The sequence below is a fragment of the Oncorhynchus keta genome, chromosome 4 (genome assembly GCF_023373465.1).
Source record: "Oncorhynchus keta strain PuntledgeMale-10-30-2019 chromosome 4, Oket_V2, whole genome shotgun sequence".
Taxonomy (NCBI): domain Eukaryota; kingdom Metazoa; phylum Chordata; class Actinopteri; order Salmoniformes; family Salmonidae; genus Oncorhynchus; species Oncorhynchus keta.
This window is the reverse complement of record NC_068424.1, coordinates 31,903,849-32,192,206: the sequence shown is the minus strand read 5'-3', so window position 1 is coordinate 32,192,206 and position 288,358 is coordinate 31,903,849. Positions and strand designations below refer to the sequence as shown.

Below are 288,358 nucleotides of genomic sequence, written 5' to 3'. Positions count from 1 at the left end.
GTGAACAGGGATTTACAGAGGCAGAGTCCTGGAGCCTGCGGTGAGCTGATAGCCGTTCCTACTCCCCTCTTCTCCATCACTCCGTGTCTCTCTGGAGAAATGCAGGGACTCTTTATCTACTGTGGGGTGGCTGCTAGCTGCTAACAGCATTTTCCAGCATACCAAATGGCAACCTATTCCCTATATGGTGCACTACTTTTGACCAGAAACCTATGGGCTCTGGTCAAAAGTCGTGCACTATGTTGGGAACAGGGTTCCATTTGGGACACACCACTATTCATCTCTCATGACTGCAACACTGTTCTGGAAGCTCCATGCTTTACAGGGTAGCTCTGAGGTAGTGGGATATACTATAGCTAGGGAGGAACATTCACCTTGTCCAGTAACAGTCTTTAAGAAATCAGGAAAAATATATATTCGCATGATGATAATGGTGATTGTGATATATTTTCTTCCATTATGATTACAGTCTAATGTCAGCATACATTGCTGGAATAGTTGGGTACGGTTTAAGCATGACTCCTTGATGTGATAATAGCCACTGAAGACGTTGTGGTTTCACCCTCAGTCTCGGTGGAAAATACTCCTCCTCCTCCTCCTCACTTCCCCTCCTTTCTTCTCCCCCTCCTTCCTTCACCTCCCCTTCCTCCTTCCTTCACCTCCCCAGTGCTGTTGGAACATTTACTAACACACTCGCTTCTTTTGTAACATGTCTGACTTGCTCTGGTCCATTACACAAACAAACACACCCCATACCCACAGATACAGAAAGCAGGAAGCGTTGTCATAATTGTATTATTTTCTTCTTAATATTCATACTGTCATCACTCCTATTTCGCATGTATATCAATGGATTATTATTTCACTCCTATTTCACATGTATATTAATGGATAATTATATCACTCCTATTTCACATGTATATTAATGGGTTATTATATCACTCCTATTTCACATGTATATTAATGGGTTATTATATCACTCCTATTTCACATGTACTGTATATCCATGGGTTATTATATCACTCCTATTTCACATGTATATTAATGGGTTATTATATCACTCCTATTTCACATGTACTGTATATCCATGGGTTATTATATCACTCCTTTTTCACATGTATATTAATGGATTATTATATCACTCCTATTTCACATGTATATTAATGGGTTATTATATCACTCCTATTTCACTATTTCACATGTATATTAATGGTTATTATATCACTCCTATTTCATGTATCATGGGTTATTATATACTCCTATTTCCATGGGTTATTATATCACTCCTATTTCACATGTATATTAATGGATTATTATATCACTCCTATTTCACATGTATATTAATGGGTTATTATATCACTCCTATTTCACATGTACTGTATATCCATGGGTTATTATATCACTCCTATTTCACATGTATATCCATGGGTTATTATATCACTCCTTTTTCACATGTATATTAATGGATTATTATATCACTCCTATTTCACATGTATATTAATGGGTTATTATATCACTCCTATTTCACATGTATATCAATGGGTTATTATATCACTCCTTTTTCACATGTATATTAATGGGTTATTATATCACTCCTATTTCACATGTATATTAATGGGTTATTATATCACTCCTATTTCACATGTATATTAATGGGTTATTATATCACTCCTATTTCACATGTACTGTATATCCATGGGTTATTATATCACTCCTATTTCACATGTATTAATGTTATTATATATCCATGGATTATTATATCACTCCTATTTCACATGTATATTAATGGGTTATTATATCACTCCTATTTCACATGTACTGTATATCCATGGGTTATTATATCACTCCTATTTCGCATGTATATCAATGGATTATTATTTCACTCCTATTTCACATGTATATTAATGGATTATTATATCACTCCTATTTCACATGTATATTAATGGATTATTATATCACTCCTATTTTACATGTATATTAATGGGTTATTATATCACTCTTATTTCACATGTATATCCATGGGTTATTATATCACTCCTATTTCACATGTATATTAATGGGTTATTATATCACTCCTATTTCACATGTATATTAATGGGTTATTATATCACTCCTATTTCACATGTATATTAATGGATTATTATATCACTCCTATTTCACATGTATATTAATGGGTTATTATATCACTCCTATTTCACATGGGTTATTATATCACTCCTATTTCACATGTATATTAATGGTTATTATATCACTCCTATTTCACATGTATATTAATGGGTTATTATATCACTCCTTTTTCACATGTACTGTATATCCATGGGTTATTATATCACTCCTATTTCACATGTACTGTATATCCATGGGTTATTATATCACTCCTATTTCACATGTACTGTATATCCATGGGTTATTATATCACTCCTATTTCACATGTATATTAATGGGTTATTATATCACTCCTATTTCACATGTACTGTATATCCATGGGTTATTATATCACTCCTTTTTCACATGTATATTAATGGATTATTATATCACTCCTATTTCACATGTATATTAATGGGTTATTATATCACTCCTATTTCACATGTATATTAATGGGTTATTATATCACTCCTATTTCACATGTATATTAATGGGTTATTATATCACTCCTATTTCACATGTATATTAATGGGTTATTATATCACTCCTATTTCACATGTACTGTATATCCATGGGTTATTATATCACTCCTATTTCACATGTATATTAATGGGTTATTATATCACTCCTATTTCACATGTATATTAATGGTTTATTATATCACTCCTATTTTTCACATGTATATTAATGGGTTATTATATCACTCCTATTTCATGTACTGTATATCCATGGGTTATTATATCACTCCTATTTCACATGTATATTAATGGGTTATTATATCACTCCTATTTCACATGTATATTAATGGGTTATTATATCACTCCTATTTCACATGTATATTAATGGGTTATTATATCACTATTTTTCACATGTATATTAATGGGTTATTATATCACTCCTTTTTCACATGTATATTAATGGGTTATTATATCACTCCTATTTCACATGTACTGTATATCCATGGGTTATTATATCACTCCTTTTTCACATGTATATTAATGGATTATTATATCACTCCTATTTCACATGTATATTAATGGGTTATTATATCACTCCTATTTCACATGTACTGTATATTCATGGGTTATTATATCACTCCTATTTCACATGTATATTAATGGGTTATTATATCACTCCTATTTCACATGTACTGTATATCCATGGGTTATTATATCACTCCTATTTCACATGTATATCCATGGGTTATTATATCACTCCTTTTTCACATGTATATTAATGGATTATTATATCACTCCTATTTCACATGTATATTAATGGGTTATTATATCACTCCTATTTCACATGTATATCAATGGATTATTATATTTCACATTTCATATTAATGGGTTATTATATCACTCCTATTTCCTATTTCACATGTATATTAATGGATTATTATATCACTCCTATTTCACATGTATATTAATGGATTATTATATCACTCCTATTTCACATGTATATTAATGGGTTATTATATCACTCCTATTTCACATGTATATTAATGTTATTATATCACTCCTTTTTCACATGGTTATTATATCACTCCTATTTCACATGTATATTAATGGGTTATTATATCACTCCTATTTCACATGTATATTAATGGGTTATTATATCACTCCTATTTCACATGTATATTAATGGGTTATTATATCACTCCTATTTCACATGTATATTAATGGGTTATTATATCACTCCTATTTCACATGTATATTAATGGGTTATTATATCACTCCTATTTCACATGTATATTAATGGTTATTATATCACTCCTATTTCACATGTATTTCACATGTATATTAATGGGTTATTATATCACTCCTATTTCACATGTATATATCCATGGGTTATTATATCACTCCTATTTCACATGTATATATCCATGGGTTATTATATCACTCCTATTTCATGTACTGTATATCCATGGGTTATTATATCACTCCTATTTCACATGTATATTAATGGGTTATTATATCACTCCTATTTCACATGTACTGTATATCCATGGGTTATTATATCACTCCTATTTCATGTATACATGTATATTAATGGATTATTATATCACTCCTATTTCACATGTATATTAATGGGTTATTATATCACTCCTATTTCACATGTATATTAATGGTTATTATATCACTCCTTTTCACATGTATATTCCATGGGTTATTATATCACTCCTATTTCACATGTATATTAATGGGTTATTATATCACTCCTATTTCACATGTATATTAATGGGTTATTATATCATTTCACATGTATATCCTATTTCACATGTATATTAATGGGTTATTATATCACTCCTATTTCACATGTATATCCATGGGTTATTATATCACTCCTTTTTCACATGTATATTAATGGATTATTATATCACTCCTATTTCACATGTATATTAATGGGTTATTATATCACTCCTATTTCACATGGATATCAATGGATTATTATATCACTCCTTTTTCACATGTATATTAATGGGTTATTATATCACTCCTATTTCACATGTATATTAATGGGTTATTATATCACTCCTATTTCACATGTATATTAATGGATTATTATATCACTCCTATTTCACATGTATATTAATGGATTATTATATCACTCCTATTTCACATGTATATTAATGGGTTATTATATCACTCCTATTTCACATGTATATTAATGGGTTATTATATCACTCCTATTTCACATGTATATTAATGGATTATTATATCACTCCTATTTCACATGTATATTAATGGGTTATTATATCACTCCTATTTCACATGTACTGTATATCCATGGGTTATTATATCACTCCTATTTCACATGTATATTAATGGGTTATTATATCACTCCTATTTCACATGTATATTAATGGATTATTATATTACTCCTTTTTCACATGTATATTAATGGGTTATTATATCACTCCTATTTCACATGTATATTAATGGGTTATTATATCACTCCTATTTCGCATGTATATCAATGGATTATTATTTCACTCCTATTTCACATGTATATTAATGGATTATTATATCACTCCTATTTCACATGTATATTAATGGGTTATTATATCACTCCTATTTCACATGTATATCCATGGGTTATTATATCACTCCTATTTCACATGTATATTAATGGGTTATTATATCACTCCTATTTCACATGTATATTAATGGGTTATTATATCACTCCTATTTCCTATTTCACATTTACATGTATATCCATGGGTTATTATATCACTCCTATTTCACATGTACTGTATATCCATGGGTTATTATATCACTCCTTTTCACATGTATATTAATGGATTATTATATCACTCCTATTTCACATGTATATTAATGGGTTATTATATCACTCCTATTTCACATGTATATGAATGGGTTATTATATCACTCCTATTTCACATGTATATTAATGGGTTATTATATCACTCCTTTTCACATGTATATTAATGGGTTATTATATCACTCCTATTTCACATGTATATTAATGGGTTATTATATCACTCCTATTTCACATGGGTTATTATATCACTCCTATTTCACATGTATATTAATGGGTTATTATATCACTCCTATTTCACATGTATATTAATGGGTTATTATATCACTCCTATTTCACATGTATATTAATGGGTTATTATATCACTCCTATTTCACATGTATATTAATGGGTTATTATATCACTCCTATTTCACATGTATATTAATGGGTTATTATATCACTCCTATTTCACATGTATATTAATGGATTATTATATCACTCCTATTTCACATGTATATTAATGGATTATTATATCACTCCTATTTCACATGTATATTAATGGGTTATTATATCACTCCTATTTCACATGTATATTAATGGGTTATTATATCACTCCTATTTCACATGTATATTAATGGGTTATTATATCACTCCTATTTCACATGTATATTAATGGGTTATTATATCACTCCTATTTCACATGTATATTAATGGGTTATTATATCACTCCTATTTCACATGTATATTAATGGGTTATTATATCACTCCTATTTCACATGTATATTAATGGGTTATTATATCACTCCTATTTCACATGTATATTAATGGATTATTATATCACTCCTATTTCACATGTATATTAATGGGTTATTATATCACTCCTATTTCACATGTATATTAATGGGTTATTATATCACTCCTATTTCACATGTATATTAATGGGTTATTATATCACTCCTATTTCACATGTACTGTATATCCATGGGTTATTATATCACTCCTATTTCACATGTATATTAATGGATTATTATATCACTCCTATTTCACATGTATATTAATGGGTTATTATATCACTCCTATTTCACATGTACTGTATATCCATGGGTTATTATATCACTCCTATTTCACATGTATATCAATGGGTTATTATATCACTCCTATTTCACATGTATATTAATGGGTTATTATATCACTCCTATTTCACATGTATATTAATGGGTTATTATATCACTCCTATTTCACATGTATATTAATGGGTTATTATATCACTCCTATTTCACATGTATATTAATGGATTATTATATCACTCCTATTTCACATGTATATTAATGGATTATTATATCACTCCTATTTCACATGTATATTAATGGGTTATTATATCACTCCTATTTCACATGGATATCCATGGGTTATTATATCACTCCTTTTTCACATGTATATTAATGGGTTATTATATCACTCCTATTTCACATGTATATTAATGGGTTATTATATCACTCCTATTTCACATGTATATTAATGGGTTATTATATCACTCCTATTTCACATGTATATTAATGGGTTATTATATCACTCCTATTTCACATGTATATTAATGGATTATTATATCACTCCTATTTCACATGTATATTAATGGATTATTATATCACTCCTATTTCACATGTATATTAATGGCTATTATATCACTCCTATTTCACATGTATATTAATGGGTTATTATATCACTCCTATTTCACATGTATATTAATGGTTATTATATCACTCCTATTTCACATGTACTGTATATCCATGGGTTATTATATCACTCCTTTTTCACATGTATATTAATGGATTATTATATCACTCCTATTTCACATGTATATTAATGGGTTATTATATCACTCCTATTTCACATGTACTGTATATCCATGGGTTATTATATCACTCCTATTTCACATGTACTGTATATCCATGGGTTATTATATCACTCCTATTTCACATGTATATTAATGGGTTATTATATCACTCCTTTTTCAAATGTATATTAATGGATTATTATATCACTCCTATTTCACATGTATATTAATGGCTATTATATCACTCCTATTTCACATGTATATTAATGGCTATTATATCACTCCTATTTCACATGTATATTAATGGGTTATTATATCACTCCTATTTCACATGTATATTAATGGGTTATTATATCACTCCTATTTCACATGTACTGTATATCCATGGGTTATTATATCACTCCTTTTTCACATGGATATCAATGGATTATTATTCCAGCACTTGGCAGTGCAGGTCCTTTTCCAAATCCATATTCTGGTCTGGTTCTCTCTCCAACACAAGCTGCATCCCAAATGGCACCCTATTCCCTATACAGTGCACTACGTTTGACCAGAGCCCTGGTCTAAAGTAGTGCACTATGTAGGGAATAGGGAGCCACTTGAGACATATTCCAGGACCGGGTGGTATTGCTGAGTGTTGGGTACTGGGAGTGGTGGTGGTTTTCTCCAGGTCTAGCAGACTGGCCACTGGTGCTGAGTGTTGTAAGTGGTTTTGTACCATTCTAACTGGCTGCCTGGAAGACTTGTGCTGAGGGCTGTTAGTGGTTTTGTACTGCGGTCTGTGCCAGATGAGAGTTTTCAAAGCTCAATTTGTTTGGCTGGCCTGGCAGTCGACAGACTGTGACGAGACGAGATAAATAACCTTCTGTTTGACCCTTTAAACTTCTCAGCATTCAGATATCAACACACACACACACACACACACACACACACACACACACACACACACACACACACACACACACACACACACACACACACACACACACACACACACACACACACACACACACACACACACACACACACACACACACACACACACACACACACACACACACACACACACACACACACACACACACACACAGGTACAATCAAAAACACAAGCACACACACACACAAAGAGAACATGTACACACATGCATGCACCCACACACACACACACACACTAAATGCTTCTGTACACCAGCAATGATTTCTCTAACCTTATTACAAACTCTTCTAAACCCTGGAGCAATAAAGCAATGGCTGTATAATTAAGCAATGAGGCCAGGGGGGGGGGTGCGGTATATGGCCAATATAACACAGCTAAGGGCTGTTCTTAAGCAAAACGCAATGTGGAGTGGATACAGACCTTAGCCGTGGTATATTGGTTATATACCACAAACCCCGAGGTGCCTTATTGCTATTATAAACTGGTTACCAAGGTCTGATATACCACGGCTTTCAAGCAATCATCATTCAGGGCTCGAGCCACCCAGTTTATAATATGCCATGTAGAATTGCAATGATAATTCAGACTGCTACCAAATAAAAGTCAAGCACATGTATATCAATGGGTTATTATATCACTGCTTCATACTCATCGCCAAATCCACTGGCTATTATTGACTATGTTTTGTTTATTCCATGTGTAGCTCTGTGTTGTTGTATGTGTCGAATTGCTATGCTTTATCGTGGCCAGGTCTCAGTTGCAAATGAGAACTTGTTCTCAACTAGCCTACCTGGTTAAATAAAGGTGAAATAACATTTAAAATAAATAAATAAACATGCGCGCACGCATGCACTGACACACACCATTTCACTTTTGCTAGCATTCATTCGATCTCCCTCAATCACGACAACATTAACTCAGGAAGAGGTTGTTCACTTACCACCAGTTGCCACGGTGAGATCACGCAGAAAATGTCCATAAAAGGGGAAATCGAAGGATAGATTGACTCTCTGCACGAAGGGGGAAAAAACACAAGACCCGGGTCAGAAAGAGAGCTCCAAAAAGACTTAAGATAAGACTGAAAAAGACATTAGGATAAAACTTCAGTCTCAGACAGAGAAAGAACATTCTTCTGCTCAACCTTTCTCAGTTCTTAGGGTAGCTGACTATTCATTTTACCACAAGCCACGTTATGATTTGTTTCTAAGCAAATATACATCTCCCAGGATTAAATACAATGCTGTGGTTATGAAAACAAAACATTTCTGAGTTCTTACATTTTTATTATAATTTTTTTTACACACCCTTCCTAGAGCTTGAACATAAAAGAACATGCATTTTTCGATGAGCTCACAGAGCGAAACGCAATGTGCACACTCATTTATGTGCAAAACAAGATTAGTACCAAAATGTTCCCGACCAATTACTGAAAAATGAGTTCGATGAACAAGTTTTAAAAAACTTAATGAGCTGACGACAGTATATTTATATTATATTAATATATTTCTATAGATTCACTACTTTTGTCCAGGGCCCATGGGACTGTATATAGGGAAGAGGGTGGATAACTCCATGGTAAACATGGCAACATAATCCAGGATTAGGCCAGGGGGACTAATGCTGCGGCCAACCACAGTGAATTACCATGACTAAACACAGTCGTTCAACAGCTTAGCTCCTACACTTTATTTGGATGAATTCGCTTGTTTTACGATTCCATTGGCTGATTATGTTCTGTGGGTATTCCCACACACTGGGGCTGGCACAACGCGGTGCCAGAAATCAACACTGCTAACAGTGAGACTTCCTTCTCCTCCTTCTAAGACACGTTGTCGAACACAGAAGTCACATTTCTGGCCCACTAGTCTCCTTATGGTAATCTCTGGGGGTGGTGTCCCAAACGGCATCCTATCCTATATAGTGCGCTACTCTGGTCAAAGAGCACTACATAGGAAATAGTGTGCAAAGGGATGCATCCTCTGCGTATCCCCTGCTCAGCGAAGGTCCTTGTCAGTTTGGCTGAATGAGGTTTGGTACAGCTGGCTGGGCTGGCTGGCACTACTATCCCCAGGTCAAATGGCTTGTGTCTGATGTGATGTCGCGCTCAGTGTGGTCTGTTTCTCTCCCTCTCCTCTTCTCTCCTGCTTCAATGACCATTCGCTCTGGGTATTCATGTCCAGCATCCAACATATTGATTCTCTGGACACAGTCTAAGCGTACGTCGCAAATGACGCCCTTTTCCCTATGTAGTGCATCACTTTTGACCAGGGCCCAGAGGTCAAAAGTAGTGCACTATGTAGGGAATAGGGTGCCATTTGGGACATACGCTGAGAAAACTTCCCAATACCACTTGCTCGGTTCATTCACTATGGAAGAATAAGGAAAGCTGCACTCTCCATAACACTCTCCAATTAAAAGGGAAGCCTTGCCCCAGTTTGTATGGCTTAATCCATCATCCAGTGACTGAAGGGGAGAATACACAATGCACCACTCCATTTTGTGTCTTTACTCATTGTGGACGGGACATTGTTTCATTGTTTACTCCCATCCTCCCTCCTTCCCTCCTCTCTCCTTCATGCCACCCTGTTCTCGGTCTCCTGACTGTACAAGGACCTGATACAAAGCCCAAAGCAGAGGGAGTGATTTTTTCCCTAGTTGCAGATCTAGGATCAGCTTCCCCTTCCCCAATCCTAACCTTAACCATTAGTTGGCTCAAGATCACTGACCCAAGATCATTGTCTACAGAAACTTCACCCTACTGCTGCAGAGTCTGTCCAGTTGAAAGTCATTATGAGTCTATTTCATATCAAATCATCCCAAGTCATTCCAGGTATCTCCATTTTTCCACATAATCTGAATCTGAGAGGAAGGTTGTCTTACCGCAGCTTGCCTGTGAGTGTTGGACAAAATGCCATGGATCTTCACCTTCTCCTTGTCCATCTGGTCAACGTTTACCCACAAGTCCTTGCTCATGGGGTCCGTGGGGCCGTAGGTCTTTGATGTGTAGTAGTTGTGATCTGTGTCCTCCTATTGGACACAAAACAAAAACACTGGTTAGTTCCACTTTATTTGGAGTGTCCCGTTACAGACAGCCTATAGATGTTCCTATATTGGAACAAAATAAAAGCATTGATTCAATAAGTGACCATTTGTCGATATTAATATACTAAAACAAGAGCTGTGGTTCGTAGCTTGAGATTTATGAAAGGCCATCAAAACGTTGTTAGGCAGGGAGTGAAAGTATTGAATGAGAGTGGATGAAACCCTGTGCTCCGAATGATTTACTAAAATAGAGCCTCTGCTCCTTCATGTACATTGAGTCAGCTTTACGTGGGACGTTTTCTAGCCAGACAGAAACATCTCTCTGTCTCTCAAGATAAATAATCCCTTGGCTTCAAAATGAACTGCAAAAGCATGGAAGACGAGTCTGAAATGATAGCAGTTACAGTTAAATATATGACTACCATTCATAGTAATTGAATTAAACCTATAGAACTGTTTTGATATCCATTGTATAATATACTTGTAAAAATGTTGATGACAGGTGTTAAGAAAACAGTGTACGTGTGTGTTGACATATGATTTGAGTACACACACAAAGACAACAAGTGTAGACCTCACCGTGAAATGCTTACTTACAAGCCCTTAACCAACAGTGCAGTTCAAGAAGAGTTTATGTACCAAATAAATTAAAGTAAAAAATAAATGTTCAGCAGTTTTATGGATTGGGGGTTAAGGAGCTTTTGGTCATAGACTTGGAGCGCCGGTACCACTTGCCGTGCGGTAGCATAGAGAGCGTTGGCGTATCCAAGATGGCGTAGCAGTAGGACGTCTGTTTGTCTTGTCTCATGTGTATATATTTTTCTTCATATATATGTAACGGATGTGAAATGGCTAGCTTAGTTAGCGGTGGTACACGCTAAATAACGTTTCAATCGGTGACGTCACTTGCTCTTAAACCTTGAAGTAGCAGTTTCTCTTGCAGGGGGAGACACTCTAGACCCAAACTGTTACAGACATATATCCATCCTGCCCTGCCTTTCTAAAGTCTTCGAAAGCCAAGTTAACAAACAGATCACCGAACATTTCGAGTCCCACCGTACCTTCTCCACGATGCAATCTGGTTTCCGAGCTAGTCAGGGGTGCACCTCAGCGATGCTCAAAGCTGTTGTTTTTGTCGCACTGCTTTGCTATACCTTGGCCAAGTCGCAGTTGTAAATGAGAACTTGTTCTCAACTGGCCTACCTGGTTAAATAAAGGTGAAATAAAAATAAAATACATTTAAAAAAACAGCCTCTGACTTGGGTGACTGGAGTCTCTGACAATTTTATGGGCTTTCCTCTGACACACCTATTATTTGGTCCTGGATGGCAGGAAGCTTGGCCCTAGTGATGTACTGGGCCGTATGCACTATCCTCTGTATCGCCTACGGTCAAATGCCGAGCAGTTGGCATGCCAGGCGGTGATGCAACCTGTCAGGATGCTCTCGATGGTGTAGCTGTAGAACTTTTTGAGGATCTGGGGACCCAATCCAAATCTTTTCAGTCTCCTGAGGGGGAAAAGGTTTTGTTGTGCCCTCTTCTTGTCCTCTGTCTTTTCTTCACACAAATGAAGAGTAGTTTTGGTCATAAGCGATGGTAGCAGCAACATTATGTACAAAATAGGTTTAAAAATAAGTTACAACCAACACAAAAAAAAATAACAAATAGCACAGTTGGTTAGGAGCATGTAAAACGTCAGCCATCAGGCACAATCTTATCAATACTGTAGGCTTATGCATGCTTCTTCATTCTTCTTCATGTGTTCCATTTGGGCCCAGTCAGCATCTGAAGTGGTCATAATGGCTGCTAATCAAATTAAGAAAGCCAGAAAGCATGACATCCTGCGCTCGTAAAAGCCTGGCTTATAGGCTAATGGAGTGCAAAAGGCCCCGGTCATGTTTTTTAGCAGACACATTCATGAGGGCTTTTACGAGCAATGTGGATGCCACACGACTCCTTTTACTGTTTCCTGTATGGAGTAAGCCGAACGCCCTGAGCTGCACCCCTATCTCTGCTTGCGTCCCAAATGGCACCTATTATCTACATAGGGCAATACATTTGACGAGGGCCCATAGGGATCTGGTTAAAAGTAGTGCGTTATATATGGGACTGGGTGCCATTTGGGACAACAACTAACAGCTGGTAGAATGTTTTTTTTAATGGGACATCTTCTCTCTGATCTGGGCATCTTGTAACGCACTAATACAAATAGGAGTCTTAAACCTGATTCAAGACATGTATAATATGGTAAATCTGAAGAAAATGTATAAAAAGTTAAGTATGAGACTCAAAATTGAGCTCAGGTGCATCCTGTTTCCATTGATCATCCAGTTTCTACAACTTTATTAGAATCCACCCGTGGTAACTTCAATTGATTGGACATGATATGGAAAGGCACATACCTGTCTATATAAAGACCCACAGTTGAAAGTGCATGGCGCTGGGGAGCAAGGCTGATGTTTTACGTATTTCTAACATAATTTTTTTTTTTTTTTGCATTGTTTGTAACTTATTTTGTACATAATGTTGCTGCTGCCGTTTCTTATGACCGGAAATAACTTCTGGACATCAGAACTGTGATTACTCACCACGAACTGGCAGAATCATTTTTTCCCTTTAGCGAGTCTGACGAGCCCGACATGAATGATATACCGCTTTCCCGGGAACAGGCCCAGATCCCTGTCATTTGCGTGAAGACAAGGCAGAGAATAAGGGGCCAGAGGACGGGCTGCCTTTTGAGAATTAATAGGCGATCGAATAAACCCCCACTTCCTTCCATTCTGCTAGCAAACGTGCAATTTTTGGAAAATAAACTCCATGACCTACGCGGAAGATTAAACTACCAACGGGGACATTCAAAACTGGAATATCTTATGCTTCATGGAGTCGTGGCTGAACAACGAAATTATCAACATACAGCTGGCTGGCTATACTCTGTATAGACAAGGGGCGCCGGACTATGTATTTTTGTAAATAACAGCTGGTGCACGATATCTAAGGAAGTCTCGAGGTTTTGCTCATCTGAGGGAGAGTATCTCATGATAAGCTGTAGATCAAACGATCTACCTAGAGAGTTTTCATCTGTATTTTTCATAGCTGTCTACAGTGGGGAGAACAAGTATTTGATACCCCTCCGATTTTGCAGGTTTTCCTACTTACAAAGCATGTAGAGGTCTGTCATTTTTATCATAGTTACACTTCAACTGTGAGAGACGGAATTTCAAACAAAAAATCCAGAAAATCACATTGTATGATTTTTAAGTAATTCATTTGTATTTTATTGCATAACATAAGTATTTGATACATCAGAAAAGCAGAACTTAATATTTGGTACAGAAACCTTTGTTTGCAATTACAGAGATCATACGTTTCCGATAGTTCTTCACCAGGTTTGCACACACTGCAGCAGGGATTTTGGCCAACTCCTCCATACATACCTCCTCCAGTTCCTTCAGGTTTCGGGGCTGTCGCTGGGCAATACGGACTTTCAGCTCCCTCCAAAGACTTTCTATTGGGTTCAGTGTATCAAATACTTGTTCTCCCCACTGTATATACCACCACAGACTGATGCTGGCACCAAGACTGATTGAAGTAGCTGTATTCCACCATAAGCAAACAGGAAAACGCTCACCCATAGGTGGAGCTCGTAGTGCCCGGAGACTTTAATGCAGGGAAACCTAAATCCATATTACCACATTTCTATATGCATGTTAAATGTGCAACCAGAGGGGGAAAAACTCTGGACCACCTTTACTCCGCACACAGAGACGCATACAAAGATCTCCATTTGACAAATCTGACCATAAATCTAACCTCCTGATTCCTGCTTACAAGCTAAAATTAAAGCAGGAAGCACCAGTGACTCGATGACTAAAAACGTGGACAGATGCAGCAGATGTTAAGCTACAGGACTGTTTTGCTAGCATAGACTGGAATCTGTTCCGGGATTCCTATGATTGCATTGAGGTGTACACCACAGCAGTCATTGGCTTCATCAATAAGTCTATCGATGACGCCGTCCCCACAGTGACCGCACGTACATACCCCAACCAGAAGCCATGGATTACAGGCAACATCCACACTGAGCTAAAGGCTAGAGCTGCCGCCTTCAAGGAGCGGGACTCTAACCCGGAAGCTTATAAGAAATCCCGCTATGCCCTCCAATGAACCATCAAACAGGTCTGCTGCTCTTTAATTATTTGTTACTTTTATTTCTTATTCTTATTCATATTTATTTGAAACTGCATTGTTGGTTAGGGGCTCGTAAGAAAGCATTTCACTGCAAGGTCTACACCTGTTTTATTCGGCACATGTGACTAATACAATTTTATTTCATGTTAGAGCAAAAAAAATAGCCTTGAGGTCGAAGGAATTGTCCGTAGAGCTCGGAGACATTGTGTCGAGGCACAGATCTTGGGAAGGGTACCAAAACATTTCTGCAACATCGAAGGTCCCCAAGAACACTGTGGCCTCCATCATTTTTAACTGGAAGAGGTTTGGAACCACCAAGACTCTTCCTGGAGCTGGCCGCCTGGCCGCTCTTCCTGGAGCTGGCTAAACAGAGAAATCGGAGGTGAAGGGCCTTGGTCAGGGAGGTGACCAAGAACCCAATGGTTACTCTGACAGAGCTACTGAATTCCTATCTGGAGATGGGAGAACCTTCCAGAAGGTCAACCATCTCTGCAGCACACCGCCAATCAGGCCTTTATGGTAGAGTGTCCAGACAGAAGCCACTCCTCAGTAAAAGGCACGACAGCCCACTTGGAGTTTGCCAAGAGGCACCTGAAGACTCTCCGACTATGAGAAACAAGATTATCTGGTCTGATGAAACCAAGATTGAACTCATTGGCCTGAATGCCAAACGTCACGTCTGGATAAAACCTGGCATCATCCCTACAGTGAAGCATGGTGGTGGCAGCATTATGCTGTGGGGATGTTTTTCAGCGACAGGGACTGAGAGGCTAGTAAAGATTGAGGGAATGGTGAATGGAGCAAAGTACAGAGAGATCCTTGTTGAAAACCTGCTCCAGAGCACTCAGGACCTCAGACTGGGGGAAGGTTCATCTTCCAACATACCCAAGAAGAATCAAGGCTGTTGTCACATTCCTTATAGCGATGAGACCAAGGCGCAGCGTGATGTGAATACATCTTCTATTTTAATGAAACAAAGAACACTTCAACAAACTTACAAAAACAACAAAACGAACGTGAAGCTATATAGAATAAGTGGGGACACAGGCAACTGATATATAGACATACAAAAGCCCTAGACAGGACAAAAACACAACAAACCACCCCTTGTCACACCCTGACGTAACCAAAATAATAAAGAATACAAAGATAACTAAGGTCAGGGCGTGACAGCTGTAATCGCTGCCAAAGGTGCTTCAACAAAGTACTGAGTAAGGGACTGAATACTTACAGTATGTAAATGTGATATTTAAAAAAAAAAAAATGTTCACAGAATTTTCTAAATTTTGCTTTGCCATTTTGTGGTATTGTGTGTAGCTTTTCTTCTACTGTATGTTTGTTTATGGTGTGTCGTCTGATGAGGAAGAATCGGACCAAAGCGCAGCGTGGTAAGTGTTCATGATTTTATTAAACTGAACACTAGAACAAAATAACAAAGTGAATAAACGAAACCGAAACAGTCCTGTCAGGTGCAGTATACTAAACAGAAAACAACTACCCACAAAACACCCACAAAACACAGGTTGGAAAAAGCTACCTAAGTATGGTTCCCAATCAGAGACAACGATAGTCAGCTGTCCCTGATTGAGAACCATACCTGGCCAAAACAAAGAAATACAAAACATAGAAAAAAGTACATAGAATGCCCACCCCAAATCACACCCAGACCAAACCGAAATAGAGACATAAAAAGCTCTCTAAGGTCAGGGCGTGACAGTTTATTCCATCTGTAACTCTGTGTTGTTGTATCTGTCGAACTGCTTTGCTTTATCTTGGCCAGGTCGCAGTTGTAAATGAGAACTTGGATCCGGTATATTTGTCATCAGCAATGCTGAATAGCATAGCGCAACAGTCAAATAATATTACTAGAAAATATTCATATTCATGAAATCACAAGTGAAAAATAGCGAAACACAGCATAGCCTTTTGTTAATCACCCTGTTGTCTCAGATTTTGAAATTATGCTTTACAGCGAAAGCAATACAAGCGTTTGTGTAAGTTTATCGATAGCATAACAAAACAATAAGCACACCTAGCATCAGGTAACTTGGACACGAAAATCAGAAAAGCAATCAAATTAATCGTTTACCTTTGATGATCTTCGGATGTTTTCACTCACGAGACTCCCAGTTAGACAACAAATGTTCCTTTTGTTCCATAAAGATATTTTTTATATTCAAATAACTCCGGTAGTTTGGTGCGTTATGCCCAGGAATCCACCGGAAAGAGCGGTCATGACAACCCAGACACAAATTCCAAATTATATCCATAATGTACGCAGAAAAATGTCAAATGTTTTTTAAATAATCAATCCTCAAGGTGTTTTTCAAATATCTATTCGATAATATATCAACCGGGACAGTTGGCTTTTCACTAGGACCGGGAGTAACAATGGCCGCCTGTCCACTTACGCAATGTGGTCGTTCACGCTCATTATTCAAAATAAAAGCCTGAAACTATGTCTAAAGGCTGTTGACCTTAGGGAAGCCATAGAAAAGGGAATCTGGTTGATATCCCTTTCAATGGGCAATAGGGATGCATAGAAACACAGGGGTTTCGCCTGCAAAATCAGTTCTGTTATACTCACAGACAATGTTTTTACAGTTTTGGAAACTTTAGAGTGTTTTCTATCCTAATCTGTCAATTATATGCATATTCTAGCATCTGGTCCTGAGAAATAGGCCGTTTACTTTGGGAACGTTATTTTTCCAAACATAAAATTAGTGCCCCCTAGCTTCAAGAGGTTTTAAATAAAGGTGAAATAAATAAAGAATTGATGAGGGGAAAAAACTATTTAATTAATTTTAGAATAAGGTGGAACAGAACAAAATGTGGAAAAAGTGAAGTGGTCTGAGTACTTTCCGAAAGGACTATATATACAGTATAAGATAGAAAAAAACATTCAGTTACAAAACAATAGTTCTATCTAATAACTAAAAAGCTTGCATGGCATTTCAGTAAGGCCAATTCAACAAAGCCAAGTTGGGAAACAGATGGGATAAGTCCCAAATAGTTCCATATTCCCTATGGGCCCCGCTCAACAGTAGTGCAATATCTAGGGAATAGGGTGCCATTTGGGACTTAAGTAGATTCTTTGTACTAGAGACAGGTGAAATGTTATTTACAAAGATACCGCTCTCCCCAAATGACAAGTCAGCAGGCATCATGCCAAACAAAGATAACGTCTTAGTCTGCAAATGTGCTCAATCTCCACTTTGTTATTGTGGGTTGAAAACCGATACTATTCAGCAGCTTTGGAAGTTTCTCAATTGTTTACTTGCTTGGGGAGGGAGAGGAGGCTTTCAACTGACCTCTATCAGACTGATGAGTAGGACACGCTGTGCTTTGTGCTTCCTCTGATAATCTGAACATTGCGGTGTGTGTGAGTGCACGCATGAATTTTGTGTACATGTGTGCGTGCATGTTCTCTCTCACGTGTGTGTGCTTGTGTTTTTGATTCTGTGTGTGTGTGTGTGTGTACCTGTTTGTGTGTGCGCGTGCGTGTTGGGCTAGTCAAAGAGCTGCGAGACAAACACTACATGGATTAAACAAACATAACAACTCATATTAAGAATAAACACATCATATTATTCCCCTTGGGGGACAGTAATGTGGAAGATGTGTGGGCCTCAACACGTCCCATGCTGTAATACTAGAGTCGTGACATTGGGACTGTAAAGGTTATATCGGCGCAAATTTGAATAAATATCTGAATACATAAATCATTTTCAGATTTTATATTTCCCAGGATAGAGTCCGAACACATCATCAAATACATAAATAAATGTATTATGGTCATCAGACGAATTACTGTCATCACAGATCAACGATGTGACAACGTCCCTTACTTGAAGATTTCTGACAGTGTTTTTTTGCTTGCGTGCCACTTTTTCCTGGCTAGACTAGTCTAGATGATACTTAGAGGGAGATGGCAAAAACGTGTTCTGATTGGTCCGTCCATAATTGCTTAGGTTTGTGATTGGATTGCAGATAGAACCCACTCATTTTTGACAAAAATGTCAGATACTGTATAACCTCAGAGTGTAGAATAGAATAGAGCGTGTTCTGGGTATACGTAGCCCTGGTGGGATTAATACATAATAAACCTCTTAATTGAAGCTAGGCACAGCAGATGGGATATTGCTTTGTATTAATTGGTCGACCTTAAAACACACATTACCAAAGGCGTTTTTTTTCTTCTCGCATTTGGGAGCCGCGGGTGCAGACAAAGCTTGTTAAGAAAACAAGCACGCTGTAGCAGCCAGTCAGGCTTACTCAGCAGATTAGTTTTGGGGGTTATAAAACAAAGAAAAACGAGAACCGCTAGACCCTTGATATGTTTCCTACTAATCAGCACAGGATGTGTTGGCTATTTCCGCCCGTCTTTGGAGAGGAGGAAGAGCAGGAAGGCGGGGAGGAACTCCTTGGAGGTGAGAGGGGGCCAGCTGGCTGTTGTCATACTAGTTTCCCCCCGTGAATGCCATTAAACAGACAAATAATAAACCCACATACAGTTTGCTGTATGAGTGGCATTCCGTGAACCAAACCATTTCCAATTTCACTTTTCAATTTCATGTATGAGTCATTTATTCAAGCTACTGCATCAACATTGCGTTACGGTGACGCCTGAGTATCTTTATGCCAATGTTTTTCATTTCAAAATGTCTCTGTCATCTCTTAAGAGATTCTGCCAAACAGATGTATTGTGGTTCAATGAGATTGTTCCTAGCACTTCCTGTAAACAAACATAAGAGGTTAGAAAACTATTTCCAGGCCCGACATCTACCTGTGGGTTTAACCACTTAGCTCAGACTACAGAGAGAGAAAGAGAGAGAGTTTGCTGGTTTAATTGGGTAAATAGGCATACTGTCACACTGGAGCATCAATCACATCAGTGTTACTGAGTACAAACAATACAGTAGAAAAACAAACATCTGTCATCTCATACCTTTTAATGGCTCTCTCCCTACTCTATGCGTCCCTCTATCCCTCCTACAATGCACACACACATTCACACACACGTAGGTATGCACACTGGCACGCACATACGCACAAAAAAACCTACACACACTAACACGCACACTTCAGCGCTTTACAAAGAAAGCAATATTCGTGTGTGTCGCTCACTCTCGCGTCGGCTGACAATGTCTCTGATCCATTATATCCATTATTTATCACTCTGCATCATCCCCTGCCCATTGGAGCAGCATTAGTGGTGAAATCCAACAGCATTGCATTGCATGGAGCTGAGGTGTGCTGCACCTGCTCACTAACAAACCAGTATTGGTGCTTTGAACACGTCATCCAGGTGCGACGCAAACAGGAGTAACAAAATAGCACAACAGTAAACATGAAATCGTGAAACACATGGATAGAAAAGTCACGCTTGCGTTTTGAAACTTTTGTTTTCTTGTTTTAACAATGAACTCAAGCTGTTGCAACCGAAGGCATACTTGAGCCTGTAAAATGCCAACTGTTGAAGAAAGCTTGGAGTGAGATTTGCAATTTGAATTTCATTGCCCCCTGGCACAACCCCTAGATGGGAGGACAATTTTACTGTTTTATAGCTTTATAGCTCAAGAGAATGTGACAAGGAGGTGTTCTCTTGAAAGCAGCCTTTATGGTCTATGGTCTACACCAGGCATGGGCAACTGGCGGCCATGTCAGTCAAATTTTGATTAGTAAGTTATTCTAGCGACCAGCTATCTAAACCTGTAGTAATCATGGTTGAATTACCGACCGGGGTGCCCAAATTGATAATCAGATTTCATATTTAAAAACTGCAAATATTTGTCTCCACCCTATGGCAAAATTAGTAGAATTTCATGAAATGAGTTATACAATTGCTAAATCTTCTCCCCACCCCATGGCCAAATGTGTAGAATTGCAGCAAACATGCTTTAAAACTACAATATTTTCTCTATGCCCCATGGCAAAATGTGTAGAATTGCAGGAAATTAAATCGAAAACTGAAATGGTCTCTTCTTTGTCAAAAGGAGGGCCACAATAAAAAATAATGGTATTGCTTAGGGCCCCCAAAAGGCTAGGGCCGGCTCTAACTGCATGTCTGGGTATGGATGCAGGTACACAGACCCACGAGCCACTACGGCCCCTGATGAGTTTACATTTTTTGTGGCCCCTACCCCCATCAAATTTACCTAACCTTGGGTCTACACCCACACACATACAGAGGTGTGTTGTTATTGAAGAGTTCTAGTGTTCTGTGGTTGCAGGTCTCTCTGTGCACCAGATAAACATGTGGTTAGGAGCCTTCTCAGCTAGCAGCTTTTAGGCTGACACATAGACTTGTTCCTGTCTGAACTTCATGAGACTGTCCCAAACAATACAACTAAAAAGATATTGGCAACCTGCCTCCTCTCAAGATATAGGCTTCCAGTGCTTGAGACGAGAGCTGTATTGGAGGCTGATAGCAAAAATGTGCTATCACTGCTAGGCTAGAAACCACAGTAGAGTACAGTAGAGTACACACAGTATGATGTTAATCTCAGCCTCAGCCCTGGCAGAGAGACACCCTCCAGGTGGGACAGTGAGAGAGGCAGGCTAAGATCAAGGCAGACCACACCGGCTGAGATCAAAAGTTCAGTTTGGAGAGCAATAACAGTGCCGAGCACTGCAGTCAACTATCTGGTTGTACTGGCACAAATCAGCACAATTGAAGCTATTTCCTGGTAATGTCATATAGTGAAGTAAGATATATATACATTTAGAAAAGCATCTCTCCCAGGTAATCTTTTAATAAAGGTACTGTGAAAGGGTCCTACTAAAGCATTGTTCTGCAACTGAATATTTGATGGAAATCAAATGAAGCAATTGAAATGTTCAGAGCTGAGTCAATTATTTTCCCGCTCTCTCTGCTCCCAACTAAACAGAAATGAAGAATGTAATAATGCATCGCTCCCCTGGGATACTCCTGAGCAATCAGACAGACAGCACAGACCAGGGTCGTGTTCAGAAAGCAAGCAAAAATGGGGAGGGCCCCCTAAATGAATTCCTCCAAAAAGAAATGCTTGTTTTCCCCCCCAAATTTGTTGCTATGATGTGCATGAATTAATATGACCCTGGCTGGACAGACATCAAATCAAAGTTATTCTTACATCAGCTGATATCTCAAAGTGCTGTACAGAAACCCAGCCTAAAACCCCAAACAGCAAACAATGCAGGTGTAGAGGCAAATCAAATAGCAGCAATTCCCCCAGCAGCCAACATAAAAGAGTCTAGGTAAAACCTTGGTAAAAACATGAACACTTCAGTGAGCAGATTTACAATCCTTGATTTATTTGGCCAACGTACACATCACATACAGTCAATTCAGACTAGGCAACATGACAGGTAGGAGGCTGTATAGCTTCAATAGTTCGACCTGGGTTTTATGCCAGTAAGACATTACATAACAGTCAGTGTTTCTCTTAGGATTTTTTTCAGCAGCGGTGGAAGAGTTAGTGTAATTATTTGTAGGCTAACCATTTTGCATCGTCTAAAAATCAATGACAGTTTACATTTGGTAGCATCTTTAAACATTCAAACCCCTCTTGTAAGATTTATTTTTCTTAAACCCCACTGCATTTGAATATAAGCATCAACAAAAACCAAGAAAGCTTACTCTCGTTAATATATTCTTCTCCGTTGAACAAAAGCGAATGCATAGATGTTGTCAATTTGATTGACCCTCAACCTTGCTCATCAGGAAGTTTGGGTGCACAACAAAGAAGAATGCTAGAGATGAACTTAACACTTAACACTTAACACTTAATTTCAGTGACACAACCGACTGTATGCAAGACAGCATTCCATTGAAATAAGTTATACTTCAAAATTCAAAAAAGATTTATAAATAAATAATTAAATGGAATAAGTAGTTCACAAATAATCCTGAAATACATTCTCAGTTATTTTGTTGTGGTGTTGTGTTGACTGTTGATATTGCTGTAGAGTTGTTAATGAGGTGAATGTGGTGCGGGATGAATGTCGTGATGACACCATGTTAAATTCCACATCTCATCAGTAGTAAGCAGCAGCATGTCAACAAACAGACACACGGACTAGTCTCAGTATAAATATAATACCACTTACTCGATGTTGGATTATGTCTTAGTGCCCCGTCTCCTTTAGTTTATTTAAACGTATAAACTTTTTCCACTTTCATAAAATACTTTGGACAGCCAAAGCAAGCACTCCTGTCTTCATCCAAAAATGATGCTTTCTAATTCTAGTTCTATACTGTCAGTGTTTGCCTTGTGTCGTTGCCGCCTCTCCAGATGATAAAAACAATTGTAGGGATGGTGAAACGTTTTCAGTTTAAACTTAAAGCGACTAAAACCAGATATAAAAATATCTTTAAAAACTAACAATCACCTAAATAAAAAACCACACAGTCAGGGAGACCCTAAAATGCCATAGCGTGGGGCAACCAGGGATTTTGTTATAATATTTGAGTCACTCAGACGGCAAAAGAACACGACATAAGCCATGGAAAAATTTGTAAAATTTCAGGAAATTAGCTTTAAAACCGCACATTTTCTCTCAGCCCCATGGCAAAATGTGTAGAATAATTGCTGGAAATTATCTCCAAAGCTAAAATATATATACAGTGGGGAGAACAAGTATTTGATACCCCTCCGATTTGTAAATTTTATCATAGGTACACTTCAACTGTGAAAGAAGGAATCTAAAACAAAAATCCAGAAAATCACATTGTATGATATTAAGTAATTAATAAGTAATTCATTTGCATTTTATTGCATGACAGAAGTATTTGATACATCAGAAAAGCAGAACTTAATATTTGGTACAGAAACCTTTGTTTGCAATTACAGAGATCATACGTTTCCTGTAGTTCTTGACCAGGTTTGCACACACTGCAGAAGGGATTTTGACCCACTCCTCCAAACAGACCTTCTCCAGATCCTTCAGGTTTCGGGGCTGTCGCTGGGTAATACGGACTTTCAGCTCCCTCCAAAGATTTTCTATTGGGTTCAGGTCTGGCTAGGCCACTCTAGGACCTTGAGATGCTTCTTACGGAGCCACTCCTTAGTTGCCCTGGCTGTGTGTTTCGGGTTGTTGTCATGCTGGAAGACCCAGCCACGACCCATCTTCAATGCTCTTACTGAGGGAAGGAGGTTGTTGGACAAGATCTTGTGATACATGGCCCCATCCATCCTCCCCTCAATACGGTGCAGTCGTCCTGTCCCCTTTGCAGAAAAGCATCCCCAAAGAATGATGTTTCCACCTCCATGCTTCGCGGTTAGGATGGTGTTCTTGAGGTTGTACTCATCCTTCTTCTTCCTCCAAACACAGCGAGTGGAGTTTAGACTAAAAAGCTCTACTTTTGTCTCATCAGACCACATTACCTTCTCCCATTCCTCCTCTGGATCATCCAGATGGTCATTGGCAAACATCAGACGGGCCTGGACATGCGCTTGCTTGAGCAGAGGGACCTTGCGTGCGCTGCAGGATTTTAATCCATGACGGCGTAGTGTGTTACTAATGGTTTTCTTTGAGACTGTGGTCCCAGCTGTCTTCAGGTCATTGACCAGGTCCTGCCGTGTAGTTCTGGGCTGATCCCTCACCTTCCTCATGATCATTGATGCCCCATGAGGTGAGATCTTGCATGGAGCCCCAGACCGAGGGGGTGATTGACCGTCATCTTGAACTTCTTCCATTTTCTAATAATTGCGCCAACAGTTGTTGCCTTCTCACCAAGTTGCTTGCCTATTGTCCTGTAGCCCATCCCAGCCTTGTGCAGGTCTACAATAATATCCCTGATGTCCTTACACAGCTCTCTGGTCTTGGCCATTGTGGAGAGGTTGGAGTCTGTTTGATTGAGTGTGTGGACAGATGTCTTTTATACAGAGTTCAAACAGGTGCAGTTAATACAGGTAATGAGTGGAGAAAAGGAGGGCTTCTTAAAGAAAAACTAACAGGTCTGTGAGAGCCGGAATTCTTACTGGTTGGTAGGTGATCAAATACTTATGTCATGCAATAAAATGAATTACTTAAAAATCATACCATGTGATTTTCTGGATTTTTGTTTTAGATTCCGTCTCTCACAGTTGAAGTGTACCTATGATTTAAAAAATTACAGACCTCTACATGCTTTGTAAGTAGGAAAACCTGCAAAATCGGCAGTGTATCAAATACTTGTTCTCCCCACTGTATATAGATTTGCAGGGAATTCCTTTTAAAATGGTAACATTCTCTCTGCCCTATGGCAAAATGTGTAGAATTGTGTCTCCGAGGCCAAGTGGAACGCCTCTAAATTGCTATTGCGTTGTGTGTGTCGGCGGTGGCTATTAGCACCAATGCCCCGTCATTTCCCTTGCCAAGCTGCCTGCACCACCGTCATCCCTTTGCCCCACCTCCCCCTTCCAATATGCATCAATGTCTTCAGGACAAAGGCTAGTCTTTTTATATTCACATCCCCAGACTAATAAGAGGCTGCTGATACCTTTCCTCCTTCCTTCTGCCCAGCACTGGTCTGCCTGAGGGAATTTAGAGTTTAGAGAGCGATTCTGTCACTGAAAACGTTTAACCATCCATATAATTATTATTCTATATTTGTAATCGTATTTTTTGGAGTGGCAGTTGCTAAATGAATCTCGGGGAAACTCGGGGAATAAGTTTATATGTTGAAATAAAGTAAAGGGGTGTAGCACTAAGACATAATCCAACATCCAGTAAATTGTATTACATTCAGTGTTTAATTGGAGCCAGGTCCGTTTGGACTGTTTGGTTCCAGAACGTATTTGGCCAGATCCGATACCTCTCTTGGAATGAAAAATAATGTTCACTTTTTGCAATGTAAAAATTTGAATGTGATCAAAGTTCACTCGAGTTGCCTCTTCGTTAATCCTCCTGCCCCCCCCCCCCCCTCCCTCCGATAGACATGAGCCTGCAACTCTCATATCTCTAGCATTGCACGTCGTCATTTATTTCCTTATAGAATCATAGGGTTCTGGGGATGCTGCCGCACGCCTAATGAATTGAAATACACTTACCAAAGTTATAGAAGAACTGCTCTCTGTTCAGAGAGTAATGACATCATTCAGAAGAGCCTAATACACCATGAGAACGCCAAACATTTTTTGCCACAAAGGATAAATAGCTTGATTTTAAAATAGCCTAGCTGTGGAGTGTAGCCAAATAACTAGGCATAGCCTACAGTCGGGAACGCGCAGAAAATATGTCAGTGAGCAAACAGCTCGCAGAAAAAAACTGGCCTTCCACAATTTTTTAAACAGCCTACAATCGCGGGAAAACACAGGGTGGAAAGCAAATGGCTCCTGCTGAAAAGACTCTAATCTGCCAGCTGTAGGTTAACGAAATATTTGATCAACTTCCAAATATTGATTAACAAAATAAAACAATAGTGAGACAGGCTTTTGGCACAGGCACATAGGCCATCACCAGCTAGTGAGCTATGCATCATTGTTAATTTGAGGACTATAATTTACTCCTCATATTGTAGTATATATGTGTCTCCCCACACCTAGGGCCCTAGACTATTGATGGGATTCAAGACAAGGTCGTTTTCATTTGATCTCAGATTCTCAGTTTGTCTGGTGTCAAAGTAGCCTGTCATTTCAATTATTTGTGCGGTATTATGGTGCTTTCAAGACAACTGGGAACTCTGGGGGAAAGAACAAGGTCGAATCGTGACGTCAGTGATCTTCAGGTTCGAAAGTCGGAGCTCTCGAAAGAGGCCAGAGTTCCCCACTTGGAATTCCGAGTTGGATTCAAAACAGTCGGAGCTAATTTTTTCCCCAGAGTTCCCAGTTGTTTTGAACAAGGCATTAAAAAAGATTATGCCAATGTCTTACGTCATGGAAAATGACATAGAATTCTATGAAATGGGTTTATAAAAAGGCCCCATTTGTGCAACTTCTGTAAGTGACTCTTCTGCTCTATGCCACGACACAAATGTGATGATATGCATGCAATGCTTTATTATCAGAGCTCCCCAGATTCCCCCCCCTCCCCTCTCACACTCACTTTTTGTTCCGGCACCTCCCAATTCACAAATTAAGCACAGATTAATACTGAGACTTGTGTCTGTTTGTTGACATGCTGCTGCTTAGTACTGATGGAGGTGCCCTAGTCTTTGATAAAGCCATGTGGAATTTAACATGGCATCATTGGGACAAACATCCCGCACCACATTCACAATGCTCCAGCAATATCACCCCTCAACACAACACCACAACAAACATATGGCTGCCAAGCTTTCCCAACTCCCAAGCCATGATTAAGGACAACATGTACTGACTGGTTCAGCAGTTTGCTATTCGTCACAATGAACGAGGAATTGGTCACACAATCAATATCAAATCCTGATTGCATTGCACCCAATGGGTTTAATGTTAGTTCATCCCCACACTTTGTACCACACCTGAAAGAAATTGTGGTTTAACTGAGATGACCTTTAGTCCCAAAATGTTTTGCTTGTCAGCAATCAGGTTTTCAAGATATGTAACTTTCAAAATACAGAAATCACCCCGCCTGATGTGTTTTGCATCATATGATAAACAGGACAACCACTGGTGTACCAGACACCCCCGAAGCCCGCGTAAGGTGGGGAGGCCCCACGAGCTTTGGGGGCCCATGCGCCTGTCATCGATGTCTATTATTTTTTATGTAATAAATCATTTTAAGCCTCCAAAAAGTAATTAATTCATTTTTTTTTTACTCCATATGTACTAGGAATCTAAGTGTTTTTTTCTTCAGGCATGTCACTTCAGGAATGTGACTGAAAAAGTGCCCCAGGTCTTGATAAATAAAACATTTAACTGATTGAAAGTATAAGGGGGATATCAGGCATGGTCAAGGCTACGGCAGCACCAGTACAATGAGTGGTGCTTACTCAGGTGTTCAAAAGCTCATATCAGACCAAGAGCCTAATGCTTCTTAGGTAGTTCTTTCTGAACTTTCTAGTGTAGAAACTGATCTCTCCACTGAAGCGACAGTTACATGTATGGTAAAAACAGCTCGATTGTGTAACGATCGTCGTTGGAATGAGGAGAGGAGGACCAATGCGCAGCGTAGTAAGTGTCCATATTTTTTAGAAAATAACTGAACACTGAACAAAACAACAAAAACGACAAACGAACAGTCCTGTACGGTGAATGAAAAAACACTGAATAGAAAATAATCACCCACAAAACACAGGTGGGAAAAGGCTACCTAAGTGTGATTCTCAATCAGAGACAACGAACGACACCTGCCTCTGATTGAGAACCATACCAGGCCGAACACATAAACACAACATAGAAAAGGGAACATAGACTACCCACCCCAACTCACGCCCTGACCAAACTAAAACAAAGACATAACAAAGGAACTACGGTCAGAATGTGACAGATTGCCTTAGCAACATCAGGGAAACTGGGCAGAAACGAGACGTGCTTCAAATACAGCAGTTCTGCAACACCTTTAATTGAGCCTCTCATTCTCCTTAATTGCCGGCTTCAACACATTATGGAAAGAGATGAACTGTATAGGAAGCTCTGGGGACTGGTCGTCTGGATACTGGACAGCCAATAAATTGTCAGATGCAAGTAGATTATCATATTTAGCAGACAACAGTCGTTGAGGGCTTGAACAAAAAAAAGTGGTTTGCGATTTTCGTTCATACTGGTGATGCGGCATTTGAGTTGTGTGGTTGCAATATCAACAGTCCCATATCTCTGGTACAGTATATCTTGGTATGCATCATTCAAGACTAAGTTTAAATTGTGTGCAGCACAATGGACATAAAATGCACAATGTCTCAGGAAAGACTGTCTGGTTTGGCAAAAATACTCAGTATAGGAAACAGTCGGGTCCGCAACCTGGACCTACAGGCCGTGGTGAAAACATTTTCACACAAAAAGTCTCTCAAGTTGTATCTAATATAATTTAGGCCTGATTTAATGTATAAGTCTATAAATAGCACCTAAATCGCAGCTAAAGACAGTATATAGCTATAGATAGTACACCACATTATGAAACCATCACTAGTATCAACAACTTTCTATCCAAGCTGGGAGATGTCAGCGCGAGGACGGCTAATGTCGTGCAGGTTCAGGTAGCCTATTCATAGGTTGCACCTCCGTCACTCGGTCATGTCATTGTTATGAATGGTCTCAAGCAACCCGCTACCAACAGTGCCGTAGTGGTGCCCTAATGGGGTGATAAGCCCAGTCATTCTGGAACTAGGCTAACTACTGTTTCATCTAAATTACACTATAGTGCCTGAAAATATGATGAAGTAGGCAAATATTTAGTAGCAAATAACTTTGCCGGCATTATCATGTGGTCAAATTGACTTTAGACAGAAGGCAATGTTGTCATTAGTTTGTCTACGATAGCTAGCATTGCTAACATTAGCTAGCTAAAATCCGTTGGCCTCCACTCAATCTTAGCTAGCTAGCTAACTTTATACTGCATCTAAAAGTAAATCTGGTGACATCAAAATGATGACAAAAGGTTTTCCTAATAATTACTTGCTTAATTTTGAATGTCATTGTATTTCCAAGCCACTGTAATGCACTTTTGATTAAATCTTCATCAGCACTCATTGATGATTTATTGAGTAGAATGCATCAGTCCAAAAATAACGTTCAAAACCAATATTGTGATGAGTGAATACAGGGAATGAATACAGGGCAACGAAGACAGCTGTATATTCTAAAACATCTATTGGTAGCTGGCTAGTATTCTGTTGTATCGAAAATGTATTTGACATTCTGCAATATTTGAATTTCCAACTGTAATTACTAAAAAACTAATTACATTATTGCTACCAGCCAGTAGTCTAAAAATGCCAGCAATGAGACACCGTGTATAGCTTCGTGAAATGTTAGGCTTAACCGGAGAAAATTACGACCAAATAGGCCTACCAGTAAACATTTATCCATAAGCTGAAGAAAAGCTATGCCCTGGGTCCATAGAAATCCTTTCCTTGATTCAAGAGATGCAGCCGCATACACATGTTGCAATTTCAGCACCATGGACAGCGATTGGTGGTATACTTTGTGAGTGACTGTCTGGCTGACACATTTTATAAGGAGGGGGGCAAAGAAACTATGTTACGAAAATGATGACAACAAACATGGTCTTACTTTCTATTGCCAAAATCGAAGGGTCATTCTATTGGCAAAATATGACTAAACTTAAACAATAATACATCTACAAGGCATGTTTTAGGACCACACTTTCTGTTGAAGTTGGAAGTTTACAAACACTTAGGTCAAAGTCATTAAAACTTGTTTTTCAACCACTCCACAAATCTCTTGTTAATTAACTTCTCATGGCTGCAGGGGCACTATTGAGTAGCTTGGATGAAAGGTGCCCATAGTAAACAGCCTGCTCCTCAGTCTCAGTTGCTAATTTATGCACATGATTATTGGTATTGGATAGAAAACACTCTGAAGTTTCTAAAACTGTTTGAATGATGTATGTGAGTATAACAGAACTCATATGGCAGGCAAGAACCTGAGAAGAAATCCAAACAGGAGGTTGGTATATTCTCAACCCATTCCTATTGAAATCCCATTGGGCTATGAATGAAGATTCCACTAGATGTCAACCATCTATAGAAATTTGAATGCTTCTACTGTGTTGTGGGACTGAATAAGAGGGGAATGAGTCAGACTACTGGCAGTCAGCCATTTCCCGGTCACACGCATACCACATGATATCTTCCTGCTGTCATGACGTTGGTTTATGACAGTCATAAATACCACTTTCCCCCCTTTTCCTCTCTCTACCCTACTGATGTTACATTTTCAAAACCCTTGGTTAACATAGAGATTCTGGGAACATCAGAAGGTGGGGGGAAATTAACTATATTCTGGTAATCCGACCAATGGAAAATATGCGTTGGTACTTAATGAATATGATGTCAGTTCGGTTGTCATCTGAGACATTCTCATCAATGATCAGATTACATAAACTCTACAGTGGAAAGTCTACACATCAGAGTTATCGGATTCACATGGAATTGTTGTTCAATTTAAATGTTTGAATATGAAATTATTTGTGATGGGGTGAAATGTGATTTTAGCTTCTAAAATGTGAGATGTGGGTTTTCATAAGATAGGGCTCTGCTCAAATCAGTGGCCCGCCCCTGTGAAGGGACATGGGCTATAAAACTTTTCAAACACGCTCTCCTCTCCCTTCCTATATAAGCCCTTGACGACAATGTAACTATCTGTTCCGAGGACGTGAGGACGACGATCCGATGTCAGAATGGTTCAGATAATAACTACAGAACGAAGCCAACATCAGCGTGAGCTTTGGTTGCGAATGGTATGAACTTTGAACTCTTATTCACTAGAGAAGTGAGTTGGCAACAGCCGCTGCAAACGAGGGTTAGGAAGGAACAGACAGAGTATCCCGTACTACCACACAACGACGTTACGACAACGTATTCAATTTACCAGCAGAGACATTCTTCAAGGGACAAAGGACTCAGTTGGGCAACACGGCCTTCCATCTACCACCAACCTACCGAAGCGCAGCTCAGAGTAAATATTTATTGCATTTTCCTTTTCCAAATGGGCGGTAATTTTGAATGCATAAGATACTGTATTTACGGTAGCACAGCTTCACCCTTTGTTTCTCAGTCTTCCCGCTCTTTCACTTTCACCTAGCCCCTTTTCTTTTGTGTAACAAGCTGTCATATCTGTTCCGCCCGCTAGGGATGTTTTCCTTTATGACGTCATTTGTAATCAAGTTATGATTTAATAATGTGTATGTGTAATTCTGTGTGATTAGTTAGGTATTTAGTAAATAAATAATTAAACCCAATTTTGTATTGCTGGTTCAACTTGTTAGCCAGGGTTCGTGCAGATAACCAAGAATTTACAACTTTCAGATGAGACTGAATTAAGATGACGACTAATGTTGACTGCTATTGATGTAAAATATTACTAGGTCTTTAAGAGTTTATTCGGAAGATAACAGCTCTATAAATATTATTTTGTGGTGCCCGACTCTCTAGTTAATTACATTTACATGATTAGCTCAATCAGGTAATATTAATGACGGAGAAATTATTTTATAGAATAGCATGTCATATCACTTAATCCGGCATAGCCAAAGACACGACACTGCGTTCCGTTCCTCAAGACACAAAGGAATTCTCCGGTTGGAAACTTTATTGAAGATTTATGATAAAAACATCCTAATGATTGATTCTGTACTTAGATTGTAATGTTTCTTCAACCTGTAATATAACTTTTTGAAGTTTTTGTCCGAAGATATGGTCGACCAGCACCAGTGTTTGGATAGGTGTACCAAACACGCTAACAAAAGTAGCTAATTCGGACATAAATAACGGACATTATCGAACAAATCAAGCATTTATTGTGGACCTGGGATTCCTGGGAGTGCATTCTGATTAAAATAATCAAAGGTAAGGGAATATTTATCATGTAATTTCTGGTTTCTGTTGACTCCAACATGGCGGCTAATTTGACTATTGTTCTGAGCGCCGTCTCAGATTATTGCATGGTTTGCTTTTTCCGTAAAGTTTTTGGGAAATCTGACACAGCTGTTGCATTACGGAGAGGTATATCTATAACTCCATGTGTATAACCTGTATTATCATCTACATTTGTCTATGCAAAATCACTGGATGTTTTTGGAACTAGTGAATGTAACGCGCCAATGTAAACTCAGATTTTTTTATATAAATATGAACTTTATCAAACAAAACATACATGTATTGTGTAACATGAAGTCCGATGAGTGTCATCTGATGAAGATCATCAAAGGTTAGTGATGAATTTTATCTCTATTTGTGCTTTTTGTGACTCCTATCTTTGGCTGGAAAAATGGCTGTGTTTTTTCTGTGGCTTGGTGGTGACCTAACATAATCGTTTGTGGTGCTTTCGCTGAAAAGCATATTTGAAATCAGACACTGTGGTGGGATTAACAACAATATTATCTTTAAAATGGTATAAAATACACATGTATGTTGAGGAATATTAATTATGATATTTCTATTGTTTTTAATTTGGCGCTCTGCACTTTCACTGGCTGTTGTCATATCATCCCGTTAATGGGATTGCAGCCCAACGAGGTTTTAACAAACTATATTCAGTTACGACATCTACTTTGTACATGACACAAGTTATTTTTCCAACAATTGTTTATAGACAGATTATTTCACTTACAATTCACTGTATCACAATTCCAGTGGGTCAAAAGTTTGGATACCACAACATTGGGGAGAAAACTGGGTAAAAAATAAAAATAATAATAATAAAAGAAATCAGCCAAGACCTCAGAAAAAATATTGTAGACCTCCACAAGTCTGTTTCATCCTTGTGAGAAATTTCCAAAAGCCTGAAGGTACCACGTTCATCTGTACAAACAATAGTACGCAAGTACACCATGAAACCACACAGCCGTCATGCCGCTCAGGAAGGTCTCCTAGAGATGAACGTACTTTGGTACAAAAAGTGCAAATCAATCCCAGAACAACAGCAAAGGATTTTGTGAAGATGCTGGAGGAAACAGGTGTAAAAGTATCTATATCCACAGTAAAACGACGAGTATCGATATAGCCTGAAAGGACGCTCAGCAAGGAAGGAGCCACTGCTCCAAAACCGTCATAAAAAAGCCAGACTACGGTTTGCAGCTGCACATGGGGACAAAGATTGTACTTTTTGGAGAAACGTCCTCTGGTCTGATGAAACAAAAATAGAACTGTTTGGCCATAATGACCATCGTTATGTTTGGAGGAAAAAGGGGGAGGCTTGCAAGCAGAAGAACACCATCCCAACCATGAAGCATGGGGGTGGCAGCATCATGTTGTGGGGGTGCTTTGCTGCAGGAGGGACTGGTGCACTTCACAAAATAGGTGGCATCATGAGATAGGAAAATTATGTGGATATATTGATGAAACATCTCAAGACATCAGTCAGGAAGTTAAAGCTTGGTCGCAAATGGGTCTTTCAAATGGACATTGACCCCAAGCAAACTTGCAAAGTTGTGGCAAAATGGCTTCTGCACAGCAAAGTCAAGGTATTGGAGTGGCCACCACAAAACCCTGACCTCAATCCTATAGAAAATTTGTGGGCAGAACTGAAAAAGCGTGTACGAGCAAGGAGGCCTACAAACCTGACTCAGTTACACCAGCTCTGTCAGGAGGAATGGGACAAAATTGTGGGAAGCTTGTGGAAGACTACCCGAAACGTTTGACCCAAGTTAAACAATTTAAGGGCAATGCTACCAAATACTAATTGAGTGTGTGTAAACTTCTGACCCAATGGGAATGTGATGAAATAAATAAAAGCGGAAATAAATCATTCTCCCTATTATTATTCTGACATTTCACATTCTTAAAATGCAGTGGTGATCCTAACTGACCTAAAACAGGGCATTTTTACTCTGATTAAATGTCAGGAATTGTGAAAAACTAGGTTGAAATGTATTTGGCTAAGGTGTATGTAAACTTCCGACTTCACCATTGTTTCCTCACTACTACATTCCAAATTCTCACCTGATGACCTGTTCGTCCTCTCTCTGCCTCAACATGGGCGGTGTTCTCTCTCTTGCTCTCTCCACTGACTGTCTCTAACCCTTGCCATGACACCCAAATTAAATCAGAATGTAGGCAACAACTGTTTTGTTATAGTACTTGGGCTGCAGTCAGCAAAGATGATCAGTTGAACTGATAGTGCTTTTTAACTTAAATTCTCACTTGATGACCTGTTCGTCCTCTCCCTGCCTCAACATGGGTGGTGTGCTCTCTCACTCTCTCCATTATCTGTCTTTCAACCCTGCCATTATCATATGACAAAAATGGCTGACCTTAACAATGATGGGGTTAGCTTATTAACATGAATTCAATGGTGCTTTTATTAGCTAAATTATTTTTTTACCTGGCAATATGTACAGTTATAGCTAGCTGCCTGATTACATAGTACCAGTCTATTATGAAATGTACAGTGTAGTTAGCTAGCTATGTAGCCATTCATTCCTTTACTTACAGTCCTCTGTAACAGCCCAAAAATATTTTGTCCTGCACTTTTCTACTCTTCGGTGTTGTTGTGCACCTCCATTAAGGGCACTAGCTACTTTTTCACTAGGCACTGACTCAATGAGTGCTGCTCATCTGAAACTGTAGTTGAAAAGGAAAATATCTAGATACGGTGCTAGCATTGGTGCTAGGTAGGCTAACGTTAGCCTAGCCAAACTAGCATTTGGTATGAAACTATTTTTACACAATATCTCATCACCAGTAGTACGCTAGTTACATAACAACATAGCAATACAATTATGAAATGTTCATGACCTTTCACTCGTTTAAAATATTCCAAACATTTACACATGGGGTGCTGTGAAAAAAAGCTACCTCTCCTCAGCAAACACCACAGAGAGAAAGAGAAAGAGAGAGCGCATAGTGCATGCGAAAAGAAGAAATTGCGCATTGCTCCGTTCATCTTACAGCCCATAGGCTGGCTGCCTCTGGGGAGTGGGGACCGGGCACAAACAAAAGCGTATTTAGTATTTAGCGGCAGTGGTATCCAATCATTATGAGGAACTGAGTAGCACTGTGGTGAAAAGGCACATAAAGACAGTAGTTGCCTGGCTCTTCAGAATAAACTTGACCTGTTTTTAATATTGAGGGGGTAATGACCCCCTGTCCCAACCGCAAGTTACGTGTCTGGTGGTGTGTGTGTGGGCGAACATGGTGTGTATGTTTGTGCATGTGTGAGTTAGCATGCATGTGTTTGTATGTGTGTGTGAGTGTGTGTGTGTGTTTGTGCATGTGTGAGTTAGCATGCATGTGTTTGTATGTGTGTGTGAGTGTGTGTGTGTGTTTGGGTGGCCGCATGTGTGTGTATGTATGTGTTCAGGTGAAGATCAAAATGTCTTCTGTTATCACACAGAGCGCCGCTCGGGCTGCAGACCTGAGATGAATGAAGTCACAAAGAGACTTAACGATCAGTCTGGACCAGACGCACCGCCGCCATCGTTATGACTAAATGCCTGAGCTAGGCTGCAACGGTGAGCTCGGCTAGTAGGCACAATAACAAGGGACCTGGGTCCTTACCTTTCATTTACAAAGGGACACAGTGACACACAGACCAAGAGCCAGAAATTAATCTCCGGCTGGTCTATTGCCTTGTGACTGTCGAGAAGGAGGTCAAAGTTAAGGGGGAATACAACCACTTTTCAACCACATAATCATTACGTCTAGCATCATACCAGTGTCTCTGAGAAAACAGCACATTTCTGCATTATGTACTTAAAAAGATATGAAAAAACATAATTATGTAGCATGCCCAAATTCAACTGCCTGCTACTCATCCCCAGAAGATAAGATATGCATGTTGTTAGTAGATTTGGATAGAAAACACTCTGAGGTTTCTAAAACTGTTTGAATCATGTCTGTGAGTATAACAGAAGTTATGTAGCAGGCGAAACCCCGAGGACAAACCATTCAGATTGTTTTTTTGAGGTCACCCTCTTTTCAATGGATTTTCATTGGGAATACAGATTTCTAAGGGACTTACATGCAGTTACTACCTCTTCCACTGGATGTCACCAGTCTTTAGAAATTGGTTGAGGTTATTCCTTTGTGTAATGAAGAAGTACGGCCATCTTGAACGAGGGTTACTTCATGTGTACTGTTTGATAGAGGCGCATGACCAGAAAGCATGCTACAGTTTGTTTTCCTCCTGTATTGAACACAGATCATCCCGGCTTCAATTTTATCGATTATTTACTTTTTTTGTATTACAAATGTCGTTTGAAATGTTTTGGCAAAGTTTACAGGTAACTTTTGAGATATTTTGTAGTCATGTTGCGCAAGTTGGAACCTGTGTTTTTCTGGATCAAACGCTCCAAATAAATGGACATTTTGAATATATATGGACGGAATTAATCGAACAAAAGGACCATTTGTGATGTTTAGGGACATATTGGAATGCCAACAGAAGAAGCTCGTCAAAGGAAAGGCATGATTTATATTTTTATTTCTGCGTTTTGTGTTGCGCCTGCAGGGTTGAAATGTTTCCTCTCTTTTGTTTATGGAGGTGCTATCCTCAGATAATAGCATCGTTTGCTTCCCCCGAAAAGCCTTTTGAAATCTGACATGTTGGCTGGATTCACAACACGTGTAACTTTAATTTAGTATCTTACATGTGTGATTTCATGAAAGTTTGATTTTTATAGGAATTTATTTGAATTTGGCGCTCTGCATTTTCTTTGGCTTTTGGCCAAGTGGGACGCTACCGTCCCACATATCCCAGAGAGGTTTTAATAACCTGTTGTTCTGGTCTCTTTCTGGGGTACTTTAAGGTGACTCACCCTCAGTCCACACACAGCAGGTTATGATGAATGACTACCTAGGGGTGTGCTGAGCTATAATTTGATATTAAGTATTCATCCACCAAAAGGTCCCCTCGTCCTGTTTTTCATTATCATCTAATCACTCTGTTCTCGGGTTGTCTGCCTTTTCTCCTCAGAGAGTTGCCCAGGAATATTTGTTGGACTACTGTAGTTGTAGATTAAAGAGGATCGAGGAACTAATGCAGTTTAGGCTCTGTTCATATTCTAATAGAGACCTCACAGGTAAATCCAGACATTCTCCCTCCCTGTCTCAGAGGGTTATCTGGGGTGTTCACTCTGTGGGTCCAAGTTACATTTACATTTACATTTAAGTCATTTAGCAGACGCTCTTATCCAGAGCGACTTACAAATTGGTGCATTCACCTTATGACATCCAGTGGAACAGCCACTTTACAATAGTGCATCTAAATATTTTAAGGGGGGTGAGAAGGATTACTTTATCTTATCCTAGGTATTCCTTAAAGAGGTGGGGTTTCAGGTGTCTCCGGAAGGTGGTGATTGACTCCGCTGTCCTGGCGTCATGGGGGAGTTTGTTCCACCATTGGGGGGCCAGAGCAGCGAACAGTTTTGACTGGGCTGAGCGGGAACTGTACTTCCTCAGTGGTAGGGAGGCGAGCAGGCCAGAGGTGGATGAACGCAGTGCCCTTGTTTGGGTGTAGGGCCTGATCAGAGCCTGGAGGTACTGAGGTGCCGTTCCCCTCACAGCTCCGTAGGCAAGCACCATGGTCTTGTAGCGGATGCGAGCTTCAACTGGAAGCCAGTGGAGAGAGCGGAGGAGCGGGGTGACGTGAGAGAACTTGGGAAGGTTGAACACCAGACGGGCTGCGGCGTTCTGGATGAGTTGTAGGGGTTTAATGGCACAGGCAGGGAGCCCAGCCAACAGCGAGTTGCAGTAATCCAGACGGGAGATGACAAGTGCCTGGATTAGGACCTGCGCCGCTTCCTGTGTGAGGCAGGGTCGTACTCTGCGGATGTTGTAGAGCATGAACCTACAGGAACGGGCCACCGCCTTGATGTTAGTTGAGAACGACAGGGTGTTGTCCAGGATCACGCCAAGGTTCTTAGCGCTCTGGGAGGAGGACACAATGGAGTTGTCAACCGTGATGGCGAGATCATGGAACGGGCAGTCCTTCCCCGGGAGGAAGAGCAGCTCCGTCTTGCCGAGGTTCAGCTTGAGGTGGTGATCCGTCATCCACACTGATATGTCTGCCAGACATGCAGAGATGCGATTCGCCACCTGGTCATCAGAAGGGGGAAAGGAGAAGATTAATTGTGTGTCGTCTGCATAGCAATGATAGGAGAGACCATGTGAGGTTATGACAGAGCCAAGTGACTTGGTGTATAGCGAGAATAGGAGAGGGCCTAGAACAGAGCCCTGGGGGACACCAGTGGTGAGAGCGCGTGGTGAGGAGACTTTCGCCACGCCACCTGGTAGGAGCGACCTGTCAGGTAGGACGCAATCCAAGCGTGGGCCGCGCCGGAGATGCCCAACTCGGAGAGGGTGGAGAGGAGGATCTGATGGTTCACAGTATCGAAGGCAGCCGATAGGTCTAGAAGGATGAGAGCAGAGGAGAGAGAGTTAGCTTTAGCAGTGCGGAGTGCCTCCGTGATACAGAGAAGAGCAGTCTCAGTTGAATGACTAGTCTTGAAACCTGACTGATTTGGATCAAGAAGGTCATTCTGAGAGAGATAGCGGGAGAGCTGGCCAAGGACGGCACGTTCAAGAGTTTTGGAGAGAAAAGAAAGAAGGGATACTGGTCTGTAGTTGATGACATCGGAGGGATCGAGTGTAGGTTTTTTCAGAAGGGGTGCAACTCAGCGGTCAGGGATGAGTTGATGAGCGAGGTGAGGTAAGGGAGAAGGTCTCCGGAAATGGTCTGGAGAAGAGAGGAGGGGATAGGGTCAAGCGGGCAGGTTGTTGGGCGGCCGGCCGTCACAAGACGCGAGATTTCATCTGGAGAGAGAGGGGAGAAAGAGGTCAGAGCACAGGGTAGGGCAGTGTGAGCAGAACCAGCAGTGTCGTTTGACTTAGCAAACGAGGATCGGATGTCGTCGACCTTCTTTTCAAAATGGTTGACGAAGTCATCTGCAGAGAGGGAGGAGGGGGGAGGAGGAGGATTCAGGAGGGAGGAGAAGGTGGCAAAGAGCTTCCTAGGGTTAGAGGCAGATGCTTGGAATTTAGAGTGGTAGAAAGTGGCTTTAGCAGCAGAGACAGAGGAGGAAAATGTAGAGAGGAGGGAGTGAAAGGATGCCAGGTCCGCAGGGAGGCGAGTTTTCCTCCATTTCCGCTCGGCTGCCCGGAGCCCTGTTCTGTGAGCTCGCAATGAGTCGTCGAGCCACGGAGCAGGAGGGAGGACCGAGCCGGCCTGGAGGATAGGGAACATAGAGAGTCAAAGGATGCAGAAAGGGAGGAGAGGAGGGTTGAGGAGGCAGAATCAGGAGATAGGTTGGAGAAGGTTTGAGCAGAGGGAAGAGATGATAGGATGGAAGAGGAGAGAGTAGCGGGGGAGAGAGAGCGAAGGTTGGGACGGCGCGATACCATCCGAGTAGGGGCAGTGTGGGAAGTGTTGGATGAGAGCGAGAGGGAAAAGGATACAAGGTAGTGGTCGGAGACTTGGAGGGAGTTGCAATGAGGTTAGTGGAAGAACAGCATCTAGTAAAGATGAGGTCGAGCGTATTGCCTGCCTTGTGAGTAGGGGGGGAAGGTGAGAGGGTGAGGTCAAAAGAGGAGAGGAGTGGAAAGAAGGAGGCAGAGAGGAATGAGTCAAAGGTAGACGTGGGGAGGTTAAAGTCGCCCAGAACTGTGAGAGGTGAGCCGTCCTCAGGAAAGGAGCTTATCAAGGCATCAAGCTCATTGATGAACTCTCCGAGGGGACCTGGAGGGCGATAAATGAAATTCAAAGGAGGCGATAGACAGATGGGTAAGGGGAGAAAGAGAGAATGACCACTTGGGAGAGATGAGGATCCCGGTGCCACCACCCCGCTGACCAGAAGCTCTCGGGGTGTGCGAGAACACGTGGGCGGACGAAGAGAGAGCAGTAGGAGTAGCAGTGTTATCTGTGGTGATCCATGTTTCCGTCAGTGCCAAGAAGTCGAGGGACTGGAGGGAGGCATAGGCTGAGATGAACTCTGCCTTGTTGGCCGCAGATCGGCAGTTCCAGAGGCTACCGGAGACCTGGAACTCCACGTGGGTCGTGCGCGCTGGGACCACCAGATTAGGGTGGCCGCGGCCACGCGGTGTGGAGCGTTTGTATGGTCTGTGCAGAGAGGAGAGAACAGGGATAGACAGACACATAGTTGACAGGCTACAGAAGAGGCTACGCTAATGCAAGGAGATTGGAATGACAAGTGGACTACACGTCTCGAATGTTCAGAAAGTTAAGCTTACGTAGCAAGAATCTTATTGTATGTATCTTATTGCTATGTAGCTAGCTACGATCAAACAAATCAAACCGTTGTGCTGTAATGAAATGAAATGAAAATGTGATACTACCTGTGGAGCAAAGCGGAATGCGACCGGGTTGTTGAGTGCGGAAGTTCTATTCAGTAGACGTTGGCTAGCTGTTGGCTAGCTAGCAGTGTCTCCTACGTTAAGGACGACAAATAGCTGGCTAGCTAACCTCAGTAAATTAAGATAATCACTCTAAGACTACACGCTCTAAACTACACAATTATCTTGGATACGAAGACAGCAAAGACAACTATGTAGCTAGCTAACACTACACTAATCAAGTCGTTCAGTTGAGTGTAATAGTTTCTACAGTGCTGCTATTCGGTAGACGGTGGACGTTTGCTAGCTGGCTAGCTGCTGGGCAGATAGCAGTGTAGACTACGTTAGGACGACGAAATACGAAGTTGCAATAGAAGTGCTGACTGTTTCACTTTGTTGTCCTCTTTCTTTTCCTTTTTCTTCTGTCCTTCTTTTGTCCTTATTTTGTCTTCCTTTCTTCTGTTAACTAGATATTTTTTGTTGTTATTCTTTGTAAGCTAGCTAGGTTCTTCCAGGAGAGACCCTAGTCCCAAGTGTTTCCCCTAAATAGTTTATCCTTAGGCGGAACACCAAGCCCCCTGAAGTAACAGAGTTCTGGTAAGCCTCCGCTCTTCAGCAAACAAAGGAAAGTATGAGGAGCTCAACAACAATGACAGGAATCCAGGAATCCAATAATAGGTCTTACCCAGAAAAAAATTACCAACACGCACTAGTTCATGGTAAACAGGTTTGGTGCTACAAATATCCAGTGGTGTAAAGTACTTAATTTAAAATACTTTAAAGTACTACTTAAGTAGTTTTTTGGGGGGTATCTGTACTCTTCACTACACTCCTAAAGAAAATAATGTACTTGAACTTTTTATAAATTTTCCCTGACACCCAAAAGTATTTGTTACATTTTGAATGCTTAGCAGGACTAGAAAATGGTCCAATTCACACACTTTAAGAGAACATCCCTGGTCATCCCTACTGCCTCTGATCTGACGGGCTCACTAAACACAAATGCTTCATTTGTAAATTATGTCTGAGTGTATAAAAAAAAAATCTGCCTGGTTTTCTTAATATAAGGAATTTGAAATGGTTTATCCTTTTACATTTGATACCTAATTTTAGCAATTCCATTTACTTTTGATACCCAAGTATGTTTTAAAACAAGTACTTTGAAACTTTTACTCAAGTAATATTTCACTGAGTGTCTTTCACTTTTACTTGAGTTATTTTCTATTAAGGTATCTGTACTTTTACTCAAGTATGACAATTGAGTACTTTTTACACCACTGCAAATATCAAACTTTTTTTCCCTATTTTTTGTTTTTACAGTGGGCAACAGAGGTAAGAAGTGGATCCCTCCTTTGTATCCTGCTGAGTAATGGTAGGGGAAACACTGTTGGTGTAACTGTACCTCTATCTGGGAGCTGTTGTCAGTGTCCTGGCTGTCCTCTGCTGAGAGCAGGCCTGGGAAGTTCCCCTCAGGCTGGTCTTGACTCTGGTCTTGGTCCTGCTGATCCTGGTCCTGGCTGGCCCTGTTATTGTCCATGTTATGTGGTTGTTCTGGGGACAGCCACCTCCTCCACCGGTGACTGTACAACTTCACATCCACTGCCACGTCCTCCTCAGCCAGCGGCTGCCCCTGCAGGTAGGAGTAGGAGACCCCTGGGGAGCACAGATAAAGAGGAAGAGGGGAGATGAGTAAAAGCGGTACAGTATAGGAGGACTAGGCTGTTTTTAGTTGCAGTGACATAGGTACACTTTATTCTAAGAGAAATAAAGCAATAATGTAAACATGTTATGATTTAGAAATAGATCCATTTTAAAAGTCATGAGTCATTTTTTTATCATACCAATATTTTCCTTTCCTCAAAAATGTAAAAGGTGATCACAATATAACTCCTTTATTAGCTCAATAATTCTGTTCTCTCCTCAATATAATTTGTAAGCCAAGACATTCTCAACTACTGACCATTTTAAGTAGTTAAACTGACTTGAAAAACGGGCTATATTGTACATCAGTGGATCCAAGCAGCATAATTACATAGAACAATAATATTTTTATGGTCAAAAAGGCAGTGTTCCAGTGGTGGAGCCAAAACTCTGGTCTGGTCATTAATCTTCTGCCACTCTCATAAATCACTGTCTCAGTGGACTATTCTTCATTGCTTTAGGGAGAAATTATACTACTTTGGATGAAACACATGCAGAATAGCATTGAGGCAGTGACCCAGCAAATTTAAGACATACCAGTGGCCCATAGTCATACCTAGCCTACCTAGGGCCAAGAGTTTTTCCTGGCCATGTGAGCTGACCAGGATAAACTCTGATCAGGTCACAGTGAGGACAGGACACAGACACAGACACAGACACACACACACACACACACACACACACACACACACACACACACACACACACACACACACACACACACACACACACACACACACACACACACACACACACACACACACACACACACACACACACACACATGCCTCACGGACCCAAATAGTTGGACCCGTCCTAAAATGGACCTGGGGCTTTCCCACCTAGGCCCAAAATGCATAAATAAATACAAATAATATAGAGAGACCCGTTCCGAACGGACCCGAGGACAACTAGACCGGTTCTGTATAAACCTGTTCGGATCCAGACCCGGTCCGATCCAACCTGAGGGAGGAAAGCAGTGGAAAAATGTGTTTTTTAGCTACTTTATTAACCGGAGCTGATACAGTGTGAGAAGAGGGAGAGCGGTTCTGCTCAAGCAGGCAGGGGAGGAACCATACTGTGAGCAAGTGACATGGGGAGGAGGGAGGGACCATACTGTGAGCAAGTGACATGGGGAGGAGGGAGGGACCATACTGTGAGCAAGTGACATGGGGAGGAGGGAGGAGGGAGGGACCATACTGTGAGCAAGTGACATGGGGAGGAGGGAGGAGGGAGGGACCATACTGTGAGCAAGTGACATGGGGAGGAGGGAGGGACCATACTGTGAGCAAGTGACATGGGGAGGAGGGAGGGACCATACTGTGAGCAAGTGACATGGGGAGGAGGGAGGGACCATACTGTGAGCAAGTGACATGGGGAGGAGGGAGGAGGGAGGGACCATACTGTGAGCAAGTGACATGGGGAGGAGGGAGGGACCATACTGTGAGCAAGTGACATGGGGAGGGAGGGAGGGACCATACTGTGAGCAAGTGACATGGGGAGGAGGGAGGGACCATACTGTGAGCAAGTGACATGGGGAGGAGGGAGGAGGGAGGGACCATACTGTGAGCAAGTGACATGGGGAGGAGGGAGGAGGGAGGGACCATACTGTGAGCAAGTGACATGGGGAGGAGGGAGGGACCATACTGTGAGCAAGTGACATGGGGAGGAGGGAGGAGGGAGGGACCATACTGTGAGCAAGTGACATGGGGAGAAGGGAGGAGGGAGGGACCATACTGTGAGCAAGTGACATGGGGAGGAGGGAGGAGGGAGGGACCATACTGTGAGCAAGTGACATAGGGAGGAGGGAGGGACCATACTGTGAGCAAGTGACATGGGGAGGAGGGAGGGACCATACTGTGAGCAAGTGACATGGGGAGGAGGGAGGGACCATACTGTGAGCGAGTGACATGGGGAGCAGGGAGGAGGGAGGGACCATACTGTGAGCGAGTGACATGGGGAGCAGAGGGGAGGGAGGGACAATACTGTGAGCGAGTGACATGGGGAGCAGGGAGGAGGGAGGGAGAGAGAGAGGAGAGACAGCAAGCAAGCCTAATAGTCTAATAGCTGCCATGGCTAGGTCATTTATCGTCAAATATGATTCCGTAGTACCTGTCTTGGACTGCTTGTCTGCATCAAACCGGGACAAGAACCTAGTTAATGTTAGCTACCTAGACTAACTGAGGCTGCAGTGCATGCACTTTCTGATCTTACAGTTACAAATAACATCTCCATTCAGAAAATTAAGTTACAGCCTGCCTACCTGTTGGCTCTTGGTTGTTGTAGCCTATTATTATACCATTTTCCCCCCTCTTTCTCTCTACTGCAGGAGTCGCGCACAGAAATGCACTAGCCCTTAGGGACAAGTCAGTTAAAATTACACATACTGTACTCGAGACCCGTGACAATCATATCAGATCCAACCCAGATCCGTGACATTATCCGGATCAGGTCTCAGGTATACGGGTACAGGTGGATCCGCAAAGACCTCTAACGCACACACAAATGCATGCAAAAACACACACTCGTGACACCAGGCAGATCATCACTTCAGACAGTGTGTCCTAGAGCCTGTCTGGCACAGGTTTATCCTTTTAATCACTTTCCCACTTACATTTTTCCCCCAGACTCATACACAACCTGACATTAGTTGAAAGCCTGCCTGCCTGACCGTTAATGTCATTCCAGCTATACTAATGAGGTTAGTTGTAAAAACAAACTACAAACGGCTCCCCCCCACACTCTTTCGCCTCATCCTCCCTCCCCTCCGTCCTCCGCTCTCTCTCTCTGGGCCCCAGATAGACCAGAAGTGTTCACCATGAGAGCATGACTAGGGAGGTGAGAGTGGAGTGGAGAGGCTTAACATGCTAATGCGCCCAAAGTGGAGGCTGACAGTTTCACTCTGTAATGAGCATCCGCAAAGTAAACAGCTCAGAGACCAGCTGCTGCACGGATAAGACCAGGGAGACTAACTAACTAACTCTCTCTCACACACACACACACACACACACACACACACACACACACACACACACACACACACACACACACACACACACACACACACACACACACACACACACACACACACACACACACACACACACACACACACACACACACACACACATACTTGCAGGAAGAACTGCAATAATTCTAAAGTTAATGCTGATGACACTTCACGGAGTCCAATGTGCTGTACTCTTAATGTACTACGGACTTAAATAAACTGTATATATTGACATCACAGACAATGCCTTTCATCAGTGGCGGCAGGTAGCCTAGCGGTTAAAGAGCGTTGGGCGCATTAACAAAAAGGTTGCTGGTTTGAATCACCAAGCTGACAAACTGTCCATGTGACCTTGAGCAAGGCACTTAATCCAAATTGCGTGTCTGCTAAATAATGTGAATCACTAGACCACACTTATGAAACCATACTCTCTATCAGTAGACCACACTTTCTCTGCAACAGCTAATCTTTATCCTTTTAAACCAAAGGTCATTCTAAAAGTCTATCAATAAAGTTTGGACAAATATTTCCAGAAGTTCTTTAATTAAACACATTTGGATGCTGATCACAAGGCTAAAACATAACAAAGTTGACTGACGCAGACAGACTCCCAAACAGAATCGTTGAGGCCCCTCTCACCACCACCCCCCAGTGAGCTCTTCTCATTATGAAGTCTAGGCAACTATGTCTGTTTGGAGTATGTAGCACGCTGCTAATTACTATTCAGATATCAATGTTGTTGTTCTTAGGTGTCTAACACTGCCCGTGTAGCCAAGCACACATATTCCCCCACACCGAGTAAATGTATGCCTGCAAGATGCCCTGTCAAAAAACACTGTATATTTTAATCCAAGGGGAACCTACAGAAAACAGTCCAGGACCACATACATTGTCTTTCACCCTCCAAATGATCTTTGTTAGAAACTTCAATACATATGGTGGAAAGTTGGCAAAAGAGAATAATTCGGAACACACCATGACTGGAAAATAGAGACCCTTAACATGTGCTGTGCTTTTCATGGAATATCTTTCTCTGAGTCACTGGGAATAAAAAACACCTGCACTGATGTCTGTTGATCACTCTCTCTGTAATGGTTTATACTTCTCCCAACTGGTTCAGGGCCAGTGAACTCTCTCATTGTCAATGAGAGACTCCATGGTCTGTGTTAGTCATTTTAGAGGGGAAAGTACAGACCCCTGAGGAACACCCCGAATAAGTTCGTAGTAGGCCGAGGCTTCTACATGGATGTGCGAGTTCCTTCAGCTTTGTGTGAGAGAAACTCTTCCCCCTCTGTTCCTCTTTTACTCCCCCTGAATGCCCTGCAAACCTTTGCTGTGACTCTCAAGACTGACTCTGTTCGCCCGACTCACGCCTGTCAACACGACTAATCCACAAACGGCAGGAGAACTGTAATTCGGTTTCACCTAACGCTTTCAAGGACATTTAGGAGATCATGAAATCTTGGTGCAACCCTTCTTTTCATTCTCTTCCTGTGTATTAGTGTCCCACTGGTTTTCCCCTTTTTCTGGTTGTCTACCTGACTCAATGGCACTGACAGGACACGTAAAAGGGTTCGCCCATACAGGAGAGAGGAATGGTGTGTGTGTGTGTGTGCGCGTGTGTGTGTGTGTGTGTGTGTGTGTGCGCGTGTGCTGCTCCCACAAGGAAAATTATAGGCTTTGGGGTTAAGTGTAGGGTTACAATTAGGGTTAGGCGTTAGGGCTAAGTTTAGGACTAGGGGTTAGGGAAAATAGGATTTTGAATGGGAATCAATTGTTTGGTCCCCGTGCGTACATGTTGGAGGGACTCTTTGGCTCTGATTGTCTCATTTTGAGGGTGTCAGAGCACACTTTTCCACCTTTAAAGCAGCTCCATCAATGTAGCAGGAGCCCTTGCCAAGTACGTAGAGATAAACTGGGGCCCTCAGGTATGCACAGAAACCCTGTGCCTTGCAAAAGTATTCTTCCCAATTGGCATTTTTCCTATTTTGTTGCATTACAACCTGTAATTTAAATAGATTTTTATTTGGATTTCATGGAAGGGACATACACAAAATAGTAAAAACTGGTGAAGGGAAATAAAAAAAATGACTGGTTTCAAAAAAGTATAAAATAATTTAAAAATGGCAAAGTGGTGCATGCATATGTATTCACCCCCTTTGTTATGAAGCCCCTAAATAAGATCTGGTGCAACCAATTACCTTCAGAAGTCACATAATTAGTTAAATAAAGTCCACCTGTGTGCAATCTAAGTGTCACATGATCTGTCACAAGCTCTCAGTATATATACACCTGTTCTGAAAGGCCCCAGAGTCTGCAACACCACTAAGCAAGGGGCACTACCAAGCAAGCGGCACCATGAAGAGCAAGGAGCTCTCCAAACAGGTCAGGAACAAAGTTGTGGAGAAGTACAGATCAGGGTGTGGTTATAAAAAAATTAAGTGGTCCAATGGACAGATACTCTATCCATAAGACCACTTTGGGGTGGCAGGGTAGCCTAGTGGTTAGAGCATTGGACCAGTAACCAAAAGGTTGCAAGTTCAAATCCCGAGCTGACAAGGTACAAAATCTGTTGTTCTGCCCTTGAACAGGCAGTTAACCCACTGTTCCTAGGCCGTCATTGAAACTAAGAATTTGTTCTTAACTGACTTGCCTAGTAAAATAAAGGTAAAATAAAAAAAGAAAAAAATATTTAAACCGTACACTCCACAGAGCTGGCCTTTATGGAAGAGTGGCCAGAAAAAAAGCCATTGCTTAAAGAAAAATATATGCAACCACGTTTGGTGTTCGCCAAAAGGCATGTGGGAGACTCCCCAAACATATGGAAGAAGGTGCTCTGGTCAGATGAGATGAAAATTGAGCTTTTTGGCCTTCAAGGAAAATACTATGTCTGGCGCAAACCCAACACCTCTCATGACCCCAAGAACATCATCCCCACAGTGAAGCATGGTGGTGGCAGCATCATGCTGTGGGGATGTTTTCATCGGCAGAGACGGGAAAGCTGGTCAGAATTGAAGGAATGATGGATGGCGCTAAATACAGGGAAATTCTTGAAGGAAATCTGTTTTAGTCTTTCAGAGCTTTTAGACTGGGACGGAGGTTCACGTTCCAGCAGGACCATGACCCTAAGCATACAGCTAACGCAACAGTTGAGTGGTTTAAGGGCAAACATATAAATGTCTTGGAATGGCCTAGTCAAAGCCCAGACCTCAATCCAATTGAGAATCTGTGGTATGACTTAAAGATTGATGTACACCAGCAGAGCCCATCCAACTTGAAGGAGCTGGAGCAGTTTTGCTTTGAAGAATGGGCAAACATCCCAGTGGCTAGATGTGCCAAGCTTAAAGAGACATACCCCAAGAGACTTGCAGCTGTAATTTTTGCAAAAGGTGGCTCTACAAAGTATTGGCTTTGGGGGTTGAATAGTTATGCACGTTCAAGTTTTCCGTTTCTTTGTCTTATCTCTTGTTTGTTTCACAAAAAACAAATTGCATCTTCAAAATGGTCGGCAGGTTGTGTAAGTCAAATTATACAAACCCCCCCCAGAAATTCATTTTAATTCCAGGTTGTAAGGCCACAAAATAGGAAAAATGCCAAGGGGGGTGAATACTTTCACAAGCCACTGTATAGCCACCTTAATGAGGCAGGGCCGAGAGACTGGGGGGTCAAGTGGTTGTTCTGGAGTTGACATGTATAAATAATGATCAAAAGCCATGGAGCTCATATAAGACACTGAGGTCATAAATAACCTTCTGGGGATGTAGTGGATGTACCTCAGTGACGTATCATTTTGACTTTATTTCACCAGGAAGTTATTAGCCTTGTGAAACCAGCCTGATCTTGTGAACGCAGCAGTCAATCTGCTTGACCAGGTTACCAGGATGTCCCATTGAGGTCAAAAAACCCAAGGGAGTCTCCCCCTGGAATCCCCCACAGCTATCTTCCTGGTGAAATGAAGTCAAAATGAAACTTCACTGAGTTTTTAGGTACATCCAGTACACCTCGTCCTCAAGCACATGAAGATATCTCCCTGGGACCAACTGGGGCCCTCGGGTATGCACACAAACCCTGGACATGTAGCCTCCTTTATGACGTGAGGCTGAATAAAACAACAGAAGGGGAACACCCACGTAATTGGAGGTACACAATGTGAAATAAGGAGGCTTCAATTAGTATGAATCCCATTCAATGGGAGTAAAATGACAATTATTTCTGCAATCGTGCCGGCGGGTTCCCCTCATTAGTGATCATTCAGTGAGTGGTGTTGGCAGGAGCACTCTGTCATCATCCACAGACACAGCTGGGAGCCTTGGAAAGGTCAGCAAATAACTTCAGCCTTGAGCCAGAAATGTCAGAAAAGATGATGATGTAAAAAGTAAATGGCACTGCAAACGACATTCCCCTACCTTTCTCCCCCCTTTGTTCCTCTTTAACATTTCTGAGCACAACGGGTGAGTGGAGCTGGTTCACATGCTTGAGTTTTCAAAAACCTACTTGATTTATGAATCTTAATTGATCTCTCGAAGAAGACAAAAAAACAGTGAGGTTGTCCCTCGACGAGGGAGTGAGAGAGAGGGGAACGAGGGCGAGAGAGAAAGATGGAGAAAATGCCCCCAAAAAAGATAAGGACCAAGCTTTTCTGTCTAACCGAGAGGGGATACGTGATGAGGGAGAAGAGAGTGGCAGAAGGGTTGGAAATATTCCTCTATGAGTTTGGGTTCTGAAGTCTGAACTCTCCACATTGGTCGGTCTACTGTCGCTCGTCCACAATATTGATTCACAAGATCAACACTATACTACAGGGGGGGAAAAATCCATAAAACACATCAGAAATAACAGGACGGCATATAGTACAGAAACTCTGCTTCTGCTGGGTAGAAATCAAACGAATACTAGATAAAGCTACATCATTATACAGTAGATAAAAGCACTGGGTAACTATTTGGAGGCTTTCTTTTTTTTTTAAAGAGTGAGGTGGTGTGAGGGGGAAGGAAAAATGTACACTACTCATATTTTCTGTCAATCAATGACAGAGGCAAACTGCGAAAATGGCCTTCGCTCTGTCAAAAGAGAACTTGAACTCTCCTTGTCCCAGATATTCCCACGGGGCATGTTTGACATTGGCCAGATGGGCTGGCAGACAGACAGAGGAGACCTGATGCTCTCACACAAGTCAGAGCAGAACCTCTCACGTGAGGATGTACAGGGTCACCCAAGTGCAAGGGCAGGGGCATGGATGCACATACACAGGGAGAGGGAAACAACGAGAAGAAAACTGAGGGAAAACATAGTGTGCGTCCAAAATAGCACCTTATTACCTTAATATGTAGTGCCCTATATAGGGAATAGTGTGCAATATGGGACTCATTCAAAGACTAACCTTCCAGGAGGATATTTAGCAGCCACGTTCAATCTAAACAGAGGCTGTGGACAGATAAGCCAAGGCAGAGGGAAGATCTGACCGATGAGTTACTAGAGTTTTGGTGAAGATGGCTGTCCCTCTCTAGGCCTGATCTCACATCAAATATGAGGGACAGGGACTGTCACCGCTCCTTCACAGACGTCCTCTGCACTCTCTCTGATAACACTCTTCACAATCAACTCTCAATTCATTTAATCAGTTAGAACTCATCTCTTTTTGTGCAGAAAGTGATTGCAGCGTTTAACTGTTGATTATAGTTCATTTTAGTCATAGTTTAGTTCTGAGAGGATAATTGTTTTGTGCTGTAGACACCTACGATTTGTCTGTTCCACAAAAGTGTGGAGACAAAAGAGGAACATTAACAATAACACAGTTGGGCCAGACATGGGAGCCATGCACACTCCCTTCAGACATCGTAATTATACAGAAGAACGCGTGCTTGTGTTCTCTACCTGTTCCAACATGTCCCTTGACTCTTTTCTACCCTAAAACATAGACTTGTTTTTACCCCATAGAGCTGACATGGACAGATTAGTAGTCCTCCGGGGACAAACAGCACCTGTTCAGTGCTGCTGAGACACTGAAAAGAGATGCATTCTCACAAAGTCCCAAATGATACCTTATCCCCTATTTACTGAACTACGTTTGACCAGGGCCCATAAGGAATAGGAAATAGTAGTGGACTATATAGGGACTAGGGTGCCTTTTGGGATGCATTCCTAGTGACCACGCTACAGTCATCATTTACACTCTAAGAAATGCTGGGTTAAAAACAACCCTGTTTGGGTTATTTGGTAACCCAGCACTGGGGAAATATTGGACAGAACACACGCTTGGTTATTATGACACAGCTAATTGGGTTGCATGAATAACAAGTTGGGTTGTTGGGATTACCCAAACATGGGTTAATTTAACCATCAGTTGGGTATTTTCTACTCTCATGCTGGGTTGACCTCGCAGCTCTGTCTTTTTTTATGTAATCCTTAGGTATTTTCAGGAGGCGTGGCTTACTGGGGGTGTGGCTTTCAGATAGATCTTATTGGCCACCCATGAGAGTAAATGTAATTCCATACAGCAAGTTTATGTACAGCAAATTCAAGTTGTCCTTATTTCTTTTTACACATTCCTCTATAATATTAAGATTATATATTACATATTATAATAAGGTATACCGCCTTCTTGTATTCCAACAACAGGATTTACATAGGCTTTTAGGGAATTTATACAATTATGTAAGAGTCATTGAATGTTCAAAAATGTCAATGTTCAACCTTAACATGTGATAACGATACAAGAGAAGAGATGAAGAGGAATGACATTTACTCTAATGGGTGGCTAAAAATAACTATCTGAAAGCCATGCCCCGACTAAACTATGCTTCCAGTCATCTGGTCTGACCCACTGGGGCATATCCCAATAACCCACCACCAATAACCTAGCACCCAGCATCAAAAAGCCATCTTTATTTTAAGAGAAAACAACCCAACTAAGTGACCCAATGCCTGCAAGACAGCAGTTGGGTCTACCAAACACCCAGAGTGTAGAGTGGTGGGCTGGCTACCTGTTCTTCTTTTGAAATCTATGAAACCCACACGCACATAAAAGCACAATGGCACACACACACTGGCTGAAGTGATCCCTGTGCTGTTCAAGTAGGATAGACATTGGATAAAACACTCTCAACCTGCATGCAAATCATCTCTATGACAGTCACCGCTTGGCACATCCTGTCATACTGTCTGACTATGTCATGCCCACACGATTGCTGCAGACATGGTTGTTTTGTCAACAATTAGCCCCATCTTTCGAGATGAAGTCTCTGCATTACAAGCATCTGCTGAGCCACGGGGTGAGACTGCAAATAGGACGCAAAGAGACTTCGGAATCGACAATGTGTCCAATACTGTATCACATTATCCAGGGGGTCACGGCAAAATGCAGAACTCCACAGCACAGAAATCCACAGCACAAAGTCATCAAGGCCCCCTTCCGGACCCTGGTCAAAAGCAGTGCACAACATAGGAAATAGGTTGCCATTTGGGACTTAACCTAATGCAACCTAGTTCACTCAGGAACATGCACGACAGATTTATATTCAAACAGGTATAGGAACAGAATACTGTCATGGACAACATGCAGCATGTGTCAAGAGTGACATTCGATTATGCAGACCATATAAAACATATTAAAGTGGAACAAAGTACTCCCAATAGCCTTGTAACATGGTCAGGTCTGTCGTAATGAAAGTGTGTGCCACAGGCCGAGCGGAAGGAAGAGGCGAGGAAAAATGGGCCATAAATAATAACACCAATCTGCACCCATCCAAAGCGCGTTAATTACATTCACGCGAGAGCTGGGGGAGATTAATTAGCTCAAGACTAATGTTGCGTTCACACTCTGTTCCACAGTGCTCGGGGAAACTGATCCAATGAAGAGGTCTGTCAGAGAGTGTGTGTGTGTGTGTGTGTGTGTGTGTGTGTGTGTGTGTGTGTGTGTGTGTGTGTGTGTGTGTGTGTGTGTGTGTGTGTGTGTGTGTGTGGAGGGTAACATTCTGGTTTAGCTCGAGCTCCAGATGAAATTAAATCTCTTTCAACTTGTGACATCTGAAGCAGATTTCTCTCACTCGTGTATACACCTTACAGATCCATATTCAACAAGGGTAGGAACAGATCAATAATGCAGTCATTGAAAGATGGCCTTACTTTAAAGACTAATCCATTCAGTTTATCACCAGAATCCTTTATGGAGAGTATGTGAAACTTGGTAATTACTTGGAGTTTCCAGAGCAAAGGCCCCTAGTCACAAATACAGTCACAAACCTCAATCACAGGGTTACAAACCTCAATCACAGGGTCACAAACCCCAAATACAGGATCACAAACCCCAAACACACGGTCACAAACACAAACTCGAACCACCAGTGAGTCTGCTCTCACCACTGTGGCTTTCATGATATAGTCAGTGGTTCTCTTTACTCAAAGACTGGTCAGCTTATGCATTGTACAGAACACGCTGTACTTACTGTAACAAACAAACACACACAACACACACACAGAGAAGACATGGAGGGGGAAAGAGAGAGAGAAAGATAAGGAAAGAGAGAGAGAGAAAGATAAGGAAAGAGAGAGAGAGAAAGAGGGAAGAGCCGGAGAGAACAACAAAGGAAAGTGAATTACTGCCTAATATTACTGTATTGTGTGAGTGACAGAGGACATGTGGAATTCCACATTCTGGTCTGCCAGCCATGGAGTGGGTCATATTTCGCTAGATTGAGTGATAGCATACAGGACAGAGTGCTGTGTGAGAGTGTATGTGTGTGTGTGTTTTGCTCCCAGTGTATGTATAAGAGTATGTTTGTTATTCACTGCAGAAAAAGCATGAGAAACATTGTCTTGGAATATTTATCATGTTTCACATGATTAAAGCACTCTCATCTGAGCAACCTCAATCTCTTTTCCCACTCTTCTCTTCGCATATATTGCTCCCTCGTACGTCTCTGCTAACACCTATATTTAAAGTCAGAGCTGTAGTGGCAGTGAATGGACTAGGTTAGGACGTGCAAAAAGCCCTGAGCTCCACTCAGACACGCCACTTCACTTCAATACTAGTCCCTTCATCCCCTAAGCTTTCACAAAAGTCTACGTGCGTGTGTGTGTGTGGTCTAACTATACTATCTTTTTGGGTAGCAAAAGTCCTCATATGCATAGTGAAACAAGAAAAATCGTAGGTCCCCAAAATGAAAAATCCTATTTTAGGCTTAGGGGTTAGGTTTAAAGTGAGGGGTTACGTTTAAGAGGGTTTCTGTTTATGCCGGTATTAAACCTTGGGTTGCACGGGCCTTTTACAACTTTCTGCACTGTTTCTATATTGTACATTCGACCAGTCTGGAGAGGAAGGGAGAACATGAAAGGCCGAGAGCTCAGAGGGGTCGCCCATAACAGTTCAACAGGAGGAAGACAATTATTGATAAAGTGCTGAGGAATTGGGGTTAAGTTTAGGGTTACGGTGACGGTCAGGTTAAGGGTTAGGAAAAATAGGATTTTGAATGGGAATACATTTTTTGGTCCCCACTTGGATAGTGAAACCATGTGTGTATGTGTGTGTGTGTGTGTGTGTGTGTGTGTGTGTGTGTGTGTGTGTGCGCGCGCACATGTACAATATTTCTTCTACTTCTCAGACTTTCCCATCACTGTGAGAAGTTATGGTAACTAAGACAAGGATCATTATAGTAAGAGAGCAGGTAGGGACAGATTCTGTCTACCTGAGAACCATAGATGGACCCAGTTCCCACGTATCTACAGTACAGGATTTGGAACAGGATCATTAGCTCACCCTTTTGATTACCATCCAGAGTCAGGAAACCATTGAGCTTGATTTAGGCCTCCCGAGTGGCGCAGTGGTCTAACACACTGCATTGCATTGCTAGCTGTGCCACTAGAGATCCTGGTTTGAGTCCAGGCTGTGTCGCAGCCGTCCGCGACCGGGAGACCCATGGGGCGGCGCACAATTGGCCCAGCATCGTCTGGGTTAGGGGAAGGTTTGGCCGGCAGGGATGTCCTTGTCTTGTCCCATCGCGAACTAGCAAGTCCTGTGGCGGGCCGGGCGCAGTGCACGCTGACACGTTCGCCAGGTGTACACTGTTTCCTCCGACATATTGGTGGGGCTGGCTTCCGGGTTAAGTGGGCGTTGTGTCAAGACGCAGTGCGGCTTGGTTGGGTTGTGTTTCGGAGGACGCACGGCTCTCGATCTTCGCCTCTCCTGAGTCCGTATGGGAGTTGCAGCGATGGGACAAGACTGTAACTACCAATTGGATACCATGAAAAAGGGGTAAAAAAAAAATATGTCTATAAAAAAATAGTTTGATTTAATGTTAACTCCACTTTTTGGGAATGAAAATGGACATTGGTTTGTTGTTTGGTCATTAACAACATTCTCTCTCTCTCAAGGAAATTAGGGTCATTTCAATCACATCGATCAAGGTTGGTGCTTTGGTCTAAATACACTGCCGTCAATTTAATGGCAATCTCTTAAGAGGAGTGTCTGCAGCCAAACAGTGTGTATAGGGGGACCTTTCTTGTGCCAGAGACTCTTTAACTAAGTCTATCTATATTTGTTTGTGTGTGTGTGTGTGCGCAAATGTGTGAGTGCATGTCTGTGTATCTGGTGATTGATTGACTCTGTGTGTATTGCCAGTGGTTTCTCTCTCTCTGAGGGGGTAAAGAGGCACAGTGAGGGCCTTGGGCCTGTCTTCAGTCTGGCTGTTAATCCATCAGCATCAGAGAGCCTCTATCTGTCCCTACCAAAGACCCCCAGAAGTCAATGAGATATACAAGACGCCTGCTAAATAGCTGCAGGGTCCATCCACCATTCAAGTGAAGGGCAGTTCATTTTCCTGAAAATATAGATTTACAATCGTTATGTGTAAAAGAGTCTCAAACCCCCCAAAATGTAGCCATATTTGCATTCTCTGCCGTTCATTCCTGATGGGTTGTAACACCATCACAAAGCAGCATTATAGAATATACAAACCCAGGGTTGAGCTGCCTTAATTAGACAGCTTCCATCTAAGCCGTGGAGCTCTCAGTAGCTAACCCAGAGTGACAGACAGACACAGAAAGCCAGCTAATACCAAGCTTACAGCTAGGGGAATATCCTGGATCAAGCAAGGATTTTGCCTCTTAAATCCCACAACATTTATTCAGGGTTGCCTCTTCCCTTTTCCCAGTCAATACTAATTGATTCTTTTGATAGGTTTTTCTCTCTTGGTGCAAGTGGGTGATCTGTTTAATTTTCACACAGAAGCCTAGTCACAATTCTATTAATGAAATCCTCATAATCTGTTTAATTAAGTTGAGACAATATTTTGATAATTTGAGGTGATGAGAAGTTCCCACAACCGATGTGAAACCAAAAACATACGTTCCCACAACTTCCAAGGAACCAAATGTGCTAGCTGGGTTATGACTAGCTATATTTTACTGTATGTACCACCAGGTGCTAAATCAGTGGAGCTGATGTCACAGGGCCGATGACACAGCCCCTTACACCCCTCTCACCACCTCTTCTCCCCAGGCCCAGTGTGTGTGTGTGTGTGTGTGTGTGTGTCCTATGGCAGATTCACAGTGACAGGCCCCTGCCTGGACATGACAGGCGACACATGGAGCCTGATATGAGAGCACAATCCCGCTGAAAGGCAGGTAAATAAAGGGGGCCTCGGCTCCCCTGACACCACGTCCGTCTCGCTAGATGCCGGCGCTAAAACAGATTGCAGGGTGATTGACATGATATTATGACCTTGTCTGTCACAGACCTCTCCCAGCTAGCACATAATGTTCTAAGAATCCTATGTTTCTAGAGCTTGGTGAAAGTGTTGTCCTCTGATTCTTTTGCATACCACCTTCCCACAACAATCTGGAAATGGTGCATGATAGTTGCTTGGCTTTGGAACATTCTCAGCACATTTAAGGAACTTGACAAAATAACGTTATTTTTCTTGGTATTTCATTACTTTAGCAGAACGTTTCCTAAACGTTTGAACATGGTTGCATTTAATTACATTTTTGGTCAAGTTTTTGGAACATTCTCCAACTGGTTCTCAAATAGTTCAGAGAATGTTAATGAACAACGTTCTCCTGTGGGAATTTCAATACTTCAGCAAAACATTTCCACCAGGTGGACTCATGTTTGCGTGATTAATGCCTAAGCAAATGAATGTCCTATCTGTGCTTGGAGTTCAAAAAAGTTAATCCAAAATAAGCTAGTGTTTTTATTAATAGTCTTATTAAAATATTCAGTGACATTTTTAAGGAAGTTATTCAAAAACCTCAAAATAACCTAGAATTTACATTCACGGAACCACAGTAAAACTAAAAATGTGTTCCGAGAACTGGCAAAATGTTCACTAATAGGTCTTAATTTAGGCTCTTGGAGAGAAGATAGTATCACACCATGATCTGTTTCGCCTGTCTTTGTGCTCATCTCCACCCCCCCATTATCCCCTGTGCATTTATACCTGTGTTCTCTGCCTGTTGCCAGTTCGTCTTATCTCGTCAAGCATACCAGCGTGTTTTTCGTAATCCTGTTTTCTTGAGGGCCTGTTTTCTAGTCATCCTGGTTTTGATCATTCTGCCTTCCATGACCCTGAGCCTGCATGCTGTTCTGTATCTTGCTACTGCCCTGGATTACTGACCTCTGCCTGCCCTGACCCTGAACCTGCCTGCCACTCTGTACCTTACGGACTCAGCCCTGGACTATCGATCTCTGCCTGCCCTTGACCTGTCGCTTGCCTGCCCCTGTTTTATAAATGAATGTCTGTTATTCGAACTGTCTGCATCTGGGCCTTACCCTGACGTCTGAAACATAGGTACAGTACATGAAATTCACAATTGTTTAGATGATATATATATATATATATGAACTTTTATACAACGGGTGGTTTTAATCCTTAATGCTGATTGGTTGAAAGCGCATTCCAGCTGTTGTCTATTCCACAAGTTACCACAGGCGAAATCTAGGATGTTAAAAAGCCTATTTACTCTGTTCCATCCGACTGCGCAATCCACTGTCTCATCAGCCCAGCCCAGCAATTTATAAACTTTTATAAATCAATTTATAAAAATGTATAAATCTGCACTATAAAAAGCATCTAGACATCATCTCACATTACTTTTAGACTAACATTTAGTTTTCAACAGTGGAGATTTGTGTAAACCTTACTGTCTCTCTGACATTTGCAACATTGTTTCAATATTCAAATTCGATCTCCAACTGTCCCATAGTAATGAACATGTAGGGGTTGGGAGTATGGACGAGAGAGAGAGAGGCAGGCAGCGTTTCTCAGCCAGTCTAAATCATGAATCAGCTGGCATAATTTGAATGGATATTCAGTTGAAGTCAGAGGTTTACATACACTTAGGTTGGAGTCATTAAAACTTGTTTTTCAACCACTCCACAAATTTCTTGTTAAACCTCTTGAGACTAGGATGCAGTATTTTGATGTTTGGATGAAAAACGTACCCAAATGAAACTGCCTATTTCTCAGGCCCAGAAGCTAGAATATGCATAAATTTGGCATATTAGGATAGAAAACACTCTAAAGTTTCCAAAACTGTCAAAATATCATCTGTGACTATAACAGAACTGATATTGCAGGCGAAAACCTGAGGAAAATACAACCAGGAAGTGCTGTTTTTCTGAAACCTACCTGTTCCACTGCATGCCTTCTCTCCATTTAAAGTGATACCAACCAGATTCCTTTCCCTATGGCTTCCACATGGTGTGAACAGTCTTTAGACATAGTTTCCGGCTTTTATTCTGAAAAATGAGCGAGAATGATCACATCGCGTCAGTGGATAGCTGTGTCCCCCCAGAGTTCTGCATGCTGAAATCAGCAGCTTGGAGCAGACCTTTTCTCTCTCTCTCCTATTGAAATAGTTACCGTCCGGTTGAAATATTATCAATTCTTTTTTTGTAAAAACAACCTGAGGATTGATTATAAAAAAATGTTTGACATGTTTCTACAAACTTTACGGATACTATTTGGAATTTTCATCTGCCCGTCTTGACTTGCACGAGCCTGTGGATTACTCAACAAAACGCGCCAACCAAAAGGAGGTTTTTGGATATAAAAAGAATCTTTATGAATCTGTATCACAATTCCAGTGGGTCAGAAGTGGACATACACTAAGTTGACTGTGCCTTTAACTTCTTGACGCTACCCATCGCTGTCGCGGGATCATTTTCGTCAGCAACCGCTGAATAGCATAGCGCAACAGTCAAATAATATTACTAAAAAATATTCATATTCCTGAAATCACAAGTGCAATATTGCAAAACACAGTTTAGCCTTTTGTTAATCCACCTGTCGTCTCATATTGGGAAATTATGCTTTACAGCGAAAGCAATCCAAGCGTTTGTGTAAGTTTATCGATAGCCTAGCATAGCATTATGTACACTTAGCATCAGGAAGCTTGGCCAAATACATTAAAACTCAGTTTTTCACAATTCCTGACATTTAATCCTAGTAAGAATTACCTGTTTTAGGTCAGTTAGGATCACACTTTATTTTAAGAATGTGAAATGTCAGAATAACAGTAGAGAGAATGATTTCAGCTTTTATTTATTTAATCACATTCCCAGTCAGACAGAAGTTTACATACACTCAATTAGTATTTGGTAGCATTGCCTTCAAATTGTTTAACTTGGGTCAAACGTTTCGGGTAGCCTTCTGCAAGATTCCCACAATAAGTTGGGTGAATTTTGGCCCATTCATCCTAACAGAGCTGGTGTAACTGAATCAGGTTTGTAGGCCTCCTTGCTCGCACATGCTTTTTCAGTTCTGTCCACAAATTGTCTATCGGGTTGAGCTCAGGGCTTTGTGATGGCCACTTCAATACCTTGACTTTGTTGTCCTTAAGCCATTTTGCCACAACTTTGGAAGTTTGCTTGGGGTCTATGTCCATTTGGAAGACCCATTTGCAACCAAGCTTTAACTTCCTGACTGATGTCTTGAGATGTTGCTTCAATATATCCACATAATTTGCTTCATGATGCCATCTATTTTGTGAAGTGCACCAGTCCCTCCTGCAGCAAAGCACCCCCACAACGTGATGCTGCCACCCTGTGCTTCACAGTTGGGATTGTGTTCTTCTGCTTGCAAGCCTCCCCCTTTTTCCTCCAAACATAACGATGGTCATTATGGCCAAACAGCTCTACTTTTGTTTCATCACACCAGAGGACATTTCTCTAAATAGTATGATCTTTGTCCCCAAGTGCAGTTGCAAACCGTAGTCTGGCTTTTTTATGGCGGTTTTGGAGCAGTGGCTTCTTCCTTGCTGAGCGGCCTTTCAGGCTATGTCGATATAGGACTCATTTTACTGTGGGTATAGATACTTTTGTATCTGTTTCCTTCAGAATCTTCACAAGGTCCTTTGCTGTTGTTCTGGGGGTGATTTTCACTTTTCGCACCAAAGTACGTTCATCTCTAGGAGACAGAACGCGTCTCCTTCCTGAGCGGTATGATGGCTGCATGGTCCCATGGTGTTTATACTACGTACTATTTTTGTACAGATGAACGTGGTACCTTCAGGCATTTGGAAATTGCTCCCAAGGATGACCAGAGGTCTACAATTCTTTTTCTGGCTGATTTCTTTTGATTTTCCCATGATGTCAAGCAAAGAGGCACTGAGTTTGAAGGTAGGCTTCAATGTCTTGATGCAAAAATACTAGCAAATGCATAGCACTCAGAATTAAAAGGGTTTCACCAGGTATTGGTCAGCCTGATCAGACAGGTTTTTTACATAGACGATACATTGGAGATAATATACAACAACTACTAGAAATAATAGAACATCATGAAACATATGAGAAGCCAGGAATTGTATTTATAGCGGATTTTGAAAAGGCATTTGATAAAGACTGGATTTTATTTATAAATGCCTGGATTTTTTCAATTTTGGTAATTCTCTTATAAAATGGGTAAAAATAATGTATAGCAACCCCAGGTGTAAAATGGTAAATAACGGCTACTTCTCAGAGAATTTTGAATTGTCAAGAGGAGTTAAACAAGGGTGTCCAATGTCACCAAATATATTTGTTATGGCCTTTGGAATGCTAGCTATTGAAATCATATCCAATAACAACATTAGAGGATTAGAAATCCAAGGCTTAAAAACAAAGGTGTCCATGTATGGCGATGACTCAAGTTTTATATTAAGTTCGCAAGCTAGATCCCTGCAATGTCTCATTGAAGATCTAGATGACTTTTCTGTACTCTCTGGACTAAAACCTAATTATGATAAGTGTACAATATTACGTATTGGATCCTTAAAAAATACAACGTTTACATTACCCTGCGGTTTACCTATAAAATGGGCTGATGGTGAAGTAGACATACTCGGTATTCATATCACAAAACATAGAAATAAGCTCTCCACAATGAATTTCAATAGAAAACTTGTAAAAATAGACAAGATCCTGCAACCATGGAGAGGTAAATACCTATCTATTTATGGAAAAATTGCCCTGATTAACTCCTTAGTCATATCTCACTTTACTCACTTATTGCGCTGCCCACTCCTGATGATGAATTTTTACAAATCATATGACCAAAAAAAGATTCTGCTTTATCTGGGACGCTAAACCAGACAAAATAAAACGTGCCTATCTATATAATGAATATGAATTGGGTGGGTTGAGATTATTAAATATAAAAGCACTAAACCTCTCTCTAAAAGCTCATTCAAAAGTTGTATTTGAACCCTATATGGTTCTCAAGTAGATTACTTAGAAAAGCTCATCCATTGTTTAAAAATTGAATTGAAAATTATACTTTTTCCAAGCATCTCTTTTTTTCAAATAAGCATTGCAGATCTGGTTACAATTTCAATTTCATCCCCCTGAAAAGAGAACAAATATTATGGCTGAACTCAAATGTGCTGGTTGATAAAATACCTGTATTTATGGGAAAGATGTTTGAAAAGGGTATTTTGTTCTTAAATTATATTTTAAATTGGAATGGCAGAGTTATGTCCTTCATGGAGTTATCAGAATTGTATGGAAAGGTCTGCTCAATCCAAGAGTACAACCAATTGATTACAGCATTACCCCAAACATGGAGGAGGCAGGTGGCAGCGGGAGGAGGTAGGGAACTGGTCTGTCAGCCCAATATAAAGGATCAAAACTGGCGGAGGAATAAAAATAGCATAAATAGGAAAGTATACCAGTTTCATTTGAGGACCAGGATGTTGACAACTGTGCCATACAGATTCCAAAATTGTTGGGCAGAGATTTTTCATGTACCGATTCCATGTATGAGTTGATACACTATATAAAACAACGCAAGATTCAAGACTTGGTGCTTTTCAGATAAAATTATTATAAAAAATTCTTACCACCAACAAAATGTTTAATATTTGGGGCATAAAATCATTAAAGCTCTGCAGATTTTGTTGTGAGGATACAGAATCAATAGACTATTTATTTTGGTATTGCCCTCAGGTAGCCTGTTTCTGGTCTCAGGTTCAGGAATGGCTGAAAATGCATAGCATTGATCTAAAATCGACCCTAGAAATAGTACTGTTCGGAGATATGGAGAGACCGGGTCAGTCAACTACTAATATACTAATACTCTTAGTAAAATATTTATCTTCAACTCGCAATCTGTGGATTCTATTTGATTAGATAGATTGAAATTGTACGTTAAACATCATAGCATAGTTGAAAGATATGTGTTGTGGCCAGCAGAGATAAATGGGATGGGCTGAGGGTTGGTATGTGGAATTGGAGACAAAGATAAAAGTAAAAACCTTTTTTTTTTTTTAGAAAGTCATAAAACATAATAAAAAAGTACATTTGAATGACACTAAGTGGCCGTGTTTATACAACAAATGACAGTTTGCCTGATGCTGTGCAGGTGTTTGTACACATGCATATACACACACTCTCATTCAAATAAACACATACAAGAACACACACATACATGTAATGGTGCCAGACATGCACACAAACATATACAGTTGGCATTGCTGTTATGATTTTAGTTGTCCTTGATATCCATTGTTTTAAATGTATTATTATAATTAGTTTTATTTTGCATTGTTGTTTGCTGTTTTCTTCTGTCTTTTCCTTTTCATTCTCTTGGTTGTTGGTGCATTGGTGGGGTTCTTGGGGGTGCAGAATGGAATGAATTGTATTTTTTTTATTTTGAGAAACAGACACCTCACAAGTCCTCAACTGGCAGCTTCATTAAGTAGTTACCCGCAAAACACTAGTCTCAACGGCAACAGTGAAGAGGCAACTCCGGGATGCTGACCTTCTAGGCAGAGTTCTGCTGTCCAGTGTCTGTGTTTGCCCATCTTTGCCCATCTTATTATTTTCTTGTTATTGGCCAGTCAGAGATATGGCTTTTTCTTTAATACTCTGCCTAGAAGGCTAGCATCCCGGAGTCGCCTCTTCACTGTTGAAATTGAGACTGGTGTTTTGCCGGTACTATTTAGTGAAGCTGCCAGTTGAGGACTTGTGAGACATCTGTTACTCAAACTGGACACTAATGTACTTATCCTCTTGCTCAGTTGTGCACAGGGGCCTCCCACTACTATTTCTATTCTGGTTAGAGCCAGTTTGCGCTGTTCTGTGAAGGGAGCAGTACACAGCATTGTACGAGATCTTCAGTTTCTTGGCAATTGCTCGCATGGATTAACCTTTCCTCAGAACAAGAATTTAGAGTTTCAGAAGAAAATGCTTTGTTTCTAGCCATTTTGAACCTGTAATCAAACCCACAAATGCTGATGCTCCAGATACTCAACTAGTCTAAAGAAGGCCAGTTATATTGCTTCTTTAAAATCAGAACAACAGTTTTCAGCTGTGCTAACATAATTGCAAAAGGGTTTTCTAATGATCAATTAACCTTTTAAAATGATAAACTTGGATTAGCTAACACAATGTGCCATTGGAACACTGGGGTGACTGTTGCTGATAATGGGCCTCTGTATGCCTATGTAGATATTCCATTAGAAAATCTGCCGTTTCCAGCTACAATAGTCATTTACAACGTTAACAATGTCTACACTGTATTTCTGATCAATTTGATGTTATTCTAAATGGACATTTCTAAGTGATTCCAAACTTTTGAACGGTAATGTAAATAGTGAAGTACAGATACCCCAAAAAACTACTTAAGAATTACTTTAAAGTATTTATACTTAAGTTCTTTACACCACTGCTGATGATACGATAGTCTCGCCCGCGCTAGTAAGCATAGGAGAGTGTATTGGGGAATACACTCACATCGCTGCCGTGTTGGAGAGGATAGGCTAGGGTTTACAGGCAGCCTTAAAAGAGATTCTGTGGAGATTCTGTGATTCTTATCTGGAGCTTGTAACTGCACAGCCATTCTCCTGTTTGTCAGCAAGATGTTGTCCCTGCCTTCCTGTCTTACACCTCTCTCTCTCAGTGCATGCTGCGAGTGTTTGGTAGTTGAGAGGCTGTGTGTAGTTGAGGGGAGGTTATCTTGAATTTCTTTCCCGGTGTTTTCTTTAAAACAAATTATATGGTGGAGGGTTAAACACACTGTTAATTTAGCGGTGCCCGCTGTTCTTATTTTTAAGTTAGGGAGGAAGTGAACAGAGTGTTAGTTTCCTGGGGTTTGGAAGGTGTAGTGTGCACGATGGCTTCGCAGCCATGTCGTTACGGCATGGATTCAGATGTGTTCCTGAGAATGGAATTAAGGTGGAAGAGGTTCTGCTCGCCGTTGGCGAACAGGTAGGAGGTGAATTTATACATTCTGCATATAGAATGAACAAAGCAGTGATTGTGTTCATAGAAAGAATGAATTTGGTGGGTAGGTTGATTGCTAGCGGAATATTTGTAAAGAATGTGTTGGTGCTGATTTCTCCAGTCGAGTCCTTCGATTAGAGTGGTAATCGCTAATTTGCCTCCGTTTATTACGGCTGATCAAATCCGGAAAGAACTAAGTCGGTTTGGTAAGTTTGCAAGCGTGGTTTGTGTACTGTCGGCAGGTTTTCAGGCAGATGCCGTTAAGCATGTTTCATTCCGGAATTAAGTATTCATGTTTCTGAATAACAATGTCTAAGGTGCTTTGAGTGTGGGGATTTGGGGCATAAGAGCTTTCATGCCCACATAAAGGCCGTAGACAATGTGAGGGTACACGCTCTAGTGAGGTCAAGGGGGGGGTCATGCAGGGGGCCATGAGATGTAGGCAGCAGAGGCTGGGCCTAGTCATGCCATGGATGGTAGTGTAGATGAGGCTAGGCCTAGTCAGGCTAGAGATCGCGGGGCAGCTAAGGATGGGCTTTGGCATGCTATGGATGCAAGTTGATGAGGACAGTATAGTAGGGAATTGTAAGCGACTGGGGGGGGGGGAGGAGGGTGTCAAGCGGAAGAGAAAAAAGGGGGAGAAGAAAAGAGGTGGGAGGGGAGAGGCTGGTGTGGTAAAAGGCACCAAGGAACCTTTGCCTGGTGTTCGGGGGGAGGCCCCAACTAGAGAGAAAGGGCAGGTTCAGGATGGAGATGAGGAGGAGGAAGGTGAGTCTGAGGAAGAGGATGATGAGGCCTTTTCCCAGACTCCTCCTCAATGAGTCCAGAGCTGACAGCCACTCAAGCAGAGGGGTCAAAGTACACGGTGAGGGAACTGTCAAGGTTCCTGAATGAGACTAAGGGGAAAAAATATAATCTTGAGGCTTTTTTTGTGATCTGGGAAAGTTTGTAAGATCAGTACAACATGCTATGAGAAATGAGGGGCATAGTGTCCTCTCACCCAGGAAACGGTTTAGGTTGAGGAAGTGGGTCACAACCGTGCAAAAAGGTCTACCTTCAGACGCTGTTTAGATTCATTGTTTTTTTCTGACACGGGGGCTTTTTGAGCTTTGTTATTGGTCTCTTTCTTTGCTGGCTTTTTTCTCACTTCTGATGGAGACTCTTCTGGTAGGCTCGCTTAATATAAATGGCACCAGAGATGTAGGAAAGAGAAGTATGTTTGGTGAACATGTAAAATAAAAAAAAGTACAGGTGTTGTTTCTGCAGGAGACGCATCGTGATGTTGTGAATGAAGTCGATTGGGGACTCTGGTGGAAAGGGGCAAGTGTGTTGAGCCATGGGACAAATTTTTGTGCAGGGGTTGCAGTCCTCTTTGTACCGGATCTGTCTGTAAAAATGTGCTCCTCAAAAGAGGTGTGTAGGGGTAGATTGCTTGTATTAGAAGCAGAAATGAACAATATGGGCTTTGTCTTTATAAATGTGTATGCGCCTAACAGGGAGAGAGAGAGGGGGCTTCTATTTGGGTGTCTTAGACAGAAACTCTCAGAGGTAGCGCATGAGGAGACGCTGGTGGTCGGCAGGGACTGGAACTGTACAATGGATTTTGCGAAATACAGAAATGGGGAGGAGCCACATTCAGGCTCAGTGGAGGTGTTAAGGGACATCATTAAATCAGTTCGACCTAGTGGATGTTTGGAGAACGAGACATCCTGACACAAGACAGTATACATGGGTGAAGGTCTTTGGGGCTAAGGTGAGTGCAGCCCGACTTGATCGATTTTACATGTCCAGAAATCAGAGCAATAGGCTGTTGGGCGCTACCATTCTCGCCTGTGGGTTTTTCGGATCACCAAATAGCCATGGCTCGACTGTCTATTCCACCAGGGCCTCGGCAGACATCCTATTGGAAGTTTAATGTAAAGCTCTTACAAGATGCCACTTTTTGCTCAGGTTTCCAGACTATTTGGGAAAGATCCGGGCAGCAAAGAGAGGAGTATGAGACTCTAAGTCAATGGTGGGATGTGGGGAAAGTCGAAATGCGTCTTTTTTGTCAACAGTATACAGCTCTCTCGTCCTCAGAGGCTAGGATAATATTGGGGGAACTCGAGTGTATTATATCCAAGATGGCGTAGCAGTGAAGACGTGTTTGTTTTGTCCTCTCGTGTACTTTTGTATTTTTTCGTATTTTTTGTATATATATTTCAATTTATTTTCAATCTCTTCTCAATTTTTTTATTCGATTATACCTTCCGGTAACCTGCCTCACCCAATGTGATACGGAATCGCTATTATTTTCAATTTTAGAACACATTCAAGAATCTCCAGAAGGTAACCAGCTAATTAGCTACAAGCTATTTAGTCATTGTTAGCCACTGCTAGCGGCTTTTACCTTCTGCACAGATACCAGCCCTGTTTTTAGCCTGGACACGGCGCCCCGCCGCACCACCACGACTGGTCTGCCGATGAATACTCCATCTGCTGTGCCTTCATCCGACCTCCGTCGGAGCAGATGCTACTAACTTTAAACGCTGTGTCGCTAGCGTAGTGGGGCTCCCCTGTTCCATCTACTGCTGCCCCCTGGACACTATGATCACTTGGCTACATAGCTGATGCCTACTGAACTGTCCATTAATCACGGTACTCCATTCTGTTTATTTATGTTTTATCTGTCGGTCCCAGCCGCGAACTCAGGCTCTGTGTGTAGTTAATCCGACCCTCTCTGCCTAGTCATCGCCATTTTACCTGCGGTTGTTGTGTTAGCTGATTAGCTGTCTCACCTGTTGTTTTAGCTAGCTCTCCCAATCAACACCTGTGATTACTGTATGCCTCGCTGTATGTCTCTCTCAAATGTCAATATGCCTTTATACTGTTGTTAGTTATCATTGTTTTAGTTTACAATGGACCACCTAGTTCCACTCTTCATACCTCTGATACCTCCTTTGTCCCACCTCCCACACATGCGGTGACCTCACCCATTACAACCAGCATGTCCAGAGATACAACCTCTCTTATCATCACCCAGTGCCTGGGCTTACCTCCGCTGTACCCGCACCCCACCATACCCCTGTCTGCGCATTATGCCCTGAATATATTCTACCACGCCCAGAAATCTGCTCCTTTTATTCTTTGTCCCCAATGCTCTAGGTGACCAGTTTTGATAGCCTTTAGCCGCACCGTCATTCTACTCCTCCTCTGTCCGCGGGTGATGTGGAGGTAAACCCAGGCCCTGCATGTCCCCAGGCACCCTCATTTGTTGACAACTGTGATCGAAAAAGCCTTGGTTTCATGCATGTCAACATCAGAAGCCTCCTCCCTAAGTTTGTTTTACTCACTGCTTTAGCAGACTCTGCCAACCCTGATGTCCTTGCTGTGTCTGAATCCTGGCTTAGGAAGGCCACCATAAATTCTGAGATTTCCATAACCAACTATAACATTTTCTGTCAAGATAGGACTGCCAAAGGGGGAGGAGTTGCAGTCTACTGCAGATATAGCCTGCAAAGTAATGTCATACTTTCCAGGTCCATACTCAAACAGTTCGAACTACTAATAAAAATAATTAATCTCTCCAGAAATAAGTCTCTCACTGTTGCCGCCTGCTACCGACCCCACTCAGCTCTCAGCTGTGCCATGGACACCATTTGTGAATTGATCGCCCCCCATCTAGCTTCAGAGTTTGTTCTGTTAGGTGACCTAAACTGGGATATGCTTAACACGCCGGCAGTCCTACAATCTAAGCTAGATGCCCTCAATCTCACACAAATCATCAAGGAACCCACCAGGTATAACCTTAAATCTGTAAACAAGGGCACCCTCATAGACGTTATCCTGACCAACTGGCCCTCCAAATACACCTCCTCTGTCTTCAATCAGGATCTCAGCGATCACTGCCTCATTGCCTGTATCCGCTATGGGTCCGCAGTCAAACGACCACCCCTAATCACTGTCAAACGCTCCCTAAAACACTTCTGCGAGCAGGCCTTTCTAATCGACCTGGCCCGGGTATCCTGGAAGGATATTGACCTCATCCCGTCAGTTGAGGATGCCTGGTCATTCTTACTCCAACCTTGGCCAACAGCTCCACCCCCCCGCAGCAACTTGCCCAAGCCTCCACAGCTTCTCCTTTACCCAAATCCAGATAGCAGATGTTCTGAAAGAGCTGCAAAACCTGGACCCGTACAAATCAGCTGGGCTTGACAATCTGGACCCTCTATACGCTGCCATTGTCGCAACCCCTATTACCAGCCTGTTCAACCTCTCTTTCATATCGTCTGAGATCTCCAAGGACTGGAAAGCTGCCGCGGTCATCCCCCTCTTCAAAGGGGGAGACACCCTGGACCATAACTGTTACAGACCTATATCCATCCTGCCCATCTAAGGTCTTCGAAAGCCAAGTCAACAAACAGATCACTGACCATCTCGAATCCCACCGTACCTTCTCCGCTGTGCAATCTGGTTTCCGAGCCGGTCACGGGTGCACCTCAGCCACGCTAAAGGTACTAAACGATATCATAACCGCCATCGATAAGACAGTACTGTGCAGCCATCTTCACCGACCTGGCCAAGGCTTTCGACTCTGTCAATTACCATATTCTTATCGGCAGACTCAGTAGCCTCGGTTTTTCTAATGACTGCCTTGCCTGGTTCTCCAACTACTTTGCAGACAGAGTTCAGTGTGTCAAATTGGAGGGCATGTTGTCCGGTCCTCTGGCAGTCTCTATGGGGGTGCTACAGGGTTCAATTTCACGGGCCGACTCTTTTCTCTGTATATATCAATGATGTTGCTCTTGCTGCGGGCGATTCCCTGATCCACCTCTACGCAGACGACACCATTCTGTATACTTCTGGCCCTTCCTTGGACACTGTGCTATCTAACCTCCAAACGAGCTTCAATGCCATGCAACACTCCTTCCGTGGCCTCCAACTGCTCTTCAATGCTAGTAAAACCAAATGCATGCTTTTAAACTGTTCGCTGCCTGCACCCGCACGCCCGACTAGCATCACCTCCCTGAATGGTTCCGACCTAGAATATGTGGACATCTATAAGTACCTAGGTGTCTGGCTAGACTGTAAACTCTCCTTCCAGACTCATTTCGAACATCTCCAATCCAAAATCAAATCTAGAATCGGCTTTCTATTTCACAACAAAGCGATCCTCGACTTCGACGATGTCATCTACAAAATGGTTTCCAATACTCTACTCAGCAAACTGGATGCAGTTTATCACAGTGCCATCCGCTTTGTTATTAAAGCACCTTATACCACCCACCACTGCGACCTGTATGCTCTAGTCGGCTGGCCCTCGCTACATATTCGTCGCCAGACCCACTGGCTCCAGGTCATCTACAAGTCCATGCTAGGTAAAGCTCCGCCTTATCTCAGTTCACTGGTCACGATGGCAACACCCACCCGTAGCACGCGCTCCAGCAGGTGTATCTCACTGATCATCCCTAAAGCCAACACCTCATTTGGCCACCTTTCCTTCCAGTTCTCTGCTGCCTGTGACTGGAACGAATTGCAAAAACCGTTGAAGTTGGATACTTTTATCTCCCTCACCAACTTTAAACATCTGCTATCGGAGCAGCTAACCGATCGCTGCAGCCCACCCAATTTACCTACCTCATCCCCATACTGTTTTATTTATTTACTTTTCTGCTATTTTGCACACCAGTATCTCTACCTGCACATGACCATCTGATCATTTATCACTCCAGTGTTAATCTGCTAAATTGTAATTATTTGCCTACCTCCTCATGCCTTTTGCACACAATATAGACTCTTTTTAAAAACATTATTTTTTTTCTACTGTGTTATTGACTTGTTTATTGTATACTCCATGTGTAACTCTGTGTTGCTGTCTGTTCACACTGCTATGGGATGGGATGGTCTCTGCGCGCCTTAGGGTGGAATTTGAGTTCTATAAAATTATAAAAAGTGTGGAGATGTTTCAGGAGATATGGTGTGTTGGGGGGGGAGCTGAGGTTTTGGTTGTTGTGATGTGTGGTGTTTTGTATCGTGGGGTATGCAGTACAGAGGATATGTGTTTCTTAAGGGGGGGGTGAGGTTTTAATGAAATGAGAATGTGGCATTTAAAGAAAGACAAAGTCAAAAGTATCTCTCTCTCTCACCACACTATTTGGTTGTCACGCACCCTGAGCTTTAAACACACTGATGTTTTGTTGGGATGTCTCACTGTCTCTCTCGCTCTCTCTTCTGCTTCTCTCCTCCTCTCCCACAGATATAAATGTTTTTGTGAGTCATTTTCTGTCCAAGTTGTTCTTTCACAAGCCCTGCGGAGCCTTCGCTGCATCCCAAATGGCACCAAATTCCCTTTTCAGGCGCCAATGGTCCATGGTCAAAAGTAGTGCACTATATATCGGGAATAAGGTGCCATTTAGGACACAGACTTGTTTGTTAAGTGTTAATTCATGCAGCCTTTCTCTCATTAATGGTGTAAATGTGTTTTTCGTTGAATAATATTACAGCCATTTCAAAGCCAAAAGAATTTCAACTTGGAGCCAACTCAACTGAATAATTGGAGTCAAGTTAATAATAACAACACACTAATAGGCTTTAATGACAAATTAGGCTGTGTGTGTGTGTATGTGCGCATGTGTGTCTGTGTGGCAACTGTTACCCCAGGCCCACACAGGCACCCAACAGCACACGCCCACACTGACACACACAGAAACAAAAAAAATACACACACACACACTGATAAGCACACCAGACACACAGTCTCTGAGAGACCCTCATTTCTGTCATAGCCTGAATGACACAGTCGATTAAATGAAGAGTGGTCCATTGTGGAAACACTATCTGCGTCTCAAATGGCACCCTTTATAGTGCACTACTTTCGTGCCATTTGAGACGCAGCCACTGATGCCCAACCAGCTCTGGGGAGATGGCAGCAGCTGTCATACACTAGGGAGGGACTGTGTTCTTATAGGATCTTATGTGACCATGAGTATAGTTTTACATTAGGAATGGTGGAGACAGTATTTAGATATAGGCTGCGATTATGGTGACATTTGAGACACCATATAGTATTTATCCCAATGGTTAACAGTAGAGTTGTACATGTTTGGTGGGATACTCATACAGCAGCCTAGAAAATGGGAACACTGCAGGTGTGTCAATGAGTTCAGCATGACACACTTCCTGAGCCCACAAAGTTGTTTGGAGAAGACACTGGAAACCACGGTGACAGACAGACTCACAGCCACACTTCCTTTAAAAAGTGATAGACCGTGTAATCTATACAACCCAAGTCTGGTCATGCGCCCTCACCTGCTATTACAGAGCAGAGGTTTGCTTCCGGCCATAGAGTTGGATAGAGGGCACAACAAATATAATAAATTATTGAAGTAGAAGATGTAGAGATTGACTACTTTAGGCCTAGATTCAATCAGATCAATCGCTAACTGGTGATAACAGATACCCGCTTACCGGATGTTTTGGCGGGTCGGAGGTGGAACTGCGTTGGAGCCTTCAAATCGGTGAGCAGCTGCTTTTGCGTCAATCAAGCCATACTCGCCCCACGCGTGTTGGGAGTTCAGAACGAGAAATTGTACGCTACAGTGCCTTCAAAAAGTATTCACACCCTGCAGTACAAATTGAGATTAAAATGTATTTTTTTTCAATGATCTACACAAAATACTCTGTAATGTCAAAGTGGAAGAGATCATTTTTTAAACGATTAATGAAAAATAAAACACTAATATGCAGTATTTTGATTAGATAAGTATTCAACCCCCTGAGTCAATACATGTTAGAATCATCTTTGCAGCGATTACAGCCGTCTTTCTCTGTAAGTCTCTAAGAGCTTTAACCTGGATTGTACAATATTTGCCCATTACTCTTTTTTAAACTCTTCAAGTTCTGTCAAGTTGTTTGTTGATCACTCATTGCTAGACAGCCATTTTCATGTTGTGCCATAGATTTTCAAGCCAATTTAAGTCAAAACTGTCACTCTGCCACTCAGTAACATTCAATGGCATCTTGGTAAGCGACTCCAGCGTAGATTTGGTCTTGAGTTTTAGGTTATTGTCCTGCTGAAAGGTGAATTCGTCTCCCAATGTCTGGTGGAAAGCAGACTGAACCAGGTTTTCCTCTGGGATTATGCCTATGCTTAACTCTATTCTGTTTCTTTTTATCCTAAAGAAAAACTCCATTGTCCTTGTCAATGACGAGCATATCCATAACATGATGCAGCCACCACCATGCTTGAAAATATGAAGAATGGTACTCAGTGTTGTGTTGGATTTGCCCCAAATATAATGCTTTGTTTTCAGGACAAAAAAAGTATTTTCTTTGGAGAAAAAAAAAGTCAATTACTTTTGTGCCTTATTTGCAAACAGGATGCAAGCTTTGCAATATTTTTGATTCTGTACCCGACGTCCTTCTTTTCACTGTTGTTGATCCGTCCTCAGTTATCTCCTATCACAGCCATTAAACGTTTTTACAATCACTATCGGTCTGGTGGTGTATTCACTGAGCAGTTTCCTTCCTCTTTGACAACTGGGTTAGGAAGGACGCCTGTATCTTTGTAGTGACTGGGTGTAATTAATAACTTTACCATGCTCAAAGGGATGTTCCGTATCTGCTACATTTATCTTTACACATCTACCAATAGGTGCCCTTCTTTACGAGTCATCGGAAAAACTTCCTGGTCTTTGTGGTTTAATCTGTGTGAAATGCACTACTCTAATGAGGGACCTTACGGATAATTGTATGTGTGGGGTAAATAGAAGGGGTAATCATTAAAATATATATATGTTAACCACTATTGCACACAGAGTGAGTCCTTGCAACTTATTCTGTGACTTGTTAAACACATTGTTACTCCTGAACGTATTTAGGCTCTTGCCATGACAAAGGGGTTGAATAATTATTGAAACAAGACATTTCAGCTTTACATTTTTTATTAATTTCTAAATTTCTAAAAACAAAATTTGACTTTGCCATTGTGGGGTACTGTTCGTAGATCAGTGACACAAAATCTCAACGTAATACGTTTTAAATTCAGGCTGTAACACAACAAAATGTGGAAAAAGTCAAGGGATATTAATACTTCCTGTATATAGAACACTAAATAATAAGGATTTCTACCATCCTAATTAAGTTGTAGATTAACTTGTAAACAATGCTGCATGGGATTTCTGTTAATACGACTCCGTGCAGCCAATGGCAATGTCCACTTTAGCTATAGTGCCAGGAGCTCCTCCGACATGGCCAAAACAACCGCAATGCGGATGTTGGCTAAAGCGGATCTGATTTAATAGAGCCCGGAAAATGCTGATAGCCTCAATGGTGCTGCCTATGCGGTCACAAAGTCGCTACTGTAATGTCAAGAGGTGTGCTCCTGACCATAGAGTTGGATAGAGGGCACAATAGATATAATAACCTTGAAGAAGCCATTATAGCAAAGTTGCAAAGATGACCCTTTTATCCAACTCTATGGCTTCTGTTCCACTTTCCTCCCAGCAGCTCTGATTTCCCACGTGTCTTTGAGCTGACAGGTAACAGGTTTAAAAAGACCTGTTCCTCCGCTTCTTAGAGAAACACCAATTACCAGAGTTTGCTGCAGGATGTGTTAACATTAAATGAAACATTCTCAATTTCCTCTTTGACGCAAATGAAATGTCTGTGGATGCATCTATGTGTCTATTCTTGCTCTTGAGGATGACACGTGCTGTTTGAATACTCAGTACTGTTATGTTGGCTCTTTCTCACAAGTGTGGGTGTATTATGCCGTTGTCTCATGCCGCAAAGAACCCTGAACTGCTTCCCTTATTGATTTTCCTTCGTGTTTATGGGCTAAAATTCAAGGCAATAACCAGGAGGAACTGAAATGTAAATGTTTGCAGGAAAAAATAACATTTTTTTGACTTGATAGGAAATCTGTGTGAACTAACATTTAATTATTGCCCAACTTGTGTCCATTTGTTGTAAATCGAAAGATTGAGAGTCTCCGACAGTAGTTGCGTTCCTTGCCAGCCTATAATGGTATGCTAATTCAATAATCAGTTGATAAATCATAACATACTTTTCATTTGTCCTTCTGTTTTGAAGGCAGCTACTTTGAGAAGTTACTTTGGAATTGCTACCAATCTAAGGAAGCATCTGAGTTGCTATATCGACACAAAAGACTGACAGAGAAGGACTATCCTTTGATTGGCTACCCTTCCCCTATTGGTCTCTTTATAAAGAAGGACTGTGCAGTTCACAAATGGCACCATATTCCCTATATGGGCTCTGCTCAAAATTAGTGCACTACATTGGGAATATCAAAGCAGAGTTTATTTGTCGCTTGCACAGGATACAACAGGTGTAAACAGCACAGCGAAAGGCTTACTCACACGCTCTTCCTCAACAATGCAGTATTCAATATCAAAAGGTAAGAAAATAGGACATCCAGAATATGATTTCAAAGAGCACGGAATCAATACCAGGTCATATATAAATAAAAACAAACGAGAGTAAAACACACGTGGATTTACGCTATATACAAGGTCAGTACCAATAACATAATGTGCAATGATACAGTGGTAGTAGAGGTAGATATGTAGAAGTAGGCAGGGTTCAAATTGACTAGGCAGCAGGATAAATAATAATAACAATTATAATAATAATAGTTGTAGCAGCAGAGTATATAGGGTTAATAACAAATGTAGCAATTAGGGTGCCATTTGAGACCCAGCCTACATATCAGTCCTGGCTGCCTTACAGAAGGTGTAGAAGGAGCAAAGACCATTTCTACAGCTTTTCTCTGTTTCCGACTGATATTTGCGGTCTGTAAAGGCGTCCACGGCTGTCTCTCTCTCTCTCTATCTCTCCTTGTTCTCTTTACAGGTTGACGTTTATTGGGAGGAATCTTGTCCTTGAGGCAGAACTGAAAGATTTTTTCTATATGGGCCAGCTCCAAAGTCAAATAATTGCCTATATTGAAACAAAAATAGGCTTTTTGGTCTTCATTTAAGCTTAGGGTTAGGCAATAAGGTTAGCAGTGTGGTTAAGGTTAGGGTTAAAGTTAGGGTTAGGTTTAAAATCCTGCAGAGCTGCCTCCAAAACAAGATTCATGAAGAAAAAGCTAATCTGCTTTCTCCCCAGAGACTGAGAGGAAGGCAGGCTAGAGGAGAAGCCTGTAAAATCCCCTGGGGCTTCAGGTAGCTCTCTCTTTCTCTCCATCTCTTCCTGGCTGGTGTTTGAAGCTTCAGGTATCTTTCTCTTGCCTGCTGCAAGATACTGCCATTACAGCCCAGTCCCAAGTTTTATCTCCCCTGTGGCTTCCCTCACACCTCCGATTGATTTTCTCCCTTTTTCATCAGAACCTACTGGTGGCCATTTATATTGAGCGTCTGCAGTGATATATTGGGCTGGATTCTGTGCCTTATTTGCTGAACACTACCACAAGAGGGAGGTTATGTTTAATTGTCACTGTTTTTCCCAAAAATGTTCCGTTTTCGCAGTCTGTTTTACAATTTTGGAAAGGGGAGCATTTCAGGGATTTTGTCTGCAAACAGCACTGCTGTTGCTACTACAATATTCTCAATTTTGTTACATTTTATTCATATACTCCAGTCTTCCTCTGGTGTTGTCTGTATGCATTTACCTCTCAATGTCTCCCTTCCGCCATGCTGTAGTTGTGCAAGGCCAGAGTAGAGGAGATGGGAAGGGTTATTCTAGTAGCTCCTGTAAGTGGTACCACTACCTTTCTTTCCCTCCTCTTCTCTCCTGGCTGGTTGAGGCTGGCAGCCATGGCTGTGTCTGAGAGGCCTGTGAGTTTGATCAATGGAGCCCAGAACGGGCAGAGCCAGGGCAGTGGAGCCGATGGAAGAGAGCCCGGAGGCATGGAGCCGATATGGCACACACGTTATTCCCATCAGGCCTGGGGGTGTTGTGTGGGTGCCAAGGAACATCCATCTTTCTAGTTTCCACATCCCTCTCTAATCAGAGCGCTTACCTTTTCTTGGAGAGCGGAATGAAACATAGAAGAGAAGGCGAGAGCGAGGATACTCTGGCAGAGGAAGAATTACAACCCCATTTGCATCCTAGCCTCGCGGATTCAAAAGCCTCCCCGGCAATATTTGTTCGCCTGACTGTCTATTTCTATTAAAGATTCCATCAACGCAGTAGACTGCGCTCCGGCGGAGGACGAATGGTGCCATCAGTCTTGAAGTGTGCGAAAGCCTCCAACACATCCTCTCCAGGGGTCAAATATAGGCTTGAATTGGATCAATACTCTTATTAGACGGATCAATACTAACAACACATGGTGAGCTGGCTAATTTTAACTGCTGTGTTGACATAACTTCACAATGGGGAGAAAATAAACAAACACATGTCAACGCGGCTTTAGTACTCAGGCTTCGATAAACCCGATAAGACTGTGTTAGCACATCTCTGACGTGTATCATGTCCCCCCTTGCCCTTGTGCACATCATGCATATACCACAGGAGGTTGGTGGCACCTTAATTGGGGAGAACAGGCTCGTGGTAATGGCTGGAGCGGAATAAGTGGAACGGTATCAAATACATCAAAGACATGGTTTCCAGGTGTTTGATTCCATTCCATTTGCTCCGGGCATTATTATGAGCCGTTCTCCCCTCAGCAGCCTCCACTGGCCCCTCTTTACAGCTGTGCTCTTTGTGGCTGCTGTTGTTTTTGTCTCTCTGAGCTGAAGTAGCTAGCAAGTCCCAGCCTGTATCCCCAGGATGGCCTCACCTGAAAGTTACAGCCCCACAGTCCAGTCCCACACAGCTGCCTAACAGAGGGTATAGTGGGCCTTTTGTTAAGCTGCTGGAGTGATTGTCTGTCTGTCTGTCTGTCTGTCTGTCTGTCTGTCTGTCTGTCTGTCTGTCTGTCTGTCTGTCTGTCTGTCTCATACTTGTTCTGCTCGCTTGAGTCAACTTGATGTCAGTTCGAAGCATGCTCAACGTCTTGTTTAATTTAACGATGTGAAACTGGAAATATATATTTCTGTGTTCGGGACATTAATTAGCAATGGTGAAAACAGCAGAGCTTTACGTTTCAGTTTAATTAACCGAGTCAACGAGTCAGGACTTGAGAAAATCTATGTGTTATTCGATCGACAATGCAAATATGGACAGGGCCCATTTCCGCTGTTTCACAGTGGAGGGAAGCACAGTGATGTGTCAGTATGATTGAGTATGGTCCTGTGTCGCTCAGTTGGTAGAGCATGGCACTGGCAACACCAGGACTGTGGCTTTGATTCTTGCTGGGGAAATGTATAGCTGTAAGTAGCGTTGGATAAAAGCATCTGCTTATTATATTAGATTTTCCTGTTTTATCAATGCAGTGAATAAACAAAGGTACTTTTACATGTTCCTATCTAACCTGTTCTCGACTGTTTTCCTAAAGCACATAATGTTCATTCGTTAACTAGCGTCTCGAAATGTAAAGTTCCCGGGACGGCATTGCTGCTTTCTTATTGACCGTGTTCAGTTTTGTTTGGAGAGTGACGAACTGGCTGCAATTATGGACTCAGCGGGATGTGGCATTCTCTCACAGTTTGTCAACAGATTGGTGAGATTCCAACAAAGGCTGGCTTTGGCTGCTTGACCAGGGAGACTTATCCAGTGTGTGTGTGTGTGTGTGTGTGTGTGTGTGTGTGTGTGTGTGTGTGTGTGTGTGTGTGTGTGTGTGTGTGTGTGTGTGTGTGTGTGTGTGTGTAAACATTTAGCCTGTTCTAGGGAAGAAAAAAAAATTGGTTGCAGGGAGGTTCTATGAAAACCTGGTTATTTTCTGTGAGGTTTTAACACTCCCAGAATGGAAATAATAGGTTATTTGTAGGTTTTTAAATAACTTTCTTAAATAAGACTTTTAATCAGGGGTGCAACTTTCACTGGGGACATTCTGAAATTGCATTTTCGTCCCAGCAAGTTTTATAATTGGAATGTGATACAAAATGAGCCATGTGCTTTAGGACCATGCGGACACCTCTGAGCGGTCGGGTAGGCTGTTTTGGAGTGTTTATCGGACTGGATAAAACAATATATGGCACCCCCCACATTTGAAACCAAAGATGCACCCCTGCTTTTAATAACACTGCTAGCTTTATTTTGCATTCATTTAAAAAAAAAAAAATTCAAGCACAGATAGGACACATGGAAATTAAATTCCTTAGGCATTAATCATGCAAACTAATTGCATTTTCATTGTAACATGGTATCAGAACCTATGATCTTCTATTCTCTATCCACTAAATTAGTCCACTGTGCAACCAGGATGGAGCTAGCATGCTATGTTTTTTTACACATTCAAAGCTGTTCATTGCAGTCAATTCAAACAGACCTCATTTCAAAGGAAACATTAAGATCAGGTGTGGCTAATTAGTGGGCGCGGCCAACACGTGCAACAAGATAGATGATAGAGAGTTTTGTTGCTGCAGAGAACGGAATGCATATGTTTTTAAATAAATGTTCTCTGACCGTGACTAAAGTTGTGTTTTTTTTTTAATGGAAAATGTTCTTCATGTTCTGAGAATGGAATTTAGAGCTTATTGATGTTAATGTGTACAATTAAATTTCTTTGAACATTCCCAGAATATAGCCAAGAACAGACATCTCTGAATGTTCTGAGAACATCGCTTAATCTTTTCATGCGTGAGTTCCAAATATCTCTAACGGTCACCCCCAGCGTGAATATTCTCTCCATTTACAATGCGATTTGTTACGCAACAGTACAATTTAATCGCTGTGGATCATTTTCTAAGAACAGTTTGAATTGAGGTGTGTTCCACCTCCTCATTCATTCACATAAAAGTAGTCCTTTTTTACTTTAGTAGACAATATAGATTTTTGGACATTTCTGACCCGGACAAAATTCCCCAAGCAATTCCCAATTGTTCGTGCAGTTCAAGCCTGCAGACATTTGCGCATCTCCCATCAGAACAGGATCTGCACACATGTGTTCACATTTTCTGCCTGTTGCCCGCATCGCAGTAATTGTTGTTTTCATTACCAATAATAACTTTGGAAATGTGTGCGTTTATATCAAAGTAAGTGCCATATTGCGTTATAATAGTTTCTGTATGTCGTGTTATGTCGTTTCAACTGTCGCACACTATGTATGGAGCATAATATATTTGTGCATATTCCTTATAACGGCGGACACGCGAGGGAACGTTACTCATTTCATAACCTTTATGGTGTTATATTCAATCGAGCTCATGTAGCTAGCTACATTCTCCCATTAGCCCTGTAAACAATGCTAATTGCGTCAGAAAAGTAGTAGCTTGTGTTGTATTTTGAAGCTCCCCTGGCTTTATGACTCCCTAGTGGTTCAGCTGTCTATGGCACAGCGTCTCGGTGCTAGAGGCGTCACTACAGACACCCTGGTTCAAATCCAGGCTGTGTTTCTCTCAAAGTAAGTGCCTTTTTACGTTATAATAGTTTCTGTGTGAACTGTATGTCCAATTACAAAAAAAATACATTTTTCAGTAATCATCTAACCTGTTAGTTGGCGGTGAACTATGTGGCCATTACGGGGATCAGTGTCAATCAGATGGAAAAATATCTTCTTATACCACTTGGTCGTTTTCTGAGTGCATTCCACAAAGTTGTTTATCATGTCCGCCTTATCCACTGCCCCCATTTAGAGGTTATAGTCAAGCACGCAGTCTGGTTTAATGTTTCTCTGTCTGGTTTGTTTCTCTCTCCCGTCAAGGTGGTCCACCTTTGCTGTGGCCGACATGGTTGCTGTATGGACAGTGGAGAGGACACGGACGTCTCGTTTGTCATGCCACTATACTGCCAGCTGTTGACCGTTCTCCTTCAACTCCACCTCCCCTCTCTGCATCTTCCTGCATCTGAATGCCGGCATCCCCTTCCTGTTTGACCTGACTGTGCCACAGGCACCTGTGCTGTTGGAGAGCAGATGCTGGAGGAGTGTGGGACTGCTGTAACAACTGTCGACATACAAAGAGTGTCCCTTGCCGAGATGAGGAGCCAGCATGGTCATCACCACGGACCCGGACACCCCAAGCCCCTCATAATGTTGGATGTCAGTGTGTAAACTATAATATCCTGGACAAATCCTGTCTTCACGTCACACATGATAAAGAACTTCACTCCAAACCTGTGCCTTTTGGAGGGAATATATTGACGGAACGCCAGCCTATCTTTCCATAACATCAGGGACTCATCAATGCATAGGTCCTTGCATGGCACAAAGACCCGACCAAATTCTGATGGCAGGCTGGTAAGAACATTTCTTATTTTGTACAACGGTCATTTAGGATGGCAGAAGCATTGTTGACGAAATGCAGGCATCGCAGCAGAACTAGGAAATGGTCTTGGGAAAAGAGGGTGGCAAAGAAGGGAGTTGCAAACATAGGATCTCTGCTCCAGTATTCTCTTAGGGAGTTCTTCTTTACTATCCCCATGAGAAGGACTGTCACCAGGAAGGTATACATTTCACTAATTGTGGTTGTCACCCATTTAGCGAGTTTCTCTCTTCTCCTGTAGCTCCAAGGCATAGCGATTGGTCTCCTCTAATATGTCTCCCACCAACTCCTCTCTCAGAAACAACTTGAAGCACTCTGCCTCAGAGGGAAATGGCAAGGGGCGTTGCACTCCAGACTGGGACTCATCAAAGCAAACAGCAGGGCCAGGAGGGGTGAAATGGCTGGCGGCCTTCCAGCTACCACAGAACTCCTGTTCTTCATCCACTGTCAGTCTACCTCCATCACCAGCAGCATCTTCAAAGGGACCTGGGACTTTGTCAGTGGACAAGTGGTCCTCAGATTCAGGGTTCTCAATGGCTACAAGGTTAGGGGGCAGCTCCTCACGGTCAGAATCTCAGACTTGTCAGAATTTTAAAAAATCTCCAGAATTTCCGCATTTGTGATTTGTCTCCATTTGAAAGACATTGCTAATGCTACAGCTTATCTCACTAGGTACATACATAAATAAACAACACTGAATGGCTCAGAGTGGGAGTGAGAGTTTACGTGATTGACTGCCGGCACGCGCCACTTGTATCAATAAATCACTATCAGAAAATGTTTTGTGTGGTAATTATTGATATACTTACTGTTTTACTCACGTTCTCTAGTTCTAGTGACAATCATGCATTCTGATTCTTGCATAGATTGTAATGGGCATATATTATGTGTGTAAAATACTTGTTTGAAGGTTGTACTGATTAAGATGAGCTAAGCTAATTCCAGCTGTGTGTGGAGCCATGTTTGTTGACATACAATGCATTCTGGGGGTCACGTAATCGTCTGTCGGACTAAAGATGTTATAACAAAATGAGGTGAGTAAGGGTTCGCTCATTTTTTTGAGAACTTCCAGAAGTGAATGGTGGGATGTGAACGATGGTAGATGACACACCCCCTTCAACATGCATACTATAAACAGACCAAACTCATCTTGTCTTCTCTTATCTTTGGTTTCTGTGAGAGAAAAAAGCACGGGGGTGCGCAGAAACTACCCATCGTCGATTACTTTCGATTTCTAGAAAGTTTTACTCAATTATTTCGATCAACGGTGAGCTCACCCGTATTGTGATTAATTATAAATAGTAATTGCTATTAGCTCATTCATATTGCAGTTTGTCAGCCGAGAGTTATAAAGATATAACCGCTTGTGTTGGGTCAATCTTTCCTCAGTTAGCGCTAGGACAAATGTCGCCTACATTTTTCCCGGTTTGAATGATTGTGTTATGCTGTAGATACTTCTGTGAATGTCTGAACATTGCATCCAAAAATAAACTGCTCACATTCTGGACAACTTTGTAAGGACTGTGTTTGTCCAAAATGTTTCTGAAAAAAAGAGTGTGGCCAGCTCAAATGCTGATTGTTGCATCATTCGAAACTGGCCGTTCTAAATAAGCGTTCTCATCACACCGGTTTGATTGGGACTACTGTAGAATGATCACACCTGTGTGATGGTACCTGTGAAAAGGTTAAGTCACATCATTTTTTTTTATGTTCCAAGAATAGTACAAATATGACATTAAATAGAACCACATGGGAACTTGTGTGGAACGTTCTATGGAAGTACACAGAAGAACGTTGTTTCTCAATGTTCTCAGAACAATTTGAGAACATTAATTTAAAATCAGAACCATGAGGAAACATTATGCCGAAGGACCGAAATTCCCAAAGAAAAACAATATTTCTTAATGTTCTTCAAACTATTTGAGAACATTCCCAATGTCAAAACAGTTGGAGAACTGTTAAATGTAACAATGTTTGATCTTTTAGGAAACTCTCTGTTAAAGGAATGAAATACCAAGATTTCTTTTGTTTTTTTTTGTTGTTTCTAAGCTAAGAAACTATCATGCACCATTCCCAGAAAGTTTTGGGAAGCTTTTATGCAAAATAACCATAGAAAAACATGGCTCTCACCAAGCTCTAAGAAGCATATGGTTCTCAGAACGTTATGTGCTAGCTGGGAACAAACACCAGAGACAGGGGTCACAGCAACCCTGCAATGATCTAAAACCACCAGATCAGGTCATAACTGTAACAGGGAGGCAGTAACAGACGGAATGGCTGACCCTACTCTCCCTGCTATCTACTTCCAGCTATCACATGTTGCTTTATGGCTCTGCACCAAAAAGCCTTGCATTACCTCAAAGTGTGTGTACATACATCTGGTGTCCCAAATATCACCCTATTCCCTATATAGTGCACTTCTTTTGACAGGGCTCTGGTCAAAAGTAGTGCACTATATATGGATAGGGTGCCATTTGAGATGTACTAAGACGGTTAACTAAACTGCACTGAAAAAAAGCTTTATATTATCTAACTTGAAAAAAAAATCACACGTAAAACAAAAAATCTATTCATGAACACGTTTTAACAAATCATGTGACACACATATACACATATCACTTAAACATTTTTTTTAACCAGAGCCTGGTCAAAATTAGTGCACTTACTAGGAAATACTGTGCCATTTGGGATGCAGCCTCTGACTGTGGGGGAAGGATGACCCTTTATGGGTTCGGCTGACCCTAAACCCCGAGCCTTATAGTTACAGCAGGAAAAAAAACATTCTTTGGTCACTTCATCTCCAAACATACAACATGTTCATGACCATTAGAGAACAACACAAATGATTTACCTTAAAATCCATAAAGGACTAGAATCCCAGATTGCCCCTTTAAATCTACTAATTGTTAGATTGTGTTCTATGCCTACAATGTTTATGTAAATCTTCTGCTGTTCGGTCATGTTTTTGTCCAAGCTCCTATTGCTGATAATTTATACATTTCAATATTGGTTAGTATTTGACCCGGCCCCTATGAACGTAGAAATGAGGGCGTTCCATTAATGCCCAGGGTGAACATTGATTGCATTTGAAAAAAATGAATCAATAAAGATTTTTCACCTTGTCAGCTCAGATATTCAAACCAATGACCTTTCGGTTACTGGCCCAATGCTCTAACCGCTAGACTACCTGCCACTCAAAAGTGACGTAGATTAAGCACGTGTAGTAATGAGTAGGATTCTGTGTTTTCACATTCAAGAGTAATTGCTTTTAATAAAAAGCCTTTATCTGCTTTCCCAATGACAACCAGTTTGAAAATTCAAACAGAGTATTTTATGCAAAAGAGATGTTGTACGTTTCTGAACGATTGATGCCTTGTTGACAACATGACCGAGATGACTGTTCCATTTCAACAATGAATGAAATGTAATGATTTAAAAAGGTGACTAAGACTAAAAGGTATTTACTAAAACTAAAACTAAGACTGAAACTAAACATAAAATAGCTGCCAAATTAACACTGTCACACAGAAACCAGGGACAGATTGGGAACAGAAATCTAACAGGGCATTTCTAACATACCAGCCCATTTTTAGCTAACTAATTACAATTCTGCGCAAACCATCAAAGATGACAAGCCCACTGGGCTAAAGATAGACCAGCCCATCTGGATATTGCCCAAACTGCCCTATGGCCAGTCTGTTTCTGCCAGACACTGAAGGAGAGCAGTAGAGCAGTGTTTTACGGCGTGCAAATCTCCGGAACACTTGCCGAGTCACGCACAACACTGTGTCTAACACAGTGAATAATATCCCATAAAAGCCCCTTAGCCAGCTCCGGTGACACACCTGTACACACTATGACACCTGCATGCTCGAATACTGATCCATTCTCCTATAGATGGACTCCACAACAGGGTTAAATAATTCCAGGAATTTTCCCAAAATCTCCAGGTTTTCCTAAAATCCTGGTTGATGGATAGATTTCCTGCTCATTCCCTTCTGATTATGGGAATCTTCAAACTGGGCATTTTGGGAAAGTTAACAGGATTTTGCAACCCTACTCTGACTGAAAATGGGTGATTTAGTTGTCTCAAGGTCTGTCTTTCTTACTCCACAGTTGTCTGGAAGGCTAAATGGAGAGTTGTGATATGATGTGAGAAACTGCTTGATTGAGCCAACTGTACTCACATCCCCAGCCAGCCAGCCAGCCATCCACCCAACCAACCACACTCACATCCCCCAGCCAGCCAGCCAGCCAGCCATCCACCCAACCGACCACACTCACATCCCCAGCCAGCCAGCCATCCACCCAACCAACCACACTCACATCCCCCAGCCAGCCAGCCAGCCATCCACCCAACCGACCACACTCACATCCCCCAGCCAGCCAGCCATCCACCCAACCAACCACACTCACATCCCCCAGCCAGCCAGCCATCCACCCAACCACACACATATCCCTAGCCAGCCAGCCATCCACCAAACCAACCACACACACATCCCCAGCCAGCCAGCCAGCCACCCAACCAACCACACTCACATCCCCAGCCAGCCATCCACTCGACCAACCACACACACATCGCATTGGCCCAGTCGGTCCAGAGAAAACAGCAAGATTGGCCAATCATTAAGAGCTTCCTTCTAATCACATGTGACACCTGAACGTTAAGGCAGGAAACTGGGGAAACAGAACTTGGGCTAACTAATCACATTCAGACAGAGTGGAGAGCCAAGGAACGGAACTGCGTACACTCTGGTCTGTGGAGGAATGATTCTAAGGCTGGCTGGGCACCCCATGGGTTTCACTGCAGATGTGAGGGCTGAAGGAAGTTGATTTATATCCATGGTTGAACTTGATCGTTTTCACTACAAATTAAATGTAAGCAGTTGGGCCGAAATGAGGGACTACCTGAATGTGTCCAATAAGAAATGCTTGTTTTCATTTTCCGTTGAGAAACATGTGTGCACTAATACGACGCTTGTCTCTATATGGAAATACTGATGTAAGGATATCAAGTGACTGTTGCAGAATGGTTCATTTTGTATGTGCAAAGCAGAACTCTAACAGTGACACAATGGCCCCCTCATCTATGATCATACAGATGGAATCAGAGGTGTCACAAGGTCATATATTACTGAGGGCCCCATCCCAAATGGCACCCTATTCCTGACATAGTGGTCAAAAGTAGTGCACCATATAGGGAATATACAGTGCCTTCGGAAAGTATTCAGACCCCTTGACTATTTCAACAGCAAAAAAATCCATTACAGCCTTATTCTAAAATGGATTAAATAAATGTTTTTCCTCATCAATCTACACACAATACCCTATAATGACAAAACAAAACAGGTTTAGAAATAGTTGCAACTGTATTGAGACCCGTTGCTATGAGACTCAGAAATTGAGCTCAGGTGCATCCTGTTTCCATTGATCATCCGTGAGATTTTTCTACAACTTGATTGTAGTAGTAAATTAAATTGATTGGAAAGTGAAGCCATGAGGCCGAATGAATTGTCCGAAGGGTACCAAAACATTTATGCAGCTTTGAAGGTTCCCAAGAACACAGTGGCCTCCATCATTCTTAAAATGGGAGAAGTTTGGAACCACCAAGAGTCTTCCTAGAGCAATCAGGGGAGAAGGGCCTTGGTCAGGGAGTTGACCTAGAACCCGATGGTCACTCTGACAGAGCTCCTCTGTGGAGACGGGAGAACCTTCCAGAAAAAGCGCTCCTCCGCTCTCTCCACTGGCTTCCAGTTGAAGCTCGCATCCGCTACAAGACCATGGTGCTTGCCTACGGAGCTGTGAGGGGAACGGCACCTCAGTACCTCCAGGCTCTGATCAGGCCCTACACCCAAACAAGGGCACTGCGTTCATCCACCTCTGGCCTGCTCGCCTCCCTACCACTGAGGAAGTACAGTTCCTGCTCAGCCCAGTCAAAACTGTTCGCTGCTCTGGCCCCCCAATGGTGGAACAAACTCCCTCACGACGCCAGGACAGCGGAGTCAATCACCACCTTCCGGAGACACCTGAAACCCCACCTCTTTAAGGAATACCTAGGATAGGATAAAGTAATCCTTCTCACCCCCCCCCCCTTAAAAGATTTAAAAGATTTAGATGCACTATTGTAAAGTGGCTGTTCCACTGGATGTCATAAGGTGAATGCACCAATTTGTAAGTTGCTCTGGATAAGAGCGTCTGCTAAATGACTTAAATGTAATGTAAATGTATGTAATGTAAATGTAAAAAAAACGATCAGGCCTTTATGGTAGTGGCCAGAAGGACGCCACTCATGACAGCCTGCTTCGAGTTTGCCAAAAGGCCCCTAAAGGACTCTCAGACCATGAGAAAAGATTTTCTGGTCTGATGAAACCAAGATTGAACTCTTTGGCCTCAATGCCAAGCGTCATGTCTGGAGGAAACCTGGCACCATCCCTACAGTGAAGCATGGTGGTGGCAGCATCATGCTGTGGGGATGTTTTTCAGCGGCAGGGACTGGGAGACTAGTCAGGATCGAGGGAAAGATGAACAGAGCAAAGTACAGAAAACCTGCTCCAGAGCGCTCGAGACCTCAGACTGGGGCGAAGGTTCACCTTCAACAACCCGAAGAACACAGCCAAGACAATGCAGGAGGGGCTTGGGGACAAGTCTCTGAATGTCCTTGAGTGGCCCAGCCAAAGCCTGGACTTGAACCCGATCGAACATCTCTGGAGAGACCTGAAAATAGCTGTGCAGCGACGCTCCCCATCCAACCTGACAGAGCTTGAGAGGATCTGAAGGGAAGAATAGGATACACTTCTCAAATACAGGTGTGCCAAGCTTATAGTGTCATATCCAAGAAGAATCGAGGCTGTAATCGTTGCCAAAGGTGCATCAACAAAGTACTCAGTAAAGGGTCTGAATACTTATGTAAATGTGATATTTCAGTACATTTTTTATGCATTTGCAAACATTTCCAAAAACGTTTTTTTGCTCTGTCATTATGGAGTACTGTGTGTAGATTGATGATAAAACAAACAATTGAATACATTTTAGAATAAGGCTGTAACGTAACAAAATGTGGAGAAAGGGGTCTGAATACTTTCCGAACGCACTGTAGGGTGCCATTTTGGACACAGTTGAGGACAGACAGGAAAACCGATTGGGGGAGAGAATCATTATCACAGCACTATCTCCCAATTGGTTCTCCTTTGTCTCGCTCATTTTTATGTACATTTACATTTGAGTTATTTAGCAGACACTCTTATCCAGAGCGACTTCAATTAGAGCATTCTTCTTAAGATAGCTGGGTGAGACAACCTTCAATAACAAAAATATGAACGCAACATGTAAAGTGTTGGTCCCATGTTTCATGAGCTGAAATAAAAGATCCCAGAAGTGATCCATATGCAGAAGAAACGTATTTCTCTCAAAGTTTGTGCACACATTTGTTTACTTCCCTGTTAGTGAGCATTTCTCCTTTACCAACATAATCCATTCCCCTGACAGGTGTGGAATATCAAGAAGCTGATTAAACAGCATGATCATTATTAGGGTCCTTCTGTAGCACAGTTGGTAGAGCATGGCGCTTGTAACGCCAGGGTAGTGGGTTCGATTCCCGGGACCACCCATACGTAGAATGTATGCACACATGACTGTAAGTCGCTTTGGATAAAAGCGTCTGCTAAATGGCATATATTATTACACAGGTACACCTTGTGCTGTGAACAATAAAAGGCCACGCTAAAATGTGCAGTTTTGTCACACAACACAATGCTACAGATGTCTCAAGTTGAGGGAGCGTGCGATTGGCATGCTGACTGCAGGTATGTCCACCAGAGCTGTTGGCAGAGAATGTAATGTTCATTTTTCTACCATAAGCCACCTCCAACGTTGTTTTAGAGAATTTGGCAGTACATCCAACTGGCCTCACAACCGCAGACCACGTACGTGTATGACGTTGTGTGTGCGAGCGGTTTGCTGATGTCAACATTGTGAACAGAGTGCCCACTGGTGGCGGGGAGTTATGGTATGGGCAGATATAAGCTAAGGACAATAAACACAATTGCATTTTATCGATGGCAATTTGAATGCACAGAGATACCATGAAAAGATCCATTGCTGGGGCCCATTGTTGTGCCATTCATCTGCCACCTTCACCTCATGATTCAGCATGATAATGCATAGCCCATTTCGCAAGGATCTGTACACAATTCTGGTAAGCTGAAAACTGTCCCAGTTCTTCCACGCCCTGCATACTCACCAGACATGTCACCCAATCAGCATGTTTGGGATGCTCTGGATCAACGTGAATGACAGCGTGTTCCAGTTCATGCCAATATCCAGCAACTTTGCACAGCCATTGAAGAGGGGTGAGACAACATTCCACGGGCCACAACCAACAGCCTGATCAACTCCATGCGAAGGAGATGTGTCACGCTGCATGAGGCAAATGGTGGTCACACCAGACACTGACTGGTTTTCTGATCCAACAGTTGCTCATCTGTATTCACAGTCATGTGAAATGCATAGATTAGGGCCTAATTAATGTATTTCAATTGACTGATTTCCTGTAACTCACTAAACTCTTTGAAATTGCTGCATGTTGTGTTGTATATTTTTGTTCAGTATAGTTAGCAGCAGTGCATATAGGAAAATACTAATAAATAAATAATACAGACATTTTTGTCAGTTAGCAGATGCTCTTATCCAGAGCGACTGGAATTGGAACATTCATCTTAAGATAGCTGGGTGAGACAACCACATACCACACATACATTTTCCCTCAAAGTAGTTATCAGCAGTCAGTGCTAGTAGGAAAATACTTTCTCCCTCTCTCTCTCTCTCTCTCTCTCTCTTTCTCTCTCGCTCTCTTCTCTCTTTCATTCACCATCTGTCTTCTCCCCCTCATCTTTATCCATCTCTTTCTATCGCTCTCTCAAGAATTATCCCCTAATAACTCATCTGTGCCATCAGTTTACCTGTTAGGAGAAACATCGTCAATATTTGGCAGCTGTGGATGTCTCTGTGTAGAGTGACTGCTCAATATTCTCTCTCGCTATCTTTCGCTCTCTCTCACACACAGAAACACACACACACACACAGAAACACACACACACACACACACACACACACACACACACACACACACACACACACACACACACACACACACACACACACACACACACACACACACACACACACACACACACACACACACACACACACACACACACACACACACACAGAGTCAGTCAATGCCATCCGAGTGAGGGAGACTGACCTTTTAATAAGCTCTGTGTGTTCATCCATCCATTTAGTTTGTTGAATCCTAAATTACTTCCAGAAATAATGTGCAGACAATAAAACAGTCGTTCCCTCGGCATCTGTATTTCTCTCCAGCTCTGTTTGGGCTCATCTCCAAAACGACTCACAGAGGAAAATGTTGCCAGGAAAATGACTTCTCTGCATGCGGACATTTTTTTTACATCTCATCCAGAAAAATGGAAATAGCATCTACAGTGGGGATTTTGTTGTTATCAGAGAATCACTCATTTGCTTAGAAAGCATACACTTCCCTTACTGGGAAAGGCAAAAAAGAATGCCAAACAAGAAATGTATGTTGTTTCTCCTCATCAGTTGGTCGATATATTCAGCACAAAGTCAATAGAAAAGACTTGTACAGCATGCATCAAGGAGCAGACAGTTCTTTGGATTGGACACTTGATGTTTGACCGGCGCCTCTGATAGGCCTACTGGCAGCCCAACAAAGCTAGGGCCAAAAAGATTTAAACAGAGGATAAATTGATAGACCGACAGATCTTGGATTAAATCCCCCACAAACCTTTATTTATTGCATTAATAAAAGGCGCCGAGACAGAGTTTGGTTAGCAGCTCACAACGCCAGAGCCGTGATAATGCACATTGCATTGGCACCTTCGTCTACTTTGCCCGGCAGTGCTGTCAGAAGGGAGAGGACCCAAGAGGGAGAGAGTCAGGCTGACACTTCATCAATATCTCCATCCAGACACCCCCCTAGGCTCAGCAGGAATTGGATGTTTTAAGAGACGAGTCATCCTCTGTCCCCATAGATCATAGAGGCTGGTGTGGATGAGGGAGGGACGACGGCTAATAATAATGGCTGGAAAAGATTACAGATTGAAGGAAACGGTATCAAAAACAAGGAGAGCACATCTTTGTGTTTGATGCCGTTCCATGTACTCCGTTCCAGCCTTTACAGTGAGCCTGTCCTCCCGATATCTCCGCCCACCAGCCACGCTTCCTTCCCTTCACCGCCCACGGACCAGTCAGCACTGATGGTTGAGTGACGTCACGTCTACAACCTGTCGTGGCCCCTTCATTGGAGGAGGGCTCATCAATTACTGGTGTGTAATGGCATGACTAATGAATTCGTAATTCATCTGCCAGGATTCATTTGCTCTCTATCACAATTAGTGTCATCCGGGGTCCAAGTAGACAAAAGACAGTTAATCAGAGTCAATTAGGAGTATTGTTGATGAGATTAGTGTGGCTCACCACCACCTGAGAACTTCCCACTCATCAAAACCACTTGAAATATACACAAGACCAGAGGGACATTACAACTGACACATAGTGTGTGTCACAAATGGGACCCGATTCCCCATGTTGTGCACTGTGACCTCCTCTTCATTTACAGTTGAAGTCGGAAGTTTACATACACTTCGGTTGGATTAATTAAAACTTGTTTTACAACCACTCCACAAATGTCTTGTTAACAAACTATAGGTTTGGCAAGTCGGTTAGGACATCTACTTTGTGCAAGTCAACAATTGTTTACAGACAGATTATTTAACTTATAATTCACTGTATCACAATTCCAGCGGGTCAGAAGTTTACATACACTAAGTTGAAACTCAGTGCCTCTTTGCTTGACATAAATCAGCCAAGACCTCAGAGACAAAATTGTAGACCTCCACAAGTCTGGTTTATCATTGGAGAAATCTCCAAATGCCTGAAGGTACCACGTTCATCTGTACGAACAATAGTACGCAAGTATAACACCATGGGACCATGCATCCATCATACTGCTCAGGAAGGAAACACATTCTGTCTCCTAGAGATGAACGTACTTTGGTGCGAAAAGTGCAAATCAATCCCAGAACAACAGCAAAAGACCTTGTGAAGATGCTGGAGGAAACAGGTACAAAAGTATCTATATCCACAGTAAAACGAGTCATATATCGACATAACCTGAAAGACCGCTCAGCAAGGAAGAAGCCACAGCTCCAAAATCACCATAAAAAAGCCAGACTGCGGTTTGCAACTGCACACGGGGACAAAGATCGTACATTTTGGAGAAATGTCCTCTGGTCTGATAAAACAAAAATAGAACTGTTGGCCATAATGACCATCGTCATGTTTGGAAGAAAAAGGGGGAGCTTGCAAGCCGAAGGACACCATCCCAACTGTGAAGCACATGGGTGGCAGCATCGATTTGTGGGGGTGCTTTGCTGCAGGAGGTACTGGTGCAGTTCACAAAATAGATGGCATCATGAGGTAGGAAAATTATGTGGATATATTGGAGCAACATCTCAAGACATCATTCAGAAAGTTAAAGCTTGGTCGCAAATGGGTCTTCCAAATGGACAATGACCCTAAGCATACTTCCAAAGTTGTGGAAAAATGGCTTAAGGACAACAAAGTCAAGGTATTGGAGTGGCCATCACAAAGCCCTGACCTCAATCTTATAGAAAATTTGTGGGCAGAACTGAAAAAGCGTGTGCGAGCAAGGAGGCCTACAAACCTGACTCAATTACACCAGCTCTGTCAGGAGGAATGAGCCAAAATTCACCCAACTTATTGTGGGAATCTTGTGGAATGCTACCCGAAACGTTTGACCCCAAGTTAAACAATTTAAAGGCAATGCTACCAAATACTAATTGAGTGTATGTAAACGTCTGACCCACTGGTAATGTGATGAATGAAACAAATCATTCTCTCTACTCTTATTCTGACATTTCACATTCTTCAAATAAAGTGGTGATCCTAACTGGCCTAAAAATAACTGGCCTAAAAACAAGACATTTTTACTAGGATTAAATGTCAGGAATTGTGAACTTCCGACTTCAACTGTATCTTGCTTAGAAAATACAATAACCTTGAACAGCTCTACAGACCCAGGCATACTATTCAGCTCGTTTTACCTGGTTAAATAAACGTAAGCAAAGGGAAACCACAAAAGCGGCCTTTGAACATTCTCCTTCCAATATTCAACAGCACATGCCCAAGGCAATTGCTGAAAACTTCAAAAACCTGTGGCAAATAAAGGTGCTAGCTGCGAGGAAAAACAACCAATGTTTTTACAACCAATGTTTCTCATTCAGACCAGCCAATTCATTATGAAATGTCTTCACTCCACCACAAACTTTGATTTAGTGTTCCTGTGCAATTGAAATAGTGTGGACCTCTGAGTCATGTGTAAACTCTACCACACCTATGGCTCAAGAGGGGTGCTGTTTGTTCAACTCAGACTGTACAAATTTGCATCCCAAATGGCACCCAATCTACGTCCCAAATGGCACCTTATGGGCTCTGGTCAAAAGTACAGTACTATGAAGGAAGTAGGGTGCCAATGGGGACAAATGATCTCTCCACAGAACACAATTAACTCTCAGAAACGCCACGGGGCATTCCACAGGATTAACACAGGCCTCACTGAGAAAGTCTCCGGTTACCTGGGCAGAGCTTCCTGCCAGTCACTACCAGTCACATGCACACACCTACCTTTACAGTACAAAGCCTAAAAATAAGGCTCTGTGTCGGAGTTGAGCTCCAGGAAGCCTCCCAGGCAGCCAGTAAGAAGAGGCGTGAGCCTGAGAGCACTTGGCAGCAACCACACAGCCTTTAACAGAAACTCCTGTTGTTGATTCCCATCCTTGTCATACATCTTAATCAGCCCTCCCTATGCATGGTTTATCCGGGTCGTATACAGTGGGGCAAAAAAGTATTTAGTCAGCCACCAATTGTGCAAGTTCTCCACTTAAAAAGATGAGAGAGGCCTGTAATTTTCATCATAGGTACACTTCAACTATGACAGACAAAATGAGGGGGAAAAAATCCAGAAAATCACATTGTAGGATTTGTTTATGAATTTATTTGCAAATTATGGTGAAAATAAGTATTTGGTCACCTACAAACAAGCAAGATTTCTGGCTCACACAGACCTGTAACTTCTTCTTTAAGAGGCTCCTCTGTCCTCTACTCGTTACCTGTATTAATGGCACCTGTTTGAACTTTAAAAGACACCTGTCCACAACCTCAAACAGTCACACTCCAAACTCCACTATGGCCAAGACCAAAGAGCTGTCAAAGGACACCATAAACAAAATTGTAGACCTGCACTAGGCTGTCCGACACCCATCGGAACTGGTCCCGAACCCAACCGCAGTCCCGCAATGTTATTTTAGATGTGTAGTTTACTTTGCAGCCCCGGTCCCAGAATTGTTCTTACCCATTATGTTAGGCCATTGATATTATTGGCCTACATCTGCCAATAGGGTAGACAGTTTGAAACTTAGTGGAGTTGGGCCAGGAAATAGAAGGAGAGTGGACACTTATCTGACTTGAGCTACATTTTGTATAATTTTGTTTTGCAAGCAGAGTAAAATATATTCACGTCCAGTCAATATCAGAGTCTAAAGACAACTGCACAGTGTTTCTCCGCCCATATAGCCTAGTCTACAGGCTATTTAATTGACACTACACATACAGGCGCACTTGATCTCGCACGCCCAGCAAAAGAGAAGAAAGATAGGATACTGAACATTAATCATCAAGGATTAGGCTACTAGAGTTTATGAATATTTCAACAGAGGTGTTTTTAATGCAAAAGATAATGCAAATTGCCTTCAAAACAGGGAAGACAACCGTTTCGAAATAATCTTGCACAACTTTGGGAACGGGACCAATTTCAGGCAGAGAAAAAATAAACGTGTTATCAATATTTATTTCCAGTCGATGTCGGAGCCTAAACTATTGCCTATAATATTTAGGAAGTAAATTAACATGGAAAGACAACTGTGTATGCTTCTCTGCCCATGCATATAGCCTATAGGCTATTTCATTGGCACCACGCAGAAGCATATTTTCTCTCGCACACCCAAGAGAAGAGAGGAAGGCTACTGAAATTGCAGCAGAATTATCCTATGAGCGTGTGTGATTAGTGCGACAAAGAGGTGCTTGAAATATACTGACGGTGACCCAATACTTTCTGTCGGGACACGCAGGTGCAATTTAGCTCTGAACTTATATAATAAGAAACGGTCATTTTCCTTTTTCGAATGCGACTCAGGTAAACAATCACAGTCATCGTGTTAACGAAGACTCCCAGGGAAGTTTTTTTTTGCTTCATTTTTCTTTTTTTTGCCATGGTGTCATAATGTCCGCCAGAGGTTGATCACTCCTCTACATTGTGTAAATCTTTCTAATCATTAGGTTAATGATCATGAGGCTAAGTAAGAATCCCAGAGTAGATATTTGGTTTGAGTGAGAGTCCAAGAGAAACACGCATCCTGTGGATTGTGGGGAGGGAGGGATGAGTTCTCTGCCGACAGCCCGTGTCCCAAATGGCATCCCATTCCCTATGGGCCATGGTCCAAAGTAGTATAGGGACTAGGGTGCCATTTGAGACCCATTTAGACAGGGGCAGGGTCCCAACAGCTGGGAAACATCAGGACAGATCAGAAGCGCCAGGCAGCGAGCATTCGCTCAAACAAACACTGTTGGCTGATGGGAGAGTCCTTGAACCAGGATCCTCCCTTTCCAGGCAGCTCCTCAGAGTCCCTAAGTATCTCCTGATCTGCTGGCCTACACCAAAACAGCAACCACTAAGTAGATCACCAGTGAAACTATCACACTTTTAGGGACAGGAGTTTTTTTCTAGCCCTGTGACTAGGGAAAACTCCAAGCCTAACTTTGGAGCGCCTACAAGCAGAGCTGCGCTCGTAATCCCTCTAGTCATTTAGCCCGCAGTATACAGTATGCACAAACAAATGACCAAACAAACGTTTTCCTCTTGCTTTCCCACACACACGATAGGCGACACACTTTCTCAGTTCTCCCCCAGAGGCAGGCAGACACTAAAATCGGAGCTCATTTATTTTCTCCTGCATCTAGTACTCCATCAAATCAATTTAACACACATTACATGAAGAGGAGCACCCGCCCATCTCTGTGAATGGAGAATCTGACGACGACCAAAATAACACCCATACAGTAAACACCCATATGACAATGAAATATCATCTCAAAGCTAACTGACTATGGGAATCGTCCTTGTTATCTGTAAGGAAAATGTCTTAAAAGTTATAGAGAGAGACAATATTTACCCATTTGCTGACAAGAGGTGGTAGTTCACAAAAACATGACTTTGATTTCAGCATCTGTCCTCCCCATTTCTGACCCCAAAATGCACTTGTGGTAGTGTGAATGATTGTCTTTTAACCCAAGACACTTCATTGGCTGTTATTGCCACATGGCATGTTTGCTGGTTGTAAGGATGAGTTTGTTTGGGAGAGGGAGAGACATTTGGCCAGCAACACAGCCTCTTTCCAGGCACAGAAACAACGACTGGTGTTGTTGCTCTCAGAACGGAGCAATCCCATAGTTCTGCTTGGACTTGCAGACAGTTCAAAACATCTTTACCACTAATATTGCTGAGTACAGAGCAGCATCAACAGTAGAACAACTCTAAGTGAGAAGCTGGCAAGCTGAATACCCTTGGAACTTTGTTGGAAACGTTTCTACCTTTACACTGAATTATTATTCCTGGGTTTCATGTCATATTACAGCAAAGGAAGAAAATAGAAAAATTAGATATGAAAATAACTGACGATTATCATTCCGAGTTTGATATGAAAACTCAAATAACAGATCAGGATACAGTTGGCAGTGGATCAGGAGAGAGGTTTCTGTTGAACTTTACAGAAAACGCTATTAAGTGCTGGAGAAAAGAAGAGAGAGAGAGGAAAATAAAACTTTGAGAGAATGACAACACCAGACACACACCTAAATACTCTGTCTCTTACACGCACGCACGCACGCACGCACGCACGCACGCACGCACGCACGCACGCACGCACGCACGCACACACACACACACACACACACACACACACACACACACACACACACACACACACACACACACACACACACATGCTACAAGACATGTATAGCAGCATGTTGTTATCCCCAGATAGTGACACAGCTTGGTCTGGTACAAAGGGGAGCCACTGCTCCCGCTGGGCTGGGGAAATGAAGCCTGCTTACATGCCGTGGTGAGATGGTCCTTCCCTGGCCCTTTGTGTTCCGTTCAGCATGCCTGGGCACACTGAAAGGCCCCTGAAGGCCCTGGCCCTCCTTCATGAAACACCCAGAGGGGTTATTCAATACTCCACACTCTCCCATGACTATCAACACTCAACACACACACCAAACACACAAAGAGAGAGAGAGAGTTAGAGAGAGACAGAGTCACTTGCTTTCGAAATGTAAACACATGTTTCCCATGCCAATAAAGCCCCTTTGAATGGAACTGAATTGAATTAAGAGAGAGAGAAAGAGAGAAATACAGAGACAGAGAGAGAGCGGTATATAACTGTCAACACAACACACACACACACAAAACGGAGCACGGGAGAGGGAGATGGAGAGAGAGAGTGGTGTACAACTGTCAACACTCAACACACACAAAATAGATGGAGAGAGAGAGAGAGAGAGAGAGAGAGAGTGGTGTACATATGCACATACAGAAACGCACACATACACAAAGTGAGAGAGAAAAGACAGACAAACAGACAGATACACACACACACACACATACACGCACACAAATACACAGACACACACTTAACAGGACGTTTTCGGTTTCCCTCTCCACGGGGTCCGTCACAAACAAACATCTATGTTCCACAACATTAATAAAAAGATAAATTGACAGTACCAGTCAAAAGTTTGGACACACTTACTCATTCAAGAGTTTTTCTTTAATCGTACTATTTTCGACATTGTAGAATAATAGTGAAGACATCAAAACGATGTAATAACACATCAGGAATACAGTAGTAACCATAAAAAGTGTTAAACACGTCAAAATATGTTTTAGATTGTTAATTCTTCAGTAGCCACTCTTTGCCTTGATGACAGCTTTGCACACTCTTGGCATTCTCTCAACCAGCTTCATCTGGAATGCTTTTCCAACCGTCTTGAAGGTGTTGCCACATATGCTGCGCAATTGTTGTCTGTTTTCCTTCACTCTGCGGTCCAACTCATCCCAAACCATCTCAATTGGGTTGAGGTCAGATGATTGTGGAGGCCAGGTGATCTGATGCAGCAGTCCATCATTCTCCTTCTTGGTCAAATAGCACTTACACAGCCTGGAGGTGTGTTGAGTCATTGTCCTGATAAACAAATGAGAGTCCCACTAAACGCAAATCAGATGGGAGGCGTATCGCTACAGAATGCTGTGATAGCCATGCTGTTTTAGCCATGCTCCTCCATGCTTCACAGTGGGAACCACACATGCAGAGATGATTCGTTAACCTATTATGCGTTTCACAAAGAGACGGTGGTTGGAAACAAATATCTCAAATTTGGACTCATCAGACCAAAGGACAGATTTCCACTGCTCTTGTTTCTTGGCCCAAGCAAGTCTCTTCTTCTTCTTGGTGTCCTTCAGTAGTGGTTTCTTTGTAGCAATTCGACCATGAAGGCCTGCGATCACGCAGTCTCCTCTGAACACTTGAAGTTGAGACGTGTCTGTTACATGAACTCGGTGAAGCATTTATTTGGACTGCAATCTGAGGTGCAGATAACTCTAATGAACTTATGCCGTTCCTCAAGAGACAGTTTCATCATAGCGATTGATGGTTTTTACGACTGCACTTGAAGAAAATTTCAAGAACTTCCAAGAAATTTCAATTAACACCTGTTAATTGAAATGCATTCCAGGTGACTACCTCTGGTTGAGAGAATGCCAAGAGTGTGCAAAGCTGTCATCAGGGCAACGGGTGGCTACTTTGAAGCATCTCTAATTTGTCTTGTTTAACACTTTGTTTAGTTACTACATGATTTCATATGTGTTATAGTTTCATAGTTGTGATGTCTTCACTATTATTCTACAATGTATAAAATAGTAAAAATAAAGAAAAACCCTTGAATGAGTTTGTGTCCAAATTTTTGACTGGTACTGTATAGTATGCCATCAGGCAAACACTTTTATCCAAAGCAACTAACAGCCATGAGTATACGTGAGTGAGTATACGTTTTGTATGCATTGCCTCATTGAGGCGGCGTGCTAACTGACGCTACCCACCTGGGACCACTACACCTGGGAGTATACAAAGTAGACAACACAACACAGGCTGATATACCGTTACACAGGCAGACAGTTCCTCTGAGGCAGCAAGCTGCTCTCTCTGCTCTTGTAAGAACCAGTAGTCTGCTGAGCTGACTTTGTTTAACTCGGGGACATGTGTTATACTTGCTGAAGTGTATCATGTTTCAGAGCCATGCTCCTTAATCTCTCTGTGACTGGCTGGCTGCTTTAAGATGTTGCTTTAGCTAGGATAAAAAGCAACGCTGTATCACTGTCTGAAGAACTACCCACTCCCCTTTATATACTCGGACAATGTAATGACTGTAGGACCAAGGAAACGTATCCAACGTTGCTCCTAACGCTTCATTAATATCGGTTCAAAATATGTTTTCCCCAAAAATTCCGGGAAAAGTGTCATTTTTGGAGGAGTCTTTCCTCCGACAGGCAGTACATGATGTGTTCATGTACTGCCTCTATGAAATGGCCATTTCCAGCAGCTGTGAGGTATTTGAGAGCTCAGCTACTTCCCATGGTTTTGTTGATCGCTGAGGACAACATGCAACCGTACATGATTGAGTATGGCCTTTGTAACGCGGCACAGACTATACAGGTGCAACATACTTCCCTTTATAGCCCATGCCCTATTACCATGTGGTCTTGCATACTACCATCCCTAACTCACTCCACACTATCACCCCTCTACACTAGTACCCTTGCATGCTCAGGAAAGAAAGCAGAATGTGGGGGAGAGGTAAGGGAGTGCACTCTCCCCAAATCTCCTCTCCTCCTTTGTCATCCCACACTCACATCTGCCCTGCATGCGAATGAAGCCTGGTGAAAATCCTTCCATCTCAGAAACACATTTATCTTTCTTGTTAAGACTATCCAGCTGAGCCAAAGGAAGCATCGTAACAGCTGCTGGGACAGCCAGGCGACAGATAAGGCTCTACCTGTGGATTCATCTCCGTTTCGGTGGCTGGTCTGAGATCAGTTGTCATAGACTATGATAAGCCTTTCCTGCTGGGCTGTTTATCAAAAGGTTTATCATGCATGGCGAATTGAATTCTAACCATTCAGTTCTATTAACAGAGAGAGCACTCAGTTAAGCCCATTCAGATCCAGTTTATTCAATAAAAGTCACTTATAGCCAACACCAATCCTTCAATCCACCAATTCCTGCTTTCTCAACATTTTATAGGGGGCCTAATCAACCCAATCCAGTCTTAAGTGCTTACATTTATCTAATAAACACAAGATTAAAGCACAAAACATGCCCCACTGAGAGTGATTACTGTAATTCTAAGAAAAGGCTAAGAAAATGACTGTGTGAGATAAAGGGCAGCGACGGACATGAAAGAGACTGGAAACGGCACGAAAGACAATTCCTGTACATAAATAGCAGCTTATCTGTACTGGGTTTCATTAACCACTGCCTTCTTTACTTTGTCTCTGTACCTATTGAGCACCTCTCACCCCTCTCTCTCTCTGGCTCCACCCTTAAAGATCTACCCCATGTCCCCTACCCCCCTACATCCAGAGGGGTTCTTCGCGGAGAGAAGGGGTGGACCCGAGATGACAGGGGTCCGAGGTGTGACCAACGCGAGAGCCTGGTGTTGCCCTGTTGCGGTATGGGACCGCACCGTTCGAGGTCCTGTGTGGCATAACGGGCTTGACACCATATATAGAGCAAAGAAAGACAATGACCCACACCAGCCATTCCTCGGCTCCAACCACCCCACACCCGTCCGTCCATTCATGGAAGCTTCAGAGAGCCAATAAAGAGACTGGACTTGAGTCACAATTTGCCCAAACAGCCCTATTGGCCCTGGTTAAAAGTAGTGCACTGCATAGGGAATATGATTCCATTTGGCACTCATCCTGGTTCATTGTGACCAGATAGAGAATGTGCAGTGAGAGACAGAGAGAGAGAGAGAGAGAGAGAGAGAGAGAGAGAGAGAGAGAGAGAGAGAGAGAGAAAGAGAGAGAAATTCCTTCCGAGAAGGCTTATAAACTTCCCGCACTTCTCCTCTTTCAGACTCAACATCATTTTCTTTCAGAACGGACAGAAAGAGCTCTTTTGTGACCAGTTTTGCCAGTAAGACACCGAAGACACCTTGCCAGAGAAGTTTGATGGACTGTATTAGCCGTGAAGGTCAAAACTGTATTAGCTTTTTGAAGGTTATGTGTAGTGCTGCAAAGAAACCACTGCATCAACTCTGTGACTGAGTGCGTACAAGTGTGGCTTGTATCTGTGTGTGTCTGTGTCAGTGTGTGTCAGTGTGTGTATCAGTGTGTGTGTGTGTGTGTGTGAGAACGGAGGCAGCCTGTGGCACTATGATGGATGAGAAGCAGGGGTCCCAGAACTAGTGTCGTGGATAACTGCCTGTCATGGTTAAGTCACTCGCTGAGAACCCATTCAACTCTGCATAGCACAACGCAGCACTGAACAGCACTGTCCCTGAATCCCATACAACAGAGCACTCCCCTTCCACATGGCATTCCACAAACAACCACAATCTTAGCACATTGACAGTCCTCAACGCAGGCATTTAAATCAGACCACATAGTTAGCGAGCAGCACACACTGAAGTGGCCTACACTATCTCTCTCTGAGAGGGAACCAGGGTGAGAATTAACCCCAAAATCATACCTCCAAGTTCTGTTTTGATCAGTGTGAGCGTGCCACTGGCATCCCCACAGGCATCACATCACATGGCTAGGAGGATGAGTGGGAATGTTTCAAAGAAATGTGTTAAGCCTATGGGGTCATCTAATGCCGTCCAGATGTAAGCCACAGCTCCTCTCACTGATAACTATGAGAGGAAGTGTGTGCGTGTGTGTGTGTGTGTGTGTGTGTGTGTGTGTGTGTGTGTGTGTGTGTGCGTGCGTGCGTGCGTGCGTGCGTGCGTGCGTGCGTGTGTGTGGCTGTGCGTGTGTGGCTGTAGCCAATAAAATGTGTTTATCTTCCCTGTCCTCTGCTGCTGTGGATGCTGGCTAATGACAGAACCAGAGTGTGTGAGTAAGTCTCCACGGGATTTGTACACAACAAGGTCCCAGATACCAGGGAACTTCAGATTGGAAAGCCTTAAGAGACAAAACAGACTGCACCGACGGACAGTTTAAAGCAGCGGGTGGCCGTCCTATCGCCCCTGACCACAGGTCATCGGCCATCATTTTCTATGAATTTTCCAATGACTCTACATGTTGAATCACCACCGTTCATCAACACCCAGCAGGTGATCTACTGTGCACGGCTGATGCTCAATATCGTATTTATTGTCTTTTACCTCCCTGTCTATTATTAATGTAATATCTAGGAAAGGAGAAAGACACCATACAACAGGGGTCTTCAACCTGTTCTTGCCCAGGGACCCCCATCATATATTGGCAAAAAATAAATAAATGCACGTCTTGTCTAATAATCAGGTAAATGATAATGGCAAGGATAAGTTATCAACATTCTAAAATGAATAGATTTGGTAGAATGTTTTGAATTATTTTGACCTCGCCACATTATAATTGAAAGTGTAAACTCTAACATAGCCTCCTATGCCGTGTTCAATTGCTAGTCGGAACTAGGAAACCATGACATCTCCGACTGTTTGAAGTTATACACGTGCCACGTTCAACCAGCTAGCAAGTCGTCAGTGTCCAGGTTTCGACAAGCACGTAAACGCAGCACTGGCAAGAAAGGTTATTTCAAACACATTATCGCTAATAGCAGCTGGTTAGCTGGTTAAATGATGGTTAGCCATGTGTTAGCAAAAATTTACAGTGGCTTGCGAAAGTATTCACCCCCTTGGCATTTTGGTTGCCTTACAACCTGGAATTAAAATAGATTTTTTTTTTTTTCGGGGGGTTGTATCATTTGATTTACACAACATGCGTACCACTTTCAAGATGCAAAATATGCTTTATTGTGAAACACACAAGAAATAAAACAAAAAATAGAAAACTTGAGCGTGCATAACTATTCACCCCCCAATGTCAATACTTTGTAGAGCCACCTTTTGCAGCAATTACAGCTGCAAGTCTCTTGGGATGTGTCTCTGTAAGCTTGGCCCATATATATATACTGAGATTTTTGCCCACTTTTCAAGGCAAAACTGCTCCAGCTCCTTCAAGTTGGATGGGGTCCACTGTTGTACAGCAATCTTAAATCATACCACAGATTCTCAATTGGATTGAGGTCTGGGCTTTTTTATTTTTTAAATTTTACCTTTATTTAACCAGGCAAGTCAGTTAAGAACATATTCTTATTTTCAATGACGGCCTGGGAACAGTGCCTGTTAACTGCCTGTTCAGGGGCAAAACGACAGATTTGTACCTTGTCAGCTCGGGGGTTTGAACTCGCAACCTTCTGGTTACTAGTCCAACGCTCTAACTACTAGGCTACGCTGCCGCCCCCGCTTTGACTAGGCCATTCCAAGACATTTAAATGTTTCCCCTTAAACCACTTGAGTGTTGCTTTAGCAGTATGCTTAGGGTCACTGCTGGATTGTGAACCTTAGTCCCAGTCTCAAATCTCTGAAAGACTGAAACAGGTTTCCCTCAAGAATCTCCCTGTACTTAGTGCCATCCATCATTCCTTCAATCCTGACCATTTTCCCAGTCCCTGTTGATGAAAACATCACCACAGCTTGATGCTGCCACCACCATGCTTCACTGTGGGGATGTTGTTCTCGGGGTGATGAGAGGTGTTGGGTTTGCGCCAGACATAGCGTTTTCCTTGATGGCCAAAAAGCTACATTTTTGTCTCATCTGAGTACCTTCTTCCATATGTTTGGAGAGTCTCCCACATGCCTTTTGGCGAACACCAAACGCGTTTCCTTGTTTTTTTCTTTAAGCAATGGCTTTTTTTCTGGCCACTCTTCCATAAAGCCCAGCTCTGTGGATTGTACAGCTTAAAGTGGTCCTATGGACAGATACTCCAATCTCCACTGTGAAGCTTTGTAGATCATTCAGGGTTATCTTTGGTCTCTTTGTTGCCTCTGATTAATTCCCTCCTTGCCTGGTCTGTGAGTTTTGGTGGGCAGCCCTCTCTTGGCAGGTTTGTTGTGATGCCATATTCTTTCCCTTTTTTATAATGGTTTTAATTGTGCTCCGTGAGATGTTCAAAGTTTCAGATATTTTTTTATAACCCAACCCTGATCGGTACTTCTCCACAACTTTGTCCCTGACCTGTTTGGAGAGCTCCTTGGTATTCATGGTGCCGCTTGCTTGGTGGTGCCCCTTGCTTAGTGGTGTTGCAGACTCTGGGGCCTTTCAGAACAGGTGTATATATACTGAGATCATGTGAAAGATCATGTGACACTTAGATTGCACACAGGTGGACTTTATTTAACTAATTATGTGACTTCTGAAGGTAATTGGTTGCACCAGATCTTATTTAGGGGCTTCATAGCAAAGGGGGTGAATACATACGCACGCACACTTTGCCATTTTTTTCATTTACCTTCACCAATTTGGACTATTTTGTGGATGTCCATTACATGAAATCCAAATAATAATCCATTTAAATTACAGGTTGTAATGCAACAAAATAGGAAAAACGCCAAAGGGGATGAATACTTTTGCAAGGCACTGTATGTCCAAGTGTAGAAAGCTTACAAGCAGCCATAGGCACATGCTGCACTGGTAGCCTATTCACATGTGCTTTTTCAAAGCCTATGTTAGATATTCCAGTGAGTGTAATTGGCTCCAAGGTGTGTAGCTGAAAAATAAAGTTGACATCTTTTTTTCTACCGTAGGTATGTAATTCAACATTAGTTTATTCTGTTGTTGCTAGCGATATTTTTGGCGGACTCCCTGCAGTAACTCAGCGGACCCCTAGGGGGCTACAGATCCCCAGTTGAAATACCCTGCCATACAATGTAAAATATGGTCAGTCAATGCTCTGACACGGGATGCACCTCACTGGATAGCTCCTCTAAAAATAACGCCCTATATAGAACAGAGGGAGAGAGAGAAGCACCTGGAAAGATCTCTGAAGTTGTGAATTTCTCCCAGCCTTTTAGAGGTTGACAGATAGATCCCTTTCCATGTGTTTGCTAGTAACTGTTGATGAGGTTAGAAAACTTTGCTGCATTCGAGGAAAAAACGGGTAGTGGTTGGAATCGATGGCGTGGTAATTATTTGATTCTATAACCTCAGGGTGACACTTTAATCCACGCCTTATCTCTGAATGGCCCAGATCCTGAGTTCTCTAGATAGAACGTGAGCTCCTGATTATTCTAACAAGGATCTAATATCAGATGATCCACATGCAACACTGACTGACCAAGGAGATTGATTGGCTCCATATACCAAGACAAAGTACCAAATTTCGGTCAAACACCGAAATTTCACGAAAACAAAGCTGTGCGTGTGCATGCGTGTGTGCACGTACATTTCAAACAATCACATACTAATAGTAGTTTTTCTCTCTCAAATAAAGACACATTCAGAAGAGCTCTCCACAAATGCCCACAGACACACAGAGGCGGCTTTAGTTTACTGTCACTTGTCAGGAACCATACATTTCTCGAACCACTATCCGATGTGTGATGAAATTCCCCTGACAGCAATTAATAGTCTCTGGGAAACAGGAGCATGTCTGTAAACAGAACCGGTGTTGGCATAAGGTTCCCCAGTTGCATGCTTCTCAATAAGTGAACTTGAGAGTGTGCACTCAACCACTAGAGCCCTGTGGAGATTGGAGTCTTCCCTGTTACAAAGGCTCATGGGCTGTGTTGAAATGAACGGAAACGATGCCGTACTACATGACCAGTTTGAAAATGGGGGAGGTATTGGGTTGTGGGTTGGGGAACGCTGTCAGCATGGCTACTGCCCTTGAAATACATCACTCATTGCTTCAAGCCACACCTCGCCACACTCACCAAAATGGGAGCAAAAGTACCTCCGAATCTGTTCAGGAACGTACAGTAACATTTTTGGAGAAACGTGTTGTTTAGTACAAACCGTTCCACAAAGTGGCAAACGTTCAAGCAAATTCAACACACCTCTGGTTTTCCAGCACCTCCCTTGCCACTGCCTTCACCTGTCTCCATTGTTCATTAGCACCATTGACTATTTAATTAGCAACAGTTTTTTCGCTCCATTCTTCCTTATTCCTGGTGAATACATGGGGCAGCCAGCTTATGTTTTCCTTTCCATGTGGCGTGTGACTGACAAGTGACTACTTTCCATTATTGAAGAACATGTATAAATGTTCATATTAAGATCCTTTTCATTTCCTGTCAGTCCATGTATAGTAAGATCCATTTGTTATTTATCCCTGTTGCACTTGTCAGTCATGCTTGTGTGTTAACATGTGTTTATCTCCCTCCTGAATTTCTCTAGTAAACTACAACGTTATCCTGCAACCTTTCCCCATGTGCTCATATGTCTGTGCAATAAACCCCCCTATGGATTCCTGCTTCATCTCCTGACCTCATTTCATCTGCATCTTATCAATGAGCCATGGTGGCACTTTGAACTCTGCACCAGTCAAACCCTGATTACAGTCCACCTTTTCTATACATCCACTAGAGGCCTATGGAGATTGTAGTCTTCCCTAGGTGGACTCACCCACTAGGGCCCTGGTGGACAGTATGACCTTGTCCACTAGAACCCATGCTGGAGAGTATGGATTATCAAGTTTCCTCACTCAATTTAAAGATTTGCATCTCCTTCAGGAATAACAATACTTGTTACTCTAAATTATGGTTATTGATTGTGGTGTGGTTGTTGAACATTGGAAGTGGAGACTGACAGACTGGTACAGGTTGTTCTAGGTAAACTCAGAGGAAAGAGCAACTCTCCCATAAAGCTTAAATACCCGCACATCTTATCTCTCTACACTCCACAACAGACGTCCTCCAGTGAGGTTTGAACTTTTACTGTCAAATGATATCCCAAGTATAAATATAGAAAAAAAATAATTCTGCGAACAAATCACGAGGCAGAACGTCATGATTCAAAACAAGTTGGCAGGCAAAACCTTTACAGTGGTTTTAGGTAAGGTAGTTGGTGTAAACTAGCCACTTGCGAAGTTCACTCATTAAAAATGACCTCTGTGATCTCCGTCTTGCTAGCTATTTTGTATTTTATTCAAGTGGATAAAGTATTGACATAGTTCCTCTATGCCAAGTCAATCATTGAAATCAGCCCCTTTTCCCCTGTGTTGCCTAGGGTTTGGGTTTGAGAACACACGCTAAAGGATAAAATGTTTTGAGCAATATATATTTTTTTAGACAACAAATTTCAAGGAGTAGGTAATTCAATGACTTGCAGTGGAGGCTCCTCAGAGGAGGAAGTGGAGGACCATCCTCCTCAGTGAATTTCATGAAAATAAAATGTGTAAAACATTCAAAAGGTTATCCTTTTTTAGATAAAACAAATATACTCACGTCACCAAATAATTGATTAAAACACACTATTTTGCAATGAAGGTCTACAGTAGCCTCAACAGCACTCTGTATGGTAGCACCATGTTGTAGCTGGAGGACAGCTAGCTTCTGTCCTCCTCTGGGTACATTGAATTAAATACAAAGCCTAGGAGGCTCGTGGTTCTCAACTCCTTCCATAGACTTACACAGTAATTAACAACTTCAAGAGGACGTCCTCCAACCTATCAGAGCTCTTGCAGCATGAACTGACATGTTGTCCATCGAGGGTCAGGAAATTAATCTAGTACTGAAAGAATAAGCTACAGCTTGCTCGCACTGCAGTGCAAATGTGGTGAGTAGTTAACTGAAAGAGAGAGAAAGAGCAGTTTTGAACAAATTAATTTCCTCCAAAATGAAGGAGAAGCAAGAGAGAAATAGAGGTCGAAAGAGATTGTCATTTTTTTTCAATTTCAGTATCACTTACTTAGCTAGCAAATGCAGTTAGCTAGTTTAGCCTACCCAAACAACCTGCTCAAACAGAGGGATGCTATGTTAGCTAGCTGGATATGACTATCCAACACAATACTGGAACTCTTCCAAGTCATGGTAAGCTTTTGGTTTTACTAATTTATTGCCACCTGGGCCCACTGGTGTAACTGCTTACTCACTGTAAACTGTAACGTTACTGCATGATTGTAGCAGGTTTACTAACGTATTAGTTATATTAGCTATGTTGACTATGACGTTACTTTAGCTAATATGGTGACAACGATGTAGGCTATGTGTGGCGGTTATGATATGTTTTGGCTTGGAAAGGTTTCTTCACCTGGTCACATACAGCTGATGTGTTGTGCATTGAAGTCCAGAAGCAAAGGGACAAGGTGAGAGGAGGAGAGTGCATAGATGCAAGAAGGAATACAACGTGGTTGCTATGAAAGTGAACTGTGTTTATACGTGATCAAGGGTGTATTAATTCCACCGATTCTGTTGAAAAACATTTCTTAAACGGAAGCAAATGGAACAAAACGGGAATGAACATACCTGAATTTGTCCAATAGAAACTCTTGTTTGCAACTGTTGGACTAATGATTACACCCTATATCAGCTAGATGGCAAGAGTGTGCAAGGCGGCATTGAATGTGTCACTGTCTGTAACCTCAATTTTTTCTCTCAACCTGTGTGCACTATCGTTGTAAACTTTCATTCATTGGCTAGGTTGTAGCAACCTCATGATGGGTATAGGGAAAATTTGAATATCATGTAGTAGCCTAAACCTATCGCTTTTACATTGAACTGGGTGAATGGAATACGAATGACAGTCATCCAATATGCTGTAATAGAAATAATAAAAAGTCTGATTACTTTGAGGAACAATGGAGAAGCACAAGAGGAAAGGCCAGTCCCCCCCAGACAGCACTACCACTGCCAGGGCCTGGTCTTATCTGGGACCAGTCTTAAAGTGCACTCCAGTCACTTAAACTCAGATGGTTCGAGGGGTGCACCACTGCCAAAACCCTATTGCTATTTCCTATCACGGAGACAATCATTTATTGAAGGATTTTGTGAACATGATAGTTGGGCCAAAGACTGCAGGTTGTTGGATTTTATAGGATACCACAATGTAAAACGTTTTTATTTGATTTTCAAAAATCCTACCCTAGATGGCTATATTCATCGAGCCCTTCATGAATCACATCTAATACATTTAAAACATCAAATGTGATCATGAACATCGAGACGAAATAAAACACGTTCAACACTTCTTACAATATACTATTATATAAATAAGTATGACAGCACGTTGGGACATAGGCTGTGCTGTGCTCATTTTTATAGTAAGACGAATAAAGTCTCTGACATAGCCTATATAACAGCTGGATCGATCACTGAAATAAAAATAGCAGAGAACAATAGCTTGCACACATTCAATAACAGCAGTCTTCAAACGCGGACGCGCGCAGCACACACACACGGACGCACACCACGAATCTCATCAACCACACAAATCTTTATAACCCATTTACAACGCGATGAAAAAAGATGGACATAATTTCTGGTGGTCGTGGATGCTGATGGTTAGATTTTTTGTAAATCGCAATATCACAGCATTAATCAAAACTATATAGTCTAGGTTATCATATAAGTTGGTCTTTACCATACAAAACATTTTCTGGCAATCTTAAAGACAGTAAAATATAGAGTAAATGCGTCTACAAATAACCTCGTTTCATTGTTGTACACCATTAGAGCTATAGTGAAAGAAATGGCACCATATTGAACCATATTACACCACAACGCACTTGGCAATAATAAATAAAGCAATGTAAACGTTTCTCGACAGGACATTATGCATAGTGTTTTATTTTATCATTGTCTCTCCAAATATGGAGAGGTCTTCATGGTGCAAATATTAGGTAGTGTGAGGTCTTACCGTTTGTCAGGTCTCCTCCAGGCACTTGAAACGCATTTCCAAGAGACTGCAAAACTAAAACAACTCCAACAACAAGGTTGAATATTTTCACCCCCGACATATCCGAGATTCACGACTGATTGCACTGCTCCTCTTTTTAGAATGTGTTTTCTATACACCAAAGTCGTAGGGGGTCCAAAACGTAGACTCCACTCCGTAACTCTTCTCGAGTGTAGTCTGCAAGACAGCCTTTTGCAGAGAAAAACCTGTCTGCGCTGTTCGCTGGTTTACAAACGGCAAAGATGATGTGTGGTGTTTTGTTTGTGTGTGAGAGAGGACCCTAGCCACCACTAAAACAAGCAACACGGTTCAAAATATTGAGGTCATCCCAGCTCCGCAAACATAGGTCTCATTCCTACCCGGGAAAGAGGAGGTGTAATGTGAGTTGCGTTCTCAGAGAGGACGGTGAGCTGCCCCCGCTCCCTCGTCACACCAATTCACCACCACCAATATAGTGTTTTGCTTTTGACAGTCAGTGCAAACCACCAGTCCCACAACAATGCCGTGCCAGACTCGCAGTTGATGCGCGTATTCTCTATTCTGGAATATGGTATCCACCGATAACTGCATAGTAATGGCCCTTTTTGTGACACACAACAGGGACATAATCACACTCTAAGGCAGTTTCTTTCATTAAACTTTTTTTTTTAACAATCAACCATACAATCTGTTGAAAACACGCTATACTTATCGGTCATAAACTGCTTGTGCTTGCGCGCTCACTTTGCGCGCTCCTCATGACCTATGCCAATGTCTGATATTGAATTGTGTAATATTTCTGTCTTTTCCTAAAAATACTAGTATGCATTTATTAGTTGCACGAGTCTTGTGTGAAAATATTTTGTCATCACAGTCAAGATATAGCCAACCATGCGTCCCTCTGCTGATGGGTGATACAAGTAGGACCTTCTTAGCGCCTGATTGGACGTTAATGGCGCCCTCTTTTGGGGAACGACTGGCCAATTTCCACAAGAAGGTCAGGAAAAATAGGGACTGTAGGCGTTATCATTATCTTCCAATAAAACATAATGAAATAATTGAATAACACTTAGCTACTGTTTCAAGGTAACAATACAGATCACCACACAATGTAGACGTAATACGTGTTCATATTAAGACACCCTTAGTCTCAGCAGGACTTGTTTCAATCTCAGCAGGAGTTGTGCTGTGATCAAGGGACAAGGTTGTATTCCTCCTGAGGAGTTTTGTCGTTTCACCTTTTAAATAACTGGCAACCATTATTACAGTAACGTGTGTCTGGCAGCAGGGTTGGAAAGTCCTGTTTGGTGCCTTTGCCGGACGGCTCCGTTTGGTCTACAATGACAGCGCTCCATGTCTTAGAACTCACCGTCTTTTTCTCCCCGTGTACTTGGCTCCGCTGTTCAGGAAAAACAAGTTGGACCACAGAATATTTCCAATTAAGACATTTCCCCCAAGGGAATTCAGAGGGCTGTGCGACTGTAGGCTACCGCAGTTATGGAAAAGCTTGATGATGAACAACTCATTTTCTGGTCATAAAGGGGTAATTTAGGCAGGTCATGATTCCCCCTCACACCCTTTCAAAGCTCTGCATATCAGTCATTTGGCCACAGTTGTAAAGTGGAATATTTTATATTTTCTTGTTGTATAGCAGAGGTCTTCAGCCTTTTCTTGCAGAGGGACCCCCTCTCAGGCAAAATGGTGACCCAGGGACCCCCATAATATATTATAAGAAGAAGAAAAAATAATGTATTGTCTTATCATCAGGTGAATGATAATGGCAAGGAGAACTAATCATTTAAAAATGAATAGATTTGGTGTATAGTTTTTCATTATTTTGACCCCCTCCCCAATAGGGAGGAGGTCAGAAACCTGGCTGCGTGGTGCCATGATAGCAACATCTCCCTCAACGTGATCAAGACAACGGAGATGATCGTGGACCACAGGAAAAAGAGGTTTGTGCATGCCCCCATTCTCATCGACGGGTATGAAATGAAGCAGGTTGAGAGCTTCAATTTACTTGGTGTCAAGGCACTAATTGATCATTAGAAAACCCTTTTGCAATTATGTTTGCACAGCTGGAAACTGGACTTCTAGGCAAAGTTGCAAAGAAAAAGCCATATCTCAGACTGGCCAATAAAAATAAATTATTAAGATGGGCAAAAGAACAGACACTGGACAGAGGAACTCTGCCTAGAAGGCCAGCATCCCGGAGTCGCCTCTTCACTGTTGATGTTGAGAGTTGTGTTATGCGGGTACTATTTAATGAAGCTGCCAGTTGAGGACTTGTGAGGCGTCTGTTTCTCAAACTGGACACTCTAATGTACTTGTCCTCTTGCTCAGTTGTGCACCAGGGCCTCCCACTCCTCTTTCTATTCTGGTTAGAGCCAGTTTGCGCTGTTCTGTGAAGGGAGCAGTACACAGCATTGTACGAGATCTTCAGTTTCTTGGCCATTTCTCGCATGAAATAGCCTTCATTTCTCAGAACAAGAATAGACTGACGAGTTTCAGAAGAAAGTTATTTGTTTCTAGCCATTTTGAGCCTGTAATCAAACCCACAAATGCTGACGTTCCAGATACTCAACTAATATACATCTCAGAACAACCGTTTTCAGCTGTGTTAACATAATTACAAAAGGGGTTTCTAATGATAAAGTAGCCTTTTAAAATGATAAACTTGGATTAGCTAACACAACCTGCCTTTGGAACACAGAAGTGATGGTTGCTGATAATGGCCTCTGTGTACACCTATGTAGATATTCCATAAAAAATCTGTCATTTCCAGCTACAATAGTCATTTCCAACATTAACAATGTCTACACTGTATTTCTGATCAATTTGATGTTATTTTAATGGACAAAAAAAAACAAGGACATTTCTAAGTGACCCCCCTCGTTACTGTTGTTTTATTGTTGCTCTTTAGTTATTTTTTTAATATTGTTTTTTAAAATCTTTATTATATATATATTTTTAAATCAAAGCCTGTGTCAGATACTCCAGTGAGTGTAATTAGCTAAATATTAGGAGTTGAGAAATAAAGTTGACATCATTAGAAACAATATATTATTATTATCTTTTCCACCAATTTTTATATATATATATATATAAAAGCACCCACGAATAGGCTAACAGTCACTCTCACATCTAACTGTGCTGCTCACCAGGTATACACAGACTGAGTGGCTGCCAACAAAGCAAGTGTAGCAGTGCTCACGGGATTTATCTCTGGAAGGCATAACGCTGCATTAAGTGAATGGAGCTCATGATCTGTGCCAGGTTCTGTAAGTGTCTGTGACAGCTAAGTGTCCCAGAGCTGAGGGAAGTGGTGCATGAATCTCACTTTGGCTTTGAGAAATGTACCTTGCCATGCTTTGTGAAGACAATGGGTACACCATGGTATGGGCTCTTTCCTTGTGTCTGACTTGTTTTGTAATGTGCTATACATAGTGCTTTCTGTTCTGCCCTGAGCAGGGCTCAAACTATTGTTCGAGTGCAGCCCGGACTTGAAATGGGGATCTGAGGAAACGGTTTTGAGGATGTTGTTGAGGGGAATTTCTTTCACTTCTCTGTGACAATGTTTTTACCATCAGACTATGAGGTCGCCTCAGAGGTCCTGACCAGGTTGCTTTCAGATCCTCTCTCGCACACTTTTGAAATGCATACAGTGCATTCGGAAAGTATTCAGACCCCTTGACTGTTACACATTTTGTTATGTTACAGGCTTATTCTAAAATTGATTCAATTGTTTTTTTCCTCATCAATCTACACCCAATATTGGAGGGTCCTCAGAAGAGGAAGGGGAGGACCATCCTCCTCAGTGAAATGTCATTAAAAAAATTAAAAAAGTGAAACATTGAAAAAGTTATCCTTGTTAAATAAAACGATACTAAATATATTAATATGTCACCAAATAGTTTATTAAAACACACTGTTTTGCAATGAAGGTATTCTACTTTCAACAGCACTTTCTGGGGTAGCACCATGGTGTAGCCGAAGGACAGCTAGCTTCTGTCCTCCTCTGGGTACATTGACTTCAATACAAACCTAGGAGGCTCGTAGGTCTCACCACCTTCCATAGACCTACATAGTAATTATGACCACTTCCGGAGTACCCCCTTCAACCAATCAAATCTTTTTCAGTATGAACTGACATGTTGTCCACCCAATCATAGGATTAGGATCAGAGAACGGACCTGGTGTGTTGTATTGGGGTTGTGCCGCAGAGCATTATGAGTGAGTTTGTGTTAAGAACACTTTCATTCTCTGGCGTACACGGAAAAGGAACAAATTAAAACCAAGGGTCGACCTCTGCCTGATATCAGTTTCATGAAGAAGGATGAAAAGGTGAGGGTGTTCAATACCAATTGGTATCAAAATTATAGCTGGTTAACAGGAAGCCTTTCATCAAGCCGCCCGTATTTCTGGCCTTGTCTGCTTTTGATCAAATCTGAGCCTTGGGGGTACAGTGACCTGAAGAACATCAATCGTTCAGCGAAACGGCAAAACAAAAGCAGGGGGCATGTAAATGCCCACATCAGATTCAAGCTTCTGGGAAAAAGCTGCATCGATCATGACGAAAGTCTGCTTATTCAAACTACGAAACACAATGAGAGAGTAAGAAGGAACAGGGATGTCTTCAAGCGGTTTATCAACACCTCCGCATTTTTGGGCATGCAAGAATTGGCTTTTAGAGGACATGACGAGAGGGAAACTTCCGCTAACAAGTGCAACTACAAGGAGCTTGAAGCGGTAATTGCACGTTACGATGCTTTACTTGCTGAACATATGGAACTTTCTACTGTCTATTCTGGGATGTCGAAATCAATTCCGAATGATTTGATAGCTTCCATCGCATCATCCATTAAAAGTTAGATTAAAGAGAGAGGTTGATGCAGCGCATTTTTTTGGGGGGCGAACGCTCAAGTAGGATTTCCACTTTCCTCCTGTAATTATTCACCAATGATGATAACACACGATGACTCCGGACAGACACAAGCAAAACCTCACTACATAAATGTTGCAGCAGCCTAAGCTACACCTTAAAAATGAGAGATTTGACATGCTGTATGGGATGAAAAGAAGACAATGTTTCAGTCTGATCAACTGTAGGCTACTATTAAGAGCAGATGCATACAGCCTATTGTCAGGGTAACTAGTTGGTAACGTCATGTATTTATAGTCCATTTGTGTGTCAGGAGAACATGTGAACGTAATCAAAGTTGGTTTATATTCCAAATTGGGCTGGCTAGCCTGCCTACACGTTTTCAATCCAAAATTATTAACTGGAATTAATGAATCGACACAATAGTGCTGACAGATGTGAGTAACATTTTTTTTAAAGGCCTACAGTTATATAGGTCTGCATGATGCAAACATTCATAAAGAAAGCTCAGCCCTGTGAGTTATATTGCTTATCATTTGTCGTCTCTGTGTCTGGGTAGAGGAAGTCCCCTTCCTAATCTAGTCTAAACATAATGCATAGAACAAGTATTAGGTTGCTGCAGTTTGACAGGGTTTTCACCCCCCTCCTCCCCCAGGCCAGGAGATTTTTCCAGTTTTCTAAAACCATGTGACTCTGGAGTTTTCCGGGTGAGGGTAACAGATAAGGAAAAAACTCCTGGCCCCAGGGAGAACAAATTGCCCCACCACTCTGGGCCGCTTGATGCCACCAGTCTGCTCGCAGTTGTTAGTTATCGTCAGGCATGTGGATGATCAGGGCGTTATTCAGGAACGTTTCTTGGGCTACTTTGATGTGTCAAGTGAGTGAGATGCGTAGACTGTGTTTGACTTCATGGGCAAACTTTTTGTTCAAACCTACGAGGGCACAGCTGTAATGGAATGTATATGCTATTTGTATTTCCAGCTAAGTCTCCCTCCTGTTCCCTGATCAAGAGGTGATGACCAGTCCAAGTCCACTCCACTACCGTTGCCAACTCTCTCCTGACATGAACTGAAGAAACGTCTCATGTTCCCGCTCATCCACTGGCACATTGAATGTTTCCTCTCCAAGCACTGTGAGAACCATTATCAATTTTCTCTCATTACTGTATGTAGAGTCAATCACATCATTACACATCAAGGATTTTACTCCTTGCTTGGACTAACACATTCTTAGCTCTGTTGTCTAACTGTGTAGTGTGTTGTGTTATTGTCTTTTGTCTTCCAGGTCAAATCCTGTCCTGCTCTGAAGTCAAGCCTCTGAACACTTCAACTCATGCCTCATACCCTCATTCAATCACTGCTGTGATCCCTTCCCAAAACAGTGTAAGTAGCCCTCTCATTCCCATTCCTCATAATATTGTACTATAAATGTCTTTATTACATGCTTTAGGTTAAAATAATTACTCTATGACGATTTCTGAAACACACGTTGACATCTCCGTGCGTTACCGCGCGTCTCCCATCCTCCTCAATATTTCAAGTCACCAGCCTCCACTGATACACAATGCCCCATAATTACATTTTTGTAAATATATTAAAAATAAAAAATGGATATATCTAATTTATATCAGTATTCAGACCCTTTACTCAGTACTTTGTTGAAGTACCTTTGGCAGCGATTACAGCCTCGAGTCTTCTTGGGTATGACACTACAATCTTGGCACACCTGTATTTGAGGAGTTTCTCCCATTCTTCTCTGCAGATCCTCTCAAGCTCTGTCAGGTTGGAATAGGAGTATCACTTATCAGCTATTTTCAGATCTCTCCAGAGATGTTTGATTGGGTTCAAGTCCAGGCTCTGGCTGGGCCACTACTCAAGGACATTCAGATACTTGTCCCGAAGTCACTCCTGTATTGTCTTGGCTGTGTGCTTAGGATCGTTGTTCGATTGGAAAGTGAACCTCAAAAATATATATATATATTGGTCACATACACATATTTAGCAGATGTTATTGCGAGTGTAGCGAAATGCTTGAGTCCCTTCGACCCATTCTGAGGTTCTGAGCACTCTGGAGCAGGTTTTCATCAAGGATCTCTCTGTACTTTGCTCGGTTCATCTCTCCCTCGATCCTGACTAGTCTCCCAGTCCCTGCCGATGAAAAACATTCCCACAGCATGATGTCGCCTCCACCATGCTTCACCATAGGGATGGTGCCAGGTTTCCTCCAGACGTGACGCTTGGCATTCAGGCCAAAGAGTTCAATCTTGGTTTCATCAGACCAGAGAATCTTGTTTCTTATGGTCTGAGAGTCCTTTAGGGGCCTTTTGGAAATGTCCAAGCGGGCTGTCATGTGCCTTTTAGTGAAGAGAGGCTTCCGTCTGGCCACTCTACCATAAAGGCCTGATTGGTGGAGTGCTGCAGAGATGGTTGTCCATCTCCACAGAGGAACTCCAGAGCTCTGTCAGACTGACCATCGGGTTCTTGGTCACCCCTGACCAAGGCCCTTCTCCCTCGATTGCTCTAGCAATAGTCTTGGTTCCAAACTTCTCCCATTTTAAGAATGATGGAGGCCACTGTATTCTTGGGGACCATCAATGCTGCAGAACTGTTTTAGTACCCTTTCCCAGATCTGTGCCTCAACACAATCCTGTCTCAGAGCTCTACGGACAATTCCTTCAACCTCATGGCTTGGTTTTTGCTCTGACATGCACTGTCAACTGTGGGACCTTATATTGACAGGTTTGTGCCTTTCCAAATCATGTCCAATCATGACTCCAATCAAGTTGTAAAAACATCTCAAGGATGATCAATGGAAACAGGAAGCACCTGAGCTGCATTTCGAGTCTCATAGCAAAAGGTCTGAATACTTATTTAAGGAAGGCATTTCTGTTTTTAATATTTAATACAATTGCAAATGTAATTCATTCACTTAGTCACAATGGGGAATTGTGTGTCGATTGAAAAGGGAAAACGTTTATTTAATACATTTTAGAATAAGGCTGTAACGTAACAAAATGTGGAAAAAGGGAAAGGGTCTGAAAACTTTCCCGTAAACAACTCAATGCACCCCCTTCCTCAACATAAAAAAATATTTTCACAAACCTCTCCTTGTACTGTAAAATAAATTGTAAACCCTCCCCATTCATGGAATTAAGTGAAAATAATGTTTACGACCACAGATATAAATAACTGTAGAGCCCTTATTTATACACATGCTAACGCACACTCTAGACACACGTACATATGGATTCTGTACTGTAAATATGTTGCAGTAGAGTCGTGGCTTGAGGGAACACACGTAATGTATTGTGAAAAGTGTTATGGATGTACACCCTGATTGTAGTCTAAGTTTCTCTTAGAATGAAAACCTTAGTATAACAACAGTTTTAGTAAGTAATACTGACGAGTAGTAACAAAAAAATAAGTGTATTTTTAGAGACACAGTAGCGCCTTGGGACCGAAAAGCACAATCAGTGTTCTTAACTCCCCCTTGCGCTGGTCTGTAGCAATGAAGTAGTGACGCAGGGTACCGTACTAAACCCCAAAATGACCTCTCAGTCCCGCAGCATAATCACACATTTTTTAGTTGAGCAAACACTGTAATGTCATGCCATATTTTTAAATGTATTTAACTGCCTTAATTTTGCCCGGACCTCAGCTAATGGGGATCCTTAATAAATACAAATACAAAAATCGACTTTGCGGCACAGTAGATGCAACGGCAGGGCTACGGGCCAGAAGGTTGAGGTTTCGCTGACCACCACGGACGAGCTCACTCTCCCTATCCGTTTCATTACACTACGATCAGAGCCGGCTGTAGATGATGAGGGTGAATTCAGACTTTCAACATTTTTATGCCATATTAATAATTATGTAAAATATATGAATTGTACGAATTGTCCGCCAACAGGTTTCTGTGCCAATGCACCACGCCACCAATAAACAAAACATACCGACTTCGGGCACTTCAATATCATGGTTTGCGTTTTCAACGCCACAATAAATAGACTATGTCAATCTCCACAAACAGAAAACACACCCCTCCCTACTTTGTAGGCTTACCCAGTAGCGAATGCTTGGCTTGACAATCTCCGAATGTCATTAAACTTGTTGGTGTTTTGTAACAGATGTCTCTTTCCATCCATCAAATGGCCTCTGCACAGTTTGGATTGATTGATTTTATTTGTCAGTAAACAAAATACATATATACAGTACAAAGACTTCACAATAAAGTCGGGGGCTTATTTCCATTGAAGTCCCTATTTTTTTAAACATAAATACATATACAATTACGTAGATCCAGACGCATTACAGAGATACAGACGCATTACAGAGATACAGACGCATTACAGAGATACAGACACATTACAGAGATACAGACGCATTACAGAGATACAGACGCATTACAGAGATACAGACGCATTACAGAGATACAGACACATTACAGAGATACAGACGCATTACAGAGATACAGACGCATTACAGAGATACAGACGCATTACAGAGATACAGACGCATTACAGAGATACAGACGCATTACAGAGATACAGACGCATTACAGAGATACAGACGCATTACAGAGATACAGACGCATTACAGAGATACAGACGCATTACAGAGATACAGACAGCATTACAGAGATACAGACGCATTACAGAGATACAGACGCATTATAGAGATACAGACGCATTACAGAGATACAGAGATACAGATGCATTATAGAGATACAGACACATTACAGAGATACAGACGCATTACAGAGATACAGACGCATTACAGAGATACAGACGCATTATTACAGAGATACAGACGCATTACAGAGATACAGATAGAGATACAGATGCATTATAGAGATACAGACGCATTACAGAGATACAGACGCATTACAGAGATACAGACGCATTACAGAGATACAGACAGACGCAGAGATTACAGACAGACATTACAGAGATACAGACGCATTACAGAGATACAGACGCATTACAGAGATACAGACGCATTACAGAGATACAGATGCATTATAGAGATACAGATGCATTATAGAGATACAGATGCATTACAGAGATTATTACAGAGATACAGACGCATTACAGAGATACAGACGCATTACAGAGATACAGACGCATTACGCATTACAGAGATACAGACGCATTACAGAGATACAGACGCATTACAGAGATACAGACGCATTACAGAGATACACAGACGCATTACAGAGATACAGACGCATTACAGAGATACAGAGATACAGACAGACATTACAGAGATACAGAGATTACAGACGCATTACAGAGATACAGACGCATTACAGAGATACAGACGCATTACAGAGATACAGACGCATTACAGAGATACAGACACATTATAGAGATACAGACGCATTATACAGAGATACAGACGCATTACAGAGATACAGAGATACAGACGCATACAGAGATACAGAGCATTACAGAGATACAGACGCATTACAGAGATACAGACAGACATTACAGAGATACAGACGCATTACAGAGATACAGACACATTACAGAGATACAGACGCATTACAGAGATACAGACACATTACAGAGATACAGACGCATTACAGAGATACAGACGCATTACAGAGATACAGATGCATTACAGAGATACAGACACATTACAGAGATACAGACGCATTACAGAGATACAGACACATTACAGAGATACAGACGCATTACAGAGATACAGACACATTACAGAGATACAGGCGCATTACAGAGATACAGACACATTACAGAGATACAGACGCATTACAGAGATACAGACACATTACAGAGATACAGACGCATTACAGAGATACAGACACATTATAGAGATACAGGCGCATTATAGAGATACAGATGCATTACAGAGATACAGACACCAAAATGCTCTACCACCAGAGTAGTATGAGGGGACATGCCTACAGGATACTTTTGACGTAGCTTAATCAGAATAAAACATTGTGACTGGTAGTGTTTATGCCACATATCAAAAGGTAACACATTTTGACTACATTGAAGCGTTAGGTTCTTGGTGTGCACGGAATAGCTTCTTCGATTGGGGAGGAGGCAGAGCACGTGTTAAGCTTTCCTAAATAACTGGGAATGCCTGGAGCATATTTGGCCAAGTTAATAAATGATGGGCCGACTTGGGAGAATGATAATTTGCAACAGAAAGCATCTCAGTATCAGAAGTAGAAATCGAGCCAGACTGGCCTGCTAAGGTGTCTTTCTAGACCTTCTAAACTGTAGAGTAGACCCACAACTGATTCAAATGGAATGAAACATTCAAATCTCAGGGCTTTTGCGCAGTTATAATTGGTATTATCCCGAAACAAGATCAACAGCGGAGATTTTTTGAGCTGCGTCTTCACTGTTTTTTCATGTGCTCTGATGCCCCTGGCCTCCCCGCCGCATATCAGTACATTTCAATTTGTTAGTGTGAAGTTGCCCCTAGATGCTGATCTTGGGTCAGTTTAGCATTTTCCCCACTAATAGTTGAGGTTAGGATTGGGGGAGAGGAAACTGATCATATATCTACCTAGGAGCAACTCAGAGCCATACATCAACAGTACTGGCTTGATTTTCCCCCAAAATACCATCTTCAGCATTAAGATCATTGTTCATCCATTGCCTATGGACAAACATTTGTAATTGGACACATGTACTGTACATCGACTCATTTAGGCTTTAAAGTTGAACGAGATCAAATTGTGTTTTTTAATACCAGGAGTGACTTCACTCAGTAGCCTGCCTATAATGGGAATTAGGCCTTGTCAAAGTGGTTGCCCAGGCCAACGCTTGGTGCCAAGACGCCTGCCTGCCTGCTCAACCTTAAGGCACTATATCTCCCTGCTGCTGAGCGAGCACTTCTCCTCTCCTCCCCCTTCGCTCCTTTTTCTTCTCGCTTTGTAAATCACTTCTCTTTTCAAGCAGTTAAATCATCACACTGGCGGTTAAGACAACGGTCACAGTCGCTCTGTTGTTCGCCCTTATCATTGTGTTGTGTTCCACAACTCAGGCAGAAGGAAGAGTAGTGTGGTTAGGTCAGGAACTTCCTGTCCTTCCATTTGTTCCTTCTCTTCCTCTCTTCTGTCTCTCGCTTCCTTTATCATAACCCTGCTGTCCTTCTCTCTCCACCTCAGTGTGGCGAGGTCAGAAAACCCCTTTTGTCTGTCTTTGTCTACCTCTTCCTCTCGATTTCTCACGTTCTGTATCATCACATTGGCCTTTCTCTTCCTCTTTTCTTATTCTTCATCCTCAGTAACCTAGTTGCTCTCTCTCTTCTTTTCTCTGACATCAGAGAGATCAGTGACTTAGTCAATAAACTTCTGCTCGGTGGGAACATTTATCGGAGCCATCTTTGAAATAGATATATAAAGGGAGAAGGAAATGTAATTAAACAGACAGAAAGATATTCTTGTAACACCCAAACTCTACGTTTCTTCCTCCTGCACCTCAGGGTGGCCTTCAGGCGGGATCCATGAGCATCCCAACCCAAATGATTTGAGGTTTTCAACAACATTAAGGCCTACTGGTTTTGAGCCCAGCGGTAAGTGTTCATTTTCCAGCGTCTGTTTATTGTTCGGAAATGCGTCGTACTTGGGTGAGTGTCAGCGTTTCGTTTCACCATTGCATTTATGATGCTTGGCTCCTAACTTAAAGAAGTACACTGGGGTTACGTTCCAAACAGCACCCTATTCCCGAAATAGTGGCAGCAGTGGGCTCTGGTCATAAGTAGTGCTCTATTCAGGGAATACAGTGCCATTTGGGATGAGGATCCTGACTGTGGGGCAGTGTCACAGCAACAGCAGCAAAAGTCAAACATGCTAATGACGGTTAGCCACAAATGAGAACACGGTCAGCTCTGTCTTTTTCTTTCCATTTCACCGTCGCCTGCCCATCATTAGCTTTTCCACTTTACTATAGGGAATGTTTGCCAAGTTGGGAGTCTATCATTCGGCCGGCTTGGGTGGAGATGGAAGCTTCAGACGCATTGTGGTTCACTTGGTTAAAAGGGCCTGCCTGTGGTTTTACATTGGCGAAACAAAACACATCTTCCATAGACTTCATTGTCTTTCGAGCAGGTAAAAAAAAAAGTTCAATCACACATCCTTTGATAGATGGATCAATCCATAGAGGATTTCTTGTCAAGAGAAGTTCTGTCAGGAAGTGATTGCCAAAGGGACAAGGCAAGGATGTCCTCTCAGCAAGCTTACTCTTTGCTTTAGCTTCAGAACCCCTAGCTCAGGGAAGATTTCCTGGAACTAAGGGGCCGAGACCAACCATGAAAAACAGCCCCAGACCATTATTCCTCATCCACCAAACTTTACAGTTGGCAATATGCATTCGGACAGGTAGCATCCTCCTGGCATCCGCCAAACCCAGATGCGTCCTTTGGACAGCCAGATGGTAAGGTATCACTCCAGAGAACGCGTTTCTACTGCTCCAGAGTCCAATGGTGGCAAGCTTTACACCACTCCAGACGATGCTTGGCATTGATCATGGTGATCTTAGGCTTCTGTGCGGCCGCTCGGCCATAGAAACCCATTTCATGAAGCTCCCGACGAAAAGTTATTGTGCTGGCATTGCTTCTAGAGGCAGTTTGGAACTAGGTAGTGAGTGCTGCAACCGAGGACAGACGATTTTTACGAGCTACGAGCTTCAGCACACGGCGGTCCCGTTCTGTGAGCTTGTGTGGCCTACCACTTCGCGGCTGAGCTGTTGCTGCTCTTAGATGTTTCCGATTTCCAATTTGCAGTTGTCCGGGGCAGATCTAGCAGGGCAGAAATTTGACGAACTGACTTGTTGGAAAGGTGGCATAATATGGCGATGCCACGTTGAAAGCCACTGAGCTCTTCAGTAAGTCCATTCTACTGCCATTGTTTGTCTATGGAGATTGCATGGCTGTGTGGTCGAAGTTATACACGTCAGCAACGGGTGTGGCTGAAATAGCCAAATCCACTAATTTGAAGTGATGTCCACAATACTTTTGTGTATATATAGTGTGCAGTACTTCCTCAGATAAACTTTCACAGCTCTATGATTCCCTTCTCGCTGAGGCTGGGATATTGGAAGAAACTGCACACTTTTATTTCCAAATTTATATGGAGGGGATCAAAATGTCCACTTCACAAAGACAGAAGTGTTCTGAAGGCCCCAATCTTAAATTATATTTTGGGGCCTTTATTCTACAACCGCTACGTGTGTGGTTGAACCCCAATGTCCCATTGGCCTGGAGGCCCCTTGAGGAGAATTTAGCAAAGCCATATAGTTTTCAAGATCTGGTATATTCCAAAATTTCTATCAAAAAAGCCGAACTCACCTTTGGCCCTATCACCACGCAAATGCTTCCAGTATAGTGTGCAATGGGGAGCCATTGAAAATATATTCCAAGACTTGAAAAAGCAATACGATCTGCCTGGTTCTTAACATCTTTTTATTTGCAGCTTCGTTCGGCTCTACGTGCTTATGGAGTACCCTGGAGTTCAGAACTAGTATCTCATCCTATCCACAAAATAATGACAGCAAGGGTAAGTAAGGGCATAGTCTCCAAATGATATACAGCACCAGTCAAAAGTTTGGAAACGCCTAGTCAATCAATGTGTTTTCTTTATTTTGTACTATTTTGTACTTTTTAGAATAATAGTGAAGACAGCAAAAATATGAAGTAACACATGCAATCATGTAGTAAGCAAAAAAGTGTATATATATTTTAGATTTTAGATTCTTCAAAGTAGCCACCCTTTGCCTTGATGACAGTTTTGCGCACTCTTGGCATTCTCTCAACCAGATTCATAAGGAATGCTTTTCCAACAGTCTTGAAGGTGTTCCCACATATGCTGAGCAACTGTCTGCTTTTCCTTCACTCTGCGGTCCACCTCATCTCAAACCAACTTAATTGGGTTGGGGTTGGTGATTGTGGTCAAATAGCCCTTACACAGCCTGGATGTGTGTTGGGTCATTGTCCTGTTGAAAAACAAATGATAGTCCCACTAAGCGCAATCCAGATGGGATGGTGTATTGCTGCAGAATGCTGTGGTAGCCATGCTGGTCAAGTGTGCCTTGAATTTGAAATAAATCACAGACAGTGTCATCAGCAAAGCACCCTCACACCATCACGCCTCCTCCTCCATGCTTCACAGTGGGAACCACACATGCGGAGATAATCCGTTCACCTGCTCTGTGTAATCACAAAGACACGGCGGTCGGAACCAAAAATCTCAAATTTGGACCAAAGGACAGATTTCCACTGGTCTAATGTCCATTGCTCATGTTTCTTGAACCAAGGAAGTCTCTTCTTCTTATTGGTGTCCTTCAGTAGTGGTTTCTTTGCAGAAATTCAACCATGAAGGCCTGATTCACATAGTCTCCTCTGAAGAGTTGATGTTGAGATGTGTCTGTTACCTGAACTCTGTGAAGCATTTATTTGGGCTGCAATTTGAGGTGCAGTTAACTTTATTGAACGTATCGTCTGCAGCAGAGGTAACTCTGTCTTCCTTTCTTGTGGCGGTCCTCATGAGAGCCAGTTTCACCATTCACCAAGAAACTTTCAAAGTTCTTGAAATTCTCCAGATTGACTTACCTGTTTTTGCCATAATATTGACTTGGTATTTTACCTAATAGGGCAATCTTCTGAATACCACCCCTACCTTGTCACAACACAACTGATTGTCTCAAACGCATGAAGAAGGAAAGAAATTCACAAATGGACTTTTAACAAGTCACACCTGTTAATTGAAATGCATTCTCATGAAGCTGGTTGAGAGAATGCGAAACGTGTTTAAAGCTGTCATCAAGGCAAAGGGGTGGCTACTTTGAAGAATCTCAAATATATTTTGACTTGTTTAACACGTTTTTGGTTACTACATGATTCCAAGTGGTATTTCATAGTTTTGATGTCTTTAACTATTATTCTACAGTAGTACAAATACATTTTAAAAAATGGAATGAGTAGGTGTGTCCAAACTTTTGACTGGCACTGCATATTCCTACTCAAACCGACATATTACCATTACCAATCTATTCTAAAAATGGAACAAAGATATACCCGCAGTAGATATTATCTGGAGTACTGTCTGGTCTAATACCACGTTCCTCAAGAAACCCAAATCACCAAATTACCCACTACAATTTTGCCCATATGAGTTATGCGACTCCAAAAAAACTCAACCCCTGGAAGACCTACGCGAGAATGATGTTCATTGACTACAGCTCAGCGTTCAACACCATAGTGCCCTCCAAGCTCAACACTAAGCTAAGGTCCCTTGGACCTCTATACCAGGCGGTGTCAGAAGAAGGCCCTAAAAATTGTCCCCCCAAGCCATAAGACTGCTGAACAGTTAATCAAATGGCTACCCGGACTATTTGCATTGACCCTTTTGTTTTTAACTGGCTCTATGCACACTCACTGGACTCTTCCCACACACTCCCACATACTACACTGACACTCCAACACACACGGACACACACTTACACACACATCCACATCCACACACTACAAATGCTGAGTATAGAAAACATGAGAAACGCCTGCTCTTTCCATGACATAGACCAAAAGGTACTCAACACCCACCCTACGAGGTCCAGAACCTGCTGGTGTTCTGTTCTATCTTCTCATTAATTGCACACCCCTTATGTCATGTTTAAATCAGTCCCTGATTAAAGGGGAACAATGAAAAATGCAGTGGCACTGACTTCGAGGTCCAGAGTTGAGTTCATGGGTCATAGTTCACCTGGTCTTGTCTTTGATCCCTTATTGATGTCACCTGTTAAACCCATTTCAATCCGCGTAGATGAAGGAGAGGAAACAGGTTAAAGAAAGATGTTTGAGCCTTGAGAAAATTGAGACATGGATTGTGTATGTGTGCCATTCAGAGGGTGAATGGGCAAGACAAAAAATGTAATTGCCTTTGAACGGGGTATGGTAGTAGGTGCAGGCACACTGGTTTGAGTGTGTCAAGAACTGCAATGCTGCTCGTTTTTTTTCCCATTCAACAGTTCCCCTGTTTATGAAGAATGGTCCAGCACCCAAAGGACGTCCAGCCGACCTGACAACTGTGGGAAGCATCGGAAGTCAACATGTGCCAGCATCCCTGTGGAATGCTTTCGACACCTTTCAGAGTCCATGAACCAAAAGTGGGGGAAATGACACACACACTTACACATAGATACACTTTCACACTCTTCACATTCACTGCTGCCACTCTGATTATTATTTACCTAGATTGCCTAATCACTTTTACCCCTACCTACATGTATATATTACCTCAATGACCTTGTACCCCTTCAAATCAAATCAAAGTTTATTTGTCACGTGCGCTGAATACAACAGGTGTAGACCTTACAAGCCCTTAACCAACAGTGCAGTTTTTAAGTAAAAAATACATATTAGGTAAGCAACAGATAAGTAAATAAATAAATTAACAGTCAAAAATAACAGTAACGAGGCTATATACAGGCTGTACCGGTACAGAGTCAATGTGCGGGTGACAGGTTAGTCTGGCTATTTGAAGTAATATGTACATGTAGGATTAGTTAAAGTGACTATAGATGGTAAACAGAGAGTAGCAGCAGCGTAAAAGAGGGGTTGATGGGGGAGTGGCGGGACACATTGCATAGTCCAGGTAGCCATTCGATGAGCTGTTCAGGAGTCTTATGGCTTGGGGGGAAAAGCTGTTGAGAAGCCTTTTGGTCCTAGACTTGGCGCTCCGGTACCGCTTGACATGCGGTAGCAGAGAGAACAGTCTATGACTAGGGTGGCTGGAGTCTTTGACAATTTTTAGCGCCTTTCTCTGACACCGCCTGGTATAGAGGTCCTGGATGGCAGGCAGCTTATCCCCTGTGATGTACTGGGCTGTAAACACTACCCTCTGTTGTGCCTTGCGGTCGGAGGCTGAGAAGTTGCCGTACCAGGCAGTGATGCAACCAGTCAGGATGCTCTCGATGTTGCAGCTGTAGAACCTTTGAGGATCTGAGGACCCATGGCAAATCTTTTTCGTTTCCTAAGGGGAAACTTTTCATGACTGCCTTGGTGTGTTTTAACCATTCTAGTTTTTTTTTTTTTTTTTGAATATTACCCCTTTTTCTCCCCAATTTCACGGTATTCAATTGTTTTAGTAGCTACTATCTTGTCTCATCGCTACAACTCCCGTACGGGCTCGGGAGAGACGAAGGTTGAAAGTCATGCGTCCTCCGATACACAACCCAACCAAGCCGCACTGCTTCTTAACACAGCGCGCATCCAAATCGGAAGGCAGCCGCACCAATGTGCCGGAGGAACTGCCATTTCTTCCGGCGCCATCGACTCGGTACCGGTACTCCTTGTACATAGCCTCATTAGTGCTACTTTATTGTGTTTCTATTTCCTATTTAGCTACATGTTTGTACTTTTTAACTCTGCATCATTGGGAAACGGCTCGTAAGTAAGTCTTTTACGGAGAAGTCTACACCTGTTGTATTCGGCGTATGTGGCAAATACCATTTTTTATTTGATTTTCTTATTTGAATGATTAACCTTTATAGTCCATTGTTGGAGGCAGTTAAAAGTAGTGTTTAAATGGACTGATGCAAATGGACTCTTGGAGGCAATGGGAGCGCCAATAAAACTCACACTGAACATAGTGACAACAGTACTGTACTGAGTGGCAACAGGTCTTCAGCCTAGAATGGTTGAAGAGAACACACCACACGTGTCTCTCTGATGGTTGTTGTTTGCAAACCTCAAGTAATTCGTGCGAGATAGAGGGGAAAGATCGGAGTGTGCTGAATGAACAATGGGACGGATTCGAAACCATGCTGGCAGCGATACGTTGCGGTACACTCTGGGGTATTGCAGTACGTGTGTCCTCTTATTGCTCGATTTCTTTTATATGACTTAGTAGTACTGTGTTGTTGAGGAGCATGCAAGCAAGCGTTTCACTATTCATGTTGACACCTGCTGTATCCTGTGCACGTGACAAACAAACGTTGATATGCTTTGTACATATCTCTTCACAGGCAGAGACTTAGATCGCTCGACCACCCAGGCCACTCTCAAGCCATTCGTACAGTTATACTATCGCAGCGATGATAAACTCAACTGTGTTCCCCTATATTGTGCCAACAAAAAGTACTACGCAAGCCAATTCTTAGGTTATCATTTCGAATCCGCTCCTGGGGTTTTGAAATCGCTTTCAGTAGACGAGTCCCTTGGGCATACATAAAACAATGACCTTTAGTTTCACTCCATCACCAACATAATTGGAACAACAATAGCCCTGTTCAAAAAACAAAACAAAAAAAAAAACAAAAAAAAAGGCTGACTCCTGTTTGCTTCATGAAGTGGCATCAACAAGCGGACAATGGCTTTGCATGCTGGTCTGGCTGCGGCACGGTTCTAGCAGTACTCCTCTCTCCTATTCAGCACATTGAATAATATCCACGCTTCCAGAGACTGACTGAATGACTGACATGGCTGAGCAGCACAAAGAAAAGGCAGATAGGGAGAAAGGAGCTTGGGGGAAAAGCCTGATGGCTGCACATTTCCAGTCAGCTGGTAGGTAGTTGAAGAGGGGGGGCGTGGGGCTCTGCTGTTTGTGTTGTTTTGTTATCGGTCAAATGCCACTGGGTCAAAATAAATACAAACACCATCAACCATCAGCTGAGAAATGGCTGAGCTGATGTGTTTTTGTAATTGTGAGGGAGGGAGGGAGGGAGGGAGGGAGGGAGGGAGGGAGGGAGGGATAAATATATATATATACCCTTGAGGTTATTGGCTTGGCAGTACCTGAATGGAATGTTGGCAGTCTACAGTGGGTCATGAATGGAAATACAGTCAGGAGGGACAGAGAGACAGGCAGGCACACAGACAGGCTAAATTACACTTTAAACTCAGCAGAGGCTGATCAGTAGATCTTTTTATAGACACGGGGAACGATAGGATGACTATCACAACAAAAGTGTGCGTGTGTAGCAGGTAAACAGAACAACAATAAAAACAGAGCCAGTGATGAAACTGTGATCGATCCTGTGACGCTATGACCCATAAGGGGGCATTTTCCATCATAAACCTAAGCCATTGGAGTTGATATCGAATACTCTAACCCAATGAGTTTTGTTAAATGTTAAATGTAAGCGTGCCTTTGCAACATAAATAGCGGAGTTGATCACACAAGTTACGTTTGCTGAGACCCCCAACTTAAAATACTGTTTTGGACAGAAAAGGAATGCGTCTCATTGACTCATTTCCCAGTGTGCCTTTTGGCAAGTTGTATTCTACTTTATTTTTGTCAATTTACTTGTCAGGGGCAAGTTTCCATTTAAAACACATATTTCTGAGTCTAAAATACAATTAATTTAACCAGATATAGCAAAAAAGTATATGGATTTGTTTAAACCATTAGTGAGATTGTTGTACATGATTTTCTGTTCTGTGGTTATTATTTTTTAAACACTGTCTGGTCAATTAATTGGATCATGGCTGAAACTGGAAAGGATTCAAAGATACAACATCAACACACTTGTCTCAAACAAATTAGAATATCAGCCATCTGTTAATAACAAAATCATTTCCAAAGTTTAGCAAACATCTAATATGTTTCATAGTTCCTCCTACGTAAAACGTATAGTTCAGCTGATGATATCTTTAAATGTTTAAGTTGAGAGGACCTGTAATCAAAAGTTCAGTCACTTGAAAAAGCAAAAATGTACAGTGTACATAGTGCACTACTTTTGACCAGAGCCTATGGTCTAAGCCGTATTCCATTTGGTATGCGTCCTAGACCATGCAGAACAGCTGGAGTTTGAATACTGTATGTGGATTTACAACAGTACAATACACAGTGTACAGTTTAGAAGGGTGGATAACTGGACTGAATATAAATGTGGTCCCTGTCATTAGGTGATAACTCTGGCATTTCCAGTCAGAAAGCCCTGGCTTCGTGAAATTGGCAAAGAAGTTATGTAATTTGTTAGGAGTGGAGAAGAGACCTCATTGTTCACGATGGAAGAGGAGTCAGAAATTGCTCAACACTTTCAACCCATTTCCCTTCCCTGTTTCCAACCCAACACACACTTAATATAAAGCAAAGACAAAGAACGCAATATTACAATACATGAAGCTAAACACCTCCTGTCACCAACCAAGGTGGTCTGAAATTGTATTAATATACAGTGCCTTCAGATTCACCTCTGACTTTTTTCACATTGTGTTGTGTTACAGCCTGAATTTAAAATGGATTCCATTTAGATGTTTTTTTTGTCAAAGTTACAAATTAATAAAATATAATAAAATAAAACATGAAAAGCGGAAATAAGTCAATAAGTATTCAACCCTTTTTGTCATGGCCTAAATAAGTTCAGGACTAAAAATGTGCTTAAATAAGTCACGTAATATGTTGCATGGACTCACTGAGTGCAATAATAGTGTTTAACATGATTTTTGAATGACTACCTTGAATCACTACACACCACACATACAATTTTCGGTAAGGTCTAAGGCTGTTGCAGTGACAGTATTACCAACACACTGGCGGTCATGAAGGCAGTCAAATTCCATGTGACCGTTTAGTCACGGTAATTAGGCTTCTCCAAGCTACTTTCCTAATATTAAGCACATTGTTTATCTTTACAACAGGAGGATATGCAGAAAAATGATGCAGAAAAATTAATCCATGCTTTTGTCACTTCTAGGTTAGACTACTGCAATGCTCTACTTTCCGGCTACCCGGATAAAGCACTAAATAAACTTCAGTTAGTGCTAAATACGGTTGCTAGAATCCTGACTAGAACCAAACAATTTGATCATATTACTCCAGTGCTAGCCTCTCTACACTGGCTTCCTGTCAAAGCAAGGGCTGATTTCAAGGTTTTACTGCTAACCAACAAAGCATTACATGGCTTGCTCCTACCTATCTCTCTGATTTGGTCCTGCCGTACATACATACAAGTACACTACGGTCACGCAGGCCTCCTAATTGTCCCTAGAATTTCTAAGCAAACAGCTGGAGGCAGGGCTTTCTCCTATAGAGCTCCATTTTTATGGAACGGTCTGCCTACCCATGTCAGAGACGCAAACTCGGTCTCAACCTTTAAGTCTTTACTGAAGACTCATCTCTTCAGTGGGTCATATGATTGAGTGTAGTCTGGCCCAGGAGTGGGAAGGTGAACGGAAAGGCTCTGGAGCAACGAACCGCCCTTGCTGTCTCTGCCTGGCCGGTTCCCCTCTTTCCACTGGGATTCTCTGCCTCTAACCCTATTACAGGGGCTGAGTCACTGGCTTGCTGGGGCTCTCTCATGCCATCCCTGGAAGGGGTGCGTCACCTGAGTGGGTTGATTCACTGATGTGGTCATCCTGTCTGGGTTGGCGCCCCCCCTTGGGTTGTGCCATGGCAGAGATCGTTGTGGGCTATACTCAGCCTTGTCTCAGGATGGTAAAGTTGGTGGTTGAAGATATCCCTCTAGTGGTGTGGGGGCTGTGCTTTGGCAAAGTGGGTGGGGTTATATCTTTCCTGTTTGGCCCTGTCCGGGGGTGTCCTCGGATGGGGCACCCCCGGACAGGGCCAGACGCACAAGCATTTTGCTACACTTGCATTAACATCTGCTAACCATGTGTATGTGACAAATACATTTGATTTGATTTGATACTGCCATGTGCGCATTGCTGCGCTTATAATGTGAAGAAATAGCCTAATAGTTTATAAATATTTGAATCTAGGGTGCGTTACGGCCACAAAGGGGATGCTGCCGTGAAATTCAAGGCATTATCAAGTGCTTGTCAAATTGTGAATGAGAGACTATTCAAGTGTACAGCCTGAGCAAAAAACAAAATGCCTTTTTCAAATCATCATTAGGGTCTCGTCACGCAGCCTTACAATGTATTACAAAACATATCGCCCAGCATTTGTAGAACAACTAAAATAACATTTATTAACTCTACATTTAGCTTATAGGAGTACCTACTTCTTTGTTAAGCGCTCAACGCAGAATAGCCGCATGTGCGCACTCCCTCAAATCGTTTGGAGAAAATATATATATATTTTTTCAGCTGTGTTCAATTGTATTCTTCATACTATAAAATAATGACATGGGATTCTAAGCAAATCTTGTCTGCTAAATGAACAAGTGTTGCCCACAGGCATTTGGCATAGCCAGATCAGGACCTAACATAAGGACAACTCAGAGTATGCTATTCTTTTCTTCTGAAATAGATGACATTTTGTTCATGTCATGCTTCTTTAGAACTATCTAAAATAAACAATGGATTTATTGTGAAGGTGTAGGCTATATTACATGGATTTATTAGACTTTTTTAAATGTCTGCATCAGTGGCTTGTGTGGAAGCCAGGCAATGCTAAATGTGTTGGTTAATTAACGGTCAATTACCGTGAGACCGACAGTTATTTGCTTGACAATCACCGGCTGACAAAATTCTGTAACTGCCACAGCCCTAGTAAGGTCCCTCAGTTGAGTGGTGGATACAACCACAAAGACCAGGGAGGTTTCCCAATGCTCACGCAAAGTAGGGCACCCTATCGGTAGAAGGGTAAATAAAAAAATAAGCAGACATTGAATATCCCTTTGAGCATGGTGAAGTTATTAATTACACTTTGGATGGTGTATCACTATACCCAGTCACTACAAAGATACAGGCGTCCTTCCTAACTCAGTTGCTGGAAAGGAAGGAAACCGCCCAAGGATTTCAACATGAGGCCAATGGTGACTTCATAACAGTTACAGTGTTTCATTGCTGTGATAGGAGAAAGCTAAGGATGGATCAACAACATTGTAGTTACGCCACAATACTAACCTAACTGACACTGAGTGAAAATAAGGAAGCCTGCGCAGAATAAAAAATATTCCAAGACATGCATCCTGTTTGAAACAAGGCACTAAAGTAATACTGCAAAAAACATGGTAAAGCAATTCACTTTTTGTCCTGAATACAAAGTGTTATGATTGGGGAAAATCCAATACAACACATTACTGAGTACCACTCTCCATATTGTCAAGCATAGTGGTGGCTGCATCATGGTTTGGCAAACCTTGTAATCGTTAAGGACTGGGGAGTTGAAACGGAATGGAGCTAAGCACAGGCAAAATCCCTGAGGAAAACCTTGTTCAGTTTGCTTTCCACCAGACGCTGGGAGATGAATTCATCTTTCAGCAAGACAATAAACTGAAACACAAGGCCAAATATATACGAGAGTTGTTGACCAAGACGACAGTGAATGTTCCTGAGTGGCCGAGTTTTGACTTTAATCCGCTTGAACATTTTTGGCAAGACCTGAAAATGGTTGTCTAGCACTGATCAACAACCAATTTGACAGAGCTTGAATCATGTTGAAATGAATAAAATGGGCAAATGTTTGCTTGCCAACCTATTCCAGTCAGAATAGTTTTTTGGTATTTGCTAGATGTTAGACATGATATTGTCATTGATTGTACGCATCTGGACCCTCCTGGACTCATATAGCAAGGCCAATGACAGCAGCTATTAAACCACATGAAACAGAGCAGAACAACCGTTGGTTGGAGTACAGAAACCACAATCCTAAGGGCACAATGAGACAGAGAGAGAGAGAGAGAGAAGGTAACAACAACATTGGTTTTGATCATCCGTATCTTTTTATTACCAAAACGCGAGGATCTCAGACTCATGTGATTTCATTTACATTTCAAATGCAGTCAAATTGGTGTGAATATAAAGTCCAGAATGAAACTATACTATAATTACATTTGATCGGTGCTTTAAGAGGCGTTATGCTGCAGGACATGCCCAAGTTGGTAATACACACCACAAGCACTGGAAGAGAGTCAAATTAAATCCAGTTCACACTGGTTGGAACGGTAAAACTAATGTGTGAGTTATGTTCCAGGTTAAATTAATATTGACTCTTACATGCACACTCATGGTTTCCCATAATGTGGTCTAAAGAAGAAAATAGTATATAGATTTCCATTAATATAACACTGTGAAAAACTGTATGTCTTTGTGAGCCAATAATAGACTGACAATTACTGCTAAGAGGACCCATAACCCCAAAGTGAACTTCATTTTCCATGCCATGGGATACAAAACAACCAGGATGCAATCTAAAATCGTAGTAGCGTATTGAATTCTATTTAAAATGACAGCATGCTATTATATGTCTTGTCTTCTGCTCTCAGAACATGGACATTGAAACCAGTCACCAGATACACTTACCTTAACATTTCACTCAATAGCTGAGCTAAACTTCAACCTTGGCTTTAGCCTGTCCTGTTTCTACCATGTCCGTGTTCCGAGAGCAGAAGACAAGGTTGAAGTTTAGCTATTGAGTGAAATGTTACGGTAAGCGTATCAGGTGACTGGTTCTTTGGTGATGATTCAGTCAATGTGACTTGTTTTAGGAAACTAGGCGTATGTCGCACGTCACTACTTCACAGGAGAGGTATTTGGACGTAAACATAATTAAAAAAAAATCAAAATGTGTTTTTTTGCTAGAAATTCCTTCAGGAACATGTCAATTCTCATGTGCCTTAATAACAAACTTGTATCCATCCATAAGTGATGTATAAAAATAGTTAAATTACGAGCCTAGTTGGTTTAGCCATGGAAAAAGACAGGAACCTTCCCGCTAGCCATGATTGGCTGAGATAATGGATCGGCTAAACATACCGGGAGATGAGTTTGGATTGGTCGGCCATGTAGCATGCGTATGTCTATAACGTGAGCTGCTCAGTATATGTTGATAGTCCTTTCTACCGCGCCATTTTTGACAGATATAACGTTAGCCATCGAGAAGTACACAAGTTGTTCTACTTTTCTCAACAACATTGATGCCCTGAATTTAGCAGGTGCTATTGACAGATCAGTTGGAAAAAGTGATGGGCTACTTTCTGCGCACCCCAGTCAGTGTGAACCGGAGTGACTTGACACAATGCTGTCCAAACAAGATGTAGCTACAAACAAAACTGAGTTAAATGGTTCCAGTCTGCAGTGAAGCGTTCATCCAAGTATAAGGGAAAGAGTCTAGCTACATTTTCAGATATTATAAGTTTGTAATTTGGTCAGAAAGTAATTTTCATTGCTAGTTAAAGCGTTCTGTTAGCTGTACGTCTAGACAATAGCGACCCATCCACTTAGCTAGATGTGGCTGAGGGGTGGTTATAGCATTTCCTTCACATGACCTATCAATTTAGTCAAGTGTGTCGGGTAAGCGTCATCTAATAATTATACAATATTTTTTATCTGGACACTTTCTGTTTTTGATACTGCTACTACGCAAGTAACCGTTTCACTGTACTGTTTACACATTGTGTATCCTGTGCATATGACACAACAAAAAGTTTTTATTTGATATAATGTGTGTTTACCAGAGATGGTAATGTGAAGAATAACATGACCTGCACCAAAGTCAGACTAGGATATAGGCCAAGGACTGGATAAAGTGTATTTTTATCGGGAGGTTTCCTCACTGTAGGCTACGACTTTTACCATTTTTAGTCTTGAAACCTTTGTTTTTTTTACTAAACTACTCACTCTGTTTAGCACATGGCCTTACGTGTGCATCCTTTTAAGAAATGGGTGGGGCTAAGGCTTAAGAGGATGTGAACGATCCTGAATGGGTGTAGACAAAGAAGAGCTCTCCAGGAGGTGCACCAAAACATTCAAGGGGCGTTTTCTCAAAAGTGGGGTGACAAGTTTATCAACTTTCAAAGCAGAATTACTTTCCCATTGTTCCTCAACTGCAGTAAATGATATACCATCTTCTAGCTCTGAGTCTCTACTTTTATCCAATGTAAAAAACTATTTCAAATGTTGCTACGTAATACCGAATCGAGGTGGTCGGTCACAAACGTATACAGTAAAGTTGACATTAGTATTGGCTATGGCACAGTAGTGTATGTTGTATTTGTTGTTTTTATGCTTCAGAGCTGCTGCAGTCTGCCCCATTGGCAGTGGAGGGGTACTGGTACAGAGGGTTTGGGAAGGACAGTTTGGCATCTCTCCGGACTGGACCCTGCAGAACACACACACAGCATTACAATTTGACAGAGAGACAGTGAGACAGTTGGCAGACAGGTCAACAAGAGATGGAAGCCTACCTCCCACTCCGCATCCCTCCTCCAGGGGTAGACACTGATGGGAAGCCCAGGACCCTCCCTAGTCTTGGGGTTAAGTCTAGGGCAAGTTCCCAGACCGAGGAGCTGAAGGGAGAGAAATAGTGAGAGACAATAGAGGAACTACCTTTGTCTCTGATCACTCAACCCATACCTCGGACTTGTTTTTCATTTCTAAAGGTTGCTCTTTATACAGAGTGAGCTCATGATAACATTTCACTGTGAGTAACTCAATCCTCTTTTTCCTTGGTCAAATAGGCTGTGTCTCAAATGCCATTATTCCCTCTATAGTGCATCACTATTGACCAGGCCCATAGGGCTCTGATCAAAAGTAGTCCACTATATCGGGAATAGGGTGCCATTTGAGCGACAACCATAGACTCCTCTCCTGTCCACTTCTCTGTGGATAAAGTGAGTGTTGCTCGCTGTATGAAGCCTGTGTGATTGAGGTACCCTCTGTGTTACCCTCCTGCGCACACACTGAGCACACACACGCACATGCACATATACACACACGCGCGCACGGACACAGAGAGACAAATGCGCGCACGCCAGCGCACACGCGTGCAATGCTGTGACCCCCGTCATCGACACTGTGACAGTGATGACTCTCACAATCACTCCCGCTTTTACTACCGCTCAATGCTCAGTAACACACACGCACACACACAAATATAAACACACTTCAGAAAATGACAGCCATCTCCTGAGCGAAATTGCTGTGATGGCATCTACTCCCCTGCAGGGTACCTACTCAGTGGTGGTAGAGGAGAGAATGATTGCACACACACACGCACGCACACGCACGCACGTGCACGCACGTGCACACATGCGTATCATTGAAGAAGCGGAGGTGTAGGGCTTTGCAGACATTCCACTGACCACAATTACAATCACGTCTGAGAAAGATGTCATCCACCCACACACAAACTAAATGAGTATCTAATGAATTCTAGATCATATGGTTTAAGAACAATACATTTTATATGAGAGCTTGATTGTCATTGAACAGAGAAAGGGGGTGTGCTAACCTCTGCCCTCCAATCAAAGGCTGGGTTGTCCTTCAGGTCACGTTTGCTGTGGAAGCAGACAAAAATTGGATTCGTATTTTTCTGTAACAGTAATAATAATAACAGCAACAACAGCAATAATGGGGCAGCAGGTAGCCTGGTGGTTAGAGCGGTAGGCCAGTAACCGAAAGGTTGCTGGATCGAATCCCCAAGCTGACAAAGGTCAAAATCAAGACAGATCACACAGGTGTTTGAGTGAAATCACAGTATTTTCCGACGTCATTCATGAAAGCAACGTCATAACCATCCCCATTAATAACATCCTAACCAGTGACTTACTTCAAAGAGTGTCTCTTTAGGAATACAAACAGGACACAGACAGCAATACCAAGAATCAGCAGGGTCAGTCCAATGGCTATGCCAGCATACACAGTCTCTATGGGTGAGACAAATACATGGATTGACAATCAATAAACACCCCAGAGACTCACACAGTCTTACGGTACATAAAGGGGGTTGCAACATTCTGGTAAGTTTCCCAAAGTTCCTAGGTTATCCTGAAATCCTGGTTGGAGGATTCTTGTATATCCTGCTTATTCCCTCCTGAGACCGGAAAACTTCCAACTGCGATTGATGGAAAAAGTTACCAGAATTGTGCAACCCTAAGTTCATATAATAATAGGGTATGTCCATATTACCTAGTCCAGGATCCTCTGGCAGGGCCGTTGAGATTGAGGAAGAGGGAGAGGGCTTTGGTCTCACATGGCAACGGTTTCCTGTCCAACCATCCTGGCACCTGGAAAGGGTTAAGATTAAGGTGAAGGGAGAACCGGCCACCTCTTCCCTCCATTCTACTGGCCAGTCACTTGATAACAAGATGGATGGATTTGCTACCAATGGGACTATCGAAACTGAAATATTCTCTGCTTTTCTGAAACGTGGCTCTCTGTCAAGATACCCCCCTATGGCTATCCAACTCGATGGATTCTCCATTCACCATGCCGACCAGACAGTGGAGTCTGGGAAAATTGAGGGGGGAGTGAGCTGCCTCTTCATCAACAACAACTGGTGTGTTGACTCGAGTGCGGTAGAAGTCAAATAGAAGTGTCGACCCATTGTTCACCTGTCTTGGAATAGCTGATGGTCAAATGCTGGCCCTTTTACCACACGAGGGAGTTTTCAGCTGTTGTATACATTCCCCTTTAGGACAAGACAAATAACACATCTGGCACTTAAGAAACTGTACAAGGCTACAACCATCCAGAGGCTGCTTTTCTGGTTGCCTGCGATTTTAATTCAGCATCATTAAGACATTTCCATCCACTAGGGGTGACACAGTCTAGAGCACTGTTTTTCTACCCACAAGCAAGCATACAAGGCCCTCCCTCGGCCGCCGTTCGGCAAATCAGATCACGACTCCGTACTCTTGCTTCCTGTTTTCAAGCGGAAGCTCAAACAGGAATTACCCGTGACTTGCATTGTTGAGAAATGGTCTCCAGAATCAGAGATTATGCTACAGGACTGCTTTGCTAGCGCTGATTGGAATATGTTTCGGTACTCTGCTGATAACATCGACAAGCTAACCACCTCCGTCACCGGCTTCATTAGGAAATGCATCGGCAACGTTGTCCAAATAGGATCGGGCTACCACACACAGAGCTATCGCAGGACGACCCTGAGGCTACGGCTGAGGACAGGAACAAGTACAAGAAGTCCCACTATGACCTCCACAAAGTCATCAAACGAGCAAAAGGACAATATAGGCCGCAGGGCCCCATGGTATTCCAGGGTGCATTTTCAGAGCATGTGCAGAACAGCTGGTATATTCACAGTCATTTTTCAACCTCTCCTGGTCCCAGTCTGTAATCTCCACATCTTTTAAGATTTACCACTATCAGCCCTGTTCCCAAGAACTCTAAGGCTTGATACTATCTGTAATAGTGAAGGGCTTTGAGAGGATGGTTATGGCACACATCAACTCCATCCTCCCAGCCAGCCTAGACCCACTCCAATTTTCATACCGTCCCAACAGATCCATCGATGAAGCAATCTCAACTGCACTCCACACTGCCCTCACCCACCTAGATACGAGGAATACCTATGTGAGAATGCTGTTCATTGACTACAGCTCAGCATTCAATACCATTGTCCCCTCCAAGCTCGTCACCAAGCTTAGGACCCTGGGACTGAACACCTCCCTCTGCAACTGGATTCTGGACTTCCTGACAGGCTGCCCCCAGGTGGCGAGGGTAGGCAACATCACCTCCACCACGCCGACACTCAACACTGGGGCCCCACGGGGGTGTGTGCTTAGACCCCTCCTGTACTCTCTGTTCACCCACGACTCCAACACCGCCATCAAGTTTGGTGATGACACGACGGTGGTAGGCCTGATCACCGGCGTCCATGAGACAGCCTAGAGGGAGGAGGTCAAGTTCCTCGGTGTCCAAATCCCTAAGAGCTTAAAATAGTCCGCACAGTCGTGAATAAGGCGCGACAGCACCTCTTCCCCCTTAGGAGGTTGAAAGGGTAAGGCATGGGCCCTCAAATCCTCAAAACGTTCTACAGCTGTACCATTGAAAGCACCTTGACTGACTGCATCACTGCTTGGTATGGCAATAGGACCGCCCTCGATCGCCTGGCACTACAGAGGGTGGTGTGGACAGCCCTGACATCCAGGACCTCTCTATCAGGCGGTGTGAAAGGAAGGCCCAGAAAATCGTTAAAAACTCCAACCACCCAAGCCATAGACTGTTCTCTCTGTTTCCCCATGGCAGGCGGTACCAGTGCATCAAGTCTGACGGCTTCTATCCCCATGCCATAAAATTGCTGAATAGCTAATAAAAGGGCTACAAGGACTATCTGAGTTGACCTTTAGTATTTTATTCTCTCTGCACACTCACAGGGTCATACACACTACTCACACTGATACTCCAACACACACACACACACACACACACACACACACACACACACACACACACACACACACACACACACACACACACACACACACACACACACACACACACACACACACACACACACACACATAATATGTACATACATTAATACTGACCCTACACATACCCACTCACATACAATCATCATATAATCTACTGCTACTGTTTATCATATTTTTTTATTTATTTCACCTTTATTTAACCAGGTAGGCTAGTTGAGAAAAAGTTCTCATTTGCAACTGCAACCTGGCCAAGATAAAGCGTAGTAATTCGACACATACAACAACACAGAGTTACACATGGAATAAACAAAACATACAGTCATATCCTGATGTCTAGTCACCTTACCCCCTATACATATTTACCTCTATCACTCCAGTATCCCTGCACATCAGAAATATGTACTGGACTTGATCCTGTATACAGTGTTCTTCTTCTTTCTTCTTTCTATATATTTTTTTCTATATATTGTTTAGTTTAACCTCGTTATCTTTAGTATTACGTTGTTATTGACTACTGCATTGTTGTTGTTTTTACATTTTTTTTAAACCTTTATTTAACTAGGCAAGTCAGTTAAGAACAAATTCTTATTTTCAATGACGGCCTAGAAACAGTGGGTTAACTGCCTGTTCAGGTGCAGAACGATAGATTTGCACCTTGCCAGCTCGGGGATTTGAACTTGCAACCTTTCGGTTACTAGTCCAACGCTCTAACCACTAGGCTACCCTGCCGGTTAGAGCTTTCAAGCAAGACATTTCACTGTGCTTGTCACACTGAATGACCACACTGAACGAACGAACACGGGCTTGGAAGAAAGTAAGGAGGTGCGCCTCCTCAACGGAAAACAATGTCCTTCTTATATGGAGAATCCTACAGTACGAGTAGACTGAACAAGGAGCTTCATTCAGACACCTCAGTTGAGTGATTAGGGTGTCTCTCCATGGCACCACCTTTGAGAAAACAACACATCCATTCAGGACTTCTCTTCCAAGTCCACATCTGCTTAATGCCATGGCTAGTTTAAGGGGGAGACATGTGGGGTAGACATGGGATTTTCTAATGCAAAACAAACATTCCTGGACAAAACATACTGCTTGCATTAAGTTGTGTTATATTCTCATTCCGAAGGGTCTCTTTGCATATTGTGTGGCAGGCTGGCCAGGACTGTAGGCTGGGCTCTGGTCCAGCTTCTCGGAGGATCCTGCCCAGAGGACCAACATGACCTGCTAAGTCCGAACCTCTGACTCTCTGACATACATAGGCCCCAGGCACCACTACATGCTGGGGTCAGCACTGCACAGCACTGCACAGTCTGTTATATAATCATGAACGAGAGAGTGAGAGAAAGAGAGAAATGGGAAAGGGGCAGCAAGAGATTAAGCACGGGAGGGAGGATGAGAAACAGGAAAGAGGAGAGCAAAGAGAGAGAAAGGTGAGGGAGGGGGAGAGAGAGAGGGGAAAGGGAGGTGAGGGAAATAGACAGTATTTTTACTGCCAAACACCAGTGAAGTATCACCTCCCCAGAGTTTGGCCGATTTAAAAAATGTGGAACCATTTGCATCTCAATGTGACATTCACATAGCATTGTGGGAAAAGACACATAATATATTCCAGTCAGGTATGTGGCTTTGGAGTGCAGGTACCAGGAAGAATGTGAAATGCCAGGTAGTAGTCAACATTAAAGAGATAGTTCACCCAAATTACAGTAGTCAGGTAAACAAAGTCAGGTAAGCAAAACCATGGATTGCTCTCTTATATTGTCCATGGATTGCTGTCTTATCTTGTCCATGGATTGCTCTCTTATCTTGTCCATGGATTGCTCTCTTATCTTGTCCATGGATTGCTCTCTTATCTTGTCCATGGATTGCTGTCTTATCTTGTCCATGGATTGCTCTCTTATTGTCACGTTCTGACCTTTATTTCCTGTGTTTTGTATTTAGTTAGTATGGTCAGGGCGTGAGTTGGGTGGGCAGTCTATGTTTGTTTTTCTAGGTTTTGGGAATTTCTATGTTTCGGCCTAGTGTGGTTCTCAATCAGAGGCAGGTGTCATTGGTTGTCTCTGATTGAGAATCATACTTAGGTAGCCTGGGTTTCACTGTGTGTTTGTGGGTGATTGTTCCTGTCTCTGTCTTTGCACCAGATAGGACTGTTTTGAGTTTTCACATTGCTTGTTTTTTTTGTAGTCCGTTGTTCATGTGTACCTTAACGTATTAAAAAGAACCATGGACAATTACCACGGCGCGTATTGGTCCTCTGATCCGTTTCGCCTCTCCTCTTCGGAAGAAGAGGAGGAAATTCATTACACTTATCTTGTCCATGGATTGCTGTCTTACCTTGTCCATGGATTGCTGTCTTATCTTGTCCATGGATTGCTGTCTTATCTTGTCCATGGATTGCTGTCTTATATATTGTCCATGGATTGCTGTCTTACCTTGTCCATGGATTGCTGTCTTATCTTGTCCATGGATTGCTGTCTTATCTTGTCCATGGATTGCTGTCTTATATATTGTCCATGGATTGCTGTCTTACCTTGTCCATGGATTGCTGTCTTACCTTGTCCATGGATTGCTGTCTTATCTTGTCCATGGATTGCTGTCTTATCTTGTCCATGGATTGCTGTCTTATCTTGTCCATGGATTGCTGTCTTATCTTGTCCATGGATTGCTGTCTTATCTTGTCCATGGATTGCTGTCTTATCTTGTCCATGGATTTCTGTCTTATCTTGTCCATGGATTGCTGTCTTATCTTGTCCATGGATTGCTGTCTTATCTTGTCCATGGATTGCTGTCTTATCTTGTCCATGGATTGCTGTCTTATCTTGTCCATGGATTGCTGTCTTATCTTGTCCATGGATTGCTGTCTTATCTTGTCCATGGATTTCTGTCTTATCTTGTCCATGGATTGCTGTCTTATCTTGTCCATGGATTGCTGTCTTATCTTGTCCATGGATTTCTGTCTTATCTTGTCCATGGATTGCTGTCTTATCTTGTCCATGGATTGCTGTCTTATCTTGTCCATGGATTGCTGTCTTATCTTGTCCATGGATTGCTTACAGGCTAAGGAATTTAGTCATTTGGGTGAACGTTCCCTTTTATGCTGACATCAGCAGGTAGCTATAGTAAGTATATTGCCTCATGTTTAGACTAGGCGTTCTATCGAATACAGAATACTTTATTGAAGATTTCACAGCGGTTAACTACCACTTGTCTTGCATGTCGTCAACTCTTTCCCTTCAATATCTCAAGTTCTAGTTCCTTAGCTCCTTAGCCCAGTATGTGGTTTGTGTAAGATAAAAAAAATGTGTGTGTGTGTGTGGTGGGCGACCACAAAGAGTTGGAGTTGAACTCCACACGGGGTCACGCTAGCCTCCCTAAATCCAACGGATGAATCTAATGTGAAGGTCCCTTCGCTCTAGACAATTTGCGGTGGGGGAACGTTCAAATATTGACCAGCGAGTGTCCATTGCAAAATCCCTCTGGGAACGTTCTGGGAACGTTGTGCTAGTCCGTGGCGGATAAATGAGAGGTGAGCTCCCTTCTAAAATCCGTCTGGGATAAACCGAGATTCCCCCATGGTCTGCCGAGCATGTCTTTTCCAGGGTTGGAAACAAGACTGATGGGATTTCCATGTTTTAAGGCAGAGAGAGAGAGAGCTAGAGAGAGAGAGAGAGAGCTAGAGAGAGAGAGAGAGAGCTAGAGAGAGAGCTAGAGAGAGCTAGAGAGAGAGAGAGAGAGAGCTAGAGAGAGCTAGAGAGAGAGCTAGAGAGAGCTAGAGAGAGAGCTAGAGAGAGCTAGAGAGAGAGAGCTAGAGAGAGAGCTAGAGAGCTAGAGAGAGAGCTAGAGAGAGCTAGAGAGAGAGCTAGAGAGAGAGCTAGAGAGCTAGAGAGAGAGAGAGAGAGAGAGAGAGAGAGAGAGCTAGAGAGAGAGCTAGAGAGAGAGCTAGAGAGCTAGAGAGAGCTAGAGAGAGAGAGCTAGAGAGAGAGCGATAGAGAGAGAGAGAGAGCGATAGAGAGAGAGAGAGAGAGAGATAGATATGTAATAGCATCCACTGTATATCATATGTATGGCAGGGGGGTTTGTGTGTTGTGAGTGTGTGCATGTGTGTGTGTGTCCATGTGAATGCATGTTTGCAGTACTCATACTCACATGCACATTGGCCCATGCCTCTCCACATGGCACTCTCCGTGATGCAGACAGTATCTCGGAGGGCATTCTGCAACGAGGCCAAACATGTGTTTCAACAACACCCCTCTATCATCGTACAGAGCCAGTTGAGACCAGGGCAACGTCCCAAATCACACCCCATTCCCTTTGTAGTGCACTTCTTTTGATGGGGCCCTGGTCAACATAGTGCCCTACATTAGGGTGCCATTTGGGATGCATCCCAGCTCTTTTGGTGTAAACGATTCTCCCAATCTCCTCTCAGCCCCCCCTTCTCTCCTTCTCTTGACACCACCTGTTAATCATGTCCACACCTAGGAAATGGGAAATATGATCCACGCATCCCACAATGTTTCTCTGACATCACGACATGCCTGGCAGAGAGACAGGGAATGGCCTCCGGAGAGCAAAGTGGAAAAACCTCTGAAAATGTATTTTCTGAAAAACCTCTTCAGTGAGAGTGTCAACATGTTACAGGTTTCTCCTGGACCTCTCTTCCTTCACCACTGCTTTTGTCGCTACATTTGTCTCCCTCTCTTCCCTTACAGGAACAACACATGATTTCACATATGGAAACGTGTTATTGGAACACTTCTCGAGTTCACTTGTGAAATGCACGTTTTTTCCCCCTGAAGCGATTGCTCTCCTCTCTCTCTCTCCCTCTGTGTCTCTCTCCTCACTTTCGTCTCAACAGCATTGCTTATCTGGATTGTTCAAGGTTTTGGAAATGATATCTCAGACCTGAATTCACTTCATCCTCCAATCACTGTATGGAGTGATTTGTCCAATCCCCAATCGTGTAACTCCAGGGCTGCATTTCAGGAGGATTCCAACCAAATGGGCGGTTCCGTTTGGTTCCATTTCTCGAAGGCAACAGAAAAGCTGAGGTTTTGAAGAGTGGTTTTGGCACTGCACAGAATGACCTATGAGGTGTGCTTTGAAGGCAGAATTGCTGTAGTTGAGAATGTCATTACTGCCAAAGTTGGCACATTTGACAGCCACAAATGGAACAGAGTAAAGATGGGAAAATAATAATACATTGGAAATGCAAAGATGGACCTTTAACAGTGGGAGCCAGGAGATCCCGGTAACTTTCTCAAAATTCCCAGGGTTTACAGAGATCCTTGTTGGAAGACTTCCTAAATCTGGGAATTTTCAATTTGAGAAAACCTGGGAATGTTAGTAAAGCTACTGGACCCCCCCGTCTGACAGACCATGTAACATAAGAAAAGGGGAGACAATATGAAAAACCGTTCAAGTACTGAAATTCAAACATATTGGAGGAAAGAGTCTAAGCTGAGACGTCCAGTTGGAGGACAGACGAAGATAGAGTGTGGATGTGAGAGAGAGACAAAGAGAGAGAGGGTGTGAGAGAGAGACAAAGAGAGAGAGGGTGTGAGAGAGAGACAAAGAGAGAGAGGGTGTGAGAGAGAGACAAAGAGAGAGAGGGTGTGAGAGAGAGACAAAGAGAGAGAGGGTGTGAGAGAGAGACAAAGAGAGAGAGGGTGTGAGAGAGAGACAAAGAGAGAGAGGGTGTGAGAGAGACAAAGAGAGAGAGGGTGTGAGAGAGAGACAAAGAGAGAGAGGGAGACATAGAGGGTGTGAGAGAGAGACAAAGAGAGAGAGGGAGACATAGAGGGTGTGAGAGAGAGACAAAGAGAGAGAGGGTGTGAGAGAGAGAAGGTGTGAGAGCGAGAGGGTGTGAGAGAGTGTGATAGAGAGAAAGGACAAAGTATATTAGAAACAGTTACCATGGCAGCTGGACTCGTCAGAGTCAAAGGGTAGACAGTCAACGATCTGGTCACAACGCTTCTGGAGCGGGACACAACTGGACGAACTCTCACACACCAGAGACCCGAGCGCACACTGCTGGAGAGCTGGGGAGGAAGAGGGAGACAGAGGAGCGAGAGATAGAGAAAGTCAGCTCTGCTTTCAATCACTTTCAATGTATTATTTAACACAATAGTGCTAAGAGAAGAGGAGCCCTCACACGGGTTTAAATGAAAAGATTTCATCATCCATGATCATGTACAACTGAGTATGAAGGTGAGGCTGTGAAAACACTTATGGATTCTAACTGTAAATGTCAAGTTCTGACACTGTATTTTTCTTATGTAATTACACACATGTGAGCGCATACACACAGACACACATAATCCCCACCCACACACACACACACACACACACACACACACACACACACACACACACACACACACACACACACACACACACAGTCAAGGACCCTTACGGCAGCTGTATTCATCCTCTCCGTAGGGGCAGTCAGAGACTCCATCGCATCGTAGTAGGGAGGGGAGACAGGTGTTGTTTAAACACTGGTACTGGTCAGGGTGTGGACAGTGGTCCTGGGGGGGCAGGGTGCCTGGGACAAGGCTGGGACATTGCTCCTCATCTGACTGGTCAGCACAGTCCTCCTCCCCATCGCACCTCCAGGACAGAGGTACACACTGGAAGGAGTGGACACACTGGAATTGACCCGCGCCGCAGGTCAGAGGCTCTGGAGTCACAGGACCTGTGGGAAAACACACACGGGAGTTGATGTCGTCTTTATTGGTCCAGCTATTACACATGAACAAACGCAACAATAATAAATGTTCTCTATGATCCTCAATAGTCTGCGTCTCAAATGGTACCTTATTACCTCTAGGGCATGTAGGGCTTTGGTCAAAAGTAGTGCCCAAAAAGGGGTGCCATTTCAGCCGCATCCCATGTGAGAGTTGACTGTATACAGCTGAGGAGAGTAAGCGGAGTAAGCTACAGTAGCTAGAGGAGGGAAGGGGAGGGAGGGGTGTGTGAAGACAACACAATACAAATGTAATTGCTTTTCTCCCCCATTGCTCTCTCCTCTCCCCCAGCGGCAAACCCAGACTCCACAGTGAATTTATACAGGCCCGCAGAACAACAGGCTTCATTAGTTCACTACACTACTCTACTCTCCCACTGGCACAATGGAACCCGTTTATTGGGAGGGAGGGAGGGAGGGAGGGAGGGAGGGAGAAGTGCACGTCAGAGGAAAATGGAAAAGGAAAGGAGCAGAGGGAGGAGGAGAGAATGGAAGAGAGGGAGAGAGAAAATATAATCGAGGAGTGAAATGGGCAAGGGAGAGCGAGAGAACATGACAAAGAGAAGAGAACTCTTACCTCCCACCACACACTGAGTGGTAAAGGAGATGTCATCCAGGGCGATGTCCGTCCACACGTCACCCCCCACTTCTGCCTGGAAGGTCACTCTGAAGGGGGTTGTGTTGGACAGGATCACACTTGCGTAGGACCACCGGTCGCCATGGTTACCACTGGCAGCCCACATTAACAGGCGAGTTCCGCTTGAGCCGACAGTGTAGACCTGAGTGACACGCCAGTTAGATTGCAGCACTATAAATGTCACTTAGCTGTGGCTTAACAAGGGACACACACACTTACTGTAACAACCACAGAGTGTGGAGGACAGGGATCCATGACTACAGTTAAGTTATTTATTTTTTGTAAATATTTACAGTACCGGTCAAAGGTTTGGAAACACCTACTCATTGAAAGGTTTATCTTGATTTTTACTATTTTCACATTGTAGAATAATAGTGAAGACGTCAAAACTATGAAATAACACATATGAAATAATGTAGTAAACAAAAAAGTGTTAAACAAATCAAAATATATTTTAGGTTTTAGATTTTTCAAAGTAGCCACCCTTTGCCTTGATGACAGCTTTGCACACTCCTGGCCTTCTCTCAACCAGATTCACCTGGAACGCTTTTCCAATAGTCTTGAAGGAGTTCCTACATATGCTGAGCACTTGTTGGCTGCTTTTCCTTTACTCAGCAGTCCAATCTCAAATGGGTTGAGGTCGGATGATTGTGGAGGCCAGGTCATCTGATGCAACACTCCATCACTCTACTTCTTGGTCAAATATCCCTTACACAGCCTGGAGGTGTGTTGGGTCATTGTCCTGTTGAAAAACAAATCATAGTCCCACTAAGTGCAAACCAGATGGCAAATCGCTGCAGAATGCTGTTGTAGCCATCCTGGTTAAGTGTGCCTTGAATTCTAAATAAATCACAGACAGTGTCAACAGCAAAGCACCCCAACACCTCCTCCATGCTTCACGGTGGGAACTACACATTCGGAAATCATCCATTCACCTACTCTGTGTCTCACAAAGACACCGTGGTTGGAACCAACAATCTCAAATTTGGACTCATCAGACAAAAGGATAGATTTCCACTGGTCTAATGTTAATTGCTTGTGTTTTCTTCTTGTCAGAGCAAAAACCAAGCTATGAGGTCAAAGGAATTGTCTGTAGAGCTCCAAGTTAGGATTGTGTCGAGGCACAGATCTGGGGGAGGTTACCAAAACATGTGTGCAACATTGAAGGTCCCCAAGAACACAGTGGTCTGCATCATTTTTAAATGGAAGAAGTTCGGATCTACCAAGACTCTTCCTAGAGCCGGCCGCCTGGCCAAACTGAGCAATCGGGGGAGAAGGGCCTTGGTCAAGGAGGTGAACAATAACCCGATGGTCACTCTGACAGAGGTCCAGTGTTCCTCTGTGGAGATGAAAGAACCTTCCAGAAGTACAACCATCTCTGCAGCACTTCACCAATCAGGCCTTTATGGTACAGCAGCCAGACAGAAGCCACTCTTTAGTAAAAGGCACATGACAGCCCACTTGGAGTTTGCCAAAAGGAACCTAAATGACTCTAAGATCATGAGAAACAAGATTCTCTGGTCTGATGAAACCAAGATTGAACTCTTTGGCCTGAATGCCAAGCATTACGTGTGGAGGAAACCTGGCACCATCCCTACAGTGAAGCATGATGGTGGCAGCATCATTCTGTGGGGATGTTTTTCAGCGGCAGGGACTGGGAGACTAGTCAGGATCGAGGAAAAGATTAACCGAGCAAAGTACAGAGAGATCCTTGATGAAAACATGCTTCTGAGTGCTCAGGACATCAGACTGAAGCGAAAGTTCACCTTCCAACAGGACAGCGACCCTAAGCACACTGCCAAGACAATGCAAGAGTGGCTTCAGGACAAGTCTCTGAATGTTTGGTGAGTGGCCAAGCAAGAGCCCGGACTTGAACCCGATCGAACATCTCTGGAGAGATCTGAAAATAGGTGTGCAGCAACTCTCCCCATCCAACCTGACAGGGCTTGAGAGAATCTGCAGAGAAGAATGGGAGAAACTCCCCAAATACAGGTGTGCCAAGCTTGTAGCATCATACCCAAGAAGACTCGAGGCTCTAATCGCTGCCAAAGGCGCATCAACAAAGTTTTGAGTAAAGGGTCTGAATGCGTGAATGTGAATTTTATTTCTAAAAAAAATGTTTTTGCTTTGTAATTATGGGGCATTGTGGTGTAGATTGATAAGGGAAAAAACTGTCAATTTTAGAATACGGCTGTAAGGTAACAAAATGTGCAAAAAGGCAAAGGGTCTGAAGACTTTCTGAATGCATTGTATTTGCCATATATTTCAACTGTGCTGTGATGTTTCAAAAGTTCTGAACCATTTTCATAGTTTCTACAGATTGTAAATTAAAGATAAACATATTAGCTCAGTGCGTTATTATATTATTGCTCGATTGACTATGACTTTTTAAATAACCCAGCAGTGCTATTTGCAAAGTTAGCTCCAGGTAAATGTTGCAATTCTTCAAGCTACATATGGACTGTACCAAAACAAATGATCTAATAATGGCGTCTCTTTGCAGCAAAATCTGCAGAGCTGGGATGGTTGTATTCCCTATCAGTTTGTCCGTCCGTCTATCTATCTACAGTGCCTTGCGAAAGTATTCGGCCCCCTTGAACTTTGCGACCTTTTGCTACATTTCAGACTTCAAACATAAAGATATAAAACTGTATTTTTTTGTGAAGAATCAACAACAAGTGGGACACAATCATGAAGTGGAACGACATTTATTGGATATTTCAAACTTTTTTAACAAATCAAAAACTGAAAAATTGGCCGTGCAAAATTATTCAGCCCCCTTAAGTTAATACTTTGTAGCGCCACCTTTTGCTGCGATTACAGCTGTAAGTCGCTTGGGGTATGTCTCTATCAGATTTGCACATCGAGAGACTGAAATTTTTTCCCATTCCTCCTTGCAAAACAGCTCGAGCTCAGTGAGGTTGGATGGAGAGCATTTGTGAACAGCAGTTTTCAGTTCTTTCCACAGATTCTCGATTGGATTCAGGTCTGGACTTTGACTTGGCCATTCTAACACCTGGATATGTTTATTTTTGAACCATTCCAGTGTAGATTTTGCTTTATGTTTTGGATCATTGTCTTGTTGGAAGACAACTCTCCGTCCCAGTCTCAGGTCTTTTGCAGACTCCATCAGGTTTTCTTCCAGAATGGTCCTGTATTTGGCTCCATCCATCTTCCCATCAATTTTAACCATCTTCCCTGTCCCTGCTGAAGAAAAGCAGGCCCAAACCATGATGCTGCCACCACCATGTTTGACAGTGGGGATGCTGTGTTCAGGGTGATGAGCTGTGTTGCTTTTACGCCAAACATAACGTTTTGCATTGTTGCCAAAAAGTTCAATTTTGGTATCATCTGACCAGAGCACCTTCTTCCACATGTTTGGTGTGTCTCCCAGGTGGCTTGTGGCAAACTTTAAACAACACTTTTTATGGATATCTTTAAGAAATGGCTTTCTTCTTGCCACTCTTCCATAAAGGCCAGATTTGTACAATATACGACTGATTGTTGTCCTATGGACTGAGTCTCCCACCACAGCTGTCGATCTCTGCAGTTCATCCAGAATGATCATGGGCCTCTTGGCTGCATCTCTGATCAGTCTTCTCATTGTATGAGCTGAAAGTTTAGAGGGGCGGCCAGGTCTTGGTAGATTTGCAGTGGTCTGATACTCCTTCCATTTCAATATTATTGCTTGCACAGTGCTCCTTGGGATGTTTAAAGCTTGGGAAATCTTTTTGTATCCAAATTCGGCATTAAACTTCTTCACAACAGTATCTCGGACCTGCCTGGTGTGTTCCTTGTTCTTCATGATGCTCTCTGCGCTTTTAACGGACCTCTGAGACTATCACAGTGCAGGTGCATTTATACGGAGACTTGATTACACACAGGTGGATTGTATTTATCATCATTAGTCATTTAGGTCAACATTGGATCATTCAGAGATCCTCACTGAACTTCTGTAGAGAGTTTGCTGCACTGAAAGTAAAGGGGCTGAATAATTTTGCACGCCCAATTTTTCAGTTTTTGATTTGTTAAAAAAGTTTGAAATATCCAATAAATGTCGTTCCACTTCATGATTGTGTCCCACTTGTTGTTGATTCTTAACAAAAAAATACAGTTTTATATCTTTATGTTTGAAGCCTGAAATGTGGCAAAAGGTCGCAAAGTTCAAGGGGGCCGAATACTTTCGCAAGGCACTGTACGTATAGATAACAGTCCATTGGTTGCAAGAATACGTTTTGAAACCTGCATCATTTTGTTTATCAGTTTATAAACCATGTGCCATTGAATCGGTACATTGAAAATCTCTTCCCAACTATTTTGAAATCTATATGGCACAGCTGTCAATTTTTTGATCCTTAAATTCATCTGGTATACTTTTTTTAAAATTCATCACAATTTTCTTTAACCAATTTTGGTCTTTAATTCAGGGCCGGCAGACAAGTTCCTTACTTTCTCCCCGTTCCACTTGCCTCTTTCATTTTTTTCCGTTAAAATGAGTTGGTTGTAATTTTGAGTAGAGCAGACATTTCCATATATTTTTGGTAGCTGCATGTGTGACATAACACCACCAGTCCTATTTATTATATAATTTAGAAAAAATAATACAATAAAATAAAAAAAAATAAAAAACATTTAATCAATTAGTAAATTTGAGTTTAACCATCATATTTGATGTAAAATTTGTTCTATGGATTAAACTGATATTTCAACCAACTTCAGTTTTATGCGGTGGAAAAGACAGATCAAATATGACAACAAAAGTATTTATTAGGGCATGACTTAAAGGGGAAATTGATTACTACTTAATGTTGGATGGTTCTTCAGCCTGAAAGGAGTCTTTAGGCAAGGAGAATTGGTAGTCCATGGTTCGGTTTTCCTAAAATAGCTAGCTACAGAACAAAGGAAGTTATGGGGGAACCATCTATGTAAAATACTGAACTGCCTTTAAGCTTTCCTCCTACCTTTAACGTCCCCATCCTGTCTGATCCATGCATGTAGAACCAGAATCGTAGGTGACATAGGCCAATACTGGCCGGGAATGGGTTCCGCGTCGTAACCTTGGCGATGTCACCTTCTCTCTCTGTGGCAGAGTGCACATACAGAAACTTCCCTTCTCCACCTGTGGATCATTGAGAGAAATATGCAACCGCATACGTCTCTAGTCATTTCTCCAAGTAGTGAGTCAAAATTGAATGTGTTGGAGACTAGCTGTGCTTACAGGTTCAAACTTAGACCCAGAATATTTCCTGATAAGGTCATATGACAACTCTCTGCCCTAAATGTGAACAGTATCGGACCACCCAAAACAACTGGAAGTCAAAGAACATTTTCTGAAGACGGTGTTACTGTCTTAAAGCCTGTTTCCTGCAGGCATGCTGTGCTGAGAGGATTCTTCTGATCTGCTTCTATTTAGTCTCTTAGACTGAGACTGAGAGGCCACTGAGGCGACGCCAGAACTAAGTAGGAGTTTTCCACATGAGCTAGAGGGGATTTGGGGTCGTCTCAATGCGTGGTGAGTCCCACACCACAATATTCCCACCCAAAATACTATATTTCCCTGGAGAATCTTCTAGAATCTTCAAAGTTCTTTATTCCTCATTTCTGTCTCTTTCATTCTAGGAAAGAGCTGTGTGCTGGTTTTTATTGTCTTCTAAACTTTTAATCAGCTTTTAAATGCAACGGTAAATCAGCTAATGCATGACTAGGGGATGCATGTCCTCTCCACCCCTACCATTCTGATGGTGGAAGTAAGAGAGTTCCACCACATTTGTGTGATGTTCTGTATTCTCTCTTTTCTTTATTGACTATCTAAGCAGTATGTGTGTGTGTGTGTGTGCATGTGTGTGTGTGTGCATGCGCGCGTGTGTGTTGCCTGACTGTGTGTATGTGATACGGCGGGCTAGGCCCATTGATCTGCCTTCCCCAGTGAGATCATAAGGTCAGCCTGTGCCACAGAGCCTGGTGTCCACATTCATCTCCACAATCTATGAGTTGGCTGGCCAGTCACTACGAGCTACGTCCCAAATGGCAACCTACAATCGTTGTTATAGTGGACACATTCATCCAGAAGGTATAGCATTTTGTGTCCATACATTAGTCCCTATATAGTGCACTATCTTGGACTACCTTGGACCAGAGCCCTAAGGGAATATTCTCTACATTCTGGATGAATGTGTTCCACTATAACAACGATTGTCCTTGTAAAGTTCATGGGTCGACTTGTTGTGATGTAATGCATCATTGGATGGTGTAAAGGCCAGCTTTGTACTTGGTGTGTGTCCAGGCAAACACTAGCCTGGGCAACTGTGTTTTTTTTAATGGTACACAATCCAAACAGCTGTAAATACCCCTTTAGATTCCTAATAAACGGAAGAATGCCTGAATTTCCTGTGCGGAAATCCTCTCATTGCCACAGGAACATTGTCAATCTGCTCCAATGCTTTGGGAGCGTCTTAAAACCAGCCACAGAAGATTGCATTCTGTGTGGTATACAGAACTAATAAGTAATGGACTCCCTGAACTCAGGCACACAGGCAGAATGATACTCCATGGCTTGTGTCCCAAATAGCACCCTGTTCCCTTTTGTAGTACACTACTTGGACCAGGGAAAATAGGGTGCTGGTCAAAAGTAGAGCACTGTATATGGAATAGGTTGGGATGCATTTGGGACGCATCCCACTACTGTAGTGGTATAGAACCCAGAGTTTTCCCTGGACATGTGATCTGTTAGTTACAGCCTATTTGTCCTTTTCAGGTCATTTGTTCCGGAACAACTGAAGTTATATGCTATTCTACCTGTTCAGACCATGTGCACTCAGAACAAATGCTGGGTTGGGGACATTAGTTGGGTTGTTTTCTTTAAAAATAGAAAGGTTAGATTGTTCAACCTAACGTGGGTTGTACCAACTTAACGTGATGATCAAGAATGACATTTACTCTCACGGGTAGCAAAAAATAACTATCTGAAAGCCACGCCCCTAATAAGCCATGCCTCCTGTAAATAACATTGCATTAAAAAGAACCAGCTGCTGGGTCAGCCCAGCATGAAAGTGATATATCTCAAGTGATGGTTAAATTAACCCATGTTTGGGTAATCCCAACTACCCAGCGTGTGTTCTGTCCAATATTTACCCAGCGCTGGGTTACCAAATTTTAACCCAGATTTTTTCAGAGCGTGGTCAGTAAAATCTCAATGTCCAAGGAGGGCAGTACTGACCAGGGCTGTGGTCAAAGGGGGGTCCAGTTCCTGGGGTGTCTCTCCTCTGACCAATCCTCCAGTCAAGGTCATCATCAGGGTCCTGAGTTAGCTGGCAGGTCTCCTCCCACATATCCTTTGGCATGTCAAAGTTACAGGCACCTGGTAGGCCTACAATGTAGCCTGGAAGCGAGAGAGAGATTGGGTAGAGGGAGGAAGAGCAAGAGAGTGAGAAAGACAGAGAGGGCAAAGAAATAGCAAAGTTGCAGATGACTCCTTAATAGCTCTCTATTGTATAGTTCAGTACTTCCTAGTTCTGGTCCAGGGCGTTCCCTGCGGCTTGCTGACTCTGAGCCATCAGCAAGCCGCACGTAACTCCCTGGACCAGAGCTAGCTCTACTCACCACAGTCTACCTCATCCGACTCGTCTGCACAGTCGGCCTTGCTGTCACACACCAGGTGGGACTCGATGCAGTCACCGCTCTGGCACACAAAGTCTGTGACCGCCGGACATGACGCTGGCACCATTGCACCTGGACCACACACAGACACACAAACACGCTTGCACATGTTCAAAACATACACGGACGTCTTTCACCATAACAAGACAGCCTTTGCTGTTTCCTCTGTTAGAGGCTGTTTCTGCTGTGAGCCAACTACCAAGCTGAACGAACCCCTCCCCCATAGTGAATCAAAAGACAATGTTCCTGAATAAGAATCAGAGAGTGTGTGCTGAGTGTGTGCTGAGATGAGGCGAAGCTCTGGATGACGTGTCCTCAAGGTGTGTGCAAGAGCATTTGAGCAGTCAGGAAGCCTAACAGAGGAAAGCACACACCTCTGTGTTCAGGACCGGTTACACAACAACAAACTAGGACCACACTCAAAGCATCCTCCTGCAGCTCAGCCACTTGTTTGAGAAGAGGAAGTACAGAACACGAGAGACCGGGATCAGGTGGATCAGAGGTGTGTGTGTGTATATGCCAAAGGTGCTAAGTACAATGTTTTGACTCAGGGGTGTGAATATCTTTGTAAATGAGATATTTCCGTAATTTAGATTTTTTTTAAGTACTTTGTCATTATGGGGTATTGTGTGTTGATGGGTGCGAATTATTGTATTTTTTTACTCATTTTGAACTGAAACACAACAAAATGTGGAATAAGTCAAGGGTATGAATACTTTCTGATGGCACTGTAAATTAGAGAGTGAAAAGAAGAAAGTGTATACAGAATAAAAATATTCAAAAACATAACTTCTGTTTGCATTAAGGCACGAAAGTAATACTCATGGTGGTGGCTAAATCATGTTATGGGTATGCTTGTCATCGGCAAGGACTAGGGAGTTTTTTAGGATAAAAATAAAAAATAGAGCGAAGTACAGGCAAAATCCTAGAGGACAACCTGGTTTTGTTTGCTTTCCAATAGACACTGGGAGACAAATTCACCTTTCAGCAGGACAATACCCTAAAACACAAGTCCAAATATACACTGGAGTTGCTTACCAAGACGACGTTGAATGTTCCCGAGTGGCCTAGTTACAGTTTTAACTTAGATCGGCTTGAAAATCTATGGGAAGTATTGAAAATGGTTGTCTAGCAATGATCAACAACCAACTTGGCAGAGCTTAAAGAGTTTAAAAAAGAATAAATGGGCAATTATTGTACAATCCAGGTGTGCTAAACTCTTAGATTTATCCCAACAGACTCACAGCTGTAATCGCTGCCAAAGATGATTCTAACATGTTTTGACTCAAGGGCTTGAATATATATCGAATCAATATTAGTGTGTTATTTTTCATCAATCTTTAAAAAATATATCATATGTTTTTCCACTTTGACGTTACAGAGTATTCTGTGTAGATAAAAAACCAAACAATTTTAAGCACAATTTGTAACACAACAAAATGTGGAAAATGTGTGAGTGAAAAGTGTGAGTGTGAATACTTTCTGAAGGCACCTCTTTCTGAAGGCACCTCTTTCTGAAGGCACCTCTTTATGAAGGCACCTCTTTATGAAAGCACCTCTTTATGAAGGCACCTCTTTATGAAGGCACCTCTTTCTGAAGGCACCTCTTTCTGAAGGCACCTCTTTCTGAAGGCACCTCTTTATGAAGGCACCTCTTTCTGAAGGCACCTCTTTCTGAAGGCACCTCTTTATGAAGGCACCTCTTTCTGAAGGCACCTCTTTCTGAAGGCACCTCTTTCTGAAGGCACCTCTTTATGAAGGCACCTCTTTCTGAAGGCACCTCTTTCTGAAGGCACCTCTTTCTGAAGGCACCTCTTTATGAAGGCACCTCTTTCTGAAGGCACCTCCATCAAGGCTACAGAAACAAGGAAAAACCCTTTTGCAAGTTGACAAGCAAAGACAAACCTGACTATTTTAATTGAATGTCTATAGAACCTGAAAAATGAGAGTATGAGCAATTTGAGAGCAGACTGGGTTTGAGTTAATAAAGCTTGTTTGATGAAAGTGTGTGTGTCTGTGTGTGTGACTGTGTGTTGGAGGGAGCATTGCAGGGGTCTGGACAGTTGCCACACATTGCAATGCCCTCTGTCAGCCCCTGCTTAATGTAAGGTTGTACTAATGTGGAATACCTGTCTGTTGCAGAGCCTCCCAATAAAAAGCAGTAGGAACCAAACGGAAGCAAGCTGAAATGGGAAAATACCTACTTGAATATACTGCTACATTATTCTCTTGGTTACACTATTCTCTTGGTTATACTACTACACTATCCTATTGGTTATACTACTACATGATTCTCTTGGTTATACTACTACATGATTCTCTTGGTTATACTACTACACTTATCTTTTTCCCATATCATTACTACTAAATAACAGATTTAATCTGAGAAAATGAAGCTGTTTTGATGTTGGTTTTGATGATGTGTCTGGTGGTGGGGGGTGTTACAGATTCAAGCAGGTGGCTTATATTCCTCACACAGCAGCTGGTGTGTTGAGTGTGTCAAACTGTCAAATTCCTCCATTGCCAAGATCATCCAACCACCTAACAGGTGTGGCGTGTCAAGAAGCTGATTAAACAGCCTGATCATTACACAGGTGCACCTTGTGTTTGGGACAATAAAAGGACACTAAAATGTACAGTTTGGTAACAAAACGCCAGAGATGTCTCAAATTTTGAGGCAGCGTGCAATTGGAATGCTGACTGCAGGAATGTCCACCAGAGCTATTGCCAGAGAATTGCATGTTAATTTCTCTAACATAAGCCACCTCCAACGTCGTTTTAGAGAATTTGGCAGTACGTCCAACCGGCCTCAAAACCGCAGACCATGTGTATGACATTGGGAGGCCAAGCTGTTTGGTGATGTTAACGTTGTGAATTCCCGCCCATGGTGGAGGTGGGGTTATGGTATGGGTAGGCATAAGCTATGGACAACGAACACATATATGAGTTTTGCATTTGGCAATTTGAATGCAACGTGTCCATTTTTTTATGTACACTAAATTACCAAAGGTATGTGGACACCTGTATGCAGGTGGGCTCCCGAGTGGTGCAGCGGTCTAAGACACTGCAGTACCTGGTTCAAATCCAGGCTGCATCACATCCGGCCGGGGTAGGCTGTCATTGTAAATAAGAATTTGTTCTTAACTGACTTGCCTAAATAAAGGTTAAATAAAATAAATAAAATAAAATAAAAAGGTTCACACAAAAGTATGTGGACACCTGCTCATTGGGCATCTCATTCCAAAATCATGGGCATTAATTTGGAGTTGGTCCCTCCTTTGCTGCTATAACACCCTCCACTCCTCTGAGAAGGCTTTCTACTAGATGTTGGAACATTGCTGCGGGGACTTTCTTTCTTTCTTTCAGCCACAAGAGCATTAGTGAGATCAGGCACTGATGTTGGGTGATTAGGCTCGCAGTCGGCATTCCAATTCATCTCAATGTTCTTCGATCGGATTGAGGTCAGGGCTCTGGGCAGGCCAGTCAAGTTCTTCCACACCGATCGCGACAAACCATTTCTGTATGGACCTCGCTTTGTGCATGGAGGCATTGTCATGCTGAAAGGACCTTCCCCAAACTGTTGCCACAAAGTTCGAAGCACAGAATTGTCTAGAATGTCATTGTATGATGTATCGTTAAGATTTCCCTTCGCTGGAACTAAGGGGCTTAGCCGGAAACCATGAAAACAGCCCCAGACCATTATTCCTCCTCCACCACACTTTAGTGTTGGCACTACACATTTGAGCGTTCTCCTGGCATTCGTTAAACCCAGATTCGTCCGTCGGATTACCAGATGGTTAAGTGTGAATCATCACTCCAGAGAATGCGTTTCCACTGCTCCAGAGTCCAATTGTGGCAAGCTTTACACCACTCCAGCCAATGCTTGGCATTACGCCTGGTGATCTTAGGCTTGTGTGCAGCTGCTCGGGCCATGGAAACACATTTCATGAAGCTCCCTGACAAACAGTTCTTCTGATGACAGGCGATTTTTACGTGCTTCAGCACTCGGCAGTGCCGTTCTGTGAGCTTGTGTGGCCGAACACTTTGCAGCTGGGCCGTTGTTGCTCCGAGACGTTTCTAATTCACAATAACAGCACTTACAGTTGACCAGGGCAGCTCTATCAGGACAGATATTTGACGAACTGACTTGTTGGGAAAGTGGCATCCTATGATGGTGCCACGTAGAAATGAGCTCTTCAGTAAGGCCATTTTACTGCCAATGTTTGTCTGTGGAGATTGCATGGCTGTGTGCTTGATTTTATACACCTGTCAGCAATGGGTGTGGCTGAAATAGCCGAATCTCCTCATTTGAAGGGGTGTCCACATACTTCTGTATTTATAGTGTATCTACCTAGATAGTTATTTCTTGATTTCTTGTTTAGATGTTTTATTTTTATTTGAGGATTTGTATTGTATTTGCAAGACATTCTACTGCACTGTTGGAGCTAGTAACATAAGCATTTTGCTACACCTGCCATAACACCTGCAAATACTGTATGTGTACACTTTCCAATACATCTTGATTTGATTTGAAGAGCGATGCGCATTTAGATGCTGCTGGACTACTTGAATGTCCTTTATCCACATTATTAAAAGTGAATCTAGCCTCAGGTGCTAGTCTGGCCTTTTGTTGCTTTTCTCTACAGATTCCAATGGGTTCAACTCCAATTTCAAGGCATAGAAGCTGACATGACTTAAAACTAATTCAATTTATTTTCATGCCAGGGAATTATATATTTATTTCCATATTGTCAGAGGATCCCGGGGGCTTCGTAGGAGCTAGCCAATGAACTTCTGTTCACTTCTAATGAACTTGTACATTTTTAATCCCTGATTCGAGGGAGAATGGTTTTTAGAGTCATGTTCTGTGTCCGGAACATCTTCAAAGACAAGACTAGAGCGAGCCGTTCCAAGAGAAAGTTACATTGTGCATTGCAGAACTGTGTCAGTACCAAGAGTATCTCTAGGAGTAACTCCTAGTACACAGAGTAACAAATCCAATCCTGATAGGAGATTCCCGAGAAAGACAGTACACACCTGACATGTGTGTATTGACATATAAGACAGAGATGTATAAAGATGTGATAGAAGTCCTGATGAGACTGAGGCTGTGTCCTAATATGGACACCGTAGAACCTGTTGTACAGAAAACGTTCACGTTGTGGATGCATGGCTCACTTACTGGGGTCACAGTCTTTGAACAGGAGGTCATCCAGCGCAGCCCCTCCGCTCACGTCTCTGGAGCGTATCCCCTCGAAGACCACTTCAAAGTTCCTCAACTTCCGCAGGGGAACCTCCGCCCGGTTCCACTCCTCCCCCTGGTTCCCGGTCTTGTTCCACACCTCCGTCACCCCATTGTTCTCAGTCTGTGGAGAGGTCAGGTGTAGAGAGGTCAAACACAATGGAGGCTGTACATTGATTATTCTACCGCAAGGCTCTCCGACCCTCGACCTGGAGTGTTACCGTCCTGAAGGTTTTCGCTCCAACCCGAATCTCACACACCTGATTCGAATAATTAGCTGGTTGATAAGATGAATCAGGTTAGTTACAACTGGGGTTGAAACAAAAACCTACGGGAGGGTAGTTCGCCAGGAACAGGGTTTGACAGCCCTGTTCTATAACCTATATAGTGTATATAAATGACCCACTCGGAGTCATTCAAAAGTGACTTATATGAAAATGTACAGCACCACTGATTATTCTGTAATGTAATCATACAGAGCCCAGATCATTCGATCACATACAGTATGGAGGAGTCCAGAATATGAGGTTGCATTGAATTGAGGCCGAGTAATGGAGCGCTTTCCGTCGCCGAGTAGCACGGAGGTCATTTAAGAAGAGTCATTATAGTCACATTAGCATAACATCACAGTAATGAATGCTCTTGCCCTTAGACCTCCTATTAAATCTGTAACGGGCCGGTTCTTTCCCAGGTCCAGTCTCAAACCGCACCCTATTCCATAGGGCTCTGGTCAAAAGTAGTCTGCCATTTAAGGAATAGGGTGCCATTTGGGTCTCAACCCAGTCATCTTTAATGTATTAGACTCATGCCACACCTGGAACAGATTAAAATCCAGGCCAATAGCATTAGTTGGTCAATCCTTTGTGTCTTTTCCCATGGTACTGCAGAGGCACTGAATGATATCCTAATAAAGCTGAAATTATGAATGCGACTTAGAGCGGGGTACTGCATATCACGACAGACGAGATTCTCAGGTTTTGAACATAATGCTGTGGAGTTGCAGTTGGACACTTCCCCAGTCAAATCAGGCAAAATGTCATTAAACATGCTAATGTTAGTTTAGGGACAAGAGTTTTTCCTGACTGTGTGTGTGTGTTTAAACCAGGCCCTAGCGTATAATAGGTGTTCAGGAAAATCTCTGGGCCCTAGTTATTCTGTCTTAATTAACTATGTTAGATTACATGTATAGATACATTAGTATTTGTTTCTTATATTTTCTCCACCCACACAGTAATAAAGAACATCCCGTTCAGTTGTCCATTCAGGCATAATTTAGCTTTTGGATTTATTTCTTCATCACTCTGCGATTAAGGGGGTAATTTGGGATTCAGTGGTCACTCCACTTAAAACTTTTAAAAAATCTCTATATATATATATATATATACTAACCCTATATCACCCCATGAATGCAGTAGGAAAGTTGGTCTCAGTGGTGTAGTGGGGGCTATATGCAGGAATAAGCCACATACAAACTTAGTTTTTCAGTGGGTATTGTGTATACTCACTTCTTAATCCTCACTGATGCATATCAAAGTAGTGTAGCGGATGTATACAGTACGCTGCATCAATTATGTAGTACAATAGAGAACTCATGCACAAAGCAGCCAACACATCGCAGAGCACAAGTAGCAGGAGAGGGCCGTTCTCAACTGGTTGTGCAACCTGGTCTTACAGCGTTCAGTATTATTCTGTACGTAAATCCGAGGCACTCCATTTAGGTTGATATTTTCCGTTTGGTATGGTTACATAAAACAAATGGTTACTTAAGGCAAAAACGAAAGGAGGGTGGTTGTTTGGGGTAGATGGGTGGGGGCGTATAATGTGAACGTCTAGCAACCAAAAGGTTGCGAGTTTGAATCTCATCACGGCCAACTTTAGCATTTTACCTAATGAGCAACTTTTCAATTACTTACTACTTTTTAGCTAGTTTGCAACTATTTAGTATGTTAGAAAACCCTTCCCCTAACCCTAACCATTTATACTAACTCTTCACCTAACCCTAACCTGAATCCTTTTAGCCAACCCTTCCCCTAACCCTTTAACCTTACTCCTTAACTTTTAACCCTAACCTCTAGCCTAGCAAATGTTAGCAAGCCAGCTAACATTAGCCACCTAGCTAGAAGTCAAACTGAGAAATCAGTGTCAAACTGAGCAATTGCGGGAGAAGGGCCTTCGTCAGGGAGGTGATCAAGAACCCGATGGTCACTCTGACAATGCTCCATAGTCCCTCTGTGGAGATGGGAGAACCTTTCAGAAGGACAACCATTTCTGCAGCACTCCACCAATCAGGCCTTTATGGTAGAGTGGCCAGACAGAAGCCACTCTTCAGTAAAAGGCACAGGATCGAGGGAAATATGAACAGAGCAAAGTAATAGAGAGATGGAGAGACCTGAAAATAGCTGTCCAACGACGCTCCCGATCCAACCTGACAGAGCTTGAGAGGATCTGCAGAGAAGAATGGGAGAAACTCACCAAATACAGGTGTGCCAAGCTTGTAGTGTCATACCCAAGAAGAATCAAGGCTGTAATCGCTGACAAAAGTTGCTTCATCAAAGTACTGAGTAAAGGGTCTGAATACTTATGCAAATGTGTTCTTTTTTAAAAAGTTTTATTAGAAATTAGCAAAAAAAATTCAACCTGTTTTTTCTTTCTCATTATGGGATATTGTGTGTAGATTAAAAACAATTAGGTTAGGTTGTAGCACGGAGCATCTTAAAGAACGACATCGGTAGCCAGTAGAGTAGGTGTAGGAAAGACATTTCAGCTTATGAAATCAACCAGTTAATGCTAACTAAGGCAACAATGGGTATTTGGTATTTTGGTATTTTGTTATGGTCCCCATTAACTGTTGCAGAAGCAGCAGCTACTCTTCCTGGGGTCCACCTTAAACAAGAAACATAATACAGAATGACATAAAACAGAACATCAATAGACAAGAACAGAAATACATTTTTAAAAAATGAAAGCAGATAGCCTACATATCAATGCATACACACAAACTATCTAGGTCAAATAGGGGAGAGGCGTTGTGCCACGAGGTGTTGCTTTATCTGTTAAAAAAAAACAGGTTTGCTGTTTATGAGATGGAGGGAAGTTCCATGAAATTAGTGCTCTATATAATACTGTGCGCTTTCTTGAAATTGTTCTGGATTTGGGGACTGTGAAATGACCCTTGGTGGCATGTCTGGTGGGATAAGTGTGTGTGTGTGTGTGTGTCAGAGCTGTATGTAAGTTGACTATGCAAACGAGTTGGGATTTTCAACACATTGATGTTTCTTATAAAAAGAAGAAGTGATGCAGTCAGTCTCTCCTCTGGCATGCATAGTATTTATATCAGCCCTCAGCAAAATGTGCCGCTCTGCTCTGGGTATGCAAACCAGTTATTGAAAAAGTTTGGTCCGATGTCTTGGTTGAATCTTTGCGTTGCACAATACAGTCATCATGCACTGTTTGAAAAAAAAAAACCTTCCCAATTTAATGTTATCTGCAGAGTAGGCCTACAACGGCCAATTGATTTCATGATGATTTGTATCAATCCAGAGGGCATTTTTTTTGCAAACTCTGCCATCACAAGTGCACTGTAAGCCAGAAGTCGGCAAAATGCGGCTTGAGGGCCACAACTGGACAGTGAGTGATATTATTTTGGCACCCCAATTTTTTTTAACAATATTTGATTTCATATTTTACAAAAGTATATGGACACTCCTTCAAATTAGTGGATTCGGCTATTTCAGCCACACCCGTTGCTGATAGGTGTATCAAATCAAGCACACCGTCATGCAATCTCCATAGACAAACATTGGCAGTAGAATGGCCTTACTGAAGAACTCAGTGACTTTCAACATGGCACCGTCATAGGATGATCACCATGCGCAATGCCAAGCGTCCGCTGGGGTGGTGTAAAGCTTGCCGACATTGGAACGCAGAGGCTATACAGTAACATGTTATACATGACGTCAGAGCTCAGGTTTCCGCTTCACATCGCTGTATGGGTTTTGACTGACAGCCTTAGAAACTTGAGCACTGCGTGTCACAAGAAGATGCCCCCATTCCTTCTGCTAATTGGGCAAATTTTGCACATTTGTTGCGGTCAGAGTGAGGGAAATGTTGTAAATTGAGAGGATTCAAGGTGTTCTGAAAGATTAGACGTTGGATAATTATAATAAATACCACTTTGATATCCTACAAGCAAACCACACATCCAAATGTGCACATCACTTTTCCATATTTGAAAACTTATCCCACTGGGCACACACTGGTTGAATTAACATTTTTTCCAAGTTATTTGAATGAAATTAAGCAGAAATAACGTGGAATAGATGTTGAATTGACAGTGGGATGTAATTTACTATGATTGCTATGTTTAATGTACAGATACAAGGATGACATGGGTTATACCCTGGGTTGTCCTGAACAGAATGAGTCTGTTGTTGGTATTGTGAAGACAATTTGCCACGGAACACACACTCATGACTCCATTCTACGTGCATCAAAATTAATTGTCTGATAAGCCTGATCAAATCCAATTGTATTTGTCACATGCGCCGACTACAACAGGTGGCATCCCTCACTCTGACCTCACAGTGAAATGCTTACTTACAAACCCTTAACCGACAATGCAATTTTAAGAAAAGAAAAATATATAAAGTAACAAATAATTAAAGAGTATCAGTACCGGTACAGAGTCTATGTGCGGGGGCACCGGTTAGTCGAGGTAATTGAGGTAATATATACATGTGGATAGAGTTATTAAAGTGAATTATGCATGGATAATAAGAGAGAGTAGCAGCAGCGTAAAGGGGGGGAGGTGGCAATTCATGTAGTCTGGGTAGCCATTTGATTAGATGTTCAGGAGTCTTATGGCTTGGAGGTAGAAGCTGTTTAGAAGCCTCTTAGACCTAGACTTGGTGCGCCAGTAGTGGTTGCAGTGCAGGAGCAGAGAGAAGTCTATGACTAGGGTGGCTGGAGTCTCTGACAATTTTATAGCCTTTCCTCTGACACCGCCTGGTATAGAGGTCCTGGATGGCAGGAAGCTTGGCCCCGGTGATGTACTGGACCATACACACTACCCTCTGTAGTACCTTTGGGTCGGAGGCCGAGCAGTTGCCATACCAGACGGTGATGCAACCATGCTCTCGATGGTGCAGTTGTAGAACCTTTGAGGATCTGAGGACCCATGCCAAATCTTCTCAGTCTCCTGAGGGGGAATAGGTTTTGTCATGCCATCTTCAAGACTGTCTTGGTGTAATTGGACCATGTTAGTTTGTTGGTGATGCGGACACCAAGGAACTAGAAGCTCTCAACCTGCTCCACTACAGCCCCGTCGATGAGAATGGGGGCGTGCTCAGTCCTCCTTTTCCTGTAGTCCACAATCATCTCCATTGTCTTGATCATATTGAGGGAGAGGTTGTTATTCTGGCACCACACAGCCAGGTATCTGACCTCCTCCCTATAGGCTTTCTCGTCATTGTCGGTGATCAGGCCTATCACTGTTTTGTCATTGGCAAACTCAATGAGATTTCTTGATTTCCTTCCAGACTCTCTCTGCCTATCCAAGGACATCAGAGGACAAAAATCAGTTAACCACCTAACTGAAGAACTCAATTTAACCTTGCGCAATACCCTAGATGCAGTTGCACCCCTAAAAACAAAAAACATTTGTCATAAGAAACTAGCTCCCTGGTATACAGAAAATACCCAAGCTCTGAAGCAAGCTTCCAGAAAATTGGAACGGAAATGGCGCCACACCAAACTGGAAGTCTTCCGACTAGCTTGGAAGGACAGTACCGTGCAGTAGCGAAGAGCCCTCACTGCTGCTCGATCATCCTATTTTTCCAACTTAATTGAGGAAAATAAGAACAATCCGAAATTTCCTTTTGATACTGTTGCAAAGCTAACTAAAAAGCAGCATTTCCCAAGTGAGGATGGCTTTCACTTCAGCAGTAATAAATTCATGAACTTCTTTGAGGAAAAGATCATGATCATTAGAAAGCAAATTACGGACTCCTCTTTAAATCTGCGTATTCCTCCAAAGCTCAGTTGTCCTGAGTCTGCACAACTCTGCCAGGATCTAGGATCAAGAGAGACGCTCAAGTGTTTTAGTACTATATCTCTTGACACAATGATGAAAATAATCATGGCCTCTAAACCTTCAAGCTGCATACTGGACCCCATTCCAACTAAACTACTGAAAGAGCTGCTTCCTGTGCTTGGCCCTCCTATGTTGAACATAATAAACGTCTCTCTATCCACCGGATACTAAAAGTGGCAGTAATAAAGCCTCTCTTGAAAAAGCCAAACCTTGACCAGAAAATATTTTAAAAACTAAATCGGCCTATATCGAATCTTCCATTCCTCTAAATTGTTTTTGAAAAAAGCTGTTGCACAGCAACTCACTGACATCCTGAAGACAAACAATGTATACAAAATGCTTCAGTCTGGTTTTAGACCCCATCATAGCACTGAGACTGCACTTGTGAAGGTGGTAAATGACCTTTTAATGGCATCAGACCGAGGCTCTGCATCTGTCCTCGTGCTCCTAGACCTTAGTGCTGCTTTGGATACCATCGATCCCCACATTCTTTTGGAGAGATTGGAAACCCAAATTGGTCTGCACGGACAAGATCTGGCCTGGTTTAGATCTTATCTGTCGGAAAGATATCAGTTTGTCTCTGTGAATGGTTTGTCCTCTGACAAATCAACTGTACATTTCGGTGTTCCTCGAGGTTCCGTTTTAGGACCACTATTGTTTTCACTATATATTTTACCTCTTGGGGGATGTCATTCGAAAACATAATGTTAACTTTCACTGCTATGCAGATGAACACAGCTGTACATTTCAATGAAACATGGTGAACCCCCAAAATTGCCCTCGCTAGAAGCCTGTGTTTGAGACATAAGGAAGTGGATGGCCGCAAACTTTCTACTTTTAAACTCGGACAAAACAGAGATGCTTGTATAGGTCCCAAGAAACAAAGAGATCTTCTGTTGAATTTGACAAGTAATCTTGATGGCTGTACAGTTGTCTCAAATAAAACTATGAAAGACCTTGGCGTTACTCTGGACCCTAATCTCTCTTTTGACGAACATATAAAGACTGTTTCAACGACAGATTTTTTTCCATCTACGTAACATTGCAAAAATCTGAAACTTTCTGTCCAAAAATCATGCAGAAAAATTAATCCATGCTTTTGTTACTTCTAGGTTAGACTACTGCAATGCTTTACTTTCCGGCTACCCGGTATGTCCTGCCGTACATACCTACACGTACACTACGGTCACAAGACGCAGGCCTCCTAATTGTTCCTAGAATTTCTAAGCAAACAGCTGGAGGCAGGGCTTTCTCCCACAGAGTTCCATTTTTATGGAATGGTCTGCCTACCCATGTGAGAGACGCAAACTCGGTCTCAACCTTTAAGTCTTTACTGAAGACTCATCTCTTCAGTGGGTCATATGATTGAGTGTAGTCTGGCCCAGGAGTGTGAAGGTGAATGGAAAGGCTCTGGAGCAACGATCCAGTTGCAGAGGGAGGTGTTTAGTCCCAGGGTCCTTAGCTTATTGATGAGCTTTGAGGGCACTATGGTGTTGAAAGCTGAGCTGTAGTCAATAAATAGCATTCTCACATAGGTGTTCCTTTTGTCCAGGTGGGAAAGGGCAGTGTGGAGTGCAATAGAGATGGCATCATCTGTGGATCTGTTAGGGCGGTATGCAAATTGGAGTGGGTCTAGGAATTCTGGGATAATGGTGTTGATGTGAGCCATGACCAGCCTTTCAAAGCACTTCATGGCTACAGATGTGAGTGCTATGGGTTGGCAGTCAATTAGGCAGGTTACCTTAGTGTTCTTGGGCACAGGGACTATGGTGGTATTACAGACTACGAAAGAGAGAGTTTGAAAATGTCAGTGAAGACAATTGCCAGTTGGTCAGCACATGCTCGCAGTACACGTCCTGGTAATCCGTCTGACCCTGTGGCCTTGTGAATGTTGACCTGTTGAAAGGTGTTACTCACATCGGCTGTGGAGAGCATGATCACAGTCTTCCGGAACAGCTGGTGCTCTCATGCATGTTTCAGTGTTATTTGCCTCGAAGCGAGCATAGAAGTAGTTTAGCTCGTGTCAATGGGCAGCTCTCGGCTGTGCTTCCCTTTGTAGTCTGTAATGGTTTGCAAGCCCTGCCACATCCGACGAGCGTCAGAGCCGGTCTAGTACGATTCAATCTTAGTCCTGTATTGATGCTTTGCCTCTTTGATGGTTTGTTGGAGGGCATAGCGGGATTTCTTATAAGCTTCCGGGTTAGAGTCCCACTCCTTGAAAGTGTCAGTTCTAGCCTTTAGCTCAGTGCGTATTTTGCCTGTAATTCATGGCTTGTGGTTGGGGTATGTACGTACGGTCACTGTGAGGATGACGTCATCGATGCACTTATTGATGAAGCCAATGACTGATGTGGCGTACTCCTCAATGTCATCAGAGGAATCCCGGAACATATTCCAGTCTGTGCCAGCAAAACAGTCCTGTAGCTTAGCATCTGCTTCACCTGACCACTTTTTAATTGACCGAGTCACTGGTGCTTCCTGATTTAATTTTAGTTTTTAAGCAGTAATCAGGAGGATAGAATTATGGTCAGATTTGCCAAATGGAGGGCGAGGGAGAGCTTTGTGTGCGTCTCTGTGTGTGGAGTAAAGGTGGTGCAGAGTTTTTTCCCCTCTGGTTGCATATTTAACATGCTGATAGAAATTTGGTAAGACGGATTTAAGTATCCCTGCATTAAAGTCCCCGGCTACTAGGAGCGCTAACTCTCCATGAGGGTTTTCCTGTTTGCTTATGGTGGAATACAGCTCATTCAGTGCGGTCTTAGTGCCAGCATCAGTCTGTGGTGGCATGTAGACAGCTACGAAAAAACAGATGAAAACGCTCTTGGTAGATAGTGTGATCTACAGCTTATCATGAGATACTCTCCCTCAGGCGAGCAAAACCTCGAGACTTCCTGAAATATCGTGCACCAGCTGTCACTTTCGTTTACTGGCCCAATGCTCTAACCACTAGGCTACCTGTCGCCCCAAATACAGGAGCCCCTCAGGGTAACATGCTCAGTCCCCTAATGTACTCCCTGTTCACTCATGACTACACAGCCAGGTACGACTCCAACACCATCATTAAACTTGCCGATGACACAACAACGGTAGGCCTGATCACCAACAGTGACAAGACAGCAGATAGGGAGGAGGTTAGATACCTGGCCGTGTGGTGACAGGAGAACAACCTCTCCGGGATTACAGTAATTACAATTGAGCTAATTAACACTTGAGTGATAGATGTGCAGATGAGGATGAAAAAAGAGCAGAAAAACAAAAACAAATATGGGGATGAGGTAGGTAGTTGGTTGGATAGGCCATTTACAGATGGGCTGTGTATAATAACACACACGTTATTGTATTTTAAATATTCACATTGTAGGTTGGAAAAAGTATGTGAACCCCTAAGCTAATGACTTCTCCAAAAGCTAATTGGAGTCAGGAGTCAGCTAACCTGGAGTCCAATCAATGAGACGAGTTTGGAGATGTTGGTTAGAGCTGCCCTGCCCTATAAAAAGCACTCACAAAATTTGAGTTTGCTATTCACAAGAAGCCTGATGTGAACCATGCCTCAAACAAAAGAGATCAGTCCACGGTAAGGCATCAGTCCACGGCATCAGTCCACGGTAAGGCAAATTGTCTATAATATATAATATAATATATGCCATTTAGCAGACGCTTTTATCCAAAGCGACTTACAGTCATGTGTGCATACATTCTACATATGGGTGGTCCCGGGGATTGAACCCACTACCCTGGCGTTACAAGCGCCATGCTCTACCAACTGAGCTACAGAAGGACCACTATAAATGGAGAAAGTTCAGCACTGTTGCTACTCTCCCTAGGAGTGGCCCTCCTGCAAAGATGACTGCACGAGCACAGCACAGAATGCTCAATGAGGTTAAGAAGAATCCTAGAGTGTCAACTAAAGATTTACAGAAATCTCTGGAACATGCTAACATCTCTGTTGAGGAGTCTACGATACGTAAAACACTAAACGAGAAGGGTGTTTGAGGGAGGACACCACGGAAGAAGCCACTGCTGTTAAAAAAACATTGCTGCACGTCTGAAGTTTGCAACTGGCAAAATATTCTGTGGACAGATTCAATTAAAGTTGAGTTGTTTGGAAGGAACACACAACACTATGTGTGGAGAAGAAAAGGCACAGCACACCAACATCCCAGCTGTAATGTATGGTGGAGGGAGCATCATGGTTTGGGGCTGCTTTGCTGCCTTAGAGCCTGGACAGCTTACTATCAGATGAAAAAATGTATTCCCAAGTTTTTCCAAGACATTTTGCAGGAGAATGTAAGGCTATCTGTCCGCGAATTGAAGCTCAACAGAAGTTGGGTGATGCAGCAGGACAACGACTCTCAAAACTAAAGTAAATCAACAACAAAATGCAACAAGGACAACAACCACTCGAGCCAATGCCTGTTCACACCGCTATCATCCAGAAGGCAAGGTCAGTACCGTTGCATCAAAGCAGGGACCGAGAGATTGAGAAAGAGCTTCTATCGCAAGGTCATCAGACTGCTAAACAGCAATCACTAACTCAGAGAGACTGCTGCCTACATTGAGAACCAATCACTGGACACTTTAATAAATGGATCACTCGTCACTTTAAACAATGCCACTTTAAATAATAGTACTTTAATATTGTTTACATATCTTACATTACTCATATCCCAGGTATATACTGTATTTTAAACCATCTACTGCACCGTGCCTATGCCACTCGGCCATCACTCATCCATATACTTATATATACACATATTTTCATTCGCCCCTTTAGATTTGTGTGTATTAGGTAGTTGTTGGGGAATTCTTAGATACTTGTTAGATATTACTGCACTGTTGGAACTAGAAGCACAAGCATTTCACTACACTCGCATTAACATCTGCTAACCATGTGTATGTGACCAATAAAATTGGATTTTATTTGATTTGAAAATGGATTCAACAGAAGAAAATACGCCTTCTGGAATGGCCCAGTCTAAGTCCTGATCTCAACCCGATTGAGATGCTGTGACATGACCTCAGGAGGATGCTTCACACTAGACATCCCAATAATATTGCTGAACTGAAAACAGTTTTGTAAAGAGGAATGGTCCAAAATTCCTCCTGACCGTTGTGCAACTACAGAAAACGTTTGGTTGAGGTTATTGCACCCCGCACTGTGAATGTTTACATGGTGTGTTCAATAAAACATGAAAACGTATAATTGTTAGTTTAAGCAGACTGTGTTGGGTGTTAGATGAATTGTTAGATGAAGATCACATTTTATGACCAATTTACACAGAAATCCAGGTAATTCCAAAATGGTTCACTTACTTTTTCTTGCCACTGTACCTCAACTAACCTGTACCCCCGCACACTGACTCGGTAGAGGTACCCCCTTGTACAGTATATAGCCTCGTTATTGTTATTTTATTGTGTTACTTTTTATTATTTTTTACTTTAGTTTATTTGGTCAATATTTTCTTAACTCTTCTTAAACTGCACTGGTGGTTAAAGGGCTTGTAATTAAGCATTTCACGGTAAGATCTACACTTGTTGTATTCGGTGCATGTGACAAATGATTTGATTTGAGAGGGATGATGTGGGAGAGTGGATGGGGACTGAGGAGGGGAACGGTCGGGGTAATCTTTGTATACATTTCATTGATTGTTTTTGTACCTGCAATCCCCCCCATAACATTTAAAAAAGTTACAAATGACTAAAAAGTTGGTCACAAATGTTTTTTCAAATTGTGTGATGGTGGTGACGCAGGGCTGTGTTCAAAACATCTACAAGTGTGCTTGCTTCAATGGCAAAGCTAGGAGAGGTAAAAAAAAAAGCACCTTATAGTTGAAGGCTCTTTCCTTAAGTCATAAAAGTGCATTGAAATTACATAGGAACTGTGCACAGTTTGGAAAGGTGTGTGGCCACTTGGAGACACCAGTTAGACCTCTCACTCAAAGCCTTGTAATCATTTAAATACACATAAAATCAACAGGGTAATGTTTGGATTCAGTCTTGTTTAATCTCCAGTGTTCCAGTTTGGCAAAAGTAGAGTATACCCACTTTTCCAGGCACCCTCACAGTACTGGTTGGAGTGAAGCAAAAACACAATATACTGTATCACCTCCCAGTTTGCTGCCAAACCACCTAATCGTGGACTAATTGGAATACGAGTGAGGATAAAGTGGTATGGACTGAATTGTCGTCTCTGATTGAGACAGAGGGAATATAGATTTTTAGAGGTCTGGGCCGATGGTGTGGGGACTGAGGATACAGCTCTCAGTTGTCACACGCAAATGGAGATCCACCTGCCCCCCCATCGCTTCCTTCTAGTAGGATCATTTAAACAGACAGACCTTGACTAGATCCCAAATGGCACCCTATTCCGTATATACAGTACCTTCAGAAAGTATTCACACCCTTTGACTTTTTCCACATTTTGTTGTGTTACAAAGTGGGGTTAATGTCAAAGTGGAAGAAAAATGTATGGAAAACAAACACTAATATATCTTGATAAGATACATATTCAACCCCCTGAGTCAATACATTTGAATTACCTTACAGCTGTTAGTCTTTCTGGGTAAGTTGCTAAGAGCTTTGCACACCTAGATTGTACAATATTTGCCCATTATTCATTTTAAAATTCTTCAGGCTCTGTCAAGTTGGTTGTTGATCAATGCTAGACCGCCATTTTTAAGTCTTGCTATAGATTTTCAAGACGATTTAAGACAAAACTGTAACTAGGCCACTCAGGAACATTCAATGTCGTCTTGGTAAGAAACTCCAGCCTTGTGTTTTAGGTCATGTTTTGCAGTATTACTTTAGTGCCTTGTTGCAAACAGGATGCATGTTCTGGAATATTTTTTATTCAGTACAGTCTTCCTTCTTTTTACTCTACCATTTATGTTAGTATTGCGGAGTGACTACAATGTTGTTGATCCATCCTCAGTTATCTCCTACCACAGCCATTAAACTCTGTAAGTGTTTTAAATCCCTGAGGGGTTTCCTTCGACTCCGGCAACAGAGTTAGGAAGGACACCTATATCTTCTTAGTGACCGGGTGTATTGACACACCATCCAAAGTGTAATGAATAACTGCAACATGCTCAAAGGGATATTCAACATGTTTTTTTTTAACCCATCAATCAATATGTGCCCTTCTTTGCGAACCGTTGGGAAAACTCTGTGGTCTTTGTGGTTGAATCTGTGCTTGAAATTCACTGCTCGACTGAGGAACCTTACAGATCATTGTATGTGTGAGGTACAGAGATGAGACGGTCCTTCAAAAATCGTGTTAAACATTATTATTGCACACAGAGTCCATGCAACTTATTATGTGAGTTCTTAAGAACAGTTTTACTCCTGAACTTATTTAGGCCATAACAAAAGGGTTGAATACTTATCAAGACATTTCAGCCCTTCATTTCTAATACCTTTGTAAGCTTTCTAAAAACATAATTCCACTTTGACATTATGGGGTATTATGTGTAGATCAGTGACACAATCTCAATACAAAATCTCAAAAATCAATTTTAAATGTAGTCTGTAACACAGCAAATTGTGGAAAAAGAGGTGTGAATACTTCCTGAAGGCACTGCAGTGCAGTACTTTCGACCAGAGTCCTATGGACCCGGGTCAAAATTAGTGCACTATATAGCAAATGGAGTGCCATTTGGGACGAGGCCCATTTCTCAAACGCTGTGACAGGGAATGATAAGAAACAATAATATTAAAAAGCTCCTCAGACAGATTAGGTTAATGGATACCTTGGCTGGTTAGTTCAAAGAGTATGTAAATGGTGGAGAATATGGATTTAACTATCCGTTTCCCATAAAATGTCATGATTCATATAATCAGATCATTTTTATCCTGTCTTTTTCTGTTACAGCCATATGAATATCTTGTGGTTCAGGTTATTGCTTGCCATTCTTATAGCACTTTATAGTACAGTTATACGGGTTGAAAATGGCACATTTTTGCACTGATAAATACCTTCATTGGAACACAGTGGATGGAAGGTAAAATGCTATACATGACGTCACAGACCTCAGGCTCTGCGCTTCACAGCGCTGTATGGGTTTTGACTGACAGCCGTTCTGACCTTGAGCACTGCGCGGGGTAAGAAGTTGCCCCCATCCCTCCCGCTAATTGGAAACTTTTGTAAATGTTTAGTTGACTGGGTGAGTGAAATGCTGTAATTGTATTTGGAAAGATGAGCCGTTGATGATTATAATAAATACCGTTTTGATGTCATATAAGCAAGCCAAACACCCGTGAGTCCAAATGTGCACTTCACATTGCTTGTCTACTGTGAAGAAAACTGGGCGCGCAATTGTCCCAGCGTCGTCTGGGTTAGGGGAGGGTTTGGCCGGGGGGGGACTTTGGCTCACCGCGACTTCGGTCATCAGTTAAACAGTGTTTCCTGTTATTCCCTCACCTTTGGTCTGATAATCTACAAACTGTTCCTTTTCAATTGCTACCATGGTTATGCATTTTCATATTTCCTCTGTAAGAAACATTTCAATTTAGCCCTATCCATATTGGCCAACTCCCAACGAGTTTAAAGGGTTAAGATACATGTCTCACCTATGATATGTGGTTTATGGCCAGGGACAGGAATTTACAGTCAGGCTCAGCAATTTGCTGTGGCTTCATGGTTACCGAAACTTTGCCAAGGGCCTTAGTTTACATAGCCATTGCAATGAAAGAGTCTGGGCCTAACCTACTCAAAACAGAGGACAGGCAATGTCATGTTATACTCTGCAGTTTAAAAGTATATTAAAATGCACCCGAGGGTGAGCCATGCACAGTCCGTGTCCTCTCCACCAGCCTGCTGTATGCCAATGGAGTCCTTGCTAGAAATAATCTTGTTACGGCGAATGTAAAAGATTAATAGTCAATTTTACCACGTGATTTATCCAGATTTGTGTGTGTGTGATATAGAAAGGGAGCTCCATCCATAAAACTAGTCTCGGTGCGGTGGCTGACTGATGGATCATACCGGCATAGCTCATATTTGATGTCTCAATGCGATATCTATCGAGGCACTTATCAGATACATTTCAGAGTTCATTCAAAAGAGTCGCCGCAGCGCAACCCGCAAAATCCACTATGCATTACGACGCCGGGTAGACATTTACATAAATGTATCATTGGCATCATTTGATCACATTTGATGACAGTCGCAGTAGCCTAAACGGACAGGGGAAAGTTGCAATCGCCATTAAAATCTCCCTAATGACGTACTATTATATTAAATGTCCTGCTAAGCTGAAATCCCATTTATATTCATGGCCTTTTCATTTTACGGGGCTGCTGGCAGCTGTTTGGCTGTCGGCTCACCTTCAATTCAGAGTACATTATGTTTTTTCTGTTCTCTGTTTGAGGATTAAGTGATTGAGAAAAATGTGTCACCGTGTTTCTATCTTATACCTAACAGCTCAGATTCAAATTTTGCATCCCAAATGGCAACCCATTCCCTACATAGTGCCCCACTTTTGACCCATAGGACTCTGGGCAAAATTAGTGCACTACGTTTGTGACAGGCCCAGTGTCACAGACTGCCTACACTAATTCTATTCCCTCCCGGTGGGCTGAGCCATTGATAGAGAAGTCTGATCAGGACTGATTGCTGTCACGCCGTGATCTGTTTCACCTGTCCTTGTACTCGTCTCCACGCCCCCTCCAGGTGTCGCCCATATTCTCCACTTAATCCCTGGGTATTTTTACCTGTGTTTTCTGTTTGTCTGTGCAAGTTCGTCTTGTTTGTTCAAGCCTACCAGTGTTTTGTGTCTCAGCGCCTGCTTTTTCCAGTCTCAATTTTCTTTTCTTGCTCTCCTGGTTTTGACCCCTGCCTGTCCTGACTCCGAGCCCGCCTGCCTGCCATCCTGTACCTTTGCCCCTTCTCTGGATTACCGACCTCTGCCTGACCTGACCCTGGGCCTGCCTGCCGTCCTGTACCTTGGCCCCACTACTCTGGATTATCGAACCCTGCCTGCCTTAACCTGTCATTTGCCTGCCCCTGTTACAATAAATATTGTTACTTCCACACAGTCTGCACTTGGGTCTTGATAGATTGCTCAGAAATTACCAATCCTGATATGAATAGACAGCTCTACGGAATAGAAGTTACAGTGCCTTCAGAAAGTATTCACACCCCTTGACCTTTTCCCACATTTTGTTGTGATATAAGTTAGATTAATATGGATTTAAATGTTTTTGTCCAATCTACACAAAATACTCTGTCAAAGTGTACAAAAAAATTCTAACATTTGTCAAAATTTTAAAAAACAAAAACAAATGCTATATCTTGATTAAAAGCATTCAACCCCTTTCTGGGTAAGTCTAAGAGCTTTGCACACCTCGATTGTACAATATTTGCACATTATTATTATTCAAATTCTTCAAGCTCTGTCAAGTTGGTTGTTTAATCATTGCTAGACAGCCATTTTCAGGTCTTGCCACAGATTTTCAAGCCAATTTAAGTCAAAACAGTAACTAGGCTACTCAAGAACATTCAATGTTGTCTTGGTAAGCAACTCCAGTGTATATTTGGCCTTGTTTTTTAGGTTATTGTCCTGCTCAATGGTGAATTTGTCTTCCAGTGTCTGTTGGAAAGCAGACTGAACCAGGTTTTCCTCTAGGATTTTGCCTCTGCTTAGCGCTATTCCATTTATTTGTATCCTAAAAAAAACTCCCTAGTCCTTGCTGATGACAATAATACCCATAACATGATGCAGCTACCACCATACTTGAAAATATGAAGAGCGATACTCAGTGATGTGTTATGTTGGATTTGCCACAAACATAACGCTTTGTATTCAGGACATAAAGATTTTGGTATTTTTTTACAGTTTTACTTTAGTGCCGTATTGCTAATATTTTTATTCTGTTCAGGCTTCTTTCTTTTCTCTCTGTCATTTAGGTTAGTATTGTGGAGTAACTACAATGTTGTTGATCCATCCTTAGTTGTCTTCCATCACAACCATTAAACTCTGCAACTGTGTAAAAGTCATCATTGGCTTCATGGTTTCCTTCCTCTCTGGCAACTTTGTAGTTAATGGGTGTATTGATACATCATCCAAAGTGTAATTCAGAACTTCACAATGCTCAAAGGGATATTCAATGTCTGCTTTGTAAATGTTTTGCTCATCTACTAATAGGTGCCCTTCTTTGCGAGGTGTAGGAAAATCTCTGTGTCACCCTGATCTGTTTCACCTGTCTTTGTGCTTGTCTCCACCCCCTCCAGGTGTCGCCCATCTTCCTCATTATCCCCAGTGTATTTACACTTGTGTCCTCCGTTTGTCTGTTGCCAGTTCCTCTTGTCAGGTCTTGCCAGCGTGGTTTCCCTTCTCCCTGCTTTCTCAAGTTCTGTTTCCCTGGTTCTGACCATTCTGCCTACCCTGATCCTGAGCCTGCCTGCTGTTCTGCACCTTATTGACTCTGGTCTTTGTTGTTAAAACTGTGTTTGAAATTCACTACTCAACTGAGGGACCTTACAGATAATTGTATGTGTGGGGTACAAAAATGAGGTAGTCGTTAAAAAAAACATGTTAAACACCATTGCACACAGAGTCCATGCAACTTATTATGTGAATTGTTAAGCACAATTTTAGTCCTGAACTGATTTAGGCTTGCCATAACAATGGGGTAATAGCAAGACATTTCAGCTCATTTTAAATTAATTTGTATAAAATTCTAAAAACATAATTCCACTTTGACATTATGGGGTATTGTGTGTAGGCCAGTGACATAAAATCACAATTGAATACATTTTAAATTCAGGCTATAACACAACAAAATGTGGAACAAGTCAACGGTGCGAATAATTTCTGAAGGTACTGTAAATTCAGAGGAAAAGTGTTTAGTGATTAAGGCCAGGTATATGCAGTTCACCCTCCTCCCTACCCATCAAGGACTCCTGAGTCATAATTGCAGTTCAGTTAGTTCCCTTTGTTCTGCAAACACCTTTGAAGACCACCTCTCTGTTCATATTACACTGTGTCCTATATATACACAATACTATATTTACATGTGCAGAGATATTGTAGTGATAGAGGGTACAGTACCAGTCAAAAGTTTGGCAAAAGGTAGGTGTGTCCAAACTTTTGACTGGTACTGTTTAGAGGTAAGGTGACCAGGCAACAGGATATAAGATAAACAGAGTAGCAGCAGATTGTATGTGAGCGGGTGTGCGAGTGTGTAGAGTCGTCAGTAGACATGTATGTGCATATTATGTGCGAGTGAGCAAATGATGGAGTGAGTGTGTGTGTGTGTGTTGTAGTGACAGTGGGTGTGAGTGTGTAGGGCCCTGTGATTGTGCATAGAGACTCAAATAAAGATACAAGGTAAACTCGGTCTGTGTAGCTATTTTGTTGGCTATTTATCAGTCGTATTGCTTGGGGATAGAAGCCGTTCAACAGCCTGTTGGTGTCAGACTTGATGCACTGGCACCTCTTGCCGTGCGGAGGCAGAGAAAATAGTCTATGGCTTGGGTGGTTGGGGTCTTTGACAATTTTAGCCAATATCCACAGCACACAGAGCAGTGTGTGTGCGCGCGTGTACTCTCAACTTGGCCTGTACAGACTAGAGCTCCTCATACTTCATACGAACACAGTGACAAAGAGATCAGAGTGTCGCTCGGGTCGCATACACACACACACACACACACACACACACACACACACACACACACACACACACACACACACACACACACACACACACACACACACACACACACACACACACACACACACACACACACACACACACACACACACACACACACACCTACATTAATAAATGGCCCACCACGACTCCCTTTTTCTCCCACTCTGACCTGATACTACTGTTAACTTAGAACTCATGTCCATGATCACGCGTGACATTTTGTCCCCACACCTCCATCATGAGAGTGATCCTATGGAATAGCGTGGTGGGCTCAAAATCCAAGCAATGCAGCTCAGTTAAATGAGTGGGGGCAGTACAATGACATAAATGGACATAGCACATTACCTTCACGTATGGAACTGCACTTCACAGACCCATATGTGATTCCTGATCTGTGGTGTGAATAATGATGATCATCCCTTCTATCACTGCACCTGTACAGTCCCCTTGTCCCCATATGTTTTTTTTGTGTAAAGTGTCTGTTGCTGTTTTTTAATATCCTGTAGTGGTTTCTGTGAAAACAAATGATTGAATTGTGTTATTTTAACTTAGTACAGTCACCTAGAGTAATCGCAGAGATGACACCATTGCCTAAAATATATGTTCTGGGGGTTTAAATCATTTCTAAACATCCATCCCCTTAGCAACCAACCCTCTGACAAGATACGGTGACTTCAGGCTCTGGTGCACTGGACTCCTAAGGTACATCTCAAATGCACCTAATTCCCTGTATAGTGCACTACTTTTAACCAGGCACTATATACATGCAGGAAATAGGGTGCCATTTTGCTCTCATCGCCTGTAGCTCTCTTTCTTACACACTCACCATGCACCATGAGCTCTGTTACGCGAGCTAGTGTTACCGCAGGCAGTCCAGTTTCCTGCATAAGGCATTATCTGGGTTATTAGCATAACAGTTGCCTCCTTTATCAGGGGAAGCTTAATGAAATGCTAATTCCTGTAGGTGGGATACCACCCCTTGCTGCTAGAAGAGGGATAAGAGGCTTTGCTGAAATTTACATGATGACTTCCTGACCTGCTTTGCAAATTGCACAGAATGGTTCTTGCTGTGTGTGCAAGCTCACACACACAGGGAACCATTCGAGAAAGCTAACACACGCGAGCGCACGATCACACACACACACACACACACACACACACACACACACACACACACACACACACACACACAGTGTCAAGCACACATACACACAGTACCACATGTGTACGCTAACGCACAGAACAGTGTGTGTGTTTGCGTGCGTGTGTATGATCAGCATTCATGGCCTGTACCCTGCCGTAGCTAAACAACAAGAGTATCACACACACGGACACTCACGAACCTGCAGATCTAAAGCATTGTTTGCACCTTAACCTTGAGCACTACCATGCCAAGTTTAATCATGTTTGAGAGTAAACAAAAAATACAAAGCAAGAATCAAGAGAGCCTGTGCACTTTATAGGGAACAGGGTGCCATTTGGGAGACATCCCATCTACGCGAGTCATCAGCAATGACATCCTATGGACAAACAGATATATGCAAACAGATATATTTCTAGCTGCATTCAATGTAAATGCACATACAGTTGAAGTCGGAAGTTTACATACACTTAGGTTGGAATCATTAATACTTGTTTTTCAACCACTCTACAAATGTCTTGTTAACAAACTATAGATTTGGCAAGTCGGTTAGGACATCTACTTTGTGCATGACACAAGTCATTTTTCCAACAATTGTTTACAGACAGATTATTTCACTTATAATTCACCAGTGGGTCAGAAGTTGACATACACTAAGTTGACTGTGCATTTAAACAGCTTGGAAAATGCCCGAAAATGATGTCATTGCTTTAGAAGCTTCTGATAGGCTAATTGACATCATTTGAGTCAATTGGAGGTGTACCTGTGGATGTATTTCAAGGCCTACCTTCAAACTCAGTGCCTCTTTACTTGACATCATGGGAAAATCAAAAGAAATCAGCCAAGACCTCAGAAAAAAAACTGCAGACCTCAACCATTTTGGTTCATCCTTGGGAGCAATTTCCAAACGCCTGAAGGTACCACGTTCATCTGTACAATCAATAGTACGCAAGTATAAACACCATGGGACCACGCAGCAGTCATACCACTCAGGAAGGAGATGCGTTCTTTGGTGCGTACTTTGGTGTGAAAAGTGCAAATCAATCCCAGAACAACAGCAAAGGACCTTGTGAAGATGCTGGAGGAAACAGGTACAAAAGTATCTATATCCACAGTAAAACGAGTCCTATATCCACATAACCTGAAATGCCGCTCAGCAAGGAAGAAACCACTGCTTCAAAACTGCCATAAAAAAAAGCCAGACTACGGTTTGCAACTGCACATTTTTATTTCACCTTTATTTAGCCAGGTAGGCTAGTTGAGAACAAGTTCTCATTTACAACTGCGACCTGGCCAAGATAAAGCAAAGCAGTTCGACACATACAACAACACAGAGTTACACATGGAATGAACAAACATACAGTCAATAATACAGTAGAAAAAGTACATATACAGTGTGTGCAAATGAGGTAGGATAAGGAAGTTAAGGCAGTAAATGGGCCATGGTGGCGAAGTAATTACAATATAGCAATTAAACACTGGAATGGTAGATGTGCAGAATATGAATGTGCAAGTAGAGATACTGGGGTGCAAAGGAGCAAGATAAATATAGTAAATAAATACAGTAGGAGGTGAAGTAGTTGGATGGGCTATTTACAGATGGGTTATGTACAGGTGCAGTGATCTGTGAGCTGCTCTGACAGCTGGTGCTTAAAGATAGTGAGGGAGATATGAATCTCCAGCTTCAGTGATTTTTGCAGTCGTTCCAGTCATTCGCAGCAGAGAACTGGAAGGAAAGGCAGCCAAAGGAAGAATTGGCTTTGGGGGTGACCAGTGAGATATACCTGCTGGAGCGCGTGCTACGGGTGGCTGCCGCTATGGTGACCAGTGAGCTGAGATAAGGCGGGGCATTACCTAGCAGAGACTTGTAGATGACCTGGAGCCAGTAGGTTTGGCGGCGAGTATGAAGCGAGTGCCAGCCAACGAGAGCGTACAGGTCGCAGTAATGGGTAGAATATTTCTAGATCCAAGATGGCATAGCAGTCAGACGTCCTTTGTCCTCGTCTTGTCGTGTCCCGTGTATATATATTTACATATTTTCTTCGCATATATTTTTTCTTCTAAAAACTCAACTTCAAAACACTCCTGCAACCCGCCTCACCAATTTATTTAAAAAAATTATTATTCACCTCAAATCCACAACAGAAGCTAGCCAGAAGCTAGCCAATTCACTGGCTAACATTAGTATTCAGCTAACCATGGTTGGCGGTCATCAACTATTCTTTAGCTCGAAAAGCTATCGCCAGTTTTGTACAACGCGACTCAGACCAGAGCATACCGGACCTATTTCTCTCCATATCCCCGGAATTCTACCGCAAGCTCTGGACATTTACACCTGGATCTTGCAGCTCGCTAGCTGCTATCCGAGTGACTATTGGCTTACGTCGGTCCCGGAGCAAATATCAATTATTCCGGAGCTAGCCAGCTGAAGAGTTCCATCAGCCACTCCTGGGCTACAATCACCTATCCGGACCCGTTTTACAGCGGACGCGGAGCCCCACCGGGCCTTCACGACTGGAATACCAACGTTATCTGCCCGAGGGAGTTATCCAACTGGCCCATCCATCGCGACGTTACCTGAACGCCCATCTGCGGCCCGCTAATCATTAGCTGTCTTATCGGCTGCTATCTGAATAGGTCCATTGGACAATTTTCTTGGGTCACTATAACTACATCTATTTTGCCAATTGGATTGGTCCCCTCTACCACATGAAACCCCACTAATTTACCGATGGAAACGCATGAGGTGGCTAAAAACAGACCTCCATCCTCTGCCAGCTTGCTTCCCATGGCCCGGCTAGCTGTTTGAATCGCAGTGACCAAAACCAACCTCACTACTCATTGGACCCTTATGATCACTCGGCTAACCATGCCTCTCCTTAATGTCAATATGCCTTGTCCATTGCTGTTCTGGTTAGTGTTTATTGGCTTATGTCACTGTAGATCCTCTAGCCCTGCCCGCTATACCTTATCCAACCTTTCAGTTCAACCACCCACACATGCGATGACCTGGTTTCAATGATGTTTCTAGAGATAATATCTCTCTCATCATCACTCAATGCCTAGGTTTACCTTCACTTTATTCATATCCTACCATACCTTTGTCTGTACATTATACCTTGAAGCTATTTTATCGCCCCCAGAAATCTGCTCCTTTTACTCTCTGTTCCAGACGTCCTAGACGACCAATTCTCATAGCTTTTAGCCATACCCTTATCCTACTCCTCCTCTGTTCCTCTGGTAATGTAGAGGTGAATCCAGGCCCTGCAGTGCCTAGCTCCACTCCTATTCCCCAGGTGCTCTCTTTTTATGACTTCTGTAAACGTAATAGCCTTGTTTCATGCATGTTAACATTAGAAGCCTCCTCCCTAAGTTTGTTTTATTCAATGCTTTAGCACACTCTGCCAACCCGGATGTCCTGGCCATGTCTGAATCCTGGCTTAGGAAGACCACCAAAAACTATGTAATCTCCATCCCTAACTACAACATTTTCAGACAAGATAGAATGACCAAAGGGGGCGGTGTTGCAAACTACTGCAGAGATAGCCTGCAGAGTTCTGTCCTACTATCCAGGTCTGTACCCAAACAATTTGAACTTCTACTTTTAATAATCCACGTCTCTAAAAACAAGTCTCTCACCGTTGCCGCCTGCTATAGGCCACCCTCTGCCCCCAGCTGTGCTCTGGACACCATATGTGAACTGATTGCCCCCCATCCATCTTCAGAGCTCGTACTGCTAGGTGACCTAAACTGGGACATGCTTAACACCCCAGACATCCTACAATCTAAGCTTGATGCCCTCAATCTCACACAAATGATCAATGAACCTACCAGGTACAACCCCAAAGCCGTAAACACGGGCACCCTCATAGATATCATCCTAACCAACTTGCCCTCCAAATACACCTCTGCTGTTTTCAACCAAGATATCAGCGATCACTGCCTCATTGCCTGCATCCGTAATGGGTCTTCGGTCAAACGACCACCCCTCATCACTGTCAAACGCTCGCTAAAACAACAGAAACCAGAAATCACATTGTAAATATTCCCTTACCTTTGATGATCTTCATCAGAATGCACTCCCAGGTATCCTAGTTCCACAATAAATGCTTGATTTGTTCTATAATGTCCAAGTAGCTACTTTTGCTAGGGCTTAGGTATACAAATCCAAATGCTCGTGCAGGTCCAATCTGAACGTCAGATGAAAACTTCAAAAAGTTATATTACAGGTCGAAGAAACTTGTCAAACTAAGTATAGAATCAATCTTTAGGGTGTTGTTATCATAAATCTTCAATAAAGTTCCAACCGGAGAATTCCTTTGTGTGTAGAAAAGCCATGGAACGCAGGTCGCTATCATGTGAATTGCACATGACCGGGACCTGACCCTCTGCCAGTAACCGGACTCCATCAGCTCTTATTCAGACCCACAACACAGTAGAAGCCCCATTCAAGCATCTAAAGACGGTTGACATCTAGTAGAAGCCCTAGGAAGTGCAACTTCATCCATATCCCGCTGTGAATTCAATAAGGGCTGGGTTGAAAATCGACCAACCTCAGATTTCTCACTTCCTGTTTGGATTTCTTCCATATTTCTTCCATATGAGTTCCATATGAGTTCTGTTATACTCACAGACATCATTCAAACAGTTTTAGAAACTTCAGAGTGTTTTCTATCCAATACTAATAATACTATGCATATATTAGCAACTGGGACTGAGGAGCAGGCCGTTTACTCTGGGCATCTCGGGGCACCTTTCATCCAAGTTACTCAATACTGCCCCTGCAGCCATAAAAAGTTAACACAGTGCCAAAGGGCCAGAAGTATTAGGAATGGTGTCGTCTGCGTTCTCATTTCAGAAACCAAGGCTGTCGAGTCTGCCGATGAGGATGTGGTGATTGACAGAGTCGAAAGCGTTGGACAGGTCGATGAATATGGCTACACAGTAATGTCTCTTATCGATGGCGGTTATGATGTAATTTAGGACCTTGAGCATGGCTGAGGTGCACCCATGACCAGCTCTGAAACCAGATTGCATAGCGGAGAAGGTACGGTGGGATTCAAAATGGTCGGTAATCTGTTTGTTAACTTGGCTTTCGAAGACCTTAGAAAGACAGGGTAGGATAGATATAGGTCTGTAGCAGTTTGGGTCTAGAGTGTCACACCCTTTGAAGAGGGGAATGACCAAGGCAGCTTTCCAATCTTTGGGAATCTCAGACGATACAAAAGATAGGTTGAACAGGCTAGTAATAGGGGTTGCAACAATTTCAGCAGATAGTTTTAGAAAGAAATGGTCCAGATTGTCTAGCCCGGCTGATTTGTAGGGGGTCCAGATTTTGCAGCTCTTTCAGAACACCAGCTGACTGGATTTGGGAGAAGGAGAAATGGGGAAGGCTTGGGCAAGTTGTTGTGGGGGGTGCAGTGCTGTTGACTTGGGTAGGGGTAGCCAGGTGGAAAGCATGGCCAGCCGTAGAAAAATGCTTATTGAAATTGTCAATTATAGTGGATTTATCGGTTTCCTATCCTCAGTGTAGTTGGCAGCTGGGAGGAGGTGTTCTTATTCTCCATGGACTTTACAGTGTCCCAGAACTTTTTTGAGTTTGTGTTGCAGGAAGCAAATTTCTGCTTGAAAAATCTAGCCTTAGCTTTTCTAACTGCCTGTGTATATTGGTTCCTAACTTCCCTGAAAAGTTGCATATCACGGGGGCTGTTCGATGTTCATGCAGAACGCCATAGGATGTTTTTGTGTTGGTTAAGGGTAGTCAGGTCTGGAGAGAACCAAGGGCTATATCTGTTCCTGGTTCTAAATGTCTTGAATGGGGCATGCTTATTTAAGATGGTGAGGAAGGCATAAAAAAAACAGGCATCCTCTACTGACGGGATGAAGTCAATATCCTTCCAGGATACCCGGGCCAGGTCAATTAGAAAGGCCTGCTCGCTGAAGTGTTTCAGGGTGCGTTTGACAGTGATGAGTGGAGGTCGTTTGACCGCTAACCCATTACAGATGCAGGCAATAAGGCAGCGATCTCTGAGTTGAAAACAGCAGAGGTGTATTTAGAGGGCAAGTTGGTTAGGATGATATCTATGAGGGTGCCCGTGTTTACGGCTTTGGGGTGGTACCTGGTAGGTTCATTGATTATTTGTGTGAGATCGAGGGCATCAAGCTTAGATTGTAGGATGTCTGGGTGTTAAGCATGTCCCAGTTTACGTCACCTAGCAGAACGAGCTCTGAAGATAGATGGGGGTCAATCAATTCACATATGGTGTCCAGGGCACAGCTGGGGGCAGAGGGTGACCTATAACAAGCAGCAATGGTGAGAGACTTGTTTCTGGAAAGTGAAAAATGGCTTAAAGACAACAAAGTCAAGGTATTGGAGTGGCCATTACAAAGCCCTGACCTCAATCCTATAGAAAAAGTGTGGGCAGAACTGAAAAAGTGTGTGCGAGCAAGGTGGCCTACAAACCTCAGTTACACCAGCTCTGTCAGGAGGAATGGGCCAAATTTCACCCAACTTATTGTGGGAAGCTTGTGGTAGGCTACCCAAAACGTTTTACTCAAGTTAAACAATTTAAAGTCAATTCTACCAAATTACAATTGAGTGTATGTAAACTTCTGACCCACTGCGAATGTGATGAAATAGAAGCTGAAATAAATCATTCTCTCTATTATTATTCTGACATTTTACATTCTTAAAATAAAGGTGGAATTTTAAAAGTAGAAGCTCAAATTGTTTGGGCACAGACCTGGATAGTAAGACAGAACTCTGCAGGCTATCTCTGCAGTAGATTGCAACACCGCCCCCTTTGGCAGTTCTATCTTGTCAGGAGATGTTCTAGTTAGGGATGGACATAAAGTGGTGATCCTAACTGACCTAAGACAGGGAATTTTTACTAGGATTAAATTTCAGGAATTGTGAAAAATGTAGTTGGCTAAGGTGTATGTAAACTTCCGACTTCAACTGTATACTATTCCATATTATGTCCATCCCTCAACAATAAGTAAAATAACATTTTTACCTTGACCAGTAAGCGGATGGTTCCTGATGCTTTGTGGGAAATGTAGTACCAGAAGGTGAGCTTGCAGGTGGCACTGGACTCCTTCCACACAGAGCTCTTCATGTGAGCCTTATCACCTTTAAATCCCACTGGAGTAGCTTCCAGATAGACAAAATGGCCTGGGTGAGAGAGAAAGAGAGATAGAGAAAGAGGTGTGAAGCAGATTGATAGCCACCTCCTCAGACAAATTACAGTGAGGTCATGGGGTGGCGATCACTGCAATTGCCCCTATGTGCCTTCAGTGGTTGCCATTACAGAGGGCACAAAAAAGTTTACCAAGTCAATAATCAAACCTCCAAAGTTAAAAAAAGAACATGCTGGATTCAATGGGAGTCAGTGATCTAGAACATTCGACAGACTGTTTGACCTAGTCAATTCAAAAACTTCTCAAGATACTGCAGATGAATAGCCATTCAATACCTTGTCTGTGATACATCCCTAATGGCATCCTATCCTTTTCCCTATAGAGCGCAATACACTACTGACCAGAGCCCTATGTATGGAATGCAATCCTCTCCATCTTGAGCCAAGAAATGTGATCCAACTATCTCATAAAATGCTGGGATACGGGTTTAATTTATTCGCAGAGCAGGTAGGGAATGTAAAAAAAAGCTACATTTTATATACTTCCTCAAATCAATTTAAGTATGTTATTGGATCCTATTCTAAGCTTTGGTTCAGCAGATACAGTGTGAAGTAAAAAATACATTGTTCGGTTATGGTCGGATAGAGAAATGCTCAGAGCTCCAAACTGTGCAACTGTACCAAGTTTCATGTTTTTATAAAAAGTGTGGACTATAAGGGGAATTCACATAGGAATTGCAGAGAGAAATACACTAATACACTACCATGCTCATTCTTCAGAGTGTGGTCAAATGGAGGTCTTATGCCCTGGACCGAGCCCACACCCAATGCCCAATCAAAGTTGTCAGCCAGGGAGCTCTTCCAACCACAGCGACCATTCTCGAAAGAGCAGGAAGTCCCACAATCCTTTTCATCGGTGCCGTCGGCGCAAACGTCTATGAAGTCACAGCTCTTGTCTGGATGGAAACACTGGCCGTTCTCACACTGCAGGTGGCCCAGAGGACAGGAGCCTAGGGAACACACACACTGATTACAATGTATAATATATGCTTGAGCCAGACAGACAGACAGACAGACACACACGGATTATAACGCATAATACTTGCATGAGACAGACACACTAACACACACACACACACACACACACACACACACACACACACACACACACACACACACACACACACACACACACACACACACACACACACACACACACACACACACACACACACACACACACACACACACACACACACACACACACACACACACACACACACTAAGGGAGAGGCCATGCATTGAGAATTACACAAAGTCAATCTATTGTATAGCATTCAGTGGCTTGCACATGAAGGCAAAGGGAAACTGCAGCAGCGTCAGGATCTGTGTGTGTAGCTAGCATGATGTTCGCATACATTAGCTTCCTCATACATCATGTAGAGCAGAGGTCAGGGGTCAGCCATTAGTGAAGTGAAGCACCACTCAAATGAAAGAGGGTACGTTCAGGCTGCCCAGCACTAGGTCTGTGTCCCAAAAGGCACTCTATTCCGTATAAAGTGCAGTAATTCTGGGCCTTGGCCAAGGATAGGATATGGGGCCAAGAGACTAGGGTGATAAGCAGGACCAGACTGGACAAAGGACAGTGATATAGGAAATCAATGAAGTATTAAAATCAAAACAAATAGTGCACAACTTAAAAGTTGTATCCATTCAGTGCACAAACAGCTGTGTGGATTTGGGTTGGCTCTGGTCTTAAGACCTAACAATCACCAGAAATACACTCTATATGTATACAAAATTATGGGGACAACCCTTCAAATGAGTGGATCTTGCTATTTCAGCAACACCTCGTTGCTGAGAGCTGTAAAACATTGAGCACACCCATCCAATCTCCATAGACAAACATTGGCAGTAGAATGGACTTACTGAAGAGCTCAGTGACTTTTAATGTGGCACTGTCCTCGGTTGCAGCACTCGCTACAGAGTTCCAAACTGCCTCTAGAAGCAACGTCAGCACAAAAGCTGTTCATCGGGAGTTCATGAAATGAGTAGCTGCACACAAACCTAAATTCACCATGCGCAATGCCAAGCGCCATTTGACTCTGGAGGCAGTGGAAATGCGTTCTCTGGAGTGACAAATCATGCTTCACCATCTGGCAGTCTGACAGACAAATCTGGGTTTGGTGGAACCCAGGAGAACGCTACCTGCCTAAATCCATAGTGCCAACTGTAAAGTTTGAGGGAGGAGGATTTATGGTCTAGGGCTGTTTTTCATGGTTCGGGCTAGGCCCCTTAGTTCCAGTGAAGGGAAATCTTAACGCTCGAGCATACAATGACATTCTAGTTTATTCTGTGCTTGCAACTTTGTGGCAACAGATTGGGGAAGGCCCTTTCCTGTTTCAGCATGACAATGCCCCCTGTGCACAAAGTGAGGTCCATACAGAAATGGTTTGTCAAGATCGGTGTGGAAGAACTTGACTGGCCTGCCTAGAGCCCTGACCTCAACCCTATCGAACCCCTTTGGGATTAATTGAAATGCTGACTGCCAGGACTAATCGCCCAACATCATTGCCCGACCTCACTAATGCTCCCCGCAGTCCCCGCAGCAAATGTTCCAACATCTAGTGGAAAGCCTGTAGGCTGTTGTGGCAACAAAGGGGAGGGGGGCGCAACTCCATATTAATGCCCATGATTTTGGAATGAGATGTTCGACAAGTAGGTGTCCACATACTTTTGGTAATGTAGTGTACATGCGCACACACACAGACTGGATGAAAAGGCCCAAGGTGACACTAAAGAGGCAGTTGCTATTAAATAATGCAGGTATTGAGATGGTGAGCTCACCTCTACATGATCAGAACTTCACCTTCATAATGTCGGGCTAATGACATCTAGTGGAGTTAGTAAAATCCATACAGTTTAGTCAAGCCATTCGTCGAAACGACATCAAGTGTCTCAGACTAGGAGTGATGATCTAGTATCAGTTCCCCCCCGTTTGTGCATGCAATGTTATGAATTGTGATCTAAAAGGCAAAGCTGATCCTGAATCTCAAAACAACCAAAGAGACCTGAAAGGCCAAGAATTCAAATTGAATAAAAAAAGTAAGCCGAGCAAGCAGACGATCTGAATGATACATTAGCCTCTCTTTCAGTCAGTGGCTTAGGAGGACAAAGGAGGGGAGCAGTAAGGCTTTGTGTTAGAAGGAGGGGGAGTAGACGGCTGAGAAGAGGGGATTGTGGCTGTATAGGAGCCAGGCATTCCAGTGGGGTCAGACTTGGGGTTTGGGAGTATTAGAGAGGCGTGATGATGCGTGATGAAGAGGGGTGGTCCCAGTAATTCAAGCAAAGAAAGGGGGATAAATCCCCTCTAATATTCTCTTCCACTTCTTCAGGTGCACAGGACCAAAAGGAATATGGTCCCACCATAGTGGCATGATGTGCACCCTATTCCCTTTATAGTGCACTAATTTTGACCAGAGCCCTACCATCAAAATTAGGGCATCACAAAAGGGAATAGGGTGCAATTTGGGGCCATATATGGACATGTAAAAAACAGGAAACCATTTTGCCACTCAAAGGCAACGAAGAAAGAGTTTGGTCTACCATGACAATCATTTCCATTTCCAGTCATTTCAAATGTTGAAAGTTGTTTCTGCCTTTGTAAATAGCTGATTTTGTACTTGTATGCTCCAGACGGGGGTTCAAATGGTAATAAATTATTTAAATAACGTATAAGTGCTTGATTGAGCAAGCTGGGCTTAATGGACCAATCAGAAAGGTCCCAAAACTGCAAACCCTGCCCACTTAGCACTCCACGCAGGATGGAGTAAACACTCAAAGTATTTGAAAGATTTAAAATAGTTTTTGAACCCAGGTCTGATATGTTCTATCATAACAGAAAAGCCAAACTCTATTTATTCCCCCATTCACCTCACCTCTCTCTCCCAATACCGAGGATTAATGGACTTTTATATGATGATCATTATGGGATATGATGGCTCAGAAGCCTGTACATTAAAAAATGGATCTAATTTAGTTGATGCCATTCCATTCACTCCATTCTAGCCATTATTATGAGCTGTCCTCCCCTCAGCAGCCTCCACTGGTACACAGGTACTGTAATGACCCATTGCCCTTCGACCCCATATACTCACCCTGGGTTAGATATTGTCCCCTGGTGGATTGGGGAGTATAAGAATCTGTGGCATTGGTGTTTATTGTCTGGTGGGTTGTGTGTTACTGACAACATGATCCATAACCATCACAGAGCAGCCGAATCCAGACTCTCAGCAATCTTACGGTAATGACCTGTTACAGCCATGAATCTCCTCTTGCATCAGGTGCCGTCCCACTGCTGTCTGATTACATTTGTCCCACATGGCTTTCCATCACTTTGGCTCATTCCCTCTCATCTGAATAGGCTGTCTCTCATCTCCCTGTCCTCCTCAACAACAGGCCCATTTTAACATATGAGCTTGATTTTAAGCTTGATTTATCTGAGACAATTGCTCAAGTATTTTCAGATGCTATCACGTTCTTTCCGAGGAAAGGGGGGAGAGGAGGTAGAGCGAAAACAAGTTCAGCCGCATTTTGTTCATCATAGAAAATATATATTTTTTTTTAAAGGAAGAAGAGAGAAAGCCAGGTCGACCTTGCTTGTCTGGTGATCGGATTGATTTTGTAATTGATCTAGGAGATTGTGGGGCTGCCGTCCTTGGGATTGACTCGTTCCAAATGGAATAATAATGTCGGGGTAATGGTAGCAGTGGCCTCGTCTTCTAATGCACGTACACCAACCATCTGTATCGCTCCCTTAGATCTTCCGCTGCTCTCTGTTGCTTGTATCTCATTTTGTTTTATGAAGACATTTGACTACATTGTGTAATTCTGACTATATTAGAATACTATTCTAATATTCCCTTTCCAGTGCTATCAATGACCAAGGAATATAATATACAAGTGTGTTTAACATTTTAAAAAGTCCAGTGAGAGGACTAATATGTACTGCCATTGGTCTGGCCAAACTAATATTTAATGTAAGAGAAAAGACATTTTCTCAACTATGTCCGTCAAAGCCATTTTGGCATAGGTCTCTCTCTGCATTGCAGGGGTTTCTTAAATTACGGGTTTGCATATAGTTCCATTTGGGAGAGACAAATTATTTTGTTTTCTTGGTGGGGGGGGGGGTGACATAACGCACAAATGTTTGTGAACCACAAACTCCGACTGACATAAGGATAATCCCAAAACAAGTGTAACATTTCAGCAAACGCAAATGCACGCACGGCAATTGTCAAAAGAAAGAGCGAGCTGGATATCAACATATCATTAACAACATCCTCATATTCACACTGACTCCCGCCGACTCCCGCTGATTACCATTGGGCTGAGACTCCATTAAAGTGATGTGATGACTCATTAATGCCCGTGCCTGTTGGCAGACTCACAGCAGGCTAGGTTGCATTCTCAAACACACTCTGTGGCTGTGAGTAAGTCAGAGAGAGAGAGAGAGAGAGAGAGAGAGAGAGAGAGAGAGAGAGAGAGAGAGAGAAAGGAAGCAAGAAAGAGACAGACGCACACAACAGGACTATTGTGTATAAGGCCCCTATAGTCCAGCCCAGCAGATCACTAGAGGTCCCTTAAAGAGGCCACACACAAAGCCTTCCCCATCCCCTCAAAACCCCCCTCTTCTCTCCCTCTCCTCTTCTCTCTTCCACTCCGACATCCAATACAACAGTAAAGCTATACATTAGAAAGGGCAATTATAGCTGCTATGCACCACTGTGACAACGGGGCTAAATCAGTACACGTTGTTGTCCCTTTCTCTTGTCTCTCAAGGTTTGGCTCGTAAAGAACAGGAAGAATGCAGAGGAAACGTACAATCATCTGAATGGAGACCAAGCCGTTCTTTATTCGCTGACTGATACCGCTTGGTTCACTCAGTCATTTATGCCCGCAAAACCATGACTAACGTCTCAGATTAAGCCCTATTCCCTAAATAAGGTACTATTTAGTTCTTTCTTCTCCCTCCTCCTTTCCTTCATCTGCACTAATGTGAAAAAAACTGAACAGGCCAAAGTCAATTCCCAGTGGGTAGGTTTTCAGACTATTATGAAGGAGAGTAGACAAGGAGACGAGGAGGTCTCTTAAGACTATTGAGATGCACCCGGAGTGACATCATACCTGATGGGGGTGGAGTCTCCAGTGCTTCTGACGTAGACGCGAGCAGGCAGCCTGGTGAGAAGGTGATATCATCCAGACAGATGTCCCCCTTGGCGCTGGGGCCCACCTTAGGATAGAATAAAATAGCATAATTGTTCCACAGGGAACTTTAGTTGTGGCAAGTCAGATAAGATAAAGAGAGTAAACAAATACAGTGCCATGAAAAAGTGCTTGCCACCTTTCTAATGGGTCCCATTATGCCTGGCGAAAGCCAAACACTGCATTCCACAGCGGGAACCTCATACCAACGGTCAAGCAGGTCCCCAGTCTGCGGTCCCAACTTGCTTCAAGATGTCCACCATTGTTCCTGTACCCAAGAAAGCCAAGGTAACTGAACTAAATTACTATCGCCCTGTAGCACTCACTTCTGTCATCATGAATTGCTTTGAGAGGTTAGTTAAGGATCATATCACCTCTACCTTACCTGTCACCTTAGACCCACTTAAATTTGCTTACCACCCCAATAGATCCACAGACGATGCAATCGCCATGACACTGCACACTGCCCTATCCCATCTGGACAAGAGGAATACCTATGTCAGAATACTGTTCATTGACTACAGCTCAGCCTTCAACACCATAGTACCCTCCAAGCTCATCATCAAGCTTGGAGCCCTGGGTCCTGCCCTGTGCAACTGGGTCCTGGACTCCCTGACAGGCCACCACCAGGCGGTGAAGGTAGGAAAAAAACACCTCCACTTCGCTGATCCTCAACATAGGGGCCCCACAAGGGTGCGTACTCATCTGCTAAATATGTGTATGTGACCAATAACATTTGATTTGATAGTGTGATGGTTTTGGGATTCTTTTTTGCCTTTGCGGGAACCATGAATTCTCTGCTCTGTAACAGAGAATTAGACGGGAGAATGTCAGGCAATCCATCTGTGAGCTGAAGCGCAGCCGAGTCATGCAGCAAGACAATGATCCAAAACACAATCAAGTCTACACGAAAATGGCTAAAAAGCAACACATTGTACGTTTTGGAATGGCCTCGTGAAAGTCCAGACCTAATCCCAATTGAGATGTTGTGACAGAAACGAGCAGCTCATGCTTGTAAACCCACACATTTCGCTGAGTTAAAACAGTTCTGCAAGCAAGAGTGGGCCAGAATTCCTCCACAGTGATTTGAGAGACTGATCAACAACGACAGGAAGCGTTTGTTTGAAGTCATTGCAGCTAAAGGTGGCACATCCAGTTATTGAGTGTAAGAGGGCAATTACTTTTTCACACAGGGGAATTGGGTGTTGCTTCACTTGGCTAATTAAATAAATAAAGAAAACATATTTTTTTTAATTCTTTGTAAACTCAGGTTCCCTTTATCTAATATTAGGTTTTGGTTGGAGATCTGATAACATAAATAGAGAAAATCAGAAAGCGGGCAAATACTTTTTCATGGCACAATAACAGCAACACTCACAGATACAAATGCTATGCCAGATATGCACAAGATGAACAATAAGTCACAAGTGTTCATCACCTTGCCCTCGAAGGTGACCCGGAAGTCTTCCTGAGAGGTCAGCTGGATGTCCCTCCTCTGCCAGTAGTTTCCCTGGTCTCCAGTCAGGTTGAGGAGGAGCTGGTGACCTGAGGAGCTGGTGACCTGGAGCACGTTCAGCGTTCCAAAGCCGTCTCCAGACATGTGCAGGTAGAAGCGGATCTGGAGAAGGGACACACACACACACACACACACACACACACACACACACACACACACACACACACACACACACACACACACACACACACACACACACACACACACACACACACACAGGAGAGTGACAAACATAGTGAAGTCATGCAAGTGTAGCCAAGTTGAATTAGTTAAACTAACTCGTCATCTTAAAACATCTCCATCTGTACCATCACATTTCTAGCTGGATCAGCACAGACAGTCTGGGAAATACCATGATATTTAAGCAATGACAGACTTTCCTCGACTCATTAAAGTGAAGTTTAAATAGCCCTGACTTGTAAAGGACCAAAAGGCTCCTTAACAGCTTCTACCTCCAAGACTGCTGAGCAATTTAACATTGACCCCCCCCCCCTCTCCATTTGTTTTGTACACTGCTGCTACTCGCTGTTTATTATCTATGCATAGTCACTTCATCCCTATCTACATGTACAAATTACCTCGACTAACCTGTACCCCCGCACACTGACTCGGTACCGGTACCCCCTGTATATAGCCTTGTTATTGTTATGCTATTGTGTTACTTTTTATATTTGAACTTTTCTTGAACTGCACTGTTGGTTAAGATTTGTAAGTAAGCATTTCACGGTAAGATCTACACTTGTTGTATTCGGCGCATGAGACAAATACAGTTTGATTTGATTTGATTCAGTAAATCTGATCAAAGCAACACGCACCTGAGACTCATGCTTTCTGCCGTACCATTGACTTTTCACTGCAACACTCTTATTATGATCACTCGTTTCACCTCCCCGTAGACCATGAAAGCAAAGCAAGAGGTCTATCTATATACAAAGGTAATTTGTTGTGAACAGAAATCTCCATAGCTCCATTCATTTCCTTCCATTTCCCCTGTTCATTACAGCTAGCCCACAAAGTCAGCCACTCAAACGCAGTGCTAAGGAGTTTTCTACCAAATGCAACTAGATGCGGAGGGAGGGCGGGAGGCAGTGAGAAGACTGAACTACCGCTTCTTCTCTCCTCCCTCTCTTCCCCTCCTCCCCTCGCTCTGTTTAATTGGTGCCTGTCAGCTGCGTGTGTGATTGGTTGGCAGGTCCAGCCCGAGATGAGACAGACACAGTTCTATACAAACGAGGCACTCAAAAAGAAGGACTCAGACAGACTGACTGATGTGAGCTCAGTCAGAGAGAGAAGAGAGATGGCTCCTGGACTCACCCACTGCACTGGCTGATCTCGTCACACACAGAGGGAGGAGATACTGACTGACCTAGTCCTTTATACATATTCCCCCAATTCTACTTCATAGTCTACCTAAACCTCCTCCCTTAATCTGTCTGTCGGTTTGTATGGTGGATTATAGGGGCGAGGGGGGTGAATGAGCCAATTGGAATTTGGGAACACTTAGGTGGCCATGATGGTATGGTGGCCAGATTGGGAATTTAGCCTGGACCCTGGGGTTAACACCCCTATTCTTAAGATAAGTGACTTGGGATCTTTAGTGACCATAGAGAGTCAGGACACCCATTTAACGTTGAATCCGAAAGACGGCACCCTACACAGGAAAATGTCCCACATCACCGCCCTCGGGCATTGGGATATTTTTTGTGGGGGACCAGAGGAAAGAGTGCCTCCTACTGGCCCTCCAAAAGCACTTCCAGCAGCATCTGGTCTCCCATCCAGGGACCGACCAGGACCAACGCTTGTGTCCATGTATTGATCATATGACCCTTTTATCTCGACCCAGTAACAGCCACATGGCTCCCGAACTGTTATCTACAGTCTCTGCCCTGACCTTTGCCTGACCTTGCACTGCTTGCTCCTGCGGCTGAGGAGGGGTCCTGAGATTCTAGCGGCATCTCCGGTTGCCTGGGGGAAAGAGCTCTCCACATAGAGGTAGTGGCCAGACGGGTCCCGCAGGGTGTGGTCAGTAGATGGACCTGTGCCAGTAGTCGGTGTGCTGCCCGCTTTGATAAGCCAATCGAAATTGTCCTGCCGGCACTGGCGCCAGGAGCAGAGGTCAAACTCAAAGTTGCAGTGTCCGCTGAAGCCCTCTGTAAGAGAGTGAGAGAGAGAGAGACAGAGAGGAAGAGAGCTTAATTAGTCATTAGTATACTCACCATGACATAAATAACGTCCACACTTGGCACACCACGTCATTTCGATGTGGATAATTAAGTAATATTTGGTTGAGACGTTGATAAAGGAGATTACAACCAACAGTGAGCTCCAAAGGTACAGTATTGGGACAGTGACACATTTGTTGTTGTTTTGGCTCTATATTCCAGCACTTTGGATTTGAAATGACAATGACTATGAGGTTAAAGTGCAGACTGTCAGCTTTATTTTGCGGGTATTTTCATCTATATCGGGTGAACTGTTTATAAATGACAACACCTTTTGTACATAGCCCATTTAAGGGGACTAAAAGTATTGGGACAAAAGTAGTCAAAAGTTTAGTATTTATTCCCATATTCCTAGCACGCAACGATCAACCCCCCCCCCAAATGCTACCCTCTCCTGTTATTGTAATGGTGTCAGGCATGTCTTTGGGGTATGATATTTCAGGATACCCTGAAATGCCAAGGGCAGCCAGGCTATTTGACCAATAAAACATTTTAAATAAAATAAAAGTACCTTTCGTCTCTTTCTGTTTTCATAATTTCTTTCAATTCGCAAGTGTCTGATTCTCACAGGAGAAATCATCCTAGCGAGGGAAACAGTGTCCCTCTGTCTCAGTATGTGTAGCCCATCTATCTGACGCTGACTGGACCAAAAGAGTACAACATGTTGCCGCCGTAGCCAATTGATTGATTGATGTCAGCAAGCATTTGGACTCCCATGATAAAGACATGTTGAAAGAATTAGCCAATCAGCGTGGAGCTGAGCTCAACTGTGGGTTGTCCTGATGCAGCAAAATGCCCCCCAAGGGAGGCCAGTTTGGATATGGCTTCAAACCAATCAAATCATTTCCGAAAGCAAAACAACATTTTCCGAAAAACTTGTCTGTTTTTGGTCTGCTTTGTGTTGATGTCCTGCAGCAGCACTTTCCTAAGCCAATGATGGAGATGGAGATGGAGATTTGGACTTGTGGTTTTGACTTAATTCCCTGTACAGGCCAATGACTTTGATGGCGATTCTGATCTGACCATAAATTAATATATTGTGCCACTAACCTGAAACAATTGAAATTCAATATGTAGCCTAGACGTTGCCTAGTAAGCGCACGCTAACTAGCTAGCTAACTTACCTGGTACATTGTTGCCCATGCGAGGAAGTTAGGCTAGCAAGCATTTTTGATAGGTGGCCTATGACAACCAAAACTAAAAGTGTACTGTATGACAGAGCCATAGACAGTTGTGCCAACATGAAAGAGGAGGATGACATTGGCATTCAACTAGTCTACAAGTAGGGTGAGTAAAAAAAAAAAAAACGTTTTACTTGTACACACACGCACAGACAGAAATCAGTATCAAGGACAGCCACATGATTTTAAGCAACATTGATTGGACTAAATAGTTTAAGGTGTCTTTAGGTTTGTTTTCAGTGTATTAAACTAAGCATATATAGCCTCGTTAATTTGATGATGTTTAAATGGATAAGCTGAAACGGTGCTGGAATTAGCGGAGGCGGATCCCCTGTTGTCTTTGCGCTGACGTGCGGGTAACTCTGTGGTTGTAAACCAGTAGTTGTTTAGTAAACTCTCCAAAACATTAACGTACTTGACCATGCTGCAGATTATAGAACTGTTTGTAACATGCACCATTTGGTTTGTGAACTTCAACTGGCAGATGTTGCTCTCCGGTTTTGTGATGAAACAAACGCATTTATAGTTGAGTTTATTCCGCCACTGTGTGACTGTTGTCTTTTTTTTTGTCGTTAACGGCCTTATGGTAGATCACGGTGGCGTGCGAACAAACGGGTTACAGAGCGAACGCCGCAGTTATCACAACAAAGGTTGTAAATATGACTCTTTTTTTTTTTTTCAAACTGGCTTGGCCTCCTCGAGAGATTTTACTCGCGTACCCGCTACCGCTCAAATGAAAGCTGACAGTCTGCACTTTGACCTCATAGTCGTTGTATCATTTCAAACCCAAAGCGCTGGAGTACAGAGGCCAAACAACAACAACAAAAAAGCACTTTCCAAATACTTTTGGAGCTCACTGTATATTCACCCACTCAAAAAACAGCCTAAAGTTATGACAGTTTATCACTATACTTTTAACTGTGTAAAAGCAGTCTCGCAAACCCGACCCTAGGCGAGAGCAGTGTATGCCGTAGCTTTGGATACATTGTGGGAGGCAACTGTCTGCCTAGGGAGACTAATCTAATAGCACAACCAAACTCCAATGGAAAAACAATGTCAGATTTTTTGGTTTAGTCGTCACCGAAATGTTTACCGCCGTGCTTTCATTGATTTAAAAGCACAGCGAATTTCAAATGGGAGTACAATGTCGGCTATTTTGTTCGTTTATACAACAGATTAATGTGCTATCACTGTGCTTCATCTAATAGCAGAACCAAACGACTGGGATTGCAGTTGAGAATACATTAGAAAAGTAGGCTACATGGTGCAAGTGATTAATGTAATTCGAGATTCTGCACAGATAATTACAGCAATTGAGAAGATATGATTACATAACAAGACATTCATATTTACATAATGTGGCCATGGATGTGTTACTCAATTTAAGGTTGAATGTTACATTAGATTGTACAATTAATAAAAAACACCATTGCCACCACAGTAATGGCCTATTTATTGCCTTACCTCCCTACTCTTCTACATTTGCACACACCGTACATACAGTTGAAGTCGGAAGTTTACATACACCATAGCCAAATACATTTAAACTCCGTTTTTCACAATTCCTGACATTTAATCCTAGTAAAGATTCCCTGTTTTAGGTCAGTTAGGATCACCACTTTATTTTAAGAATGTGAAATGTCAGAATAATAAGAGTGAATGATTTATTTCAGCCTTTATTTCTTTCATCACATTCCCAGTGGGTCAGACGTTTACATACACTCAATTAGTATTTGGAAGCATTGCCTTTAAATTGTTTAACTTAAGCCTTCCAGAAGCTTCCCACAATAAGTTGGGTGAATTTTGGCCCATTCCTCCTGACAGAGCTGGAGTAACTGAGTCAGGTTTGTAGGCCTCCTTGCCCGCTCACACTTTTTCAGTTATGCCCACAAATATTCTATAGGATTGAGGTCAGGGCTTTGTGATGGCCAGTCCAATACCTTAACTTTGTTGTCCTTAAGCCATTTTGCCACAACTTTGGAAGTATGCTTGGGGTCATTGTCCATTTGGAAGAACAATTTGCGACCAAGTATTAACTTCCTGACTGATGTCTTGAGATGTTGCTTCAATATATCCACATAATTTTCCTCCCTCACGATGCCATCTATTTTGTGAAGTGCACCAGTCCCTCCTGCAGCAAAGGACCCCACAACATGATGCTGCCACCCCCGTGCTTCGCGGTTGGGATGGTGTTCTTCGGCTTGCAAGCCTCCCCCTTTTTCCTCCAAACATAACAAATGGTCATTATGTCCAAACAGTTCTATTTCTATGTCGATATAGGACTCGTTTTACTATGGATATAGATACTTTCATACCTGCTTCCTCCAGCATCTTCACAAGGACCTTTGCTGTTGTTCTGGGATTGATTTGTACTTTTCGCACAAAAGTAAGTTAATCTCTAGGAGACAGAACGCGTCTCTTTCCTGAGCGGTATTACGGCTGTGTGGCCCCATGGTGTTTATACTTGCGTACTATTGTTTGTACAGATGAACGTGGTACCTTCAGGCATTTTAGAAATTGCTCCCAATGATGAACCAGACTTGTGGAAGTCTACAATTTTTTTCTGAGGTCTTGGCTGATTTCTTTTGATTTTCCCATGATGTCAAGCAAAGAGGCACTGAGTTTGAAGGTATGGCATTGAAATACATCCACAGGTACACCTCCAATTGACTCAAATGATGTCAATTAGGCTATCAGAAGCTTCTAAAGCCATGACATCATTTTCGGGAATTTTCCAAGCTGTTTAAAGGCACAGTCAACTTAGTGTATGTCAACTTCTGACCCACTGGAATTGTGATACAGTGAATTATAAGTGAAATAATCTGTCTGTTAAACAATTGTTGGAAAAATTACTTGTGTCATGCACGAAGTAGATGTCCTAACCGACTTGCCAAAATTATAGTTTGTTAACAATACATTTGTGGTGTGGTTGAAAAATGACTTCAACTGTAGATTTTTCTATTGTGTTATTGACTGTACGTTTGTTTATGTGTAACTCTGTGTTGTTTTTGTCGCACTGCTTTGCCTTATCTTGGCCAGGTCACGGTTGTAAATTAAAACTTGTTCTCAACTGGCCTACCTGGTTAAATAAAAAATAAATACATCTAAATAACTCACACAAAATTCAACAAAAGCTGCTGTAAATAACACTGTTCTTTAATTAATTATTATCAAACGGGCAGGCGAAGGGTCTCCCACTCACTGCAGATGTAAGGGTCCTCGTCGGAGCCATCTCCACAGTGGTTGAGGAAGTCACACAGGTTGTCCTCTGGGATGCAGTATCCATTGGAGCAGGTGTACTCCTCAGGCCCACACGGCTGCTCTGGGCTGAGGGGTGGGGTGCAGTTCTGGAAGGTCACGTCATCCACCACCACATCTCCCATGTAGCTGATCCCCCGCTTGGCCTGGAAGATTACCTAAATGACAGACAGGATTGAAGTAAGCCATCTGTCCAAGTCTTTCAATGCTTGAAGTAATACCCAAATACTTATAAATCAACAAAACTGTCTAGTACTGTAAATAAACTAGCAAATTCACAATAACATGTCATTAGTCTCGTTCTCAGCCATCTTCACTATAATCCTGGTAAGAAAGGCTAAACATGACATAAACACAATTAAACCCAACATACCAGGGTATCCCAAATGGTACCTGGTCAAAAGAAGGGCACTATAAAGGGAATAAGGCTCCACTTAGGATCTAGCCCAAAATCACCAACTGTATACTACACAAGTAGCTCATCCTTCAAATTGCTGAGTCATGTACAAGTAACTGCCAAAATAAAGGAAACACTTGAGTAAATGAGCGACACAAAGTATATTGAAAGCAGGTGTTTCCACACAGGTGAAGTTTTCTGAGTTAATTAAGAAATTAACATCCCATCATGCTTAGGGTCATGTATAAAATGCACAGTTGCCTATTATTTTGGCTACCGTGGCTAGAAGAGATCTCAGCGACGTTAAAAGAGTGGTCTCAAAGGAGCATAGGCGGTTTTAAGGGTGTGTGTATGAACACTTATGGGAGATTCTAGAGAGATAACTAAGACAGTGTTTTTCACCACCATCAACAAAACACCAAATTATGGAATTCCTCATGGACTAATGGTGTCGCATCCCTCCAATAGAGTTCCAGACACTTGTAGAATCTATTCCAAGACGTATTGAAGCTGTTTTGGTGGCCCAACGCCTTTAAGACACTTTAAGTTGGTGTTTCCTTTATTTGGACAGTTACCTGTATTTCACATGAGAGAGAGGACCTGGGCTGATTAAGTGCTTTGTGGGAGAGAGAAAGGGCACTGAAGCTCTGATGGGAAGAAAGCTGCTCTTGAACACACCACTTCAGTGCTAAAGGACACACTGATTGCTCTATCTGAATGGCTGATCTGACTGGGCCCGGTTGACAAAGGTTAATGGACATCAGTACAAAGGTCAGGGGATGTGTTGCTAAAATTGCTATTTCACTGTTGATGTCAGGTCTTTGTCTTGTTTCTGGTAGGGTGAACTCAGCCATTGGATAGCAATGCAGTTTCTTCCTGGATAGCTTCTGTCTAGGGAGATTTTCCTGGCCACTGTGCTTTTGCATTTGCTTTGCTTGCTCTTTGGGGTTTAGGCCCGGTATCTGTAAAGCACTTTGTGGCAACTGCTGATGTAAAAAAAGGGCTTTATAAAATGTGATTGATTGTTTGACTCTGTAAAGAGAATTCATCTGTGGCTGTGTGAGTCGAAATCCTCTTAGTGTAACAGTCAAGCATGAATTGCAAATGCCCCCCCAAAAAAAGTCCACAAAACAAAACCGTTTTATATTTTAGTAATTTAGCGGACGCTCTTATCCAGCATGGAACAGCATGAATCACTCCACAAGACCTGTGACAGGTGGATTTATGGACTTGGTTCTCTCCAAGACAAGATGATTGACAGACCTGGAAGTCATGGTCGATTCCGAGAAACACTTCTCCACGTCTCCATTTGTTGCCTTGGTTACCAGTCTGGGACCACACTTCATGGGTGACATTTCCATACTTCAACAACACCTGTGAAATACAGTATGAAAATCTCACAATTGTACCACAGCTTTGTGATAAAAATACTAATATATTTTTTTAAACATTGTCATGGCCATTGGCCGTATTTTATTCACCATATGGTATATTGTGGTGCAAAGTACTTTTGAGAGACTGAGAACAAAATGCGTTTAAGCTTATGTAAAAAATTAGAAAGAAAGAAAATTAAAGCCTGCCATAAAAAAAAAGGCTTTTTAATTTAGATTTAGACAAAATAAGTGCCATGTTTTTTTTGTTGCATTGTTTTTAAGATAAAATGTATTCTCAGTCTATTTAGACCCTTGTTTCCTATGAATACCATTTATATATGTTTTTCACGGAAACAACGCAACACTTTTTATTTTCTCTTTTCTTGGTGATACATATGAGAGAGACTATGGGATTCATTCACCTGCAGGGTTCCCACAGTGAAGCCGCTCATGTGATACCAGAATCCCAAGGTGCACTGTGGTCCAGTGGAGGAGATGACAGGGGTCTGCAGGTCGGTGATGTGGCCGTAACCACCGTTGGAGCTGTCTGCATACATGTACCAACCCTCTGGACTGCCACTAGTGTAGAGACAAGAAGAGGGGAGGTTAGAGGTTCACATTATTAACACAATTCAATTGAATTCAAACAACTTTATTTGTCACCATGAGGCAATTCTATTTAAGGCTATCGTCGTGGTTCAGACACACACAACAAACGGAGACAATAAATAGAGATCACCGTGAAAGACAATTACCTTAAAGTGCAATATATATGATAATGAATATAAACTGTAGAAAATATTAGTTTATGGGAAATAGGGTTGGGTAAGAACAAATACACTGTAATTGTCACACCCTGATCTGTTTCACCTGTCTTGTGCTTGTCTCTACCCCCCTCCAGGTGTCACCCATTTTCCCCTGTGCATTTATACCTGTGCTTCCTGTTTGTCTGTTGCCAGTTTGTCTTGTCTCGTCAAGCTGAACAGCGTGTTATTCCGTGTCTCTTTAGTCCCTGTTTTGACCATTCTTCCCATCCTGACCCTGAGCCTGCCTGCCATTCTATACCTTACGGACTCTGCCCCTGGAGTGGAAGACAGCCTTCAACACGGCTAGCGGACGCTACGTATACCTGGTGATGTCATTCGGTCTGACCAACGCTCCTGCTTTGTTCCAGGCCCTGGTTAATAACGTTCTCCGTGACATTTTGAACCGGTTTGTGTTCGTCTACCTCGACGGCATCCTCGTCTTTTCCCGCTCAGCTCAAGTACACGCTCTCCACGCCCGACAAGTCCACCACCGTCTCCCACCCCACACATAGAGTGTCCGCCCACAGAGGCAGAGGCAGGTCACTGAAACTCATCCATCTCTCCCTGTACTAGACCCAGGCCCCTACAGATTGTCAATCACAGTCATCCTTTACAACCATGGGAGAATAGAGCAGAGGGCTGCGATTCGCTTGACTGCTTTCATCCATCTCCATAAGCTCACAGCTCCCTGGATACCATGCCTCTCCACCCGTCCTACCCAAGAGAGGAGAGGCTCCCCTTGGGCTTGGAGAAGACCAGTTCCCCCTCTCACTTCCATGGCTGCCGGAGCTTAGTGATCATCTGTTACTGAAGAGTAAAGGACTGCAGCAGGAGTGAGGGAAAGATGGAGGAGGAAGGGAGGGAAGAGGGATGATTGCACCTGTACTCTGGCCCACTTGCTACAAGAGGAAAGGACAGGAAATGACAGTAATAGAGTGGAGGAGTTGATTTCTGCTCTCACTGTCAACCCCTCAGATAGGCAATCATAGCCCAGACAGGTAACCATCTGAAACATCATTACTCAGTTTCAGAGGATGTCTCAGAGGGCTGTGATGGCGTTTTTGACCCCGGTGTGTGTGTGTGTAGAAATGGTAATCGATATTGTTATTGTAAAATATATATCTTTCTTTACATTTCCTTAGTATATCAGGTATTTTTTTAAATATATTTTGTGATAAAATAAAGTATGTGCCTCATTTGCATATATACACTGGGTGAATGTCCCACATGAATAAATTCATATAAATTGGTGGAACAGGGCTGCAACCACAACACACCTGCCGTGTCTAGGCCTACCTGCGCTCACCTGCCGTGTCTAGGGCTACCTGCGCTCACCTGCCGTGTCTAGGGCTACCTGCGCTCACCTGCCGTGTCTAGGGCTACCTGCGCTCACCTGCCGTGTCTAGGGCTACCTGCGCTCACCTGCCGTGTCTAGGCCTACCTGCGCTCACCTGCCGTGTCTAGGCCTACCTGCGCTCACCTGCCGTGTCTAGGGCTACCTGCGCTCACCTGCCGTGTCTAGGGCTACCTGCGCTCACCTGCCGTGTCTAGGGCTACCTGCGCTCACCTGCCGTGTCTAGGGCTACCTGCGCTCACCTGCCGTGTCTAGGCCTACCTGCGCTCACCTGCCGTGTCTAGGCCTACCTGCGCTCACCTGCCGTGTCTAGGCCTACCTGCGCTCACCTGCCGTGTCTAGGCCTACCTGCGCTCACCTGCCGTGTCTAGGCCTACCTGCGCTCACCTGCCGTGTCTAGGCCTACCTGCGCTCACCTGCCGTGTCTAGGCCTACCTGCGCTCACCTGCCGTGTCTAGGCCTACCTGCGCTCACCTGCCGTGTCTAGGCCTACCTGCGCTCACCTGCCGTGTCTAGGCCTACCTGCGCTCACCTGCCGTGTCTAGGCCTACCTGCGCTCACCTGCAGTGTCTAGGCCTACCTGCGCTCACCTGCCGTGTCTAGGCCTACCTGCACTCACCTGCCGTGTCTAGGCCTACCTGCGCTCACCTGCAGTGTCTAGGCCTACCTGCGCTCACCTGCCGTGTCTAGGCCTACCTGCGCTCACCTGCCGTGTCTAGGCCTACCTGCGCTCACCTGCCGTGTCTAGGCCTACCTGCGCTCACCTGCCGTGTCTAGGCCTACCTGCGCTCACCTGCCGTGTCTAGACTGCCTCATTAATTACTGTTGTCACATTGTCATGCATAATTCAACAAGTGTGTCAAGAGAAGAATACCCACGCATTTAAAAATCTAAACTCTTGGCTCTAGATGACACCCATCTATACATACTTTACATTGTCTGCAAGATTAGACATTTTTATTTATTTCACCTTTTATTTAACCAGTCAGGCTAGTTCTCATTTACAACTGCGACCTGGCCAAGATAAAGCAAAGCAGTGTGACACAGACAACAACACAGAGTTACACATGGAGTAAACAATAAACAAGCCAATGACATAGACAAAAAAGAAAGTCTATATACAGTGTGCGCAAAAGGCATGAGGAGGTAAGGCAATAAATAGGCCATAGGAGCGAAAAATAATTACAATTTAGCGGATTAACACTGGAGTGATAAATGAGCAGATGATGATGATGATGAAAAGAGCAGAAAGGTTGATAAAATAAAAACAATATGAGGTATATGTATGTAAATGTATGTAAATGTAAATGTAGGTAGATTTGGTGGGCTATTTACAGATGGGCTATGTACAGCTGCAGCAATCTGTTAGCTGCTCAGAAAGTTGATGTTTAAAGTTGGTGAGGGAAATAAGTCTCCAACTTCAGTGATTTTTTAAAAATTTGTTTCAGTCACTGGCAGCAGAGAACTGGAAAGAACGGCGGCCAAATGAGGTGTTGGCTTTGGGGATGATCAGTGAGATATACCTGCTGTAACGTGTGCTATGGGTGGGTGTTGTTATCGTGACCAGTGAACTGCGATAAGGCGGAACTTTACCTAGCATAGACTTATAGATGACCTGGAGCCAGTGGGTCTAGCGACGAATATGTAGTGAGAGCCAGCCGACAATAGCATACAGGTCACAGTGGTGGGTGGTATAAGGTGATTTGGTAACAAAATGGATGGCACTGTGATAGACTGCATCCAGTTTGCTGAGTAGAGTATTGGAAGCTATTTTGTAGATGACGTCGCCGAAGTCGAGGATCGGTAGGATAGTCAGTTTTACTAGGGTAAGTTTGGCGGCATGAGTGAAGGAGGCTTTGTTGCGATATAAAGCCGATTCTAGATTTAATTTTGGATTGGAGATGTTTAATATGATTCTGGAAGGAGAGCTTACAGTCTAACCAGACACCTAGGTATTTATAGTTGTCCATATATTCTAGGTCGGAACCGTCCAGGGTGGTGATGCAAGTCGGGCGGGTGGGTGCGGGCAGCGAACGGTTGAAAAGCATGCATTTAGTTTTACTAGTGTTTAAGAGCAGTTGAAGGCCACGGAAGGAGTGTTGTATTGCATTGAAGCTCATTTGAAGGTTAGTTAGCAGTGTCCAAGGAAGGGCCATAAGTATACAGAATGGTGTCGTCTGCGTAGAGGTGGATCAGGGAATCGCCCGCAGCAAGAGTGACATCATTGATATATACAGAGAAAAGAGTCGGCCAGAGAATTGAACCCTGTGGCACCCCCATAGAGACTGCCAGAGGTCCGGACAACATGCCCTCCAATTTGACACACTGAACTCTGTCTGCAAAGTAGTTGGTGAACCAGGCGAGCCAGTCATTAGAAAAACCAAGGCTATTGAGTCTGCCGATAAGAATACAGTGATTGACAGAGTCGAAAGCCTTGGCCAAGTCGATGAAGACGGCTGCGCAGTACTGTCTTTTATCGATGACGGTTATGGTACCTTGAGCGTGGCTGAGGTGCACCCGTGACCGACTCGGAAGCCGGATTGCACAGCGGAGAAGGTACGGTGGGATTCGAAATGGTCAGTGATCTGTTTATTAACTTGGCTTTCAAAGACTTTAGATAGACAGGATGGCTATAGGTCTGTAACAGCTTGGGTCTAGAGTATCACCCCCTTTGACGAGGGGGATGACCGCGTCAGCTTTCCAATCTTTAGGGATCTTGGGCGATACGAAAGAGAGGTTGAACAGGCTGGTAATAGGGGCTGCAACAATGGCGGCGGATAGTTCATCCGAGTGTTCATTTTCAGAAGTTGATTTCATTTTAGCGCATTTGATTTGTAAACCTTTCAACTGTATTAAATAATTGTTTTTTTCAATTGGGGTGGCAGGTAGCCTAGTGGTTAGAGCGTTGGGCTATTTATTTTATTTTATTTTTTATTTTACCTTTATTTAACCAGGCAAGTCAGTTAAGAACAAATTCTTATTTTCAACTAAGGACTAAGAACAGTGGGTTAACTGCCCTGTTCAGGTGCAGAGCAACAGATTTTTACCTTGTCAGCTCGGGAATTCAATCCACCAACCTTTCGGTTACTAGCCCGGGGTGGCAGGGTAGCCTAGTGGTTAGAGCGTTGGACTAGTAACTGGAAGGTTGTGAGTTCAAACCCCCACTCTCTTTTGTTCTTATTAACTGACTTGCCTAGTTAAATAAACATTAAATAAACATTAAATAAACATTAATATATATATATATATATATATATAGTTTTTAATTGCACAAAAACATCAACACCAACTAAAATAAAGTTACCTTTCTTGTGATGTAATTGCCTAGCCGATGCGTTAAATCCCAGACGAAGCATTGGCATTCTTATAAATGCATCACAAGCCAATTTATTCCACTGAGCCCACTTCAGCCATTACCAGAGTGTGTTTGACAGGTCATTACAAACTTTGCGCGGTCTCTACGTTAACGGGAAAAAACTAAGCAAGAGTCACTACAGTAAAATGAAAGCCATCAATCCAGTGATATTTAAGTGACAAGTTGATTTTCAGATGGCTAAAAAGGAGTAATCCTCAGGTGGGCATGCACGTTGCTAGTGTGTGTGTGTGTGTGCACGAATGTGTGCCTGTACGTGTACGTGTGTGCCTGTGTCTGTGCATGTGTTTGTGACTCACAGGGTGTGGTCGATGACTGGCCGGTGGTACTGCTCTCCGAGGTGTACGGTGTTTCCCTGGTCAGGGAGCCAGCGGAATGAATGGAGAAGGACAGAGGGAGCAGGACTGACCCTCTCCCAGCCACATGCAACACCACCCTCAAAATCACATACCTCCTTTACTGGGGGACACACAGAAAGAAAGAAAGAAAGAAAGAAAGAAAGAAAGAAAGAAAGAAAGAAAGAAAGAAAGAAAGAAAGAAAGAAAGAAAGAAAGAAAGAGAAAGAAAGAAACAAAGAAACAAAGAAAGAAACAAAGAAAAAACAAAAAACAAACATTAGACAATACCTATGGTCTTTGAATTATATTTCTGATTCAAGACAATTCTAGTGGTCTCTGTCTTCTCTGTGGATGAAGAGAGTACACAGCAAGGACAGAAATAGGGTGGGAGAGAAAGAGAGAGAAGGGAAAGTGTCCAATAATCAAATTCTGGTCAAATCACAGCCCAGGGGCCATATGTATCAAGCAGATTTGCCTTTGAGACACACAGTTGACAAGATTAAATGGAGAGGCAAGACCTTATTCTATATACACACGGTCCATGATCTGAGGGAACAAGGTCACTACCCACCACAGTGCTGTTCATCCAACCCATCGGAGCAGTCATGTCTAAAGTCACACACCCTGCTCTGGTCCACACACTCTCCGTGCGCACCACACACAAACTTCCCCTCTGGGCAGATGTGGGGCTGGACTGTAGGGGCTTCCGTCGGGGGGAAGGGGGTGGTGGGGCTCATTGAGGGCAGGTCCCCTGAAACAAACAAATACACACAACACATCCAACAAACTGTAACTCAATCTAGAGTGGGACACAGTTTTACCTGCTGGTGGTAAGGTATAACTACAATAGGAAATCTTCCTGAAGAAAAATGGTGTGCTTACCTCAGCTGTCCCAAAAATGTTTTATGGCAGGGGAAGTGGTCTAAATAATAATAATAAAATGTTGAATATTGTTGAATAAGGGTCTTGCTGAAGTATGTATACTAATTACCATTATAGAGCACACAGTCCAGGAAGGACAGGTCATCAATGGCGATGTCTCCATTGAAGTCATCACCGACTGTGCCCTCGACCAGAATCTGCCAACACAAGCAACAATGTATGGCTCTGTGTGTGTATGTTTGTTTTCCATCTAAGTGCAGTGTGTTATGCTGTACTTTATGGCAGTGTCCGAAATGGCAACTGATTCCCTATGTAGTGAACAGCTATATGGGCATTGGTCAATAGAAGTGCACTACATAGGGAATAGAGTGTAATTTGAGATGCAGTCATATGTCCCTTTCAGCCTCCTCAGCAGGTTCAGCCTATAGCCTAGTAACTGTCGCTCTACCAGGAGAGCAGCACAGTACGGAGGACAATTTACCTCAGAACACAGTTGTAGATTGTCGTTTCAGCATAAACCCAAAACGCTGAGTCCTGAGCAAGTCAAGCACTACAACCAGAGATGTAGTGCTGTTGTAGCGCGGGGGAGTGGCACTCCCTCACTTTTTCCTATTAGAGAATACACAAAGCTGGTACAAATATTTCTGGAAAATAGATTCCGATAAATTCTAAATAAATACTATTTAATTACCACAAAGATTCCATGAAAACTGTAGAATGGCAGACTAAATAAATGTGTAGACTATAGCAGCCTATAGGTAGGTAAATGGTGATTTCTTCCTTGTCCTCTCTCTCTCTCTCTCTCTCTCTCTCTCTCTCTCTCTCTCTCTCTCTCTCTCTCTCTCTCTCTCTCTCTCTCTCGCTCTCTCTCTCGCCAAATCTGATGTAAGAAGAACCGTTAAAGACAGAAAACTCTATCAGGGGTTGCTAAAACGGCTGTCCTAAAAACACTTTTTTTTTATGGACTTGGGGTTCATGTCGTACGCACTTGAACTCGCCCAACTGTCCATGTGCAAAAATACTGATCCACCATATGAACCTTACCATCATACCCATGTGATTTAGGATCCAAATTCACTATCTGTCCTTTCTGCACCAGGGATCGAAGGGGGCTCAAATCACTCAATAACCGTCATGAAGATTTGACCTCTAATAGTCCTACTCATCACTTATTTGTATTGCTACTATTATTACAAATAGAAGATTATCACTTCTCACAACGGTGATCGTTTACAAGATCACACGATTCATTATTATTTTACATGACAGTACCGAACATAGTAGCATATACCTCCTCAGTCATTTCTTATCTGAAACTGAATAGTACAAAAAATAACTACTCATGAGGCCAAAACTCAACAACGCGCGGCACTAGGCAGGATATGCAGTGCACTCGGACAGTATTCAGACCCCTTGACTTTTTCCACATTTTGTTAGCTTTCAATCGACAAACAATACCTCGTGTTCAAGTCCGGGCTCTGGCTGGGCCACTCAAGGACATTCAAAGGCTTGTCCCGAACCCACTCCTACGTTGTCTAGTCTGTGTGCTTTTGGTCATTGTCCTGTTTGAAGGTGATCCTTTGCCCCAGTCTGAATTCCTGAGCGCTCAGTACTTTTCTCCGTTCATCTTTTCGATCCTGACTAGTCTCCCAGTCCCTGCCGCTGAAAAACATCCCCACAGCGTGAACCACCACCATGGTTCACTGTAGGGATAGTGCCAGGTTTCCTCCAGACATGACACTTGGCATTCAGGCCAAATAGTTCAATCTTGGTTTCATCAAACCAAAGAATCTTGTTTCTCATGGACTGAGAGTCTCTAGGTGCCTTTTGGCAAACTCCAAGAGGGTTGTCATGTGCCTTTTACTGAAGAGTGTCTTCTGTCTGGTCACTCTACCATAAAGGCCTGATTGGTGAAGTGCTGCAGAGATGGTTGTACTCCTGGAAGGTTCTCCCATCTCCACAGATAAACTCTAGAGCTCTGTTAGAGTGAACATTGGGTTTTTGGTCACCTCCCTGACGAAGGCCCTTCTCCCCTGATTGCTCAGTTTGGCCGGGCAGCCAGCTCTGCGAAGAGTCTTGGCGGCTCCAAACTTCTTCTATTTAAGAATGATGGAGGCCACTGTGTTCTTGGGGACCTTCAATGCTGCAGACATTTTTTGGTACCCTTCCCCAGATCTGTGCCTCGACACAATCCTGTCGCGGATCTCTATGGACAATTCCTTCGACCTCATGGAATGTTTTTTTGCTCTGAAATGCACTGTCATATGTGGGACCTTATATAGACAGGTGTGTGCCTTCCAAATCATGTCAAATCAATTGAATTAAACAATCAAGTTGTAGAAACATCTCAAGGATGATCAATGGAAACAGGACGCACCTGAGCTCAATTTCGTGTCTCATAGCAAAGGGTTTGAATACTTATGTAAATAAGGTATTTCTGTTTTTGTTTTTTTACATTTGCAAAAAAATTCTAAAAGCCTGTTTTCACTTTGTCATTTGGGGTATTGTGAGTAGGCTGATGAAGACAAAAAAATGTATTTAATCCATTTTAGAATCAGGCCGTAACACAACAAAATGTCAAGGGTCTGAATACTCTCCAATGCACTGTATGCTTTGATCGAAACAAAATAGGCCTACGAGAAAGGATAATAGTTTGATAACGCTGTATATTTGAATTCGCTCACAAAACAGTCATTCAAAATCGAAATGCGTATTCCCATGAAACTGATCGAGATCAAATGATTGGCATGCAGTTTAACTTGGTGTTTGAGGGAATTAAAAATGTAAATGTTCTTGTGACAATACGTGTGGGCATAGGCAGACATTGCAATTGGAGGATGCATTTTATGCATAGACCAATTCTACAATGATATTCAATGGGCTACAAATTTTGATTCAGAAATTATTATGTAATTATGTTTTTATTGCGCTCCCTCAACTAAAATAAATTGCTCTACACCATTTACTCCAAAGCCTCTCTTCAAATCCAATTAACTGGTAGCTAGCAAGCTAATGAAAAAACTCCCCCACTGACCACCCCCAGGTCTGTTCTATACTGGACAAAAATATAAACGCAGCATGTAAAGTATTCGTTTCATGAGCTGAAATAAAAGATCCCAGAAATGTTCCATACGCACAAAAAGCTTATTTCTCTCAAATGTTGTTTACATCCCTGTTAGTGAGCATTTCTCCTTTACCAAGATAATCCATCCATCTGACAGGTATGGCATATCAAGAAGCTGATTAAACAGCAGGATCATTACACAGGTGCACCTTGTGCTCTAAAATGTGCAGTTTTGTCACACAACACAATGCCACAAATGTCTCAAATGTTGAAGGAGTGTGCAATTGGCATGCTGACTGTAGGAATCTCCACCAGAGCTGTTGCCAGAGAATGTAATGTTAATTTCTCTACCCTAAGCCACCTTCAATGTAGTTTTAGAGAATTTGGCAGTACATATAACCGGTCTCCCAACCACAGACCATGTGTATGGTGTTTTGTGGGCGAACAGTTTACTGATGTCAACATTGTGACCAGAGAGCCCCATTGTGGCGGTGGGGTTATGGTATTGGTAGGCATAAGCTACGAACAACGAATACTATTGCATTTTATCTATGGCAATTTGAATGCACAAAAATACTGTGACGAGATCTTGAGGCCCATTTTTTTTTAAAGGTATCTGTGACCAACAGATGCATATCTGTATTCCCAGTCATGTGAAATCCATAGATTAGAATCTAGTGAATTCATTTCAACTGACTGATTTCCTCATATGAACTGGAATTTAGTGAAATCTTTGAAATTGTAGCATGTTGCATTTATATTTTTGTTCAGTATGTTAGAATTCCACACAGAGTGAGAATTATACCGTGACATTCGGGGGAGCCTATTGGGCCTAATAGTAAAAGACATAATTTAACAGTAAACATGTTTTACATTTTAATGTGGCATGAACACAACCATTCATGATGTTTTCATCCGATTGTGAAACAAATCACTTCAAAAAGTAGGCTACCTGCGGCTGTGCACGTTCGTCCATAATTCCAGCATCCAAACAGTTACAAACACCATAAGGGTGAGTGAGTTAGTTACAAACACCATAAGGGTGAGTGAGTTAGTTACAAACACCATACGTGTAATGACATTTGGTAATTGTCATTAAGCCTACTACAATGGTGTGTATTCATGGATGCCACAGGAAGCCATGCTTCCCCAAAAAATGTGAACAACAAAAAAAGTATGGAAGAATGTTTTATCATTTTCCTTCAATTTGAAAGTGGCTCAAACTATCTCACTGGAGAGGTGAATTGTCATACTCTTTTTGGCCAGACAGTATCAGATACTGTACATGGGCTACACATACTGAGACAAGGGGGCGCTGTTTCGCTTGCTCAAATGTTTTCTTCTGTGAGGTAGATGCATCTTGCTGTCGGTGCGCGTCCCGGTCAAATTATCAATATTTAGAGACCGCCCCCAAAGTTTGACTTTTGTTGAGTTTAGAGGAACTCATGTCTCATTCAGCAGATCTTACCTTTCCCTTTCTCCCCCGTAATTCGGACTGATAGAGTGAGTGAGTGAGTGAGTGAGTGAGTGAGTGAGTGAGTGAGTGAGTGAGTGAGTGAGTGAGTGAGTGAGTGAGTGAGTGAGTGAGTGAGTGTTGTGAGTGTATCTCCTCCACCCTTAGAGGGCTGCTTTTACTCCTCCAACAGCTCACCTCAGGCCTGAGCCAATTAATCTGGACTGTTAATTGGATGTGAGCTGGAATAAACCCAAGTTTATTGGACAGAGGGGAGATATGCCGAGTCTAGGGAAGAACGTGACAACCCCTGACTACAGTATATTAGCTAGTAACTTAATCAGGCCCTCTTTGCTTCAGTGCAATTAAGCCTTGTTCACACCGCAGACCTTAATGCTCAAATCAGTTTTGTTTTTCAAATCCGTTTTGGAATACTGACTACCCAAACAGCAAGTTACAAGTGACCAAATTGGATTTGTGTGTGTGTTCAGACATCAGTCATTTGCTATCATGGCTACGCTAGTTGTCATAGTAACAATGGGTGTTTGCACAGAAGTGTAGGTTGATTGGTGGTGGTGCTCATCACTCAGAGGTTATGTAGCAAGCCTGCCATGAATGCCTGCCATGAATGCCTGCCATGGACGCTTCCCAGTTGTTTTGAGTGTTCAAAATCATAGTGTAAGGGGGGATCACGGGACTCTTGAACGATATGGCCGCATGAACTGAGAGTTCCGCACAAGTCATTTCCAATTCTTAATCTTACCTCCACTTCAAGTTAAACCCCCGTTAGCTATAGTCAAAATAGCCATGGCGGCTACAAAAGGCAACGTTATGTGACATTTTAACCCGGACTCGAGCAATAGCCACCGAAAAAGCCTCCAAGAAACAGCTAGCTTCAGAAAAGAAACTAGCGCCATTAGCCAGGAGCGTGAGAACACGTCCCTTCCCAACGCCCAACAACTGCCAACCTCATCCTCTGTTGAACACGTCCCTTCCCAACGCCCAACAACTTCCAACCTCATCCTCTGTTGAACACATCCCTTCCCAACGCCCAACAACTGCCAACCTCATCCTCTGTTGAACACATCCCTTCCCAACGCCCAACAACTGCCAACCTCATCCTCTGTTGAACACATCCCTTCCCAACGCCCAACAACTGCCAACCTCATCCTCTGTTGAACACGTCCCTTCCCAACGCCCAACAACTGCCAACCTCATCCTCTGTTGAACACGTCCCTTCCCAACGCCCAACAACTGCCAACCTCATCCTCTGTTGAACACGTCCCTTCCCAACGCCCAACAACTGCCAACCTCATCCTCTGTTGAACACGTCCTTCTATTTCTTTTTTATTTTGGCTGCGAGAGGAATATGCCCTATAGCCTAACCTCGGCCTCCTAACGTTTTAGCCTTCTTTTATTTCACCTTTAATGTGAAGTGAGACAGTGGACCATTTACAGCGTGTTATCTTGTCCGTAGAACATGTAGGCTATTTGGGAGACACATCCACAGGAGGATCAGTGTTGTCAAGTTAATGTTTATGTGTATGATTGCCTTTTTATTCTGTTGATATAACTAATAACTTATCCTATAGATTCCTCTTAGGGATTTGTTCCCTCACCTCTGTTTTTTATTTATTTGTACCTTTATTTAACTAGGCAAGTCAGTTAAAGAACAAATTCTTATTTACAATGACGACCTACACCGGCCAAACCTGGACGACGCTGGACCAATTGTATGCCGCCCTATGGGACTCCCAGTCACGGCCGGTTGGGATACAGCCTGGATTCGAATCAGTGTGTCTGCAGTGACGCCTCTAGCACTGAGATGCAGTGCCTTAAACCGCATGCGCCACTCGGGATTAAGCCTATTAAGCCTACTCTCTTTCTTTCTCTCTCGGAGGACCTGAGCCCTAGGACCGTGCCCCAGGACTACCTGACATGATGACTCCTTGCTGTCCCCATTCCACCTGACTGTGCTGCTGCTCCAGTTTCAACTGTTCTGCCTTGTTATTATTCGACCATGCTGGTCATTTATGAACATTTGAACATCTTGGCCATGTTCTGTTATAATCTCCACCCGGCACAGCCAGAAGAGGACTGGCCACCCCACATAGCCTGGTTCCTCTCTAGGTTTCTTCCTAGGTTTTGGCCTTTCTAGGGAGTTTTTCCTAGCCACCGTGCTTCTACACCTGCATTGCTTGCTGTTTGGGGTTTTAGGCTGGTTTCTGTACAGCACTTTGAGATATCAGCTGATGTACGAAGGGCTATATAAATAAATTTGATTTGATTTGATGTCATTTGGAGGATTTGGAGGATTTATTTGTAGGCCGGGCTATTGCTTTTATTTACTTTATTTCTCCCTCTCTTTTTAACTGTGGCCTGGACGGATGCTACATTGTCACCCAGTTAATGCGGGGCATAGAGGATGAGGCATTGATCGCATTTGTCGGAAACACAGAATTGCGACTATGCTTGGGGTTAACAGATCCAACAGGAAACAGTATGTCGAGTTGTATGGGAATTCGGCTGGGGTGTTCAGAGATTGTTCTTTTTTTTGTTCATGTGATGGCAGCTGTAACTATTATCCACCTATATACCCAGAGATGACTTGCACTGGAGTTCCATAACTGTACAATGACTTTGATTAGTACCTTTAATCTACTGACATGGAACTGCCATAGGCCAGATATTGCCCTACGACAAGAAACCTCTGTGATGCCAGTTTAGCGAACACGCTAAACTGAGCAGAGCTTAGGTGTGACAGGTGTATTTCGTTATCTTTCAAATCTAACAATAGAGGCACAGCCATATTTATCCATAAGCATGTTCCATTCATAATTGACAAAAACACATCTGATCCAGAGGAAAGATTTCCTAGAATAACTGGGTCACTGTACGGGCAACCAATTACTATTTTCAATATATACGCCCCCTAACACAGATACTCCCGCTTTCATGTCGAAAATGATAACCCTGTTCAATGAGCATTGGCGTTTCCTTTGGCGTGCTGGCTGGAGATTTGAATTGTACCCTCAACTCAACTCTGAACAAATCATCTCAAGTCCCCACCACAAACCCTAGATTGGCAAAGACGTTGAACTCTCTTACTAAAGAGATTGGGGACTGATAGATATCTGAAGAGAGACTAATAGCTCATCTATGGACTATACATACTACTCCAATGTCCATAACACCTACTCTCGTATAGAGTACATTTTTATCCCATAACTTCTGCCACTTGTACAATCGAACCCATAGCACTTTCAAATCACGCCTTTGTCCGCCTCTGCTTTGACCTCTGTAAAAACGTCCCAAGGTCAAAGAATTGGAAATTCAACACCTCCATTTTATAAAACAAAGCATTCCATACATTGGTCACTTCATGGATAGACAACGATACACATGACAGCAAAGACTTTAATGTTCCTCCGGCCACAATGTGGGACGCTCCCAAAGCCACACCAAGAGGTCATCTATTTGCATATGCTTCCTCTAAGAAAATAGCAATGGAAGCACACAGGTTAGATTTTGAAAGGGAGCTGGAATGCTGCAAAAAAAACATATATATATATATATATACACATATAAACAATCAACAGACAGCTCCTCCTGGAGTCAACTAAAAGCAGCCAAAGCCAATCTAAACTTGGACTATACTCGAGAGATTAAAAAAAAAATGTTTTCTTTACTAAACAGAAATACCATGAGTATAGCAACAAGCCTAGCAGATTGCTTGCATGCCAATTTAAAACAGATCATTTCAATCATACAATCGTGGCAATCCGAACAGAAGATGACATGGTCACTTATGATCCAGATCAGATACATTTTACTTTTCATGATTTTTACTGCAAATTATATACATACTTCTGAGAGAAAACATACAGAAGCAGAACTCCATTCCTTCATAGAGGAATCTCGCTACCAAAACTATCGGAGACCGACCAAGAAGATCTCGACTCCCCCTTCACTCCTGAGGAGGTCCCAGAGGCAATTATTTCCATGCCACCTAACAAGTCCCCAGGCCCAGACGGATTTCCCAGAGAGTTCTCCAAAGCTTTTTGGTCCCAGCTTAGCCCCAATTTTCATGCCAACGCTGGATGATTTTTGTGAAAACTGAGCTGTCCCAGACTCTATGTACACAGCTCGCATTACAGTGTTGCTCAAAAAAAGACAAGGACCCTCTATCCTGCTGGTACTTCTAGCCCATAAGCTTGTTGGATTTCAATTACAAAATAATTACCAAATTGCTTGCCAAAAGACGAAACACTCTTCTTCCCAAAGTAATAAAAGGGGACCAAACCGTCTTTTTAATATTATAGATCAGGTAAACGCACAAAAGACCCCTGTCCTGCTGGCTTCACTGAATGCTGAGAAGGCGTTTGACAGGATGGAGTGGAGCTTTCTGTTCTCCGTCTTAGAAAAGTTCAATATGGGCACCAAACTTTAGTAAATGGATTAAGTCCCTATATTCTCATTCAAATGCCATGGTGTCTACTAACGGTCTGAACTCTCACAGATTCCCTTTGAGATGTGGAACAAAACAAGAATGCTCGCTGTCCCCCTGCTCTACTTGTTGGGGCCGGAGTTGATGAGGAGCGATCCAAGTATTATGGGTGTTTCTGCAGGTGGCCTTCAGAACAAGATTTCCCTCTACGGGGATCATGTCTTGCTCTACATATCCAATCCTGAGAAATCCCACACTCCCATTTTAGACATAATTGCTCACTACGGCAAGTTGTCAGGATTTAAGATATATTTGAACAAATCCATTGTTTTCCTTCTCGATCTTCGACTCAACAGCTCTATGAAGACACTCTTCCCGTTCCAATGGAAGACACAGGGGTTTCAATACCTTGGAATCTTTGTATCACCAGATCTGAATTGCCTTTTCAATGAAAAGTATCTCCCACTTCTGGATCGAATCAAGAATGATCTCGAAACCTGGATTTCCTTCCCAATTAGCTTAGTCGGAAGAATCGATGCTATCCGTATGAACATCCACCCTAGATTGAACTATTTATTTCAGATGTTCCCATGTTATCTCCTAGTTTACTTTTTCTAAACAACCAACCAACGCATCACCAAATTTACATGGGACAATAAAAAAACCTAGGATCAAGTTCTCTATTCTATTGAAACCTGACTCTAAGAGTGGTTTTGCACTTCCCTACCTTCAATTGTACTACAAATCCACAACATGTTAACATGGATCACAAACAGACAAGACTCAATGTGGATTCAGATAAGAGGCCCAATCCTGTGGTCCATTGCCCCTAAGCTCAATTATATTCAGGAATAACTTTAGCGAAGTGGGCAACATACCCAAAAACCTTTGTGATTTACAACGTCCTACTAGCATGGAGGGACTGTAAGAACATACCTCGGCATTTCCTCACAGATATGCTCTCACTCACCTATAACATGCAACCCAAACTTGCCCAAAGCCCTGAGTGATGCCAACTTTCATCTTCGGCATACTCTCGGGATCAGGACCGTGTCAGACCTGTTTCATCAGAACACAACTATACTGAAATCCTTTCAAGAGTTCTGCAGTGAATTCAATGTGCCAACATCCAATTTAAAACATATATCTTCATACTAGACATGTCATTTTCCTCATTCACTTCCAAGGAGAGCAATGGAGCTCAGCTGAATGAAGTTGAGACCCTTCTTGCTACAGCACAATCCACCAAAGGCAAAATCTCCTATATCTATCGACTCCTTTCTGAGAATGTGGGCTCCTCCTTTACACCTTTGAAAATAATTTTGGAAAAGGACCTTTGTCTGACTATCAGTGAAGAGTTGTGGGGCGGATGTTTGCGACAGGGTATACTGCTCCTCTACTAAAATAAAAATGTTTTGTTTAATATATTTGTTTTTACAAATTTCTCTATAGAATGAATACAGACATTTCTCCTGATTGTAAAAGATGTACATCTGAAAGTGGAATTTGCTGTATATTCATGTATTTTGGAGTTGTAGAGAGATTATCAGATGTTGGCAATCTATACATACTGCTGCACAGAAAATACTAGATGTACAGTTTGATATAACCCCATGTCTCTATCTTCTCGATGCCCAACAGGACTTTGTTCTTGATCCAGACAGAGAAAATGTGTTTAGGACTATCACATACTATCATTATCTACTGTGGGCTTCCAATTCTTCTCCTACATTTAACATGTGGATTGACCAGACTGTTGATTTTCTTCCTCTTGGAAAGCTCACTTATGACCTCCACAAGAGACAGCCCAGGTTTGATAGACTCTGGTCTCCACTACACAACTATATTTCAAAATTGGACAGAGCGAATGGGGTGAATAGGGAAATGTGTGTATATACTGTAGATGTTGTGCGAGGTGCTGCAAAACAAATTCCTCGCTCGTTGTCTCAGCTAAAGCTGGAAATAGCTATGATCACAGATAGTGCTGCTGCAAATATGTTGGTTGTGTTTGATTTATTAGATTATTTATGTCTGCCACATCTGTGGATGTGGAATGTGTTCTGTTTGTTAATAAAAAAATGTAATCTTTTAAAAAGAAAATCATAGTGTAAGAACACTTTAAAAGCCTCAAATTATAAAAAAAAATAAAAAATTAAAAAATTAAATAAAAAAATAAATAAATAAATAACTAGCTAGGTAGCTGTTACGCTTTCTAGCACAATCACTCAATTGTTTATAAACAATTAACAAGCCCGTTAGCTACAACTTGTTCTTGTCAAAAATGTCAGAGTAGCTAGCAAGCAACAGGATGTGCCAAATAACAGTCTAAAAACCACGTGAGGACAAATAAATCAGATCAAGTTGCATGGCCAAGAATCAGATTTGTATCTGATTTCAAAACGACCAACAAAGGTGGTTTGAAATGTCCATTGAAATATCTGATTCAAATGTGCTTTTTTTGGCTATTCAGACTGCAGGAAAAGAACAGCTTCCAATCAGATATGCAAAAAAAAAATGCCAATGTGAACAAGGCTTTAGAACCACGAAGAACTCAAGTGAGGACTGTTTAACTACAGCATGCAATCTGTGTGAACAGTTGACCGACTGATGTCAATGTGGAATTTTTTCTGTTGAGTCTCAGAGCAGTGGCGGCTATCTCTTTAAGTGTGGTTTAATAGCAGAAATACCACTAAACCAACCATCCCTCAGAAAGACTCACCAGACGACAACATCAATAAACCATCACATATAAAGATTCTCTCTGGCACTAATTTGAAGAGTTTTGAATGAGTTACCTACAGGGTTGCAAAAGAGGGAACTTTCCCCAAATTCCCAGTTTTTCCAGAAATCCTGATTGGAGGATTCCCCAATTTCCTGCTTATTCCCGCCTGAATCCAGGAAACTTCCAATCTGGGATTTCTAGAAAACCTGGGAATTTTGGGAAAGTTTGCCAGAATTTTGCAACCCTAGTTACCTGGAAGGGCTTGGCGCTGTTGAGGTAGAGAGTTTTCCTGTGCCACAGGTTGCCCTGGTCGCCGTAGCGCAACCACAGCATGTGACCGTGGCCAGGCTTGGTGGTCCTCATGTAAACAGCCAGGCGGAACACATGAGACCCAAACATGTGGTAGTGGAAGCGGAACACACAGGGGTGGCGGCGGCCTGTGGCGATGCTGGGCATTCCATTACCATGGTGGAGGGTAGGCTGGAACACTGGGCTGACCAGCACAGCCGTGTCCTTAAACTCCTGGGGGGCAGAGGACTCGATGTACAGGTAGTGACCGTTGACGTTGCCCAGGGTATGGTCCTTCCAGGGGCCAGTTTGGAGGGTGGGCGTTGGTCCCTGGATGTGCGTCCAGTCAAAGATGTCACCTCCCTTGTGGCTCTGCTCCTGGGTCCAGCTACACAGTCCCTGTTCAAAGTCACAAATCAGCTCCGCGGCTGAGAGAGGAAGAGATGGAGAGGAAGACAATATTGACAGAGAGAAAGAGTTTTCCTGTTATCGTCCCACAAAATATGGTGCTATAAGAGCAAAGTGCTTAGCCAAAATGTTCCTATTTTGTTGTATGTTCTAGTATCTCACACATGTACTGTACATTCTATTTTGATTGTATGGTTGCCTATGTGTCTGTCTGTGTGAGTATGACTCACAGCAGTCCTCCTCGTCCGAGCCATCCCCACAGTCGTCCACCAGGTCACAAAGCTGCAGGTGCTCCACACATGCCCGGCTCCGCAAGCAGTGGAAGTGGGTGTGGCTGGGGCACTGCCCCGCCTCCACCGCTGGGGGCAACAAGCAGTTCTGGAAGCTGATGTCGTCCAGGGCGGAGACTCCATCAAACACACCCAGGCTGAGCTTAGCCAATAAGAACTGGAAGGGCTGAGTGATTCGGCCCAGCTGCACCGTGACCCGGTTCCAGTGGTTCCCTTGGTTATAGAGGGTTTGCCACAGCACGGTGGTGTTGTCCATGCCAGCGATACGCAGGTACATTTCTGCAGCCCCCACCGAGATGCCTGAGTTATAATGCCTGGGTGTGTGGGGGTAGAGAGGGATAATTGTTTACGTCCCAAATGGCAAACTATTCCCTCTATAGTGTACTACTTGGCTCTTGTTAAAAGTAGTTCACTATGTAGGGAATAGGTTGCAATTTGGGACCCACTCATTACATACTACTGATACATAACAGCCATTTGACCAGGCTGGTTTGCAACCTATCAGAGTTTTCTGTTGAAGTGTACTTCATTTCTTGAGACGAGGTAATGATTTGTCCAGGAATGATAATGTAACATGCCGGACATTAAACGTGAACATTTCTGCTTGCTCTGGAGAAAATTAAATTGATAAACCCTCGAACTGCAATTTTCTGACAAATGCAGCATTCCAATCATCCAAAGGAAATATACAATCTGTCTTCTGACAGGGATGTTAAACAGCCATAAAAGTGTCATAATATGACCGATTCAGATGCATGTCTCACTACTGACTGAAGCTACGAAATGGGATATGCTCATAGAGCAAAAAGAGAGGGAGAGAGAGACAGAGCTAGTGAAATACTGCATTTGAACATCTATAACTCAAATTGGCAGTCTAAAACAGCAGAGCTTTAGATAGGCATGTGATATATCTACAGACCAATGAGTTCAGGAGAAATTCAGCGTTATCTCAATTCATGCCTATTCTGTTGAGAGAGACAGCGGTAAATATTTTGTATGTAGCACAATGTCACGGTGCCCTATAGAGAAAGTGAGCCACTCTACTGAGATAATCAAAAGCTATACCCTGAGGCACTCCAGTGTGGAAATAACATCAGACCCATTACTGAACCATGAGGAATGGAATCTTCTAATGCCGTTTGTAAGATAACAGGGTCATCATCCTCACCAGAAGGTCATGGTGCACCCAGAGGCTGACTGGCGGTACTGGGGGCCCCGGAGAAAAGCCTTCTGGGAAATACTGCTACTGTTCTTCAAGACAAACATAAAGTGGCCTGCAATGAGAAGGGAAAGCAGAGGAGAACTTTACAACTGCATAAAAACCTGAAAATAGCAGAGCTGAGAGAAATGGACGGAGAGAAGGAAGGAGGGGGGAGGGAGGGAGGGAGGGAGGAAGGAGACATCCCATATAAAAAATAAACATGAGGAAGAAGCCATAAACGTACAACAATTAACCTGACTATCCTGATTGCAAAAAAATATATTTTTGAAAATGCAGAGGAAGAAGAGCACATAAAGTTTGGGAGTGGGTGAAATATTGTGCAGAGGTGTGTGGTTTTTAATACCAGGCGGGAGAGATGTCGATTTCCCCTCTATTATTCAGATGGCTGAGAAAGCGTTTCTCTCTCTCCAGACGCCGCTGCTCTCTCTGGCTCTGTACTTACAAAATTACCAGACGGGGCATTTTCTGAAGAAGTGATTGATTTAATCTGCGAGTAATATTATTTTATTCTGCCTCTTATTTCCAAACCGACAGCATCGAGCCGACACCACACAGCCTCTTATCAGGCAATCACACCTCTGTGCTTATTCCATTAGCTCGCTCTGTGGGGGGTGGGGGAGATAACTATTTTCAGACCACAGTGTTGCCTAGCTCTGGTTCAAGGTGTTAGGTGCGATTTTCTGACACTGATGCTGTTAGGAGGAAGCACGTAACACCCTGGACCAGAGCTAGCGTTACTGTGCTTTGTGTTGTGTGGTGTTGTGTTGACAGCGACACCTCCCTCCTACCCTGGCTGCTGTTGGTGGAGTGGTCCAGAGGAGGGATCTGGCCCTGGTGGTCCAGTGGTACGGTCATTGCTGAGCCCCTGACCCAGTCGAAACCATCCCCCTGGGCAAAGCCATACTCATGCCAGCCACAAGAGTCACTCTCAAAGTCACAGAAGGAGCCTGGGTGAAGAGAGAGCATAAGTAAGTAAGTGTATTTCAAGCTTGCTTGTGTTCTTCTCTGGGATTTCTGTGTACTTTTTAAACCGTAGTAATGTTTTACCGCAAAATAAATCAAATCAACAAGACAATGGATTCAATGGCATCGAGCAGAGGGAGGGTCAATGCTTTCCTACATTGAAATGCAATAGGAATGGAACTGACCCCCATTCTGACCTCCGGACTACATTTGACTAATTCATAGCTTCAACTACATTGGACAATGAAGAAGTACTCTTACATCAAACTTCAACAACCTGAAGGATCAAACATGATCATTTCTGATATAGTCTACAACTGTAGCAGAAAAAAATGATGAAACTACAAAAAGACAGAAGCTTGAGCACAGCACCTGGGATACGCCCAGAGTTTTTTATGGGATTTGGAGTTTGGTGTGTTTGTTACTTGGCATTTTTGGCAACAGGGTTCTTACGGCAGCTGGCTTCATCCTCCCCGCCAGGACAATGTGGGGTGAAGTCACACACCTTGCCCTCATCAATACACTCCCCACTGGCACAGGTAAAGGAGGAGGGGGGGCACAGAAGGACTGGGGACAGAGGCACACTGCTATCTGGGGCTGGGAATGAAAGCAGATAAAGAACATAGAAAGGAAGGAATATACATATCACATGGCAAGACAATGCTATTACTGGTAGCAGTAAACAATGTGGACTAGGGACAGTGTAGAAGCCTTTCAGACAGTGTCCTAAATGGCATTGTATCCCCTATATAGTGCACTACTATAGGCTCTGGTCAAAAGTAGTGCACTACAGTGACTTCAGAAAGTATTCACACCCCTTGACCTTTTCACATTTTGTTGTGTTACAAAGTTTTAAATGGATTTATTTGTATTTTTTTGTCAACGATCTACACAATATACTCTGTAGAGCTTTGAGGGCACTATGGTGTTGAACACTGAGCTGTAGTCAATGAATAGCATTCTCACATAGGTGTTCCTTTAGTCCAGGTGGGAAAGGGCAGTGTGGAGTGCAATAGAGATTGCATCATCTGTGGATCTGTTGAGGCAGTATGCAAATTGAGTGCGTCTAGGGATTCTGGGATAATGGTGTTGATGTGAGCCATGACCAGCCTTTCAAAGCACTTCATGGCTACAGACGTGAGTGCTACGGGTCGGTAGTCATTTAGGCTCATCGGCTGCGGAGAGCGGGATCACACAGTCTTCCGGAACAGCTGGTGCTCTCATGCATGTCACAGTGTTATTTGCCTCGAAGCGAGCATAAAAGTAGTTTAGCTCGTCTGGAAGGCTTGTGTCACTGCGCAGCTCTCGGCTGTGCTTCCCTTTGTAGTCTGTAATGGTTTGCAAGCCCTGCCACATCCAACGAGCATCAGAGCCGGTGTAGTACGATTCGATCTTGTATTGTCCTGTATTGATGCTTTGCCTGTTTGATGGTTCGTCGGAGGGCATAGCGGGATTTCTTATAAGCTTCCGGGTTAGAGTCCCGCTCATTGAAAGCTGCAGCTCTAGCCTTTAGCTCAGTGCGGATGCTGCCTGTAATCCATGGCTTCTGGTTAGGGTATGTACTGTATGTACGGTCACTGTGGGGACGACGTCATCGATGCACTTATTGATGAAGCCAATGACTGATGTGGTGTACTTCTCAATGCCATCGGAGGAATCCCAGAACTCATTCCAGTTTGTGCTAGCAAAACAGTCCTGTAGTTTAGCATCTGCTTCATCTGACCACTTTTTTATTGATCTAGTCACTGGTGCTTTCTGCTTTAATTTTTGCTTGTAAGCAGGAATCAGGGGGATTGAATTATGGTCAGATTTGCCAAATGGAGGGCAACGGAGAGCTTTGAATGCGTCTCTGTGTGTGGAATATAGATGGTCCGGAGTTTTCTCCTCTAGTTGCACATTTAATATGCTGATAGAAATTTGGTAAAACGGATTTAAGTTTCCCTGCATTAAAGTCCCCTACTAGGAGCTCCACCTCTGGGTGAGCGTTTTCTTGTTTGTTTATGGTGGAATACAGCTCACTCTGACTGTGGTGGTATGTAAACAGCTACGTAAAACACAGATGAAATCTCTAGGTAGATAGTGTGGTCCACAGCTTATCATGAGATACTCTACCTCAGGCGAGCAATAGTTTGAGACTTCCTCAGATATCATGCACCAGCTGTTATTTACAAAAATATATAGTCCGCCGCCCCTTGTCTTACCAGACACCGCTGTTCTATCCTGCCAGTATAGCGTGTAGCCAGCCAGCTGAATGTTGATAGTGTTGTCTTTCAGCCACGACTCCGTGAAGCATAAGATATTACAGTTTTAATGTCCCGTTGGTAGTTAAATCTTCCGCGTAGCTCATAGATTTTATTCTCCAAAGATTGCACGTTTGCTAGCAAAATAGAGGGAAGCGGGGGTTTATTCGATCACCTACGAATTCTCCGAAGGTGGCCCGCCCTTTGGCCCCTTTTTCTCCACCTCCTCTTCACGCAAATCGCGGGGATCTGGGTCTATTCCCGAGAAAGCAATATATCCTTTGCGTCGGGCTCGTCAGAGTTGTGAAAGGGAAAAAATATTTTGCTAGTCCATGGTGAATAATCCCAGTCCTGATGTCTAGAAGTTATTTTTGGTCATAAGAGAAGGTAGCGGCAACATTAGGAACAAAATAAGTAAAAAGATAAGTTGCAAATAAACAAACAAAAAACACAAAAGGTTGATGGACACATAAAACATATGCCTTCCTCTCCGGCACCATTGATACACCATCCAAAGTGTAATTAAGAACTTCACCATGCTTAAAGAAATATTCATTGTCTGCTTTTTTTTATGTTTACCATTCTACCAATAGGTGCCCTTCTTTGCAAGGCAACCTCTGTGGTATTTGTGGTTGATTCTGTGCTTGTAATTCGCTGCTCGACTGAGGGACCTTACATATAATTGTATGTGTGGGGTACAGAGATGAGATAGTTATTCACAAAATCATGTTAAACACTATTATTGCACACCGAGTGAGTTCATGCAACTTATTATGTGACGTGTAAGCAAATGTTTCGTCCTGAATTTATTTAGGCTTGCCATAACAAAGGTGTTGATTAGTTATTGACCCAAGACATTTCAGCTTTTATTTTTTATTTATTTTTTATCTCAATTCTTTAAAAAGAAACATAATTCCACTTTGAGATTATGGGGTATTGTGTGTAGGTCAGTGACAAAATTCATAATTTATTCCATTTTAAATTCAGGCTGTAACAGAACAAAAGTCAATAAGTCAAGAGGTGTGAATACTTTCTGAAGGCGCTGTATATAGGGAATAGGGTGCCATTTGAGATGCAGACTTCATAATTCAGACAGAGCTCTACGTTATGTCTTGTACACATGCAGGCAATTACAGCCATGATATCTATCCCATGCACGTTTTTCATAAAGCTCCACTCATGGGAAATCACTGTGCACTAAAGAGAGCTACCCTTAAATCAGTCTTCATCCTCCATAAGAGTAAGTACATTATGTTGTTATGGCAGAGAGGATTTTGATTGGACCATGAAGTGATGAGAACCAATGGGAGCGTAGAGTTATTTAGATCAATATTGAGCCGCAGACTCTCTCTCTTAATTGGACTGAAATTAAATTCTGGCTTTTATATGAGAAGTATTGGAAACACGATTAAATAAAATAGTCCAATTTTCAGATGGGTTCTGGCTGGATATTGAAAAAAAAGGCTTCTCTTCTCATTTCTTTGAGTAAGAACAGTAACTCACAAACATTGGAAAACTTTAAAAACAGAATATACAGACATGTACAGGAAGTTCATGCATAGTTCCTCTGTTGCACTTGGATACTGTGGACTATACTGTGAGTTGTATCTGTTTTAAATACAGTAGAACCATCCAGACGTGTTTAGAACAGGTAGCAGGTCTATGGTAGCCTGGCAATCCAGACCGCATGGTACAACGCAAGCTGTCCACTTTGAGTTTGATATTAGTCAGGCTACATAAAATGTACAGGAAGGTCATGCTTAGTTCCTCTGTTGTACTTGGATACTATAGACGAGTGGTTCTCAAACCTCTGCTCTGGGACCCCCAGACTATTCACAATTAGTTGTAGTCCTGATCTAGCTCACCTGATTCACCTAGTCAAGGGTCGATGATTAGTTGACAAGTTGTATCAGGTGTGCTAGCTCTGCAATAAATCAAATACATGGAGTGGCAAGGATCCCCTACAGGAGAGGTTTGAGAACTACTACTATACTCTATAGTGACTGAGTTGTATATGTTTGAAATAAAACCATATGGTTCTGTTTTGGAGGAGGTATCAAGTCTATGGCCTGGCCCTAGTATCTTGTGAATGAATGGGGTAAAAAATAACATGTCCCTTCCCCTTGTAGCCTTTGGTAATAAAGATGACTATCTCCTGGATCGACTCCAGCAACATGAGTTGTGACTGACAGAGAGATCCAGGATTGCAAACCAAATGCCACCCTATTCCCTACATGGTGCACTACTTTTAGTAATGTATTAGGTAGGGAATAGGTTTGAATTCGGGATGCAGGCATAGAGAGATCCAGACTGAGGAGCCAGCAGCCAGAAAGACACCCATTCAGTTCCTCTACAGAGCCCCAGACAATATAACTAAGAAAATCACTGGAACTGGTCAAAATTATTAATTTGGAGCAGCGTGTTCCACACACACATGCCCACCCAGTCACTCACAATCATACAAAAAGACAAGACATTCACATCCCTTTAAACACACACAAAAGTACACAAGCATCCACTGACATCTACCTAAGCAAAGTGTCTTTGTGTGTATATATATATATATATATATGTGTGTGTGTGTGTGTGTATGTGTGTCCCTTTGGAGATACACCGAGTGTACAACACATTAAGAACACCTGCTCTTTTCATGACAGACTGACCAGGTGAATAAAGGTCAAACCTATGATCACTTATTATGAACCCGGATTTGTTTCAGGGGAACGGGAATATTTACAATAACCTGTTTCTGTCATGTTTCATCCTGTATCCATGGTTTCCGTTTAATCGTGGGGTATTATTGATGGTTCTAAGCCCATTATTTGTGACAAAGCTCTGTATCGGTATTTATAACCATTGTGGGGAAATACATCACTGCTGTAAACTTGCAGCCGAACTGGAGGTGATATGAATAATAACAGACATTGCGCAGAAAGAAGCCAATGTAACTGAACAAAATGGAACGTGGTTAGATATAAAAGACGGGAGCTATATATTCAAAGAGGCTTTTCTTGGCTAAAAACACAATCATTAGTTTGTAATCTGCTGTGTATTCCTATTAGGCGAAACTGTTATATAGAGTGCATTCGGAAAGTATTCATACCCCTAGACTTTTTCCACATTTTGTTACGTTACAGCCTTAGGCTCAAATTTATTAAATTGTTTTTTCCCCCTCATCAATCTACACACAATACCTCATAATGACAAAGCAAAAACAGGTTTTTAGGAATACAGGTCGCAGTGGTGGGTAGTATATGGGTCTTTGGTGACAAAACGGATGGCACTGTGATAGACTGCATCCAATTTGCTGAGTAGAGTGTTAGAGGCTATTTTGAAAATGACATCACCGAAGTCAAGGATCAGTAGGATAGTCAGTTTTACGAGGGTATGTTTGGCAGCATGAGTGAAGGAGGCTTTGTTGCAAAATAGGAAGACGATTCTAGATTTAATTTTGGATTGGAGATGCTTAATATGTGTCTGGAAGGAGAGTTTACAGTCTAGCCAGACACCTAGGTGTTATAGCTGTCAACATATTCTAAGTCAGAACTGTCCAGAGTAGTGATGCTAGTCGGGCGGGCGGGTGCGGATAGCGATCGGAAGAGCATGCATTTCATTTTACTAGCATTTAAGAGCAGTTGGAGGCCACGGAAGGAGTGTTGTATTGCATTGAAGCTTGTTTAGAGGTTTGTTAACACAGTGTCCAAAGAAGGGCCAGAGGTATACAGAAGGGTGTCGTCTGCGTAGAGGTGTATGAAATAATCACCAGCAGAAAGAGCGACATCATTGATATATACAGAGAAAAGATTCGGCCCAAGAATTTAACCTTGTGGCACCCCCATAGAGACTGCCAGAGGTCCGGACAACAGGCCCTCCGATTTGACACACTGAACTCTGTAGTTGGTGAACCAGGCGAGGCAGTCAATAGAGAAACCAAGGCTGTTGAGTCTGCCGATGAGGATGTGGTGATTGACAGAGTCGAAAGCCTTGGCCAGGTCGATGAAGACGGCTGCACAGTACTGTCTTTTATCGAGCAGAGGTTATGATGTGGTTTTGGACCTTGAGCATGGCTGAGGTGCACCTGTGACCAGCTTGGAAACCGGATTGCATAACGGAGAACGTACGGTGGGATGCGAAATGGTTGGTAATCTATTTGTTCACTTGGCTTTCGAAGACAGGCAGGGCAGGATGGATATAGATCTGTAACAGTTTGGGTCTAGAGTGTCTCACCCTTTGAAGAGGGGAATGACCGTGGCCGCTCTCCAATCTTTAGGAATCTCAGACGATACAAAAGAGAGAATGAACAGACTTGTAATAGAGGTTGCAACAGTGGCAGCAGATAATTTTAGGAAGAGAGGGTCCAGATTGTCTAGCCCAGCTGATTTGTAGAGATCCAGAATTTACAGCTCTATCAGAAAATCAGCAGTCTGGATTTGGGTGAAGGAGAAGATGGGGGGGGGCATGGGCCAGTTGTTGCGGGGGTTGCAGAGCTGTTGGCCGGGGTTGGGGTAGCCAGGTGGAAAGCATGGCCAGCCGTAGAGAAATGCATATTGAAATTGTCGATTATCGTGGTTTTATTGGTGGTGACAGTGTTTCCTAGCCTCAGTGCAGTGGGCAGCTGGGAGGAGGTGCTCTTATTCTCCATGGACTTTACATTATCCCAAAACTTTAGTGCTGCAGGATGCAAATTTCTGTTTGAAAAAGCTAGCCTTTGCTTTCCGAACTGCCTGTGTATATTGGTTCCTGACTTCCCTGAAACGTTGCATATCACAGGGACTATTCGATGCTAGTGCAGTACACCACAGGATGTTTTTGTGCTGGTCAAGGGCAGTAAAGTCTGGAGTGAACCAAGGGCTATATCTGTTCTTAGTTCTACATTTTTTGAAAGGGGCATGCTTATTTAAGATGGTGAGGAAAGCACTTTCAAAGAACAACCAGGCGTCCTCTACTGACGGGATGAGGTCAATATTCTTCCAGGATACACAGGTCAGGTTGATTAGAAAGCCTGCTCGCAGAAGTGTTTTAGGGAGCGTTTGACAGTGATGAGGGGTGGTGGTTTGACCGCGGACCCATAACGGACGCAGGCAATGAGGAAGTGATCGCTGAGATCCTGGTTGAAAACAGCAGAGGTGTTATTAGAGAGCAAGTTGGTCAGGATGATATCTATGAGGGTGCTCATGTTAACGGATGTGGGGTTGTACCTGGTAGGTTCCTTGATCATTTGTGAGAGATTGAGGGCATCTACTTTAGATTGTAGGATGGCAGGGGTGTTAATAAGCTTATCCCAATTTTGGTCACCTAACAGTACGATCTCTGACGATAGATGGGGCAATCAGTTCACATGTGGTGTCCAATTCACAGCTGGGAGCTGAAGGGGGTCTATAACAAGTGGCAACAGTGAGGGACTTATTTCTGGAGAGATGGAATTTTTAAAAGTAGAAACTCGAACTGTTTGGGCATAGACCTGGATAGTATGACAGACCTCTGCATGCTCTCTCTACAGTAGATAATCCTATGCATTGAGTGACGATGAGAGAGGTTGTATCTCTGGAGGTGCCAGATAAGCTAGGTGCGGTCTCCGTATGTGTAGGGGGGGGGGGGACAAAGGCGCTATGAGGCATGTTGAGCGGGACTAGGGGCTAAACAACAGTACACAAGGCATATTGACATTAGAGAGGCATAAAGCAATCACAGGTGTTGATTGGGAGAGCTAAAACAACAATGGGTAAACAGCTAAGACAACAACAATGGGTAAATGGCGATAAATGGGCAGAGAGGGTCAGTTAGTTACACACAGGGCCTGAGTTTGAGGCTGGGGCTGACAGATAAACAAAATGAAGTACCGTGTTAATGAACAGTCCAGCAAGCATCAGCTGTGTAGCCGAGTGATCATAGGGTCCAATGAGCAGCAATAGATGAAACAGGGAGCCGTTCGGTAGTCGTTACTACGCTAGGCGAGCCGGAGACACAGCGTTCAGAAAGCTAGCGGTCCGGGGCTAGCAGATGGGTCTTCACCGACATCCACAACGCAGTTGCCGGTTGAGAGCACATCGCCCGAATTATGTCAACAGACCAGCAGACCAGTCGTGATGGATCGGCGGGGCTCCGTGTCAACAAAGGGTCCAGGCCAACTGGCAAGAAAGGTATTGTAGTTGGTGTACTTAGTTTGCTAGCCGGGAGATGGGCCTAGCTCGAGGCTAGCTCGAGGCTAACTGGTGCTTGCTTCTGGACAAGGGCATTAGCCACAATAGCCACTCGGTAGCAGCTAGCTAGCTGTGATGATCCGGTGTAATGGTCCAGAGCTTGCGGCAGGAATCGGACTGGATAAAAGCAGCCCGATATGTTCAGGGCTGATATCGCGCTGTGCAGACTGGCAGGTATTATCCAGGGCTATCCGGGCTAATGCGGCTGGCATCTGAGCTAAAGGTAAAGACCACTAGCAGTGGCTAACAATGACGAAATAGCTATTAGCTAATTAGCTGGCTAGCTACTGATGGCTAGCCTCTGATAGAGGCTCCAGTTAAAGGTCTAACAAATAGCAGATCCATACCACATTGGGTGAGGTTGGTTGCAGGAAGGTATATTTAATCCGAAAATGGAAAACAGAGACTGAAATGTATACAAAAAAACTAAACAAAACTCAATATTTACACGGGACAAAAACAAACAGGTCTTACTGCTACGCCATTTTGGATCCATCCCCACAGCAATGATGCCGCCACCACCATGCTTCACCGTAGGGATGGTGCCAAGTTTCCTCCAGACATGACGTTTGGCATTCAGGCCAAAGGGTTCAATCTTGGTTTCATGTGCCTTTTACTGAGGAGTGGCTTCTGTCTGGCGACTCTACCATAAAGTGCTGATTGGAGGAGTGCTGCAGAGATGGTTGACCTTCTGGAAGGTTATCCCATCTCCACAGAGGAACTCTGGAGCTCTGTCAAAATGACCATAAGGTTCTTGGTCACCTCCCTAACCAAGGCCCTTCTCCCCCGAATGCTCAGTTTGGACAGGCGGCCAGCTTTAGGAAGAGTCTTGGTGGTTCCAAACTTCTTCCATTTAAGAATGATGGAGGCCACTGTGTCCTTGGGAACCTTCAATGTTGCAGAAATGTGTGAGAGAGCTTCAGCGAGAAGTTTCTTCTTAAAGTGCATGCTGTCCCTACCATCAATGTGGTTTCTAAAGCATTTTAAACTGCCAGCAGCACCAGCAGAGACCGAGAGAATGTAAGTGAACCAGTAGCTAAGTGAAAGAGCTAACTTGCTACCTCAATTCTAACGTTAGCTAGCTATAGTGCATTTTTTCTAAAATAAACTAGCCGGAATTAGTACCATGTTAAAATTGTATATCCTGGTCTCTGGTCTGATCTTTTAATGCTAATCTCATTACTGCTCTTCCCGAATCTAGTCCTTTGGTCAGTTTCATTGTTAGCATATTCCATGCTAAGCACATGCTACACTATCCTCTTCCTCAGTTACTGAATTAATTTGCGGCTATTTCTTTCCAGCTGGCAAAATATGCGAGCTAGATTTTGTTTGTGTACTGCCATATGTCGATAACATACCTAGCTAAATTTGTCATGTACAAGCTAGTTAATATCCTAAATCCTAATCCTAATAGCCGCAAGCTAAAACCCGGGAGACAGGGAAGAGAGAATTCACTTTGTGTTTCATCTCCTGCTGGCTTGCAAATGTTCACTCAAATACGCATTTCCAAATGTAATTGATGAAATAAGATATTTATTCAAAAAAATATTTAAATTGTCAATATATTGTGAATATTGTCAAATAAATCCTCACAGTCATTTTCCATACAAAAAATGTGAAGTGCCACTTCAACAAAATAGGAAAAAGTGCCAATTTAGACGACAGACAATATGTTCCTCCACCATGTACAGTAGGCTAAAGGCAATATGTTCCTCCACCATGTACAGTAGGCTACAGGCAATATGTTCCTCCACCATGTACAGTAGGCTACAGGCAATATGTTCCTCCACCATGTACAGTAGGCTACAGGCAATATGTTCCTCCACCATGTACAGTAGGCTACAGGCAATATGTTCCTCCACCATGTACAGTAGGCTACAGGCAATATGTTCCTCCACCATGTACAGTAGGCTACAGGCAATATGTTCCTCCACCATGTACAGTAGGCTACAGGCAATATGTTCCTCCACCATGTACAGTAGGCTACAGGCAATATGTTCCTCCACCATGTACAGTAGGCTACAGGCAATATGTTCCTCCACCATGTACAGTAGGCTACAGGCAATATGTTCCTCCACCATGTACAGTAGGCTACAGGCAATATGTTCCTCCACCATGTACAGTAGGCTACAGGCAATATGTTCCTCCACCATGTACAGTAGGCTACAGGCAATATGTTCCTCCACCATGTACAGTAGGCTACAGGCAATATGTTCCTCCACCATGTACAGTAGGCTACAGGCAATATGTTCCTCCACCATGTACAGTAGGCTACAGGCAATATGTTCCTCCACCATGTACAGTAGACTACAGGCAATATGTTCCTCCACCATGTACAGTAGGCTACAGGCAATATGTTCCTCCACCATGTACAGTAGGCTACAGGCAATATGTTCCTCCACCATGTACAGTAGACTACAGGCAATATGTTCCTCCACCATGTACAGTAGACTACAGGCAATATGTTCCTCCACCATGTACAGTAGACTACAGGCAATATGTTCCTCCACCATGTACAGTAGGCTACAGGTAGTTCCTCCACATGTACAGTAGACTACAGGCAATATGTTCCTCCACCATGTACAGTAGACTACAGGCAATATGTTCCTCCACCGTGTACAGTAGACTACAGGCAATATGTTCCTCCACCATGTACAGTAGACTACAGACAATATGTTCCTCCACCATGTACAGTAGACTACAGGCAATATGTTCCTCCACCATGTACAGTAGACTACAGGCAATATGTTCCTCCACCATGTACAGTAGACTACAGGCAATATGTTCCTCCACCATGTACAGTAGACTACAGGCAATATGTTCCTCCACCATGTACAGTAGACTACAGGCAATATGTTCCTCCACCATGTACAGTAGACTACAGGCAATATGTTCCTCCACCATGTACAGTAGACTACAGGCAATATGTTCCTCCACCATGTACAGTAGGCTACAGGCAATATGTTCCTCCACCATGTACAGTAGGCTACAGGCAATATGTTCCTCCACCATGTACAGTAGACTACAGGCAATATGTTCCTCCACCATGTACAGTAGACTACAGGCAATATGTTCCTCCACCATGTACAGTAGACTACAGGCAATATGTTCCTCCACCATGTACAGTAGACTACAGGCAATATGTTCCTCCACCATGTACAGTAGGCTACAGGCAATATGTTCCTCCACCATGTACAGTAGGCTACAGGCAATATGTTCCTCCACCATGTACAGTAGGCTACAGGCAATATGTTCCTCCACCATGTACAGTAGACTACAGGCAATATGTTCCTCCACCATGTACAGTAGGCTACAGGCAATATGTTCCTCCACCATGTACAGTAGACTACAGGCAATATGTTCCTCCACCATGTACAGTAGGCTACAGGCAATATGTTCCTCCACCATGTACAGTAGGCTACAGGCAATATGTTCCTCCACCATGTACAGTAGGCTACAGGCAATATGTTCCTCCACCATGTACAGTAGGCTACAGGCAATATGTTCCTCCACCATGTACAGTAGGCTACAGGCAATATGTTCCTCCACCATGTACAGTAGGCTACAGGCAATATGTTCCTCCACCATGTACAGTAGGCTACAGGCAATATGTTCCTCCACCATGTACAGTAGGCTACAGGCAATATGTTCCTCCACCATGTACAGTAGACTACAGGCAATATGTTCCTCCACCATGTACAGTAGGCTACAGGCAATATGTTCCTCCACCATGTACAGTAGGCTACAGGCAATATGTTCCTCCACCATGTACAGTAGGCTACAGGCAATATGTTCCTCCACCATGTACAGTAGACTACAGGCAATATGTTCCTCCACCATGTACAGTAGGCTACAGGCAATATGTTCCTCCACCATGTACAGTAGACTACAGGCAATATGTTCCTCCACCATGTACAGTAGGCTACAGGCAATATGTTCCTCCACCATGTACAGTAGACTACAGGCAATATGTTCCTCCATCATGTACAGTAGACTACAGGCAATATGTTCCTCCACCATGTACAGTAGGCTACAGGCAATATGTTCCTCCACCATGTACAGTAGACTACAGGCAATGTGGTGCTACAGATGCAGGATCTTCATTTAGCCAGTTTGCTACAGGAGGGAAATTAATCCTGCAGCAACAGAAAATATGAATTATTATGTGGATTGAAATTAAATGGACAAGTCGGTAATTTCAAAGTGGAAATTACAAACTTCAGAATCCTTTTTATAATGAAATATAGTACAAATGCTAAATTTCCTACAACAGGGTGATCAAATGATGTGTTTATAGCTCATAGAGACATGTCAACATCTCACGTGCTATGGATCAAAGTCAAGCTACTAAACTATACCCTACTTTTCACAAGTGTTGGTATAACACAGGTTCCTCTGCTCTGTTCAAGGGTGTTTAATTAAAACATGATGAAATGATTCATAAGCAGTAAAGTTTAGTAGGAGTCGAGATGACCAACCAGACACACCTGAGAGAAAATAACACGGACACTAAGATGAAGTCACAAGCGACGGGATCTTGGACCCGCAGATTGTGTGTTTTTACGTCTTTGCCATTACGGTTGACCAGGACAATTCCCAGGCTTGATGAGTCATAGCACAGTCACACAGTTAAAAGTGGCACCACAGGAGCAAGAAGACAGATGGAGGCAGAGAGATTGCATGCCTGGGATGTCATTGACCTACCCCCTCCACTTAGACATGCTAAACTAGGCCCGGTGCTAGAGGCTAGTAGCTGGCCCTGTGGTGGGCAGACTAAGGGAACCACGCCTCAAAGCTCCGCTTTAGGAGTGTTACGTTAAACGACAATACAGACTCTCTCTCTACACACATCACACCATGAGAAAGGACTTTAAGGCCCAAAGGCACCCGCGGATGGTAAAATAGGAAAATCGATGGAAAACCTATGACCTCCATTTGTTTTATAGACACAGAGAAAAGGTACGTAATGCTGTCGGGTGAATAATGTTGGTCGTAAACCGCACCGTAAAGATGCTATAGTGTACTTGGTGCTGAGAAATATTGCTGTAGTATCATGTGAAAAGAAAAAGTCAAAAACATTGGCTTGTGGGTAGAGATTTGAGTTCCATTGTCAATGCACACAGACAAATCCAAGGTCGGTAGGCTACTACTAAAGATGATATGCCAAGGCTGAGTGTCACACTCAGGAGTTGAATATCTGTGCACAATGTGTACTATTGAAGGAGGTAACTCAATTGAGACATACAGTGGCTTGCAAAAGTATTCACCCCCGCTTGGCATTTTTCCTATTTTGTTGCCTTACAAACTGGAATTAAAATAGATTTTGGGGGTGTTTGTATCATTTGATGTACACAACATGCCTACAACTTTGAAGATGCAAAATAGTTTTTATTGTGAAACAAACAAGAAATAAGTCAACAAAAAATGAAAACTTGAACATGCATAACTATTCACCCCCCACCTCCCCAAAGTCAATACTTTGTAGAGACACCTTTTGCAGCAATTACAGCTGCAAGTCTCTTGGGTTCTGTCTCTATAAGCGTGGTACATCTAGCCTCTGGGAGTTTTTCCCATTTTTCAAGGCAAAACTGCTCCAGCTCCTTCAAGTTGGATGGGTTCCGCTAGTATACAGCAATTTTTAAATCATACCACAGATTCTCAACTGGATTGAGGTCTGGGCTGTGACTAGGCCATTCCAAGACATTTAAATGTTTCCCCTTAAACCACTCAAGTGTTGCTTTAGTAGTATGCTTAGGGTCATTGTCCTGCTGGAAGGTGAACCTCCATCTCAGTCTCAAATATCTGGAAGACAAACAGGTTTCCCTCAAGAATTTCCCTGTATTTAGCACCATCCATCATTCCTTCAATTCTGACCAGTTTCCCAGTCCCTGCCGATGAAAAACATCCCCACAGCATGATGGGGATGTAGTCCTCGGGGTGATGAGAGGTATTGGGTTTGCGCCAGACATAGCGTTTTCCTTGAAAGCAAAAGTTCAAATTTAGTCTCATCTGACCAGAGTATCTTCTTCCATATGTTTGGGGAGTCTCCCACATTTTTTTATTTAAGCAATGTCTTTTTTCTGGCCACTCTTCCGTAAAGCCCAGCTCTGTACGGCTTAAAGTACTCTAATCTCCAATGTGGAGCTTTGCAGTTCCTTCAAGGTTATTTTTGGTCTCTTTGTTGCCTGTCTGATTAATGCCCTCCTTGCCTGGTTCATGAGTTTTGGTGGGTGGCCCTCTCTTGGCAGTTTTTTTGTGGTGCCATATTCTTTACATTTTTTAATAATGGATTTAATGGTGCTCCGTGGGATGTTCAAAGTTTCAGATGTTCTTTTATAACTCAACCCTGATCTGTACTTCTCCGCAGCTTTGTCCCTGACCTGTTTGGAGAGCTTCTTGGTCTTCATGGTGCCACTTACTTTGTGTTGCCACTTGTTTAGTGGTGTTGCAGACTCTGGCGCCTTTCAGAACAGGTGTATACATACTGAGATCTTGTGACAGATAATTTGACTCATTGTCATTTTTAACAATTTCACTTCACCGATTTGGACTATTTTGTGTATGTCCATTATATGAAATCCAAATAAAAATATATTTAAATTACAGGTGGTAATGCAACAAAATAGCAAAAATGCCAAGGGGGATGAATACTTTTGCAACGCACTGTAGTGTAGACTCGCTGAGCTGGATTTGGAAACGTATCTGAAGAAGAAAGCCCACGACAAAATTATTAACAGCTCTAAAGAAAAGCAGATGGCACTAAAGTGAACTTGAGAAGAATGCCTCTGTTGTCATAAAACCTGCAGATAAAGGAGGTGCAATTGTGGTTATGGACAAATCCAGATGTGACCAGGAGGTCCTAAGACAACTTAATGGCTCTTGTTTCTACGAACAGATGAACGCATATCCTTCACGATTATTCCAAACAGATCTCAGACTCTTACTCGAGGAGGGTGAGTTTAATTCAGATATCACCCCTAAAGTTGCACAGTTTCTCCTGAATGAGTGCCCCCCCTCAAGCCTCTTAACCATCCTGACACGCCAGTTGTCTCCGGTTTGGTAGACTCACAGAAAGGGTCTCCAGTTTTGTAGATCATCACATTAAAGAGTTTGTCCCGAAGCTGAAGTCATACATCAAGGACAGCACTCAATTCATTGTGTTCATCTATAGCCTCCCCTGTTGAACCCAGGAACTATATTGTGCTCCTAGGACATTAAGGCCTTGTATACCACCATGACACACCAACAATGCCTGGAGACCTCAGAACACTGTCTTGATACCAGGCCAGTACACAACCTCCCCACAAGCTTCACCGTCAGCCTGGCTTCTTCTGTTTTGAAAAACAACTTATTTTGCTTCAATAATAGGCCCTACCTTCGACTGGCAAGGGAACAAAGATGGCTTTTATATAGTTATGCTAATCTTTTTGTTGGCAGACTAGAATAAGTTTTTTTTATAGGACCCTAACATGAACTATTTTCTCCCCCATTATTGTTACTTGGAGATGTTATATCGATCATGTTTTTTTTACCGTAACAAGGGAGACATTACAATGTTGGAGGTTTATAAATGATCGTTTTAGATGTCTGAAATTTACTCTGAATTATAACACTGAAACGATGACCTTTTTGGACGTAATGGTCACAAAACAAATGTGTGTTTTATCCTGTGATCTGTATACCAAACCCACAGACTGCAACATCCTTTTGCATGAAAACCACTATCACCCTACCTCTGAAGAAAAGCCTTTAGCTTTAGCAGGTGGTAACTTGTGGAAGAGATACCAAGTTAGAACACAGTTTTAACCAATCGGCATTCAGGATTAGACCCACCCGTTGTACAAGAAAGGAATAAACAATGTATGCTGGATAAATTGGAATACATTTGTATTTTCAAAAGGGAATGGCTACAAGAAGTCAAATTAAAACAGAGAATCCGGGAAAGATCCCACTGGTTCAGAACAGGAGCAGGAAAAAGCCATCTCGTATATATTGCACGACCCTTACTCCCAAGACAAGTACTACAAAGAATGTTACATTTAAACACGGGTATATTTTACAAAGTCGTGCACCTTTAAGAAAATCTATTTAAGGAGAAACCCCTGGTTACTTCTAAGAAAGCCAGGAATATAATAAATAGAGGGGTGAACGCTTGTCCCTCACAAGATCGTCAAGTCCAATAGGCTTACAGGATTGCCAGCAGTGGGGGGATTTTAAGTGTGGTAATCGTATTCATTGTCAACTCATAAGAAACATTAAAATGGTACAATCGCCCTCAAGAGAACGGAAATGAGCACTTTCACATCTTGTAAAACCAAGAATGTTGTTTACATGATCAACTGAATCCCTTAAGGAAAGCATCATTGAACACAGACACTCGATCAAAAGAGAAGATCATAAAAAAAATCCAGTGGCCAGACATGTTAAAGAAGCAAATGATCGCTATTGAGAAAATGTCCCTGGGTCCAAGAGGTGGCGTTATTAATCCATTTAGAAAGCGTAGAGAGGCGTTTCATAGATTCCATTTTCAAATACTTCTTTCCTACTGGTACTGTATGAGCGAGGAATTCATTCTCAAGGATTTCCTCTAGAAAGCATATCTCTTCTTTTTCCTTATTTATCACTGGTAATGCCGTGAGTGTCTGTTTACATTGTCAGGTGGTATTATTCTCAACTGACTTTATCATTGGGCGGATTCGATTATCTGAGCCGCATGGAACCGGCCAAAGGCCCGTTACGTCACCAGGTGAACGCTGGGAGAGAGGAGCAATCAACTTCACCAGGTGAACGCTGGGAGAGAGGAGCAATCAACTTCACCAGGTGAACGCTGGGAGAGAGGAGCAATCAACTTCACCAGGTGAACGCTGGGAGAGAGGAGCAATCAACTTCACCAGGTGAACGCTGGGGGAGAGAGGGAGCAATCAACTTCACCAGGTGAACGCAATCAACTTCACCTGGGAGAGAGGAGCAATCAACTTCACCAGGTGAACGCAGGTGGGAGAGAGGAGCAATCAACTTCACCAGGTGAACGCTGGGAGAGAGGAGCAATCAACTTCACCAGGTGAACGCTGGGAGAGAGGAGCAATCAACTTCACCAGGTGAACGCTGGGAGAGAGGAGCAATCAACTTCACCAGGTGAACGCAGGGAGAGAGGAGCAATCAACTTCACCAGGTGAACGCTGGGAGAGAGGAGCAATCAACTTCACCAGGTGAACGCTGGGAGAGAGGAGCAATCAACTTCACCAGGTGAACGCTGGGAGAGAGGAGCAATCAACTTCACCAGGTGAACGCTGGGAGAGAGGAGCAATCAACTTCACCAGGTGAACGCTGGGAGAGAGGAGCAATCAACTTCACCAGGTGAACGCTGGGAGAGAGGAGCAATCAACTTCACCAGGTGAACGCTGGGAGAGAGGAGCAATCAACTTCACCAGGTGAACGCTGGGAGAGAGGAGCACTTCACCAGGTCAACTTCACCAGGTGAACGCTGGGAGAGAGGAGCAATCAACTTCACCAGGTGAACGCTGGGAGAGAGGAGCAATCAACTTCACCAGGTGAACGCTGGGAGAGAGGAGCAATCAACTTCACCAGGTGAACAGGTGACTTCACCAGGTGAACGCTGGGAGAGAGGAGCAATCAACTTCACCAGGTGAACGCTGGGAGAGAGGAGCAATCAACTTCACCAGGTGAACGCTGGGAGAGAGGGAGAGAGGAGCAATCAACTTCACCAGGTGAACGCTGGGAGAGAGGAGCAATCAACTTCACCAGGTGAACGCTGGGAGAGAGGAGCAATCACCAACTTCACCAGGTGAACGCTGGGAGAGAGGAGCAATCAACTTCACCAGGTGAACGCTGGGAGAGAGGAGCAATCAACTTCACCAGGTGAACGCTGGGAGAGAGGAGCAATCAACTTCACCAGGTGAACGCTGGGAGAGAGGAGCAATCAACTTCACCAGGTGAACAGGGAGAGAGAGGAGCAATCAACTTCACCAGGTGAACGCTGGGAGAGAGGAGCAATCAACTTCACCAGGTGAACACAGGGAGAGAGGAGCAATCAACTTCACCAGGTGAACGCTGGGAGCAATCAACTTCACCAGGTGAACGCTGGGAGAGAGGAGCAATCAACTTCACCAGGTGAACGCTGGGAGAGAGGAGCAATCAACTTCACCAGGTGAACGCTGGGAGAGAGGAGCAATCAACTTCACCAGGTGAACACTGGGAGAGAGGAGCAATCAACTTCACCAGGTGAAACTGGGAGAGAGGAGCAATCAACTCACCAGGTGGAGAGAGGAGCAATCAACTTCACCAGGTGAACGCTGGGAGAGAGGAGCAATCAACTTCACCAGGTGAACGCTGGGAGAGAGGAGCAATCAACTTCACCAGGTGAACGCTGGGAGAGAGGAGCAATCAACTTCACCAGGTGAACACAGGGAGAGAGGAGCAATCAACTTCACCAGGTGAACGCTGGGAGAGAGGAGCACCAGGTCAACTTCACCAGGTGAACACTGGGAGAGAGGAGCAATCAACTTCACTTCACTTCAGGTGAACGCTGGGAGAGAGGAGCAATCAACTTCACCAGGTGAACGCTGGGAGAGAGGAGCAACTTCACCAGGTGAACGCTTCACCAGGTGAACGCTCAACTTCACCAGGGAGGGAGAGGAGCAATCAACTTCACCAGGTGAACAGGTGAACGCTGGGAGAGAGGAGCAATCAACTTCACCAGGTGAACGCTGGGAGAGAGGAGCAATCAACTTCACCAGGTGAACACAGGGAGAGAGGAGCAATCAACTTCACCAGGTGAACGCTGGGAGAGAGGAGAGCAATCAACTTCACCAGGTCAACTCAACTTCACCAGGTGAACGCTGGGAGAGAGGAGCAATCAACTTCACCAGGTGAACGCTGGGAGAGAGGAGCAATCAACTTCACCAGGTCAGGAGCAATCAACTTCACCAGGTGAACGCTGGGAGAGAGGAGCAATCAACTTCACCAGGTGAACGCTGGGAGAGAGGAGCAATCAACTTCACCAGGTGAACACAGGGAGAGAGGAGCAATCAACTTCACCAGGTGAACGCAATCAACTTCACCAGGTGGGAGAGAGGAGCAATCAACTTCACCAGGTGAACGCTGGGAGAGAGGAGCAATCAACTTCACCAGGTGAACGCTGGGAGAGAGGAGAGGAGCAATCAACTTCACCAGGTGAACGCTGGGAGAGAGGAGCAATCAACTTCACCAGGTGAACAGCTGGAGAGAGGAGCAGGTGGGAGAGAGGAGCAATCAACTTCACCAGGTGAACACTGGGAGAGAGGAGCAATCAACTTCACCAGGTGAACGCTGGGAGAGAGGAGCAATCAACTTCACCAGGTGAACAGGGAGAGAGGAGCAATCAACTGGGAGAGAGGAGCAATCAACTTCACCAGGTGAACGCTGGGAGAGAGGAGCAATCAACTTCACCAGGTGAACGCTGGGGAGAGAGGAGCAATCAACTTCACCAGGTGAACGCTGGGAGAGAGGAGCAATCAACTTCACCAGGTGAACGCTGGGAGAGAGGAGCAATCAACTTCACCAGGTGAACGCTGGGAGAGAGGAGCAATCAACTTCACCAGGTGAACGCTGGGAGAGAGGAGCAATCAACTCACCAGGTCACCAGGTGAACGCTGGGAGAGAGGAGCAATCAACTTCACCAGGTGAACGCTGGGAGAGGAGCAATCAACTTCACCAGGTGAAGCAATCAACTTCACCAGGTGAACACAGGGAGAGAGGAGCAATCAACTTCACCAGGTGGTGAACACCAGGTGGGAGAGAGGAGCAATCAACTTCACCAGGTGAACGCTGGGAGAGAGGAGCAATCAACTTCACCAGGTGAACACAGGGAGAGAGGAGCAATCAACTTCACCAGGTGAACGCTGGGAGAGAGGAGCAATCAACTTCACCAGGTGAACGCTGGGAGAGAGGAGCAATCAACTTCACCAGGTGAACGCTGGGAGAGAGGAGCAATCAACTTCACCAGGTGAACGCTGGGGGAGGAGCAATCAACTTCACCAGGTGAAGCTGGGAGAGAGGAATCAACTTCACCAGGTGAACGCTGGGAGAGAGGAGCAATCAACTTCACCAGGTGAACTGGGAGAGAGGAGCAATCTCACCAGGTGAAGAGAGGAGCAATCAACTTCACCAGGTGAACACTGGGAGAGAGGAGCAATCAACTTCACCAGGTGAACGCTGGGAGAGAGGAGCAATCAACTTCACCAGGTGAACGCTGGGAGAGAGGAGCAATCAACTTCACCAGGTGAACAGGGAGAGAGGAGCAGGTGGGAGAGAGGAGCAATCAACTTCACCAGGTGAACGCAATCAACTTCACCAGGTGGGAGAGAGGAGCAATCAACTTCACCAGGTGAACTGGGAGAGAGGAGCAATCAACTTCACCAGGTGAGAGAGGAGCAATCAACTTCACCAGGTGAACGCTGGGAGAGAGGAGCAATCAACTTCACCAGGTGAACGCTGGGAGAGAGGAGCAATCAACTTCACCAGGTGAACACAGGGAGAGAGGAGCAATCAACTTCACCAGGTGAACGCTGGGAGAGAGGAGCAATCAACTCACCAGGTCACCAGGTGAACTGGGAGAGAGGAGCAATCAACTTCACCAGGTGAACACTGGGAGAGAGGAGCAATCAACTTCACCAGGTGAACGCTGGGAGAGAGGAGCAATCAACTTCACCAGGTGAACGCTGGGAGAGAGGAGCAATCAACTTCACCAGGTGAACACAGGGAGAGAGGAGCAATCAACTTCACCAGGTGAACACAGGGAGAGAGGAGCAATCAACTTCACCAGGTGAACACAGGGAGAGAGGAGCAATCAACTTCACCAGGTGAACACAGGGAGAGAGGAGCAATCAACTTCACCAGGTGAACACAGGGAGAGAGGAGCAATCAACTTCACCAGGTGAACACAGGGAGAGAGGAGCAATCAACTTCACCAGGTGCAATCAACTTCACCAGGTGAACACTGGGAGAGAGGAGCAATCAACTGGTGAGAGAGGAGCAATCAACTTCACCAGGTGAACACTGGGAGAGAGGAGCAATCAACTTCACCAGGTGAACGCTGGGAGAGAGGAGCAATCAACTTCACCAGGTGAACGCTGGGAGAGAGGAGCAATCACCAACTTCACCAGGTGAACGCTGGGAGAGAGGAGCAATCAACTTCACCAGGTGAACGCTGGGAGAGAGGAGCAATCAACTTCACCAGGTCAACTTCACCAGGTGAACACTGGGAGAGAGGAGCAATCAACTTCACCAGGTGAACACTGGGAGAGAGGAGCAATCAACTTCACCAGGTGAACGCTGGGAGAGAGGAGCAATCAACTTCACCAGGTGAACACTGGGAGAGAGGAGCAATCAACTTCACCAGGTGAACGCAGGGAGGAGGAGCAATCAACTTCACCAGGTGAACGCTGGGAGAGAGGAGCAATCAACTTCACCAGGTGAAGCTGGGAGAGAGGAGCAATCAACTTCACCAGGTGAACGCTGGGAGAGAGGAGCAATCAACTTCACCAGGTGAACGCTGGGAGAGAGGAGCAATCAACTTCACCAGGTGAACGCTGGGAGAGAGGAGCAATCAACTTCACCAGGTGAACGCTGGGAGAGAGGAGCAATCAACTTCACCAGGTGAACACTGGGAGAGAGGAGCAATCAACTTCACCAGGTGAACGCTGGGAGAGAGGAGCAATCACCAGGTGAACTGGGGAGAGGAGCAATCAACTTCACCAGGTGAACACCAGGTGAACGCTGGGAGAGAGGAGCAATCAACTTCACCAGGTGAACCAGGTGAACACTGGGAGAGAGGAGCAATCAACTTCACCAGGTGAACGTGCAATCAACTTCACCAGGTGAACGCTGGGAGAGAGGAGCAATCAACTTCACCAGGTGAACGCTGGGAGAGAGGAGCAATCAACTTCACCAGGTGGTGCAATCAACACCAGGTGAACGCTGGGAGAGAGGGAGCAATCAACTTCACCAGGTGGGAGAGAGGAGCAATCAACTTCACCAGGTGAACGCTGGGAGAGAGGAGCAATCAACTTCACCAGGTGAACGCTGGGAGAGAGGAGCAATCAACTTCACCAGGTGAACACAGGTGAACGCTGGGAGAGAGGAGCAATCAACTTCACCAGGTGAACACAGGGAGAGAGGAGCAATCAACTTCACCAGGTGAACGCTGGGGGAGAGCAATCAACTTCACCAGGTGAGCTGGGAGAGAGGAGCAATCAACTTCACCAGGTGAACGCTGGGAGAGAGGAGCAATCAACTTCACCAGGTGAACGCTGGGAGAGAGGAGCAATCAACTTCACCAGGTGAACGCTGGGAGAGAGGAGCAATCAACTTCACCAGGTGAACACAGGGAGAGAGGAGCAATCAACTTCACCAGGTGAACACCAGGTGAACGCTGGGAGAGAGGAGCAATCAACTTCACCAGGTGAACGCTGGGAGAGAGGAGCAATCAACTTCACCAGGTGAACGCTGGGAGAGAGGAGCAATCAACTTCACCAGGTGAACTGGGAGAGAGGAGCTCACCAGGTGAACGCTGGGAGAGAGGAGCAATCACCAGGTGAACTTCACCAGGTGAACGCTGGGAGAGAGGAGCAATCAACTTCACCAGGTGAACGCTGGGAGAGAGGAGCAATCAACTTCACCAGGTGAACGCTGGGAGAGAGGAGCAATCAACTTCACCAGGTGAACGCTGGGAGAGAGGAGCAATCAACTTCACCAGGTGAACGCTGGGAGAGAGGAGCAATCAACTTCACCAGGTGAACGCTGGGAGAGAGGAGCAATCAACTTCACCAGGTGAACGCTGGGAGGGAGCAATCAACTTCACCAGGTGAGAGAGGAGCAATCAACTTCACCAGGTGAACGCTGGGAGAGAGGAGCAATCAACTTCACCAGGTGAACGCTGGGAGAGAGGAGCAATCAACTTCACCAGGTGAACGCTGGGAGAGAGGAGCAATCAACTTCACCAGGTGAACGCTGGGAGAGAGGAGCAATCAACTTCACCAGGTGAACGCTGGGAGAGAGGAGCAATCAACTTCACCAGGTGAACGCTGGGAGAGAGGAGCAATCAACTCACCAGGTGAACGCTGGGAGAGAGGAGCAATCAACTTCACCAGGTGAACGTGAACACCAGGTGAACACAGGAGAGAGGAGCAATCAACTTCACCAGGTGAACGCTGGGAGAGAGGAGCAATCAACTTCACCAGGTGAACGCTGGGAGAGAGGAGCAATCAACTTCACCAGGTGAACGCTGGGAGAGAGGAGCAATCAACTTCACCAGGTGGTGAACTGGGAGAGAGGAGCAATCAACTTCACCAGGTGAACGCTGGGAGAGAGGAGCAATCAACTTCACCAGGTGAACGCTGGGAGAGAGGAGCAATCAACTTCACCAGGTGAACGCTGGGAGAGAGGAGCAATCAACTTCACCAGGTGAACGCTGGGAGAGAGGAGCAATCAACTTCACCAGGTCACCAGGTCACCAGGAACGCTGGGAGAGAGGAGCAATCAACTTCACCAGGTGAACGCTGGGAGAGAGGAGCAATCAACTTCACCAGGTGAACGCAGGGAGAGAGGAGCAATCAACTTCACCAGGTGAACGCTGGGAGAGAGGAGCAATCAACTTCACCAGGTGAACGCTGGGAGAGAGGAGCAATCAACTTCACCAGGTGAACGCTGGGAGAGAGGAGCAATCAACTTCACCAGGTGAACGCTGGGAGAGAGGAGCAATCAACTTCACCAGGTGAACACCAGGTGAACGCAGGGAGAGAGGAGCAATCAACTTCACCAGGTGAACGCTGGGAGAGAGGAGCAATCAACTTCACCAGGTGAACGCTGGGAGAGAGGAGCAATCAACTTCACCAGGTGAACGCTGGGAGAGAGGAGCAATCAACTTCACCAGGTGAACGCTGGGAGAGAGGAGCAATCAACTTCACCAGGTGAACGCTGGGAGAGAGGAGCAATCAACTTCACCAGGTGAACACAGGGAGAGAGGAGCAATCAACTTCACCAGGTGAACGCTGGGAGAGAGGAGCAATCAACTTCACCAGGTGAACACAGGGAGAGAGGAGCGCCCTTCTCGTTCCAAAAAGAATGCAATCAACTTCACCAGGTGCAAAACATGCCTACACGGGCACCCGGGCTAAGATTAATAGAACCCCCCTTTACAGAAAACAAATGTACATGTTCCATTGTTCAGTACAACATAATATCACAATCTATTGGTCAGTCTACACTAATAATAATTGGTTAGATTCATGGAAGTCATCCAACCTAACGTTTGATGTTATTTTAGTGTTTTCACATTCCATTGGTCAGTGCAACATGCACTCAGAATCAATTGGTCTTTCTACAAATGTTTTAACCTATCACATGTTTTTATTAGCATATTCTTTGTTATTGGTCCCTGAGGCCACTTTGAATCGTTCAAAATCCTCATTCCTTTTTATTTCTGTAAAAACCCTAAAGAAGGATAAAATATGAAACATGTAGGTACGATTAATTGCAATAAAGCTTTTTTTTATTTAAATCCATTTGTTCTCCAAGTGTTGCTGATCTCATCTCCTCTACCTCTACTGAAGGAGCTCACTGAGGCGGAGATTATGGAAATCTTTCTCTAGCAGGTTTAACATGTATTTTGCTCAATGCATAAGGTAATATGATCTGCTCTAATGCTGTGCAGCTCTGGGGCCTCTCACATTCACTGCTATCATTCACAAATCCATGTCCAGCTATCTCACACACACACACACACACACACACACACACACACACACACACACACACACACACACACACACACACACACACACACACACACACACACACACACAGCCCTGAATTATGGTTTCACAAGGCCACATGTCTCTCTTGTCCACTCCATCATGCCAACAGCCATAAATTAAGATGGTGAGCTCACACTTTGGGGTGAATTTATTGTTTCATGATTAAGAGGCCTCAATTTGAGGCCAGATACAGTAGGTTTTATTAGGCAAAAAACAACCAAACATTTCCACATTTGGAGTTATGACTGACAGCTCGGGCCATGTCTACCTGCCTCTACAGAATGCCAACAGGAACAGAACAGGATTCTGTGTGTATTGATATTTGTATTTCAACTACAGTATATCCCCCTCTACTTGGTTTTCCTCATATGTAGCCCTATAGGGGATATACTTTACTGTGTAATGCTGATTTTGATCATTTTAACCCTTGCCATGGCCTGACATTTGTGTGTACAGTGAGGTGGTATGGAAGAAGACCTTACCAGGGACAGTCACACAACCATCACTGAAGGAGATGTCATCTATGGCCATGATCTCAGAGGGGTCACTGTCACCAGAGAGCTCCCCTAGAATGATGACCTGTAATACACAGGACAGAGGAACATTATACAGTGTGTGTGTGTGTGTGTGTGTGTGTGTGTGTGTGTGTGTGTGTGTGTGTGTGTGTGTGTGTGTGTGTGTGTGTGTGTGTGTGTGTGTGTGTGTGTGTGCGCAGTGGCATGTCCAGGGGGTGGCCATAGCCCTCAATGAAATCTGATTGGCCACCCCAGTAGCCCCCCTCCCCCAAATTCTGAGCTCTGATAGGTCATCTCTGAATATATTGATCATTTTGACCAAGACGCTCACCGACAGCGAGACACCTCAATCTCACTGGAGAAAGCATCAGAACGAGCGAAACAGCGCCCCTGTCTTAGTATGTGACATGTCATATTATTTTGGGTCAGACATCATCAGATACATGGGTTACAGATACTAAGACAGAGGGGAGCTGTTTGCCTCGCTCAGATGCTTTCTCTGGTGAAATAGCCTCTTGCGAATTGAAGGACAATTATGAACCACGGATGAGAAATCATTTATACGCTTGTTTCTTTTTGCATTGTTAAAATTGTTGGGGAAGCCTGGCTCCCCTTGGCATCCATTAATACACGCCACTCTGTAGTCTGAATGTCATTAAATGCCCACATCAGTAGAATACTTTTTGGAGTTGAAAGACAAATGACAAAATAAGTCATTGTTTTAGTCAAAGTATGATATATTTGGGCGTGATGTGCCAAATCCGAATGTGTGACTTAATGTTTAATAAGTTTTACGTGCCTTTTCCTATGAGATAATGTGCAAATTCTTTTCAGCCAACATTTTGTTTCAGGGAGTGGTTTTATTGAAATGTTATGCCGTCCTCAGTGCATTCAAGACAAATCGGTCATCCAACTCAGAATTCCAAGTTGGAAACTATGGCATATTTTTAGAGCTCTGCTTTTCCAACCTGAAGATCACTGACATCATGATTTGACCTATTTTTTTCTCTGAGTTCCAAGTTGTTTTGAAAGCACCATTAACACCCACCTGCATTGCAATGTTCAATCATCAGAAACACCTGTTGTCCTCTGAGAGCCAAACAGCTTTTCTATGTAGCCAACACCTGAGTTTCCACTAGATAAAACAGCCACCAAGTCAAAATAGGCTATATTGTACAGATTCATGAAAAAAAAATGCTTTTTCAGTTTAGATTTAGGCTAATGGTGGAAGTGTAGTAAAGTTTAGGGTTAAGGTGAGAGTTAGGCTTAAAATGTGATTTTAAGAAAATTGTAAGGATCGACGCTGGAGACGAGAAGCAGGTGCAGGGAGTGAACATATAATGACCATGGACAGGACCAGAATATGGACAGCGTCTGGACAGGGGAAACGGAAACGACAATAATGCAGACACGGGGAACAAAGTGAGGAACAGACAGAAATAGGGAAGTCAATCAACAAAGTGAAGGAGTCCATGTGAGTCCAGTGAGCGCTGATGCGCGTAATGATGTTGACAGGTGTGTGTAATGAAGGGCAGCCTGGCACCCTTGAGCGCCAGAGAGGGAGAGCAGGAGCAGGTGTGACAGAAAATTATGACTTTGTACCAACATACTGTATACTACACACTTAATGAGTATATCCACATACTATTAGTTCATTTTAGTATACTGTAAACAAACTGTATCCTTTTAGTTGTGTACTAGCGCTTCGCCTGTCTACTGAAAGTTGATGCTGTTGCTATGCAACTTCTTGCTAGCATAACAAATTACTAGCTAGACATCTTACGACTTCATTAACCATGTCCATTGAGAACGCACAACGACTATTTTTATTTTATTTAACCTTTATTTAACCAGTAAGGGCTCATTGAGATTTGAAATCTCTTTTTCAAGAGCGTCCTGGCCAAGATAGGCAGCACCAAGTCATGACACAATTACAGACAGACAACATGAAAAACTACAAGTAATCTAGTAAAAACCATATAATTCACAAGAGTATAACAAAAATCATGAAACAGCTAATTAAAAACATTGAGAGGTCAGGGAATCAGCCTCAAAATCCTTCATCAGTGATTTAAAAACACCAATCGGAACAAGTTCTTCCAGTTTAAAAGTATTTTATAAGGTGTTCCAAGCCGATGGCGCAGAGTACATAAAAGCCCTTTTACAAAATTCAATTCGGACATTTGGAACAGTTAGCAGGATATAGTCCTGCGAATGAAGAGAGTACCCACCACATTTCTGAAAAATAAAAATGCCCAAATAAAATGGTAGTAAACCCCAAATGGCTTTGACTATACGGTTTAGCTAAGCTAAGAATGACGTGAATAATCAAGTCAATAAACATTGGGTAGTTAGATAGCATATAGTTATACCGGCAAGTTCAAAGTATTAGTAGCCAACTAACATTAGGTAGCTCGCTAACATACCAGTACATATAAGCAACAGCTGTAATGACATGCTTTGTGGTTTGTAAGGCTAGCGTAGCTAACAAATAGTCAGTTAACATAATGTGTAATGGGAACTCATCTGAAAAGTTATGACTTTATCACATTGCTCACATTAACATTTGTCATAATTAGTTAAAGCAATGAATATGTATCCGCTCTTGTCGGACTTCAGCTGCATATTTTCCACCATGTTCTTCAAATCTGAAAACATTGCGAAGCCAGGCCCATTTCCTGAAGAATTGCATCATGGACGGAAATAGTGTCCTCTTGTAATACTTCGTATTTTTGGAACTTTTGGATACTAACCATCTCCATACTATGACCAATAAGCATACTACATGCTCAATTTACGTCACGAATAGTACGGTTAGTGCGGTTAGTATGAGTATTTTGAACACATCTCATGTCTCAATTATCTCGAGGCTTAAAAATCCTTCTTGAACCGGTCTCCTCCCTTTTATTTACACTGATTGAAGTGGATTTAACAGGAGACATTACAAAGGGATCGTAGCTTTCACCTGGATTCTCCTGGTCAGTCTATATCATAGAAAGAGCAGGTGTTCCTAATGTTGTACACCCAGTGTATAGCTAGCTAGCTTCCTGAAATGATAAGAGAGAACAAAGAATATAGCTATTTGGTGATGTCCGTGTGCATGTCCAAATATTAATGTCATTACGAATACGACACGGTATCACTGGATTTATCAAACAGCAAGAGTCCGACAAACGTCAACCCTCAACATGTCAAAAGGTTGTATAGGCACGGTTTAGCTGAGACTCATCTCCTGACAGGTAGACTGGTAGTCTTTTTCTGAAATGGTTATTTTCACCTGACAGGAAAGGAGCCCGTCTTAACTGATGGTGCTTTCACCTCTAGGATAATGTCCGCTCTAGGACAGGAATGACTTGAAATAGGTGGGGCATCTTCCTCTGAGGTGGGCCTTTAAGATGATGGTGGTTGTAATAGATGTCCCTTTCCAGTCAAAATGGCGGGTGCACAGCGCACCATTCGGACGCTGGCCTTGTTTTGAAGTGCACGAACGTGCGCAGGTAACCTACTTAATCTCCTTTTGAAGTGATTTGTTTGACAACCAGATAAAAAAACATTATGACTGGTTGTGTTAATGACACATTAAAAGGTAATACATTTTTACAGTTAAATGATGTGTCTTTACTATAAAGACCATATATGGGAGGTCCCATGAAAAAGAGACTCCCGAATGTCACGGTATAATTTGCACTCTGGATGCCACTTTCCAGTGGATTTACTGCCGTATGCTAATTCCCTTATATAAAATCCCAACCTTGAGTGCAAGCACTGTAACAAGTCTTTTGGAATTGATTGATGATTTATTTTTTGAAGAGGAAAAGTTTAGGGGTGGCCAAACCTATGCTGAAGCATTTCATGTGTTGAAACATCATAATTATATAGGACAAAAATTCCACCCTCCATCGATTAAGGTTCAAAATGTTATTGCCCCCCCCCCTCGACTGGGTCTGTGCCCCACCTTGGCCACCCTATTAAAAAATGTTCTGGACATGTCACTGTGTATGTGTGGTGTTCATGTGCACTTGTGTCCACCAGTGTGTCTGGTTAATAGTGCACTTAGCTAAGGCATCTTAGGACTGTGTTCATCTGACCAAACCTTTATCTCTCTTCCTGTCTCCGCTATCAGCCTAATTCGCCATTGTTCTGTTCAAAGTCCACAGGCTACATCTTCCACAGTGGAGTTTTTTTTACAACTCATCTGATTAGGACTGATTTATGACTACATGAATCAATGGCTTGTGTCATACCCACATCAGCATTATGCTATGACTCAACCTTTCATATTTCTGTCAACAAGAGACTGATGATGCATGTTGCATATCACCCTCATCCTGACGGACAGATCATTGGACAGATTCCATTCCAAGTCGCTGCGTCGATATAATTCAAAACTCTAATTTCATCAAACTGAATCGCCTGACATGTACTGTATGACCGGAAAATGAATTTGCGTCTCAAAGTGAAACTGAGAGTCAGCATACAAGCAGAGTTGACCTCTATTACATTAATCATTCAGCCATTTTGGAGCTGTGGTGATGTGGAGCTGGATAGTCCCTGTAGCAGATGGTCGAGACAAAGATAACAGAAGGGGGTGAGGGACCAGACAACAGGGTGGTGAGACCCGGTCTGTGTCTGTAGAGCAGAGGAGGACACTATTAGTAGGTTTCAACTCAGTCCAGATGGCTAGAGTAGAGTCCATTTGGGTCAGAACAATCTAAGAGGCTCCTGACCCCCATTTAATGCTACACGCTATTCCTGACAGCTTTATGCCTCAACGGTCAAAAATGACAATTACATGCAAAAACCACAAACAGAGACAAAGGGACAGGGGGATACCTAGTCAGTTGCACAACTGAATGTCTTCAACTGAAATGCGTCTTCTGCATCTAACCCAACCCCTCTGAATCAGAGAGGTGCGGGGGGGCTGCCATAATCGGCATCCATGTCTTCGGTGCCCGGGGAACAGTGGGTTAACTGCCTTGCTCAGGGTCAGAATGACATATTTTTACCTTGCCAGCTCGGGGATTCGACAAGATAGTTAGCTCTTGATCTGTGATGTCTGCAATCCAATTGATGGTTGCATGTACACTATATATGCACAAAAGTATGTGGACACCAATTCACACCCGTTGCTGACAGGTATAAAATTGAGCACACCTCCATGCGATCTCCATAGACAAACACTGTCAGTAAAATGTCCTTACTGAAGAGCTCAGTGACTTTCAACGTGGCACTGTCATAGGATGCCACCTTTCCAACAAGTCAGTTCGTCAAATGTCTGCCTTGTTAGAGCTGTAAGTGCTGTTATTGTCAAGTGAAAACATCTAGGAGCAACAATGACTAAGCTGCGATGTGGTAGGCCACACAAGCTCACAGAAAGGGACCGGCGAGTGCTAAAGTGCGTAAAAATGGTCTGTCCTCGGTTGCAACACTCACTACCGAGTTCCAAACTGCCTCTGGAAGCAACGTTAGCACAAGAACTGTTAGTCGGGAGTTTCATGAAATGGGTTTCCATGGCCGAGCAGCCGCACACAAGCCTAAGGTCACCATGCGCAATGCCAAGCGTCGGCTGGAGTGGTGTAAAGCTCGCCACCATTGGACTCTGGAGCAGTGGAATTGCGTTCTCTGGAGTGATGAATCACACTTCACCATCTGGCAGTCCAAACGGACCAATCTGGGTTTGGTGGATGCCAGGAGAACGCTACCTTCTCAAATGCATAGTGCCAACACTAAAGTGTGGTGGAGGAGAAATAATGGTCTGGGGCTGTTTTTCATGGTTTGGGCTATGGCCCTTAGTTCCAGTGAAGGGAAATCTTAACGCTACAGCATACAATGACATTCTAGATGATTCTGTGTTTCCAACTTTGTGGCAACAGATTGGGGCAGGCCCTTTCCTGTTTCAGCATGACAATGCCCTCTATGCACAAAGCGAGGTCCACACGGAAATGGTTTGTCGAGATCGGTGTGGAAGTACTTGACTGGCCTGAACAGAGCCCTGACCTCAAACCCATCGAAGACCTTTGGGATGATTTGGAATGCCTACTGCGAGCCAGACCTAATCGCCCAACATCAGCGCCTGATCTCACTAATGCTCTTGTGGCTGAAAGAAAGCAAATCCCTGCAGCAATGTTCCAACATCTAGTGGAAAGCCTTCCCAGAAGAGTAGAGACTGTTATAGTAGCAAAGGGGGGACCAACTCCATATTAAATGCCCATGATTTTGGAATGAGATGTTCGACTAGCAGGTGTCCACATACTTTTGGTCATGCAGTATATGACCTACCAAACGGTACAGCCAGTTAACTGTATGGTTTGTGATTGTGAATGACAGGGGAAAGTTGTGAGGCAGGTTGATACAGACCTGGAATTGGTGAGCACTGGTGAAAGGTATCACTGTCCGTAGCCATGTGTGTGCCTGTGTTTTTGACCGGTTCCACGCCGAGTGGCTCCAACCTAGCGGGTATTTTTGGGTCAGGACCTGTAAAGACCCACTCACCACCCCCACATGGTGATAGAAGGTCACCTGTAGAAGAGGGGAGGACATGTGGCATGTCAGTAAAGGAGGGTGACAGCCAGTTAACACAATGGCAGGATTAACCGGGTGTTATGAAAGCTGTGTTTTACCCAGCATGTCTTTGAGGGCAGGAACACAGGACTCCTCAAGTAAGCCTGTGCTGTCTCTCCTGTCACAGGCCACAGAGCCAGGTAATGAGCTGGAGGAGCGAGAGAGAGCGAGAGAGATAGTAAAAGGAACTAGAAAGAATCTTATAAAATGTCCAATGTTCTTGAGTGCTCGTGTATTTGGAGTTGGCAAATCTGTGCATCATGTTCCAGAATGGCCCAAATCATTTACCAAAGTAGCTTCTGAAATTCTGAGTTCATCATTGCGGTACCTGATTGGTTGTTGTGGTCGTGTTTTGGTCCGGTGGTGTTGAACCCTGTACTTCTGGTCCATCCTAAGTGTGTTTCCGAGCTGGGTAACAGGTCACAGAACCCCTGCTCAAAGTCACACCTAGTGTATCCAGAACCTTCACCCCCCAAAAAATATTATAACCACCAAGAACATTCATAAACACAGAACACAGCAGGTCGGCCATTGGACACCGTGAGTCTGTCCCCCAAATGGTACCCTATTCACTATATACAGTAGTTCACTACTTTTGACCACAGCCCTATAGACTACATAGTAGTTTAAGAGCCCTCTGAGGTGCAGGGTTCCACTGTAGGTTGTATTGTAGGCATCATAAAGAACCATTTGTTTAGCAGATCTGCTTATGCTCCCTAAAGTGCTACTTTACGGCCCTATGTCAAAACTGCGGTGTTGGCCTCCCGAGTGCACTGCATCGAGAGTGCTAGCTGTGCTACTAGAGATCCTGCTTTGAGTCCAGGCTCTGTCGCAGCCGGCAGCGACCAGGAGACGCATGGGGCGGCGCACAATTGGCCCAGCGTTGTCCGGTTTAGGGGAGGGTTTGGCAGGCAGGGATATCCTTGTCCCATTTCGTTCTAGTGACTACCGTGGCGGGCACTATTTAGGGAACTAGGGTGCCATTTGGGACTCAGCCATATTGGAATGCATGGAGCTGAAGCAGTGTAGGACTAGTACCATAAATATTGAGCTGTCTGTCTGTCTTTACTAGGGCTACTCTAGGTAGTCATGTGGTTCGCCAGCCTAGGTGTTAGAACATGTGCATGTGGTAAACATTCTGTGCATTTCCATTGGTGCAAAGCACAGGAAATCTCCTCATTTGAATACACATCTCTCCCCCATTACATGTGACCATATAATGGTAATTATATATTAAAAATGAGCCTGTGTCACGCCCTAACCTTCGAGATCCTTGTTATTCTCTATGTCTGGTTAGGTCAGGGTGTGATTTGGGTGGGAATTCTATGTTCTCTGTTTCTTTGTGTTTGGCCGAGTGTGGTTCCCAATCAGAGGCAGCTGTCTTTTATTGTCTCTGATTGGGGATCATACTTAGGCAGCCCTTTTGCCCTCCTTCAGTGTGGGATCTTGTCTTTGTTTGAGTGTATGTAGTTTGCACGATGAAGCGGTTCGGTCGGTGTATTGTTGTTCTTGGTGGAACATTTAAATAAAAGAATGTACGCCTACCACGCTGCACCTTGGTCTCCTTCCGATGACATACGTTAAAGCCTGTTTTTGGTCTACTGTGAAATAAGGACTATCTATGTGATGAACACTAAGAATTTAAATTGCTCTGAGATAGGTGATTCTAGGTTTCTAGGAACAAAGCGTAGAAAACCTTCTCATGTTTTTCATATCTGAAGGGACAAATATCATCAAAAATACAATCAAAGACCTCTTCAAATATCTTTTCAGCTCACAGTTAAAATTATTTTTTGGACAGTGCCATGTTCTCTTCTGTAGGACTGTATTTAGATTGAGCAAACTGAACACGGGGTTTGATTTTCATAATGTTCAGTTTGAAGTGTTGTTTGGTAAGACAGTCATGACACAGCACATCAAATCATCTTTATCTGTGTCCCCTCAAAGATGGAGGCTACTTTTACATGTTATGTAGGTTTTACGCATAATCTTAGAACGTTAATCTTATCACACAATTCCAAATTTACATACACACGCCCCCTAATTCTTTGGCCGAATAATCAACGATTCAACAGTAGTCTGTAATCAACAATAACGGAAAGACAAACTATGAATGTAAATCACTGACTCATTGAGCTGTATACTCACAATTTCTCTCGTCGCTGCCATCCCCACAGTAGTCAGTGAAGTCACACACATGGTCCTCAGACACACACCAGCCCTGTTCACATGTAAACTCTCCTGGCCAGCAGGTCCCAGCACACACAGAGACACAGAGCAGAGAGCAGGCCAGCAGGCACAGAGGCCTCCGCAGTAAAGTCATCAGGTAGGTTATTCCAATACTCAGGCTAGTCCACAATCACAGTCTCACCCTTCACTTCCATAAAACCATGTTATTTTGTTTTACAAAAGAACAAGTCAAATACACTACAAAAGTAGCCCCTCGCGAGTCACAGATTACTTAGATTGAAAGCGAATGCGTTTTCCAGCTGTTGTTCCTAGTCAATAAATGGCTTTTATGACTGTTACTCAATGGCCTGTGTGTGTGTACCTGAGTCTGGGACTGTATAAGGCTGTCCCTGTGGTTGTAATAAAAGCCTTACAGAATGTAAGTAGTCAAATGTATCCCTCTCAACAATTTTTCAAGCTCTAGTCATTAGCATAGGATGTTTTGTATTTATTGCGCAGTGCAATTGAAGACCGCTAGCGCCTTGCACATAATCTACATTTGTCCTTTCACAGACACTCTTATCCAGAGTGACTCACAGGAGCAATTCATTTTAAGTGCCTTGCTAAAGGGCACATCGGCAGTGTTTTCACCTAGTTGGCTCAAGGATTTGAACCAGTGACGTTTCAGTTACCGGCCCAACACTCTTAACCACTAGGCTACTTGCAACCTTAGTCTAGAAAGTACACTTTCCACGCTGTGGGGTCCAGGTAAGGACATTTACCACAAACCAATTATATGTCTAAGGGCTTTGTAGCACAACACAGGAGAGAGATGACTCTCCATGGAAATATGAACTGCGTGAAAGAGGACCATTAATTCTGCCTGACAGGGCCACTCGTACTTACCAATGTATGTTCAAACATACTTTCATTTCACATGAATCAATAAGTAAAGGATATCATTCAGATGTACACGCGGCAGACGGCTACAAGGGGCCAGGAGCCCAAATGAAATCAACGCTGGGACAAGAGGGACGATCAACAGCTCGCTGGAACTAAGAATGACACCCTGTTCCCCTATATAGTGCACTACTTTTGACTAGCGCTCTGGCCAAAAGTAGTGCACTATATAGGGCAGAGGTGTCAAACTCATTCCGTGTAACACAGTTGGTAGAGCATGGCGCTTGTAATGCCAGGGCACTGGGTTTGATTCCCGGGACCACCCATACGTAAAATGTCCACATGGACCTAGAGCACAACGTGCCTTGTTCAGTATTACATTCCACTGATACAACTGGGGGGGCGGGGGTAGAAAAATGCCATTTCAAAATGACCTGTCCCCCGTGAAAGTTGCCAATGACAGCAAAACAGCTTGACATAATTCTTTGCCTCTTTTGCAGGAAGAAACTCAGAATGGCAATACAGTGTAGCGGAGGTGTCCAATCTAAGCATAATTAATTGCCATCGTCAGCAGAAGAAGTCATTAACTGCCCAAACGAGCCAAGGAGCTCATTTACAGTCAGTAAAGTTGGACTTCATCAATGGATACATTTAACTACAAGCAGTCAGTGTTCATATTCGTAGAAACGATGTCATGTATCCTCTATGCAAAACACCAATTGGCGGTTAACTTGAATGCATTCTATCCAGATGGGTTGGCGTAGACTGGGGGTTTAGTTACCTTCATTCTCCTCCAGTGCATCTTCGCACGGATGACGTGCCTTAAAATTCGTAATGTGCTTTCAAGTGTATTCTTCTGTAGAAAATGAGAAACTTTGAGGTGAAGCAATTGATGAAATCAACAAACGGTTGATTAAACCACAACACGGGTTTCCTCCACACGCTCTCTTGTTAGGCCAGCATCTCTCTCTGAGTCCAGGTATCTCTCTCTCTCTCTCTCTCTCTCTCTCTCTCTCTCTCCTCTCTCTCTCTCTCTCTCTCTCTCTCTCTCTCTCTCTCTCTCTCTCTCTCTCTCTCTCTCTCTCTCTCTCTCTCTCTCTCTCTCTCTCTCTCTCTCTCTCTCTCTCTCTCTCTCTCTCTCTCTCTCTCTCTCTCTCTCTGAATTTGTAACTCCCGAGAATCAATTAACCTTCACCAGCAAGAGAGCTCAACTTGCTGCACCATGGTAAGTGAAAAAATAAAAAATACATCTAATTTAGGTCCACAGGGCTGGGGGAACCACCGCAACCATTTGTCAAAGTATGGCAACAATCTTCTTTGCCCAGTGTCTGGTACATATTAAAACCTAGGTATGATTGAATTCTAATTTGCAACCAGTCTGTTAAGGTGATGTTAGCACACAGGCACCTTTGACCTCTGTTTCTGTCATCGAGTATGTCCCAAATGGCACCCTATCCCTATATGAAGAGTTTATTTCCAAAATTCTACCTTCACATTTGTGTTTTTCCCCCAAAAATTATTGCTTATGGGTACCTTCATGTGTGTGTAAAATATGACTGTTCTCAGATTTAATTCATATATTTTAGGGTGTGTATTAAAATGTTTTTTTGCAAGACACTACACATCCATTGTTTAGCTGGAATGGAATGTTCGTGTAATGTATATTTTACTATATGTGGTTCTCTCACCAAGCTATCTTAAGATTAATGCACTAGCTGTAAGTCGCACTGGATAAGAGCATCTGCTAACTGACTAAAATGTCAAAAGCACATGTTTTACATACATAGCTCATTACTCTATTGATTAATACAAATTCAATTGAATGAGCGTGGACAACCCTTAAAATGAGTGGATTCGGCTCTTTCAGCCTCACCCGTTGCTGACAGGTGTAAAAAAAAAAAGTGCAAATAGCCATGCAATCTCCATAGACAAACAGTGGCAGTAGAATGGCCTGTACTGAAGAGCTAAGTGACTTGGAACGTGGCACCAGCATAGGATGCCACCTTTTCGGCAAGTCAGTCTGTCAAATTTCTGCCCTGCTAGAGCTGCCCCAGTCAACTGTACAGTGCCTTCGGGAAGTATTCAGACACCTTGACTTTTTCCATATTTTGTTACGTTGCAGCCTTACTCTAAAATTGATTACATTTCCCCCCCCCCCCTCAGCAATCTACACACAATACCCCATAATGACAGAGTGAAAACAGGTTTGACATTTTTTTTTTTTTTTGACATTTTCAGTTAAGAACAAATTCTTATTTTCAATGAGGGCCTAGGAACAGATTTGTACCTTGTCAGCTCGGGGGTTTGAACTTGCAACTTTCCGGTTACGAGTCCAACGCTCTAACCACTACGCTACCCTGCCACCCCATAAGGTCGAAGGAATTGACAGGATTGTGTCGAGGCACAGATCTGGGGAAGGGTATCAAAAAATGTCTGCAGCATTGAAGATCCCCAACAACACAGTGGCCTCCATCATTCTCAAATGAAAGAAGTTTGGAACCACAAAGACTCTTCCTGGAGCTGCCACCTGGCCAAACTGAGCAATCAGGGAAAGGGGGACCTTGGTCAGGGAGGTGACCAAGAACCTGATGGTCACTCTGACAGAGCTCTATAGTTCCTCTGTGGAGATGGGAGAGCCTTCCAGAAGGACAACCTTCTCTGCAGCACTCCACCAATCAAGCCTTTATGGCAGTGACATAAAGAACTTTAGTCAACATACTTTAAAGTACTACTTAAGTAGTTTTTGGGGTATCTGTACTTTACTATTTATATTTTTGACAACTTTTACTTCACTACATTCCTAAAGAAAATAAAGTACTTTTTACTCCATAAATGTTTCCTGACACCCAAAAGTACTCATTACATTTTGAATGCTTTAGCAAGGACAGGGAAATGGTCCAATTTATGCATTCATAAAGAAACATCCCTGGTCCTCCCTACTGCCTCTGATCTGGCGGACTCACTAAACACACATGCTTCATTTGTAAATGATGTCTGAGTGTTGGAGATAGCCCCTGGCTATCCGTTATTTAAAAAACAGGAAAATAGTGCTGACCGGTTTGCTTAATATCAGGAATTTGAAGATATTTATACTTTTGATACTTCAGTATATTAAAAACCAAATACTTTTTACTTTTACTCAAGTACTATTTTACTGGGTGACTTTCACTTTTACTTTAGTCATTTCCTATTAAGGTATCTTTACTTTTACTCAAGTATGACAATACGGTACTTTTTCCCACCACTGCTTCATGGTAGAGTGGCCAGACGGAAGCCACTCCTCACTACTCATCCAACACTTCCCACACTGCCCCTACTCGGATGGTATCGCGCCGTCCCAACCTTCGCTCTCTCTCCCCCGCTACTCTCTCCTCTTCCATCCTATCATCTCTTCCCTCTGCTCAAACCTTCTCCAACCTATCTCCTGATTCTGCCTCCTCAACCCTCCTCTCCTCCCTTTCTGCATCCTTTGACTCTCTATGTCCCCTATCTTCCAGGCCGGCTCGGTCCTCCCCTCCCGCTCCGTGGCTCGACGACTCATTGCGAGCTCACAGAACAGGGCTCCGGGCAGCCGAGCGGAAATGGAGGAAAACTCGCCTCCCTGCGGACCTGGCATCCTTTCACTCCCTCCTCTCTACATTTTCCTCCTCTGTCTCTGCTGCTAAAGCCACTTTCTACCACTCTAAATTCCAAGCATCTGCCTCTAACCCTAGGAAGCTCTTTGCCACCTTCTCCTCCCTCCTGAATCCTCCTCCCCCTCCCCCTCCTCCCTCTCTGCAGATGACTTCGTCAACCATTTTGAAAAGAAGGTCGACGACATCCGATCCTCGTTTGCTAAGTCAAACGACACCGCTGGTTCTGCTCACACTGCCCTACCCTGTGCTCTGACCTCTTTCTCCCCTCTCTCTCCAGATGAAATCTCGCGTCTTGTGACGGCCGGCCGCCCAACAACCTGCCCGCTCGACCCTATCCCCTCCTCTCTTCTCCAGACCATTTCCGGAGACCTTCTCCCTTACCTCACCTCGCTCATCAACTCATCCCTGACCGCTGGCTACGTCCCTTCCGTCTTCAAGAGAGCGAGAGTTGCACCCCTTCTGAAAAAACCTACACTCGATCCCTCCGATGTCAACAACTACAGACCAGTATCCCTTCTTTCTTTTCTCTCCAAAACTCTTGAACGTGCCGTCCTTGGCCAGCTCTCCCGCTATCTCTCTCAGAATGACCTTCTTGATCCAAATCAGTCAGGTTTCAAGACTAGTCATTCAACTGAGACTGCTCTTCTCTGTATCACGGAGGCGCTCCGCACTGCTAAAGCTAACTCTCTCTCCTCTGCTCTCATCCTTCTAGACCTATCGGCTGCCTTCGATACTGTGAACCATCAGATCCTCCCTCTCCACCCTCTCCGAGTTGGGCATCTCCGGCGCGGCCCACGCTTGGATTGCGTCCTACCTGACAGGTCGCTCCTACCAGGTGGCGTGGCAAGAATCTGTCTCCTCACCACGCGCTCTCACCACTGGTGTCCCCCAGGGCTCTGTTCTAGGCCCTCTCCTATTCTCGCTATACACCAAGTCACTTGGCTCTGTCATAACCTCACATGGTCTCTCCTATCATTGCTATGCAGACGACACACAATTAATCTTCTCCTTTCCCCTTCTGATGACCAGGTGGCGAATCGCATCTCTGCATGTCTGGCAGACATATCAGTGTGGATGACGGATCACCACCTCAAGCTGAACCTCGGCAAGACGGAGCTGCTCTTCCTCCCAGGGAAGGATTGCCCGTTCCATGATCTCGCCATCACGGTTGACAACTCCATTGTGTCCTCCTCCCAGAGCGATAAGAACCTTGGCGTGATCCTGGACAACACCCTGTCGTTCTCAACTAACATCAAGGCGGTGGCCCGTTCCTGTAGGTTCATGCTCTACAACATCCGCAGAGTACGACCCTGCCTCACACAGGAAGCGGCGCAGGTCCTAATCCAGGCACTTGTCATCTCCCGTCTGGATTACTGCAACTCGCTGTTGGCTGGGCTCCCTGCCTGTGCCATTAAACCCCTACAACTCATCCAGAACGCCGCAGCCCGTCTGGTGTTCAACCTTCCCAAGTCCTCTCACGTCACCCCGCTCCTCCGCTCTCTCCACTGGCTTCCAGTTGAAGCTCGCATCCGCTACAAGACCATGGTGCTTGCCTACGGAGCTGTGAGGGGAACGGCACCTCAGTACCTCCAGGCTCTGATCAGGCCCTACACCCAAACAAGGGCACTGCGTTCATCCACCTCTGGCCTGCTCGCCTCCCTACCACTGAGGAAGTACAGTTCCCGCTCAGCCCAGTCAAAACTGTTCGCTGCTCTGGCTCCCCAATGGTGGAACACACTCCCTCACGACGCCAGGACAGCGGAGTCAATCACCACCTTCCGGAGACACCTGAAACCCCACCTCTTTAAGGAATACCTAGGATAGGATAAAGTAATCCTTCTCACCCCCCTTAAAAGATTTAGATGCACTATTGTAAAGTGTCTGTTCCACTGGATGTCATAAGGTGAATGCACCAATTTGTAAGTCGCTCTGGATAAGAGCGTCTGCTAAATGACTTAAATGTAATGTAAATGTAATGTAAATGTAGTAAAAGGCACATGACAGCCTGCTTGGAGTTTGCCAAAAGGCACCTAAAGACTCTCAGAAGATGAGAAACAAGATTCTCTGGTTTGATGAAACCAAGAGTGAACTCTTTGACCTGAATGCCAAGCATCACATATTGAGGAAATCTGGCACCATCCCTACAGTGAAGCATGGTGGTGGCATCATCATGTTGTGGGGATGTTTTTCAGCAGCTGGGACTGGGAGACTAGTCAGGATCAAGGCAAAGATGAACGGAGCAAAGTACAGAGAGATCCTTGATGAAAGCCTGCTCCAGAGCACTGGGATGAAAGGTTCACCTTCCAACAGGACAATGACCCTAAGCACACAGCCAAGACAACACGGGAGTGGCAAGTGGACAAGAACCTGAATGTCCTTGAGTGGCCCAGCCAGAGCCCGGAATTGAACCCAATCTAACATCTCTGAAGAGACCTGAAAATAGCTGTGCAGCAACGCTCCCCATCCAACCTGACAGAGCTTGAGAGGATCTGCAGAGAAGAATGGGAGAAACTCCCAAAATACAGATGTGCCAAGAAGACTCGAGGCTGTAATCACTGCCAAAGCAGCTTCAAAAAAGTACTGAGTAAATGTGATATCAGTTTTTTATTATCAATACATTTGCAAAAATTTCTAAAAAACACTTTTTCCTTTGTCATTATGGGGTATTGTGTGTAGATTGATGAGGGGGAGAAATGATTTCATCCATTGTAGAATAAGGCTGTAATGTAACAAAATGTGGAAAAGGCCAAGGGGTCTGAATACTTTACGAAGGCACTGTCAGTGCTGTTATTATGAAGTGTAAACATCTAGGAGCAACAATGGCTCAGCCGCGAAGTAGTAGGCCTCATAAGCTCACGGAAAAGGACCGCCAAGCGCTGAAGCGTAGAGCGCGTAACAATCATCTGTCCTTGGTTGCAACACTCACTATTGAGTTCCAAACTGCCTCTGGCAGCAACGTCAGCACAAAAAACTGTTCGTGGGAAGCTTCATGAAATGGGTTGGCCAAGTAGCCGCATGGCCAAGCAGCCGCACACAAGCCTAACATCACCATGCTCAATGCCAAGCGTCGGCTGGAGTGGTGTAAAGCTCACCGCCATTGGACTCTGGAGCAGTGGAAATGCGTTCTCTGGAGTGGTGAATCATGCTTCACCATCTGGCAGTCCAACTGACATATCTGGGTTTGGTGGAACCCAGGAGAACGCTACCTGCTTAAATCCATAGTGTCAACTGTAAAGTTTGGTGGAGCAGGATTAATGGTCTGGGGTTGTTTTTCATGGTTCAGGTTAGGCCCCTTAGTTCCAGTGAAGGGAAATCTTAACGCTACAGCATACAATGACATTCTAGACGATTCTGTGCTTCCAACTTTGTGGCAACAGTTTGGGGAAGACCCTTTCCTGTTTCAGCATGACAATGCCCCTGTGCACAAAGCGAGGTCCATACAGAAATGGTTTGTCAAAATCGGTGTGGAAGAACTCAACTCCATTAAACAACTTTGGGATGAATTGGAATGTCGACTGCGAACCAGGCCTAATTGCCCAACATCAGTGCCTGACCTCACTAATACTCTTGTGGCTGACAGGAAGCAAGTCCCCACAGGAATATCATATGCTTTTGGCTATTTATTGTATATTGTATCGTTTGTACAGTTCTTTATTACAAATGTAGTTATTTGTTACGTTTGACTGTCTACTTATACTTATTTCTCTGAGAGTGAGGTGGATGGATAGCATTTTTCCAAAAAAACTGATTGTATCTCTGAAATTAAACCATCAGGTGATAGATTTCAAACAAATACGTCTATCATTGAACAACCCCATGCCATGATTAGGATAGTGAAAAACACACCAATCTCTTTCATAAATTCTTTTAAAAATCTAATCAAATTGACCAACATTTCTGAATATGGATATATAGCGTTTTGGAAAGGAACTTCCTAAAGTGCACAACTTTTCGAAGGGAAAAGGGTGCAATTTGAGATGCACACATCCTCTGTAATGGCATGCCAGTTATATAGTGGTGAGTCCATAGACAGAAATCACGTGAATACGGGTGCACAATAGTGCATGAGGGACAGACAAGGTAGGCCTGGCTACAACATACACACATCGATATATGAAATGTTAAAATCATACCTACAAGAGAACTCACATGAAAATAGTGGCAAAATAATACCGATATACAGACAACGACATGGGCGACAACACACCAGAGCCTTTTAAAAACACTGGCCTCGCAAAAGGCTCTCAAATGTCCATTGCCGTTCTCCTGAACCACTGGAGCAACATTCCCATTCAGCAGATGCAGGGAAACTGATTACTGTGTCTGTTGAGCCAACTACACAACGGTTCACAGAGAAATTCATATTTATGGGCAACAAAGGAGAATGGCAAAACAGACCAAAGCTAAGTCCTGTTGACTCTTCATTCGTCTTCATAATAGCTTTTTTCCATCCTGCTGCCTTTAGACAGCCTGGTAATTAGAATGTATTAAAAGGGAAGAGCGTTCGCATTCCGTTTCCACTCCGTTTGTTTTGGAGATGGTACCTTAATTCACTGCTTTGATGCCATTGCTTCTTTTACCCCGACTAAGTCCAGGGATGATTCCCAAATCGCACCCGAATCCCTATATAGTGCATTATTTTTGATCAGAGACCCATGGGCCCAGGTAAAAAGTAGTGCACTAAAAAACGAGGTGCCATTTGAGACGCACACCAGTTATTCACGGCAGGCTGAAGGGAACTCATCATGGGAGAGGGTTGTTTCATCTTCACACCTGCAGACAACAGCTGTAAGAGCGGCCCTTCTATTTTGGTACTTTAACTCTCTGATCAAAGGGAAATGTGCCTGGAGCGCTGCTCAATGCATTGTATACTTCCATGTGCAGCAGCAACCGTGCCCTAATTTTTTACACCGTAAATCTAAAAAAGAATAACTGGAGAGATGTGACAAGTGCAAAAGAGCACCAACTCTTCAGGTAGAATCTGCTGGGAGGTGAAAACCTTGGCTACACCGTGGACCGACTGAGCCTTATGAATTCCATCTGTCTGCCAGTGGTCCATATTATATTCTCACAGCCGTCACTGTCCGTAGGACTCTGTTCGAAAGTACTGTAACTAAAGGGAATATGGTGCCATTTAGGACACAAGTGTATGAGTCAGAGGTGTTTGCTACGAATAAAAAAAATGTGTCAACAGCCAAGCTATTCAGCTTCAGATTCCTCTCCCATGCATGACGTCCCTGGGTGTATGATTTCGGGAAATAGTAAAAAAAAAAAAAAAAAAAAAAAAAAGAAGAATCCTGCTCTAATTCCACTAATTAGCAATTAATTTGTTTGCGACACACACCCATAAAATGTTGATTTTTGGCCATACAGCGAAGCGAGCCACATGTATTAATGTGCCTCTAAACTTGAACCTGCTCATAATTTGTGAGAAGCAGAGGACAAATAGGGTCTGGCTCCAGCAGATACCTTCTCATGCCACAGACTCTGTGAGACATACGAGATGAGACAGGATGTCGAATGGTGTCAGATAGGATGGTGCGTTACCGCCACCAACAGCATGGGTGGTTAAATTACATTTAAATTAGAAGCTAAGTACTTGCTAATGTGTACTAGCTAGACCCAGGGGTGGGCAATTCCAGTCCTCGGGGGCCTGATTAGTGTATTTGTGTGAGACACACGCACATGGCTTTGAGGTTCACAGGCCACACCGTGTCAGCACGCATAATCTGCAGCTGGATGCTTCTCGATTGGACAGACACCTACATATTCATTCCGGCTCCACCATGACACAGCTTTGTCAGTCACCAGGCTACCAAGGGAGAAGAAAAGAGGAGATAAGGAAAAAGGGAGTGAAATGTTGTGCATGTGTGCCCTCAGTAGGAATCTGAGAATACGTCATCCTAGTGCTATTAACCCTTTGTAGAAATGATGTGAGTTACATTACATCCTCCCCCTTGTAGGCCGTCATTGTAAGTAAGAATTTGTTCTTAATTGACTTTAAAGGAAAGGGCCCGCTCTTAAGGATCGGCCCCTTTTTTACATTTAGCCTAAAATGACATACCCAAATCTAACTACCTGTAGCTCAGACCCTGATGCAAGGATATGCATATTCTTGGTACCAATTGAAAGGAAACACTTTGAAGATTGTGGAAATGTGAAAGAAATGTGGGAGAATATAACACATTTGATCTGGTAAAAGATAATACAAAAAAAATGTTTTGTTTTGTACCATCATCTTTTAAATGCAAGGGAAAGGCCATAATGTATTATTCCAGCCCAGGTGCTATTTATATTTTGTCCACTAGATGGCAGCAGTGTATGTGCAAAGTTTATACTGATCCAATGAACCATTGCATTTCTTTTCAAAATGTTGTATCAAGACTGCCCAAATGTGACGAATTTGTTTATTAATAATTGTTCATGTTCAAAACTGTGCAGTCTGCTCAAAACAATAGCATGGTATTATTTCACTGTAATAGCTAATGTAAATTGGACAGTGCATTTAGATTAACAATAATTTAAGCTTTCTGCCAATATTAGATATGTCTATGTCCTGGGAAATGTTCTTGTTACTTACAACCTCATGCTATTCGCATTAGCCTGCCTTAGCTCAACCATCCCGAAAGGGACCCACCAATCCTGAAGAAGTTTTTAAATATAACCTTTATTTAACTAGGCAAGTCAGTTAAGAACAAATTCTTAACTACAATGACTGCCTACCGGGGAACAGTGGGTTAAACTGCCTTTAAACTGCCTTGTTCATGGGTAGAATGACATATTTTCACCTTGTCAGCTCAGGGATTCGATCCAGCAACCTTTCAGCTACTGGCCCAACACTCTAACCACTAGGTTACCTGCCGCCCCACTTGCCTGGTTAAATAAAGGTTAGATAAATTAAAAATCTGCATGTATCCATGCATATACTTCTCCTACATTACTTGTGGAATAAGGAGAGAGAGCAAGCACATACTTCCCCTTTCATTAGCTGTTTCAAAGTGAATTAACTGGGTAATTCTGGAAGCTAATTGATCATTAGCGGGAAGATTTTGTTGATTAAACAGACACTAACCTACATGCTCTAGGAGTTTAAGTATGGTTCCTTTAATTACTATGTTATTATCCACAGTAAATTAAAACCCACCCCTCAATGACATCCACTCTCTTCTCTGATAATGTCAATTAAAAACAAAAACAAAAACGAAAATGCTTAAGTGAGAAGTAGGCATTGGTCTGAAGCCGAAAACGAAAGGAAATCCACAGGAGGGCCACGATGCGTACTTCACCCATGCTCTACCAAGGTTTTCCAGCACATAGCTCTGACCTACTACAGCAGCTATCTTGGTTACTTGTACTTCCAACAATGTGTACGCAGGATGCTTCGGATTTAAACCTTCTCAAACATCCAATGTCATACTCTTAGAAGAGTGTCTCCCACAATAATGTAATTAGTAGCGCATACGAGGTAATGTATTGCATTCTTCCCACCTCATACCAAGACATTACGCCATTCCACTACATTTTCACGCTTGATTGAGTGAGCCGTTTTGTCTTGTAGTAATGTGGTACCTGCCTGTATTTCCTTAAACATGTATTTTATGACCTTTACATGTCATAACATATTTTTGGGTCAGTAGGTACCCAACATAACAACAGGTGGTGGTGTGTTCGACACAGTCACAATTACACTGTAGATATAGAGGTCTATAGAGCATGTCTGCATTCCTGCTTTCTGTAACCGTTAGCTTACCTGTGTAACATTGACATAAGCTCAGAACCACTTGTTTTTCAACCATTGCCGGGCTAAACAATGGACAGTTCCTTACCTCTGTCAAATGACTATGTAGCTTAACATTGTGTGTATTTTGTATACATTTTTTAGCAAAATAGGTGACGTTACAATGACACATTTACAATAGGCCTTCATCTGAATATACATACAACCTAATGAGACATGCAGTATATACAGTACCAGTCAAAAGTTTGGAAACAGACTCCTTCAACATTTTTTCTTTATTTGTACTATTTTCTACATTGTAGAATAATAGTGAAGACATCAAAACTATGAAATAACACATGTGTTACTACGTGATTCCATATGTGTTATTTCATTGTTTTGATGTCTTCACTATTATTCTATAATGTAAAAAAAAAAGAAAAAAAGAAAGGAAAGTTATTGAATGAGTAGGCATCCAAACTTTTGACTGACACACACACACACACACACACACACACACACACACACACACACACACACACAGTTGAAGTTGAAAGTTTACATACACCATAGCCAAATACATTTATACTCAGTTTTTCACAATTCCTGACATTTAATCCCAGTAAAAATTCCCTGTCTTAGGTCAGTTAGGATCACCACTTTATTTTATGAATGTGAAATGTCAGAATAATAGTAGAGAGAATTATTTATTTCAGCTTTTATTTCTTTCATAACATTCCCAGTGTGTCAGAAGTTTACATACACTCAATTAGTATTTGGTAGAATTGCCTTTAAATTGTTTAACTTGGGTCAAATGTTTCGGACAAGCTTCCCACAATAAGTTGGGTGAATTTTGGCCCATTCCACCTGACAGAGCTGGTGTAACTGAGTCAGGTTTCTAGGCCTCCTTGCGCACACACTTTTTCAGTTCTGCCCACACATTTTCTATATGATTGAGGTCAGGGCTTTGTGATGGCCACTCCAATATCTTGACTTTGTCGTCATTAAGCCACTTTTCCACAACTTTGGAAGTATGCTTGGGGTCATTGTCCATTTGGAAGACCCATTTGCAACCAAGCTTTAACTTCCTGACTGATGTCTTGAGATGTTGCTTCAATATATCCACATAATTTTCCTACCTCATGCACCAGTCCCCCCTGCAGCAAAGCACCCCCACAACATGATGCTGCTACCCCCGTGTGTCACGCCCTGACCTTAGTTATCTTTATTTTCTTAATTATTTTGTTTAGGTCAGGGTGTGACGAGGGTGATATATGTGTTTCTGTCCTGTCTATGGTTTTTGTATGTTTACGGAGGATCCCAGTCTAGGTGTTTTTATGTCTATGGTTGCCTAGATTGGTTCTCAATCAGAGGCAGCTGTTTATCGTTGTCTCTGATTGGGGACCATATTTAGGTACCCATATTCCTTGGGTATTTCGTGGGTTATTATTCTATGTGTAGTAGCCTGTTTCAGCACTCGTTGTATATCGCTTCACGGTATGTTTTGTTGTTTTGTATAGATTTGTTCAGTGTTCTGTCTTCTCATTAAAAGAGTTATGTACTCTTATCATGCTGCGCCTCGGTCTCCTCAATACCACGAACTTGACAGAATAACCCACCAAACAAGGACCAAGCAGCCAAGCAGCGTATGATGGAGCAGACAGCAAGGACATGGGACGAAATACTGGACGGTGCAGGATCCTGGACGTGGGAGGAGATACTGGCAGGAGAGGATCGCCTACCATGGAGGCAGGTGGAGATAGCACAGGAGGAACGCCGACGATATGTAGGTACACGACTAGCACGGAAGCCCGAGAGGCAGCCCCAAGATTTTTTTTGGGGGGGCACACGAGGAGATTGGCTGAGTCAGGTAGGAGACCTGAGCCGACCTGAGCCTCGTGCTTACCGTGGGGAGCGTGTAACTGGTCAGGCACAGTGTTATGCAGAGATGCGCACGGTGTCTTCAGTGTGCTATTCTAGCCTGGTGCGTTCTATTCCAGCTCCTTGCATTGGCCGGGCTGGAATGGGCACCCAGCCAGGAAGGAGGGTGCCGGCTCAGCTTTCCTGGTCTCCAGTATACCTCCTTGGACCAGGATATCCTGCACCGGCTCTGCGTACTGTGTCTCCGGTGAGTCTGCACAGCCCAGTGCGTCCTGTGCAAGTGCCCTGCATTTGCAGGGTGAAAATAAACATCCAGCCAGGACGGGTTGTGTGAGCTCTATACTCCAGACCTCCAGGACGCCTCCACAGTCCAGTAGGTCCTGTGCCTTGCTCCCCACACTCGCCCTGAGGTGTGTGTCACCAGCCCAGTACCACCAGTGCCAACACCACGCACCAGGCTTCCTGTGCGCCTCCAGAGCCCAGTACGTCCTGTTCCTCCTCCCTTCACTCGCAATGTGGTGCGTGTCCCCAGCCCGGTGCCACCAGTTCCGGCACCACGCACCAGGCCTCCAGTGCGCTTGCAAGGTCCAGTACTCCCTGTTCCTGCTCCTCGCACTCGCCCTGAGGTGTGTGTACCCAGCCCGGTACCACCAGTGCCGGCACCACGCACCAGGCCTATAGTGCGCCTCGGCAGTCCAGTACGCCCTGTTCCTCCTCCCGCACTCACCATGAGGTGCGTGTCCCCCAGCCCGGTACCACCAGAGCCGGCACCACGTACCAGGCCTACAGTGCGCCTTGCCAGTCCACAGCATCGGGCGACAGTACCCAGTCCAGAGCATCCGGTGACAGTACCCAGTCCAGAGCGTCCGGTCGACAGTACCCAGTCCAGAGCGTCCGGTCGACAGTACCCAGTCCAAAGCGTCCGGCGACAGTACCCAGTCCAGAGCGTCCGGCGACTGTCCCCAGCCCGGGGCCCTCGATGATGATCCATGCAGTGATGGTCCCCAGCCCAGGGTCGATATAGGACTCGTTTTACTGTGGATATAGATACTAGTTAGCTCAATTTTGTTTCCTTCAGCATCTTCATGAGGTCCTTTGCTGTTGTTCTGGGATTGATTTGCACTTTTTGCACCAAAGTATATTCATCTCTAGAAGACAGAACACGTCTCCTTACTGAGCGGCATGACGGCTGCTTGGTCCCATGGTGTTTATACTTGCGTACTATTGTTTGTACTGATGAATGTGGTACCTTTATGCATTTGGAAATTGCTCCCAAGGATGAACCAGACTTGTGGATGTCGGCAATTTTTTTATGAGATCTTGGCTGATTTCTTTTGATTTTCCCATGATGTCAAGCAAAGAGGTACTGAGTTTGAAGGTGGGCCTTGAAATACATCAACAAATACACCTCCAATTGACTCAAATGATATAAATCAGCCTATCAGAAGCTTCTAAAGCCATGTCATCATTTTCTGGAATTTTCCAAGCTGTTTAAAGACACAGTCAACTTAGTGTATGTAAACTTCTGTCCCACTGGAATTGTGATACAGTGAATAAGTGAAATAATCTGTCTGTTAACAATTGTTGGGAAGATTACTTGTTTCATGAACAAAGTAGATGTCCTAACCGACTTGCCAAAACTATAGTTAGTTATCAAGACATTTGTGGAGTGGTTTATAAAACAAGTTTTGATGACTCCAACCTAAGTATATGTAAACCTCTGACTTCAACTACACACACACACACACACACACACACACACACACACACACACACACACACACATAATGAACAAAAATATAAATGCAACATGCTACAATTTCTAAGATTTTACAGTTCATATAAGGAAATCAGTGATTTTTAAATAATTTCTTTAGGCCCTAATCTATGGATTTCACATGACTGGGAATACAGATATGAATCTATTGGTCACAGATACCTTAAAAAAATGAAGGAGTGTGGATCAGAAAATCTGTCAGTGTCTGATGTGATCACCTTTTGCCTCATGTGCAGTGCAACACATCTCACTTGCATAGAACCGATCAGGCTGTTGATTGTGGCCTGTGGAATGTTGTCCCACTCCTTTTTCAATGGCAGTGCGAAGTTCCTGGATATTGGCAGGAACTCGAACACGCTGTTGTACACGTCGTACACGTTGAAAGATGCTCAGTGTGTGACATGTCTGGTGAGTATGCAGGCCATGGAAGGACTGGGACATTTTCAGTTACCAGGAATTGTGTATAGATCATTGCGACATGGGTCTGTGCATCATCATGCTGAAACCAGCGGTGATGGCGGCGGATGAATGGTACAACAAGGGCCTTAGGAGCTGTAGTTTATGCATGCCCATACCACATGATGGGACACTCTGTTGACAAAGTTGACATCAAGTCTGTGATTGTGAGGCCAGTTGGATGTACTGCCAAATTATCCAAAGCGACGTTGGTTGCGGCTTATGGTAGAGAAATTAACATTAAATTCTCTGGCAACACAATTGGTCCACCGTGGTTAGGGGAGGGTTTGGCCGGCATGGATGTCCTTGTCCCATTGAGCACTAGCAACTCCTGTGGCGGGCCGGGCGCAGTGCACGCTGACACGGTCGCCAGGTGTACACTGTTTCCTCCGACATATTGGTGCAGCTGGCTTCAGGGTTAATTGGGCATTGTGTCAAGAAGCAGTGCGACTTGGTTTGGGTTATGTTTCGGAGGACGCATGTCTCTCGACCTTCGCCTCTCCCAAGTCCATACGGGAGTTGCAGCGGTGAGACAAGACTGTAACTACCAATTGGATACCATGAAATTGGGGAGAAAAAGGGCTAAAACAATATATATATATATATTTTTTCTTAAAGTTTAGCACAGAAAATGTGGTAATTAATGACCATAATCCACATGGAGACCTCATTGATGGAGATAAGAGATTGCGCAAGAGGGATAGAAAGCAGTTGCTTGCGACATATCTCCACCTCAAAATACATGATCTCAGTGATTGATAGTTGGTGTTCAGCAGTCATAAAAGTATGTCTTATATTGTCTTAAAAAAGAAAAACTGTAAAAAAGCATTCTCTCTCTCTCTCGCTGTCTCTCACATGGTTCCTTCAGGATAGCACCATAGGAGACGAAATGTCTAAGGAGAACACTCAAATCCCATGGCCAACACTCATGGCCAACACTGCTGGTCCTGAGTCAAGCATGCTGTCCACTGAGTCTCACTAGAATGAAAGCCTTTGCTCTCAACACACTTACCAAGGCTAGGATCGTTACAGTATCTTTACAAAGCGTGTTCTCAATTTGTGAGACATCAATAATGCCTTATTGAAACGTATGTGAAGTACAGTGAAATTGTCTAAAGAACATCTTCAACATGTCTTGTAGCCCGCTCTGAATTAACATTTGGAGAAGAATATGGCTGGCGTAGTTTCATTTCATTCTCACGTTACAGCAATAACACAATGGAGAGAAATGAAGGTGAAGAAAGGCGGCTAATTGAAGTGATAAAATAATGTTCCACATGGCTGAGCGCTAATGGAGTGCCATTCATTTACCACTGCCTCAGTCCCAATTGGACATTAAACTTCTGTTACTGCCATCAAATGAGAAGACAAGGTACAATAGACTTCTGGATTGACATTTCCATAACCGCAAACACATGTAAGCTGACATGTGTAGACTATGTGAGATGTTTTACAAAATGTGTCTGTTTCCTCAAACCTCTATTGGCATGGGGTTCTCTGAAGGAAATTCACAGGTGCTTTTAACCTGTCAAAACACATGAATCCGTTTTTACCTTGGCAAAACCCCCATGGGAACTTCCCTTTACATTTACATTTACATTTAAGTCATTTAGCAGACGCTCTTATCCAGAGCGACTTACAAATTGGTGCATTCACCTTATGACATCCAGTGGAACAGCCACTTTACAATAGTGCATCTAAATCTTTTAAGGGGGGGGGGTGAGAAGGATTACTTTATCCTATCCTAGGTATTCCTTAAAGAGGTGGGGTTTCAGGTGTCTCCGGAAGGTGGTGATTGACTCCGCTGTCCTGGCGTCGTGAGGGAGTTTGTTCCACCATTGGGGAGCCAGAGCAGCGAACAGTTTTGACTGGGCTGAGCGGGAACTGTACTTCCTCAGTGGTAGGGAGGCGAGCAGGCCAGAGGTGGATGAACGCAGTGCCCTTGTTTGGGTGTAGAGCCTGATCAGAGCCTGGAGGTACTGAGGTGCCGTTCCCCTCACAGCTCCATAGGCAAGCACCATGGTCTTGTAGCGGATGCGAGCTTCAACTGGAAGCCAGTGGAGAGAGCGGAGGAGCGGGGTGACGTGAGAGAACTTGGGAAGGTTGAACACCAGACGGGCTGCGGCGTTCTGGATGAGTTGTAGGGGTTTAATGGCACAGGCAAGGAGCCCAGCCAACAGCGAGTTGCAGTAATCCAGACGGGAGATGACAAGTGCCTGGATTAGGACCTGCGCCGCTTCCTGTGTGAGGCAGGGTCGTACTCTGCGGATGTTGTAGAGCATGAACCTACAGGAACGGGCCACCGCCTTGATGTTAGTTGAGAACGACAGGGTGTTGTCCAGGATCACGCCAAGGTTCTTAGCGCTCTGGGAGGAGGACACAATGGAGTTGTCAACCGTGATGGCGAGATCATGGAACGGGCAGTCCTTCCCCGGGAGGAAGAGCAGCTCCGTCTTGCCGAGGTTCAGCTTGAGGTGGTGATCCGTCATTCACACTGATATGTCTGCCAGACATGCAGAGATGCGATTCGCCACCTGGTCATCAGAAGGGGGAAAGGAGAAGATTAATTGTGTGTCGTCTGCATAGCAATGATAGGAGAGACCATGTGAGGTTATGACAGAGCCAAGTGACTTGGTGTATAGCAAGAATAGGAGAGGGCCTAGAACAGAGCCCTGGGGGACACCAGTGGTGAGAGCGCGTGGTGAGGAGACAGATTCTCGCCACAACCACCTGGTAGGAGCGACCTGTCAGGTAGGACGCAATCCAAGCGTGGGCCGCGCCGGAGATGCCCAACTCGGAGAGGGTGGAGAGGAGGATCTGATGGTTCACAGTATCGAAGGCAGCCGATAGGTCTAGAAGGATGAGAGCAGAGGAGAGAGAGTTAGCTTTAGCAGTGCGGAGCGCCTCCGTGATACAGAGAAGAGCAGTCTCAGTTGAATGACTAGTCTTGAAACCTGACTGATTTGGATCAAGAAGGTCATTCTGAGAGAGATAGCGGGAGAGCTGGCCAAGGACGGCACGTTCAAGAGTTTTGGAGAGAAAAGAATGAAGGGATACTGGTATGTAGTTGTTGACATCGGAGGACACCTTTCACCTTGTTGTAGATTAGCACCTCTGAACTTGGCTTCAGATACAGTCTGTAGTTAGATTTCCATCCAATTGGCAAAAGCTTTTCATGCTAAATATTTGAAAATCTGAATAAAACACAAGGTTACTTTCGTAACCCGGGTTCTCCGATAATTAGTAAGATGTATCAATATGTTAAATTGCCTTTCACTACGGAAGTAACCAATCACACAGTCTGTCGGTGACAGACAGGTCGAGTGGCCAATGAGGTGAGCCCATCCCTCCCTATAAGGTACCACTCGCAACTAACTGCCCAATGGTCATTATTAAGCATGTCTCTCTTCCTTGAGCTCTGCGAGGAGGGAAAAGCAGTGATACATCTCACTCATTTTATCAGAGAATCAGGGTTACGAAAGTAACCTTGAGTTCTCTTTCAACTACTATTTTCGATATATAACATATGGGATAGGACAAACTGTCAAATATAGTTAATATTGAGTTTCAACTAAAAGGCAATCATTTTTGGGGATATTCAAATACAGATCTCAGAAAACCAGATAATATTTGAAAGTATTTTGCACACTGCTCAAGAAAAACGAATCATATCTGACTGTATGCAAGATATTTGAAAGTAAACAAATATTTATTTGATGGCTGGCAAATATTTGATGAAGAACCAAAAACTACAATAGTTAGTTGAATTAGTCTAAACATATGATCATTAGCACATGGTTTGGAGGGCTCTCAGATATTAGTCTTAATATAGCCTTTAGCTTAGAATTAAATTCATGACGGACATGGAATCACTTCAACATTAGAATAGACAACTTTTGCAGCTTGAAAATGACTAACAAATATATGGTGGTATGATCTTCGGTGCCAGGCGTGTCGGATCCAGTATCTCAGAAACGGCTGCCCGACTGCGCTTTTCACACACAACTGCCTTTGATACCGAACCTGACCACTGCCCTTCTGCAGACATCGATGAGCCTGTATTTGTCATTGTGCGACGATGCTCTTCTGAGGCCTCCATCCCCCGCCGCTAAATCCTGAAACAACAGGTGGATGTCTGTGGGGTACCCATCCAAAACCTCTGTCCATGTGGGTTGGCTTTGTTATGTTCTCCCTGTGTAGAGGTAGCAGGCGCCATGTCTTCTGTGATATAGTATTTCTCGGGCAAAGGGTAAGCTAGCTAGCGTTCACCTCATGTGCTAATAGTCTAGATAGCTATTAGCCGGAGAAAACTTGTGCTTCCTTTGTCTCTCGATGAACATAGCGTTTCTCTCATCCATCGAGCTGTGACGCTTAGGACGGTCAGACTAGTCAACATGACACAGGGGTCGTAGGTCAAACTAATTGAGAGGAGAGTTAGCTAGGTAGAAAAGCTAGTGGGTTAGCCAAGCCTTCCAGCAAGAGACAGATAAGTCTCAGTAGCTAACTGTGTGATGATAGCAACCACAGGAGACGTAGTAAAGCAAAATAGCTCATTCCACATTAAGCAAAAAAACGTCCCTTTCAGTCAAAATGACGAGAGCTGAAGTCCTACGTTCCACAGAGTTAACCTCACGCTTCGCTTGAGAACAGTTAACCAGGAAGACAGGTTTCAAGTAGTGCGGAGGAGAGCTTCAGGACCGTAGTGAATGAGTTTCCAGTGAGCAGGCAAGAATGACCAGTGGGCGGGCAAGTGAACCCTTATAGGGAGGAAGGGGCTCACCTCCTTCACCCCTCGACCTGTGTCTCAGACACTGTGTGATGGGTTACTTCCTGTAGTGAAATGCGCTAAGATGATTACAAAGATGTGATACACTGAATGAGAACCGAATGCACATTTTCCCACCAGAAATGTGTTCCCATCAAACTGACTTGTTACGGATAAAAAGCTGTGCGTGATGACATTGTGCACATAGAACTGACTTTTGGGATTAAATTCCCATGTATTGAATAAAAATACAAGTTAAATGAGTTTCCATCGCATTTTCAACTCCACTGATGGTTTTGTCACAAAAACTATTGTGGCAGGGTAGCCTAGTGGTTAGAGCGGTGGACTAGTAACCGGAAGGTTGCAAGTTCAAACCCCCGAGCTGACAAGGTACAAATCTGTCTTTCTGCCCCTGAACAGGCAGTTCCCAGGCTGTCAGTGAAAATAAGAATTTGTTCTTAACTGACTTGCCTAGCTAAATATAGCAAATGTGCCCACTCTAGTCAACTACTTGCATTATGAGGTTATTTTTATTTGTCAATCAGCATCCAAGCATCGATCATCATGTTACCAGAATAAGATCCTTGATATTTATTGGAAAGGAGCATCAAGCTCCTCACCGTGCACGTTCACCCTAAACGGCATGCTTTCCCGAGTCATACTGGGAGGACCACACAACATATCATCACGTGACTCCACGTTTACTTTGACATGATGGTTATGATATCCCCCGCCATTTCTCGCATAGTTAATTGTACAGACACAAAAGGATCCCACCATAGCGAAAAAACAAACAAATTGTATGTTGAAATGTATGAAATTGTACCGACATTTCTGGTTTCCATCAGCCCGGTGTTAGGTAATTCATCTGCAAGAAATGGATGGAAACCTGGTTTGTGACTACTGTGAATAGAATAACAGTCTTGTCCCATCGCTGCAACTCCTGTACGGACTGGGATAGATGAAGGTCAAGAGCCATGCATCCTTCGAAATACGACCGTGCCAAGCCGCAGTGCTGCTTAACCCAGAAGCCAGCCGCACTAATGTGTCGGAGGAAACACTGTACAACTGGCAACTGAAGTGGGCTAGCAGGTGCCCGACCCACCACAAGGAGTTGCTAGAGCACGATGGTACATCCAGGACAGCCAAACCATCCCCTAAACCAAACGATGTTGGGCCAATTGTGCACCGCTTCATGGGTCTCCCAGTCACAGCTGGCTGTGACACAGCCTGGGATCAAACCTGGGTCTGTAGAGACGCCTCAAGCACTGCGATGTAGTGCCTTAGACCACTGCGTCACTCGGGAGGCCCAGAATAAAACATTTTGATATAGAACTAGAATAGAATTTCTTTGCTCCACCGATAACTTGCCCAAGTCATAGGCTGGCCGTCAGAAAACAAACCCTTTCTCAGAAACAAAGCAGAATTCTGAGTGACTGCATCCTCAATCTGATCCTGCAATATGAACTCTCTTTGCATATATTCTCTCAGCTGGAAAGAGATGAGGCCAGGCATCTGTGATAAACCGGATGGACAAGGATACAACAAGGGGCTTGCTCTTACAGTGAGCTTGCTCTTATCTGGAGGCAGGGAGCCGGGTCAGAATAGATAACGCCAGCACAAGCAGAATAGCTACTCTCTTTAGCCCAGCCCAGTCTGATAAAAATATCCTTTATTTCTTCCCCCTTATTCAATTTGAGATAACATAGAGGAATTCACTCAGGACAGGCCTGGGTTATGTAGTAGTCTCATCAAAGATTTCAGCCACGTTTGTTGCAGGCTGCCCAGGTGCCTCCTGTCCCAGCCAAGCTGTATTATCCATACCTTCTCTTCTCTGTCCAATATCTGACTCCTGCCAGACCAGACTCAGCCAATGCACTCTGACTCCAGCAATCTCCTCCAATCACCAGCATCGCCTGGTGTCTGCTACAAACGGCCACTTAAAGCCACTGCTGTTGGCTAAGGGAACTGAAGGAGGAGAAATTCTCAAGAATCTATCCTTATACTGCAGATAAGCTATTTTCATGTCTACTATCCCCTCTGGCTGAATGGCAGTTTGCACTTTTCTTCAGTCTTTGTGGGTATATCAGGTACTGTTTGAGATTCATAGAGATTAAATATGATGTCAGCATTTCATCTGTTTGCACAAAGGATCCATTGTGTTAAATCCCTGGCCTCTATTGTTCAGTATGCTCACCCGTTTGAGATACAGTTTAGGACAAGGCAGGGGCAAAATTGGACCTTCACAGTTTCTTGTGTACATTTCCACAAAGATTTTAGTCAACATCAAGAGGAATTGACACCAGAGTAGTATACACAAGCAAAATGACAGAAAAGGCAGGGGGAGAAAGCCTTTTCTAAAGAAATTTTATCCAGAGTTTAATTTCCATGAGGAAAGATCATATACAGTAGAGTCCTGCACGGATCAGTTTTTTTTTGGAGCCACACCCGCCCTGAACTGGCCACATCAATTCCGAGCCCCACTGGAAATCTGACATCAGGAAAGACTTTTCTACGCAATCTGACCCACGCGCATAGAATTGTTCCGAGACCCGATCCGTGACCCGCCAAATAACATCAATATATCAAATTGCTTTTATGACTTCAGACGTGTAAGCTATTAAACTATTTCCCTTCCTGATTTAATTTAGCCTCATGTCTATTCAATATTTGGATGAAAGTAACCATGCCATGAATTACAAACGACAGGCCTATCTTCTTATTTTCACAATGCGGCACATTGACAACTCAAATCGCTTTGAGAAAATAGCCTTCTAATTAGCCTCCTAATGATAGCCTATAGCTGACATAACAATATCTTTACATTCAATATTGTTTAGATAATCAAATAGTTTAAGGCTATAGGCTGCAAAAATAACCTGCATTCATTTGGTAGGCTTTTGGATACTCAAATTTTACCAGCATGGGTTCAAACTGCATATGGCCTGCATATGTTCTAAATGAATAAAAGCCTGACAATGTAATAATTATGGCCTGCGTATGTTTTAAATGAATAAAAGCCTGACAATGTAATAATTATGGCCTGCGTATGTTTTAAATGAATAAAAGCCTGACAATGTAATAATTATGGCCTGCGTATGTTCTAAATGAATAAAAGCCTGACAATGTAATAATTATGGCATGCGTATGTTCTAAATGAATAAAAGCCTGACAATGTAATAATTATGGCCTGCGTATGTTCTAAATGAATAAAAGCCTGACAATGTAATAATTATGGCCTGCGTATGTTCTAAATGAATAAAAGCCTGACAATGTAATAATTATGGCCTGCGTATGTTCTAAATGAATAAAAGCCTGACAATGTAATAATTATGGCCTGCGTATGTTCTAAATGAATAAAAGCCTGACAATGTAATAATTATGGCCTGCGTATGTTCTAAATGAATAAAAGCCTGACAATGTAATAATTATGGCCTGCGTATGTTCTAAATGAATAAAAGCCTGACAATGTAATAATTAACTGATAATTAACTGAATTATCGTAAACAAATACCTGTTTGCACTTTCACGGTTGTTGTCCACAATGACTCCAAAATTCCAAACCGGGAATTTCAGTCGTGCAGCACATGTTTCCACTGGTGTATTCCACCATCATGATGTTTACTTTTATTTATCCTGTTACGTAAAAGCCATTTCCGCGTGACCTAGGAGCAGTGATGGAAAAAGTCCCCAATTGTCCTACTTGCGTAAAAGTAAATATACCTCAAAAGAAAATTACTTAAATAAAAGTATAAAATACTACATTATTAAAAGTCTAAGAGTTCTTGGTTTTCAAATATACCTAAGCATCAAAAGTCAATTTAAATTCTAAAAGTAAAAGTATATATATTTTCAAATTCCTTATATTAAGCTAATCCAACAGCACGGCTAGATGGGGGAACACTCCAACACTCAGACATCATTTACAAACGACTTTCCCAGACTTTCTTCGTTATCACTGCGTAATTCATCAGCAAGCTTTGTGAGGGAAGATGTTAAACATGAAAGAGGTGATGGATGTTGCAATGAAGATCGCGTGTTCTACTCGAGCAAGAAGCCTACAGCGGAGGCTATTTCGCGCTCACTTAGAAGAGGCTGAAGCGGAGCACATGGACCTGCTGCTGCACACGGATGTGCAGTGGCCGAGCAGAGGTACATTTTGAGGGAGGATACAGCACAGCTTGACAGTGCACGTCACGTGGAGCAAGTCCAGAGAATCTTATCTGAGTTTGACAGTCGTTTGCATCACTTGAGCCTATTGCCACTCATATGTGCTTTCCGTTTGACACAGACATAAATGTGGAAGCCATTCCCTCCAAAATGGGATTACTTTTTCAGTTGGACACAACTATAGCAGAAACTGAAATTCTCACCCTTCAAAATGACATTCAGCTGAAATCCAGGGCAACCACTGAGAGGAAGGAAGAGTTCTGGGGGCTACTGCTAGAGGAGGAGTATCCCAACATAAGAAGGTGCTCTCAACTTATCAGCCCTTTTCGGATCAACCTACCTACATTTTATCACATGAAGATAATGAAGTCCAAGTACAGATCTAGTATGACCGATGACCACCTTGTGGCCTGTATGAGATTTGCAACAAGCTGCTACAGCCCTGACTATGAAAAACGACTTGCCTCCACCCAATGCCAAAAGTCACACTAAGGTAGGAAATTAAATTAGTTGCATGTATTTGTGGAAAACATGTTATTGGTCCACATTATATTTGGGTGTCAAATAGGTATCATAGTGGTGTGTTGCATTCCATACATTTTGATGGTTGGTTTAAATTTAGAGACTGCTTGATCTCATCAGCAGGGCAAATGAAAAAGTAGATCTCACGTCAAAGAAGGTTGGACACACCTGACTTAAGTCATTTTTTGGGGGTATCTGTACTTTACTTGACTACTTATGTCTTTTTTGACTTTGTACTTTTACTTCACTACATTTTCCCTGACACCCAAAAGTACTTATTACATTTTAAATGGTTAACAGGACAGGAAAATGGTCCAGTTCACGCACTTATCAAGAGAACATCCCTGGTCATCCCCATAGCTGGTGCCCCATCGGTAGTAATGGAGACAAGTTTACAAAAGGGCAGTTGGAATTTGTTATCAAACTCCATGAAAGCTTGAAAAATATCTTCGCCCCTTGTATGTCCTTTGAGTTGCAAAATGGAAAGTAGTTCCTCCTTTGCACTCATGCTGTCAAATACCATTCTGATGAAAATGTATAACTGTGCCACATCTACCATGTCTGTGGACTCGTCAAACTGGATGGAATAACACTCGCAGTTGCCAACATCCATCTTCAGTTGATCCTCGAGGATCTCCGCTATTCCCTCACATCTTCTTGTCACTGTATTTTTGGACAACTGAATGTCATTAATGGCAGCCATAATTTCAGTCTTATTCTTAAAATCCCCAAACAGCGAGTCTGCTGCCTCAATAAATGCTTCTTTGATCATCTCCCCATCTTTGAACAACTTTTGATGCTTATCTCCCAATCTTTGAACAACTTTTGATGCTTATCTCCCCATCTTTGAACAACTTTTGATGCTTATCTCCCAATCTTTGAACAACTTTTGATGCTTAT

The 288,358-nt window shown here is 43.1% G+C and overlaps 2 protein-coding genes and 2 long non-coding RNA genes across 5 annotated transcripts in view; 2 read left to right on the top strand and 2 right to left on the bottom strand.

Moving 5' to 3' along the window:
* Positions 1–111,555, bottom strand: part of plxdc2b (plexin domain containing 2b) — a 170,398-nt gene extending 58,843 nt beyond the window's left edge. Inside the window, exons 1-4 of the mRNA XM_052506107.1 lie at positions 111,055–111,555; positions 42,666–42,916; positions 11,057–11,203; positions 9,117–9,186 (exon numbers count right to left, since the gene is read on the bottom strand). Of these exons, the coding sequence (XP_052362067.1) occupies positions 9,117–9,186; positions 11,057–11,203; positions 42,666–42,916; positions 111,055–111,154 (568 nt within the window). The 5' untranslated portion in view covers positions 111,155–111,555. The remainder of the gene's footprint in view (positions 1–9,116; positions 9,187–11,056; positions 11,204–42,665; positions 42,917–111,054) is intronic.
* An 11,744-nt stretch (positions 111,556–123,299) lies between these two features.
* On the top strand, positions 123,300–129,960 carry LOC118383438 (uncharacterized). Its single transcript, XR_004825595.2, has 3 exons — positions 123,300–123,507; positions 125,405–125,488; positions 127,956–129,960. It is a non-coding gene; the product is annotated as an uncharacterized LOC118383438 (long non-coding RNA).
* A 6,431-nt stretch (positions 129,961–136,391) lies between these two features.
* Positions 136,392–261,964, bottom strand: malrd1 (MAM and LDL receptor class A domain containing 1). Its single transcript, XM_052506099.1, has 34 exons — positions 261,615–261,964; positions 259,795–259,929; positions 259,526–259,614; positions 259,263–259,424; positions 252,873–252,969; positions 227,590–227,733; positions 226,962–227,120; positions 226,120–226,225; positions 224,892–225,265; positions 224,218–224,681; positions 212,389–212,476; positions 211,969–212,148; positions 211,359–211,518; positions 205,949–206,105; positions 205,417–205,527; positions 203,701–203,914; positions 198,998–199,245; positions 197,018–197,197; positions 195,502–195,607; positions 190,080–190,325; positions 189,193–189,350; positions 162,231–162,414; positions 156,992–157,120; positions 156,609–156,770; positions 154,354–154,511; positions 149,333–149,534; positions 148,423–148,704; positions 147,923–148,048; positions 146,157–146,223; positions 139,747–139,844; positions 139,388–139,484; positions 139,070–139,115; positions 138,024–138,125; positions 136,392–137,938 (listed from the first exon to the last, which is right to left on the bottom strand). The coding sequence occupies exons 1-34, from the start codon at positions 261,787–261,789 to the stop codon at positions 137,840–137,842; spliced, it is 5,505 nt and encodes a 1,834-aa protein (XP_052362059.1). The 5' UTR covers positions 261,790–261,964; the 3' UTR covers positions 136,392–137,839.
* Positions 245,575–251,993, top strand: LOC127922385 (uncharacterized). Of its 2 annotated transcripts, XR_008111142.1 has the most exons (4): positions 245,575–245,640; positions 245,920–246,030; positions 248,326–248,547; positions 251,582–251,993. It is a non-coding gene; the product is annotated as an uncharacterized LOC127922385 (long non-coding RNA). The 2 variants fall into 2 exon arrangements; XR_008111149.1 differs by lacking the exons at positions 245,575–245,640; positions 245,920–246,030 and adding an exon at positions 248,005–248,135.
* Positions 261,965–288,358: the final 26,394 nt, after the last annotated feature.

What these genes read in the sequence shown, in the direction of transcription:
- malrd1 (XM_052506099.1), bottom strand. Translation starts at nt 261,789, where the DNA reads ATGACTTTACTGCGGAGGCCTCTGTGCCTGCTGGCCTGCTCTCTGCTC. An exon ending in CTCCACCAACAGCAGCCAGG is followed by an intron (nt 226,226 to 226,961) that starts GTAGGAGGGAGG and finishes TTCTCATTGCAG; the next exon opens with GCCACTTTATGTTTGTCTTG. An exon ending in GGAGGGATGCGGAGTGGGAG is followed by an intron (nt 137,939 to 138,023) that starts GTAGGCTTCCAT and finishes TGTGTTCTGCAG; the next exon opens with GGTCCAGTCCGGAGAGATGC.